The 244,161-nt window shown below is 32.8% G+C and overlaps 1 protein-coding gene and 2 non-coding genes across 3 annotated transcripts; 1 reads left to right on the plus strand and 2 right to left on the minus strand.

Annotated features, from left to right (window-relative positions):
• Window positions 1-14,387: 14,387 nt before the first annotated feature.
• Window positions 14,388-133,380, minus strand: LOC130452415 (bromodomain adjacent to zinc finger domain protein 2B-like). The gene is made up of 4 exons (XM_056791690.1): window positions 133,293-133,380; window positions 128,652-128,786; window positions 109,857-110,000; window positions 14,388-14,668 (listed from the first exon to the last, which is right to left on the minus strand). Exons 1-4 carry the CDS (start codon window positions 133,378-133,380, stop codon window positions 14,388-14,390), a joined length of 648 nt encoding a protein of 215 aa, XP_056647668.1.
• On the plus strand, window positions 23,888-23,959 carry Trnad-guc (transfer RNA aspartic acid (anticodon GUC)). Its single transcript has one exon. It is a non-coding gene; the product is annotated as a tRNA-Asp (tRNA).
• On the minus strand, window positions 24,575-24,648 carry Trnat-agu (transfer RNA threonine (anticodon AGU)). The gene has a single exon. It is a non-coding gene; the product is annotated as a tRNA-Thr (tRNA).
• Window positions 133,381-244,161: the final 110,781 nt, after the last annotated feature.

A 244,161-nucleotide genomic window follows, 5' to 3' on the forward strand; every position in this document is an offset into this window, starting at 1 on the left:
CTCCAGCAGCAATTGTGGGTACGTGCTCGTAATAGATTATAATCAAGTCATGCGAAATATGATCAGAATATGCTGCTGGAGCAAAACTTTTGTAAATTTCCAATGAAATTACGATGCTGCTACATATTTTCGAAAATATTAAATTTATCACGAAAATAATACTTACCACGTGCTTAACATTGTTCAATAGTATTAAACATGAGAAATATATACTTAAATCTTCATGGGATAAACTGAAATGTAATCGTTCAATACATTTCACGAACGAATAAGTGATAAAGAAGAAATGGAAGGATCCTGTCAATTTATTGAATTCGATCGATATTTGATGCAAGGAAACCATATTTCTTTTTATATTTCTCCATAAATGCCCATCAGAAGTACCATTCAAACTTGCAGCTTTGATATAATCGTTCAGAGAATTATACCGCTTACTAATTATATTACAATAATTCCACGACAAGAAAATAGTGAAAATTATTTCAAAATCTGCCCAATTGAAGATGAACCACATTATTACCCGGCTATGCAACGAATATGATATGAAATTATTTGCAATAAAATTTATTGTAATTAAAACTGTTATTTTTAAAAGCTGACATTTACTGTGAGTCATGTGCGTCTCTAATTTACTCAATTTTGAGATTTTTCTATAAAGCAAGTTGAAACTTTCTTTTTTGTATAGTAAAGAAAAAACGAAGTAAATGTGTATGGCTGAGAAAAACAGGTGATTCATGATTGATAGTAACATATTTATGAATCCAAATTTTAAAAGTTTTTCAAAGTTATAATTTTCTATATAATATACGAAACTATAAAATAACACAGTCAAAATCATGTAGAGTATCGCTGAATTTTTTGTTTTCGGACAAAAGCAGTGATCACTACAAAAATTTACGATTTTCAAAATGTATTTTAGAAAATACAAGTCACTTCTTGGGGAGTTATACGTATTTTTGGAATACATGTTGAATGACGTACTGTTTTCAATTAAATGGTTTTAAAAACCAATAAAAAGGTGAATTAAGCTCATTATTTCTGTTAGAAAATGATAAATGGAATATAAATCTAAAACTGGTCGACATTAGTAATGATTAATATGAAAAGTACATAATGACAAATAGGAGTCTAAAATATTACGTGAAAAATTAAGTGACATTGTCAAATTAATGTTTATATATCCAATAATACTAAAACATTACCTAAATTGATGATATATTCATGAGGTAACTAATGCAAAGCGTACAGATACCATAGATGTTGCCTCAATACGGTCATAAATCATCGAGTTTATAAGAGATGCTGAACATAGAAAAAATACCACGTTGATTGGAATTCAAAGACTTCAGGCAAAAATTGGATGCCATCTTCACATAGTATGACACGAATCTTCTATACTATAATCAATTATTAATTTGTTGATCCATTCATCTCCCTCCCTGGAATTGAAGTGGAAGAAACTCTTAAGGAGCGCCCACATTGTGCCGATCGGCATGATTCGGCACAGGCCAGATGGAAAAGCCGAATTAGTGTGGACGTGTCGTTCGGCCTGCCTGCTGTGCCGAAAGCCGAACCGAATCGTGCCAACTCCAAACCAAATTAGGTCGGTACGGATCAAAGGAAGCCGAACCGAATCAGCACGAATTTTGCAATGTGGACGTGCCGATCAGCTTCTGTTGACCAAAACTCAACGTTGCCTCATGGTATTGTTCATTCTTGAGTTTTTTAGTATCTGGTACGTGATCGCAGATCGATATTAAGTTTTGAGAATGTCATGGAGTGGACAGAGGAACAAACTTTACAGAAATGTACCATGTTCGTCCGTCATTGGGGGACAGATCTAATCCCAACCATAAAAATAAAAACCGGAGACATGATGGCCTCATTGAAATCGCCAGCCGCAATGAAGCGTAGAGTCACAGCGAGGCGTTTACTTGCTGCTATATCTTCCCTGAAGGATATTTTGTTTTTAGAAATTTTGGGTTCAATCATTCTAACGAGGATGTCAAAATCAGTTCTATTCATCCTGAAGAAGTTGCGGAATTCTACGTCATTTAGTATTCTAGATTGAGCTCATCGGCTTCATCAAGAAGTAAGTATTTCATAAATTCGCTGGTTCTGTACTTTTTTGGTGGGGCGATACAATATCGAGAGCGACGACAACGGCTCTGACGAGTAGCAACGCAGATGATAATAGCAGCAGCTGTAGCCAGAATCGCATCATTATCGTTGATCATTGTTTTGCACGAATCACGCGATTCGCGATCAATGCTCGAATAACAACTGCGCGGTTTGGCAACAATTTGGGACGTCTATACTGTAAAGTCAATGTGGACGACGTGCCGACCCGAATGGGCCGAACCGAACATGCCGCTCAGCCTGTTTCGGCATAATGTAGACGTTCGTTTAAAAAAATAAGAAGCTATCAAAGTAAATGTTCGGATTGACGAATTAACAAAGTATTGAGGATGGGGTACAGAGTCCAGCAAAATCAGGCAACGCTGTGGACAGGTATTCATGCGGGAGGTATGTGTGTCCGCACTTTTTGAAGGTCACGTAACGAGCCACACTTGCGAACATCCGACATTTCAGGTGAGATGGAGCTTGACGACCACACTACACGTTATGCATGCGGAAGTACCTTAATGTTCATTTGATGAATGAAGCAGACGAGGTTTGGTTGAGTGGCCCGCCTGACACCGTGTGATTTCTTCCTGTTGAGGTTTCTCAACAACTTTTTTTTTTCAAGAGGACCACTCATCCTTCTCGACCTCTGAACTCCTTTGAGCAACGTTATCTTAAATGCATTGATCAAGATGTGAGCACTGGTATTCCTTTTGTAAATTATTTTTATAAATTCATTTTGAAGCTGTATTTTTTCTCGTAAAGCAAACGCCGATTTCTGTATAATACTCCACCAAAGGATTTAACAAGAAACGATTGTTAAAAGTAAAAAAAATCAAACAATCTAAAAAACAGAAATATCAGAATCAAATAAAATAGAACCAGATCCGAATTAGGATTTTCATCACATTAAGAAGCTCTTTTCTCTGATACTCTACCATTTATATACGACTGATGAACTGTGTAAACGCTATTAGGAGCGCCAAGTCGGTGATGGTAACGTCAAGACTTCAGGAAGCCATGTACTGAATAGATGACTGATGTACAATGTGTGAGATCATAATCAACATCCAAGTAACAGAACAGCAGAAGAAGAAATCTCCTTCCATCAATATCTGGACGAAGAACTGAGGTACAAGGAACACGTTGACAACTTATGGAAAAAACAAGGTAAAAAAAATGACGACTGGAATTATTCATCAAACATTATCTTATATGGAGCTGAAGAATCCCACCTCATCAAGGCTATTCTTATACTCATTATGATGGATTAGATCTCTCGAGAGTTTATCTGTTGAGGATTGAAAAGATCATGGACGACATCACCAAGAGAAGATTCGTAGATCTGTGAACCTGCCCTAAAAGTAATTTGTGCAATCTAATGGATTAAATTCGGGAAAATTATGCCTAACAAGCAAGAGAAGACGTGGCTGTAGCCATACTTATCAATATATTTGGATACTATCGATCATATCCAAGAAATGTTGAGGGTGAGACTATTAAATTTAAAGACTATCCATAGACTATCATAGTGAAATTACTCCTGGAAGTTACATACATTGGAAAATATAGTGGAGTGTTAGCAAAGTTAAAGTTCGAGCAATGGGGAAACCTTTGTGAATTGATGAAAGATTGGAGAAAACTTTGTGAATTGATGATCGATCGAAAAGACTCACCTAGAATACAGCAATAGATTAATGGAGTAGGTGCGGTAGCAGCCGAAAACGAGAGCTATTTTTTAATTATAAAACCTCTTTGATGTAAGATTTTGAATAAGGTACATTTTTTCTAATTTAGTTTCATACATTGAAAAATAAGTTTCTTGATTTCAAGTTTTTGAAGTTGTGGCAAAATTCAGGCTTTCCAGAAAGTTATGAATGAAGTATATGTTAATCAATTTTCCAGTTCAACTAGACCTAGCCTAACCTAACCCAACAATACCCAACTTAACCTAACATAACCAAATCTTACTTAATTTTACTTAACTTAACCTAACCTAACAAATGTAATTTTGACGTTTAATGATTCAAATTCATAATTTTGGGTAAATAAATATTATTACTTACTAAAATCGAGAACCAATTCGGAAGGAACAAGATAAATTCATCGAGATAATCAAGTTTGTTGAATATGAGCAAACATACTTCAAAAAATATGATCATATATAGAAATGCCATTCCAATCAGTATGAATACGAACGGTTCCATTATGGTATAAAAATGTTCAACTGCTTCATGTAAGGTGAACAATAAAACTTTAATTTTCCCAGTAGTAGGATTCAAATAATTTTCAGCATCATTTTGTTTCAAGGAACGCTTGATATATATTTTTAAAAAATTATATTTTCTAGCAAAAAAATTTCCACTCTGCCACAAACTTAAAGTTACATAAATAATCTGAATATTAGTGATATTCCAAAATATGATTGTTATCATTGTATACCATTGCGATACCGTAGCTTCATTTACATAAATTATAATGGATTGTGGAACCAAATAGACTAATAATATAATTATTATCTTTAAATTTATATAATTTGCATCTGTTCGAAGATTTTCTAGCAGACGAATTTTCTTTATTAAGAATTTCCACTGTTCTTTTTTAATTAGTTTTCTTTGTACGCATAAAACTTGACAGCAGTAAGCTAGACACCCAGAGGAACTAAGTAATAGAAGATCTGCAAGTTGCAAAGAATAATAATTTCCTTGTCGCTTATATTCCAAAAAAATTGCGATCAAATAAACAATCAACATAAAAGAATTGGTTCCAAAATAACAACCATTTACCAAGGAGGTACTTTCTAAAGGCACCGGACCGAATAATTTGCCTATAAGTATGACAAATTTGTTGAAACAAAAATCTTTGTTTTTGAAATGATTTTCATGATTCATATTGATAGTTTTTACTGATAAATAATGGTGACACTGTAATTTTAATGGCGCTTCCAGAAATTCAGAGTTTATATGACTTCGTTGAGTAAATATAATTTTTGGAATTATTTATAAGATCGAAAGTGTTTTTTAATGGTTTCTATTTAAGTACATTGAAATGATTTTATTCCACAAATACGACAGATTATTGATTGTGTATACAGGGTATTGATACAAAAACTTTTCATACTCAATATTTAAAGTTTTATTTTTGAAGGGGGTACAATTAAATGAGTATTTTTAGGTTAAGGAACTTTCAAATAAAAAATGAGATTAAGTACCACATCATTCTAATCTTTTTTTCAATACTACCCTTATTTATTTAAGTCCTGTTTCCAATTGTAATTTTCGGTCATAACCACATATTTTATTTTATTCTCAATGAAACTTTGATTTTAGTATTTCTGCAATATTGTGAAAAATGTCACAATCACTTCTTATTGTTTACTTTTTGTGACAAAAAAATCTCATACAACTTCTCGTTTTTGAAATAAGGACCTTTATAGTTGCCAAATCAGGACATATATTTAAGTATATTTTCTAAATTATATATTTGAATATTATAATTCAAACAATGGATGTTTGTACTACGTACTATCGAAAATCATATTACTGACAAAAAGAAAAACTCGAAATTATTTGGATTGAATAATTATTTTTCATCCAGTAGGCTAGTATGTTATAATTAAAAATTCCAGGCGACTCAATTTTTTGATGTCAATTTGCTGTCAAAACCTGTCATCAATAATTATCAAATTGTATTTGAAGTTTCAATATGGTAGAATTTTTTCTTTAGTGAATTTAGTGAATATGCTGTTATGCATTTGATGTATGGTTTGGCTTCTGGTAACTCGTCAGAAGCCAGAAGGTTGTATATTGAACTTTTTTTAGGGTTGATCGAAGGTTCTGGGAAACAGATTTGTCTACATAAATTAAGTAAACTAGTTGCATGCCATGGAAGTAGAGGATTATTCAGTAAGACTGTCTTACGATCGTTGGTTTCTAGATAAACCACGAGTTGATAATATATGTATAGCTATACATTTTATCGAGTTATGATGGGTCCACACGATACAGACTTCCATAAAATTCTATAGAATTTTGTCTGTGCAAACTAGATAGTACAGACAAATGTCGGTTTGATCCAAAAGTCGGAGCATGCATGTAAGTCTGTGTATTTATCGTAGCTAAGCAATTTAAATTGTATTTTTGAACGAAAAGTCTGTACAGACATTCTATTCAAATATTTAGGTAAAATTTTTTACTCCGACTTCATAGTCTGTACAGATATCTGTACGAACAAAAGTCTGTATCGTGTGGACCCACTATTAATCAAAGAGTACCTTTTTGTTAAAAAATGATTGAAAAAAACCATATTTTCTATCTTTAGACAGTACAGTTTGTCCCTGTAAAAGTTGCAGAATGTTAACCATTGAGTATATACAACCTCAAATACCTATAACCTATAGCCTAATGACACAAAAATGTATTCGCATTATGAATTTGTTCTCACCGACTAAACAAAATATATTTTTCAACGACGCTGTGTGTGTCGCGATTCAGCTAGCAGCCGACGTCGAGACTAAAACACCCCATTTGAATGCATAGTTGTCCGTCAGTCAGGGTGACATAACGGCGGTACGGGTTCGACCCTCCCTTTCTTCCAATTCGCCTATAAATTGTCATAAAACCGTCAGATCGTCTGATTTGACAGCTGGGGGTAATTAAAGAGTGAATTTATGTGAGCATCGCCACCCGCATCTAGATGCCGATGCCGAAGCGTTGCGACGCTAAACACAGCTACCTAAGATAATATTCGATTCCTTCGAGGGATCGTTTTCATCTTGTCTTTCACTCGTTTTGTGTATGTCTTTCTGCCTTATTTTTCTGTACGGCTTCTACTACTAGTTTAACTGCATTGACGTACAACTAAGAAACAGGCTTATAATTGCAATTAAATTTGGTAAAATTATCAATTGATCATAAAACGTGAGAAATCTATGTATGTAAGAGAGCAACTGGTCCTTATCAGCAATAAACTAAACCAGGTGCGATTGAAGGTCATCTAATTGACGTCGATTAAAGTCGAATCACATCGATTCTTATATATTTGGGTGTATTGGCGTTTGCTTTTGTCAGATATACATCAGATACATACAGATTTACATCAATTGAAGTTAATTGAGGTCGATTGTTACTTTATATCGCTTTATATCGAAAAGAATTCTGCAAACTTCGAAATAAGTGCTAATCGAATGGTGCCAGATCAGGGCTGTATGAGGAATGTGGCAACACTTCCCAGCCAAGCTACAATACTTTCTCACGAGCTGCTAAAGATGTGTGAGGCTTTGAATTATCACTAAACCTTTCCGATTTGACAATTCTGGCCGTTTTACTTTGATTGCTTCATCCAGTTTTATTAATTGTTGACCGTAAACATCAGAATTGATCGTTTGATTCCTTGGAAGCAGCTCAAAGAACACAACACCATTGTAATCTCACCAAACTGACTAGTTGAGTTTTTTTTGTTGTTTTTCAGGTTTCGATGTTGTTCATCGTGTTTGCTCTATGATCGTTATTGAGCTAATTTACTATACAGGATCTATTTTTCATTACCAGTGATGATTCTTTTCAAAAAAGGGTCGTTTTCATTTCGATTAAAGTGCATATCGCAAATGTTAATCCTTTGTGTTAAATGATTTTCTTTAAATTCGTTAGTACCCTCTTCACAAATTCTCGAACAGTTATATGACGATCATCTTCAATTTGGTCATCATCAACTTCAGTAGGCAAACCAGAACGCTGTTCATCTTTGAAGGAAAAATTTCCATAACGGAATTTTTTATACCAATTCTGACACGTGCACTCTATTAAGCAATCAGCACCATAAACTTGACATATTTCTTTGTGAGCCGCAATAGTTTCTTTTTCTTTATGGAAATAAAAAAGTAAAATATGCCGAAAATGTTCGTTTCTGCATTCCATTTGAAATTAACCCATAACTAATATAAATAAAAATCACGCACTACTTGCTTCTAAAGTTAAGTGACCAGTATAACGTGACAAACGGCAAAGTACGGCATTAACATAAGTTATTCACAAAATAAAGTAACGGTCTCTATCAGTAAAAAGCGAAAGTACTTAGTTGCCAATAGAACTGTTAATACGTTAATGTACACATTATCTAGGGAATCTGCAAATCAAGTTTCAAATTTCACAAATTACTTATCGGTTACTTGTATTGAATTAATGAACCCCCAAAAATACCGCATTAGCAAATCAGTACGAATCAGAAAATAGAAATCCGGTGGTCACTGAACATCGGATAGGGAACGGGGTGTGTGTGCTGCTTTTCGAGCTGTTGGTATCCGGTCACGTCATTCATATCTGGATAATGTCTTGTCGGTTGGATATTGGATGTGTTAATACTGGTGTCCGACAAGCCATAAACACAAGACGGGACTTGCAGATGGCGCTTCTCTATCTCTATCTTTCCTTTTCAAACGATAGTTACAGTTTCTAAATGGTGAATGGGTAACGCAGAAGATTAAACTGTTGAAAATATTACTACTAATACGATGACGGTCTTCTCATTTGTCTTTTATTCCTCGACGGAACCATGCAGTTGTGTCAATATTTTTGTTGTGCCTCCTATTTTTTTCGCCAGTCGTCTTCTTTTGATGTATGCCACAGGGAGGGAATCTATGTTCATTTTTCTATAGCTATTTTTACGATTTTTTCTTGATGACGTATATCTAGTATGAATAACTATGATACTAATTTTTATTCACGTCATTCAAAACAGTCTTAGGTCTTTTAGGCCCATAGTATGGAAGTTATTCCCTTCCCCGTTTTCCCATTTTTTGCTTTCGTTTTCCAGTCTTTTAGGTCTCTCTGCGTACAATCTTTTCCTTGGTCTTATTTTTTTTCTTGTTCTTCTTTGTCCTCAATTTTTTTGTTGCTCTAAAATCAGATACTCTATTATTTTGAATCTTATTATTTTGATTAGTTTTTACCTCCTATTATCATTCTGAGTATTTATCTTTCCCACACATCTAATTTCTCTTCTTTTGCTTTATTAAGAATCCATATTTCGCCTTCGTAGCTCACTTTTGGTCTTTCTGAAGCTCCTAATTTTTCACTTATCTTCGTTATCTTCGCTTCACGCTTCACCACAAGATCTAAACTTTGAACTTGTTCTAATCTCTTTGGTTTTACTTCATTCAGTTCTATTGACTTCGATTTAATCTCGTTGACTCGTAGATTCACTGTCTCTGCCGTTTCTATGAAGGCTCTGTAGATTTCCTAAAGCTTGTTTTCCGATGTTGAAAGTAACACTACATAGTCTGCGTATACCAGTAGTTGCGTTGTTTTTGTTTTTAATGTCCCTGTTCGTTTCAAACCAATTTCACGTACTATCCATTCTGATACTATATTGCACAGCATAGTGGATAACGAATCTCCCTGATTTAATCCTGTGGTGGTCTGGAAACATTTTGATATTTTTTGGTTTGCCTTTATCTTCGTTTTTGTATGTTTGAATGTCATTTTCATAAGACTTGTTAGCTTTTTTGGAATCCTAAGATCGTTTGTAATGCTGTACAAGTAGTTTCTATTCACACAGTACTAACAATATAGTGAATAGAAAAAACTTAGTTGATGATCGTTACCTTTTGATAATTGGAATCGGATTAGGATTCCTCGACCGGTCACTAGTTACGGCCTGATTACGCGTCGCGTGATGTCCGATCGTAAAAGGACGGCCGAACTGTCCTTTCTGGATATTCCGGGATATTCCCGGAACGAGTTTTCGGGATGATTGAAGTTTGGGGACGTGTAATTTGACTCATAAATTTGTCTGTATTTTCCTGGATTAGGTACACGGTCGGAACTTTGTTGTAATGGAGTCGTTTACTGTTTTGGGAAGCTAAATAAAGATGGAAGGGAAATAATGATTATAACTTTGGGTAGTTGTTTCGGGGTGTTCATTTGCTTAATTTTATGTATAAATGCTTGGTAGAGTTAGTATACGTTACATTCTGCTAAATGTTTACCGTTTCATTAATTTGTGGATAATTTATTCATAACAACGTATCTAGTTTGATAAAAATATACGTTCATATTATTTTGGACAAAAAAATGGAACTTCTCGCATAATGACGCGGTGATACAAGGATACTGATGAAATTACTAACAATATTTCCAAATTATTACAAAAATAAAACTAGAATAAGGATTATTTGTTGTTCAACGAAGTCTCTTACTTGTCGAATGAAAAAACTTCTTGTATGTTATACAAATAGTTTTTGATACATAAAAAAGTGAAAATTATGCTCTAGCTGATTTATTAATTGAAAAAATTTTAATAGATATGAGTAAATATGTCTTTGAAGATTCCTTTCCTTCACTTTTTTACCTGATAAACAGAGAATCTGAGTGTAGAATAGAGGAAACGTGAGCGTGTGAAGTGATGACTCACGTTTCATCCATACTTATGAAACGCGAAAAATTCAGTTTTATTTCTATGAAACTTTGCGGTTGTAGATCAAACGGATGCATGAGGTAGCAATTCAAATTTTTATTCATTAATTTTGGCCATTATCCCATGCGCATTCCAAAAAACCGACGCCATGACCTTGTTTGCAGATGGAACAATCTTTGCCTTCTTTGGAATAAGTTTTCCCTTTCAATCCATTGTTTTGATTGTTCTTTTGTTTTGGGTATGAAGTGATAGATCCCGTTCCATCCATGGTTATGAACCGGTGCAAAAATTGGGATTTATTTCTATGAAGCATCGCAAAACACTCGATGGAAACATCTTCACGACTCTGTTTTTGTTCCATTCCATATCCGTTTCTCATATCCAAATTTTCAGTGTACTGCACTTTTTGAAATGCCTACTATGTCTGCTAACTCGCGCACTTTATTCAACATTTAAGGAGTCGTTACCTCATTTGGTTGACAACTACGATGCTGGTCTTCGCAGATCGTATGGCCTCGTTTAAACTCTGCTACCGAATATTTTACTGTTGATAACGAAGGACCTGTCTCACCCAGAGTAGTTCAGTTTTTATATAGGTTGGGCTAGAGCCTTTCAAATAAAAGTATAACAATGACTAATTTTTTCCATGTTCACTATTGCTGGCTACCAAGCAAATACTAAACAACGTAGCATCTTCAAACTGTATAAATTGTGTAATTTCTAATACAGTGATATTTTCCAAGCAATTATCGCCATCTCTTGGTCAGATCAGGTAATTCGTGGTATGGTAAAACTGATCAAGATTGTTCAGTTGTTTGAACTACTCATGACTCAAAAACTTTATATACCAAGCTTAAATGAGTAAATCCGGTTTTATCGACTAATCTATAAGCTTAAGTGTTAAAAATTAGAATTAAATTTAATTGAGCTGTTAAAAAAATTCAAACAAAATTCGCGGCAACAGACAAGGAGTTAAATTTTGTTTTGAGTGTTACTTTCTAATACAGTAATTTTCAAGCAACTACAGCCATCTCTAGGTCAGGTCAGGTACTTCTTGGACAATCATGGTATAGTAAAAATTATCAGGATTGTTGAATCAAAGTCTGTTTGAACTACTCATAATAAATCAAAAACTTTATATTCTAAGCTTAACTCAGTAAATACGGTTTTTATCGATTAATATATAAAATTAAATGTTAAAATTAAAAAATAAAGCTAAATAAGCTAACAAATCCAAAGACATTATCAATTACAAAATTCCCGGCAAGGAGTTAAATTTTGATTTGAGTGTTATAAATATCGAAACAAAAGAGAAAGTAATGTTGCTATTTTATTTTCTTGATTCGAATGCAAAAATGAATTACTATCGATTTTTGAAAAACTGAAGTGCTGATAGATGTTTTGTAATTTTCCTTTTGCTGGGAGAATAGGAGTAGCAATCCATGTAAGTTCATGGTTTAATTTTTTGTCAGACAATCAGAAACAGTCGCCAACGCCGAAAATATAATTAGTTTCCATACAGCAATTAAGCAATAAGCATTATTACGACAAAGAAAAAAATTTATTGAATAACGAAAAATTTTACCGTTTACTCTCAACTACCGCTTCAGTTTTGCTTCTCAATTAATTCGTAGGTATAAAGAAGTTATTAGGAAACAATTTGGTATCAACATCACCCCGTCACGGGTAGATTTTTGATTATAAAGGCAGTAAGGGTATCGGTGTGTACAGAAAGTCTGCATCAGCACCATTCCGCTCCATAAAAGCCATAAACTAATCAAAGTGTATGATAAATCACATAACATAAATAAAATAAATGGCGTTTGCAATTGGCGTGAGTTATTATTCCATCTCTCCCAGTAACTATATCAAAATGGATAGCTGTTCAGCGTTCACATTAACAGCGTACCACACTAGCTCGGCTTTTTAAACTCTGCGGATTTATAATGAAATTCCGGTAATATTTCATCAGTCTCTATCGGCAGACGTACGATATAATGTTGTTCATTGAATAATTACATTATTAGCTTAAATTCATGAATATAACTTATAATTACTTATTACTGAAAAGTAAGATGCAAATAGTCAACCTGAAGACTTCTTAATGGTCCAGAAAAAATTCACTTTTCCAGCTCTTAGACCTTTTTTATATGGTTTTGTTGATTGATTTTAGATCACTTTATCGAAATATGATTTGATACTGATATTAAAAGTCTGTTTAAACAAGAAAAATTATTTTTTCCTAGTTTTCACATCTCGAAAATATGTAGCAATCAAATTATAAGTTTTGATGTTTTAGTTTATGTTTTTATAAAAATTCTTTGTATTTAATTTCATGTCAAGAATTTTTGAATCTTTATAATTATATATACAGTGGAATCTCTATAACTCGAAGAATACGCAAAAAAATTCGAGTTTTCGACTTACACAGGCGCGATTTCTAAGTATATTTTTAGATTTATGGAGTCAAGTTTAAATAACAATTTAACTTAATTTTTATAATATACATATATTCTTTACATATTAAAACAAATTATAGTTCTTCTAATATCAATTGCAGATTATAAAAACCCTTGCCGACAATTTTGTTTGATCTACCATAGGAGTAGATACCTCATTTTACAAATTTATTATTTTTATGAATACTTTTAAAAATATTCGTCTTATGTATCTTATGCGAGAGAGTATTCGTTAAAAGGCAATCGAATCATTATAAATTGGATGGCATTTCGATAAATGCACTTAATTGTAGTCTTAATTGGAAAAAAATCATTATTATACCTCGTTAACTTTTTACAACTGAATATTAAATTATAAAACGTAAATAGACGAGTAAAATGTACTTGCCTGTAAGGGAGTTTGGTTTAAACAGGGTACCAGACGTGAACTCTTTTAGTGCCCCATTCGTCTATTAGAACTTCGGTAGTCTTTTAACTTTAATCTTGTCGCCCGAACTATCTTTGACGATTCGGTTATTGCCAGCCGTTAATTCAGTTTTTTGTGTTTAAAACCACATGCTGACAAAATTTGACACCATGTTTCTAAACTGGTATAATTGTATTCTGCTACCTTTTGCTGTATTACTACTAATGTCGCCTATTCTCCTTATATAAACTATAAATTGTATAAAATAAGTATAAAATCTTGAGTAGCTTTGTCAATTGATTTCAGTTTTTCTTTTCATGTTTTTCGGTTTTGTGAATTATCCACAGCCTTTTGTGACTACCCGCTAAATGGAAAATTTATTTACTCTAGTTAATTCAGCAATTCTTATTAGGATTGCATTATCAAATTGGTGAATATTTTCCTTTTTTAAACATTCAATATATTTAAAATAACTTGTTGTGTTTGTATATCTTTATTATTAAATTCCTACCTGTCTTTATTCTCACTACACTGTGCAATTTCATTGTCTTCATTCGTCCATGGTTTAAAGAATAGCATATTTGAATAAATTTATGAATTAAATGAATCCCATCAAGCCACGCCACTGCTTATCGCAGACTATCTAGTAGGAAATTGTGTACATACGGCTTCGGACAATAGAAATGCATTTATGTTTTCGTTTCGATGTTTTCATTGGTAAACAGTGTAGATGAAGAGTCCACGTGGACTGACGGTTTGTTAGATTTTCACCGAATTTTATACGGGGAGTAAACATTATTTTTCATTTCTTAATTTGGTATGAGTGCCGCGCGTATTTATGAAATATTAATTGTTCCTCGCATTACTGTCTTCTTCAATTGATAATGGAAGAACTATACTTATTAGAGAAGTAAAGTGTACATTAAAAAAATTCGTTATTTTCAGATTTTTTATCAATTTTTTCTAGCTCAAACAATGAACTGATATCAGCAAAAGCTCGTAGTGTTATTTGCTATTGGTGGTTCAAAACTTGTCGGATCAGTATAATCAACGTCATTTTTATTAATGTTATCGTCATCCATATTCTGATTAACTATGTCGATGATTTCAGCATCAGTTAGTGTTCCAGTAGTAGCTAGACGTTCATCACTTGTCACATAATCTTCAAATTGCACTTCTATGTTTTGAATTTTATTCCATTCAGCCACTACACTCATGTCCGGTGCAAGAGGTTCTTCCGATTTCTTGTGGCATCGAAAATCCACAACTTTTTAAGCAATTTGATATTGTAGTTTTAGATACACTATCTAAGCCTTGTATATCATCCTAATTGCATGTAATACATTAATAGATAAAGCTGGCTGTTGTTCCATATTTGTTATTCTAACAACTTCCTTTCTGTAAACGGATTTGAACTTTTTTATTATTCCTTTATCTAACGGCTGTAACTGGCTGAAAAAATTTAACTTTCTCTGCTTTCAATGGCGAAATTTTGTTGTGAGCTCTATAAATATATGCTGTTTTTTTTAATCGTATTGATGATCATTTAGACTATTTTCTAGATATTAAGGTGTTTGCCCCATGTAGACAGCTTGGTACTTGATATATAATATTACTTCTTTGGTTTTTGGGTGTTTTAGATTTGAGTTTAGTAAAATATTATGTTCATTATTATTTATTGAATTTTATTCAATGAGCGTTGTTGTTTATCGGGCATCACATTCTGTGTTATCACTTTATGCATTGGCAGCCATTCTTTCTATTGTTTTATGATGTTTGATGTATGATCCATATACATTAATATTAATAATCTTATTTTCATTTTCGATCACGATACACACATTGTTTTGCAATAAAACGGTGTATCTCTTAAGCAACGTTATTCCCTTTAAGCATAGTTAGTGAAGTTGTAGATCATGTGTCATCTTCAAACAATGGCTGCCATTGGTGCGCCTTCTGCTTATAATTGTGTTTATACGGGCGTGTATGTCGTAAAGTAAAACAATTACTATAGTCGCTTTAGGCCCAATAATTTACCGCTCTATCGGTAATAACAGTCCCCGCAAATAGTTTCGACGATCTTAAAGCTTTAAGAGGTACTTAGAGCAACTGTTGCGAAGCCGATTAAGGATGATTTGGAATGTTTAAGATATGGATTTGGGTTTATTTTGATTTATGGAAGTACACATACATTGGATAAATAGAATTATACGGTTTGGAATAGCCAAACAGTATAAATTCGTTGATAAATAAAGGTGTGTTCAGAAAAACGTTCGAACGATTTACAGTGGCAGTGGCCTATACTTTCATATTTTAAAAAACGCCCCTGTATAGCAGGTATTCTATTTTTTGGACTCTTCAAAAAATTCCAGACATAATTCACGTAATTGACGTAACGGGAATAACTGACCATACTATAGGGTTGAATTTGACGAGAGCTTTGTTTAATGTGTTGGTTTTAGGGAATTTTTGAATAGAACGTGTATTTATTGATGAAATCAGTGCTTTTAAAGACTTTTACTTCAATACATCATCAACTTATAAACAAAAAATGGCTGCTCAAATCACAAGCACAGGAGATTTTTATAAATTTTATCGAATATTTCGAGATGGAAAAAACTATCAGCCCAACACTTCGATTAAAACTAAAAACATGGATGGTACCCGAGGGAACCAAAATGGCAGTACGAAATACTTTATGTCATGGCTGCTACTTAAGCTTTGAGATATGGCAACACTGATGTAAATATGTAAAATCTGACAGAAAATATAAATGTCTTGTATGAATATTTGACTGACAGAAAGATTTGTTTGCATTAGATACTGCATAATTTAACAATCGCTCAAAAAAGCTCATGTTATTTGATGCAAAGAAATGGTGAAAAAATTTTTCGTGCACGAAGCACACCTATTTTTTTGGAATAACTGTACATGTTGTCGCCGTTATATTAGAGTAACGTAGAACGGTCATTCCTAAATGGTACACCAGCTTTTTTTTACCAGAAGTGTTCCGAAAAATTAGAGAAATCAATCGGATAGTACGATTAGAGCTCTCACACATCAGTTCAAAAAAAAAAAAACGTTTTTGAACAGTCAAAGCGTCTAATTGATGGGTCACCCGTCGTACATCCTTGTTTGGCACCCAATGATTTCTTATTCCCGCAGATCAAAAATAAATTCAACGTTTTTTCTTCATCTAACTCTGCAGAGGAGTAATTCCTATATCAGTGCCAACTCCCGCAAGTCTTCATCCTACTACATCTAAAGAAGCGGTTGATGTGTTCAAATCAGATGTAGTTCAATGTAGTTTGATCATAGAGGCACTGAGTTTTGACATTTCACAAATTTCCAGAGAAAAGGCAGAGATGAAATACACGTAGACATAAAAAATCGAATACAGAAAATGTTAAACGCTTCATTTTAAAATATATGCCCATATAAATTAATTATTACAAGAAAGGAAAAAACGAGACGACATACGAAATGCTTCATTAACCGAAGTGAACTTCTAAAATATCGAAAAGGACGAGCATTTAAAAAGCCAGGGATTACACCCTCAGGTGAGATTAAAGTAAATTTATTCTTTCGGCGAGTCATCAATTAGTTGGCCCCTTTTTTCCATTGAACTGGGAGACATTAAATGTGCGGCGTTTTGCTAAAAATTTTCTTGAAACATCTGATAACAATTTGTAGAAATTACGTTTTTTAAATTTTTAAAACTACGTCATTTTATTACTATTACTATTTTATACAGCGTGTCGCATGTAATAGGAATAAATCCCACAAATTTTGAATGTATATTTATTCATGAAAAATCGAGAAAAATGGGGTATCGGATGAGTCCAAATAAATATGTATATACAGAGTATCTCTTATAAGAATCGACACAAAGCAGAAGTCTATAGGGGAGCTCAAAATATGACGATTGGGGGCAATTTATCTTCATTATAAATTTCATCCCCGAGGAAATATTTGTCCTCAAAGTAAAGTTCAAAATTTAAGAAAAATAAAATTTCTTCGCGACCCTTCATCTCAAAAATACTAAATTTAGTACACTAATTATAATAGCACTAGGTAATGGTAAGTAGAAGACGATAGAACAATTTTAGGGGGTTGACTTGAAGTGAAATAACCTTGAAATTTCAGAGAAGTTTGTTGTACCTCAGTTTATTAAAAATTGCATGTTATTTGGCTTCAAAATAAGGCCCAATATCACAAAAAAAATGATTCTTTCGCAACCATTCATCCCAAAAATAACAATTTTAGTACACTGATTATTAATGGCACTAGGTAATGGTGAATAGAAGACGATAGAACCCTTTTAGGGGGGCTGATTAAAGGTGACATAACCATGAAATTTCAGAGAAGTTTTTTATTTATCAGTTTATAAAAAAATTTTTTCATATCGTGGATAATTTGATTCTTAAACTTTTTTAACTCTTGTAATTTTAGTTAATTTGAAAAGAATATGATTTGCATATAGCGTTGGGTATGAATTTCATTGATCGATAAACAATTAATAATTTTGTATAAAAAATACTTAAAATGATCACCATTTTCTTTTACAAAATGTCGACAATGGCCACTAATTGATGATCATTTTTTATTACACTGTAATTTGTCTGATTCATCAATTGTTCTCGGGAATTGACTCTCTCGTTCTACAAAGAAACTAATCACACCTATTGAGGTGCGGTGAGCGAGGAGGCCAATCTTGAAGACAATTATTACCTCATCCAATCCACATTGACACTAAATTGAAGTGCTGCTCCATTATGCATAAACCAATGTTCCAATCTCGATGGTGATAGCAAATCCGGAAGAGTATTTTGGAGAAACTCTAAATAAGTTCTGCCAGTTAGCCGGTTTAGAAAGACAACTGGTATAGTTAACTAATGATCGATTTGAAGCTGATCCAAACACCGATCTAAAACTCACGTTGGATATGTCGCAGAGTTGTTGATTTTTTATCTGTTCATGTTAGCTATGTTGATTTGTAATACCCATACGAGTAATGTGAGTCTCATCAGTGAAAATAATTTTATTTTGAAAGTGAATATCTTGATGTAAATTAAATCGACAAAAATTTACTCGCTGAACTAAGACTTGATATAAGAACTCTCGTACTTTTTGGATATGACATGGATGGTGTAAATTACGTCTATTAACTCGGTGTATAGAAAATTCTGATATGCCACTCTATATAGATAAAGTTCTAGATCATCCAGTACCTTTAAATAGGAAACCAAAAAAATTATAAACTCTTATACGAATTTATAAGTTTATTTATGGCCTAATCCTTCTTAATAAATTGATAACTAACGGGGGCTATAAAATAGGAGAGCGCTCAAGTGGATTCACATCGAGAAAATCATGTTTTGAGTATCTGTTTTCTCTGAAACAATTGCTTGATAAAATTCAGAAGAGATTTATTCGACTAATGACCAGAAACTTAGATAAACAGCTTAGATAAATGGAAAGAGTGCTGACTTGACTATGTTTTACCTACACTACCACGGTTGATGCCCTTCCAAGCTGTCAAACATATTCTCCTCCTACAACAATATTTGAAAAACCTACTCGAGCGGCAGACGTAACTTATGAACATCGAGTTCGCCTGCAGACGTCCATAAAGTCAATTTACAGGGAATCTTTTCCTTAGTTCTAGCCTGTGTAATCAGCTACCAAGGCAAGTCTTTCCTGAATACTAAAATCTACAGGAGTTCAAGATCAATATACACAGGCATCTCCACACGACAGACACTTGAATATGAGACTTGTGTGCAGAGGCTTGTCCTGCAAAAATAAAATACCTTTGGATAGCTCTCCGCGTCTTTTCCCTTTAATTTTTTCCTGTACAGTGGTCAGTAATGTCGAATAGTAATCTCCAGTTATTGTTCTACGATTATCCAAAAAATCAATCATGATTACTCCATGGCAATCCCAAAAAACTAAAGCAAGAACTTTTCTAGCAGATTTTTGGACACGAACCTTCTTAGGTCTTGGAGAACCAGAGTGTCGCCATTCCATCGATTGTTGCTTTATTTCTGGATCGTAGAAATGTACCCAAGTCTCATCCATAGTAACAATTCGTTTTAAGAAGTCTAAATCGTTTCAAATCGAGCACAGATCGAACGCGATGCTTCTACCCTTGCATGCTTTTGGTTAACATTCAAACATTTAGGAATCCATTTTGCAGCAATTTTTCTCATGTCCAAATTGACGTGAACTATATGATGAATGCGTTCATATGAAATATTCAATGGCTCAGATATCCGTTTTAGCCCAATTCGACGGTCTGATAAAATTATGTCATGAACTGCATCGATATTTTCGGGGACTGACACAGAAACTGGCCTTCCCGATCGGTCATGATCTTCAATAGAAAATTTACCCCTTTTGAAGCTTGCAGTGCAATTTTTCACGGCTGCATACGAAAGACATTAATCACCAAGGGTATTTAGCATATCTTCGTAAATCTGCTTAACTCTTAACCCTTTTAAATACAAGTACTTGATAATTTCTCGATACTCTAATTTTTCGATTTTCATAATTTCGGTGAACATCTTTTTTCTTTTAATTTATTGCGTAACTCTGGTTTACTTTTTTGTTGCTATAGTAACACAATATTTTGTTTATGCATGGAACTGATCTAGGCTAACTAGACATCAATACATCCTCGTATATATGAATGTAGTTCTTCAGGAATGGAAGCGATTGTTTGTTGAAGGTCGCTCGCCGTTTCAATTTTCATCGATTTTGATCAACTTAGTTCAATGTTTGAGCTTAAAGTGGAAATATGTACCTACGAAATAACAAACACGTCATTGACATGTAAGAAGGCATTGAGATTATTATCAAGTAAATACAAAATAATGTTACAAATATTTGCTCTTATTTTAGCTTAAAAAAACAGTTTTCTTGCAATCTTAAATCTTTTGAAATCTACAATTTTCAGAACCGAGGAATATTCAAACACCCTCAACCTCTCGCTTCAACATCCAAGAACATCAAGATTAGAAAAATGAGGTGAGCAGATGTTTGGGTCCTAATCTGTTCAAAAGTATTGAAGCCAACCAAACGAAACATGTTGCTTTAACGGCACCGCGTTTTTCACTCGTTTGAACACTCATCACTAAGTACTGCTGGTTTATATTTCAAAAAGGCGTTAGACAATCTGTCAATGCAGAACTTTGTAATCAATGGAATGCAGCGGGATGTATTATACTTATTCTGATTGCTAAAACATTTTCTTAGTGCCAAACAGATGATGATGATGTCCAAAATACCATCTCCAGATATTTTGCTTAACAACTAATTGATATTTATCGATCTGGCGTTGAAAATTTGCACACAATATGAGATGAGACGATAACGAAAGTTCGTTTGAATTTAATCGAAGAAATCTACGTTACTTTCCGATCCCCCATTGTACATACATACATCGCCAAGCTTTTTACTCTTTTTTCTGTATATATGAACGTAACTTTTTATCGCAAATGTTGCCGCGTCTGAAAGATAACGATAATGGAAGTTGAAAGGTGTCGATCAAAATAAAAAGAAAAGTCGTCACGTTCTCCGCCTATGGTTTCTCTTCTACACACAAGTTGAATGAGAGTTTACGACATGACGGCCATTATTGGAGGACGACCCGAAGCTATATGGTAAGACTTTTCTCGGATACGATACAAACTGTCAAATCAACCGGTGATGGACAACTGTCCTACGTGGTTGGAATCACATCGAAATTTGATACTGTGCCGATTGGAAAACTTTCCGCCTTTATCTTTTAAAGGGAGGTTGAATGGAATATAATTTTGATGCAGGCTTAATTACATAGGCCAACAAAATGAAAAAGGGCTGAAAATTTAACAAGTTTAAATGTTTACAATGTACTAAGGTCTATCAAAGTTTATTTTGAAATACAAATGAGTCTTTTAGGGCTAAAATAGAAATACATGAATGCAATTATAGAAAAAACTCCACATACTAAGTTATCGGAATACTGAACTACAAAATCAATAAGCAACAAGCATCAAGAAGCAGACATACATCTAACACAATAAGACATGAGCAACAGATCATTATTTAAACAGCACAAAATCTATAGAAACGATGTTTTTTGGTTGACAGGTTGGCAAAGATTGCAAAGGAAGAAAAACCGAATACACCCCGATAATCAGGATGACCACTTACAAGATGGTATGAAAGCTGGTCATCATCATCCGAGCTGCTGCTAGGTAACCATTCAAGCAAACACAGTACTAAATCTTAACGTACGATGAAGAAGATATTAAGTTGAAGAATCGTGTCTAAGTTGGAATGTCTGAAACCGTTGGTGATTTCATATTGAACACACTGTTTACACTACAACAGTCTCTGTAGATGATTAGTTGGTTATCGAAACGAGCGTCAGACGAAGTATTCGTATTTTTTCTGTTTAGTTTAGTTCTGTTTAGTAGAATATCTGTTAGTTGTCCACTCAATCAGACTACTTGTTAAATATATACTGAGGAAGAGTTTCCAGCCTAGACTGGATAGTAAATATTTGTAAATTGATCTAAAAAAACTATTGAATTAGTTATTACAATCATATATTTGATTAAGGACCAGTCAAATAAATTGGTGGAATGTGCAAAAGACAAATTCGTACCATCAACTCGAAGGTTGACTCGCTGATTTCGGGTTTCCCATCTGACCATCAGTCGAGAATTAAAGAGAAATGGAGTTAAACATCGGGAAAGGAAAAAATGTCCAAAATATACTAGAGATCAGTTGTGCAGAATTCCGATATTCATATTATCACATTTATTATACATTATTATTATATATTATACACGTATGGTATAGAAAAATGTCTCAATAACAAGTTTTGGTCTGGCGTGCCATATTCGAAGCAGGCTTTTTATGTCGGGCATGCGAGGGTTGAGGCGTTCGTTGCACATATTTATACAGGGAGAAGTCTTCCAAAACTGGTTGTATTTATCAATAGACATCATCACAATGACGAAATAATATTTGGCCGGATCTAGTCATTACGTCAGTATAACCAGAGATTGGTTAGACGCTCACGACATACCAGTTGTACCGAAAGAAGATAATCCTCCAAATGTTCCCCAGGCTTGTTTGGAGAGTTTGGAAAGTTTGGAACAACACCTTTAACAATCATGTTGTCCAGCATATGATGCAATGTGTTAAGCAAAAATTACGCGCAAAAATGGCCCTTCAAGATTAATCAAACTGTATTTCTTGTTAAGTGTATGTTAAGAAAAATGCTGAATAAATGAATTTTGAAGATTTGAGTCGGGTTTAACGTTCATTCCAGTTTACCACGCCGTATGACATATTATTGATAATATTCACCCCTTTTAATGGCCGTACACATATTTACCCCCTTATAAAATGTATATTTGTTATGAATTATGATAACATTAACAGTTTATATTGCTTTAGTACAATACACCTACCTGCGTAGATAAGTCCGTCAGTTGCTTCGAATTGGAATTCAAAATGGTAATCATTTTGAAATTATGCTCGAATTTATAGGTTAATATACAGCCGGGGTGTTAAAAATTGTTTTGTTGTCTATTAAAGGATTGAAAACGTTCACCACTAATAAATAACTTAGGTACAATTTGATCAACCTGGTATAAAAAGAATAATAAATACAATAATAATAGTTTTATTACTGCAGAAACGAAAATAGAAGGGACGAATTAGACACACAAAGTCGGAAGTTCAGGAAAAAGAAAGGCTACAAGTAGGAATTACTTCAGATTAATTAAAAGACAAAGAGTGTAGTACCAAGGTATTGTGTTTGAAATGTGAAACGATGATAAATGATCAATACAAATTAATCTTTCTATTGGCGTTTCTTCCCCGTATCCCATCGTTGTATATAATTAATGATATTATAGATCAGTCTCAACATTCTATAACAACATCAAAATATAATTTTGTATAAACCTGCAAAATAAATAAGTTCCAAGAGAAAAGCTTTTAGTAAAACATTAATGTTTTTACGTTAATAATCTTGTGTCCATTAGTGGGCAGTGGTTACTAATTTAGTTATAAATCTTCATGACAGCTTTTCAGAAATGCCCTTCATAGTACATTATATTTTAATATGTATTTATACATAAGGATTTTTAGTGGTCGTTAAAATTTTAATAACCTAAACTTTACGAGCAACTATTGACTTTTGGGCAATTATTAACAAGTTATTGGATGTTTGTGGTATTTGTTTATTATTTAATATAAAAATGTAATCGTGTAAAATTTTTTTTAATGAAATAATTGGCACCATGGCTACATTTATTTTAAACACAATTTCAATATTTACTATAATTTATCTTCTGTTTCAAAATCTAATTTTCAATCAGAAGCGACCTAAAATCATAACAATTTTTTAACAAAAAATATGAATCTTGTCAAATATTACCAGGAAATACTATTTTATAGAGCAATGTCAAATCAATTGTAAGTGTCCTCGGTAGTATAGTGGTCAGTATCCCCGCCTGTCACGCGGGAGACCGGGGTTCGATTCCCCGCCGGGGAGAGGAGTCATGCTTTTTCTTAATTTTTTAATTTTGACATTTATTTGGAGAAGAAATTATTTAATGACAAATAAACACTAATTTTTATACAAATTCACCCAAAAATCACTTGAATAAGTTTAAAAATTAATTTTCGTGCTTCATAAACTAAAAAATGATAATGACGACTTTGAGTGGAATGGGAAAATTCTAAGGTTACAATGTAAAATAGCAAATTGTGTCACCGCAAGGACCTTTTTTGGAACTGGGTCAACACTGACAGCTGACAACTTTTGAAATTTTTTTTGAAATTTTCGTGACTTCAAGTCAAAACATTGTATAATAATGCCATATAACTACTTTGGTAAAATAACACGATTTAATAGCAAAAAAATACTGAAAATTCTCATTTTTTCGTGTCTCTGATTACCCCTAACCCCTTAAGGATTGTTTTACACACGCTGCTACAATTTCATTCGTTTTTATAACTACCTAAAATTTTTATTTCCAGGATTTGATTGATATAAATATGTCGTGTCATTTTAGAAATAAAAAACCAAATTTTTAATAATATTTAATGAATAAAGTATTAAATTATATTAAGAATCATTTGTAGTAAAAAGAAAAAAATACACATAAGGCCCCGGCGAGATTCGAACTCGCGATCTCCTGTTTACTAGACAGGCGCTTTAACCAACTAAGCCACGGCGCCTTCGACAACCTTCAGATGTGTCATGATATGGTACGTTTATTTCAGTCACAACAACTTACAAACAAGTTTTAATACGTTGATTATCATTTTTAATGGCTCCTTCTTATTGAACAAATTAATTACAATTTTTTGTATACATATAAATTAATAAGTTAAATAATAAGTAGTGGTATATACTGTAACTTATTTGATGTTTTTTTCAATTTTTGGTGCTTTTTTGGAACCAATAGTGTGCCATATGCAATATTAGCACTACAAACATACAACTTGAGTTATTCTTAACTTTATTCTAGCTTATTCAACGTACACAATTTCTTTCATTATCAAATCTTCGAATTACATAATTTTAACCACGTTGTATCTCACAAAACCTCTGGGGGAGAGCAATAACTATATTTCATCGCTACTTACATACAACCAGAGATAACCTCAATCAAACAGAATAATTCCCTCCATCCTCTTTCCCGTTCTCTTATTCGCTCTCCTTCATAGTTATTGTAATCCCTCTAGCATCGCCCTTAATATGTGTGTATATGTAAGTACATGCATTTTGATTTATAGATAATGTTTAAGCCGAACTCTGTAGACTATAATCTTAGAACTCATAATCCTTTTCGTATTTATCTTTGCTGACTAAGGCCAAAATTACATAAAAGGTTTTAATCAAAACACAAAATGTCTAATCATGTTTGTCACTAAAACCCTTCATATTTTCTTTTACATTCTTGTCTTCACTTTGCTTGTTTGATCGTGTTAGTGAGTTAGTGAAAACGCAATCTCGCGATATACTTTTTAATTTGAATTTTGAGGCACTCAAACATTTTAAATACTTTTCAAACCTACAACGCGTACTCAAAATGAATGTATGTTTTGTTCTTAATATTTTAACTAAGTTCGAATTTCTGGAACCACCAGCACTCACAATCACACTGTCTGACGCGCGTTTTCATTTTGTTCACAATATTTGATAAACATAGACTTTATTTTCCATGTGAACATTGACATTAGTTTCACAAATACATTTTTTGAGGCTTGATAATAAGATTTTTATCATTTAACATAATTTTTATACGCTTAGAGTTGATTTTATTTAAATAATTATTAATATAATAATTAATCCAATTATTAAATACTGTATAAGTCATCACCAAAGTAATACGAAGTGGGTTAAAGAAGTATAAAAATAGCATAGTTAAAGAATACCAAGAAGGTTTTAGAATAGGGCGATTAACAGAAGCTTAGTGCTAACGCACAGAAAAACCTATGAAGCTATTGAGAAAGTAGTATTACGGAAAAAAATTAGAAATCTCATTGAAATTTTCCTTCACCATAAACTACAGTGAATTCCATATGTAGGCCACTTGTATCTTCTCCAACAGCTTGAAGGATGGAAAAAAAAAGTATCAAAACATTTTAACAAATGAAGCACTCCAAGAAGGTCCAATAAGTCTCCAAAATCAAAACTTCATCTGCAAAGCTGCATCTTCTTCGGCAACATGGAAGATGGAAAAAAAGTATCAACAAACATTTTAATAAGTGGAGAACACCAAAAATATCCAACAAGTCCCCAAAGTTAGAACATTTTGAGAGTATGGAGGATGTAAATCTTCATCTGCAATCAAAGAACATTGAGAGGATTTTATATCCAATGAAATAAAAGCATCGACACACATTTTAGCAAGTGAAGCACCCCGAGAAGATCCAATAAGTCTCCAAAATCAAAACTTGTCTCTTGCATCTTCTTCGGCAACATGGCGGATGGAAAAGAAGTACCAACAAACATTTTAATAAGTGGAGAACACCAACAATATCCAACAAGTCCCCAAAATTAAAACGTTTTGAGAGCATGGAGGATGTAAATCTTCAACAGTAACGAAAGTACATTGAGAGGATTTTATATCCAATGGAATAAAAGCATCGACGCACATTTTAGCAAGTGAAGCACCTCAAGAAGAACCAACACGTCTCCAAAATTAAAACTTGTCTCTTGCATCTTATTCGGCAGCATGGCGGATGGAAAAGAAGTATTAATAAACATTTTAATAAGTGGAGAACACCAACAATATCCAACAAGTCTCCAAAATTCAAACGTTTTGAGAGCATGGAGGATATAAATCTTCAACAGTAACGAAAGTACGTTGGGAGGATTTTATACTCAATGAAATAAGAGTATCGAAACACATTTTAGTAAGTGAAGCACCCCAAGAAGATCCAACACGTCTCCAAAATTAAAACTTGTTTCTTGATGTAGTATTATAAACATAGAAGATAGATAGAGATACGCACTAAAGTCACCACAAAAAAACTTCTTTTCTTTCTTCCATAATAGATCTATCGCCTGTTCCTTCTTCAATATCTTTCCTCATCCTACCTCTAGGTTGTAACTCCACCTCTTTCGTGGTCGACCCCTGCTCCGTGATTCAATTGAATATTTTTCCCTTTCCCTTGTTATCAGGCTATCATCTGTCATTCGACTGCGAATCTTCCTGATCCTAATCCTTTCTACTCATCTTCTAGTGTTGAGATCGAGTTAATTGTGTTGACTTGATTTATCCAGCAGATTCATCTCTATGTAGTAAGCCGGTTCTTGTTTACCTCCTTTTTTAAACATGAGCATAATTGTTTAGTATTTTACAATGTATATTAGCCACCTTATTTCACTAATTCGATATGGAGTCCATCTTGTCCGGGAAATTTTTTAAGGTATTTAAAGCTTGGTCAGAAAAATTAATACAAGAAGTCCAGTTAATGGGGAAGAAAGATCTTTAGATACATGAAAAGCAGAAAAGGACACAAATAGTTAGAGCAAAGGTGTTTAGGATACATTGAATGAGTAGGAGCAGAAGGGGAAAGAAGAAGAGGATATTGATAGGGAAGAAATAAACGAGCGATGAAAAGAAGTGAAAGACAAAAAGAAGAATAGGGAAAAATAATGAAGTCAAGGATCTAGAAGTACACTGTTAAGTAGATAATGTTCTGTTGACTACGAAAAAAATATTTAACTGTGAACAATTGCAGCATACAATGAAGCTTTTTCATATTTGATTGTTAAAAATACTGTTGTCCAATTATGCTCGTATCTTAATTTAAATACAGTTTATAGTAAACAACAATAAAAAAAGTTAAAGTTTCCACTTTATTAGATTGGTAGCAATTAATAAAAATTTGTGCAATAAATAATGATGAATCTCTTAACCTACGACCCACAAAATCTACCTTATTTTGGATATGGTCCTCTCATTCTATGAGAGATATCTTGGAACAATAAAAAACCTATTGGCAAAGAGACCTGCACCTACCTGTCGACCTTCTAGCAGGGGAAAACTTCACAACATGATAATTGAATGCGTCAATATGAGCGGAGCTAGAACAAGAGGGAATAGGAAGAGACATGGAAGAATTACTATTAGGGTAAATGGGTAGTTCACGGATTTCTTATTGACTAAGATAGCTATGCCATGCCTACTTGCCCAAAATCTTTCGAAACCATACTCCAATGTGCTAGTACAACCTGGACAGAGCCAACGAAGCAGAGCACACATTTTTCGAATACTAATGCTGGAAAAAACCAACTATACGCGAGGCTCTTCACCCTGTGAACTAAGTGATACAAAGTGAATGAAATCACAGGCTATGATTTCTCATTGACAAGATTTAGAATATGGATGGTGATAAAGGAGTTTTTTAGTGAATAGAAATCTCACACTACCGATCATAATGATCTCGATTTTTCTTATACACTAAAAACAATATACTGGTTATTATCATCGGTGAAAACTTTTTCAAACACACCACGTATATTATATTAGTTGTTACCAACTAATTATGGTAGTGAGGCTAACAAAAGTGTATCCTAAATTATTAGGAGCAGAAACCGTCGAAGTTTCAACCATAGACCCGCATCCGATTCGTGAAAATCGAGAATCTACTGGATGGTAATAATTGGAGAAGTCCGCGAATATATCATCTTCTACGGAGATTCCTCGGATATGCTTTAGCGTACGATTGTATTAGTAAGATATCTTCACTAACTCGGCTAAGAATCTAGGAGTGTCATATCGTAGATTTACTGTTCTTAACCCTTCTAGACTTTAACTCATGTCCCGACGACGATTATTGCTTTCGGTATCTACATTTCCGAACCAATAAGCAGCTGGGTCTCGAGTAATAATTCACATCATTGTGTCGCTTTTCTTTTATGATTATTTAAATAGGAACCGTGTAAATTCCATGACAAAGAAATTTATGTAGTATTATCATCCACATAATCCCTTTATAATATGTTGCGTGTTATAATATGTACCGGGTGGGCAACTAAGAACAGTCGTCCGCCATATCTCAGGAACGGATCATATAACAGCTTCAGGGAAAAAAAAATTATAACAAAAGTAGCCCAGGACAAAATAGAGAAATTATTTTCAGGATTTCAGGTCCACCACTAGAGGACGTATATTTGAAAATAGAAAATTAAAAAGCATTTTTTTCAAATTTACTCGTATAAGTGATACTTTAAACGGTGGGTTCTGTAGTGCTGGTTCTGTTTAGACGATTTTTATAAAATTGATGTTGTTCGAAAGAGCTCTTTTCCATCAATGAAAAATATATAAATTCTAAGCAATTTAGTTAGCAAGGTGAATGCTAGAGGGCGTTGTTTTATATATTTTAGATATTATGATTTCTCTAAACAAACCCAAATAGTTGCGTAAAAATTCATGTAGGTCTTTCAAAATAAACTAAATTAACCTTATAATAGTGAAAACCGCATGTTGATGGTTCTACTTGTTCGAGATTATGATTTTTTATGGACATAATATGCACTACTGGTCCGAAACAAATTCCCGTTGGATGTAGGAGATCCAACATCAAGGTCGTTGTTCTGTAAATGTGTGATGCGAGATACTAAGCGGACAAGGGTCATTTTTTTAATGATGCAGTTAATGGACATATTTAGACTTTTTTAGAAATTAATTGCATGATGGTTGCCTGGAACATTATATATTATATAATGTATGGTATTTTTTTGGTCAAATATTCCCTGATAAGTGATCTATTTATTTGATCACCCAAATCTCCAGACCTAAGTTGATTAGATTTTTATTTGTGGAGCCGAACAAAAGATCTTTCTTATACCAATAGACATGACAAGATATGATACGATTGAGAGAATATGACAGGCAATATGAAGTACGAGAACGAGAACGAGATGTATTGGTATCTAGTTAGTCTAGACCAGTTCCATGCATAAACAAAATATTGCGTTACCATACCAACGAGCAATAACTTATTAGAAGTGTCAGTGTTAAGTTTGACGTCAAAAAAGTAAACCAGAGTTACGCAATAAATTAATACAGAAAAGATGTCCATCGAAATTGTGAGAATCGAAAAATTGGAGTGGATTATCGAACCATCATCAAGCACCTGTATTAAAAATGGTTAAGAGGTAAATAGATTTACGAAGATATGCTTAACACCCTTGGTGATCAATGTCCTTCGTATGCGACCGTGAAAAATTGGACTGTAAGCTTCAAAAGAGGTAAATTTTCCATTGAAGATGATGACCGATCGGGAACGCCAGTTTCTGTGTGAGTTCCCGAAAATATCGATGCAGTTCATGAAAAAATTAAAGAGAAAAGACACGGAAAGCTATCCAAAGGTGTTTTGTTTTTCCAGGACAACGCTCCTGCACACAAATCTCATGTTGCCGTGCAAAAAATTCGTGATTTAGGGTTTTGAATTAATAGAACACCCACCCTAATCACCATCTCTTTATTCAACTGAAAAAAAGTTTTAAAGGTCGTAAATTTTCTTCCAACGAGGAGGTAATAATAGCTGTTGAGGTCTGTTTTGCAGAGCAAGAAGTACTATTTATGTAATTAGTTATTAATTTTTAGATTCCTAACATTGTTTATTTAATAATTTGTTATCATTGTTAGGGAGACCTTTTGGGACCCCCCTCTCTGCACGTAGCCTAACGTAGTCTTTTCCATGACCCCTCCCATCTGCTCGATGCTACGTGGTTTTGTTTTACAATATTTTATATTTTCGATTACATATTTATTAAGAAACAACTACAAATACGCAGATGATGTAGTACTTGTAACCTGTAGTCTTCATAGAAACGGCATAGACAGTGAATCTACGAGTCAACGAAGATACATCGAAATTCATGATAAGGAAAACACCACAAAGGAAAAGATTTTCATCTATCTCGTAATTTTAATTAGATAGAAGTTTCTCGATATAACTGAACGAAGAATGAAATATTTACATGCGATTCTCTCTATTTTAATAATGGATCTATTTCAACTTTTATGCTTATATTTAAATTTGACAAGTGAAATCACAATATCTAAAATATATGAAACAACGTCCTCTAGCATTCACTTTGCTTATTAAATTGCTTCGAATATATATATTTTTCATCGATAGATAAGATCTCTTTCAAATAACATCAAGTTTTTCAAAATTGGCTATGCAGACCCGGACTTACAGGTTTTTTTAATAACAAAGTTTCCACTCTCCCCCCCCCTCTTATTTGAAGCTTGTGGAATGGAAAAGGCAGCAGAAAATTCTATTATTATATATATTGTGTGAGTTGATATTTACACACAATGTAAGTTCCATTTTTTTCTAAAATATATTATGTAAATCGTTTCTGAGTGTTTCGTATGTCCGGAGTTAGTTATCTTGAAAAAACATTATCTCGAAAACAATTAACATATCTTAGAAAAAATCAGTTGGGGCGATAATTATGCTACTCAGTTAATTTGCTGCACTCAATTTTCACCGACGACGAGTGATTATTTTTTTTCTAATTAATACCAATTTATCGACTTTGATGCTGACACTTGTAATTCTGATTTTAGTGTAATTTCTAATTGTTAGCACCCGACCATACCACTTAGTCCCCATTATCATTAAATCACACATGAATATCCCCAACAGCTTAGCTTTTGTGTGCTGCTCTCATTATCATGGTAACCGGCTGTTGCTTGATATGTGACTATATTGTATTTACGGACAGAGGCGGGTTCACGATAATATAAGGGGGGGCTCACAACATATTATTCTAACTCTTCAGCGTAAAATAATATTTTACTTTATATTATTTCACTCCAAACATAGGGATCAGCTTATTTGTTTATGAACAGAATCTCTAAATGCGTGGTATTACGTATAATCTGTATGGTTTCGTGCATTTCATGAGTCACATGTCTTGAAATTCAGTTCAAAGTCAAACAAGGTATTCGAATTTCTGACGTGTACGTTTTTATCTCAAAAAATCTCCACCATTCACCATCAAAAGTATAAAAATAAACATAAGTTTCGTCGTCATATATCTTAAAATATAAAAATTCAGTGTCCGTGTGTATGCTCCGAATGAACTCAAAAACGAGGCAACTGATATTCCCGAAAGTTGGATATATATGTAATTTGGTCCAACTTAAATGATAGGATAGTTATTATTTAAATTAATGGTCTCAATAATTAATAATTAATAATAAACTGATCATCAACGTTGATTGTTGTTATTAATCGTAGTTTCCATAAGTCTGGAACAGATGGCGCCTTAGGCGAATTTCTTTACAGAGAACTGTAAAATTTTGTCCTTTGCACCTCATAGATGGCGCCACACTTTAATGTGATATATTTTCTTAGACTATACACTATACAACATTTTTAGATCACTCATCCACAGGAACGCATGGCCGGGTCTGCTAGTAAAGTTAGAAGAATATTTATAATGTTTGTTGTTGAAACTGAGATTAAATAACAATTTATAAATCTTGCATTTGATTCCCTTGAAAAATCACCTCACTGTCTATTGAAAGTATGAGTGTAAATACAGATGAAACCATTCAGTAGTGTTTTATTTTATTTTACAATGTACGTTGAGCCTGTTTGGTGCTACTATAATGTTGCAGCCGATAAATTTTGGCTAGTATACATCATTAAAAGCAATTAGAAGCTGGAAACATCTGCCAGAAATGACTTCGATATGCTCTCTCTGCCATGATATTGAATATTTACTGATGATACGTACATATAAATTAAATATTTTAAATCAGGGAACGAAATTTCGTGAACACGATGAAGTTTTTTGTTGCACACACTTTACCGAAAATTTATAAACAGACCCAGAATTTTTTTGTCGGACAATCGAGTGAGATATGGGCAATCCAGATTAGCAGAACAAACTAGAAAGTATACATTTTCCTCTTTATTTTGTTTTTCTGACCTTATCAAATCGGTGTATTGCTATAGTGAAAGAAACAGTTTTTTGTCCACCTCAAATCGGGACACTATTACGAATTCTTAATTTCCAAATAAAAGGTTTAACCCTGGGAAAACAAACTCCGTATGAATTGTTGCTTTGATTCTAGGTCATAACTATGACTTATTATCTGTTGTGATCTTTGTCAGAACATCTAGATCAGTTTCAAGCTTTATATATTAGGATATGTTTCAGTCCGATCTCGTTTCTGATTGTCAGTCGGAGCCTGGGGAACGAGAGTCGCAGCAGCCCTTCTCAATCCTAAATATTCTGTTGAAAAACAGTTGATCAATTGTCCCCTTTGTTATTGCGTACCGACAATATTTTTTATTTGAATTTTTTCTTGTTATCTTTAGAACTCTCTGTACCCTTTCAAAAGTCAGAGTATTTTATCTATGTCCTATCCTTTGCTACTTCATTTGCTGCATGGTTTTCCTTTTTTCTTCGGTGCTACTTGATATAGCCATGTTTTCTTGGGTTTCTTTTCTTTCTTCTTTTGTGTCTCTTTTCTTTGTAGTGTTCTTCTCTTTGTACCAGTTTAAACGTCCATTTTCTTAAAATATCATTTGCATGTACTAATTTTTACTGGTTCTAGGTTTCTTTTATTTTCTTCAGTTTATAATTCTTCTCTTTTATTGTTTTTATCATTCTGTCCATGACATGTATAAATAGAACAGTATTAAGACTAGCTCCTTGTTTTACCCCTAACTTGAACTCCGTCGATCTTCTTGTTTCTATTTTTTCTTATATTTCATATATTTCTTTTGTTACAACTGTTATTTTTCTATGGATTCCTATACTCCTTATACTATACTGTACCATTTTGAATTCATTTTTGAAATCGATAAATGTAATATGTAATTCTGCCCCCTGTTCTTTTTTCTTTCTATCAACCTCCTTGATATGTTTCTTATAAATTGTTTATTTTAGTTCTCTCTATGCAATTTGCTTCTCCAACATTTCCTCATCAATGCATTTTCTTATCTTTGTCTCTATGATTCTTGTATATGTTGTTAATTTGACTGAATATAACCAAATTGTTGTGTAGATCTCGTACATTAGGTCAACTTTTTTAGTTAGTGGTATCCATTGATTTCCCTCCCAGTCTTTGAATAATTAATTTGTGTTCCATGCTAAATGGAATACCTTTAATAACCATCCCTTTCCTGTTTTCTCAAAATATTTTATGATTACCGCTTCTATGTTGTCACCTCCACTCGATTTTCCTATTTTGATTTTCCTTTTCGCTTCATCAATTTCCTCTACCATGACTTTCCGTCTTGTTTCTTCTATGTCATATAATTCCTCTCTATCCTGTTATGTTTCTGTCTCTGTGGATGAAGAGAAGGTCCGAAGTATTATAGGACAAAACCCTACCGATCGTGAACAATTCAGAAAAATTTGAATTAAACCGCTGAAGTATTTCTTATTTGAAACTTTACTTTACTTCATTTTGAACCTGTATTTAGTAATTATTTATAACTGAATTTTTATTTGGCGCGGTCAGTAGGATTAATCTGGTGACGCGAATCAAATTTTGTGAATTGAAAAAATAGTTTGAGTGCAATGAAGCTCCAATTTCTTGAGGTTATTCATATTTAGTAACAAAAAGACAAACCGAAACCATGTTTTTAACTTAAAATTAGTCACGATCCCAACGAAATGACAATATAATAGTGACAGCATTTGTAAAAAATAACTAATACTGAAAACCGCGTAAAAATGCGTTGGTATGCTTTGGAGGAGAATAATAAACAGACCGACGCATATAGTCACTTTTATATTGCTTTGAGTAGAGATACAGACTGTATATCACATCTAACCGACCTGTCTTCTGCTTTATAACACGCACAGTCATAATATGCCCTCTCACTAGCAGTGCTTATTTGCAAGTGTTATTCAATTTATCTGGCCGCACCCGCGCTTCTTGTTTATTGGCCTACTGTGATTTCTACACGTGTCTACAACACGTGTTAACACTCACAATTCACACGGCTGTTTTAACTTTCAGAGTATAATATGCTGATTTGAGGATGAAAGCTCGCGTCTAGGAACTATGAAACGTATTTGATGATATTACGTTTGACGTTTTATTATTTGAATTATTGTTTAACGCTTTATAAACATTACTGAAAAAATCTATGAAATATTACGTACTTCTGATAACTTACTCAGTCTCAAAGGCGTACATTCTTAAGGACAATTAATAGACAATACACCTAGTTATTCGGTTCGGCATCAAATATTACATCCCGCAATAAGTCGTGTGACAGACTAACAGATGGAGCTGTTGTCATTGTCAAATTCATATGACGTTTATGAAGTACCTACTTTCAAAAGACTATGACATTTCGATTAGTCAGAAAAAAATAATGCTACTTTTGTTATTGTTAATTGTTGTGTTAATTAATTCATCATTTAATTAAAAAAATACTGTACAAGCTCAGCAATAGCTTCAAAAGTTTATTTGGATTCTGCTCCATCGAAAAGAATCATTTGTTTTTGGTTTGCTGAATTTACACGTCGTCGTGGACACCGATGATGATGAAAGTTCTGGTCGTTCAATTGAGGTGGTTACTCCAGAAAACATAAAAAATGTCCACAAATTAGTTATCTCTAATCGTAAATTGAAACTACGTAATTAGCCGAGGCCGTAAAGATATCAGACTGTATGAACATTTGACCTTGAGAAAGCTTTTTTTAAAGTAGGTGTCGCGTTTATCACAGTCGATCAAAAACAACAACGTGTTGATGAGTCAGAGCAGCGTTTGGACATGCTTACACTAAATAAATCATATTTTTTGCGTCAATACGTGACAATAGATGAAACGTGGATCTATCACTTCACTGCGTAATCCAAACGATAATCATCTGAGTGGGCTGTAGTCATTGAACCACGTCCGAAGCGTCCAGAGGCACAACAGTCAGCTAAGAAGGCTATGGCTTCAGTATTTTGAGAAGCGCATGGAATAATGTTCATTGACTATCTCCAAAAGGAAGAGACCATCAATAGCGAATACTACATAGAGTTGAGTCCAAAAATCAAGGAAACGGCCCACTGTTTCACTAAAACAATGCCCCGATTCACAAGTCGATGGCAACGATGGTTAAATTAAACGAATTACACTTCGAATTGCTTCATCATCCATCGTATAGTCCAGATATAGCCCCTAGTGACTATTGACTATTCGTTAATTTAAAAAAAATGCTCGCTTAAAAAAATTCAGCTCAAATAAAGAAGCGTTTGCTGAAACTGAAGCCTATTTTGATGCAAAAGACAAATAATTCTAAAAGAACGACATCGAGAAGTTAGAGAAGCGTTGGAATTATTGGATTGCTCTTGAAAGAGATTACATTGCTGAATAAAATCGATTTTTGAGTAAATCGTGAATATATTTGATTAACCTCGCCCTCAGCCTGGTATTTTTTCGAGCAGAAGAACTTGTAATTGAAAAATGAGTTCAGCTCAGTTCGAAAAGGAATAATAGTAGACAGGAGATTACTATTTTGCCCGATAGCCAAACAACCATTAGAGCTCTGAGCTCCAATGTCATAAGATCTAAGCTGATTCGGGAATGCCACGATAAGTTGGATGAACTAGACATAAAAAGTAAAGTTACCTTCCAATAGGTTCCTGAATACACTGTAATGGAGGGAAATTAAATAGCAGACAGACTTGCTTAAGAAAGTAAGACCTGAACCCTTCTGTGGAATCAGCTACAGAGGTACAAGATAATAGAGAAAATTGTAGAAAAGATGGTAGTTAGGATCTGGAATAATCTACAGGAATTTAGATAGGAAAAAATACTAGTATCAATATGTGCACTATCGAGACCATTATTGAACATCCAGGAAAAGAAACAATGGGAGTGAAGTTGAATTGCTTGCTATGTTTTTTATATTAGATGATATATTATTTCTCTTCCGTCAAATTATTTAGTATTAGTTGTGGTAGACCTATTGGGACCTTAATCTCTTCTTCATTTGAAGCTTCTTCAACAAGCCACATCGCTTTCCACGTATATGCATGATCCGCCATCTTTAAATGGGGCAACTACTGTAGCTATATTCGTAGGATGATAAGGGCTGTAACTTCTCTTAAAATGGGGATCTCGCGATATATATATATATATATATATATATATATATATATATATACATATATATATATATATACATATATATATATATATATATATATATATATATACATATATATATATATATATACATATATATATATATATATATATATATATATATATATATATATATATATATATATATATATATATATATATATTTTAGAAAAGATGAGACGACATGATCTGTTAGTTTCATTTGCCAATCATTCATTCCTTGGTATTTTGAACAACAAGATGATATTATGTTTGATCTATGATTTGATTTACTGACTTTTTTTATTAAATTCACATGAGATCAATTGGTTGGTGTTGGTGATTACTACATGTAAATTGACGTTTCGCTTTATCAAATCTATGTATAATATACTATATAATAATACCTACTGCAGAAGTCACTTAAATCGATTTAACAATTAAACAGACCCTTTAGTGTACTTTGAATTTGGCAAACACTTTAATAAATCTCCTATAATCCGATTGTGATTCCCTCATACCCGCCATCATCATAACTCCTACGGAACATCCGCAGAGTCTTTAGTCTTAACGCAGTCATCTCTATTCTGTGTGGCGTGTGAACCCTGACGTAACTTTTCATTGGTGTATGTCTGTTTAAGACCGAATGTGACCGTTTGGATTCGACTCAAGTCACCCATCCTCATTATTCCTTATGTATACCTGGCTTCGGCTCCCTTTCTGGAACGACATCGTCAGTCAAATCAACGTAGATCGACCCGTCAATGTTATTATTAATTTATTTAAATCGTTATAATGATTTTATGGGTGCATGTAACCAAAAGCTGAGCATACGAGGTACGATGACATGATTGTCACCAACCAGATTTAGCTTCATACGATTATAAAGCTAATGATCAATTTAAAAAAAATTATCCAAAAATGCTTGGAGTCTTGGTTATGATAACTGCATCGCTAGTCAAGGGGCGTGTTTAAAGAACATTAATACAATTTTTGGGTAATCTTTATATACAATGTGTCCAATTAAGTCGGAACCCTATGGGAAACTTTTTTATTTTTAGTTTTACGAAAAAAAAGTCATTCTTGCAAACATCAGATGACAACTTTTATCAGTCATATACGAGGTTCGTCACAAACATGATTTTCACCCAAGAGTAAGGTACTTTTATTTTTTACAAAATCGAAAATTGTTATTAAAAAAAGTTGATCACGATTAAAAACTATTGTCAGATATCCAATATTACCCTTATGCTATGAAAAAATATTTTTTTGGTATAAATAAAATACATGCATATGAAAATCTTGTAATCAGCTATTTTATTGAAAGACATGATAACCTTTCGGTTCATTATTAAGTTACGTAACAATGTACATTGCAATTGAATAGTTAATACATACATATCATAATTTTATTTTGCAAATGAAAAGATAAACAAGTTAACAAATAAGTAGTAAATAACATTCATAACAATATAATGAATCCTTCCAATAGTTATTTTTCAATATTTGAACGAAAGATAATAAAAAAATGGAAGTAGAATAATTTACTTTTTTTTCAATTGACTAAAGCCTCAACATATCCACCATCTCTTTCTAAACATTTAGTGGTTCGTCTATTAAATTCCCTTAATACATGCTTGATTATATCTGCAGTAATTTCCTGATATGCCTCTGTAATTTTCCTCTCCAAATGATCAATATTTTGAAAAAGCCTTTGCTAGTAAACCCTATGTTTTAAGTAGCCCCATAAGAAACAATCCAGAGGGGTTAAGTCTGGAGATCTAGCCGGCCAAAAAATGTGCGAATGTCTGGGTATTACTTTGTTATTGAAAGTCGATTCAAGGTATTCCCTCACAGCTACTATGGTATGGCATGTAGCACCGTCTTGGTGGAACCATGCATGTTGACGGTTTATTAGGGATAGTTCGCTAATAAAATCATTGTATAATTCATTTTGTAAAAAACTTAGATAACGTTCAGCATTCATTGATTATCGAAAAAAATTTGGTCCTGTGATTTTATTTTTGTAAATACCACACCATACTTTGGTCTTGAATGAATATTGGTCTCGTGTTTTGATGGTAAAGTGAAGATTACTGTCACACCACCAGCGACAATTTTGTGAACTGATGTGAATATTGACTCATCGGTAAAAATTATATTTCTTAATAAAAAGGGATACTCTTCTAGCTCTCCTTGTATCAGCGAGCAGAATTCAATGCGTCTGTCATAATCTCTATCTTTCAATGTATGCACAAACTGGGGTTTGTATGCATGATAATTGTTATTTTTTATAATATTTAACATTGTATCTCTATTTACTTCATTTCGGACCAGAGACATTCTTTTTCTCAATGACATTTTAGGGTGTTCTAATACAGATAACATCACTTGTAATTGCGTGTCCTCACTGGCAACCCGCTTCTGCAATTTTTTATTAAAATTATTGTGGACACTTCCAAATTTATTTATAATTTTTGAAATTATCGAATATTGAATATTTCTATTCTGATGTCTGTTGTTAAATATAGCTGCTGCTTCTCGATGAATCTTATAATTATCTTCCGCAATCCACACTATTTCAATTTTTTCCTCATTACCTAACCGAACCGCCATTTCTTGTATTTTGAAAAATCTAACCAGCGATTTGATGTTTGCTGTCAGTGCATTCTAGATAACAAATCGTTCTATATGAAAATTGTGAATCTCCTGAAATTGTCAGGGCAATGCTGATACAGAGAAGTTAATAAACACAAAAAAAAATAATTTTTTCATGGCAGATGGATAATATTGGATATGTGACAATAATTCTCAATAATGATCAACTTTTTTTGATAACAATTGTCAGTATTCTCGAAAATGAAGGTACTTTACTCTTGAGCCAAAAATTCATATTTTTTTACATACCTCGTATACGACTAACAAATTTTGATATCTGATGAGTGCATCCCAGGTTTTGAACGAATGCACAACTTTTTATGAAGAATAACTCTTCTTCATAAAACTAAGAATAAAAACGTTTCCCATATGGTTCCCACTTAATTGGACACATTGTATATAAATCTATGCGTGACAAAATTAAACATTTAAGAATTGTTTAGATCCACAATTCGGTTCAATAGATATTGTTTATTTAATTGATTTTTTCTTTATAAATTCTTGTTGATCTTCGAATGTTTTACATTGGTTCCGGTAGACTGCGCTACAATCGATTTACCGAATATTCAAAAATATTTTATTATAATTTCAGTGTGTGTTTTAAAATTTATTACAAAACCATGTAATTAGTGTTTGAAGAGTTTTGAAGTGTGCATGAAAAAAACACAAATTTAGTGTGCAATTGAAGTGAGTATTTTACATGATTTTCGGTTATTTTATACTTTCGCGGTCTCTTCGTTTTTTGGCTCTAGAAAACAATATGGGATTAAAAAAACTGAAAACTTATAATCGTTAGATTAGGTTAGGTTGGGTTAGGTGCTAAAAATTCAGGACAAATGTTCACAGTTAGACTGCTTTTCAAACAACCACCCCACAACCCCTCGCCCCGATACCATTTTTCAACTTAAATTAACTTTCAATATTGTACAATAAGTGATTTTAAGAATGTTTTTGTTCATATAACTTTAATAATTACTAAATAAAAAACGTATAAATGATTATATGTGAGAAAAAGTAAATTTTAAGGGAAATTTTTATTGTTTTTAATAGTAAAAAAATTATAAATCAACATTTTCATATAATTTTCTATTAAATTTGTTCGTTTTCTTGTGTATATTATGAAAAAAAAAATATAAACTTCATTTGATTATTTGGAAAAAAGTTATCAACAATTATACATAAATGAGTGCATTTTCATGAACATTTAAAGCCCTGAAACCAATATAAGTTTTCATATTTTTAATTCCCATAATTTTTTTCGTAAATCCGCCGTAAAAACGAAGATTTAAAAAAAATTATTGAAATCGGATGATTTTTCGATTTTCTAGAACCAAAAAACGAAATTATAAAATCACCTGATTTTCTATTAAATTATTTACAGATGCATTAATCAACAACTATTCCAATCTACAAATCTATTTGTAATTGATATCATAACACATTATAAAGCTTTTTTATTAAACATTTCTAATCGGAAAAATAAAAAAAGGTAAAAAATAAAATTATCTATTATTTATTTACAATTCGATACAATAAATTTTTTCAGTCCTGCTACTTAGTATTCAACTATCCTGTAGACTTTTTTATTCACTGGATTTACCATCACATAATTTGAGATTGGCTCACTAATAATTTTGTTTCGAAATTTGAACGCTCCGAAATTGTGTAATGGCACGCGATTAGTCATAAAAAAATCAATGGGTAAAATTCTTGAAACCACTATTTTAAATGGAAAATTTCACTTCTACTACGAATCCCAATAATTCCTTCAGAGTCACCTATACAATTCAAAAGTTTACAATTTGTAATTCGCTTGGCTATGACTATTAATAAGTGACAAGGTGGATTGGATGGAGATTTGTGGCTTTGATTTAGAAAATCCGTGCTTTACTCGTAGCCAATTATATGTTGCGTGTTCCAAAATTTAGAAACTATCAAATTTATTTGTTTATACCCCTCAAGGATTAACCAAAAATATTGTACATACATTACAATAAATTAAGTGTACAATTTAATAAATACACATATTATAAAATAGTAGATTTAATTTCAATTAAAACAATTTTAGTGTTCATTTTATTTATTCTACATTCAACTTCGCTCATAGTATACACATACTCAAACGCTGTCGATTGGTCGAATTGTGATAATCATATATGTAATGACATAATTATATATTGTCATAATTTTTTATTACAAACTTCCATCGAAACGGTCCAGATAGAAGCTTATACCAAAAAATTTGGAATTTTTGAATTTAAGATGTGTGAACAGGACAACGTCTGTCTGATTCGTTAGTTGTATTATAAAATTTTTACTATACATCATATATATTATATAAAGTTCGTATCAATTAGAGCAATGGTAGGCTTAGAGAGAGCACAGATGGATATTAATTTTTTATCTAGTTTCAGTTACAACCCGCCTCCGAAGCCGTGACCCCAAATTTAGCGATACTAGTGATGTGAAGATGGAGAAATCTGTGGATTTAGTTTAACAATGTATGAAAGTTGATCCTTAAAAGTTCGATAAAATGTACTGGATTTCATTGATCTAAAACAATAATTTGAAACGTATCTTCACCTTTTTCCAAATTTTTTACCCAAGGCATGAATCCTGGATTGCAACTCTTTTGATTCAAAGTTATTCTCATTGAAATTGAAGTGTTATATGTGTGTATCATAAGTTAAAATTGTCTGTCAGTTGATTGAAGCCATGTTTTCTGTTTATACTCTGTAGAGAACGGGAAGGAAACGCCTTTTGGCTGAATTTACGTCGTTCATCACAGTAAAAATCATTGGGCCGTCTGAAATAGGAAAATATATTGCCATCTCTTATACTGACGATTTCTTGGCTACGTTTAAAGCTGTACAGTACCGTACTTGAAGATTCTATGTACAATCGTGTTTATCATAAAGACTATATAACTAATATATTTGATTGATTTGTACAATGGTTGTTTTTTTTTCAGCCACCATTTGTTTCTTGCAGATCTTTCAGACAAATCGAAGAATTAGTCGAGTGTATGTGGGGTCATGGATTTAGTGAGTTAGGGAAACTCGAAGGTTTACAAGAAAAGTTTGCGCTCGCTGGGTCTCAACGTTGCTGACTCCCAATCTCAAAACTCGCCGAATACTGATGAAATCCATTATGATAAGCGATGAGACATGGCATATGACACTCCCAAAACAAAAAGACAGCAATGGAAGCACATACATTCTTCAGCGGTACCCAAAAAATTGAAACAAATTTTAGACAGCCGTAAGACTTATGAGATTATTCTGAATTGCCCGTCCTCACTGCGTTCGAGTAACCCAACGACAACCATTTCAAGGAATGGTACACAATAAGTCTAAAGAATTTTACAGATTCAATGACGTCAATAGGATAAAATGTTAGTTTTAGAAACGTTGATACAGAGGATATTGGAATCGTACCATGATTTAAAGGTTATTAGGTCACTAGATGTGGTCCTATGAAATGCTACAAGAGAAACTAGTATTGTCTGCTAAAAGACATATTTTACCACTGATGTCTAGATAGGCAATTTCGTTTATAAACAGAAGGAGCAAAATTTGGCTTAGTACTAAGCCTTGGAGCACTCCACATTTTATTAGATTGCAAGAAGATATCGTTGTATCAACCCTTAGAACCGTTCTAGTATACTTCTAAATCTACTATTTAATGAAAACATAGTTTGTAACAATAACTTTTAGATGTTCGTGCCAAATTATGGAATCCGCTAGATTTCATAAATCAAACCGTGAAGCTGGATATAGAAATTGTTAATGATGAAGATGTGAAAAATACTTTTCTATAGTTGCGGGAACTGGTATGTGCAGTCACTAGGATTTACTCTCCCAGAAACCATAAATATTAAACGAAAAACTGGCAATAGGACCATGATGCCGAAAATTTCTTGTGACTTATATTTGTCTTCAATGTTATAGTCAATACATTCTTTTCTAAAATCTACATTAGCCGTTGAACAAAATTTTTACATAATCTAAAACATAATTAAATTGAGGCATAGGAATTTTAACATACCAAAACGTGACTCATGAGACACCCTCTGTATTTTTCTTTGAAACATTTTGCATTAACATTCTACAGTCTTCATCATGCATTATTCGAAAATTCTTCTATTCCTTTATTTAAAATGATTTTTGGATATTCACTGTAATTTTTTACAGTTATACAGATATTTCCTAACCAAATTTGACTATTTGGTAGGTACCACTCGAACTAAAATCTTGCTTTTCGCATAAGAAAATTTTGAGTGACATTATATTGATATGAGGAATAATAAATAATTTATTAGAACTATTATCTTGCTTTTCGCATGAGAAAATTTTGAGTGACATTATATTGATAATTTCAATAAATTATCGGAACTATTTTCTTGCTTTTTGCATAAGAAAATTTTGAGTGACATTATATTGATAATTTCAATAATTTATCGGAACTATTTTCTTCCTTTTTGCATAAGAAAATTTTGAGTGACATTATATTGACTATTTCCTTCGAAAAATTTAAGCCAACCAAAAAGCTGTAATATTTTATGTTTACCTAGCAACGATCAAATTTCAGCGATAATACTGCACTAGTGCAAATTATCGATAATTTGCACTAGTGCCAAATTTTCGTCTAGGATTAATAAACATCATTTGTTTTTAATTTTATATTTTAAGAAAAGGAACAATTATTGTTTATTTTAAATTAAATTTTTCTCAGGAAATAGTCTGCCAAAATGCCCTCTCGTGCATGTCAAATTGTCTCATAATTTCCTCTCGTGCGCATTCGCGCACTCGAGAAAATTAAATTATCAACAATTTGACATGCACTCGGGACATTAATATTGATAATTTCAATAATTTATCGGAACTATTTTCTTGCTTTTTGCATAAGAAAATTTTGAGTGACATTATATAGATAATTTCAATAATTTGCTGTATTATATTGATATGAGAAATAATAAATAATTTAAGGGTAACAGATTGTACAAAGTATATAATTGTTAATGCTACCATTCACCTAAACTGTGTGTATATTCATCAGTTAATATATTATAAAACAACCAATGTAGGTATTAATATATGGAGATAGTTGTTCTGGGACGTCCCGTAGTTCGGTTCTGTCGACATATAAAACATATATAAAAGTATGGGAACCAGTGATAGCAGACGATAAGTCTGGCGGACATGAAGTATTGCTGACAAGCGGCCATTCTTAATGACACTGTCAAAGGTTGCTTGATTTGTGACGGCAGGTTTCGATTAAAGGCATCAGTTACAGAGGTTACCGAGAAATATGGCAAAAAGCCATCAAGGATAGAGCCAGGAGGGAAGCTAGTAAACTACCACACGTCATCTTTAGAATGATATGTGTGAGTGATATAAGTAGTTACCATTGATTTTTGTCGGATTGAAAGCAACTGTGTGAAAAATATATCAGACATATATTTTTTGTTATAAAAAACGTTTCAAAGATGAGAACCAAAAAAGTCAAGATGTAATTGGAGGGGTTTTTGGATACTAACAATAGTTCTACAACGAAGTACGAGGTCTGGCTATTAAAAACGAGACTGCGCGCCTAGAGGGCGCCCTAGACGAGTGGAGTGAAAAACGAGTAATGCTTTGGGTATTTAGATATCTTGTTTGGTTTGAAACGAACGTGATTTTTTTCGTGCCGAAAACCATGTGTCACGAAAACAAATTTCTCGTTTAATAGAAAACAAATTTCGACTCAGTACTATAAATTGTTGCAAGAGGCATATGGGGACAAATTACACATGACAAAAGTTTGTGCGAAGTTGGTGCCAAAAAATCTGACTCCTGACCAAATGGTCTTGCGTCAACGAGTTTGCTCAGATTTCCTTGAAAGGTTAAAAAAAGATCTGCTTTCAGAGGGACTCGATTTAGGAGAGGATATTGAAGGGGAGCATTCGAATGTAGAATAATTTTTATAATAAAACCCTTTTTAGTAATCAGTCTCGTTATTTAATAACCAGACCTTGTATAATGACTATGCTGACTGCTTCATTATCGCATAAAAGAAACCGAAACTTAAAAAAAAACGATTTCTATATTTCGCAGTTCTGAAGGGGTGGAATGGGGGGTGTAAATTTGTATTCCGTCTATTTGAGTTCAATTAAGTTCTTCCGAATTTGTGTTTATATTGAGAATACAGGATACAGTTGTCTATAAAAAAATTCTTCTATTTCAATTTAAAAAGCATCCAATTCATTACGAGGGTTGAGAAGTTTCTGAACTAACAATGGAATAAGATTTTTTTCCATAATCATTTAGTTCAGCGATGCCGTTACTTTCTTAACCAAGTTATTAAACAGTTGCAGTGTTTCTCCTCAAAATGGGCGTCTATGTATGCAATAACTTCATGGTATGGTGAAAACCCCTCTACTGTAACTGAAACTTTAAGGTTAAGTAAAATGAAAAAGTCGCTAGAGACCAGATCTGAGGTATAAGGTGGGTGGTCAACCAATTCGAAATGAAGTTCGTTAATTTTAGTCACGACGATCACGGAAGGTGCGCTGTTCTAATAAAAAGGAACCTTCTTTTTCTTCAAACTGCAATTTCTCATTTAACTTTACCAATCAATGATGCGCAGCACTTTTCTTCTATTGTTTCACATTTTTGATGACTATCCCAAAAAACGGTTGCTATCATTGGAATGGCATGAAATTTGCACTACTGTACCTTGATAGGTTAAAAGTCGACAGTTTACCTGTTCAAAAACTGAATTATATCTTCCAACGTTTCAAAAAGCACTCTATGTGACGATGCGACGAGGATGTGATCGTTAACGGCATTTGAACAATGTTTCGTGATGAAGATCTTGAAAAAAATATTGATGCTTAGCTAAATACGTACAGTTTGGAAAATACAGGAGTGAATGTCGAGAGGAGGTAGGAAGTTAAAATGAGAAAGTATTCGAATGCCAAAGAGAGTAATATGCGCTTGGTGAATTAGTACGGTAATTAATGAACGTAGTCGTCTTCACTATTTAACAAACAGGGACCGTACTAATTCCCACTACCATCATTTAGTAACGCGCAAAGTGTACCGAAGTAGATAGTGTGAATAAATGGTTTTTAGTATTAATTTTTTTAGCAAAAATGGACTACAAAATCGCTACTTTCAATATTGTATTTTCTTCCAAGTGTCAATTTTATTTATTATAACAATGTTTGACTATTTTCCTATAGCTTCCTTAGCAGTCCACTGATAATGTCTTCTGTCTACGAGTTTATCATTTCAAGTAATCTAAAACGAAATAAAAAATAAATTCGCTATTTTATATAAGTGCAACACATAATTTTCGTTCACATTTTTCGTCATCTTATCCTTCTCAATTATATAACTAACAGATAAAGATGTCTCACTATACCTGGATTGCTGCAGAGCATTCATGTATTAGAGAAACGGTTTAAGGACTTAAATTATCAACCATTTCAATCGTACATACACACTCAGTAGAAGAGAGGATTACTGTTTCCTAGTTTCAATGCCTTTGATGTGGAGCACGGGATGAAAACCGGACAGAATGCGGTCACCTCATTTCAGACTTACAAACAGAATTATATTGCTAGTGACTTACTTGTTATTGTCAAGTCTCATTAGGATTGCCTATCTCTCTTTACACAACGCCCCCCTCTTACTGTGCTCAAAGAGCATGGATAGTGATGGTGACTTTGATATTAACTGTTACAAATTCATGGAGAGAGCTTAGAGAGTATGTGTAGGCTACACTGACGGACTGAAATAACACGGATTGTCCAGAAAGTTCGATACTCAGTTAAAATAATACAAAAAAGCAACATGGGTTATTACATTCCTCAACGATTTCTTCAAGAAAAATTAGTGAATATTCCCCACAAAGAGAATGTTTGACTGTTTTGATTTGGGATAACTAGAAAAAAGTTAAGAAATCTTCAAGTTTTAAACAGTTTTTCGACAAAAACGGCTCCATTACAAGCTTGTGTACCCACTATGGCAAATGAACAAGTTTTATATAAATGATACTTAGTGCTAACCATGTAGTATAAAAAAACTGTGATTGTTTATCAATATATTCTCTTTTTTCATTTCAACATACCTTTCAGAATGTCTGACTCAAGCTTCAATGCCCCTATGAAAATCTTATCTCGGCTTTTACCTTTGCGAACAAACAATAGTCAGACGGGGCCAGATCAGGTCTATATGGTGGGTGTTAAATCTCTGTAAAACAACATTCGTTTTGGAAAGTGAAGCTGTGTGGAGTGGAGCATGAAGCAAACGCACATCTCGATTGGTTTTCCACTTTTTCCTATAATTTTTTGACGCAACTGCATTATTAAGTCAAAGTAATATGCCACGGTCACAAGTTAATCACAAATTACAAACCGTAGTTCCAAAATATTTTTGTGCCTCTCGTGATCTTTACATTTTGGCACTCCATGGAATTTCTTTTGGATGTCGCATCATAGTTAAAGACTATAGTCCTCGTAGCAAAGCTCTAGAAATCATAACATCCTACTCGACGATGATTTTGCACTGCGCTAAGAATTCGAGACACCCAATTTGAAGTGACATTTGTCATTTTTAAATGCTTATGTAGGATCCTTACAACACTTGCTTTAAAAATACCGGTCTGCGCTACAATTTCTTGTGTTTTTAGGCGCCGGTCTCTAGAAATAATTTCTTGTACTGATTTGTTTTGTGAGGCTAATGGATTAAGGCATTAATGAGTATGAAAACTATTCAGAGAACATGTTGAAATTTAAACAGCAAAGAAACAACCGTCGAAAAGTTAGAGCGTGATGGTAGGAGCTCATATTGGATATTTATCAGATTAATGATTTTTTTTGGTTTATTAAATCATAGAAATCTATATCTCGAATGAAAACCAGTGAACACTCATAGATTTACAAGAAATTGTTTTAAAAAATGGACTCGTTGCTCTCAAAGATGATATATCGAATCAAAAGGTCCGGCCACGCGTTGCTGTGGCTGAGTGATTTAAGAAGGATTTGAAAGACAAGATTTAATATACAATTTCATATATTAAGATTGGGTGGCATTTTACTAAAAATAAAAATAGTAATTGAATGAATGAATTTCGCTGAGTGTGTAGATTATATACTCGTATTTGGCTGTATTTATATAACTGTAAGATAGAAGTAAAAAAATATTCGAAGTAATGTACACAACGAAGACAAAATGAAGAATGATTTGCAAGAAGCGACGTTAAGTGGTATAGGCAAAAATATATCACATTAAAGTGCGGCGCCATCTAGGAGGTGCAAAGGACAAAATTCTACAGTTCTCTGTAAAGAAATTCGCTTAAGGCGCCATCTGTTCCAGACTTATGGAAACTACGATTAATAACAACAATCAACTTTGATGATCAGTTTATTATTAATTATTGAGACCATTAATTTAAATAATAACTATCCTATCATTTAAGTTGGACCAAATTACATATATATTCAACTTTCATGAATATCAGTTGACTCGTTATTGAGTTCATTCGGAACACTGAATTTTTATATATTAAGATGTGTCTCATAAAAAGGGAAGCATTACCCAGGATCTTCTGGAAACGAAAAGTTTCATTTGTTCTTTAGCAAAACAGTTAGAAGTCGATATGAAATTTTATTTCAAAAAAGAAGAAATATTATACAGTCACGAATAAATGACGGAATGACGAATGTAGACATGAGATAATGAAGTTGAAACTCTGAATTAAACATTATAAGCAAACTAAACTACATGAAGTCATACTTTGTTTACACAACCTTAAATTGAAATAATCAAGGTTTTTTTATTTATCTTTCACAAACAACATTTTTTTCCCACGAAATATAGGGTAAATATACCTTTTTCAGGTCCCAATCTATTTGACTTTTTCACATTATTTTGACTTAATATCGCAAAATCATCCAAAATCTGAATCGGAAATTCACCTGTTAAAATATTAACTATTTTTAAAAAAATTTGTGAATTTTTTTCTTTGTCGAAATATCAACTTTCTAATGGTGTGAAGAAATATTATCATCATGGTACATTTTCTTAGAAAACGTCAAAAGGAAACGAAAAAAAGTCGTATCCGAAAAATTTTTTATAATTTTTACATATTTATTGAAACTTCAGACTATAATTATTATTTCTATCAATGAATCATTGGATCTCACATTTTCATGTAATTGGAGTGAAAAATTTTGATGAATAACTGAAAATTGTACAAATGATGGAAAAAAGTTGTCGGTTACGACTTTTGCGTTTTCTGAGAAAATTTACCTCTGTGATGATAATATTTTTTAAACTATCAGAAAAAGAGATTTCAATGAACAAAAATGTCACAAATTTTAAAAAAAGCTGATATTTTGACGGGCGAATTCTTTATTGAAAATTAGGGTGTTTTCTATTATATTTAGGCGAATAAGTATTTCAAATCCAATCAATAATAGTGTATTTGGGACGCAAACTTCACAAAATTTCGTGGAAAATAAAAATAATTTTTGTGAAAGATAAAAACAAAAAATCAAAAACTTGTGTAGTCAAAATAACGCCAAAAAATAAATCCAATCAATAACAGTGTATTCGGGACATAAAAAGGTGAGTCCTTATTCAATTTCAAGAGAAATAAAAATATTTTATCTAAAAGATAAAAATAGAAAGTAAAAAACTTGGTTTTTTGAATTTTTCACATCAATTTTGAGGTAATGTGAATGTAAAAGTTGTAGATCTCTTTATTATCAAAACGTTCCCTTCTTTTTTCCATAGGACTCCATCTTTTGCCAAAAATAGGAATGAAACCTTTTTGATCTTTAAAAAGTCACACACTTTCCCTTCCCTACCTTAGATCGCCTTAAATTATTTTTCCTTCCATTTTTTATTATCTACATTGTCCTACTGATGGGTTCCATTTAACTATTATTTTTTGGTTTCATCAATTATCTGGTCAATAAAAGTTCCAAATTTCAAAAAGATCAAATAATTAATACAATTAAATATTATCTTCGTAGTTTTTTTGCTTTTAAAATCCAATTTCCAGGATTCTTTTATTTACGAAATTTATCTACGGACGATTTTAATTGCTATTGTAAAAACTAGGATGTTTAATTGTTATAAATGTCAAATCAAGGTCTGGCATTTAAGTCACCCCTGTGAAATGCTCAAATATTAACTTCTATTCAACGCCTTCTTCTATCCTCTCCATATCCCATTTATTTCATTTCCAACCCCATAAACAACGGTATTTAAAAATAGAAGCGTAATCTAACTCTATAAACTAAACATTCTTTCGGGGTTTCTGGAGTTGTCTCGAAGAGGCGTCTCCTAAGGCATAATTACTTAGTTGACTGTCCAAGAGGAGGTGGGTAGACGGCATGAACCTCCGTAACAGAAGAGAGAAGGTGAAATACAGAGTTAGTGCGGTGCCCTGGCCGACCATAAATATGTGATGCCCAGTAATATCATGTGCCAGCTGGACCAAATTGTTACGAATGGTTTGTTGTGTAGCCGTAGTACGGGACGTTTATGCAAATTAAAGATCAAACCAAAGAATGCGAATTTATATTTATATTATTAAAATTTATAACATAATTCTAAGCAATGAGAATGTGCGCGACTAGAGTACTGAGTATCATCATAGATCTCACACTCTCCAGACTAGGCTAAAGGTGCGTTTACACGTGCGAGTTTTTCACTATCGGGAGTGTTCTCGCTGGAAGTAGATAGTGAACTCTCCGAGAGCTGCGCCTCTTTCGTCACAGTGCAGGTATAAACGCTTCTGAGATTTACTCTCAGAAATTCAATTCGAGTTTGACTTTCTGAGAGTACTCTCAAGAATGTCTTTACCAAAAAATGGATGCATGAGGATGTTTGCATACTCATCGAGGCATGTGAGTCTTATCCAATTCTTTGGGACATTAAGGAACGCGATTATAAAAATAGATTTAAAAAAAAACCTAATTCTTGAAGAGCTAGCAAAAGACTTTGAGACAAATATAGTGGAAATGAATAGAAAAATATATAATTTGAGAAATCAGGTAACTTTATGTCAGATAAACAATAACAATAAGTTTTTCTTAGACAATTTTTACAGAAAATTAGGTATAAGTATCGGTTGGAATGGAAGGAAGAGCTAATACAACAATACAAGGGGTGATTGTTGCCAATAGTGGGGTGAGTGATTGTTGCTTTACATCATATTCTGTATTCCATGGAGACACCTGGTTCTCAAACCCACTAGTATCAATTTGTATTTTCTCCAAATTTGACTTGGTTTATAATTCAAATGTCCAAATAATTAAATAAATAATATGCATAATGATTCAAAAGTTCATTGATATTTATGTTCATAAATATTTTATTCTGCTAACTTAATCAATATTTGTGAATTTCATAAATACTGGGCAGAATTTGCCAATAATAGCAATTGTTTAAATTGTGATATTTAAAGTCACATCAAACGAAAAATTATGTGCGAAGAAAAGAAAAAGGAATATTTGGACGATGATGGTGTCATTAAAGCAGCACTAGAAGTGCTCGCTAGAACCCCGATGATCACGACAAATTCGGAGAGTATGTGCGAACGAAGATCGATGCGTATTTGAGTTTTCCTGCCAGCAGTTCATATGTCATTCTTTCTCCACCCCCACCTCCAACGACACCTTCTCCTTTGCCTACAAATCCCATTTAGCCCGAAAATAAGAATAACCCACCATTCCAAGTAATTGTTGAGTTGTGTGATTTTGTATATTTACAACATTTTATTTTAAATAAATACGTTTTTACTTATAAATCTTTTAAGCTTCTAAACACTTCCACACAAATCTACAAAAATTTCGAAACTTCTGGGCGTCTTCTAGTTCCAATTCACGGGTCAATGTGAGGTAAGCACCTAAATTATTCTGTCTTTGGACCCAAGATCTAACCCATTTTTTTTCTTCCACGATTCGTTTTTCTTTGACATACACAAAATCAACAAAGCTGCTGCTATTTCTCGTTTCCTTGAAGACATCTTGAATAATGTATATGTTGAATTAAAATGCTACAGTTGATAGCAGTCTGAGGGTACTCTCGAGAGTTGCCGTGGCGAGTAGTTCTCCGAGAGAGGACTAGGATTAATTTCATTTTAGGATATGTTCTCAGTGACGCGTCGATAAGCCTCGATAAACATATAGGGACTTAGAGAATTTTCGCTAGAATCTTTAAAATATCCTTTGTTTGCGACCACCTTTCTGACAAAAATATTATCTTGAAAAGGAGACATGGCAATCCACATCAAGAGCCAGGTGAAGTTGATTCGTGAAGTTCGTAGGAACAAATCTGTTGGATATCTATGGAAATATACTTGACTGATAAAGAGCGTCAAAGCAACGTAATAACCCTGTAGTATAGAAAATATAGAAGAAGAATGTAATGGGTTTTTTCAGGACTGAATTCAAGATAAATCTGAACACTGCCGCTTCAGTACGCACCTAATAAGACTAGGTTTTAAGGTTATGGGGGAAAGGGTTATCTACTTAAAGAATATCCTACCCGAATGCAAGGAACTTTTTGGAAGTTATGACGTATCTTTTTGAAGATGTCTTAGATACTTACGTTCTCTGCAGTATGTGGTACAATAGAGATCGCGGAGTGAAATTATCTTCTTTAATATATAATCTAAACTAGTCCAATCAAACTTATTTTTAAGAGCAGAAGAGGGAAGTTCACTTGAACAAACATAATTCGTGGTTAAAGCTACATGGACACCAAATAAGAAGTCTACCTGTGCGCTATGATCATGCCGAAGGGCCTCCGGTTGTTTAAGGGACATTTCCCCGAAGATCTTTCACTGGGTATAATCTTTGATGGTTAAATTTGTTACGTATAGAAAAGTAGAAACTAGTGTGCAGCTAGTTAGTTCAGTGACTCGCGGGTCATCACTGGAGACCTAACGATACAATTCGAAGGCGTCAGATCAGCATAAAAGCTTAATATTCCCCAAAAATCAAATGGTTGCAGTAACTAGCAATGCAATAAATTGGACGCAAGAGCCAGCGACACGTCACTTACAGAGAACAATGGACGGGGTACTCTAAGTGCGCAATAATAAATAATGGAGTCATCAGCTGGATGGATACCTCTGAATAAATGCATTGTGCTCGCTTCGGAAGCATCCTACTGTCTTCTGATTTGCTTGCCAGAGTGGCAGAGAAATCTAACCATGAGCTAAGAAGCTATTATTGATGTATATATTACATTTTTGAATAGTTTGATCGCACGATAAACTCTGCAAAGATGGATGGAATGTGAGATAAGCATGGGTCTTCTGCATAGCTTACCAAACAACTGCTCGACCTAAAAAGCCGTAAATTTGACTTGTGACTAGTCATTTACCTGGACACGATCATCTAAGATGTCATCTCCATATTATAGTCATTAAGGATGATCTGGAACGCCGCTGGTACATAAATGAAGAAGAAATTGCACACCACGGGGTTAGTGCCCAGTACAGACACGTGCAAAGTTCAAATTATTGGGCAAGTCTTTTAGTTAAAAGATGCAACCCAAGGAGCCTGATTAGCTTTTTACATGATTGGTCTTTGGAAGTTAGAAGCGAAGCAGTTTTTCACAACCAAATTAACTATAAACTATTTGGTTGAATTTGTAAGAACATAGTGTATCCCCTAATAGCGCTTGGAGTATGCTTCAGGGTTTTCTAAGTCATTGGAGATTTTTTATTCAGATCCACACACTCCTGAAATAGTTTTGAGCGTTATGGAATCCATCTTTAATTGCACCGAAGGCATTTTCTCATAACACTTTCCTCATCTATTTCTACTTGATCTAGAAGGAATGTTACTGAGGATTTCATTGATTTCTCCGATATTTTATTTACTAAACCAAATTAGCTATTGTATATTATTGGTATAATATAGCGACCGCTCTATTGCGCTGTACAAATTCAACGATAGTGACTACTGCAACGACTCTTAGAAATTGCTCTAAAATTATTTCACGCAACCGTTTGTTCTTGGAATGGGACACAAACGGCTGCTACCACGGACTCTCTAATTACAACATAAATATGATGTTACTCTTTTCGAAAAATAAAATAAAAAGTAACAAATACGTATACTTATAAAATAAAAAGTGGGTCTTTATAATGATGTTCAGTTTATTGGTTGAATGTCCGTCTTTTTTACTGATCCATTCCATTGTATTAGATAATCTAAATGTGCTTCAAAATCAAAATCAGTAAAATGATTTCATGAGATTTTGTTCTCATTCCATCTTCATTGAAAAGCTTTATTCAACTGAATCGAAATAGCAATTTCATCTTGCTACTACCAAATTTAATTGGAATTATCACCAAAACCTTCCATTTAATTGAAGGAAACAAAGTATGGATTGTTAGAACATTTATGCGTACGTCCAGAAATGTATTTTGTGTTAATTATAAAAAATATATATTCTGAATGTTCTTGGTTGAACTGGAAAGATATTCCACACTTCATTAATTTTAGACCTTAATGTGAGATACGAAAATGCTGTAGCAGTTGCTTCTTCACAAATCACAAAGTTCTAGTATCTCATCAAATGGGATTAATGCATAAATTTTACAAGATCTGCTTAATGGCAATGATTTTACTATTAGGCGAATTAGACAAATATTTTTAGTCATCACAAGATCGACTGCTGCCAACGAAATACTGGCCTTAAATTATCAATTCTGTGGTGCTACATGAAGAAATCTCTACTGGTGACTGAAGGCGACTTGGGAGAAACATTCCTTCGAAATCTAAGCCCTTAAAAACTACATAAGGGAACGTCAAGAAAATTGATGTGATTCACGTAACGAAACTCAAAATAAAATGAGAGGTATTTCTAATTTCTACGATTCATTTCATAGTTTAGCCATGACAATTAACAAACCATAAGGCTTTTCCTTGTATGTTTGGGATTTTTATAGAAAATTCATATTTTTCTCATGGTATTTTGTGGGGGATTTGCTCACGTATCGCCCATCATGCACGCGAAGATTGCTTACAGTTGGAATTTACTCAAGGTTGTATAGAATCAGCCAGGTTAATGTTTGAAGAGGCCTGACCATTGCAATGTAAATTTTATGTAATCACTAAGAGCTGTTTTGTTTTTTAAATCAATGTTATTCTTCAGTAGCTGGGCGTGGTTCTTGGTAGTTCACGTTTTCTTCGCCTGTCATATTGTGCTGTCTTATGGGTTAGGCCTTGTTTCATCATCGTCAAACATCAACCTGACAGACTACACAATTTTTGCTAAAGGAAGTGTGGTTTAGCGCAATAGAAGAAGAAACTATTTCGATTGTAATCTGGTCTAATCCGAGAGAAAGGGAGGCTTCTGCCAGTTTTTAATGGCTAGATTTTCACTTTCAAGGCAATAATTTTACGTAGACAAATCAGGGGACTCAAATTTTTCTTTGTACAACCGTTGAGCACGGAGTCGTTTATATTGAGATGTCTTTGGATTCTACTGAATATGGGTGTTGATGTGCTTTTGGAAGTTCATAGTTCCTATGATTTGTACGCCAACAATGCAGTATCCCATTTTTCTATTTCACACGTGACGTAGTACCACTTTGAGAAAACTAAAACGACAAATATGTAACCAGTTTTAGTTCGATCGTTAGAAATAAACAAAATATGAACTAAATACTGTCCTTATCATTTTAACAAAGGAACAAGCAACAAGCAACAAGCAACAAGGACACTGAACCCACTTTACATTTACATTTTTTAGGGGTTGACTGTGTAGGGTGGAGATATAATGTAATAAAATGCATATACAAGAATTAACATTTAATGTGTCTTCTTTAAAATCAAGGTCGACGTATTTTCATTCGTTCAGAGAATTATAACATCCGCAGTTGATTTTTCCTTGAATATATTTATTAGTATCTTGTTGGAGGTAATCCCAATAGCTATGCATATACAGTAATACAAGAAAAAAAATAAGAAACTCGTTCTAAACGAATAACAGAAAACAATAATTTGTGTAGGTGCGCTGGAAAATGACAACTTTTATTTACATCAGGGGAAATTCACAGAAAGATTTCCTCCTCCCGACGTACCGGGCCAATTGTTCGAGAATTCTTACGAAACACAGCTTAATACATACCCGAAAATATAAATAACTGACGTGTATACACCAGGAAACAGGAAGGTGCTGATTATTTATGATATACGTTTTTTCCCTCATTTGCATTTTTCTTAGCTTAAAATGTAAGAAAAGTGCTATAAAATTTTATGAATGGCCGTATTTTCCTTCTTTTAAGGATTCTTTAAAATTATCCCGACCAATTTCTTAGAATGAATAGAGTATATTGAAATATTATGACGAATATTCGTACAACGTTTTCTCAAAATCATTTTGTTCATATTTTTATCAAAATCTATATAATATCATAATTGTGATGCTGTTTACATAGGACAGACATCCGAGTATTTAGAAAATAGTTTAAAACGCCATAAATACATTAAAAAAATTAAACTGAATTCCAAACCATGAGATATCACAAAAACATACTTTCAATTATAAAAATTTGATAATTCTTGAGACGGAATTGAATACTAGGAAAAAGTTTTAGAAATGATTCATTTACATAGGATCGAGAAAGCTGTCAATAATAAAAAAGATCTAAGCCAACTTACTATTACTTATTTTTGAGAAATAACTGATAAAAAAAATATTCATTACATTACAGAGCTATCCGATCGAGTTTATACCTGTTGGTGCAACTTTAAAATTTGCCACTTGATGTGAAAGAGTCTGAGTCTATAGCCGATTGTTTTGTGTGAGAAATTTAGAGTTTAAAGGATAATATATAATGCTTCTTGTTTGATTATTCGATGGAATCGGCTACTCTACAAGTTTATTAATATTTGTAAATTTTTTTTTGCACCTAAGGTAGACAAACTAATAAGGTAAAGGTATAAAAAATATAATCATTAAAAAATATGTCATTTATTGAGAATGACTTGAAATCAAGATAATTTATTCAAGAGAATATATTCGTGTATAGTTAAAGGGTACTGTTGTGTCCCCCTAGAGAAACGGAAAGACGTCGGTATCCAGCAGTTTAATTAACATTCCTCACCTAACATCTTTTATCGAGGCGTTGCTTGCAAATTAAAGGCAATAACTGCCAGCAGTCGAGTGAATATCGGCAAAATGTTAGAGTTGAAGATTTGCCATGCACCGATCGTTTTTATTGCCTAATTGTTGAATTAATTTCTGTCGAATAGACGCGACGTCTTGAAAACTAACCGTTTTTGTCCAGTCATTCTGAAAAACGGTGGTAACAGAATGTTCCATCCTAACCTATATTTTGAATAGTTAATTGAAAATTTATTTTTTATTCACTATATATAAATATAATTGATTTCGTTAATACGACGGTTTCTATTTAAGGTTTGAGACAAATAGAAGCAAATGTCTATATAGGCTTATATGCAGACCATTTAGGTCCATAGCCTTGTAATTTCTCTCCACTTCTTTCGGTTCCTTGTTTTTTTCTCCAATTCTGGATGTTTTTCTTTCTAAGGTCTTCTTCCACTAATTCCCTCCATCGTTTTTTGGTCTACCTTATTTCCTCTTGCATGCAACTCGTTTCAAGAGTCTGTTTTCGTTACAAGTGACCTACTCATTGAAACCTTGTCTTCATAAACGAGCTGATTGGTGATTCATTGAAAAGTGTGTGAATTTCATGGTTTGATCAAATATAATCATTAAAATATCAAGATCAATACATTTTTGTATGCGTTTGAACCTGACGAAGAATTTTTTTCATTCCGATTGAGGTATCTCCAAAACACATGATTTGATCGTATCAAACTCTTCTTCAGGTGTAGAAAAACATTGACCTGGCAATTTTGACTGTTTTGACTGTTCAAATATTTTTTTTGTTTTTGTTTGAACTGATGTATGAGATCTCGCATTTTCGTGGTGGAAAATGATTCGATTGATATCTCCGATGTTTTCGAAAACTTTTAGTGAAAAAATGCTGGTGTACCATTCAGCACTGAAAATCGCAGCGAGTTGATCGGCACACTGCTATTGTTGAACTAACCTATCCTAACCTAACCTGTAAGAAGCGACTTTATATCTTTCGTAGAAGTCGTTTTATAACAACTAATATATCTATTTTAAACAGTATTTTCCCTATTAATTCAATTGTATCTTATATAAAAGACTCAATCACTATTTTCAATATTACGAATACAGTATTTGGGGATTTTTGTATATATATCCGCATTAGATAGTGAATACTGAAAGTTCGGGATATTCCTCGAGTTTTGAAGAGATTCATTTCAATAATATGAATAAATATAAGGTGAATCCCGCTGGCTCAGTCTAATGAGCGCCAGTTAACGTCCTTTTCCTGAATCACGGCGCAATTGAAACAATTTGTGACCCGAAATAACATTAAAATCTGTCGCAGGAAAAACGTAAATCAGGCTTTGCATCCAACCAGTTGTCCTACTCTTCTTCGCTTTTCTCGTTTCACTTAGTCCATCCTTCTACTCTTTATTATGTCTAGGGCATTCATGGAATACTCTTTTGGTTAGATAGATAGCTTTATTAAGAGCGCAAAGGCCTCGGTTTGTTTTTTAAAAGATCTATTACAGAATTTTTAATGTCTTTGTTCATCAGCATCCATTATTGAGTATAGTGTATATTAATTTCAATCGTTGCAAAAATACAGTTGTTTTATAAATTTGTATTGCTAGTTTTATAAAATAATTTATCGATTTTTGTATCATATTTTATAGCATTTTTATCATTGTTTCTGCCCTAGTTTTTACTACATCTGATACTACAAGTGCTAAGAAGCCTTTTGCTCTATCCCTTATTAATTTACAATAAAATATAATTTTTATTTCGTAATATTGAGGTTAACTCCATGGATGTTCTAACACTTCTCTAAACCAATTTTTTACTTTAGATTTCAGTATCTAAAGAAAATCATTTATAAGTTCGATACCCTTTTTATGATAAGAATCTCAAGCTCCTCAAAATAGTCATTAACTGACGACATCACCTCTTCATGGTTGGAAAATCTTTGATCACCGAGTGTGGGAGAAGAAAATATTCCGTGGGTGCTAAATCTGGCGGATGCATGAGGCAATGTTGCAATAAGTTCGCATAATCCTCGCTGTTGATAGTTTTTCCTTTTTCAAGATAGTCAATGAAAATTATTCCTAGCGCATCCCAAAAAAACCGACGCCATATTCTTGCTTGCAGATGGAACGATCTTTGCCTTCTTTGGAGCGGGTTTTTTCTTTCAATCCATCGTTGTGATTATTCTTTTAGTTTGGGGTGTGAAGTAATGGACTCACGTTTCATCCACGCTTATGAAACGGTTTTATTTCTGTGAAACATTGCCAAACACTCTATGGAAACATCTTCATGAAGCTTATTTTGGTTACAATTTGAGCAAACGCGGCACTCATCTTGTGCACAGCTTTCTCATATCAAAATTTTCAGTTGATATGCGATATACCGCACTTTTTGAAATGTCTACATTGTTTACTAGCTCGCACACCTCCAGGCGACGATCATCCAGAACCGCTTTGTGGATTTTCTTCAACATTTCTAGAGCTCTCACCTCATTTGGTCGACCATAGCGAAGCTGGTCTTCGCAGGTCGTAAAGCCTCGTTCAAACTCTGCTACCCAGCATTTTACTGTTGATAACGAGAGAGCAGTTTCACCCAGAGTAGAATCCAGTACAACTTTTAATTGGTCGGACTAAAGCGTTTCAAATAAAGATGATCAGTTTTTTCTGTTCACAATTCACTGAAAACGTTGACTATTGATGGCTGCCAAACAAATACTAAACAACGTGGCGTCTTCAAACTTAAAACATATGCGGTATAGATTGTGTACTTTCTAATACAGTGATATTGTTCAAGCAACTACTGCCATCTCTAGGTCAGGCCAGGTACTTCTAGGATGATCCTCGTAGAATACAAAACATTAATAAAACAAAAGCTGGCATCTGTATATAAATACAAATGTACGGTTCGTTCGGCGAGAGAAGGTTGTAATTAATAAAAAGGAAGCCGGTGTCCGGCCAGGTTTAAATTACCATCGAACGACCGTTAGGGGCATTAATGCCACCCTTCACATCGACGACTATTTATATTAAAGAGTGGAAATTAAATCTGAGATATTCAAGGCGAGCATTAACGAAAGGTTCTCTACGGCCGTTACATACGGTCACAAACGCATATAATACAGCAGTAAAAGTGATTTGTGACATTGGGCAAGCTCCGCATTGCAAATCCTGGCTCCTATTCTTCTGCGGTCGCAGGATTAGTCCTCGACCAATTATTATTCCGTACGTTTCGATATTATTACCGCAGGACGACTTGCTAAGGTGTTATGTTCATTGGCGGAGAAACGGAACACCAAACAACAAACAATTGAACAAGTAGATTGACACTCTTGATACGGAATGTATTCCAATGAATACTGCCGAGAATTCGGGGGTATACTTAAAGATAGTTTCCTTTCTTCGTGCTATAAAGGGAGGTATTGCAAATGGTAATCCTTTCGATTTATAAATTTGAAAGTGTGTAAAATCATGGGTTGTATGCCGTTATTCAATGATTTTAATAATATACTACTGTTGTCTACGGCCGACCGACTATTTTCCTTCGATCTTCCCTTCTATTATTAGAATCTCATATCGCTCGCCTCTCATTATATGTCCTAGATACTGCAACTTTCTTTCCTTGATTGTTGTGAGAAGTTACCCATTCGCTGTAGCATCTCTTTGTTTGTCTTATATTCCGTCCAAGGTATCTGCAGTATTCGCCTGGAGGCGTATATTTCGAACGCATCATTTTTATTTTCTATGGTCCAACAAGCATTCTGATCCGGAATTCCAAGCTGAGGTTGCGGTTTGCCAGAAGCGTCCTCATGCTGTTCAGAGTTTTCCGCGCTTGCTCAATTCTTGCTCTGATTCAGAGTTTTGGGTCGCATCGCTTTGTATTTTTGCGAATACCAATAGTTTCATCTTGGACTTATTAATACAAAGTCCGAATTGATTACTATATTCTACAATAACGTACACTAGAGATTGAAGTTCTGGTAGGCTACTGGCCACTACCACGGTATCATCTGCTTAACGAAGATTGTTTATAATGTTTCCATTGATCTACCTGCAGTTATGTTCTCGAAGGCTTTGCTGAATACTGCCTCAGAGTAGAGGTTAAACAGTAGAGGAGACAATACAGATCCTTGTCGCACGCTTTTTCTTATTGCTATCTCTCCTGATGTGAACCCTTCGATTTTGACTGTTGCTGTTTGGTGCCATAAGTCCAGTTATGATCTTAAGATTCTGTTGATTTTAGGATTTAAGTTGGTGTGACACACAGTCAGAAGCTTTTTTATAGTCAATACAGCATGCAAATACATCACCGCTTACTAGTTTATTCTATTTCTACAGTTTTCAGTTCTTTCCTCTTACGCACAGTCAATTCTTCAGTTTCAGTACATTCATCTCTGTATAAATTTCTCCAATGTCTTATTTCTTAGACCTCTTGATATGTTTTTGATTTTACGTCTCTTCTATTTTGAAATTAGTTTTTTTTAAGAATTTTTGAAAGGGTGTATTAACAAACTAATTCTAATTTCCAGTGAAAGATTCAAAATTTCTTATTTCTCATGAATATTAAAGCTTTTTTTATAATTACGACCAAATAACGTATTGCTTGAATCAATTTTCAATTAATTTGAGTTAATCAAACAAAAAACTTTTTATCAGTATCTGCAGTACGTGAAAAAGTTTTTTTTCTCAAATGCCACTTCTAAAAAATATGATGTTTATAAAGACAAACGAAAGAGTTGGGCAACTTCTTAATTTGCACGATAATTTTCATTATTAAGCAGATATCAGCAGAGCGCAGCTCAAGAAAGAGAATTCATTGCTCAAAGAATTGAACGTCCAGGATCGGACCAGAGCTTAGAGACAAATCTGTAAATATCAAATCAAATTATTTGATATTACAATAAAATTATCTATGTTTTTTCTAAATTCGATCATAAGAGCAACAAAACAGTCAAATAGACATACACTACCCGTCAAAAGTTTTTGCCCACTCTATAGTTTGTGTGATACACAAAAAATAAAAACAAAACCATCGATTTTGATATTTATTTCGATGTAACTGTTTCTATTATTATTTCGGCGCACTATTTTGGAATTCTCTGTAACAATTTTGACAAATAATTGTCGTTTATTTAGGTCCATTCGATTTTTAGAATATTCCAAAGATGTGATATGGAATTAGGAACACCGCTTTCTTACTTTCCTGTCTAATTTGTCCCACTACAACTTAATCGGGTGCAGTCCGGCGATTGCGACTTTCGGTATATTCTTTCTTTCAAATACACTTTGAACAGCTGCGATAAATGCTTGAGATCGTTATGTTACCGAAAGATAAAGTTTCTACCTATTATGCGCTTGCCAAAACGTACTTTTCCTCTATATTTTTCCATGATTTTTTTCTTCACAGTCCCCCCAATTTTTAACAGGTTCTTAGTTGCCCTTCCTCCCAAACATCTCCAAACCATCACAGACACACACACATGTTTATCTTCAGCGGTTGTGATATTTCGAGTACGCCCTGAACGTTTGGGGAGATTTTTAATTCGGCAGCAATAATACGTTTACTTTTGCCTAGACTATGAAAACTTGGAATTAATGTACGAGTTTCAACATGAGTTCTTTGGTTTTACCCATTTTAAAACTTACAAATCAGAATTTGTAAGATCGAAAACAATTCGTATATGAACTTCAGAAAAAAGATCCTGGTCTAAAAAGTATTTAACATTTAAAGAATAATAAATAAATCAGCCGGTACTTACAAGTTTTAACAAATATTATTTTGAAATTTAATGAATGGATTACGGGGTTGGCAAAAACTTATGTCCGCTATAAAAAGATTTTGTACAACTTTGCTGGTAATCAATTTATGTTTATTCTAGTTCTTGCTGTTTTTATTGGACCTCACCTCCGTCTAGTCCAGAGTTGGAAAGGACGCCCTTTCCTCCTTTTAGTACTCTTTTCTATTGGAAATGAACAGCGCACAAGAAAAATCTGGGCTCGACAATAATGATAACCTTCTATTCCTAGTAACATAATGTACTATTATTCTAGTTAATTTAAAGTCAACAGACAAATATATCTTTCCCGTCCCTGTACTTTTGATACAAATAAAAAAACCAAGAATTTTAGCAGTTTATGTAAATAATGCAGATGAGATTTTTCTCTTTTCTTTCGGTCATAAAGTGAGGCGTTATCCTTTGCCGCGAAGTTAGCTACATTTCCTTATTAAATACCGCCAACTAATAAGATCTGTAAGAGGGAATTGCCTCGTTTGTCACACCTTAATGGGCCATGTCGCTTCAGAAATTCTTCCCGAGGATCTTACACGTCGCTTGGTTTTTACGAAAAATATCACATTGTTAGTTGCACAACGAGAAATATCTCGTCACTTTATCAAATTGAACTATGAACTTGACGAAATTCCACATTAACAATACCTACTAATTAGATAGTTGAAGATAATTTGAAATATAGCAAAAAGTCATATTATACTCATATTGATACAAAAGGATCCATTTTATTTAAGTATAAATATATAAATATTGTTTACTTCAGCCGAAATAACCATCACTCCAATGCAACAACTTTTTGTGATTTTTCTAAATCTTTCGATTGTGTTAATCATAATATTTTAATTAACAAAATGCAGTACTACGGTTTCAGGGGAACACCTCTCGTATGGTTTAAGTTATACCTCACCAATAGAAGTCAGTTTATAAGGGTTGATACAACGATGACTTCTTGCAAGCTAATAGAATGTGGACTGCCCCAAGGCTCTGTACTAGGCCCGGTTTTGTTCCTTCTGTTTTTCAACAACTTTGCCTATCCAGACATCAGTGGTATAATATGTCTTCATAGAGCCATATCTAACACCTAATCAACCTTAAATCAAAGCGCGATTCTAATTTTTTGTGATTGAATATGTGAAATTCTTAGTGCTTGTTGTGGATGATCCTTTGAAATGGGAGTTAAATATTGCCGCTTTATCTAAAAGTTCTTCCTTTTTCCCAAGAATTGAACTTATCCACTTGTCCTTGAATTTGTCCTTAACAGTTTATTATGGCTCTATTGAGAAAACTACAAAAGTGAGATGTTAGATATTTACCCGGACTAAACAGCAGGGGTCACCGCAGGGATTTCTTTAAAAGATTAAAAATTGTTAATCTCCCTTCCTTATCCATCTTTGAATCCGTTTGCCTAATTCATATACACGCTTCTCCAATTTTAGAAGGATCGCTGCAGAATATTTTGGTTAGACAAATCGACGTATTTCCATCAGGGCAAAGGAACACTTGCTGTTTGTCACCAATTCTGATATTTCCTTATATATGTATACATATATACCTAGATCAAACAAAGCAAAAAAAATTCATAACTATATATTGATACAGAGTGTTATGTTAAAGCTGTTAGTTCAAGAAATATCATCAATAAAGTATAAGATTTGTCATTAATTTTCTGTTTATTTCAATTATTTTATTGCCAAAGAAAGCACTCGGAATATAAACTTCTTCCAAATACTTCCCATATGGTGAGAAAAACGTTGTATTTTCCATCTCTTCCATTCCTATTTTCGAATTACTCACCTGGCATGTTATCCATAAAAATAAAGAACCCCATAACAGAGTAATAACAGCCGAATCAATCTCCACCATCCACATCCACATCTGACGGTAATTTTAAAGTGTTAAGTCCAAATTTATGGTAATTTCCCTATTTCCAACGCGAAATATGAGTTTAGGCAATCTCTAATGAGTACAAAGAGTCCGTTATTTTCTCACAGATCCCGAAATTTATTTCGACGTAATTTTTATCCATCCAATTACCTTTCTGTTCTATTCAGCAATTCTGGAACAATATTTTAGTGGATTGAAGAACATAAAATGGGGGTGAGAAGGATGTTGAAGGGATCGGAGAAAGGGGAAGAGAGGTGTCGGCCCTTCAACCTCTCGCGGATGGAGATTCACGTTGTTGGACTTAAAACGGTTTGATTTGTTGGTGCCGTTAATTGAAAACCAGGAGGCAATTAGAATGCATTTGGCGGTGTTGTCATGTGTTTCTATTTAGTCGTTAGTCTATCAAAAGTTCACTATTGGAATTGGAATAATTGGAATTCATTCATCCGCTAAAATATTGGTTTATAATAAGTCTCAATGTTTGATATACAATTAAAATGTATAATCGTTGTCTCAATTTGGAAACATCATCGTTCATGTCATTTTGACGGTTCCTACATGTAGTAGAGAAGGGCACTACATTCGCAACGATTTTTCTCTAAATTACGAAAATGATTTTCTGTTTTGAATGGAATGGAGAGATTTTCATTAATTTTTTAATCGAAAATATAGGAATCGAAATTACTTTCTTCATAGCCCATTTCATTGTCATGCTATGTCATACATTTTTCCATTTATTCACGAAAAACCGGTCAAAAACTTGGTTTTTTTTTGGAAAACACCAACTTGTAATAATGAAAATTCTAGGAACTATTTCCATTATTCTGTAATAATATTCAAAATGACCTTACTAAGGGTTGAATAGCGGGACTATAGCAGGATATTCTCTAAAATATGTGACCGAGAAAGTTTTGGCAGCAATAGTCAAAGAAGTGAATTATTTGTATATGTACATGTCTTCTTTAGATGATAATGAGCTGAATGTTGAGAATACGTTTCTTCTTGTGTGCAAATTTAAAAAAAAATTCAATTCAATAGAAAATCACTTAATGGACAGAATGCTACGGATATTAAGCTAGTCTTGGTGATAAATCAGTGATTGATGGATTGATGAATGGTTGCTGTATTCAATTATATGAAAACTATATCAAAATATGATATCGAGTAAGAATTTTGAATAATTGATTCGATTAAATGCTATGAATCAACTCGAAAATATACGATTGGAAATTATCGAAAGATCTAGCCTCGCTAGCACCAAAATTGATATAAATTCATAGGGAATTTGAGGATTTGATAAAAGAGAAAAGTATCTTTTTGCGAAGTCGATAAATCATTCGTAATCGGTACAAATACAGTCATACGAACCTGTAATAAATTGCGTTTGTTCTTCAAAATGGGAATTGGCGTTCATTTTCACAAAATTATCGTAAATCAATAATGACGTGTAGCTTCAAAATGTACATTCGGAAAAAAACTTTTTAATTTATTACTGTTTGCCGAGCTATTCATTTGGTTCGGAGTTTATCATACAATTCAAATAAAATTGTGTGCAGCATGAATTTATAATTTTATTAAAGGCTATGAAATTTGTTGATTGTTATTTGGAAAATTATTAACGGTGCTATTTTTCTTTCGGTCTTTCATAATAACGTCGATTATTCAAATTGTCACTCATCACTCAACGGGTATAGGCATTTTATTTATATTTTTATTGTTTGTATATCTGTTGTTTTCATATAACATATGTCCCCATGGTATGATATTGGAGGTATTTTCCTCTTATCTATGTACGAATTTTGAAACAGAAGAGACCTGAAATCAAGAACATTTAGATGCATATATATATATATATATATATATATATATATATATATATATATATATATAGGGCGCGGAAATCATCCCTTTAAGTACTTTTTTTGGGTGTAAAGAATCAAATAATTGTATTGATTTTTCAATGATTTTAATATTTAAATTAATCGTTGAAACCTCTCCTAACCTAACCGTGGTGCAATTTGTCAACAAGTGCATTAAATGGCAGTTGGTTCAATCAAATTTGAATAGATGTACAAACTGTATGTAAAATTATCGCTTATTTTATCTATTGTCAACCACCTCATCAAGAAAAAATCATGGAAGAGTTTTCGTTAACAGCAACCCCTGCTTATGATTGGATTTCATTTTGTAGAGAAGGATGTAGGTTAGGTTAGGTTAAGTTAGGTTAGGTTAGGTTAGGTTAGGTTAGGTTTTAGATTTAAATTTTGCAATCACTGAAAAATCATTATAATTATTTGATTCTTTAAACTCGGAGGGTTGTAACCTATTCTAGATAATTACCCAGATTTCTCTCTGTAAAAATTTTTGCGATTATTTTGTCCCAGGTAATTTTTCGTCTCCCTATTTTCTTTTGTTCTCATGTTTTGCCTGCCATAATTGTTTCACTACTCTAGTATTCTTCATTCTGTGTAAGGGCCCCCACCAGGTAAGTTGCCTCTTATAAAATCCAATACGGGTTCTACTTTTAATTCAGCTCTAACTGTTTGGTTTCTACGATCGTCTGTCGTTTATGACCCATGTCTCTGTATGTGAGTATTGGTGTGGATATGGAGTGGCACACTATCATTTTGGTTGTCCTAGCTATTTCCTTTCTGTTGATAAATTTGTTATTCATTTCATAATAACATTTAATGGCTTTGTCAATTCGTGTATTTACTTCTAATTCCCGCCTGCCAGTATTTTCAATGACAACTCCTAAATATTGACAATCATTGACTTGTTTTATCTTCCATTTATATAAACATATGTTTAGTTGCTTTTTACCCGTTGATCCTCATTCCATATTTCTTCAACGAATCATTCCATATGTTAACATTCTTTTGTAAGTTTTTCTTGTATTTGTAGTTATGAAGATGTCATCAGCAAATGCTGTATTCTTTGCATATTGTGGTATCCGACATAATTTTTCGGTGCTTTGGCTACACTCTTGGATAATATCGTCCATAGATATAATAAATAGTGTTGCGCTTAACCCACCTCCTTGCTTCAGTCCGTTTGTCATAAATGTGTCTTCAGTTTACCTTCAGTCTCTGAAAATGATAACTTGGTTATCGAAACGCGCGTCAGACAGTGTAATTGTTAGTGTTGGTGTAGGGTTGTGTAAACAGTATGTTCGGTATGAATATCGCCAACGGTTCCAGAAATTTCAACTTAGTTATAAATGTATCTAATCTCATATTTTTACTAATCACATAATTGTTCCTGCTAAGTACACTGTCAAATGTTTTTTCTAGGTCTAAAAAGGCGAGATATTAATTTTGTGTGTTAGCTGTTTTGTTCTCGATTATTTTGCCCAAAATATTCAAACATTTATTTTCTTTGGCGACTTGAATATCTATTTCGCGTACTTGCCATCTTCCATCATACACGTTGCGAGATAAAAGGCCCAAAAATATTGAACTGAACGGACCTTTAACGTGATTATGACGAATAAATTCAACTAATTCATTGAGGCATAATATAAAAGGTCTCGATATCCCTCTTATGGAAATCCGTCCACTCATCAGGCGAATTTTGCTTTTTTTTCATATTTTGGAAGGGCTTTCTTCTCTTTTGTCCTTTTAATAACCATCCTTTCCTTTTATTTCGGGATTGCGAAGTGTGAAGTAAGTTTCAACATCCATAACAATTATTTTGTTTGTAAAATTTATCTGCTTTAGTCGAAGACAGCATCTTGGTATCCATGATAATTGGTTCGGCGTATATTTAGGACACTTTCATCTTTTTTCACATTTTCTATCAATTCCCACAATATGATAATCTTTGAAATGTCGTATTCATGCGCTAATTTTTTTACACAACTGGCTCGCAAGTGCAAAGATAATTTGTAAGTAGTGACTAGTTTCAACGTTATTACGTCCCATCAGAGCAGTTTAACAACCCTAGTTCGGGCTAGATAACGTCAAACAGCGTCTCTATTTAGTTCATGCTGTTAAAATTTCCTCATATATATTTTTTAATTTCTTAGATCTTTTATATATTTATGTTCATATATCGTTTTGATTTCAGGTCTCTTCTGTTATAAAAATTAATTTTTTTCATAATTTTTGAAAGATAGATGAAAATTTTGGCGTTTCGACTACTTTAAGTCTTTATCAAAATCATTTATTATGAGGATTAATATATTAGAACTGAATACTGAGTCTTGAAGGATGCCAGTATTTTGTGAATAAGGATGAGAGAGCTTACCAGTTAAGGAAACCCTGTTAGAAATTATAGATACAGAGATTGAGGTATTTGTGATAACTGTGAACAAGCTTTTCAATACCCGCTTCAAAGAAAGTTGAATGAATTCAAGTAGAGTACAAAACTGAACTTGAAACTTTTGGAAATTCCAAAGCAGTGATGTTGAATCTGCGGTTTTCTTTAACCATTCTGTTAAATCGTTGAACCAGGTTATCTGAAACGACAAATTTGCGTCCTCGGCCCTCTTCATCATTAGGGCCATCTTTTGACTTTCGAATTTTTCCCTATACTGTAGAAAACGAATCACACTTTGCAATTCACACTTGCCGGGAGAATCAATAAAGACGGACATGTTTACGTGGCTGTAACACAACGCCAACTGACGCCTGAATGTCAACAATGGCGGAGTGTGGAGTGCTAGAGCTTCGCAGTGACCTACAGAGTATGCCTGCTCTCTTCTGCTTCCGTAGCGTCTGCGCGGAGCGATCGGCCCTCGTTTGATACCACGTGGATTATATTGAGTAAGTTTATTCAATAGTGCACTTATGGATATAGAGTCAAAAGCATTTTGAATGTCGAAAATAGTTGCAATTAGATCCTGATCGTTCCTTATTGCACAAGAAATATGTGTTTACAAGAGAACAAGGTTGTTGTGTGTTGATCGATTACGCCGAAAATATGATAATTTTGTATAGACAGTCATTACGTAAATATATTTTCAAGTAATATTGTCCTAATACGAAATAATTTTGATCCAAACTTTCACCTTAATAAATTAAGCAATTTATTAAAATATAGTTTTCTGCAAATCATACTTTATAACAGTAACAATATCTTTTGAATATTTGCAATTATAGTCAGTTTTGCTGGATGCACCCGAAAGCATTCATCAAAACGACTTCACCATTTTTTCAACATTCACACTTTATAGTGTAAGTTTTCTTTCTATTTCATTCTTTTTATATAAACGTTGATTCAGACAGGTTAATTATGATCAATCTGTAATAAATGTATTCGCTTAATATGAAAAAAATATTTATGAAAATTTAAATTTATTTAACTTGACTATAAACTGGAGCTTTTACCGCACTATAAATATGTCCAAGAGGCAGATCGCGTCTAGTGGAGAAATGATATGGAGCAAAGTTACGATGTTTACCACCAGGGAGAATCGGGGAAGACTGGAACGTTCCCTAACCTGAACAGTTACCGACTGATGGCCAGATAGCCGTTTGTTTATGAGACGGCTTAAACTATGTCCAGTCTAACGGTGTTCATATACAATGCTATCTATAGATCCCACTGGAACTACCGTCGTCCATCCAGGAAAAAGAGAACTTACTACTTTCGTAATTTGAAAGGTCATTTCAAGATGGAAGACGCTCCGCTTTATATAACTATGAAAGATCTTTATCGGTATTTTTAAGAAAAATATTTTACAAATAAAAAATTTTGATAGAAAATTTTATATACAAAATTTTTCTAGAGCCTCAATATTACTAATTGAATTTTTATCTACGAGGGCGGGTGAATGAATTTTTTTGTAATATAGTTGCCATTGAATCTGACATATGCCCGGATGAGTTCAAATTGGTGTATAAGCCAGGTGAAAAAACGAGACCTAGAAATTACCGTCCGATATCTCTATAAACAGTTTTAGCAAAAACCTTTGAAAAAGTTCTTGCGAATAGATTGAACGAATTTTAGAAAAAATGAATAATTTGGATTTTACAAATGAATATCCACTTAGGATTCAATTGCCAACCTAATTTCAAAACTACTCAGTATGTATTAAATTCTGAGAGGGTTAAATGGTAACCCTACACACAATATTTTTGTTCCTGTAGAATTCGTGCCTGATTCAATATTTTATTGCTTATTTTTAATTGTACGTATTTATATTATAATTAAACCTTGTACTTATATATCTTATTGAATAAACATGAATATTATTGAGCTCTTTCATCGTTAAATTACCTTTCCACTTTTCAGGAGTTTTTCTGATTTGAAAGCAATAAATAGTCACTCGTCGATCAACCTGGAGAAAAGAATAAATTCATTTTTCAGGCTTCTAGCTAAGAAAACTCATTTAGACTATTTTTTGCGCCGATTCAATGCAAGAGACTCTCTCTTCTTAATGCTCTAATATCCGTGAGAAGGGACGTGATCAATTTTTTTCTAAAATATATCTCGCAGTTATAGAAATATTCTTTTACTCTAAAGTTATCTTAGCATAATTAAAATAACAAGTTTTATTGTTTGCAAAGAAATTAAAGCTATGGAATCGCTAGAAATGTTTTAGGAAACCTACATTATCTCAAACGTAAGGATTTGAGTAGCACAAAGCATTCAGTGTAGTTGGTAAACTCGTCAAAAACTTTCCACAGTTCTCATCCACCTCTGTAAACAATAATCATCACAAAAGTTGAGAAAAGACTGTTCAAAATCATCATATCAGCATACATAACTTGGATTGGAGATCACAAGAGCGATGCTAGTTGGTTTAAGACCCAATATTCATTAAACACGACGTCGAAATTGTTCAGAAATGAACTAAAATCGGAAAACCACAATACACTCCCCGGAAAATTAAGTTGAGCTCATTGTTTTCTTCGATTACCGTGGTATCGTTCACTATGAGTTCATTCCAGAGGACGAAATGGGCAATTACGAGTACTACATGGCTGTTTTGAGGCCTCTAAATGAAGTAATTTGTTATAAACGACCAGATTTATGTCAAATTTGATATCGAATTATGGTTATTATTGATTTTACTTCTTAATAAGTAATAACGATAGTTTTTAATTTCTCAGAAGCTTCTAGCAACTATGCTAAAAACTAATCTTCATTTTACGATTTAAAACAGAATGTATTTGTATCCATTTTGATGCGTTTTGTGTATTTTAACTTATATATGTTCAAAAACTTCATTTACTTTCATTTCAAAAAAACTCGGACTGCTACTTTTTTTTGTTTCCGAAGATAAAATCTGCTTTGAAAGGGATTTGAGTCGATAGAAGCGGTAAATCAAAAAACGGCAGAGCTCCTGAAGGTCACCACCAAAGAAGACTTCCAGCATTGCTTCGATCAATGGAAAAAACGTATGGGAGTATATCGAAGGGGAGCATTCGAATGTAGAATAATTTTTAAATAAAACTCTTTTTCGTAGCCAGTCTCGTTATTTAATAGCCAGACCTCGTAGATGAGCTGCCGTAGCATTTACAGACATTCAAAATGGCAACTGACATGCGAATTTTCACAAAATCTAATTTAGGACATATTTTCGAAGCATTCGTTGGAATTTAACATGCAGTAGTCCTGTGGAAGGAAGAAATTAATGAATGAAATTCATTTAAATTTATTTCTCAAGCAAGTCTCAGTTTTTCAACTAAATAACTGAAACACTTATTATCTATGATGATATTTAAAACAGTATCTCAATCTATTGCATTTTCTTCATCAGTCTTATGAAAAGGTTCATTTCTAAAATCGTCCAAATGAATATCTATGTGAAGATCTGTTTTTAATGAAAAGTTTTGGATATTATTCGAAAATATAGGTTAGTCTGTTAGTTCTTGCAATAAATAACGATTTAATTTCAAAACAATAATTATAAACAGGAATTTATGGCTTAATTTAGTTAGTAACTTGAGTAACAAATTTAAAGGGTGCATGTTTTGAATAATGGCTACCATATGTTCATATGCGGCATTATTCTCATTCCTGAGGGAAGACTAGATCAAGACACCCTGCCAACTATAAGCTCTCACTGTTATTTTGTCTTCACCCTGCCATTCTGGAGCTTGTCGATTGGAAGACAACGATGCCGACCACGTAGATGCTTTTATAAAAAAATGAGTCAAGTAAAATGATAAAAAACTAGACATTAGAAATTATTAAATAAAACTGAGGTAATATTGTCGCATTAATTTGGAATCACCCAGTATATATATTTGATTTTCTTGACTCACTATTTTATTTAAATAAGTTGACAGTTCCTATTTCAGAACTTACCCTATATACTTATTTCAAAACCAAAGTTTTGCTATATGACCGATTAATAACTTGGCATATATCTCGTAAGCATTTGTTCGAAAAATAATTAGAGCCTTACTGAGCTTACTTAGTTCAACAGCATTAAAGCAAATAATGGGTTAGAATTAAATACTATGAAGTCTGGGAGGAAATTAAGTTTATCCATAAATTTGATTTAGCAACGGAGCGAATAAGGAAAACTGTAGGCCGAGGCATTGATGCAATTAAACATGATTTGTACTTTCGCCCATTTGCACAATTCCAGAATGACGAATGGCCTGGAAAACGGTGAACAAAGACCAAAGTCGAAGCCAAAAGGCGACGCCACCGTATCTGAGCGATTGTTGATTTTATAAGGGGAAGTAACGACGCCAGGAAAGGTTCAGCTCTATATAAAATCATCCATTTTAGTATATTCTTAATTTGGTGGTTTCGTAAAACTATGATCAACCTACGAAGTGAACAGTAAGTTTGATAGTCTTAAGGATTGAATTTTTTAATAAAAAAATCTATTTTACTACATAGAACTTCAGTTATAGCTCTTACGTTTCCATTATACATTATTTCTAGTTTTCAACTAAACTGAACTATGAAGCAAGGATAATTGTTGAGGCATTCATTTAAAAAATTTAGCTAATGTCTACAAATTTTAAGGAAAGAATAACCTTTTAGGCTGAACCGGCACTGTATGAATGAAGTAAAGGATTACCGATACTCCCATACCACCAACTTATTATTCAACTTTCAGTTGAATCTATGGGCCATTAATTTTTAGGGTTATTGTTTTGTGATTAATACGCCAAGACGATTCCCAACTTTGGACCGCTATTGGTTCCTTTTGAAAAGTAATTAACTTCAAATATTTATTTTCCAAGTTTTTTTCTCTTTAAAAACGAAACTGCATCGTCTTGGAATGATGTTAATTTTTGAGATTCATTAAAAATAACTCTTAACGTACATTTCCTTATTATGAAAAATTTTTTAATATGAATAATTTTTCAAAATTAGATATCTAGTAAGTGCAAAATTAATTCTTCGACTTTGTTCACTTATATTGAGTCTATGAAACTGACAAACTCTTATGCGGACTGAATAATAGCCTCGGTATAGCTTGTTAGGCGTGACTATATCGAAAGGAGAAATGCTTTTTTGTCAAGAAATTATACAATTTGTAGCATACAAAAGCTGGTGAAAAAGTAAAAAACAAACATAAAAATAATTGAATAAAGATACAAATACAATAAAATCACAATATACACAGGAAAGCACAATGAGTAATAAAATTATAGGTAATAGTAATAGGTAATAATTAGTATATAAATCCATAACAAATCAGTAATCAACATGTCCCGAATTAAATATTATTATTAGAATAGAAGTCGTTTATAGAGTTGAAGGCACTTTCCAGTAAATATGTCATCAGCTTATTATGAAATGTGGGAAAAATATGTCGATTTGATTTCAATTGGCAAGTGATTGTGTATTTTTTTACATTGTGAAATATTGGCTTTTAACTAATTCTGAACGTGGAGTAGGTAAGTAAAGGTCGTGCTCTGCATTCCTTAGTAGACAACAATTAGGCAAACGGATTCAAAGATGAATAAGGAAGAAAGATTCAGAATTTTTAATCTTTTAAAGAAATCTCTAATAGCTCCCTTTTGTAGTTTGAAGATTCGCACAAATTGAGTCGTACCACACCTACTCCAGAAGAAAGGGTATATCGGATATGCAACTCAATAAGTGCACAATAAATTGTTATAGAGTGAATAAGTTGTAACGTTTTCACTGCTCCCAGCTTGCGTAACTTTTGTTGTTATAAACACTATACGATATAAACTTACCAACTTCTTTTTTATAAATAACTTTCTTCATAAGATATTTTGTCATATTATCTTTGATTAGATATTTTCCAAGTGCACTAGAAATATTTACATATTATATTTCATATCTCTTTTGTAGTTTTGTATATACTTGTTGGTGACATACTAGGTTCCGGAAATTTAAGTTATTTAGTACAGTTTAATTTGTCTTTTTGTTGTACTATTTTGATTCAAACAAATTCAATGTTTGGTTTATTTTCTTTTGAGGTTACGTCTTTTTTGCTCAAGAAGTCTAGTGCTAACTTCATATTTTCCTTTTGACTGTCAACTGATGTGAAATTTTTCATTATGGATTTGATTATAAATTTTTAAATTTGGCTCCATTTTATATTTGCGGAAGTCGGGATATTTCCGACTGAGAATTTGACAATTGGAGAAAGGGGGAATTTTTTTTGGTCATTGTTGTATCAACTCTTATAAGCTAATTTAGTTGATGAGGGATGACTTAAATATAGTCATTTACGTTTTATTATACAAGGTGATGGTGTCGATAGATAGATCTAAATGTCAACCCTACTTAGATCTACTTTACTTTCCCTAGGAAAAAAACACATTCTCAAGCCTATCAATTTGGACAAACGAGCTATTGAGTTGAATATGTAGGGAATCATTCTAGATTGGAAACGATAGTGAGCCGATTATCATGTATGGGGCAGTGACCTGAGGCACTACAACTGGTCTAAACACCACAAGAATCAATCTCTCGAAGTTACAAAGACTAACCTGTACCTTAAATCTTCCATGTATCTATAGATAATCAATAAGCGTAGTGGGAAAAAATTCAATCAGAATTTTTCAAGAAAGAATGAAAAGAATAAGTACAACCTGAACCCCACAACTACAACAAAATAGAGAAAACATTCGAAAAAGATGAGTCGTTGGACATTACAGAGTGAAAGTTTAGCTTTGAGGTTAAACAGGAGATTATAATCTTGTCCTGTAGCCAAGAAGCTATTAAAACTCTGAGTTTCAATTTATTGAGATTCAAGCTAGTTTCGGGATGCTTGAACAGGAAATAAATTTGCTAAAGTAGGGGGTAGGAGAGCCCTTTGTACAACCTGAACGCTACAACTACAAGAAAATAGAGAAAACATTCGAAAAATATATAGATGAGAAAAAATCAATTACTACAACAATCCACAGGGGTTGACATATGCAAAGATACTCCTGGGAGCCTGCAACCAAAGATCTATTTACGGAAATCCGAAGCATTAGATCTGGGAGCGCATGAAGTAGAAAACAAAAAACTTTGACACATAGAGTCATCCCACATCCTGAACTTACCGAATTAGGAGTTACACATCAACTGTAACCACTGAGTATCCCAGTGACTCAGTGAGTAAAAGGGATGAAACACGATCTGTTTTTAGTGATTTTCTAGAAACATTACAAATAAGTAAGTTAAGAACCAGTTAATTGAAACATTGAAACTATTTGTGTGGAAAGAACATGATTTTCTTAAACTAAGTTTGTCTATCCATATCAATCTTACTTGTAAATTGAAATGTTTCAAATTATGAATTCAACGTGCATTGTTAGTAGAAGCAGTTGATACAAATTTTAATTTAGCTTTCTACTTCATCAAGTGTTATTGTTATTTTTTAATACATTTTTTTCATTAATCCCATCAAATATATTTCTTTGCGTTATTCCGTTGTTTCTTCGGTATCACACATACATTTACCAGACCATACCTTGACATTGGTGCTGCCAGACAACACGCCAGCCTTAATTAGAAGGTAAGTGACAGCCATTGTGGCGTACTAGATCGTATTTTCGCAAGAAACCATCGTACATCACCGTGTCGAGAATACCAATGGCGGATGCCGTTTTAAAAGAGGCTCCTGCTTGTATCTCGGTGTTTGTATCAGTGCGTTTCTAGAATAATGACCGAAATAAATTCGATTAGTGAACCGGTGAAGTATTCAACTTGTTCTTGGTATTGCACCGGCGAGAATTATGTCTCAAGGTTGGTGACACAAACGCACGTCTGTTAGATGCATTTCATTACGAATCGATGTCATCAATTGGAAAGTTGATAAGTCTAATTACTATTTTATTCGTTAAATTGCCAATTATTAATAAACTCAATGTGATTAACGATCAATAGACTGTTTTTCATACAAATGAGCTTAATTTTATACTAGATTTTGCAAAATCTTATTACAAAAATTAAAATATAATTTAAAATTTAAATTTTAGTTTTCTCTCTTAACCCAGAAAGCATCCATAGTTTGGATAGTTGTGTGGTTTGTTAACTGTTCACACTCCTTATCTAATTATAGTTCTTTCAATATCAATTGCACAAGACAGTTATACGAGGAACAATCAATATCTCGTAAATACTCACGGCATTCGTACCAAATTAAGAAATGAAAAATAATGTTTACTTCCCTTATAAAAGTCGGTAAATATCTAACAAACCGTCAGTCTACGTGGACTTCGAAATTCCTGCCAGACAGTCTGCGATAAGCTGTAGCGTCGTTTGGTGAGATTCGTTTAATTCATAAATTTCTTTGAATTAAAAGAAATATGGGTGAATGAAGACAATGAAATTGCACAGTGTAGGAATAAAGACAGGTACAGGTACAGGAACAAGCTGTGCCAAGAACAGGGTCACACTCTTCTCAGACTATTGCATACTTAACCCTATAGAGTTAATATAGGCAAACGTAAAATCAGAATTACGAAAATCAGTCTCCAGAGCTGAGTAGAGAGGTTGTAGGACTTGTAAAGAAAGTTCTAACAGGTTTGGAAAAACTGTGTTGACATTTTATCAAAGAAGAAAAAGAGTATGTGGTATAACCCTCTTACAACCCTTCATAATTCAATCAAATGATGACTCTAATGCAGACTACCATGATTATTTATAAAGATACTTTGGAATTGAAATGTTTTATTTTTCTTTTGTTTTATCTGCAAAGAATTTATTTTCTTGGTTTGAAATTTCGTTTTCCAAAAAAAAACGAATGGGGTACAAAAAGGGCTCAGTTCACGTCTGGTACCATGTTTAAGCTAAACACCCTTACAGGTAGGTACATTTTACTCGTCTATTTACGTTTTATAATTTAGTATTTAGTTGTAGCAAGTTAACGTGGTCCAAATAGGATTACAATAAATTGTTGGCAAATGGTTTTTATAATCTGAAATTGATATTGGAAAAACTTTTTTCACATCCATCTTATTTCAAACACTTTTTTTATTTGTCTTCAAAATTTAGGCTAGATTCATTTCCTACACTAGACATATTTCTGTGCATATCTTCTAACATCTTTTTATCTACAAATCGGTTTTTGTTTCTTTTTCAATCAATGTTAATTTACTATTTCAATTTCCTAAAAGGAATTGAGTGTAAATCAGTTCTTTCAACTTTAAGAACATAAGATTTTCCTCATGTCTCTGGTAGTACTAAAAATGAACATAATCATAATTGAACTATATACTACGACATACATTGATTATTCTTTGTTCGATAAACTATCATCAATTGCGCTTATCAACAAAATTCAATTCGATGAGAAAACTACATCTTTCGCCAATTCTTCGGACGATCCATTTGCGTTATTTATTTTCCACGATACAATAAGTTAAACGCCGGTCATATGTTCAAAAATATATCCATGTTTGAGTCCATAAAGTGGACGTTTTATTCGATAAAACAACAAAGACATCGCCGTTGGACTCATGTAACTTTCAACATAAATAGGTGGATTAGAAGTTGATACGAGGGAAAAATCACTAGATAGTATGTACCACAGTGACGGCGCTGAGAAATTATCGAACGATAGTTTCATTATGAGATACCAAAAGAGATGTTCAATCAAAGGTATCAATAAATATAGTCAGATATACAAATCAACAACAAAATGGCTTCTAAATTGATCAAATACAACTGAAAAAACAAAACAGTTGTTTCCAAAAACTACAGATTATGGAGGAGATAGATGATGATATTTGACGTACAGCTGCTGTGAAGGTGGGTAGGAAAAGTGCCCAAAGGAGATGACAAGACATGGAATTGAGGTGAAGAAACAATAAAAAGACTACAATGGGATTGGGAACAACTCTAATAAGAAAAATCATCTTTATTTCTAATAAATGACGAATAAGACGTCAGCGATAAATTAATGTGTAGAGTTATAGCAAGTTGTGAACCATCTACATAACACTTAATCCACCAAGTCGATTCAGGTGACATAACTTGGGTTTATTATATTATCCTCACAATTAGAAAGTGACTATAAAGTAGTCAACAATGATAATGATATTTAACCATCATTCTATGACGGTGATGTTGTGGCAATCATATTCTGCGATTCGTGGATTGTTAAAAGTTTACATTAAGCCTTCCGAAATAAACTGAAATGTTGAGTGAAGTTGTCATTCTTCAGCATGATAATGCCAGATGATTGGGATGGGGAATCTGGACTCACCCTATACTGTAATATACGACACCCAGCCGACTATCTTCTGGTTCAGATTATGGGTGCCTTTATACAGCTCAGGGCTCTTTCTCAGGAGAGGGGTAAACAGTCGGAGAAAATTGGTTCAATGGGAACCTAACTTTTAATTTTTGACTATTTCTTCTATCGACTTCTATCATATTGAATATAGATTCGTAAAAAACAACATAAGCATGCAGAGGGGTGTACAATGTTATAATTAACGATATTCTATGGTTAAATTGGAATTTCTGGAACCTTTGGTGATATTCAGAAACGGTTTAGTCAGTCCCTGAAGAAGAAACTTTTAGGATGTGCAGGGGGGTCACTAGGAGCTGAACTTCCAGTTTGTGGAGTCGCAAACCTTGTCTCACGGTCGCGAAAACGTGGTGTAAACGTATTTTTACCTATATCTTTGAAAATACAAATCACACAAAAAATTTGTACAGTCATAAATTATAGCAAATTACTTTATCTACAACTTTGTTCTCGTGATTTTTTATTCTAAACTCAAAAATAAAAAAGGTATTAACGAAAATAAATGAAAATTTTTCAAAATTTTTTTTGCTTCATAACTAGATGTATTTATAGAGGCTTGAGAGCGCTCTAAAGTTGATGCGGCACGTAAATACTCATTAAAATCAGGTACAAATCAAACATTTGCAGACATCTTATATTATTTTTGATGTTTATACATATTTCTTAACATTACAATGATATGATGTCATTATTATCAGTTGTTTTTCAGCCAATCTTGTCGACTTCTTTTGGATCATCCAGGCTTTGGTTCAGGATCTAATTCAGGCTGAAAAGTGAAAGTTTGCGGATCGACGGGAGTTAAAATTAGAGTTAAGTTTGATAATTCGTCTTTGATTCCATTCTATTCGATTAATTTTGATATTTCCATGATGTTGCTACAAGTTTCTCTAGAGTCTTACTGCGGAGCGTTTAAGACCTGCTTTTTTGCAGCCACTCATGCTCCCACAGTTTCTTCTGCATCTGCATTATGTTATTTTCATGAGGTAAGAAGTTGCTGGAGATTTGGAAGTTTAGATTTGTATCCAGATATTTCAATGCAATATTTTCTAGCCCCAATCTTCAAGATAAAAAATCTGAAAATTACTACCATTCTATAATATACTACACCCAGCTGACTATCTTCTGATTCAGATTATGGGTGCCTTTATCAAACTGAGGTTTCTTTTTGAAGAGAGGGTTAAACAGTCGCAGAGAATTGGTTCAATGGGAACCTAACTTTTAATTTTTGTCTATTTCTTTTATAGACTTCTATATATTGATCGTATTGAATAATATATATTCCTAAAAAATACCAGAAGCGTGCACAATGTTATAATTAACGATATTCTATGGTTAAATTGGAATTTCTGAAACCTTTGGTGATATTCAGAAACAGTTCACCTTCAGTCTCTGAGGACGATAACTTGGTTATTGAAACGCGCGTCAGACAATGTAGCTGGGACTCACTCATTACTGTAGAGACATGAAAAAAGAAGAAGTGACTGCATCAGCACTGTCTGGGCTGGGGATATGAATATTAACAGAAGCCATATTATCCAAAGCAAAATACTTACTGGTTCTATTAATCGATGGATTTTCACATTTTATTCCAAGCCTATGAATTTCTGCAGCACCCTAGTCACGAACTTCTGGTGAGATTATAGCTTATGCATGCCAAGGAATGAAAAGGAATGAAGATAATTATAATTGTTGAAGCGAAAAACGAAAATGGTTGACAAAATAGGATTAAGCTTCGAAACTGCAAAAAAATTGTAATTGCAAGAATAGAGAAACGAATATATTGAAGTTTTAATATTAATAGCAACATGACATTAACAATGGTAAATGCAACTAGAAATCAGGTTGGTAGTTTATTCATCACATTTTTTTTAAGTTGGCAATAGTGTTCAAAAATTGTCAATATGTAATGTCAATGTCACGATGGTTACGTTATCACATTTCAGGATTTTACTACACATTCCACAAAAATAAAAACATAACAGAATATTTTTCAAAAAAGATTGGAAAGTACATAGTCTGGGACGATGAAAATTAATGGAAAAAGAGTTTGTTTCACTATTAGTATTTTTAAAGAAAATATCTATGATTTACAAAGTTGTTTTTAGCAAAGAATAATTTCAAAGCTATTATTCAAATTATATGTGTTGGTTTAAGAAACCAAGCGTTTTGTATTGTTTTCATACACTTCAGACATTTTGTCTTGACATTAGCTATTCAAATTTGATACATAACATTTTCGCTATTTTTTATTTGAAATCCCGCTCAATAATTTCAATTTATTTTTGTGTGAATCTGTAATTTCGACGTTTTTAGTTTAGTAAAAGAATATTTGGTATAGTTTATACCTCGTGTGATGCCACTGCTGGTGCAATATCAGTAAGTCGCTAGTTTTACAACAACACGCTCGTAATTCCATCCATTTTATGGTTGATACTCTTTGGACACGGGAGGTCTTAGGACCGGGATATATAATGCAAACAATTCCCAAGTAAAATGGTCGCCAGTGGTCAAAGCTGGAGCTGGCAGGGATGCAACCCCTCAGGTGTTGTAACTTCCTATATCTACAATAATCGAAAAAGGGAGAAAAGCCTCGGTGGACAACATTCAAGATATGTGCATCGGCAGGTGTTCAAATTACTTTCGGTTTTTTATTAAAGTGAAATATAAATGTACGGTGACAAGAGCTCAAATACTACAAATAAGTATTAGAATTATTCACGAAAGATTTGATTTCTTTGTACAGATTTCTCCAAAATTCTCTTATTTCATATAATAATAATAATAATAAGTTCAAAATATATGTCTTAACTATAACTATTGAAATGCTCAAGTCATTAACTTATGTAATAGCTTCAACGAGAAATTTTTAATTTTACTTTGTCGAGTCCAAAAAATTCGAGTAAAATATTATATACTGTATATTTTGTATTTGCAGCCTGTACTTTTGTGCAACTGTTAGAACGTACTGATTGATGTGTGGATCAACAAATCTTCATAAACTGAAACCAATGACGATAGTCTCGACGACGCAGATGTCAGGTTCAGAGAATACTTAACATGAACCTTGAGTTTGTCTGAGGACGCAACGAAACTGTGCAGGAAAATACCAATCATACAAAAAATTTGTACAGTCATAAATTGTAGCAAATTACTTTGTTCACAACTTTGTTTTTATTATTTTTTACTCTAAACTCAAAAATAAAAAAGTTTGTGAGGAAAATGTATGAAAATTTCTTAAAAAAGTTCATAATTTTTTATTTTTGCATTTATCACCCAATTACTATCGATATATTTTGTTACGGGAATTTTACGAACATTTTGCTGTAATTTTTTCAGTTATTCTTGACGACTTCTTTTTGATAGTCCAGGCTCCAGAGCAATGGAGACTTTCTGCAGAGTATTTAAGACCCGCTTTTCTACAGCTTATGCTTCCACAGTTTCTTCTGCATCTGCAGAATATTAATTTCATGAGGTTAGAAGGTGTTGGAAGTTTGGAAGTTTAGCTTTTTCTAGCCCCAATCTTCAAGATTACTTTACCCATGACTAGACCTGGTGATATAATCGGAGACTGTGAAAGCGAGCTGTATCCTTTGTTGGAGTAAATGATAAGCTAAATGAGTATTTTGTTACTGTTCTGGTGAATCTTTTATATCATCTTTATCACTGACGTATAGCGCTACAAAGAAACGAATCAACCTTCTCACTGAGGTACAACGTTACCAACAGCTAACTCAGGATTTTTCTTCATAATTTTTAGACATTTTGATTTACCCATGTTATAAACTGCTGATGTTGTGCCACAACCTGAGAAAGCATGGAGAAACAGTAAATTATCAGTTATAAAATCTGCATATCCATAACCTGATTATGACTATATAGCTGATTAGATGTCAGGCTTTTGGAAAGTTTCAAAAAGAAAACGTTGGGTTGTTTTGTGTCTAATGCTATAAGTAAGATAAGAATGTTAATGTCTTTTGATATAATGGTCACTGAATCATAACATTGTTGTCTTTATTTTTTTCATAACTAAGAAACTTTTCTTGGGATATTGTTGATACAGTGGTCTTAACAAACTGAATTTCTGTCGATTGATATGTTATTTTATCCATCAAATATTATACTTGCATATAGCCCATAATGTTGTTGTACACACCGAGCACTCTTCTCAAGAATGTTATTAATCGATGAATTGCGATCCAAAACAAATTTGTGTAACAGAAAACCATCATCGATTACAAAATAACGGTAAGTATTATTCACAGATTGTTCTAGTGGTGTGAAAGCATTAAGCAAAGATGACTTGGTACCTTTCCTCATGCCAAACCCAGTGAACAAAGCCAATGGAAAAGGTGCTAATTTGTTCGCCAGATATTGTTTCATATTTCCAGCTGTTTCTCTTGAAGTGCACATTCGTTGATTAAAAATGAGAGTATTGATGACGAAAGGAGATTTATCTACTTCAATAGTGCTTCCCACAGCTCGCAAGGGAACAATCTGCGACAGTCCTTCGTAATCAAAGCTTACGATGTTACACATTAATCCTTCTCCTATCTCATTAGCATGAGAATTCTGAAGAAACTATTTCACTATTCTGTAGAAATTATTTTAGAAAACCAAAATATTTTTGGGTCCTATGGTAAGGGTAAGAGACAACAATAAATAAATACGTCACATTGTAAAAAATATGTATAAAAACTAATATAAAATGTCTGCCAATGTTTACTTTGTACCTGATTTTACGCGTCGCATCAACTTTGCAGCGCTCTCAAGCCTAAAAAATACTGCAAAACATGGAATTGATGGATCATTCGCCGTACAGTTCTTCTTTGGCACCCAATGATTTCTTCTTATTTCCGCAGATCCAAAAACGCGACAACGCAAAGAAAAATAATTTAAACATTTACTGAAATAAGATTAATATGTTATGAGTTCCTGGTTATATTTTTTCGTTGAGGGAAAAATAAAAGATAATGGAAACGAATTGTACAGAAAACATCGGTTGTGGTGGATGTTTTTGGTCGTTTCGGCTTTACAAAGTAATCCAAACAGTGCTCAAAATCAATCGTCATCATTTCGATTTTCATATTATCTTATGGTAGCCGTAATATCAAAAATGTAACAATTTAAACGTTTCCATTTTTCTATAATTGTGTCGATCATTGTAAAAGTGGTGTAACTTCATAATTTTCTAATTCATATTTTATTGCATAATATGTACTCAATTAATCACATCTTTTAGTATAAAAGTGAAGCAACTTCACTTATTCTGCTATACCGCCATAGATGTCGTTACTAATTTCGTCAAGGAACATATTTTACCTATTATTCACTTTAACAGTGAAGTAAGTCACATGCCACTTTTATAATGAAGTAAGTCCGGAGTTAATTCACTTATATTATGACACATGTTCAACAATTTATTATTTATTACCTTTATGAACAAAATATAAATTATAGGAATATAATTCCTAAAGTAATTTCTATACTTTTTGTTCTTTCGTTTTAAGATTTTTGTATTTGTTTCAGAAACAGATACGAGCGTAAGCTCTGATGAAAATAGTATTCAGCCAAGTCTATCAGATCCCGGACCGTCTAGAAAAAGGTCACTCGATAAAGAAAATTAGGCAGTTGATGAAAGGAAGTTATTACGTAACAGTGGAAAAGATTATATCACTAAAATGGGAGATGCCAAAATTGGTAAAACCTTCGAAAATATTGACTGTAGTTGTCGTAAAAAGTGTTTTACGGTATTTACAGAATGTGGAAGACAAGGAATGATTGAATCATTCTGGAATTTAAAAGACTTTAATCTGCAAAATTCTTATCTTTACGCATTGGTACAAAAATAAGAGTTAACAGAAAACGCCCCAAAGATCAGTCACGTGCAGGAGAAAACGTATCTTTTAAGTATTTTCTTAATTCCAATTTCAAGACACATTTAGTATGTAAGAAATATTTTTTAAAGACGTTCCAAATTAGTGATGGAAGATTATATCGATACTTGTCAAAAAGCGATGTTTCTCATTCTAAGGATAAACGAGGCACCACTTAGTTCTCGAAAACTTGATGATTCTGACATCATAGTTCACATCAAAAGTTTTCCAGCATACCAAAGCCATTACACCCGAAAAAGTAATCCTAACTGAAAGTTTTTAAATCCTGGGTTAATTATCCGAAAGATGTACGATCTCTATAAAGAAAAATATGGGACTGAAATGACTGAACCTAAAAAATATAAATACTATAATAAAGTTTTCAACACCAAGTTCAATCTGCATTTTAAATCACCGCGACAGGATACATGCAAGACTTGTGAATTTTAAAATAAAAGGAACTGACGACGAAAACGCAAAGAAAGAGTTTGAAGTTCAAAAGGAACTACACCAAAGAAAAGCAGATTCGGCTATGGAGAACCTAAAAATTGATGCTAAAAAGACTAATGAGGCATACATACATATATAATTTGAGGAAACATTGTTTTAATAATAAAACAGGATACATGAACGTCTGGAATGGGGTAGAAGGTGGGCGAGGTTCTCAAGACATTGCAGTCTGTCTCTTGAAAACTTGAAAACTTACGCGGTTCTACAAAATCACATAATTATGTATTCGGATTCTTGCACTGGACAAAATGGAAACATAAAGACCACACTATCACTTTTAAAGCTGGTACAAGACCCGGAAAATAGTATCGCTACAATAGACCACAAGTTTTTAGTGTCAGGGCAAAGATGGGGAATTTGGGATCATTGAGAGTGCAAGTCGCCGTCTTGGACAAATTTACAGCCCAGAACAATAGATGGATATTATACAAAATGCTAAGCGCAAAGAACCTTACTTTGTTGTTACCGAAATAAAAAATTCCGACTTTATAAGCACTGCGGCCTTAGAAAAATCTATAACCAATAGAAGAAAAACAACTTGCGGTTACGACTTCAGCTGGCTGAAGATACGCCATTCTATAGAGTAAATCTATCTAAAAAGCACCAAGGATGACCTGCCTACTTGTTCAATATTCAACAAGACCCACTATATCAATCAAAAAGACCTATTACTAACGCTAAGAAAAAGGATATGTTCGATCTTCTACCACCACCAATTTTACAAAAATCTGCCAGTAGATATTCCAACTCGGTCAAGCACACGTAATGCTGATGAGCGTTCATCTGATGACGAAATAATATACGATTAAAATACTAAACGAAACGACGTTATGTTTAAATATGTCACTTTAACAGTGAAGTAACTCCAGAAAATAAAAATGTTTTTTCTTCTATTAAAAAAGTTTTGATTTTTTTTCAAGTTACTATCTGCTAATATAATCTTTGATTTGTCCTAAACAATTAAATATAAAAAACATTGAACAAATATTTGTGTTTATTATTATGTCAATTAGCAAAGCCTTTTGTTTCTCGAAACTCAAATTACAAGGAGATAATTCACTATTACATCTATAATATTTAAAATAGTATATTAAACAAATCAGTTTCACTACAACTTTTGATTATTCCTCCCCATATCTTGCATACAAAACACCATAATGTAAATTGTCATGTTTTCCATTACCGAAGTCTAGTCCACCTAAACCTTTTACCCGTCCCGTTTCAGACTCGCTGTCAACAGGAGAGTTAAGTGGCTTGAGGTGACAGCCCGTCACTTCTATTCTACTTTCTAGTCTAAACCAGGAACGTAGCATCCTTGTTGGCGTGTCCTCTTGAAATACCGGTCAGTACAAAGGAATAGAACGAGGAGCGAGACAAGAATCCTTTGTGTATGTATGTCCTGTCTAAGAGACGCATCGTCTTTCTCTTTCCAACACATAACACTATTAATTAATTATATATTCTCTAGCTTTATATAATTCTCGACATGTACACCGCTTGTCACTCTTGTTTTCGGGGTTGTGGACGATTTCTATTTATTTCCTTTCTCAGGGTGTAATTGAATTAATGATTATTTGGATTATTTTGTCTCAGTCTCAATCTGAAAAATAACTGCGTGATTTGTATTCCAAGTCACCAAATTTTCTTATTATTATTTGTTTTTACCACAGAAACATATGGAAAACGGACAGAACGCAGTTAAAAACTTTAAATTTGATCGACTTAATTTCAATAAATAAATTAAAGCTACTGATGCATGCTAGAATTAAATAACTCAATTCACCAACATGCTTTTTAAAAACAATTTATTTAGCAAACTGAATGACTCATTCTTCGAAGCTTTGCAAAGAGTATTTGAAAGAATTGGAAGGAAGAATGTGATGAAATTGATTATTTGGCCGTCACAGTCGCCCGATCTCAACCCGATTGAGTTGTTGTGGGACAAATTGGACAGAGAAGTTAGAAAACTTCCACATCACATCTTTGAAATATCTTCAAAAATGAATGATACCTAAATAAACAAAATAGCAGAGAATGGAAGGACAGACATTACAATTACAAGTCATTCTATACTTGCCCCCTTTGACGATCCTTAGGGTAATAAAGGCATACAAGGAACAGAACCTGCAACCATGTAATTTGCCCATTGATATGATCACGGATGCCATATCTTCAAAATTATGCTTTATCAAAAACTGAAGACATTATAACAAGTCGACCGCACTGGAAAAACGCTGAGATTACGTTTTTTCGAGCTAAATAAATTATTAAAAATACAAAAACTTGAACAAGTATAAAAATTTTGAGAGACTTATGACGTTAGATTATTTGACAACTATCATAAGGCGTAGCTTCAATCATACGTTTTAGGTCTAATTTTTTAAATTAAGTTTAAACTTTAAGCTTAAACGTCAGTTTAAGCTACAGATATCGACTTTTTTACATTTCATAGATGGCGCTTACCGACAAACTACGGTTTACGGTTACCGGCGACATAAACTTCGATACGGACCCAACTTTTTCAAGTCGTCTATCGACGATGATGATGAAGAAATTATCAACATTGCCGATGCGCCGAGAAAACAAAAAGTTATTCACCCATTATCTTCCATATCGTTTGAAATTGAACAGCCTGACGTTTCGGAAGAGCAATCGTTTTTGGATATTTTGTGTTGTCAGCAATTTCTTTTATAGTTAAACAAGTCGTTAGCATTCAGAACCGACTCCATAACGTTGAGGATTTCACATTCTCACCTTTTCAACAAAATAAACTAGAAGAATGTCATCACCTACAGTTTTAGCTTTTTTTTGATGTCACATATTCCACTTATTTTCTAAATTTGTTGTGATTCTATCGAAAACATTTCTTTCTGGTTATTTACAAGATTAACCAAAAACAACATCACTTCATTGTTAGAGAAATTGTATTTTTTTTTTGTTTATACAACTTTCTCAAACGATTCAACTTTGAAACAAAGATCGGAAAAATTTTTTTCCTAATATCAGTCACCAAAACTGTAACAAATAAGATTTACATCATCGAAGTTTTCTTTATATTTTCGAAGAATACATCATTTATTTTTACTAGTAGGGCACTTTACAGCACTAAATATTCAGTTTACAAATTTCTCTTTAACCGTTTCAAACATAAGAGGAAGGTTTTGAATAGCTCCATATATTCTATATTTTTCAATTTGTTTTCGTCTCAAATTGTTAGATGGAACTCACTTTTCATTATTCATTTATGTAATTGCTTCATTAGAGGTTACGTTCTTGTTATTTTCATCTAAAACGAATATCCTATTAAAATATTTTCAAATATAATTAAAATATTGAGTGGTTGATCTCATACAATCTCACGATACATTTATCGGTGGAGTGCTGAAGCCCATATTTTATGTTATGCTGGAACTATTGGCAGTAAATCAAACTGAAATATGGGATCGACTGGCTGGCGGGTCATCGCTTTTAAAAGTGATGACCAGTAAAGTTCACACTTTGCGGTTATGAGGTTGATGCGCTATAATTCAAACCACATGTATGCCAACTTCATTATTAATCACCGATTTACAGTAAAGAAACGACTAGACGAACTTCAAGTATTCGGAAGTTCCCAAAACTTCATTTTATAAAAACTCTCTGAAGTGGACGTAAATCTGAGTAGTAACAACAAGATTTGCTAAGAGGTTTCAATTGGACAAAAATGTCTTTTTCTTCATAAGAACTCTTTTATTTTTTAACGAGTGCTTTAATTACTTAAATTCTCAATTTCTTAAACGGAATCGCATGTTTTATTTAAAAACTATCAGTCTGCTTCGTTAATAACATCTATCGAAGCATCTAGCCAAAGTACATCGAACGAACCAGTACCAATGTTGCTTGTACAATCGCTCCGCGCATTTCTAATCTCGTCCTGAAGCATTTATATAAGCTGGGAAATATATTTTCGCATTTGTTGATCCAAATTTAGCCATTTTAGACACTTCTGTTTTATACTCGTTGTCATAAAGGATTTGTTTTTGACCAAAAATGGAAAGGAATTTAGTCTCTGTGTATGGATACTCTGCACAATCATTTATAGACATAAGCTCCATGGGAATTCAAACGTATCAGTTTGAATTACGACGAGCGGTCTGGATGGCCAAAAATTGAGACAACCAGTGATATCAAAGAAGCTCACCAAATGGGTTAGAGAGATAGAAGAGGATATCGGCCTTATGAAAAACATTTTCTATCAGTTTGCTGACTTTGGATCTAAATCACAATCGAATAAACATTTCTGTGGTCTTATTGATGCGATTTAAGCATAATGAGTCTTATTTTTGGTGACTGTAGATTCAACCCTGCATTCCTGAAATGAAAACCAGTCACAACAGTAAATTGCAAACGCTGAATCTGCCCTGGAAAATGCAAAAATAGTTTCATTGGCTGAAAACGTGATGATTTTGCATATCTTCAATTTCCAAAAAGATTAAACATCATTGCTTGATAAAATAAGAAGGGTGAAATTGCAATAAATAAATCGATTTTCCACTAGGACAACGTCTATTTTAAGGAGAAAGATTACGGGCTTATAATCATTATTCGTAGTATTAGATCTGTATTTCAAAAACAATCTTCTTCTTTCTCAATATTTCAAATTGTTAATGGAGACAAGACTTTCTACCTTTTTTCTTATTGTACAATATCTAAATATTACTTCTATATTGTAACAAACTAAAAATGAAATTAATTCAAAATATTTGTAGTGTTTTCATTTACCGAGCGTTATGGAACTGTCATTACCATCACAATATATGTAAAAGACAACTCAATACAAAACAATTCAATAAGGTGATCCACTGAAAAATCTAATTCTTTCATGCGGTATTTCCGAATACGAATGTATCCATTCAAATAAACGTTCATATCAAATTTAAGATCAAATTTATGGAACTAACCCTGTAAATCAGCTTCTGCTACGTCTTAGGTGATTCATCGTTGGTCAAGGCATGTCGTCAAAGTAGACGGAATACTTCCGTTTCCGTTGTTTTCTCGGATTCGCAAAAAATATTAAGCAGGCTTCAAGATTTATTCTGACAAGAGAATGCTTGCTCAACTAAAGCTACCATATTCCGAGTTATTAAAAACTTTACTGGTGAATAATTTTAAGAATAATTGTATATTATTCACAAGTATATAATGGAGGTTATTATTCAAGAGGTTAAGTTTACTGCCACGAGCGCTAGCGAGTGTGAATAATAATTATACGCGAGGAGAATACTATACTTTATCCATATACTTTTTCCGAAATTCATATTCCATATTAAATACTTGACTTTCCGTCAATAAATTTAAGGCATTTTTAGCAGTTTCTAGTGGTGTTAACAAAAGGTTACTTTCATTTCCTACATCAATTTTTAATTGGTTTTTTAACATAATTTGACATAAAATATTAAAACACGGAGAAATATTAACAAAATAATATTGACAGGTGTGAGTCGAAATATCGTTTCAAACGATAGTTCAATTTATAAATTGTTTCATAATCCATTGTTAAGAAAGCATTAATGCCGCTACATCTCAGTGTTAATGCTCCGTGCCTTCATAAGATCCCGGTTTCGGGTTTGGTCTAAGAACACTCACTTTTCTATTTTTTTTATACGTACAAAATTAAATCGAGAATATTTAGTAGTGTTTTATAGAATAAAATTATAAAAATTCATTTTTTTTGTAACAAAACAATATAATACAACTAAATCAAGGAAACATCTGACAGCAGTGGGTTGTATAATGGTTACATTATACAACAGTCGTGGATAAAACAATTTATTGTACATTTAACCATGATTTGTGTCTTTAATTTTTTCTATTACATTATAAAATCTTTGTTTAATACTAATTTAGAGACATCTTTGACAATAAAAACAGAAATCACATTAACCGAAGCGGGTAGTGCCTAAAAACTCGTAAAAACTACTGGTTATAAAATAACGAGACTGGTTTCGAAAAAGGGTTTTATTATAAAAATTATTCTACATTCGAATGCTGCCCTTCAATATACTCCTCTTCCCTCGGCACACACCTTTCCATACGTTTTTTCCATTGATCAAAGCAGTGCTGGAAGTCTTCTTTGGTGAGCGCCTTTAGGAGCTCTGCCGCTTTATGCTTACCGTTTTCAGTGACTCAATCGGGTCCCTTTCAAAGCAAATCTTTTCCTTTCTAATCTTTCTAGCCTTTCAAGGAAATCTGAACAGAACCGTTGACGCAAGAGTTTTTGGTCAGGAGGTAATTAGATTTTTTGGCACCAACTTCGACTTTTGTCATGTATAATTTCTCGTGTAAAATTTTTCTAACCTTTCCTTTATTGGCAATCATCCGGATGCTTATTCGACGATCTTCATGGACATTTGGTTGATTTTGGTCACTGATTCCAGAGTTTAAACAGTCACTGGGCGACCTGGGTGCTGATCATCTTCAGTGCTTTCTCGGCCCTCACTAAAGCGATTACACCACTCAAAAACACAAGCACGGGATAGAGAATTGTCCCCATAGGCTTCTTACAACAACTTATAGCACTCAGTTGGAGTTTTTTTCAATTTAACGAGAAATTTGAGATTGATACGTTGCTCGTCACGAGAAAAAAACATGTTCGTTTCAAACCGATATTGCACAAATACTGTAATAGTGACCGAAACGTGTTTTGGGACTTGCATAAACAAGATATCTAGATACCCAACGCACTACTCGTTTTTTACCCCACTCGTCTAAGGCGCCCTTTAGGCGTGCAATCTTTTTTTTTAATGGCCAGACCTCGTATACTAATATTTGATTTGCCACACTAATATTTAATACTCTGATTGGGATATGATCTAAATCTGTGTAGAAAATAATTGTGAAGAAAAATCTAATAGAACCAACATAATTCAGTTATATTTATTTGCTAATATCTAATTTGGCAAGAATAATTATTGTTTCAATGAAATAACAGAAGAACATTTCGTAAGAGGGTGAATTAATGATAGAAACACTGTTGAAACGATAAATGATGATCTTACGCAGCAACAATTGAAAATCCACAGGCATCATTTGTCAGGAATATTAAGTGGTAAAAATGGAGGGTGCTTTAAATCCCTTCAGGTTGTGAAATGTCTAATTGTTTCAGTTGGATCAAATGTTCAACCATTTAACAGTCTACTTATTTGTCACTGTCTCAATTCGACTTTATTTACCAGTGGTGTGGAAAAAATACTATTTGGTACTACAACACTTTTTCCTATTTTCTCCAATTATAATGAGGAATCATCTCTTTAATTAAGAACATTTAGAAGAAATCATTTCTATATATACGAAGCTTAAGAAGTAGAAATCTGTAGTAGATGTTTTATTACCAAGCATTTTAAGATAAATATGTATATTAAAACGCTTGTAAGAAATTTATAGACTGGAGAATGTGAACCAATGTAGAATCTTCTCCTCAAAATACTTACAGGAGTACGCCGTTGTATTTAACTTCGAAACTTAAAAGTTGATGACATTCCACCTGTAGTTTAAACGATTCGTTACTTCCGAAATTAACATCAAGAAAAGTAGATAAATAGAAGCTAGTCTGAATAAGTATTAATGAAAAATACTAATATTAATTGAGAAGTGACGCAGAATATTAGGAATAAAAACAACATTTTAAATAAGTATTTTAAGTACAAAAAGGTTTTCAAGTACCTCAAAGTTTAAATAAAAAATTGTGTTGCGAGATGGCGGATTCATTCACGAAACAATGAAGTCATGTTATGTATGTCTGTATGGAGAACCCTGTGTTTACAGCTTTAATCCTACTACTTCAAAAAAGTCTAGAATGTGGGATGGCTTGAATTGCCAGAGATCTTCGTCTTCAGGTGCTTGTTGAGGCAACAGTGCCCCTATAGATCTCCTGTTAGAATTGTTTTTATTTAAATGGATACATTCTGCAGATCTATTCTGATTATAGTTTTCCAGAAGAGTCTTCGCCTGTCTCAGCCCTTGTAGGTTTGGTTTTGTTCCCATCTACCTTCGTTTCCAATACTTTTTCCATTGCACTTTAGTGAACCTGTCAGCTATATCATTTCACTTCTCTCCGGTGTGTCCCGGAATCCATTGTAGGGTCATTTTATTTTTCTTGCCTAGCTCGTGCAATTTTTCTAGGCAATCCCAAATGGATTTTATGAGCTTAAAGCTCTAGTGGTTGCTGGACTATAGGACAGAATGATGATCTCCTGTTTGCGATAGTTCCTCTGTAGATTGAACCTAACCCATTCTTCAATTGCATAAATTTCTACTTGAAAAATGCTTGGTGCGCTACCCAGACTTTTAGAGTGTTTGGTTCTGGGCCCTTACACGCCTATTCCAGTTCCATCTACTGTTTTTGATCCATTCTCAAACCATTTAATGGCTTTTATTTTCATTTCTGGTATGGTGTTTTGGTCCCACTTGCTTTTACAGCTCATTATTGAGGTGAAGTTTTTCTTTGACGATTCCATCTTAGAACATTTTAAGTGATGTTTTCTCTTCCACGCTTTCCAACCATGTTAAGAAAAGGTTGTAATAAATAGAACAATGATATAATGCAACAATATGATAATTAGTGATATTCATCCTGAGCAAACAACACAAATATTCACAATTACACTGTCTAATGGTAAACAGTTTCGATCTCTGAAGATGATAACTTGGTTATCGAAACCCGCGTATGACTGTATGTAATAGTGAGTGTTCATGTAGTGACAGTGACAGTGTGTTGTGAGGTTAGGTTAAGTTAGGTTGTCAAAATTAATCAGTAGAGTAAATAAGTTTTATTTCTTTAAAAAGACAATAATATTTATTGAATTTTTTGTCGCTAAGCAGCCTTTAAACAGTCGAAAAGAGAGGAACAAAAATATTTCACTAATATGCATTTTAATCCGCTGAGTAGTGTCATCTATTACGAGAGCCACATAGTAGAAGGCCTCGTGTATAAGCTTGGGCACAGGAAAAGTAAGAGGTACAGGATCGGCTCTGGCACAAAAATACATGTACTTGTACTTGTTATTTAAATATTATCGTTAATTTTTCTCCTACAAAAGCACAAATTTTCATAATATCTGGACATAGTAGTCTATCAACTAACTATGTTTCATTTTAATGGATTTTGATACTTTTTTGACAAATTTTTTCTTGATTTAACGAAATGTTTATTTGAGTGTACAAAAGATGATTTTAATTCAAGTACCAAATTTTAAATCAGTCTCATATTTAGGCGACATTCGCTGATGATATTGCCGTGTTATCATCTAACAGATAAACACACAGCTGTCTCAAGGAACTTGCAGCTAAACCTAAACAAGATCTAGATATGTCTCGAACAATAACGTATTAAATCCAATAAATCCAAGTCCATCCATGTTAGGTGTACACTTCGAAAGGAAGCATGTCCTTCTGTAAAAATTAATGAAGCTGAACTCTCACAAGCTAAAAGCGTTAAAAACCTAGGACTTCACTTAAATCGAAAGCTGATTTGGTAGAAACTCATATTCACTAATCGGAAGCTGTTAGGATTGAAACTAAACCAAATGTATTGGCTCATAGGCAGGAAATTCCAACTATCAACTGGAAACAAAGTCTACTGTATAAAAGCATCCTCAAGTCAATATGGACTGAAGGAATTCATCTCTGGAGGACAGCCAGCCATTTCAACAGGGAAATTCTGCAGATATTCCAGAACAAGGTGTTACGCATCATTGTCAACGCTTCCAGATATGTGCCCAATAGTGTTATAGTGCGAGACGTTCAAATTAAATCAGTTTTTCATTCACCCTACACAATCATAAAATATATTGTAAAAGTATGTAGGATAGCACTATGGGATATTTTTGATGGTGCTCTGTCATGTACACTTTCTCGCTGATAGCGTAAATATCAGATGCACTTAATGAGTAAATGGGAATTTATAGTTTCATTTTTATTTTTGGTTTATTATTATATTCACAATAATTGTAAGTGAATTACAAATCACAACTAAGTAGTCACTGTAAGGAATCTATTACATCATTAATTCACTATTTCATGCTGTACCACTACTCGAAGATAAAGTAGATAAAGTAGAATATAGAAAATTCTTCATGACATTCAGCCTATTAGAAATTAATAATTTGTTCGATAACTGAAAGAAATCCAAAACTACAGTTGCTACTAATTCTAATTTAGTTTAATTGAAATGAAATGAGAAAAGAAAACCTCGAGAAATTCGCGCAAAGGTGTTCCGTTACATCCGGTTAATGCACTCTAATTGCAACAGCTACAATAGCTCAGGCAAGCTGGAAATTTGTTAAAAATTAGCTATATTTTATGGACTTACCCTTGTGAATAATTTTTATGAAGTCATGAAGGCAAATCAGTGATTTGTAGAAGTTAAAATAATATTTCTTTCGACACCCATTAGACATACAAGTATATTAATGGAAAAGAACGTGTTAACCTCTATGAAGACTATATTAACTAATAATGAGAATGTGTTAGGTCATACTGAACACACTATTTTGACTATAACACTCACACCGACATTCACAATTATACTGTTTGACGCCGATTAGAGACACATTTTATGTTCAGTGTCTAAAGACGATAACTTGGTTGTCGAAACGTCATCAGGGTAATTATGAGTGGTGGTGTGGTGGTAGTGTAAACAGAGTGTGCAAAATGAAGAATATCATCAACGGTTCCAGAAATTCAAAATTAGGTTAGCTCATGTTGATACGAAGAACCTCGATCTAAATTCATCGTGATTTACTCGGAAGCTCTTTGTTTTCCATGATTTGAGAACTTTTTTAGCACATAACTACCTTTCATTTCAGATAAGTATCCCAGCATTCGATCATTTTCCCGTCAAAACAGAGCACTGCTAAAACAGATCCTTTTTTACATTCCACGTTTCTGGAGTTTTGAGCCAACAGTACAATAACCATTGGTCACTTCAATGGTCCTCGTGAATCTTATAATCTTTTTTGTTTGTTCCTAATTGATCATTGGTCTTGTTTTTGAGCCATCTTCAAAAATTGTTGTGTTTCTACTTGATCCAACTTGATTCTATTTTCTCGTTTGCGTAAAGTTTCGCTTGAAGGATATTACTTCTAGATTTTAGCCAGTACGACTTCTGGATCCTCGGTTTCTTTGAAGACATATCCATTTCCATTTTTTATCACCTTAAAAGCCGTTTTATTGATGAAATGGTCAGTGTTCTTAGAGAATAAATCCTCTATTCTTTTTTCTCCCATTTTACTAATTATCTGTAGAATTATTTCGCATCCAATTATTGTTTTCACACAATCTGAAAGCGCCATTTGAGGTTAAACATATTATGAACAGGCTGCAGGCTTAGGATTGTTTCTAGTACTTTTTGGATTAGGTGCTAATTTCCAGTACTGCTCTTCTTTGCGCTTACATGAGATTGTTAATGTTTTTTTCATGATATTGCTGCATTTAACCAATATATTGTCTTTGACTATAGCTGCCATTTCCTTCAATAATTCCGACAGGTATAGATTCATCATCAATTTTTCTCATTGTGAGTGGGTCAGTAGTGAAGTAAAAGGATCAGCTTTCGTACTACTAGAATTTCTCTTTTAACATTAATTCTTTAATCTATTTCAACTGTTTAATCTACCAAAATCGATAATTTTCATCTTAACGGCATAGTAATAATGATAATTTAGATAAAAATGTTTTTCACATAGGGTATTAAATATCCCCAACACCGGTCCTATAAAGGGAAAGAGTACGGGAGTTCTAAGTGATTCATGTATTGTTTCTCGTTTGGGTAGACAATCGTAAACCACTAGAAATTATGTCTTTATACAGTGAATTCCATGCAGTTACTTCTAAATTATACACCCAGATAAAAAATGTAAATGACGCTCTGAGTTATTATCTCCGGCATTATCGTGTATCGTATCGCGTTCATCTTTCCTTGCTTAGGGGATATTGTTTTTTATATTTCTGAGTTTATAAAATGACTAAAGTAAGGGTAAAAGCTTCGGTTGATATGCGGATTGTGGATGTAGTATGAACTTTATTGGACTTTTGATTTATTTTCAAGGACAATTACATCTTTTAGTTGTAAACGATGGGTGGTAATTTATGCGCTACGTTTGGTATAAAAACAAACACAATTCCATTTTAGTTTCTCCGATCGCAATTAATTTGCAAACACATAAAATGAAACAAAGAATATATTCCATAATTAGTAGTATTATAAACGTGAACTTAATTTGTGTAAAGCAAAAGTTACAATTGAGTAAACTATTTCCCGTCGCTTTATTTATAACGTTTTTGAATTAAACCGGCGCCATCTGTCGAAAATTTGATCATCACATGATCAAATGCATAGTTTTTCTTCTTTTTTTTGTGATGTTGGGCTCAATATTTAGATCACCCATCCAGTTAAGTTAAGATTTCTGTAATTTGATTTAACTGTCCAGAATCGCGTCTAACTCATAGTCATAACTCTTTCGAGCCATCTGAAATTATCAAATTTTATAGTTTGTTTTCTTTAAAAAGGTAAATTTTAGCGAAGCGTTTTTAGCAGTTAGATTAATAAGCATAAATTCCAAGTTTAAAACAGAACTACCACTAAACAAGCAATTGAGCCTACTAATAGTAGATACCGAGGCGAGTTAACCACTCCAATTCTATAAAGATGTTCTTGACTCATTATTTGAATATTGCTATTTAGAATATTCCGGATTTCCTGTGAGGAATCAAGACAAATACTGAGTTCCACATAAATGCTCTGTAGCGAATGTGAGACTGCGTTTTTGAGTTAAATCAGAGCTCTGATATATGTCATTTGCTATAACAATGATTTGGACCGAACCAAGTAAGTGATTTTTATTTTTGTTTGACACTACAACTAAGTCAAAACACACAATAACTTGTCTTCGGCCAACATAGAGCCAAAGTCCCCAAATTCATCAGAAAGTCGAGTTGAGTATAATCTAAATCACTGGTGGTTGATCATTGAGTCCTCAAAGACTAGTTTGAAAACAGAATAAACTTCCATTAGTGTCGGTTGCTCTGATATGAGAGTGACTTTCGAAAATATGAGATTTCTTCTTGAGAACATGATTAATGTAATCATGTTTGCAAAATTTGTGGCAATTTTAAAGTCATTGCAATTTTGTTTGGACTACAGCTTGGTTAGACAAAATTTTGCTGATTCATTTGTAGGACAGATAAAATTAATAAATAGGAAAGTGTGGCCCAAGCGTGAGTCACTCACTCTAGGCCATAAAAATGTTAAAAACGATCCTCTACTGAACTCTAATTACATTCTCTTACCACCGTAAAATCTATGAAAGAGAAATTCCCCAAAGCAAGCCATTCAAAAATTAAACAGGGAATATAGTTTATTTCAGAAAGGTATAGAGTAATAAAATCTCATTAGGTATGCAAAGGGACCACAGAGTGTTCCAACGAATATTTAAGCCACTTCCATAGATTGGCATTGATTTCATTGTAAAATTCTTTTTCTTTTTATCAAGTGCAGGTAGTACCACCCGCGTTGGGGTCAATTTATGGGTTTAGACTATTGTTATCCATTCACAAACACTGAAAATAATGCGCCAAAGGCGTTTCCGGTAAGATACTCGTAAAGAGGAGAGCCGAATCTGAAATAGGGTTGGAATTAGGCAGAGGCACTAATAGAAGGTTAAACGATACCTGTTAAACGCAAAACGTAACTGTATAATCTACTACCTAAGTAATCCTTACACAATATTCCGATATTGACACTTCAGGGCTGAAAACATACTTTTCCTAATTCGCAATTACTTGAAATTTTAATATTACAAACAATATTATTTCAAGACCTATGGCCGACACTGAAATTGAGCCGAACTGGACGGAATTCCCCATTTTATTACTCTATACCTTTCTAAAATAGACTATAGCTGCTACACAAATACGACAACTGATAATGGAAAAGATCCTTAAAGAGAAACTCAATAGTGATGAAAAATCTTCTTGGAAATGTTTTATAAATGTAGTCGAAAATTTTCTAGGAAACTATAAATCAGAAAATGACAAGTATGAACCTATAATGTCATATATAAGCTTTCGGGTGTTATAAGCCCTTAAAAACACATATGCTAGTCTATTATCCAGATTCCTTTTCGACGAATTTTGCTGTTTTGAATCACGAATAAGTAAGAGAGGTTTCATCAGGATATTTCCTCAATGCAAAAGCGCTATCGAGAGCAATAAGTGCTAGTAGATTATTGTTGAAGACTTGAAGAAGACCTGAATCATTATTATTTATTCTATACTAAGCAATAATATGTATTTAAATGCAGTTGGTGTTTTTACTTTTCACAATAAACATTTATTTTAATGTCACCAGTAAACCTGATGTGCCAATTTTTGTTCATTCAAATATATATGCGACAAAAAAGATTGTTTATTTCATGGTAATAATAGAGATCATCTTTATCAAGATCAGAGTAAAGAAAAAAGTTTTTGCTTACTGTCTCCTTAATCATAATAATAATTAAAACACATTCCTATTAACCACAATATCTCCTGTTATGTATGAATTGAATTTTTACTTATTACAGTTTTCTCAGTGTAGCAAGTACCTTTGAATGTTCGAACGATAAATATTCTTAGCTATAGTTGTGCATTTGCTTAAAACTGCACAACCCAAGACTGATCTCATTCGGTAGCTGAAGATAACTCTGTTTTATGTTAATGATTATATGCATGCTTTTAAAAGCTAAGTTACAAAATGGTCGCTCCTTTTGCAGTTGGCGTGCAGTTGTTGTATGATAGTGGGATGAGAAAATTGGATTCGTCCTATTTTCTTACATCATTGAAGTTCGTAAGGATGAAAAAGGAGTTGAGAGATTTGAAAATAATAGTATAAATGCTAGAAAATTTATCAACGACCTATATTTTTCATTTAAATGCGTTACATCTCCTTTCGTAACAATCTATTCATAAAAACTTTCAATTTCGATTCTATATCTTCTGTTGACTAAAAGTATTCTTCAAAGAAGTGGTTTTAGTGTTGGGAAAATAAAAAATTCCTGAAGCTATATCAGTTTAATAGGATATTTATTTGATATGTTATTTATTTATTATTTATTTTATGTTACAAATTCTATAGCAGAAATTTTAAAAGATAGATATATCAAATTCAGATTAACTTAGTTTAAGTTTAACGATAATGAAGAATATGATTACAGACCATAAGTTAGGTGAAAATATCATCACTTCTCAACTGTTTTTAGATATATACAAAACAACTAAGTTAATTTCCACTATACTTTCTATTTAAATAGATAAAATCATCTTTTACACATTGGAATATAATTATAAAGGCATCAAAGATAAAAAATCCTCCTGCTGATGTATTTACATCTACCCTAAGATCTCAATTAACCAGCAATAGCTATCAAATTATTTAAAATTAATCATCTAGTATTCAAAAAGGAATATTTTGCGAATATTTAAATAGACGCCTCTTTTAAAAATAAAATCTACACCTTTGTGCATGTGCAACGGTAATAATTAGTAGTGGCCTCTGGTGGCACATCTTGTACTAGCTCGGATTTTCACAAACACGACGACTAAACTGCATTTTTTATTTTACTAATCAAAACTACCGACACTAAAATTAAACGAAATGAGACAAGGGAAGTATTCAACTATGTTTGTTGGACCTGACGGGTCTTAGATTCCGTTTTTGTTTAATCCAACTCATTCCTTTTTGAATCGAAATTAAACTCGAAATTATATCCGTACGGAAAACAGATATGTATCAATGAATACAATGAGGCGATCACTATAGAATCAAAATAAATGGTACTACTTGTAGACTGAACATGGTACCTCTTTTGTTACAACTATTATGATTACTTTGAGAAAAGGACCATATTATTCAATTGGATAAGCATGACATTCATAACGATCATTCTGGGCTTCTGTGAAGATAGAAGGTGAAAGTACTAAACGATCATGTATTGATATCTAGTTAGCCTAGACCAGTTCCATGTATAAACAAAATATTGCGTTACCATAGTAACGAACAATAATTTAATAGAAGTGTCAGTGTAAAGTTTGACGTCAAAAAAGTAAATCAGATTTACGCAATAAATTAAAAGAAAAAAGATGTTCACCGAAATTGTGAAATTCGAAAAATTGGAGTATCGAGCAATCATCAAGTACCTGTATTTAAAAGGATTAAGAGGTAAGCAGATTTACGAATATATGCTTAATACCCTTGTGTCCGTCGCAAGCTTCACAAGAGGTGAATTTTCCATTGAAGATAATGACCGATCGAGAAGGCCAGTTTCTGTGTTAGTCCCCGAAAATATCGATGCAGTTCATGATATGATTTTCTCAGACGTACGCGTTCACCATATAGTTCACGTCAATTTGGACATTAGAAAAATTACTGCAAAATGGATCCTCAAATGTTTGAATATTGACCAAAAGCGTACAAGGGTAGAAGCATCGCGTTCGATCTCTGCTCGATTTGAAAACGATGTACACTTCTTAAACCAAATTGTTCCTATGGATGAGATTTGGGTACATTTCTACTGTCCAGAAACAAAGCAACAATCGATGGAATGGCGACACTTTGGTTCTTGCTTCAGTTTTCTGGGATTGCCATGAAGTAATCATGATTGATTCTTTGGATAACGGTAGAACAATAACTGGAGATTACTATTCGGCATAACTACGAGAAAAAAATAAAGAGAAAAGACGCGGGAAGCTATCCAAAGGTGTTTTGTTTTTGTAGGACAACGCCCCTGCACACAAACACCTCCCTTATTTACCAGATTTGGCTCCGTCCGAATATCATCTCTTGCCTCAACTGAAAAAAATTTAAAAGGTCATAAATTTTCTTCCGAGTAGGTAATAAAAGCTGTGAAGGTCTGGTTTGCAGAGCAAGAAGAAACATTTGTTTTGAAAGGTCTAGAGATGTTCCAGTTTGGCTGCAATAAATGTATATAATGTATTAAGAGGATAATATGTTGGTTCTATGGTAGGCTAAGACTTTTTCAATATATCCTCGTATTTATAATACAAACTTAATCTTCAAAGATGGTCATAAAAAATTATTCATTTATTTAGACTAGGAATTAGTAGGTATTTATACCTATGAGTGATATGATCATTTCAACGTTAAATATACTATCGCAAGTATTTCTCTTATCGGTTCTTTTGAGGCCTTTTCAGCGCTATCAATTTCATAAAAATGGGCCAGGAAGAGTCATTAGTAGCATGGGACTAAATCTGATTAGTAAGGTTCATGTGGACAGACCAAAAACAGAATAAAAAAATCCATAGGTCAAGTCTCTTTGTTTAGTATTTGAGTTTCCAGTTGATTGGAAAGAACCCCGATCACACTATAACCTTACAATCAAAGAAAATAATGAACCTGATCTTCATGATTGAATTTGATTAACGAGCCGTTTTGGGGCTTCAAATTATAAATAGTTATAATTTGAAGAAGAAATTGATAGTCTCATTATTGTGTGACTGAACAAAAATATGTAAAATGAAACTTGATGGAAGTGAATAAGCTCATATCAACTTTAAAAATAAAAAAATATATCGTATTCCAGTCAGAATAAGTACCCGATTCTATACTCTAACAGAGCAAAATGCTTTAGAAGCTTAACTTCGATGGAAAGTGCCTGGTAAATATAGAAGAGAAGAGCTTGGAAATAGAGAAATATCCTATTTAATTAGAATAACTTCCACTTTGTTTCTACATATTAAGCTTCTGCTTTATAAGTAGATAGAGTCATGGTATCCAACTATGTGCATGCACTTAGCAACTTAGCAATCATCTTCTTCTACTTCTTCTTCAATGTATTGTAGGCATTACGCCTGTAGTTTCCAGCTTGTCATTCTTGAGATGTTGATTTCCAAGAATCCATCCATCTTTTTGGAGGTTAGGTTAGGTTAGGTTAAAAGTCTTCGTGTCCCTGGTTTACCGTCTCGTGCGATCTTTACTAATCTTTCTCTGGTCATCCTGTCCACGTATTCATTCCAAGCTCTTCAACATTTACGTCCCCATCTGACTATTTCTTCTCCTCACATTCGTGTCTTGTGTCGTGTTTCTCTTTCTGTATCTTAGTGTCTATCCGCATATGTTTCTGACTATTTCCATTTCTGTTGTTCGAACGATGTTTTTAGTTCTTTTGTTCTCCGCTCTTGTTTCTATAGCATATAGCAATCATTTAAAGATTCCAAAACAAAGCACTGAGTAGAATAGTGGATGCCCCTTGGTACCATCACAATATTGACCTTCATGGAGACCCGTTGACGTGACCTTTAAGAAATTAGACACGTGACGAAAGACTCAATTATCTCGTCAATATCAAGGCTATCCTGCCCCTTGACAGAATTGGGTGAGAAAGAAAATGCAAGAGGATCATGCCTTTTGAGTTAGTTTAGTGGAAATTTTTTTTCAGAACAAACTCTATTAGTTAAAATTAAATTGCTCTTAGTTCACTGTTAAACAGATTGTATATTAAATGCATTTATGGTTATTTGATATATGAAAGTATTCTATAGAAATGGCCTAATTCAAATTAGTATTATTTTCACGGTTGACTTATACATTAATATTGGAAACTGTTTTTGCATACAACAAGAAAATGATCATCTTCAATTATCATTATCTTATCCTCGAGAACAAGCAAAGATCTTTCTGTTGGAAACGATCATTTTATTTCACAGTCGTATCATAATAATAAAATATGTTAATAACAAATGTCAGCAAGACCAGAATAATATTCAGGACGGCGTGTAACAATCAACTCCGGCATTAATAAAAGCAAATTACTACATTAATTTTCAGTATTTGCTATAAAATGACAAAGCGCATAAACGGAACGAGCCCTAGGAAGGTATTTATGAGCGTAGTTTAGGAAAACAGAAGAGACAGGCGTTAATATCCAATTTAAAAAACAAAAAAACACAAATTATAAATAAATGGAATTGGTTTTCTAAGATATACAACATCAACTATCGTATTCAGAAGGTTTTCTCCAGGTACGTAGTGTTATGAATCTGGATTTAAAATATGAAACATTTCCTGCATCAACCAAGGCGTAGCTCAAGTTCTTTAGCAATACCTCATGTTGATTGCTTTGTATAGACCCATAACAATAAAGGTTTTGAGGATATATCAAAGTCACAAAAAATGACATACTCAAAAATTAGTTACTAAACATAAAATAGACAACAGACGTGAATCAGACGATTCAAAGAACCAAGATGTCCTTTTCGCCGTCTTTTTAAAAATTAGAAAAATCGCTAACCAGAGTTTATCTTCAATTAACTTATGACCACTGAAAAAGTCTTCTGTTTACAGAATCTAATCAAGGAAACTAGATCGAACAAAAATACTTGTGCAGCATAGTTGAGGCGGAGGTTTAGCGCTTTGGGGTGGTATTCCTAGGAATAGATACAGTTAACTCGTAGAAGTCATTGGATCGCAAATATATATGTTTCAACATCTATCTGTCATATTGGAAAGAACATATTTCTATCTCAAAATAAGGCCCGACTAGATGCCGCGTGATTATTTAAACCTGGTCTTGATCCAACTATCATACTAGCAACCTTGATATGAGCTCTATAAAAACTGTGGGATCAACTGATGAATAAAAAAAGAGAAATCTTGTGTCAAATGCAAAAAAGGGGCTTCAGATTGCAGCCTAATAAGAATTTTTCAAGCATATTTTTCATATTATTTTTCATATTATTAGATTTTTTTGTCTATGAGTGTATTTTTTAATCTCCCAGAATTATACGTAATGTTTCTACTCACTAATTTGTTTATTTATAAACACGTAAAACCAATGTTTCTTAAAGAAGTTAGACAATTATCTATTGTATCATCCCCGTACATACAATTAGGTTTATATCGACTCTTGTAGATGTCGCTATGTGTATAAATTCAACGTTTTGAGCACATGCTATTTTGCAAGTAGTGGATATTGAGAGAACGGCGCCAAAGTAGTCGTCAGCGTGGTCGGTTTTCCACGATAGCAAATAACAGGAAATCAGAAGATAACGTAGATTTATCAAGAAATATGAAACGTTCAGAATTCAAAGTGTTTTAGCAGCAATGTCAGTTTAATTGGAGATATATGGTAAAATCATCATTAAATAGAAAATAATTCCTTTCATCTATTCGAAATACAATGTGGGACAAATTAAAAAAAGGCACGAGACAATTCAAATCAAACATGATGCTTATTATTTGAATTTGATTAATGGAAAACATATACAAGGTACATATTCACATTCAATGTTACACTTAAAGGAAATAATTTCTTCATCTCAATTATTCTCCATGGAAATGTCCATTATTAGTCAAGTTACTTGAAGAAACGTTGACTCAGCCATCGCAAATGAACGCAAATGATATTGGTATGGTTACTATAATATGTTATTAAGGTTATTAAGTAGGGACTGAATAAATTAAAAGAATTGGTATTACATGCATCCATAGCTTTTTATAAGAACTGAGTGGCCAGAATTGGTTTCTTTATAAATTTCTTTTCTAATTTTTGTGTTGAGTCCTTTTCTTCCTTTTCTGTACTACTTTTTGATCTTTAGCTAAAATTTTCACCAAATATCTCTGCCTGTGTCTATGGTTTTTTTCTTTTAGGCTTTGATGTTACAATTTCAATGAATCTGGACGGTATATACTTCTTAGTCTATTGTACTCACAAATTGAAGATATTCTGCCGACCACAGCATGTATAGTCGCATTTAAAAATAGATACTACAATAAAATAATAATCCCTCGACCCCTGACTGGCTGATATCTGACCATGGACCATGAAATTAACTTAAACCTCTCCGATATAACTAATAGCAAGTTTTATGAAAAATCAACATACCTACATCCCTCTACCTTCTACACGGTTTCTTGACACCCCCACCTATTTCTAGCTTACACAAACCCAAGCGAGACGTTTTGGATAGATGTGTTAAAGAATGAATCTTTCTCGAGCAGCGAAAGAGGGGCTTGGTCAACTCCAGAGGGGCTACGCTGCTCCTAGAAATCAAGCACGCGTGTTTAGTTTAATTTTACGTTTTGTGTACTCGTATATATTTTGATGGTATAAGTAGTATATGAGAAAGTTTTAAGAAGTAATTAACTACGGCTCATAAAACTTCTTGTATCTTACGAAGGTGTCACAGGATATAAATACTGTAGAATCTAAATCCCTCAATGTATTATTTAGACTTTTCTGTATAGTTATAGCATAGGCCAGATGTGTGAAACTCAATTTTGCAGAGGGCCATATATTAAATTTTGAATTCGTAGGCGGGCCAGATTGAAAATAAAGAAAAATGAACTGATTTATTATAACATTTCATTTATTATTACATGAGCAAATAATATACGGTTGTTAAATCATATCAAAGTTATAAAATATGGTAGGTAATTATATTGGTAGGATCCAGATACCACACTCTTGTTTTTGACAAGCTCATTGATGTTTTAAGAATTGATTGGAGATGTTCATTCGTAAGTCTAGTGCGATGTTTGTTCTTATTTATTTCCATGACCCTGTTCACATAAATAGGTCCTACTAAACATTCAGAAAATGCTTGCTGCATGCTTTCTTAATTCCGGGTAATTATCCAAACTCTTGAAATATTGTGTACAAAATGTGAGAGCATTAATCTCATTAAATTTTTCTTTCAAAATAGTGTCCGAATGAACTAGTGCCTGTGAAGCTTAAAAATTGAATGGATTATTGAAAATTGGGAATTCCATTTCATTCATTTGTTTTTAAAACGTAATCAAATTTTGCAGAAGTTGAGAATATTCATCCAATTTTTTTTGGTCCACTGTGCCAAATTATTTTAAATAAGGGAAATGGTCCAAAGTTTTTTACATGGATTTCCACAGCCTCAACTTTGTTGTCTAGTCTAGACTAGAAGCGCGTGTAAGATTCTATCGTATACTTGACAAAAATAATATGATATTTCCGCTTGCTGCTAAAAGATGGCGATACTGTCTATCTCGCTTGTTAAGGTACGCACTACGCTTGAAATTACTTAGATAAAGATCTGTAGACTTAAGAGTATGAATATTTAAACCATCCGTAGAGGAATCGAATGAACTCTAAAAGCACTAAACATATTGAGATCACGGGCCTTATTGATACGAACCAAGTGACAAAAGCGGCCCGCGGGCCTATCTTTGACATAACTGGCATAACCTATACAAATGGACAACTTCTTAATGAACCTAAATAATATACATATACATATACAATAAATTTATTGTAATGATACACACGAAATAAAATAGCAACAAATCATAATCCTATTAATGAATTTTGATCTTCCTGTGTTTCAGCATGTTTTATCTTTATATAAATAATCAGCAATGCAGCGATAATTAAATATTTTTTTTTAATCACAGACAATGAGACACTCTCTCTGTTAGTCTTAAAAGAACGTACAAAAAAATTATAATCTGATTGATTTAATCAATCCAATTTATTTATGAGTATCTTAATTAATGATCTAGAATAAATGTACTACTAAATCAGAAGTACCGAAACTTTTTTTCCTCGTGAACAACTTTCAAAATACTTATTACTAGTAATAAATGGTACATTTACATCTTATTATCAACTCCAACCTATCTTAACATTTAACGTGAATGCATTTTCGTGCTTCTCCTCTACTCGTTTCAGCCGTAGGATTTTCAGTTTTCTCTTTTACTTATCAAAAATTTTGTTTTCTATATTCCATTTTATACTTTACACACTAACAGATTTTTCACCTAATTATTGGAAAGTAATAGTTTCTATATAACCAACTTTTATTACATTTTTTGAGAAATATGTTCAAAATCATGTGATTTCTTATTTTAAGAAAGTTTTCAGGGAAATGAATTTTTTATTATTGTTTGTAAGGACTTTTCTTATTTTTAAAAAAGTACAATTTTGTTAAGCAGGACATTGATACCTTTTTCGATAAATATTCACTAGAAAAAAGTTTTTTTTTATTAAGAAAGTTTGAATTGGCGCTACTGATGATTTCCTCGGGAGTTGCTTGAAAGAACGGAGGCAATAACTTCTAGTAGTAAGTTTGAGGTAATGTTAAACGGCGGGTGGGACATCAATCCTGGCAAGACAGCATTTTAATTAAAGCATGTTATCGGTAGGCGCGGCCGCTATAATTCACGCGGACAGACAGACGTGGGACGGGAAGGCGTCTAACGATCCCCGTCCCGCTCCTTTTCCTTATCCATGAAACGGACAAACCTGCTGATCCAGGAACAACTTTCATCTGGACGTGATGCATGATACCTATTATGGCTAGAATCCGTCTTCTTGGACCATCAGCTTTTTGAGGGGCGGTAACGGTTATATGAATCGAGTCGAGAGTGGATTTAGTGATTGTGGAATCTGTTTTAGTAAAAGAAGCAAATGTAACAGTGAAACTAATTCTAATTATATAAATATGTTATAAATAAACTAATGTAGGGTAACATCTGAATCATTGATGATTCACGAAAAAAACAAAGATAAAATAATTCTGCTGAAATAATTTATAATATAAGACGAAGAAGAATGTTTCATTGTCTAAAAGTTGTTCACAATTTGTAGACAAAAGCTATGAAATACATACACAAATTTTTTGGTAATCGAAAATTGAACAAACAACAGCTCAGAAAAAACTAAACAAGATTCAAATTCCTCCTCATTTCATAGTGAAAGAGGCATTTAGCGAGGGCCACAAGCTAATCCAAACAGTAGAACCAAAGTTAGGAAATCTGACAGGTCATCTAAGGATTCTAGAACTAATAAACCGTGACAAACCAATGAATCAAATGCATAGCATTTTGGATCAAGATACCCCATTCGAAGGGGTAATTAACGACCGCCAATCATGGGTCAACAAAAATATTCCGTGAGCTCCAAATGTATCCCATGGTTCAGAGACGGTACGAAGCTAGCACAAGCAGCTGGACTGGGCAGTTCTCGACCAAAATGCAAGCTTTAAGAACATCACTCACAATTTTTCAGGTAGAGTTGCTAAAAATGAACAAATGTTCTCAGGAGTGTTTGCGTCTTTGAATTAAAGCTATTGAGTGCACGTCCAAACTAGTGTGGGAGTGTAAGCAAACTCTAGGCCACATGGTATACCCAGGCCACCAGAAAATGCCTTGACAAAAAAGGAGCAACAACTCCATATCTTGGACTGAGACCCAACGAGAAGCCACAACAATAACGAACTGAACAAATGGCTGAAGAAACAGATGAAGTCTTACTGGGGAAATACTCCAGGCCTAAGACAAAAGATTCATAAGATTCAATAGGCAAACGATTGTGCATTTTTTACATTATACAGTATTGAGCATTTAACTAACTTCGAACATGGAGAAGGTAGATCAAGATCGTGCTCCGCATTCCCACAATCATAAAATCGATGATAAGAAGATAAAATCAGATATTTTCATTTAAAGAAACAACTAAAAGTGTGACCATTACGCGATCAAATACATTGACACCAAAAAAATGTCCAATGGATACTTGTCCACTTCAGCATGAGCTTTTTTCTCTGTATTATTCTTATTTTTCTTCTTGGAATACTAACTCTTTGGAAGTTTCAGTACCAGTATTATATTGAGTATCTTACTTCGGTGCTGCGAAGATGAATAAGAACAGCTGCAATTTAGCTGAGATTGCCTACAATCCGCCAGACTAAGATTTATTGAGGGTGACGCAAGACCTGACCATTAAGGCATCGGAATGTGATATACTATCAAGAACCACACCTAATTTTTGACTAGAAACATTTAACTTAAATAACAAATCAGTCACGCGTGTCGAATATTAAGAGCAGCGCAACAACGCTAAAATTAAGGCGTTCGAGATCTGCTGGTGCTGTCATTTCGAGGAAGATTGAATTCATACTTCGATCCAAAGATTTTCCTGGGTTCGTATATAAAGAGGCGGTGTCAAGTAATGAAAAGTAGACGTATGTGGGTATGCTAGTTTTTCCTAAGACGTTGTATATCGAAGAGGATTAAGTTAATTTCATGCTATTAGGACATTGAGAAGGTTATGAATACAAGGTGATTTGGAATTCCCAAAAGAAGGTAACTTGGATTTCCCTGAGTCAGGTATAATTCATTCTGCCGTGAATGAAAGTGTATTTTTAAATGTGAGTGCATCTGGTGTGGTGGCTACAGTCTATTAGGTGACATTCATCGTCCAATTTGTTCTAGCTTTGAAAAATGTTTCATGAATAATTTACTATAGAAACATGGCGTTCACACATATTATGATATCACCTGTCATTTGAATTATCTGTTGTTTTGATTATTCCGTTTGTATTTTTTAGTACAATCCTGTCACTTCCACTCAAGTTTATGAAAAACTATCGCAATCGAAATTGTGAATCAAAATCGGACAAGCACGTCAATACTAATCCTGTTTCTGTGTCGCATTTGGGAATTATATAATTCAACAATTTCAACTAAATTACTGAAATATGTTATAACACTCTATGCATATTTAATAACATATTGGATGAATATTTGACTGATGTGTCCGGCACAGCTTCGAATTATTAAATATTAAATAACAATTATAATTTTCATTCTGTCAATCAATCAAATTTTGTATAATTAACTTCGAACTAGGGAATGGGGGTTAAAGTGTCGCGGGGGTGGTTTCAACATTATTACAAATTCATTCGGGTCAATAGAAAATTATTTCTAGTTTGTCACTTCTATTTGTTGTTGGTTCAATTTGGAAAGTTGTAATTAGTCATTTATGAAATTTCTATTTCGAAGAGGAGGCATAAAATTCGGGAAACAGTATTTTTTTTCAATTATGGAATCGATTAGGAATAGTATTATTTTTTTCTATGGCATATGTTGTAAAGTATCGCTGCATTTAAGAAAAATCGTATGCATCATCTATCATCTTTCGAGTCAAATTAACACAAAAAGACTATATCCATCATTTTAGATTTTCCTGGTTCTTAATGCAAAACTTATTTTTGTGAATATTACAAAATAATCTAAAAATTTTTTAAAATATTTACACATGCAACTGAGCTTATACCAGTTTTCAGTCTTTTATTGGTTTCTATAACCATATACTGTACAGACAACTGGAAAAAGGTTTGGAATGAGTTTTTGTTCCAATACAAGTTGGAAATTTTGTTTGATTTTAATTCTATTTTAATTTTCTATATAATTTTATTTTGTTTTTAATTAAAGATTTTATGTGTTCTTCTTCAGGAAATAATTTACGACAGTACACAAAGTTCTTGTCACTGTTTAAGTATTACTCCGAACTTAGTCGAAGCACACACATGGAAATTTTTAAAAGAAAAAGTGTTGCGCTGTATAAAGCACTCCATGTCTTAATAGACAGAAGCCATTTTTTAGTATGGAGAAGAAATTACCCAAGAACTATAAAATAAATAGGAGACCGAACAAGAAATATGAAAAAAGAAATAGAAAACTAAAAAATTTTGGGAAAAGAATATATTTATTTTTCAACGAAATATCTTTTCAACTCCATATTTTCGCCCAGCGATGTTCAATAAGTTCGATAACTTTTTTATAATAAGAATCGTCAAGCTAATAAAAAAAGCCGTTAACTGCCGACATCAACTCTCCATTGTTGAGAAATCTTTAACCACTGGGTCATTTTTTCAAGTCTGGGAACAGAAAATTATCCGAAAGGAATAAAACTGGCGAATAGGGTGCATGAGATAGCAATTCAAACTTTAATTCTTCAATTTTGGCGATTGCAATAACGGATGTTTGAGCTGGTGTCTTGTCTTGATTAAACAACACTTCTTCTTAGTCAAACGCGGCTGTTTTTGCTTGATTTCTTCACTCGAATGCAATAACTTCGCATAAAACTCGCCGTTGACAAATGAAAATTATCCAACGCGCAAAGTTATCCCAAAAAACCTGTACAATTACCTTGCCTGCATTGTTTTGATTGTTCTTTTGTTTAGGGTGTGAGTGATGGACTCATGCTTTATCCATGGTTATGGAAACATTTCTATGATGCTGTTGATGTTCCATTGTGAGTAAACGCGGCAGCCATCTTGCTCATAGCTTTCTTATGTCCCAATTATCATTTAATGTATACTATGTCACGCATTTCCATATTTCTGGAGTCATCACCTCATTTGATTGATCACTGCGATTTTGTTCGGATCTTATGGCCTCGTTCAAGCTCTACTACCCCAATATTTTACTGTTGATAAGGGTTCTTACCTAGAGTAGAATCTAGTTCAGTTTTTATATCGTTTGAACTAATGCCTTTCAATAGTTGTGGTGCGAGACCAGCGAAGCGAGGCAAGTAACAGACGAGTCCAGCAAAGTAGTATTTCAACCGCGACGAACACAATATTTTTTAGACGACGCATAAGATCCAAAACTTTTTCAATTACACTGAGAAAAGAAAATAAATAATAGAGAATTATAAACATTTTATTTATAATTTTTTCTGGTGACAACACTTCATAAAGAGCTCCTACTGGTTTTCATACCTTACACGAGATTTATCCGGCAACGAATTAAGAACGGCCGCATGGCTTTCTTTTGTGAGATCAGGAGGCGTGGATTCGAGTAATTCTTCATCGCTGATGTTATCTTTTTCATCATCATTCATTGTTATTCATTAATTTTGTCTAACTTCGGATAAAACAAATAATTTCAGAAATTAAAAGTTTAAGGTTATGTAAAATCATTGATGTGTGACTGTCAACTGTCAACATTGAATTGGCTAGAGTCACATTTAAGGAAGTTAAAGTTGTCTACTCCAGAGCGTCCCGAAAGTGTTTGGCAGTACGTAACTGTCATTTTCACTACATGGAACAACCAAAACGTAATTTTCGGTATGTAAACAACTTTCAGATGGCGTCGTCTAAAATTAAAATTATTGTATCACATAACGATGACACATTCTCTATTGATGGCTGCTAAACAAATACTAAGCAATGTGGCGTCTTCAAATTTGAAACATGTATAGGTCAGGCCAGGTACTTTCGTATGTAGTTTGTATACTTGGAATGTTAGTATGTCATCTTTTAGGTGCCAAGGAATCTACTTCTGTTTTGGATTCCATGTCTCACATTCAGGATGCCATATAAAATAATCCTTATCCATATCGTTTCCATTTTTCCTATTCCCAGTGCCTCAACTTAAAAAAACTTGTTTACTACATTGCAACCGCTTTGAAATATCACTTGATTTGTATACAATTCAAAACGACTAGCAATAAAATCGTTAGAATCGTGATTAATCTGTTTATTTATTATAAAATTGACTGAATCTTCGAATATATCTAGCAAGTATTCGTTCTATTAACACAAACTGGTTACGCGTTGTAAATAACAAGTAACTTTCCTATTGGCAGTACTTCATGTCACTGTTGAATAATCCTCCCAACTGTACTAATGGATTGTTAATTAGATATTTGCAGGTCCATGGTGATCTCGTTCTCGTTAAGACCACAGCCAATTATCTTAAAGGAAAAGCGTGGGCAGTCTTGATTTATTTCATTTTATATAAAACTGCGTCAATAAATTATGTTGATGTTTGTTTGTTAAGTGTTCAAGAGTGCGCTTGATGTGTGAGAAATATCCTGGATTGATTTATGCTGCATTTATTCAAATTCGAAATGTTGCTGCAGGAATGTGAAATTTCCACAACTCGTACAATCTGGTTAACAAAGATGGGATCGAATCATAAAAACTGTTACCGTCCGTATAAACTTATCTGTAATAACTATCTGAGGTTATTTTGACTTATAGTAGTACGAACATCGATTACGACTTCATCTCACATTATATCTAGCCATACAGGATGTGTCAAAAGTAGTTAATCAAATCATGAACACGATTTTTAGAATTATGTATTATAAGTACAGCTTCGAATTTCATAAAATTAGATCAACTAGGAATCAGGATTCATGTTATAAATATTCAAATATCTTGTTATGAAATAAAAGAACCAGTACAGCGATTGATAATTCAAGTTACCGTAAACCAAAATTTAAAGTTTATTCTCCTAAATTAAATGGATCTCTGCACAAAATGAAATCTCTCAAGAATGGTAAAACTATGTGGATAAAATTTAATTTGAGGTAGACATAATTTTCTTTGTAAAATTTGAATGAGTGAACAAATATATCTAAAAATTCATTCTCTTTGATTTATTTTACTCCTGTATGACCGAAAGTAATTTTATTTGGTTACCCATATGTATGAAAACAATTTTTTTGAAAATGTCAACGTTTGCTTACTGGAGACTATATAAATACACTACCAATGAAAACTTTCGAACCACCCCATAATCCATTCATTAATTTAAAAAAAAAAATGAAAGTCGAAACAAAAATAATGATGTGCATTATTTTATACGAGAGCATCTTTATATTTTGTGGGTGTGTACGACAAGTTGAAACTTGCAAGTACCAACTGATTTGTTAATTATTCTTTAATTGTGATTCCTCGGTATTTATGATTGTAGTTCAGTCCCACTTAGCCCTGTGAAACACAGCAAAGTGATTTGTTCTTCTTAGACATCTTTTGTATACGAATGGTCGTTTTCGCATATTCAAACTTGTAAGTTTGTAAGTCTCGACGTACTATGGTCCACCAGGAGCTTTGGTGATAGAAAGCAATCAGCGCGTCCTCTAAAAACCACAACAGTTGAAGATAAACGATTGTATTGATCAGTAAACGTGATCTACCATTCACAAGCCCTAAGATAGCAGCTCAGATGAATAATCTAGCGATCTGTCTTTGATTATTTCCACAGTGTAAAAAGGGATTGAGAAGAACACGCCTTTTTGAAAGGATGGCTGTAAAAAAACCTCTATTGCGTGAGTCAAAGTTTGAGGTTTTCTGATCTAAGGGAAGAGTGTTTGTGCGCAGGTCAAATGAAGAGCAGAAGCTAGATCCATGTGTTATCCCGACTGTAAAATACGGGAAGATTTTTTATATAACGTGAACTATATCTATCAAAAGGTTGGCACTGTATTAAGTCTTTAAGGTATCCAGACTGATCTGTAATTGCAACCTCTAATTTCGTTACACATTTAAAGTTTTTGATTAGCGAAAATATTTATTAATGATGTTTGAGTGATAAGTTAGCTACCAAAAATAATCAAAATGTGGATTTATAAACGATGGAAGTTTTGTTCTGAGCATTTTGGAACACTTCCATCTCTAAACAAAAATGCCAATAAAGTTTTTTGAAATACTGTTCAACTGCAACATGAACGTTATATTTAATGAGGTTTTTAGGTATATTTTAATTAATCACTCGCTTTTAATTGCCCAGGTCTTTAATGTAATAAATTCTTAGTTTTCATAAAAGCGTTAACATAAATTTAGTTATAAATGATGAATTTGTTGTTTGCAGTTATTTCACGGTGATCCATATTTTTTTAAATTAGCAACGAAGGTCTGGAGAATAGATAAAATCCAAAATTGGGTAACCGAACACTCTGGTTACTACCACTCATCGTCTTCAGAGACATAAGATAAACAAAAAATCAATTTTGCCCCTATATATACAGAGAATTTATTTAAGGATTTCCCATAATTTTGATGCAATATTTCTTTAAAAATAAAATGCCACACCGGTGCAAATTTGGCACACCATACTGATAAAATTGTCCATCAGAAAATAAAGAAAAGGCTCTCCAGATTTTATTAGATGTCTTTTGGTCCAGGAGCACATTGTATTGTATTCTATTCCGAATTCTACCCTTCAAGACAAATATAGAGGCCTCCTTGGCGATAAACTTGGTAGGGCATCAGCATTATCAAGTGCTGAAGTTTAAGTAATAGCTGATGCTTTGTTAACTGCACTTAACTTTAAAATACGTTTTACTGAGGAAAACATTCAGGAATTTTGTTCAATAATTGAAAAGGTGAAAAGCTCAAAAAGGATGACATGTTTTCTAAAACGGAACCCAGAATTATCTAAGTGAAGCTCTAAAAATATGAGAAGATTTAGGGCAAATCTACGGCCAGAAATCATGATTGACTATTTCAATAAATTGATAGAGACTATACAAACTGTTCCTAGGGAAATCATAATAAACAACAACGAATTAAACTGAGTAATGGATTCTTCAAAATTACTGATATTTGTAGTAGCTGCTGATGGCAATCTTTTGCTTTTATACAGAGGCATAAGTCAGGTCATGCTCTCGAAAAATCTATGTGGTAGGTCTAGTGGGTTCACACTTCTTTGAAAGTCACGTGACAGGCCAAAGTTATCTGGAAATGCTCGAAGATTTACGTGTGATAAAAGATTCTGTGGAAGTAGCAAATAGTATATTCAGTATGAACATGATCAACGGTGCCATAAAATAATTACCCTTTGGATAAACCCCTGACGTTGTAATTAAGATGTAACCTATATTTTACAAAAAGTAGGTCTATGTTATAGACACATCACGTGAGTGTATATGTAGTCAAGCGCTTACGAGTCTCAAATATTTCGACGACCAGTTATACATATTTATAGAGAGTTTGTATAAAGAACGAACGCTTTGAAACAGTCAATCATAATCAGTTAGATCGAAAGTTTGATCAAAGAATATATTACATCTGTTATTATGATTTACAGACATAGTAAAATTATGGAATACTGTCTCAATTAATAACTAAAATAAACAATATAACTACAAATAATATTAAAATTATCGATTGAACGTTTGCTATTTGAATTTCCTGATATATATTGGGTATTAGGGAGAGAAGTCACAATTTTATCAATTCATCAAAGATGAAATTACGAAACAAAGAACGCCACCTCCCCTCTTATTCCGAATCACGTTGAAAAAGGAACCAGCAAAAAGCTTTGTATTCTTGCTCAGACTGAGCGAAATATAGTATGCGGGCCAACTCTGAAGATTCTTCAGATTCAATATTTTTATCAAATATACCAACTTAATAACTGCGTGCTAGAGAATCTAGAACTGCACGGTTGAGAAACTCATCAACTCCATCAATTTTAGATATATATTAGGCTTATTGACCGTTTCCTTGCTTAACTTATCAAGCATGCTATAAATGTTCACGATTGTTCTAATTGAACTGTTTTTCTTGTTTCGAAGCCTTCGATTTCTTCCAAAATAGACTAGAGCTGATAGTGGACACCAGTGATAGTTGCAACACCTAATAAGGATTCTTCGGTACATAGATTCTAATAAAGTCACCAATTGTGTCTAATTGATTTAAAAAGGTTCTTCCCTGCATTTCAAATTGTTTTCAAATAATAGTATATCGCCATCACTCCTCTCACTTTTTCTGATGATTTTGATTCGTCCATATAATAGGTTGTGACAGTCTGTATTTATAAAACACCCTTCTAGTTTAACCTGTCTGGTATAATTATTTTAAAAGGGCTGCTACCTTCCTAGTACGCATTCAGCACCCTTAGTCCCATAGCCTACACTATACTCAGACAGGAAAATTTATATTTATGAAGTATATGATCAAAAAGGCGTTGGTACTAGAAAGAAAACACGAATTATCTCGCCACTACAAGATATTCACCAGAAAAATCCTTACGAAGTCAAACTCGCCCCGAAAACCAAGAGGAAATCTACTCAAGGCCCAGTGTATGGACAATAATTATCTATTGTCCTCTTATTATAATTGAAGGAACGATAGTTAGCAAGAAACTTAATCCCCAGTGGATGCAACCGACAGAAAACCCAACTAGAGTACAACTTCTTCGTTAGCCCTCGAAGTTGAATTTTCGAGGAAGGAATTAACTCGCCACTCCACCTGTAGTTAAGATCTGTTAACCATAAATTAAGTTATACAATAAGTCTCTTATTCTATGCTCAATTAACGTATCGTCTCGGATTACCTAATTTCTGTCTAATATTACTGTGAAAAATCATAAATCTACCTACTTACTATTGTATTCGTTTTGTATTGTAAGATTTATTGTAGACTGACCGTCCTCAATGTCTTCATAAGCGATTCCGCATGTGCCTTAGACACTTGAAGTTCCATCAACTTACCAAAATACTTATTTACTCATGTATAATTTTAAGATCTAGCGAGAACAGTAGTCAGATTATTGAAACCACTTTATTTATTTATATATTATGTTAATAAATAGTTTTCCAAAGTTGTGAATTAAGTTATTTAACTCACAAAGGAAAATCAACATCGGGAAACTACCTAAAAGATCATCCATAAAAAGGATAACACTACGACCTTTCTAGATTACGACCTTCAGAAACTAAATCAGTAGTGTAGTTCTTTGTTTTTGATTTTCTTGTGAGCGTAAAATATTAACAATCTCACAACATATTTTCTCTATATTCAATATATTTCATTAATAATTTCGAGCATAGTTTTCCATTCAAGCCCTATTGGTATGATAATCATCAACCTTCTGTAAAGTAAACTTGACTTATTATAATAAAAGACGTTTCAATAACAGTTGAGTGGTTGAAATTTTCATCTGCTCTTGCTCATGGACTAATTCATCGAGAAACACATAGACGAAGGGTGTAGAGGGAAGGGAGTTGCACCTGTCAGTCAGTCAATCACTTGAACCCTCCCCGTCAGGGCAGTTGTATCGATTTGTCAGTCTGAGTTTGAGTTGAAGGCACCGTCGTCGTCGTCGTTCTTGCCGACCGACAAAAGGTCTGCCTGCAGTCACTGCAGATTTCAGACATCTCTATTTTAGTAATACTGGATCTGGAACGATTCTACGATATTTTGATGGAGGGATTGGTTAAAATTAAGGTTATTTTAAAAATTATAGTAGTTTCTTCAATTACTTTATTTCAAAAATATAGTTTATGACTTTGTATTCATTAAAATCCTCACAAGAAATTGATTGTATCAAACAGATCATGGAAACAGCTCTTGAATATAAAATGGAAATAGCAAAGTTATTGATAAACTTTCAACAAGCAATTGGCTCAATTGGAAGAGGTAAATAAATATCTTGAATTAAAAAACAGGAGATAGAAAGCTAAGAAGATTAATTGCAATGACTATGAAGAGAAAACTAACGGCGACATGAGGTAGGATGATGAGTTTGAACAACGCTGCTCAATTAAGACCTAGAGCTTGTACACAAGAAAAAAATTAAGAATAATCGAGCACTAAATATTTGCATAATACACAGATAATATAATAATATAGTAGTAATATAGATTCCTAAGCAAATTCTACTGTGAATGATAATAGAAGGTGAAGGAATGAGATTACAAATAAAAAATGATGAGAGTTCGAAAATAGGTGAAAACAGAATGATGAAAATAGGGAAATATATATCTGAGGAAATAGGGAAGTTGAAATATTTGGAGGTACTAATGAGCGCAGTAAAAAAAGCAAATTTTTGAAATAGATTGATAAAGAATGGTGATGAGAATAATTCTAGTTCCAATAAAAGTTGACAACAATGAATACAGACCACGTATGTCCTGGGGAATACTGACATTAATGATTAAGTTGAAGTGAACCTAGATATAAGAAATAAAATGTCAAGGAAGATCAAGATCTTAGTGGCTAAAAAAGTTGAGGAGTATTTGTAAATTCTATTAATCCTTGGATAGGAAATAAAAACTGAAGATGAAACTCTGTGGAGAAAATTCAACAATGAAATTTTGGAATGATGGAGCTGAATCCAACTAAAAAATAAAAAAGGTGATTTGTCACCAAGATCAAGATGATAACTGGAGGGATAGATATCGCAAATACAATTTTTTTAAAAGCCTAAAACATTGAAGTTGTTGAGTATTAGGATGATATGAATTAAAATTTGATTAATTTGAAAATCAAGTTGGTTTGTTATAATTTTTCAGGTAAATTTTGTCGATGGATTGAATTTCTATATGATAAAATATTTAGCGTATAAAGGGAGCTTCAAAAAGGTCATCCTATCCCTAAATCTATAAATAAGTGAACAGTAAAAGTTAGCCTGAAGTTTGCAACGAAAATTCTTTCATGTTATTTTACAAAAAAATACTTGGAGTGGTGGAGTAGGGATTATAGTCAAAGTTGAGTACCTATATATGAAAAGAAACAGACATCACGTCAATTTCACAGGAGGAATCGGAAACAATCCCGTTTTTACTAAAACTTCTGAAGATTCATCGAAAAAACTCGCAGACAGTAAGTGGCTGACAAGGAATGAAAGCAATTTAAATGAGTGTCCCGTAAGAATATTTTAAAAGTATATGGAAAAACGTGAAAATTTGCATGTAGATCGATTTGTTGTTAGTCCGAATTCGAACTGAAATGAGCAGTTTTCGAAAGGATAGTACGAAATTAAACTTAAATCTTGGTTAAAAGAATCCGCCTCCAAAATGGGAATAGACAACAAAAACCCCAAATGATTCTAGAGTAACGACAGTATAAATTTTTTCTAAAAATGGGAAATTATCACTTATTAATTTTGCAGTTAGATCTTCTTCTTTTATTGCTATCCATTAATGGATGTTCACTATTATTTCTGACCATTTTATATTGTCTCTGTTGGTATGAATTAATTCTTTTGTGGTTCTTATTCTGGGGTTAAGGTCAATGAAAGAGTTAGTAAACACCTTTTGAATTCCGTGAATGAGCCGCTTGTTTTCTCTAATCTGCACTTGATCTATACGTCTGATAACCAGTGTTCAAAAACCAAATTCTCAGATTGTAAGATAGTCTTACATTATGGAACTAATTTATCTAATTTGCGGGTGATTACTAGAAATTTTATATTTTTTATGTTGATTTTTTTTTTCATAAGTCAACTGTGTACTTAAATTATGTCTAGGAGCCTTTGGAAGTCATTCATGTTATCAGCTATCAGGACTTTGTCATTGGCATATCGTATATTGTGCCATTTACTTTGATATCTAATTGTTAACTCTTGAAGGCTTCATGAAAGATGTTTTCCCAATAAAGATTAAACAGGAGTAGAGAGAAGATACATCCTTGCATAATACCTCCTTTTCTGGGCCTTTGAAAGTTCGTTGTCAACTATAACTGCAGTTGATTGGTTCCAATACAATTATACAATACAACGTATATCTTTCTGATCTATGTCAAGTCGCCTCAGTATTTGAACGAGTTTACGAGTTCATGTTGTTGCATTCTGTCAAAAGCTTTTTCGTAATCTATAAAAGACATAACTACATCTTTCCTCTTATCGTAGCACTTCTGAATAAAAGTTTATAGTGAATAATTTTCAGAAATATTTTCATACTATGACTTATCAAGTTGATTAATTTGTTGCGTTGTTCTTTACAGCTAGATAACGCGACCGAAAATATTTTCGAATAATTTTGGTAGTTGTTATAGCAAAGTGTCATTATTAGGGCATCTAATTCGCTTAACCGCTTACATTATTCAGTTCGGTAACTATCCTCCTTTTCGAAATACCAGATTTGCTTTTAATGATTGATAATTTTTTTGAAACACCCCGTATTTCGAATTCCAACATACCAATAATCTAAATAAATAAAAAATGATGTTATTGATAAGTTTACTAACGATAGGGGTCTCGATATATTCCATTACCAATTCTGCTTTAATATTAATTCGTGATTTAGACAATGTCTTTTTCATGCGTTCGTAAACTTGTTCTGAATGTGAAAAGTAACCATCTTGTCATTTGAACTGGATGTAAACAAATGAATTTGTCGCGATTGCGAAAAGTAAAACCAGAAAAAGTATCACAACAACTTCTGATAATTTAGGCTTAAAAGAACGAGATCAGCATTTGCGATGGGCTGACATTTTTGAACCGTGCGCCACGTGCTAAGTGTATTATAATGTTAATGTACCAAGTTTTGCTGTTGGTTGGCTGGCGTATCCGCCGTTTTGCTTCGGTCGGAGGCTGCTTCATATGCCTGCAAACGACGTCGTTAATTCTTGTTTTCATGGGATTAACTGAAAATTAGATGGCGTAAGTTTGTCTGAAAATGAAAAGAATACATCGTTTCGTGGTGTATTATTCGAAAAGTGAGCTCGTTGTCGAGCTCACATCTAGTCAGGCAGTCTGATATTAACACTATATATGGCAGAATCACGACCGACTAATGAAGCGTAAATATTAACACAAAGAACGAATATACCGCCTTTATTATACTAACTGTACTCTAGGTACTTCCTAAATATTTTACTTTTAGTTGGTGTTTTGCTATGATGAGAAATTTTACGCTGACACTTTTCATTATCTTTTATTTTACCCACTATAGTTTCCACTAATTCCAACTATAAATTATTTTATATAAACAAATATATGAATTTTGTTCCATTATGAGTTTACTTAAAATTTTCATTTAAAAAGAAAGTAACTTATACTAACGGATATTTACGTTGTTGTCATATCTTTCGCTTTAATGTAAAATGAAGTTTTTTGTTAAAAAATTATTAAATTTTTGTTTGTTTTTAAATTCTTTAGCGTTTATGTCAATACCTAGTCGTTACAACGTTGTTCAATGGTTAGTGCACGTGAATACTTGAATTATGAATTATTTTTTCAATAAAGGACACTTACTACCTGGGGACTTTCACTTTATAACTATCTAGTTGATTACCTGAGAAAACTTAGAAAAGCGGAAAGGTAGAAAAATAGCTAAAACTTTGTACAACTGCTCAGTATTTACCAGTTTTAAACTAGACTTGATCTCGAATGATCTTTGGAATACTTTATGACGACGCTGTGCGTTTATTATTATCTATAAAATTTTTAAATATAATAAAAAATTCCTCGCCACCTTTGTATACTAAGGTATAATCCGATTGATGATGTAAAAACACATGACGAATTAATAAAATGCGATAATTGAAGGTAGAGCTATGCCTTGCATCAAATTAAGAACCATCTAAATATATTCAAATTATAATAAATTTCACAATTTGGTTTCTAATGGCGAGTATCTATGGAAAACTAAAATCAGCATCTACATCAAGTGGATTTACTTATGAGAAAATTGTTGTAGGATATTATTTTTGGTATCATTGGGTCTATAAAAAAAGGAAAAATACCCCAAAAATCTAGTTCGTAATTAGCATTTAAAGGCATTTACAAGGAAGGCTCGCACTGGAGCTCAGGATTTGGTCCTGTTTGGATATAAAATATCCCCGTCCCCTTGCAGCTTCACAAAAACTTGGAGTCTACTCTTTAAGACCTAAAAGCTATATACTCCGCATCAGCTTCTAATCTTTTACAAGATTTACCTCTTGTGCATGCTTTTTACATAAAAAAATTCAAAACCAAATACAATATGTGTTTCCAAGAATAAATTTAATGTAAAAATACTTTATATATCTTATGTAATGGATGAAAATCGAATGAAAAAAGTGCCTCTATAGCTATATATATATATATATATATATATATATATATATATATATATATATATATATATATCTTGAAATTATTAATACCATGGTACTAAACGAACATCATAGATTCTGCAAGAGTTTTTTGTTTCGATAATTACTCTTTCATTGATTATTACCTTACAAAAATGTTTAGAAAAAATATATTCACTTTTTTGGGATAGAGGTTAAAAAGCAGTTTTTTGTATGGATTTTCACATTTTGCTAACGAGTTGCTGAGCTATTAAAAGCCTCCACAGCAAATCTAGAGTCACTTAAAAAGAAGCCAGATTATAAAAACAATACAAAGACTTTATGGGGAATTGTACCCGGTGGATTCGCCATATTTTAGATTGTATCAACATAATCGAACAGGATCGATTTCACGGTCTATGCCAGTGGACGAGTTCGTAACAATGTCAAAATCATTAACAATAGAAGGTTTCATACAACGAGTTGATACAAAAATTGAGACTGTTTGTTGTAAAACAATAAAAGATACTTGATAAACTTAAAAGTACGAAATCTGTCATACTAATGGACAGTATTTCATTTACATTCACATTTGAACTTATTTTCTTATTACGCCATTGTCCACTTGCACCTACCCAAACACAGGATAATATATCATTCAATGACTAATAGTTTAAACGTCTGCATTTGATATGTTATTATAATAGATGATACGTCTGAAGGCGGCTACTGTCATCTCAACCACCAGCGACGACCTCGTCCGTCGTTCATTATTCGGAAACAATTCAGTGTTGCCGGTAACACAATCAACGTCATCCACGATGAATCCATCATCACGCGAACCTTGTCTATTGTTTCAGTTACATATATGTTGAATAGAAATTAATATTCTCTAATACCAGCTGGTTTATCATCATTCTTAACGTATATCAAAAGATAACATGTCACAACAACTTAAATACTTCGTTATTTTTTAGTAGATTACTGGTTATATTATAATTAAATGATATATATCAATTTGTGTTTTAAAAAATAGGATTTTCTTTTAGTATAATTAAAAATCAATCAAGCTTTGGTTATGTATGGAGTAAATTATGTCTTCTTCTTCCTAATTATTGTATTTAATATTTCAAATAGAAATGATTGATTTTGATATCTACATTGACATTTTCTGCATAATTCAAGATACTGCTGATGGAAAGTTTACTCGGGACAACCTGTGTATTAAATATATTTATCTCCATAACGCTGGGCTAATTAAACTTAATACAACTTTTCCCGTAAACATTAAATACGATGCAGAACAATCGTAAATATGACGAAAGTGTAATATCTGTGAGAAGATGAGTTGATATTAGCATTTATTCAAATGTCTGGAGTTAAGATATTAGTCGGGACCTACAGTTTTGAAGGATTAAAGTGGAGGTTAGAACCAGTGGAGTTACCAATTTATGATAGCGTATAATATGAAATTCACGTTCAGAGTTATTAGAAAATGTTTATTATTGACAAAACTGACAACAGCTCAATCTATCATTGTATCCTACATTCAGTAATTTTTTTACCATTCTACAATACAGTTGCAAATTATCTCATTATGTCTTAATCATCCGCGATATGCGTCATTTAATTTCAAACTTCTATCTTGTTTCATGTTTTCAATACAACATGGACAATCACAAAAAGCTGATTTAGCATTAATTGTCCTTTTTATCACATTTTTATTAGTTTCACCTGTTTGTTAATAACTTACTTTTTGGCCTCGATTTTGTCCTACTTTGAGCGATCAAATTAAACTTAAACTCAACCCACTTGACACAGTCTGACGAAAATGTAATAAATCGATTAAAATATCTCATTAACCTGATTTACTTCGCAAGGATTCATAAATCCAAATTCATAAAACCATCAGCACATGCATATATTGAACAAGGGTTTAAAATAGAAAATTCAACAAAAAAACAAATTTAAAACACAGTTTGAAAGCACTGAGAAGCACGTTTTCAGAATTAATTAACCAATGATTTTTGGCAACACTGTTTTTGACAGATCACGCGTGAATCGTGTTTTGTGACATTGTCAAACTTGTTCAGTTTGGTTTATAATTTATTCATGAATCGACTTACGATCGAACAACGCTTGCAAATTATTGAATTTTACCATCCAAATTCATGCTCGGTTAAGAGAGTACATCGCGCACTTCTTCCAATTTATGTGCAGTTTGATCGGCCTACTGAGGGAACTATTCGGAAGCTTGTGACTAAATTTCGAACCCAGTTCACACTATTGGACATTAAACCACTAACATGCAAACTTACAGTGAGAACCGAAGAAAATATTGCGGCTGTATCCGGCAGTGTTACTGATGACCGTGAAATGTCGATTCTCTGCCGTTCGCAGCAATTGGGCCTCTATTACTCCGCTACGTGGAAAATTTTGCTAAAGGATTTGGGTGTAAAACCTTATAAGATACGGCTGGTGCAAGCATTGAAGCCACACGATCTCCCACAACGTCTAACATCTGGTCGAATTATTGATACATCAACAAGAAAAATTGCCGCCAAGACCAGCCAGAAGCATTGCAAGAGCTACCAATGCATCCCGAAAAAGTCACTGTTTGGTGTGGATTATGGGCCGGTAGCATGATCTTCAAAAGCGACGATGGCCGGAAATTGAGAGCCACCTTCAGTGAAAAATTCATTCATTGGGGCCCGTCAATTAGCCGCCTAGAGGGTGTGATTTAACGCATTTGGACTATTTCTTGTGGGGACATGTTAAGGATAATGTCTACAGGGAAAAACCAGCAACGATTGACTCACTGAAAGCCAATATTGTAGCATTTATTAGTGAAGTACCGGCCGATATGGTGGAGAGAGTGTGCCTAAATTGGACCTTTCGCATGGGCTATCTAAAGCGGAGCCGCGGCCAATATTTGCATAAAATCATCTTTAAACATTAAATTATAATGATTATTCTATCGATTCCAATAAATATTTCCTCAATTTTTCCAAATTTTTTGTAGTTTTTTTCAAAATCAAATACTATACCTCTTGAAAAATTACTGATTATAATAAAAAGTGGAAAAAATACTAAAAAACACCCAAAAAGAAAATACTAATCCTTGGATATAATGTCACTATTATAAAAGCGTGAGATACTTTGTATGACATTTTTTATAATTGTTTCAAGTTTTTTAACAGTTTTATTTATTTTAACATTTAACTATGGCTTGGGAGCTTTAACGATTATACCTGTGTGTCTTCTAATTTATTTCAGGTCTCCGTTACATATTATTCATTCAATTTTGTTCCATACTTTTTCCATCCATCAGATGAGCTTCAAGATTTTTTGTTGGTCCAGCTACAGATAAATTGCAGCTCAACACAACAAAAACGAGAATTATTTTTCATCAAAAATTTGAAACTTCTTTACATTTTTTGAGTGAATAGGTTTCAGTCTAATGCGAGATAAGTGACGAGTAGGGGGGTGTTATGTACTTGTTATAGTCGTCCTTTGAGGGTTATGATTATATACAGGGCTAGAATCGGTGAGAATTAAGCAAAATTATATTTTATTTGGATTGTACTAATAATAACTTTCAATATTTATTCTGTATCTCGTATGGTACATATTCAATTTTTTATATGAAACTGAACATTGCATTCCAATAATAAATTAGCATTCCATTTTTCTCACACATTGACGAAGCAACACTTTTAAATCCATCATTCACACACCTTCGTCGTCTTCGTCGTCTTCGTTGTCTTCGTCGTCTTCGTCGTCTTCGTCGTCTTCGTCGTCTTCGTCGTCTTCGTCGTCTTCGTCGTCTTCGTCGTCTTCGTCGCCTTCGTCATCTTCCAAAGCCGGGATAACTTATTTGACGACAGAGCTGTTCAGCGATATGTTATGAAGATTTCAATTTAATCATTTTCCTACCTGTGATTTTTCAATCTACTAAGCTTTATTTATGACTGCCTTTTTAGCCGTGTCAGTATTGTCCAGTACCATATCTGATCGATATACGGTACTGATTTATGTTTTGATCCATACGGCTCTCACATTTTCATTGTAGCTGGAGGCAATTGTTGGCTGAAGTACATTGTAAGTCATCCATTTCACAATGAAAATTCCGTCATTTATTTCTGTTTTGCTTCGAAATGTTCCACGATGCATCATCTTTATTTGTTTATGTGATGGTAACTTATAGCCTTTTGGAATTCGATTTTTCCGAATGGTTCCAGTACTCGAATACCCCCTTTCTTTCAAATGCTTAAGATTTTCCAGAAATCTTCTCATTTTCAGGGTTGGGTCCCGGTGTATTTGCCCCTGATAAACTTTATTTATCAAGTACCCGAAGGAGGTATATGGACATAACTAAATTTTACCTCTTTACCACGAAATTCTTGAGAATATTTATGAGTGGACGAAGTTTGAATAATCTATAATTATTGTCAAGTTAGGTATTATCAACAGCGTGAAAGCTTTTCCTAATGATTATAAATCCCAATCCACTCTTTTCTTAGACCTAAATTTATCCAGGCCAGCTTCCACGTTATTGAGTATTCTAAGAAATGGTATGAAATAACTCTAATACGTACTACGTTAGACAAAATTGCGTCAGCTTCATTCACTAATAGTCCAGATTCTTGGCACATTAATTGAGCAAGAGAGATGGGTGCTATTTTTTCTCACCCTTCCAGAACAAAACAAAAAAAATCACCATCCTGGGCAGGAAAATCCAATAAACTGAAGAAGCAGAGCTTTCTGCAATGGGAAACATTGGAAATAATACTCAAGTAGACCCACAGTGACACTTGTAGGGACTTAGAACATGGTTGATGTGATTTATACATCACATTAATTCTTGGTGGTATTAAGACGATTTGGATGGTTGTTTTTGGTTTTTTGATTTGTGAAATGGAAAGCGATAGATTTGTCCTCTATTGTCAGCTATAAATAGCCTCGATTTTTTATGATAACTACGGAACTAAAATAGACAATTTAGCGATAAAAGTTGTTTCCTCGATCCGACATTCTCCTACGCCTTTGGTTTCAAAGACAGAGAAGCTCGGCTGAAATGGTATTAGGAGTGGTATTAGATAAGTCCCGGTTGACGCTTTCTGAGTAGGTAATTCTCACGCCCCCTTTGATCCCCCATCTCCAGGTTAAGGTGAAGGAACACGGAGAAACTATCCTTTAATTCGTTGAGGATTCAAAGTCGCGTGATGTTTGCAAACTTGAGATGTCAGGATGCAAATTTTGGTGGGATGTTATGGAATTGTAAGGACGTTGCTTCACGAATTGTTTGAGTATTGTTACATCTCACTCCCGTTTCACAAAACATTTACCGTAATAAATTGTTTGTTGCAAAAAATTTACGATACAAAAAGTACATTACTTCAAAATATTAATTTCAAGGACATATATATTGAGACTTCCCGTATCACTGGAATCTTAAAATGATCAGAATTTGTTTTAAATGTTATCAATTTTTCAAATTATATTTGCTGTTTTATGAATTTTTCTTGTACCAGACACCCTCTAGCCAAATATCCAATGAATCTCGTCAATTTTGGATTTAGTATATGACGTGATCCAAGTTGATCCGACAAAAATGGTATTTAATGACGAATTGCTCCAAGTAGACGCCTTTAAATGACTAAGTAGTATTAGTGATTCATTCATCACGGTAATCGAAGAAAACGATAAACACCTTGATATTCGGCCGGCTTTGACGTGGTTATCTCGGTTTTAACTAATTTTTGGAGTGCAATTCGCTAAACCGTTGGGCAACATATTTATAAATCCATTTCTCGTCATTATTAATGATGCTTTTGATAGATTAAGCATCTTCCAGTCTAGCACTGACATTATTTATACCCAAAACAGTATCCAAAATATATTAAGTTGATCTACAACAGATGTTGAGGGCCTGCGGTCTCTAGAATGCCGACAGGACGATTTAAATCACCATTTTCTCAAATTTTTTTGATGAAATGACATCATTCATACCCAAAACATTATCCAAAATATACTAAGTTATATCTGGAATGCCGACAGGACAACTTTTAAGCATCATTTTCTCGAATTTCAATACCTTCACGCTCTTCACTGAATGCTCTGTATCACTCCATTACTTGTGTTCGAGATAGAGTAGATTCCCCAAAACACTTTTGCAACATGTTCAATGATTCCATAGCTGTAATTTTACAGGAAACAATCAGTCAATCGTTAACCAACTATATATCAACATAGTTCAATGAAGCATAGTAAACAACAGCTGATAAACACGCACCAAATGAGATATTGCACTCAAAAAAGCTTTTACCAATTTAGGAGAAACAAAACGTTATCGATTCGATTTACGCGCGTATTTTAAATTAACTATTTTATGTCAAATTGGATCAAACCATGTATTAACAAGTTACAGCGGATACTGTTTCTTTTCCCTCAACCCTTTCTATGAAAGACATCTGTGTCATTCTGTAGCCTTTTTCTACGGATTCCTAAGTGTTCCCAAATCTAAAATCTACGGGATCTTCTTCTTTTCTTCTTTTAGGTTGTACTCACTGGATTGTATTCTTTGTGCTGTTTTTACGCATCCTCATGAGATATACGAATCATTTGAGTAATTTTATTTCATATTTTTATTTCTTATTCGTTCCAAAATAACATTGTCTACTTATGACCAAATTGTTTCAAGATCTTGGAATTGTACTTTGAATCTGTAGTTAATTTTTTTCTTGCACTCGATTTTAGAGTTTGATTCATATAGCTTGTTCAGTATATATTAAAGGTCTTATAAATTTTAAGCAAGGAACATTTGGTCATCTGCAAAGATATGGGTAAGCAGTATAGCTTCATTTGTGGAAATACCCATTCAAATCCGGAAGGTGTACCTCTGCATATACTACCTGGTGGTTATTTAACACATATGATGAGTTATTCTAATAGAGTATCTTGATTTGTTGGAAGTCATTGAATGTTAAATAAGCTTCCTGAATCACTGGGAGCAATTGCAGCAGAATAAACTTATAATCAATACGTGTTCTTAACAGTGTGTTTTAACTAGATATAAGATTCAATTTTGGTTTATAAATCTTACTAGTTATTTTAACATTCTCAGAAATATATAAAAAACAATTTAATTTCATCAGCACTCCTCATTCTAAATCAATTTATAAATACAATACAATAATACCCTCCATAATACACGTTTCTACCCGCCACCGGTACAATTTCGTCTCGCTCTTTCGCCTCTAATCGATAGCGATGCAGCTGTCCGCAGTGACGTCATCTCGTCATCATAGGAGACTTCTCAAGATGACGGTTGAGTGAACGGCGATCGTCAGTTGTCACTCGGTGCATCTCGTCAAAGTAGGCGAAACAGGGCGCGAGTAACAGGAGAACAGAAACTAGAGAGGCACCGTAGGAACTGATGGCGAAGGGTTGATCGCACAGTTGAGGTTTTGGGGGTGAAACAAAAATTTATTTTAATTGATAGATAGTGTTATAACGAAATTCGTCGTAATTTTATAAATTGTTTTTAGAATTGAAATAAAATATTCAAATTGAATGAAAGTCATAATTCTACTATGATTAGACATTAATATTGTACGTGGTTAATTAAAACGTTATTTGTTATAGTTATACGTGAAAACCCTAAATTAATATTATGATAACAATTGGGTGACGTATATTTCATAAGAAACAATTACAAAAAGTGACTTCAGACTTCATTATATTTTCAATTTCTGTCATTTTTCTGAAGTCAACTTTAAAAATTTCACATAAATCTAACATATAGTTTATTACTAATATCGATGATGGGTGAATGAGAAATCGAGAAAAAGTTATGTAAATACTATGCTGAAAATGTTCCCTCTTATGGAAGGGTTTGTAAGTGGTTCTGTGCTTTTGAAATTAAATATTTCCACTGACGGATTATGCAAAATTTTGCTTTGAAGGTAACATATGAAAAAACAAGGTGCGATTGTTTAATGTTGATAGAGAAAATTTTACATCTCAAAAATTAATTTTCTCACTCATGAATGCACAAAATTAGAAAAACTTTTTATTGCTAAAAAGAGGACTGAAATGCCTTTTCAACATACCACATAATCCTTTAATTTTCTAGCGAGTTTTAGGTATTGAACACCTAAATTATCTCAGAACGATTTTTATAAAATTTTGTGCGCAAGGGTCTTGTGATACGGACAGTATTGTAGAGGTATCTAAATTGTTGTCAGGTCTTTCCTTTTTCTGGAAAAATAATGAACTTTATTATTTCAATCTATTTAAATCTCTTACTGAATTTTCTTCTTATTCTTCTTCCTACTCCATTTTAGGCAGATTACCTTAATTGATGGTAAGATTACCACTCCATCTTTTTCGTAGCCTTCCCATACTTCTTCTCCCCAGTGGTGAGTTGTCTTGTGCTATCCTTACTTTTCTTTCTTCGCTCATTCTACTTATTTGTTCGTCCCATTCGCGCTTTCTGCTCAGTACCCATTCGTTAATATTTTCCACTCAGCATTTTTGTCTTTTGTCGTCGCTACGTTCCCTGCGTAGGAGCGTTTTTACAATAATTTTTCGTTAGGACTTTCATTTCGCTTGTTCCCAGGAGGCTTTTTGTTTTTGTTGTATCAGGCCGAGTTTCTGCTGTGTACGTCATTATGGGTCTGATTGCAATTTTGTAGGTTCTTGATTTGGCCAAAATACTTATGTATTTGTTTTTTCATATAGTATCGTTTGGACATCCGGCTGCTTTTGCTGCTTTTATTGTTTGCTGCCTCACTTCTGTCTCAATATAGTCCGGATAGTTCTATACCCAGATATTTGAATTTCATTTCTTGCTGGATTATTTTGTCGTCTACGACCAGCTTGCATCTAAGATATATTTGTGATGTTGTCAGGCTTTTTGTTTTGGAGGCAGAAACCATCATATTTAGAGATTTTGCTGTGCAATTAAAGCGATATAGCAGCCTTTGGAGGTCGTCTTCGTTCTGCAACCAGCACAACATCGTCAGCATAGCACGGGATTGTAATATTGTGGTCACCCATTTTGTATCCGTTCAATCTGCATACTTGCTCTATTTATTTCAACCATAATTATGTTGGAGAGGAGTGGACTTAGTGAGTCCCCTGTCGTATTCCTCTTTCCATAGAGATTGGTTCGGTGAGCTCTCCGTAGAGTGCAAAGAACAACTTATCATGGACTCTGATACTTCGGCAAGCAGAGAGAGATATACACACTGGATTATAAAAAAGCGTTTGATAGTGTACCTCATTCCTGGCTTGTGGAGGTCTTGCAGATTCACAGAGGTCACCCAACTATTGTAAGCTTTCTCTCAACAACGATGCAGAAATTGCGAACGAACCTACATCTTTAATTTGGTCCAGATTTCCTCTGTACTGTACTAACGAAATGCCCATTCGTAAGTGAATATACCAGGGCGACTCCCAGAGTCCGTTGAGGTTCTGTCTAGCAATGATACAACGTGCGGATTCAACATTAAAGCAAACAGAGACTCTACATATCGAGAAAGGCATTATCATGAAGTGAAGTCACTTATGAAATTCGAATTAAATGCAGGCAATTTAGTCCAAGCAACCGACACCTATGCCATACATGTTTTAACGTACTCTTTTGGAATACTGATGTGGACGAAAACAGAGCAAGAGGGTATTCAGAGGTTGACACGAACAGTGATGACAAAGAACAATTTCTTTCCAGAGACTCTACTACGATAGGTCTATTATCACCGATAGACAGGTGACGAATAACAGACCTGACATCGTGGTGGTTGATAGAAGAGTCAATTCAGTCCTTCTTATCGATGTAGCTATACCGAACACTCATAATGTTCTCAACAAACACCAGGAGAAACTGGCCAAATACGTGGATCTCGCAATTGAGAAACAGATGTGGCACGGCGAAAATGTAGAAATCGTCCCAGTTATTATGTCAGCAACTGGCGTCGTACCTAAGACCCTACACGATAGCATCGCCAAACTGGGATTACCAAAAAACACCTTCGCCGACATCCAGAAGGCTGCAATACTGAATACTTACCACTCGAATAATAAGGTGTAGCTCTGAATGGTCTGAAAATTTCAATGAAAATTCAAAATTGTTTAGAGTTTTTGTTATTTGTCATTAAGAAATTGTTATATTCTTCAAACTAGTTTTCATATTTTTATAAATTTTTTTAAATAAAAACAATTATTCTTATTGAAAAACAACTGTAATGTTAAGATTTCATTATTTATGTTGAAATCAATGAGTTTTCTACTTGTTTGATGAAAGAAATTTGGAAATTAGTGAATATTCGAAAATAACTATTTGTACGCAAGAGCTTTCAATTTTTGTTCAATTTTATTTGCTAAAATACTCATTATTCATTATGAACATTGCTCTATATGAGTAAATTCCGATATTATTCAATTGGACAAAGGACATTATATTCTTACAAAATCCACTACTTTATTCTCTGTACAAGATATATTATCACCATTTCAACAAAAGTTTTATGCTGTAGATCATCAATTTTTCAAGAAAATTTAGAAAAGCCAACAAATCGACATTTTTATGATTCATTACGATAGAAAAATTATATATGTCGCCATCTCTACAGACTATAAATTATTAACTTAACATTTTCGCCAGTTAACTCTTTTGCTTCGTCTATAGCAGATATTTTAATGTCGCTCTATTAGATCGATTTTATTGCCTCAAATATATATAAAACCAGCGGCGTACAACACGTTGTTTATTGATTTATAATTTCATCCTTTTCTTAAATTTGTTTCGTTCTTTGGTGTAAACAAATCTGCAATCTTGCGATATAATTGAACAATTGATTGAATTTACATCGCCGCCATTAAAGGCTCAAGGTACTTTAACCGACAGGTGTCAATAACGAAGCAGATTTATAATTTCTGTATAAGGTGGCCCCCCTAGACAATCAATTTTATTGCGCAATATTACGAATTGTACAATATTATTGACCGTTTAGGGTTAATTTTGAAGATTGCATAATGATTGAACAAAAGTTTGAGTGAATTTAATTTTTATTGCACCATATTCTTCCATTGCACTGTGTAGAGTCAGTATTGCGCACTATTTTTTAGTCTGTGTTTCGTCTTGTCGAGGAGTACACGCGCGCGTGCATAATGGCGGAAAGTTAAGAAAGTTAAGTTTATGGTAGAATGTATCCAATTGAATAGAGAATTGCCATCTTTGTGGAATGTCAATAGTAAGGAATATCATGACAGTGATAAAAAAGTGATGCTTACGAAACATTGTTGTCTAAATACAAAGAGATGTTTCCACGGGCAAGCAAAGATGATGTGAAGATAAAATTCACTTCTTTGAAAACTAACCATCGAAAGGAGCTTAAGAAATATCTCCAGTCGATGAAATCCGGATCTAGTATAGACGACATATTATACCAAACTATTTAGTCTACGATACGTAGTTCTGTAAGAGGGAGTGATCGGTCTAATGTGGACAATAATTATACACAGAAAATTTTAATTTATTTTATTTAAATAATTACAAAATTGTATGTTTTACGAGACCATTTCTCTTGCTAAGGAACTGCACCTTCGTTGTTACAAAATGCATTGTATTCGACCCTTGTTTGCTTCCCGATATTCAGCGAATTCTTTTTATTTATATTTTGCAATGGTCTCAACTGGAATACTCATTTTTTCTTTATCACGATCACAATTATGCTGTTTATACCATGACAAGCATTATTCTGTTATTTTCGTCCATGAGTTCTTGGCCTCATATAGTAAATAGAGTGTATTCACAAAAATCTTTATGCACGCACCAATGACAAGATTCAACTAGCTGTTACGATCCATTTTATTATAGTAGATTTCTAAAAAACGAAACAAAAGAAAATAATAAAAATGTATAAAATCCTAATAAAACCAGAGAAAAAGAAGAAATTAAAAGAACCGAAAGAAAAATAATGAGAATTATAATAGGCCCAAACATAACACAGGAAGTAGAAAGAAGAGCGAAGAAAAACGAAGAAATAGAGAGAAAACTGGTGAAGGAGAATATAGTGAAGAATCGTGAACATTTACAATGTTGCTTGAAGTCGAACTAGTTGTTCCTGTTAAAATTTTCACTGCGGAATCCAATTTGTTAACAAAAAATGTTATACAAACATATGAAAGCCTTTATTTCGGATTTCTCTTGCGAAAAGTACCAAAAAACGTAATTTAAATAGAGAAGTTACATCACTAGTATGTATAACCTAAAAATGATAAACGTTTTAAAAGTGATTAGTCTTAGTTGATTCTTATTGTATCACTTCTAGAAGCAATTATATAAATGACTTGTAATTTGTTGTGTTTGTATCTATAAATTCGAAACCTGGTATAAAAGCAAATCTCGTACCACAGAATTTATTGCGGTATTTTTGCAACCCCTGTTTAAACAATAAAAGCTCCATGTAACACCATGAGTTCGGCACGTATCATAAAGTCTAGTTTTAAATTTTACATACTCGGTAAACTATACGGTTGTTGATGGGTTCATAAACATTTCGAAAATTTGAATCTGGCTATGCGAATAATTTGATTCAGAACGGTTATTTGCGAACGGCACATTAAAATGAAATCTTTCTGAGTTACTGGTATCCACATGCGATAATTTCGAAATCTGGTAATAAAATGGGAGATATAGAGAGCACTCCAGACAGGTAAATTATGTTCCAGAGGCGTAGGTGCCGAATTTATGGTTTATATCTTAAACATATTTTCAGAAAAGTTTCAAGAAAATGTATATGGGTTTTCGACGATAATTTCAATGCTAGGTTTCCTAAATATGCACTAAAGTTGAACATTCACTGATATAATAAAAACATTTAGGCAAACCAAATGATATCAATTGATTCATATTAAGTTAAATCAAAAATTGGATGGGCCGTTAATTGACTTAATCAGAAACCACATGAACCTACAAAAAAGTTAAAGAAATGAAAGCGACAAATGTTTGGTCTTAAGGGTCTTAAGTTTTGACATAGATAAATAAAAAATATTTATAATTCGATATGGCTTTGTTTATCAAAATATTCTCCTATTTCTTTGCACCAATTGAGCTATTGTTAAATTTACGGTGACCAGCTCTAACAAATCTTTTTGGCAGCCAAAAGTTGATGCAATATTGAATTTATGCGAATGGAACTAATGCCCAAGTATGCCCTAATCTCACGGTACGTCCCATGAAGATCTTGCAATATCAGTTTATATACAGAATCGATGTTTCCTGGCACAACAGCCGATTTTGAACGACATTCACGAAATTCATCCTGTAGGGAAGTGCTACCACAAATGAATTCAGGGAAACAGCGTAACATGGTAGCTCTAGATGGTGCTTCATCGTCAAAACTCGCCAAAATGTACAGGACACTCCTTTTATTTTAATCCACATCGAAAGTCATTAATCCAGTCAAAAAAGACATTTGATTCACTCAAAATTTGCATAGAGCTGAAAATTGGCTGAGACGTTGAATACATCATTATAAATGAAATGTCAAAAATCCTCTTCGATTCTACTTCTGCAAAAGATTAGAAGTACAAAATTAAGGCCTTTTCCATTTTTCTTAAAAACGGTAACTATTATCGTGAAAATGGGTTAGACAAAAGTTGTAGATTATACAATTCTCTACAAAAGTGGTTAAGTCACTTTTTCTACGTGAGATCTCGCGGTTTTAAACATTAGAAAATTCATATTTTATACACATTTCTACACCACCTATGAGGTAATGTACTTAGCGAATTTTTTAACGGAGTATTATACTCCACGATCTATTGTAATGAAGAAAGTTTGAACAGATTGTATTCTATTGATTGGAAGAATGGTAATATTGCTAATGATCAAAGTGGAATAGGTTGTTTTCTTCTACATGTTATTATATTCGATAATTGCCTAATTTTACTTTGACAATTATTTTTTTGTCTTCATTTTGTTCTTCTTGCAGAATTTCTGTTCGCTGTTCTAAGAAAAAGAATGCATCAATTGTCCCTTCATTAATATCTTCATCTGTTGTATTTGTTCCAATATTGGAGCAGGTCTGACCATGGCAATTGATGCATACTAGCGGACAAAATAATCCCACTTTTTGACAGCCACAAATCTTACTTTTACAAAAAATAGTATTAAGCAGGTTTTCTTTTGCAGGCCATCCTTCTGGGTCCAGCTCATTACCTAGCCACACTTGAACTTGATAATACATACGATACAAGTGTTAAGAGATGCTGGAGGCAGACAACTGTACTGTTTTATTGTTCACTACAGATTTTACAAATCTCAAATATCTATATTTGTCTAGGGAATCAATTTTTGGAGCATCATACAATGCAAGAAGAAAACGAATTTAATTTGTAACGATGTCGTGTGGAGAACAGTCTTTGTAAATCAATTTGCGCAATCAATTAAATCATTACGTTTTCCGAACAATTTAAATAATGATAATTAACTTCAAAACCTATTGGAGAGAATCAACCGAGAATACGAAAATGTAGGACTCACTATAGATATTGAAAAAACTAAATTCATGGTAACATCCAAAATATTAATATTAACCCTACTCTAGCACTGAATGAAAAACAAATAGAATGGGTGCAAAGATCAGAATTGAAAGTACTCCTCAATGTTTGCAAACAGAAATCTAAACCTCCACGTCAGAATAGGATTCATGGAATTGATGTGTGGTCAGAACAGCAGTCCAGAGTGGAAGCTTGGACCTTGAAAGCTCAAATGATAAAAAAACCTTGAGGCATTTGAGATGTGGCTCTATAGACGCATACCCTGGACTGACAGAATCACCAACGACGAAAGCTCGCAAAAGAAAGCTATTGACAATTTTTAAGATAAGAAAAACATCTTACATAGGACACATCTTACGCAACGACAAATACCTACTGCTTCAGAGGACAGGGCAAAGTAGAAGGAAAGAAATCCATCGACAGGAAGAAAAAATCCTTCGTACCATAAGAGATTGGACAAATCTCAGGGATGCATTTAAAAACGTTATCGCCAAACTTCAATGAGAAGACAGCATGAGAAGAAGAATTAACTCTTTTAAAAATTGCCGATGTAGTATCGCAACCAGTTATTGCATGTTATAATAAAATATGAGCTTGAAATTTCGGATATGCAATCAGACTCTGTGATGAATATATTGTTGACTGTACTTGAGCTTTCTCAGGTTAGAAAAAGTGAATAATTTTATCATTTGGAGTCCGCGCAGTCAGTAATACCAACAAATCAACCAACGACAGTTGTATTTCAACTTTTCTTTTCTGTTTCAATTATAACACATCATTATCAGTTTGCTATATTGGAATACCAGCAGCTGTAAATTCTTTACATAACATTGAAATGAAGCGTGACTTATTGTGAGTAGTTTTAAGAAATTGTTGGTTTGTTGAAACTTTTTTAATTTCATTATTTCATTAAAACCGCGATATCTCACGAATGGTGAGTCGTAAAAGAAAAAGTTACTGAACCATTTTTGTAGAGAATTGATCTACAACTTTTGTCTAACTTATTTTCACGATAATACTCACCGTTTTCGAGGAATATGGAAAAAACATGGATTTTGTACTTTTGAATGAAGTTTTTTGCAGAAGTAGAATCGAAGGGGATTTTTGATATTTCATGTATGATGATGTATTCAACGTATCTGCCAACTTTCAGCTCTATGCAAATTTTGGCAAGTTATGACTTATATTTGTCTATTTTGACTGGATAACATATAAAATATTCGCGACGTAATTCAACTCGTATGACAACAGTACATTCATCAATAAAAATGTCAAACTTTATGATGTCAATGTCAAATTTGACATATTCCCATCAGTGTTGCCATATCTCAAAACCTGAGTAGGAACCATCGAATCCACGCCAAACGTTGACTTCACTGAAATCACATCCTTTTTATCTCTTTAGACAATTTCTCGTAATGATTTTAGACATCAGGATAGAATTATCTTATTTTACATCAATTTTACCCTGTTTTCTAACGATGCTCCCAACTCTATAGTTCGTGAAAAAGTTATTTTTTTAAATAGTGTTTTTTGTGGCATCAGAATCGACAAATTTTGCAGCTATTGTCTCTATTTTAGATGTAGTAATTCAAAAGATAAACATTGCATAATGGTTAAAAAGGAGAGGTAAAAAATTTTATAAATAATATAGATTCCTATTTCTTAATATTAACGTTTATTCAAATATTTATACTTCGACGTAAAATTAAAACTATAGACATATAATTCGAGCTTCAATGCACGCTCAATACTTTTCAATATAATAAATGTAGTATCGTTGAGCGATTAAATACGTTGGGAATATCTAAACAATTCACCATAATCAAAATCAGTCGCAATAGTCCGACGAAATTGATAAATCGAACTAGAGGCAGAGCGAACAACGCAGTAGAATTAGGCACCCAGCATAATAATGAGGTTTGTACGGATGCACCATTGTAATTCAGTCTCAATCATTTTTGGCATGGTTGTCCGCATTAGCGCATTAGCCTGGAAATTATGAGTCTAATTACACAGTGAGTTATGCCATTCATTACACACTGTTGGCTATAAATAATAAACGTATTACAGCCAACTCTAACATTCTTCATTATCAAAAACTATATATTTCTATTACTATCGTGACCGATTTCATGATAAACACGTATTCGACTGGAGTGCTTTTAATTTGAAATGATAGGTTATGGGGAGATCACGATCGACAAATACTTCGGTTTATTTGTTACAATACGAACAATTAATCAAATGTGAAAGCTGTATACTCGATACAAGGGCAAAGATAAAAATATCTACCTAATATTTAATAAACTAAAAATGAAATTAATCAGCTACTACTTGAGTGTTTTTGAATTTGAATTGTATTTATTGTTGTTTTTTTTTTTGAAACAATAATGAATAAGGGTTTTTTATATTTTATTATTATTATTATTATTAGTGGAAAAAATAGAAAAATTTAGATTCCTATATTCACTACACGATCGTTAGATTAAAATAAAACGATTAGTACTGTAAAATCGACAGTTCTAATTTGAGTCCGGAAAATGGCACTTTATGGTACTCTTAAATGCTCCCAATTCCTTTGAAATAATTAGAAATAAAAAATGAATTAACATTTATTGTAGAAATTACTGGATGTACTTTATTTTCAATAATGCTGGAAAATATGTGGTTTTGGTTTAACACTTGTACAAAAATTTCACCCCCTTGTATCATTCTAGCTATTTTCTTTTTGCTCTCGACGGATTCTACTACATATTTTTCAGCCACTGATGAACCCTTTCATCCACCATACCGTTTTAAAAAACCATACCGTTTTAAAAAATTGATATCAGCCCCAGCCCTGGCCACCCGTATAGGATTTTACGATGGGCCCAGTATTGGTCCAGACTTGGATCAAGTATGTACAACTCTGGCCCTAGCTTGGAAGCCGTTATTGGCCCAGACTCGTTCAAGTCTGGGAGCTCCTACATGAGCAACAACGTAGACGAAGTCCGGTGTGTATCCCAGCTCTTTGACTCACGCATTTTCGTTGTCTGTAGCTTACCAGAAATGTTTTTAGTGAAAGATTTTTTCACCAATTTTTATATTTTCATACATATCCAAATATTGCACCGCATTGCTCTTGATCACGGTAAAAACCTGTCAAACATGTGTTATTTTGTGATTAATACGAACCACTAACTGAGAACCAGTATCCTTTACATCGTCTACTTCTAAATTTTTTTTTCCCTTCGATAACATCTGGTAACGCCAATTAATGCGATAACTTTCACAAGTAAATAGTCTTTCTCTGAGGCGTCCCACATAAATGTTTCAACTTCTTCTTTCGTTAGTCCCTTCTACTGGTTTGGATGATGGTCTACAATTTGTTTTTTTTGAAATTCTCATTAACCATAATCATTGATTTGACCATCGGCCATAATGAAGAGCTATTTGATGTTTTTGACTGAAAATTTAAGGTTTGAACATTGATTCTAAAACACGACTGTTCTTACTACATCAAAAAATAAGTCAATATCATATTGTTATCAATTTTTACCTCGTATTTCGTACGCCAGTCGCAAAACATCGCATATTGTTTTTACCTTAATTGGACTTAATTAATTAATTGGAATAATTTGCTTTACTGTTTCTGCACTTTGCTCAGCGGCTTATTTGAATTATCAGCATTTTTATTAGAATTATCAGCAATTCTTTCGGAAAATATTTTTTGTTTTTCCATAAATTCAATATGTATGCCTTTGTTTACCTTAGAGACTTTCAGTAAAATTGTCAAAAATGATATTTAATATATATATTTTAATATAATTTTGATTTTTATTTAAAACTGTATGAAAAAAAAAGTTATAAAAGTTACGGTACTTGATCAGATATATATATATATATATATATATATATATATATATATATATATATATATATATATATATATATAACTTGAACATTAAAAATCAGACAAACGATAATTACCAGAATCCGTTACAAAGAGGTCGATTCAAGTGGAAAGTATTGTTGTTTATCTGGTGAAATAAGGAAGATTTAATCAAACCATCGAACTATCTATGCCGAAGGACCTGGTGGTTTTGAATTTCTGATACATCCAGCGTTTAGTCCGGACCTTGCCCCGTCAGATTATTATTACTTGAGATCTATGGCGGAATTATTGCGTTCGAAGAAATCTAGAGTGACAATTTTTTGCATCCAATCCCAAAGAATAAGTTCTGCTAAGGTCTAATCGTTTGCTGAACGTTGGGTGGAAACCATGGAATACGATGGGTTATTTGCTTTTCTATTATTATTTAATAAACAAAGTGAACATTGAAAACCAACATTATTTACCTTCTCTACTCTAACTCTACCTAAGTCTATAAAGTCTATAAATAGTTTTTATTATTATTTATAATGAAACTTTTGTCGGGCTCTGATATTATTTTTATTGGAACACTCTATACAACACTTACAGTGAGGAAACTGTGAAAAATAACCGAAGCTTCGAAACATGTGTACGAACTAAACTAAACTAAAATAAATTTGACGGTTTCGCAACGAAGGAATCAGCAGCAATGCTGAAGTATATATAATGAGTTAGTTTCATTGTATGTGGTAGAGCCCTTTGGCAAAAGAGGAAATTAGAGATAGCAAAAGCTATACGAGTGTTAGTCATGTCTGATACCGACAATTTCTGGAAATTATACCGGAGAAAATACTCAAGGGAATTTTACCAAACAGGTAATTAACAAGTTTGATGGTTTTACTTGTCTAACGGCATCCGCTAACTGCAACCGCGAGAATTTAAATTAAAATTGAAATGTTGACCTGAGCGTATTCGCTATCAACGAGAAATATGCATTGATATTTTCGCTCCAAGAGACAAAAGTCAACGGAACGCTTAAGAACTTCAAGTCTATTCAAAATTTGACAACGAAGCTATTAAACTTTGTCGGAAAACGAAATACCATTCAAAATATTTTATGTAAGTTGTATTCACTACCAGAAACGGATTAAGCTCAAATATAATGAAAAAATAAATAAATAGGAGGAAGCTAGTGATTGTTTATTAACCAATAAATCTATCAATAACTATTTTGAATATGGTATTTCTTTAAGCTAAATTCTTTAGCACTCAAACCCAATGGGTTGTACGAGATTAAGTTTGTAGTTGTAAATTATACTAAACAATCAATACTACCAGCTTTTAGACCATCAGTGATGGACATAACGTTTTAGAAATTTAGATACAATGGGATACATTTCAAATTTTGAAAAACAGGCAGAAATTAAATACACTAGCAGTCACAAGTTTTCGGTCACCCCATAGTTTGCGTGATACTAAAAAAAAAAAATAAAAACAATATGATCGATTTCAACTTTTATTTTTTAAAAACATATATAGATATGAATATAGTAAATTTTTGATTCCTTGATGTAACCCCCTTTTGTTTTCATTATTTCGGTGTACAATTTTGGAATTCTCTGCGACAATTTTGACAAATAATTGTCGTTTATTTGGTTGCAATCGATTTTTAGGATATTCCAAAAATGTGAAGTGTATGTACGACACTGCTTTCTGACTTCCCTGTCCAATTTGTCCCACAATAACTCAATGGGATTGAGGTCGGGCGGCCAAATAATTTCTTTTAGTACATTCTTCTGTTCCAATTTTCTTCTTTCTTCAAAATCCCTCCAATTTTTACCAGATATCAGATCGCCCTTTCCCTAACCATGACCGATCCTTCACCGTATTTACAGTAAGGATACATTCTTCCTTTGACGTGTGCACAAACAGAAAAAACTTTGACTCATGACTCTATAAAACTTTCTTTCCAGCTCACTGCAACCACTTAATTTTTATGTATCGAAAGAGGATTTTCCACTGCAACATTTCCAAAAAGGCTAGCTTTTATCAATTGCCTTTTCAGTACTGATCAATACAATACATTTAACTTTGCCCTACGTAGTATGTAGAATATAATGATCCCACGACAACATATCATTGCGTTTCTTCGTACAAAATGTTTATACTTTATAAAGTCGCTGGTGAAATTTTCCAAATTACGTAACTCGAAATATAAATTTGAATAATATTTGCGATTGATCATTTTGGATGCGAACCAAAGAAATTCCCGAAATCGTCTCATAATAATGACCGACATCATGTCGCGTTATAAATCAGTCAGTATTCCCAAATTAAAAACCTCCAGACGTTGATATATTCTATAAAGCGAGAGGCAGTCTATTTCCGTAAGCTTTATAACTCTGCAGGATATATCTACGACGTACAAATGTCCTACCATAGATCACTAGATGGGCCGACGTGTCACAGGCCAATATGTCGTCGAATGTCCACATATGAGAGCAGGTGACGTCTTTGATGATATGCTAATACTGAAATAGAATATATCGAACCACATTAGCGGAGTGTCAACCTGGATTTTTGGCTAAATAACATAATTTTGTAAATTTATACAATTAGATAAGATGAAGTTGTTATATATCATAATATCGTCTGTATATGTCTTGTCATAATTATTCGTGAAGGATAAAGAGTTCATCAAGAAAATTTCTATTAGGTATGTCAATTATTCCTGTAAATAAAGAAACCCCAAAAACCCATAATGTGGAATCCAATTTTCTCTAATGGAGCTAATGTAAAAATTAATTTCATGAAACTATTCAATTGCTTAAGCAAACATAATATATGAGGGTGGTTCAAATATGAACCGGAATTTTTGAATAAACGCGCGATACTAGACTGATCATTTACGAAGCGTAGATAACAGTCAGGACCGCTTTTTAGTGTACTTATAGCCATGAGCAAGAAGGATGTAGCAGTATCTGGTGTGCAATGCATCATTATTCGTTTTTGATAAAAGATAATGTAAAATTCGCAGAAATTTGTTGAATGTTGAATGAGTACCTCTCCAAAAATCAAGTATTTTTCTTTGCGAAAAGACCGAGAAGTTCCAAGACTTTTGAGCAGTCATTTACACGCTGAGAAGTATGCATGCGTTTGCTGCGGAGGTATGAAAGGGAAAGAGAAAACTTATTGCACCGATTATTAACTCTAGACTTGGGTAAACCACTATATTCCGGAGACTGAACGCGAGTCTATGGAATGCAGGTAAAAAGATGAAGACGCGCCAATTAAAGCGAAGGTTACATTGTCAGCGAGGGAGGTGATGTTTATCTTGTTTTGGGACATTTTTTCTCTAAACAACGAACTGTGGACGCGCAGCTGGAGCGCATCCACGTATGTGAGGTTATCGTCAACTAAATTAATGCAAAGCCGAAGATGGGTAAACGATTTCAGAATTCGGTTCAATAGTAGAAACAAATAAAATCTGGATATACAAGCTTAGCAGAAATACCATGAAGCATTGAGAGTGTTATCCAATCGGTTAGTAATCTTCCAATTCGGAAGCAAACAAATTTTCAAATGTATTAGTCACGTATTTTGTGTGAATATATAAAACTGGGCTCATAAAATCTATTTGTAAAGCCCTAGGATGCCTAATATAGGGATTAATGGCTAAATGTATAAATAAATAAGAACAACTGAAGTATGAGAAACCACTTCAAGGGTATGCAAGAGACTGTGCAAACTTATTGCATCATTTGATTGAAGAAATCGAGCAATATCGGCCGCCTTTGGCTAATAAGAATGTATTGTTGCATACAGACAATGCACCAGCTCATACAACAGTTATTTCAATGGCCAAAATTAATTAATTCAAGTGTGAATTGCTATCTCATGCACCCTATTCTCCAGTATTAGACCTCTCAGATTATTTTCTGCTCCCAAATGGCTTGGTACTTAAATATTTACTAACAATAAGCAGGTGATGTCGGCAGTTCATTGTTATTTTGAGGAGCTGCTTGACGATTCTACTTATAAAAAGAGTATCGAAGTTATGGAATATCGCCAGGAAAAGTGTATGGATCTAGAAGAAGACCATAATAGGTTTGTTCCAGCAGACATAACCTAACCTAACCTATGATAGTTTTTTCCGGCAGACTGTCTGTAACTATTTGATCATGCGCATTATGAAACTTGCGTTCCAACATTATCAAATTCAAGTAATGAACGTTCCAGCAACAAATTGAACTTGTTCAGTACTGGTTCGAGACGAAGAAAAATATTTTGAATAAATTTTGGAACATATACATCGGCACAGATCGTGTATTGTGTATTATAGTCAAGTCATGCAAATGATCGTAGCATACTGCTGGAACAAATATTCAAAAGTGATAAAAACATATTTGTTGGTTATTGATGCGCCACTGCAGCATTTCTCCGTGGGTGACAGCTACCAGTGATATATATCTCCATATTCATAAGCCACTTGACGGATTTATTCTAGTTGTTTTGGCGGGACATGCAACAGCACGAAAACATTGGAATTAGATTTGTACAAGATCGTCTTGTTGTTTACTTAAATCTATTACATTACAACAGTGTTGTTGTCTCTTTTAGTAGGTTAGTATTTTATTCTATTAAAGACAGGCGACAATTTACGTGTTTTGTATCCAATTAATTTACCATTAAAGTGGTAAAATATCACTGGAAAAATACGTTAGTTTCTAATTTATTGTGAATGTTTTATAGGGAAGAAATACCACGGCCATAATCAAGCTGGTGATGTATTGATGTGATGTTTCTTTATTTGGTAAAGGACGCTATTAAATAATTTTGGTGTTCTTAGAAATAGGAGAGGCGTATAATATCTTGTACATTGGATATACAACGTTTTCTTCTAAATGCGCAACATTGTCATCAATAATTATATGAAAAAATTAAACGTAAAACGTTTGTATAGTCTGGAGACAATACAGTTTTATATTAAAGTTTATATATTTCTATTATTCTATTAAACAATTCCACATCCTAAATTTATATACGAGGCAGTGGTGGATTCACCGGCAGGTTAAATAGGCTGCAGATTTCAAGAAATTACATTCTTTATGAATGCAAATGAATTAGAAAAAAGAAACTTGAATATTATAACGGACGTAGAAAAAAATATATGGTGATTATTTAGAATTGGGGCTTCATCCCAAACTTACTTCAAACATTTTTTCGTACATATAGGATTGTTTTTTAATGCCCCGAAAATACTTTAAGGGTGGGGGAGACATATATTTTCCATCATAACACTCATTATCTTATGCATATTGATGTCACATGAGCTTAGGTTATGTTAGGTTAAGTTAGGTTAGGTTGGGTTAGGTTAGGTAAGGTTAGGTTAGGTTAGGTTAATAAATAAAATGAAATAATAAAAAGTAAACATTTTGTATGAAAGCTAACGTTTATTCTACCAGTAAGAATGAACGAGAAAGATATATGTTAAACAAATAAATAATAATAAAATCGAAAGACTATGCATTTTTAGAAGTGAAAATCATGATATATGGGAGAGATACAATTCTCAGTAATCGTAAGATTAGTGTAAACAAAAAAGTTCAGGGTGGAAAGACGAGTAAATGTTAACCAAATTATAAACACTCTTCGCCTCTTTTTGCTACCTGAAATGTATGATCAACGATTTTAAAGAAATGATTTATTATATGTAAGTTGTACCATGTAATGTCTGACATAATGGAAATAATTTGTTTCCTCCGCCTTAAATTTACTAATTTACCCTCAGAAACAACCCCAAATACGTGGAAAATTTTTTGGAGCGATTTTTGCCTGGAGCCCCAATTCTAAATAATTATCAAATATTTTTCATAAGGAGAAGATGATTTCTGAATTTTTTATAGAAAAAAAAAGTAATTTGTTGAAGGAATATGCTAAAAATTGTGTTTTTGTATAACCATTTGTCATGAAAAAAAAAACAAAGTAGTTTTTTAATTATTGTAATTTAAATGGATTGTTCAACTGAAAAAGAACGAAATGATATTTTAATGATATTAGAATATGATGATAAGCGTAGAAGTCAACATGAAACGGGTAATATCTTTAATAATTTATATCCTAACCGAAATCCCAAACAAGATCTACTGTCAGTAGATTAGTAGTAATTTAACAAAACTGGTTCAGTAAAGGATTTATACAAATCAGAGCGCAAATAAACTACATCAACTGAAAGCAAATCATTAGATGTTACTGTCCTGTTAGAAGATGGTACACACCAATAGACAAATATCGAGGGAACTTTGTAAACATCCGTAATGAAAATTTTACGTGATAATAAATTCCATCCATACAAAGAAACGTTAATTCAAGATTTGTCAGATGACGATTTTGATAGACGTGACCTAATGATGGAGATATGTTACAATCAAAACGATCCAAATTTTTAAGTAACGTTATGTTTTGCGATGTGTCCACGTAAGGAAACGTAAATCGGCATAATTGCAGATATTGGTCACATAACGATCCTCGTTCGATGCGTGAATCCCACACCCAATATCCCGAAAAACTGAATGAATAGGCTGGAATAATAGACGACAAGATAATTGGGCCTTTTTCGTTGAGGGTAACTTAAATGGTCCGGCGTATTTAGATTTGTTGGAAAATATTTTAAAAAAACTAGAAATTTTCAGACAATAACAATATCCCAAACGACAATATTTGGCTACAACAAGATGGTGTTTCACCTCACTATACGTGTGTGGTGAGGCAATACCCATATAATATGTTTCACAGAAGATAGATTGGAAGGCGTGGTTTTATCGAATGACCTCCGCGATCACCCGACATGAATCCTTTCCTATTTCCTATAGGGGGAACTTAAAAAACATCGTTTATAAAATATCTTATCCTTAGAGGATACCTTAGAGATTTATTCTGGCGAAATAAATACATGAGCACAAAATGTAAAATTAGAATATATAAAACTTGCGTAAGGCCGGTCATGACATATGCAATAGAAACTAGAGCGGAGAACACAACCACTAAACGACTCCTAAGAACAACAGAAATGCGGACTCTGAGATCAATAACAGGACATACGTTACTCGATCGGAAGAAAAATGAAGAAATAACGGACATGTGCGATATTCAGGATGTAGTAAGATGGGCAAGGAGCCGCAGAAGAGAATGGAGAGACCATGTTGACAGAATGCCAAATGAACGGTTAGCAAAAATTGCAAAGGAAAAGAAACCAGACACAACTCGACCTCCTGGACGACCACCTATAAGGTGGTATGAAAGCTGGTCCTCAGCACCCCAACTACTCCTGGCAAACCCTTGATGAAAATATAGGAGCTAGTCCTAACGTAAGAAGAAGAAGAAGTTTATAAAACAAACCAAATATGCAGGAATTAAAAGATAGGATTACCGCTGAGATAAGAAGAATTGAACAGTCAGGGATGTTGCAAAGTTTTAAAAATCGTACGGCTTGTTGTGTAAAAGTAAATGGACAACATTTTAATCATTTGCTGTAATCACCTTTGCTCCATATTTTCTAAGATTCGTGATTTTTCTACTTCACAAACGTTTAAAGATTTGTCTTCAGTTGTTAAGTTTTTACTAACTTACTTCGTTGTTACAGGATTTGTATTAACACATGAATTATTGAAGAAGATTCAAACTGAACGAGTTTATTAAATCGTAGCCATCTAAATCTACGATATTTGCTGTAACTTTGGTGGAGATTCTGTAAATGTAGCTGTAACTCCGAAATTATTACATTTAGGTATAGTTAACTTTAGACGAAAAATAATAAGTATTTTTTTAGGACTTCCAAAAACACAAAATATATCCCGATCCTTTAGAAATAACAAAGTTCATTATTTTTCCGAAAAAAGGAAAGATCTGACGACAATGTAGATATCACTATAATACCGGCCGTATTACAAGACACTTGCGCACAAAAATTTATAAAAATCATAGTAGCCGTTTTCGAGATAATTGAGGCGTTCCATACATAAAACTCACTCTGTTTATGAAGATCTATTTTCTATGAAATTAAAAATGAATTGTGGATTGAGAAAGTGAGTACGAAACGAAATTTGTAAATAATTTTCCAGAATCTTCCATTTCTCTCAGTTAAACTTCGACCGTGTTTATTCAAATGATATATATCCTTGTTATCTAACCCTTTTTTGACGATGGAGATGGAGGTCGAGGGTAGCCGTCCTCTTACACCCGATCTCCAAACGCCGAAATTATCATAACTTTTCTGCGAAACCAATTACGATAGCAAACATAAAGTTTTAATTTATGAGTTGGTGTACGATGTTTATACATAGAGAAGATCAGAGGCTCACGACCGAAGGAAATCTCACATGAATCATTACTACTATCGTAAACAATTTTCGCTATAAGCTACTTAATACTCAAATAATTTGAAAAACAATCATTTTATTGAATGTTTTAACATACAGGTAAGTTAAGAGCTGATGACATCGATTGAATACGTGTTTATATCTACTAGATCATAGCAGGGTTTTACTATAAACTTAGCATATCTTTTAGTTTTTAACAAATTGAGATGACTAAAAATATTTAATACAAAAATTGAACGAGAATTATGTATTAGATTCTTTTCGTTACGTAACGCCAATGTTTAGTAGGCATTCTCTTCTAATTGATAAAATGACATTGATATAAATTAAAGGGACCGTGACTGGAATGAGGTTGTATCTTAAATCAGACCGTTTATCATAGTTTTAATGTGAGTTTTGAACGTTGCAGATCTGGGGCCAGAAACACGCCGGTCCTCTGTTTGTCTATAAATCCTTCGAAACGTATTCGCACCCCTTACGCTAACGACCTACCCCTTTTACTCTTATATTTTATACTGCTCTCGCATATTTCCCCATTTGGGATTCTCGTTAGGAATTGATAAAAATATTCGAGTGCCACTAACAAGTATAATGTGCGAGACGACGTTTTCTTATTTTCATTGCAATTATTTGATCATTTGGGAAATGTACATTAATAAACCAAACAAAAAAATGTATCGATACCAATATTTTTCGATTCTCGATAACGATACCTGAAAAATAGATTCTCGATACCGATACTATCGATGCATAATAGCCCCTCGTAAAAAAATTGTCTTACTAGAAACATATTCATAATTTGTTTGAACAATTTACAAACCAATTTTGAAATATCTATGCCTATACATGGATAAATGAGGCAATTTCACAAATAAAAAACAAACAATGGTTTAATAAACATTTATATTGTAATTAAATTGGATCAATCCTTAACAGAGGGAAACACATGGTATACGTTAAGCTCTTTGGTTTTTTGGTTATTACATCAAAAATCAAAATCATTATCCAAGTTATTTCAAAAGCAGGATTTTTCTACACAATATATGTACCGAGACAGTCTGTTGTTCAATATGATAATTTCATTTTGATAAAAATATAAACTGGATTAAAAAATAATTTTTCCATTCATTCACTGGTATCGGTATCGACTTTCTACGATCGATTCTCGATACCGGTACCATTGTCCAAGAATCGGTGGTATCGAGAATTGGTATCGAGAATCGACTCATCCGTAAAAAAAATCAACAATAAAATCTTTATTTGATTAATTAAATTTGGAGTATATTCTAGAAGAGATAATTCGACCAAATTAACTTCAACTTCAATGTCATCTTCTTATACATTTTGACTGGAATTACCGAAACAAATTGAATGTGGAAGATTTTTTGAATTTAAAATTGACTCAGTAACAAAACAAATTTTTCTACTTAACAAATAAATAGAACAATTTTGTTTCATAATCAGCATTTCGAAGATGATTCGTACGATTTGTATCATACTTTGCGCCTAGAGGTTTTTGACTGTGATAAATTAAAACAAAATATTTTGACAGTTAAGTCAAAAAGACTCCCAATCCTAACTTCTTATGTTCTATGAGCTGACATAAAAAATTATTTTATACAAGGTGGATGAAAACTTAATTTATTGGATTATTTGCGATATTTATATCAAAGGAATACAAAAACTGAATGCTCTGAAACATTAAATTTATAAACAAATACAGCCTATTTAACAAAAAATGTGGAGGGATATCAAAAAAGGGGCTCGCAGTACAATTAAGTTCAACGAGCTCTTCCTTTTGGTCTAAAATTTATAGAAAATATATTATTTGTTTTAAATATTCTAATAAATAAAGCAAAAACGGAAGAATTTTTTAGAAAAGGGTCTCGTAACGTCATGCTAAATAAATGATATGTAGAGTGTGATCCCCCTTGTCAAAATACGCCTTGAAAGATTTCTTAAAATTACATCATTTCATGCCATAATACTGAACTCTAGCCTTAAGGTTAGGAAACATGAAACAATCGCGGAGTACTAAATTTGGTGAATATATTAGATGGATAACCAACTCGAAGTGCGCTTCATGAATTCTAGCCATGGCATTCACCTGAAAGTGAGAAGGTGAGTTGTTTCGAAAAGTACTTCCTTTTCCTACAAATGCGAACAGTTGTTTGTATTATTATGTGTAATATTGTGATATAGTACATAAACGCAATCCCATTACTATCCTAAAAAACAGTCGCTATCTCTTTTCCGGTCGATGGAATCATTCCTTTTTCTGAGTAGAATCACTCTTTGCAATCTACTGTCTTGACTGTTTTTACATTTAAGGTTTAGTGGTGAATTTAAATTTCATCTATATTCATGAATTGATGCAATAAATGTGACTCATTTTGCTTAAACCGCATCAATAGGGCCTGGGAAAAGTTTATGGAAATTTGCTTTTAGTCCGAAGTGAGCAAACGCAGCACCAACGCGCAAATAGCTAACGCATACCAGTCTATGGAAAAGTAAACGAGATATTAGACGTTGAATAACAATTTAAGTATATTAAACTCAAGGGTAGTTTGAAGAATAAAAATGTGACGTGATAGAGTATGTCTGCTAAAACTTTTGAATTTAAAGCAGGTTGTTTGACAAATTTATAAACATTCGTTTCGGGGTATTTAAAAAAGGCAAATGCGTAAACTAGTGTTGATAAAAATGTGTTCTTATCAATTCGTGACAAAAAACTTTTGATGAAATTTTGAGAATGTACAGAACATTATTTAAAACAAAAAATAACCGGATTTTGTAGATAATGAAAGCAACTTTAAATTCATGTATTACTTGCCATCTCTTGTAAAAAAAGTGAGTTTGAAATGATGCTCAAAATTTAGCAGCCTTTGCCACGTTTTGACATTATTTTTGACATTTTAATCCATTAACCAGAAATGAATCCATTGAGTAGTGTAATTTGAAGATGGTACTTAGAAAGAAATCACTTTCAGTTAGTGAATTTCTAAAGGAATCCGATAGGTCGAACATGGATCGTTCTCAAATTCTTCCGGAAGGCATATATATGATGGCAAAAATACGGTATGTTATTCAGGTGATGAGGAAAATACTGATTCAAATAATTCAAGTAGCCGACAATTCAGAGCTGAAGGGGACCTTATGTATAGTATATTGAGTATTAGTATTTCATTGAACATAGAGGAAAAAGAAGAAGTTAACTTAGTAGAAAATTTGAATGAAGAACACTCAAAAAAATTCAATAATAGCCCACCAAGTAATAAAACTTTGCAACCTTACAAAAAAAGCCAACACCAATATAAAAGTTTAATAAGAAAAGGCTAATCCAAAAAAGACAATTTCTTCTTGGAATTGTACCATTGTCCCTATCTACACAACCTAAGTTTTTTGACCTGTTTACGAGTCACAACAATTTCGAAACGCTCGGGAAATATATAGTTAGATACGTTACTCGAAAAAATATTTGTGTATTTAAACTTTTAAGCAGAGATATTCATAAAAGTTTTTACCACGAAAAAGAATGTTTCCCAAGAAAGCTTAATTCACTGGTATTGCAGTCGATGAGGTGTAATCTTTTTAGATATATATGCATCTGACAACAGCCCACTACCTGAAGGGAATAAAATACCTAAGCCAAGACCAATAATTGATGTATTTGATAAAATAGACTAATCATTGATTACTTATCACAGGAAAGATGATTGTATGCAATTTATACGGTAAGCCCATACGATTTGGCTATAAAGCTTGGATTATGAGTACCAAGCTAGGCTATTGCTTACAGATTCAAATTTATCAAAAACGAAAGAAAACGTCTTTGGGAATCTTCTGATATTTCACACAAAGAATATCATGGTTAACGCTAAGCTGATATATCAACTTCTTCGGAAAAATTTCCGAGCAACTGAAACAGTAAAGGAAAATAGAACTATGACATATGAAATAGTTGATTCAAATATTAATAAAAGGGAAAAATTGATAATGTAGCAGATAAGGACCATGGCATAACAGTACGTAACTGTATTCCCAAATGAGTATGGCGTTAAGTCTACACAAAAATGTAGAAGAGTTGATTACCATTGATAATTTGCCAAAAGATGAGAAGAAGAAATTGCCTATGTGAGAATAAAACAACTAAAGCGTGTGAGAGTAATAGTCCAGGAGAGATAGCCCAAAAATCATCATTCTGCTTAGTTTTCCACGATATGTGTGAAACTTTGCTGCACGTTGAAAAATATTAATTAGTTCAAGAGATAAACGAAAATAACAATGACTATTATTGTTACTAGATAAACAATTATAAAGGAGTTTACTTATTGTCATTGAGTCTTGTTATTGTGCCAAAATATTATGAACTATCGAAAAATAGAATGTGCAAAAGCTGGAGATTGTGCTGATTTTTTGATGAGTAGATTTCATAATTTTATGTAAGAAGTCGGCGTTCATTTATAAAAAATGGAATTTTGCATTTTGTTTTTTGAAATCCCCTTAGTTGTAAAATTAAATCTCGTGCAGATACATTTTTTTAAAAAACTTTTTGTTACGTAGAACGAAAGTGCTTAAAAATAGTTTTCAATTAAAACAAGAAAATTTGAGTTTCGTTGAAAAACCACGGAAATACAGACCGGGAAAGTGAAAAATTAACTGTACAACAAATTTAGGGAATTTACGAAAAAAAAATATCCCATAATTTTTTATTTACTGTAGTATTATTACATGAAAAATCACGTATCTCGTGGAAATCCCTCCCTGAAAAAAAATTAACGAAAGACAGAGGAACGCTCGATTTTCCTTGCATGTATGTAAAACGTAGCTTTTGTACTATTCACTTTCCCGGTCTATATCTCCGTGGTTTTCAACGAAACTAAAATTTTTTTTTTTTAAATAAAGTTATCTTTATGCACTATTGATCTAAAGATGTATCCGCACGAGATATCATTTTGCAACTAAGGGGATTTCGAAAAAAAATTCCCCTGATTGCAAAATTCCATTTTTTTATAAATGAATGTCGACCTGCAAATAAAATAATGAAATCTACTCATCAAAAAATCAGCACAATCTCCAGCTTTTGGACAATTACAACTCAATGGCAATAACTAAACTCCTTTATAATTGATTATCTATAAATAATAGTCATTATTATTTTCGTTTATCTTTTGAACTAATATTTTTCAACGTGCAACGTCTACTTTTGTAGCTCTTTTTAAAAAGAGGAAAAGGATTCAACTTTTTTTATAAGTTATAAGCAAAAAATGAAAATTGCCTTAAAATATGACACATATAGGTGTTTTTGACAATGATAAAAAATTATTTCATACCACGGATAAAGATATGTCATTGTAGACACTTTCCACCACCGAAATACAAAGTTTCACTCATATCGTGGAAAATTAAGCGATTTTGCCTGGACTATAAATGATTTGATGAATTACATAACTGTTATTACATTTAAATAATTTTTATCCCAAATTGTGTTTTCTTCATTTCCACAAGTACCTAACCATATAAACTACAGTTCATAGGTTTAAAAACAAATTATAACACAAATTATTCACTCTAATCATCTTGAAGCGTAGACACTCCTCCCATTCAGTAACTTACGCAAATTTCAACCAAATATTTGCACGGTATAGACATGAGAAATTTGCAGGGGGTTGTCAAACAAATTAACCGTTGCGACTAAGGTCCCGTTCCCTACCTACCCCGAACATGTGTTATTCTTAAATTTATGTTGAACGTTGCTTGTTCTCTGAGCAAATAAAAAAATCATTCTTCAATCATATTTTACTTATTTTATTGTTTAGTTCAGATGTAAAGTGGGATAGTTGATTGTGTGCGGAATATAAAGTTACTTATTTATCGAGCTACAATTTATAAGATGCATTTATAGCTGGCCTCGACAGAAACATACTCAGCCCAAAAGCGGTGTATTATATCAAACTGCAAATGCAATTTTTGTAATATAGAAAGAATTTAAAAGAGAAATGCAAAATTATATGCACAAATAAGTTACAAATTATATACAAAAATAAGACTTTACAATGTGATCTAAATCTGCCGCGGCAGATAAGCCCTACATCGGGTCCGAACCCGATTCTATGTTATCAGCTATAGAGCAATGGTAAAAGCACTGGAAAAGAAGGTAGATAGGAATAAAGCCAATCATTAGGACAACTTACAAGGACTAAGATAGACAAAGACTCTTCTGAGAAACAATAACCAGAGTAGATTTGCTGAATGTATCAACCTAAGTAAGAACAACCTACAAATACTAACAGGAGTTCTATTGGGGCATTGTCGTTTCAACACTTGAAGACGCTAGACCTAGCAGATGATCCGGCGTGCAGGTTTTATTATACAGAGGATAAAACTTCTATCCACTTACTGTAGAAGTATGAAACACTATAGAACTCCAGAGCACTATACCTGGGAGCGCATATAGAAGAAGAAGAAGCCATTCCACCTTCTTGACTTTTTGAAAGGAGTGGGATTAATGGATTGGTTGTGAACCATTGAGGATACCCAGTAACGCAGCACGAAACGGGGATACATAAGATCATTTGGGTCGCAGTGTATATGATACCCCATATATACATACAATCTTATTTATAGTTACAAAACAAGCTAGAAACTTCAAAATCAATATTAATACACATATCACAACGCGTATCTTCCTTATAAAAATTTTATTTTTGATACATAACGCATATAATTGATCTGAAAAGCGATTGGGAATTGGGATTATTGTGAAGCTGGAAGCTCTGTTAAAAGCATTCCCTAAATCAAAATATTTCTACTTTTTTCAATAGGAGCCTGTCCGAATATATAGCCTCCATATATTTTTACGAATTCGTCTATTATATGAGCCGTGAAGCCGAACCTGTTCGATTATAATGGAAGTCTAAAATTTGGCGAATATTCCTTTGTTTGTTGTTTTTATCACAGATGCAATTGGTTTATATTGTTTTTTTTATATGGATACTAGTAGAGTCTTTTTATTTATTTGTTGTTTTCTTTCTGGCATTCTAGAGAATCCTTTCTGATATATATTCGAGCTTGTTTAGCAGCGAAAGTTAGTTTATAATAACAAGTCATTGTGAACAGAACGAAATAGTAAACAGTATCTGTCGAATTTCAAAAAATTATAAATAATGAATAGTTAATTATATAAGTAGTGATAAGTTAGTTAAGTCTATTGTTAAGTGTTTGAATAAATTAAGTGAGTACAAATTCACCCCACCGTATCAAAACATAACAAAACCATGTTTTTGGTAATCTTCGTAGTGGTCCCGGAGTGTTTGATTTTTGTTGGTTTCGATCATTTTGCTCATGTGTTTTCTGGCATTATTTCAACCTCATTTTGTTTTTCGTAATTGTTCGTATCGAAGTAATGTTCATTATTTTTTTATCTTATTTAATATACTAATCATGTAATTATATTGTTTTCCTCTAGTATTTCTCTCAAATACCCGTTTGTTTGCTTCTCCAAGTTAGAGAAATTTTATTATTGTTGTGGAGTTCACATCTAATCGAATCTTTGGCTACGACCATTTACTGAATCTTCTCAGTTCATATGGTCATATTATATTCATATATCGTTGTTTTCATCCTATTTAGTAGTATGTGTAAATCATCTTCATTCTTTGCCAATAGTACTTATTCATCCACATAATATAACACTTTTAATTATCGATCTCTTGTTCTTTAATCTTTTTTGACTTTGTCGAAGACGACCATGATAATATTAAGTAGTGTAAGGTTGAGGCAGTGGTTGGCTAACTTATTATCCAAAGAGCCAAAATATTAACATTGCAAGAATTTAACAAAAAATCAACCAAATCTGCTTGTCTAGTTAACTTTATTACACTGAATAAAACTGAATTTTATACTTAATCAATATAAATTAATGAGAAAAATATGCTTATAGCTCCCTGGAAATTTTGAGTAAGTCAGGTTTATATGTTATAGTTTTAATGGCATAATTCCAAGTTCTTATCAATAAAACGACTTCTCAGTACATTCTTGATAATTTTTATGCTTGTAACAGAATGTTTGCATATCTATGTACAGTCAAAAAAGAAAAAACGGCAAACGCAAGCTATTTAGCTGATCGTAAGAGCTAGGAATACTATTTCATGATCATGTCTTCCTTTTCCAGGTCATTCAAAGCAAACTACTTGTGTTATGGACTAAGATCAGATTGATTTTTTCCCAATATTTCAAATTCAACACCAAGACGTTCGTATTTAACGAGCCACATCTCATTGTTATAAAATCCATTGATTGTATCTTAAAGGTACCACTGTCAATTTCAAAAGGAGAAATTTCAATTATTTAGAAAATTTTGGTGAATACTAAGGCTGCTTTGCTAGTTTCTGAATCCTGCTCCCCTTATTTCAAAATTATTATTATAAAATGGTGTTTATCCAAAGAGGAATTATTTTCTTGGAGTTACTTCAGCATGGTCAGAAAATGAAACAATGTTTTCCTTTCAAAATCCTGACCAAAAATTAAGTATCCTCTCTCTATCTATATTTTAAGAAAAAATTACACATTATACAAGAGCATTAATTTATCAAAATACGATGTAATTTTGTTCTGAACAAGTTTTTATCAATGAAAATATTATTGCACCTTATATTTGTGCCAGAGCTTCATTTAAGGAGCCAATCCTCCTTTTTTTCCTGGTCGTAATCTGTACTACAATGGAAACTCTCATTCTGGCTTTAATCCTTGTTATCCTTTTACAATATTTTGATATTTATGACGTATATTCATATACTTTAAATTCTTCGAAACGTCTCTTAATTATAAATTTTCAAAGGTTTTATTGAGGTCAATAAATAACTCAAATATGGGTTTTAAAATACGTAATTATAGATATGAATGTAATATTTGAAATAAGTACAATTATTATAGATAGCATTAGTTTTTGTTTCTCTAAAACTATTCATCATTCAGTAATATCAACAAATTTGACAGTTCCTTCAAGGATTCAATCGAGCCAGTCCGTTTCTATGTGTGCGTGGTGGTACTAAATTTCTGCAATATCTTCTGTTCGTCCTCTTAATCGACTGATCAACTTTAACCGGCACAAATAAACCGTATATTTAAAGATTGATGCATAATTTATCAGCTATAAAATAGTTTATTTATGCATCGCTTGTCAGGTTAATATCTTCTTGATCGTATTCAAGGAAATCTTTATGTGATTTCTCATTTAATGAAGAAAAGATGATTCACGTCTAAAATGTTATTACAATGTACAAAACTTGAAATCAAAATAATGGCAATCAGCCAAGGGTTCTAAATCAACATATTATAAATATTAAGACGAATTCAGTTAGACGAATTCTTCACGAAGAATTAAAGTTTGATTCGTAGTGCACGTTTATTGCTGGAAAAAAGTCCTGTGAGTCGTTTTTTGCTTGATTTACTTCAATATTAGTAACAATCTATAGCCAATATATTCATTAATATGCGGAAAAGATTCGAAATTTCACTATATGCTGAAAGAAAATAAACTAATGCCGCGTACACGGTTCGGAAAATCCCATCTGCGGTCCTCGGTTAATCAAATACTTATCTCCTCGTCCTTCATCATTATCGGCCTGGAGTTTTTGTTCATTACAGAAACATCAACGTTGGCGTTCAGATGGTGCTTGATGAAAAATCTTTGGAAATTGACAGGTCTTTTATTTGCAGATTTTCTTCATTCACATCTCATTTTCTCTATAGTACTTAGACAATGAAGCGGAGGAGAATGCTGTGACAGGTTTGTAATTCCTCTCCTATCTCTGCTTGTATATACTTCAATATTTTCTTGAAATGCATTTAAATAGGTGCAAGGTTGCCTCTTTTATCAACAATTCATTGAAAAAATACCTTGCAGAAGTTTATTTTGTACCAGACATTAGGTAAGGTTTCAGTGAAATTTTTCTTCCTGGTATAGTGTAGTAGATTTTGAATAGTCAAAACTTTAAGCAGATAATGCGTTTATCAAAGAAAGTATACGATTAATTTTGAAAAAATTAGGAAATAAGTGGTGAGGAACTAAAATAACTAAATAAAGTTCTTTTTACCACGTTTTTATATGATTCAAATATTTGAATAGATCAGTTATTATCATACTAAAAACATATAAAACATATGAAAAGTACACTCCATAAGCGAATTTTTTAAAATTCTTGACCATTATATATTATATTGACAAACGAACCAAGTTTTTTTTAAAAAGTGAATCATAGAAGTGTAAGTCAAAAATGTTCTATGAAAAACACAAAAAAAATATTGTTTCTCACAAATTTACATATTATTTTTGCTGTTTTTGGTTGGAATGAAAAAGGAAATTTGATTTTCAACTTCTGTAACTTCTTGATGAGTTACTTCAATTGGGTTTTTAATAATCTGCAATCCAATATGTCTATAATATCTCTTCGATAAAGCACGAAGTTTGTGCCAAACAATAAATTTATTATAGAAGTCTATATAATGACGTCGGATCATTAAATTTTTGCTTAAATTCAGAACTTCCATTGCAAATTTTAAAATTAAGCAAAGATTATAGTGAACATGAATTGAAAAATGTCAACTCGTGATCGTGGTTGTCATGTAGATTAGACAACTCGTAATGATAAGTTATGCAGCTCGAAAATGATCAACGGAATGTAATTATGGTGAACAGCTGGAAAAAAAATATTTTACTTGGTCAGTTTTTGAAAGATATGTATATTCATATATTTATAAAATTGTGTATTTAGGTGAGGTCACCCAACCCAGCTTAAACTAATCTAAACTAACTTAACCTAACCTAATCTAAGAGATTTACAAATTTTATGCATAAATTTCTAGAAATTCCAACTTTACAAAGTAGATTAGGTACTAAATTCCAGGTAATCTGGAATCTAATGAATCCGTCACGAGTTGTATGATGTACTTGGACTACCTTTTCGTTTACCTGAAATATCCCCGTCGCGAGTTGGCGCATCCTTATCTCAACGGATTAAAAATCGTTACGAGTTGTAGCGCACACAAACGAATATTGCTATGGTCAAGTAGAGTCAAGACACTTCAGCCAATCTCTATATTCTCTCTTTATTCTAATTAAAATATTCAAAGACGGCCTGGTAAATTGTATCGTCGCAGTTCAATCCTCTACTCACCCGTCAGCCTTGCGGACAAAATATATTCGAACAGGGCTAGATTAGGGCTATATGATGGGTGTTCAATCTCTGAAAAGCCACATTCGTGTACAGTATCCTCGAAAAACGAAGCAGTATGACCTGGTTTATTATCATGAAGAAAGCGCACACGTCGTCTCATTTTGACGCGCCTTTTTTCGATGATTTTTTCTAGCTACGTAAGTCAGAGCAATACGCGGGGTTCATGGTTGTACTTGATTCAATCACAACATTTTGCTCAACGCTTTTTGTGTACAGCGCTGAGTATTCGACGCACCTTGCACTAATTTCTGCCATATTTAAATGCTTATGTAGGATCCATAGAACACTTGTTTCGGAAATGCTGCAATTTCTTTTATTTTTAGGCGCTAGTCAATTACAACAATTTCATTCACTGAAAATGATGAGCAGAAGTCACCTTAAATAGCCCCTCTATTCTGTTTTTGATTTCTGTTAATCCTTCTTTAAGACTTTCACTAACGCGTACATAAACATTTCCGCGATTTCACTCTATGAGTCCAATAGTATGAAAGATACACTTTCAAACTTGTCAACATAGAAAGTGAAAAAGTTAAGTGACAATAAAAGTATAGAAGGAACAGAACATGAAGACCGGCGATCCAACTGGGCATCTAAGCAATCATAGAGAATATAAAGTGTCCAATCATATGGTCAGCGATGCCATATCTTCCAAATCATGCTTCAATCAAATCTAATCAAAATAACAAGTCGTCAGTAATAGGCAAATGCAAAAATATCGATGTTGAAATTCAAAGTGGACCAAAATATATGTCTCAAGAACCCAACTCTCTCTCAATTCAAATTCAAAGATATTTGTTCAGACGGCAGAGCGACTCTCGATGCATTTGGTTCTTATAAAATTGCGTCAAAGCTGGTATGGGAATTCATGGTCATAAAACAGGAGGAAAAAAAGAAGGAATTATAAACTTGGAGTAAGACTTCAGGTCTGAAACAGCTCTAGATTCTTAATCAAACAACTGAGTCCAAAAGGTACGAGGTTGTCCTTCAACAGCTTCTTAGAACCAGGAGAAGTGGTCCATACAGTCCGAGGTTCACCATAGATCAGTAGGTCAAAGTATTAGCGATCGGAAATCTGAAAAGAAACTAGGGATTCGTACAAAATCAATTATATCTACAAAGTAAGAATGACTAATCGATCTAAACTATGTTCATTACAAGTGCGAAGAGGTATGCATGCGTTTTTTAATCGGATCTACTCTCGGAAACATAAATTTTAATAATTCCTTCAACACTTTCAAATTTTCTAAGTATCAATAAAACGGGATAAAAACGAGGCAGAGTTTACGTTGATGCGTTAGGAAAGTGATGTGTATGTTTAGAAGTGACGAGAAACATAACCACTACTGACGGAATTAACTGCGGAGATGATGAATTGATTTAGGCGATAAAAGATATATGGCCGATAACGGTTCACGTCTCTGACACTCTGCTTTAAATTTAAATTGAAAACGCAGGCACGTAATCCATGAATATGTAAACTAATGTATATTTTTACATTGACAAGGATAATTATGGAATTTATATCTACTTAGTATCAAACTTAGATCCGTTACAAAGTAGAAGATTTTTATGCACGTTCTCCATTATTGTTTAAAAAAATTTCCACAGATGGTTGTTTCATTTGAACGTTTTTGCATACCGCGATATTGCCGTTTTTGACGTTTTTCTACACCTAAAGTAGCGGTTGATGAGTTCAACTCACATATTTTGGGGAATAACCTCAATCAGAATGGGAAAAATACTTCGACAATTGGTTCAAACGTATGCAAAATTGTATTGTTTTGCCTTAATGGCGAATATTTTGAAAAACCATAGAGTCTAAAGAAATAATATTTGTTTTATTTGTCTTATTTGTGCATTTGAATCAATGTTTCCTTTCGTGACCGAGTTAGTTCCAAAATATGCACTTTTAACCCAAAAACGGCTTCTTCTTGTGTTAAAAATGGTGACTGGAAGCCAAATCATCTTGTATATAGAACTGACAGCTCCCAGCTAAATTGCCAATTTGATATATCAAAAGAAAAATCACACAATACATTGAGATATTTTTTGTAAAAGATAAAATATAAAGGGTTAAGAACTGACTGATTCTTTTTTTGGCAACCAATTATTTCACAAGATCCCTCTGTCATGAATAACGATACGTAAAACGACTATTAAACCAGTGATCTTCAAAGTGGTTCCGTGGAACCAACAAAGTTCTATAGAAGTTGACAAGAGTCTAAACAAATTTCTATCATTAGACCAAATTAACAAAGGTTTTAAGTAAATTTCTAATATCAGATCTTTACTTTTATTCATTGGGAATATGATTAAAATAAAGGTTCTTTGAAGGCAATAATATTCCGAAAATGTTCCACGAGTGACTCCTAACGTGGTTTGAATCAATTCAGAACAATAATAAAATTTATCGGTTCAAATCTCAAAATTATAAACTGATATAAATATATATCTGATAAAAACCTTATTTTTCACATTTATCGTTTTTTCTTCTTTAATATATTAAAGTAGAAGTCGGTAGAAATATTTCACTGACATATAATATTGACCTCATATCTCAGTCTTCACCGACATATCACCGGTAGTGAGGGTGTCGCATCTCGCGTGTATGTGAATGAAGAAAGACAAAAAGTCTTATAGAACGAGTATGGTCGTCCCAATTTTATTAAAAATATAAATCATGGGTCGCACAAAGAGTGCGGTAGCGTGGATGGTGATAAGTCACCGTTGAGTTGACGTCGCGTTCGAGTCATAGAAAAGTCACATTGCAACCCCCCTTGGAGTTTGTAAAGTCGAATCTACACGATTCGACAATAACCGGTAGCGAACAGCATACGAATAAATATTGCTAGAAAAGGGAAAATAAAGAATTTTCGTAACTATTTATTATTGAAGTTATTCTAGATTAAATTTTGGTTTCAACATTAATATAAGATATTCAGAGAAACTTAGTATAGAATGAAGCCGACAGAAGTTTTAGATGATACGATGGCCGACCTCCGGTTCTACCAAAAGTCGACTGTAACTTTGTTATTTTAAATAAAACACACAAATATTGATACTTTCTTTAAATTAACGTAAAAATTTTAGTATACTTTTGCCTAAAAGCTTTTTTCGAAAAATGTATACTTTTTGAGTTATTAATTTTTTTGTAAAAATGATTTTTTTTACGAGGACACCCTTAAAGATGTGAAAATGGTTTCTATTCGGTTGGTTTTAACAAGGTTAGAAGTATTTGAATCTATAATGAAAAATTTTCCATTTTATACTGGGTGTGTATAAAAACTGTTCAAAGTTTAACTTCATAAATATCAAATTTTTTCATTTATTTAAATAGAACCACCCGGTTCTTTTATTTTAACGCATTCAGGGGTAAAAAATTCGTGTATACTTTCCCATACCTAAACCTTACCGTTATCCAGATATTAAATGTTTTCTGTAAACTTTTAGAGATGAAGGTGTGGTTTAAATTTTATTTTGACCCGTTGATACAAGCACTAAGAAATAAAAAATTATTTTTCTTTATCTTGTCAAGGTCTGTAGTAAATCAAATCAAATTGTATTTACTAATCCTATTCTAACTATTAGTCGTTTCCGAGATATTTGAAGTTTTAAATTATTATTGTATTTTTAAACAATAACAATAATCAAATAATAACACTTAATTTTTACGATGGGAATTTAAATGGTTAAGAAGCACATTAAATCGATTTATTCTTAATTAATGATGTAAAAAGCACTGTTTTTGTGTTTTTTAATGTCATAAATACATTTTTAGAAAAGCAATTTGAAATCAGCAAATACCTAATGGTCCTTTTTGGTGGCCCCCTCGTTCTACCGATATGATGCCTTTAGACTAAGATTTTTATATGGGGTCACATAAAACAAGAGGTTTACTCACAAGCCTTAACAACTAAAGAAGATTGTGAGCTGAGAATTTGAAATTCCATCAATTCCCTCTCTGTGATGATGATAAGCCGTGCGACGAATGAAGGCCTACTGAGAAGGGCTGAACAATGCATTGAAGTTCAATGGAGAAATTTTGAACATTTACTTTGAAACATCTGAATTTTGTTTGCATATGTTCTTGTAACAACTTTGCCGTATTTACCATGTTTTAAAAGCAAATTTATATAATAAAATACAAAAATAATCTGCAACAGTCAAATTTTTTACAAAAAAAATTAATAACTCAAAAAGTATGCACTTTCAGAAAAAAGTTTTTAAACAAAGATATTCTAAAATTTTACGCATATTTCAAAAATGTATCAATATACAGGGTGTTCTATTTAAAATAACGAAGTTACAGTCGACCCAAACGTAGAAATTTTCATGATTTTACTAAAAGTATTTTGCAATATACATATAGTTTTAACTGGTCGTGGGACATCCAGTATAATAATCTGATGATCACATGGGGGAAATTTAATATTTCGTGCAAGACACTTTATAAAATCTCTAGTTCGGTGTGCAGTCAGCTTTAGAGTTTCAGACTTTCGGGGGCAGCACAGCAATGAAGCCCGTCATCTAGATGATGGACGTCCACCCATAAAACTGACGAGTGAGTCATGGCGCCTTCACAAATGGCTCTGCGGAGCCTCGTATATCACTTTTATTACAGCCATCTTCATTTTCATATTTCATATTTGCATTTTCTGTGCCGTTATAAATCAGGGAGTTTATGGCTAATTAGGCCTTTGTGAGAGGGGCTCGGGCGACGGAATAACGGCTTATCGGACGCTGCTGCTGCCGCTGTTGTTACCGATGGGCCTCCTGCTTTACTTCCCCGATCCAGGACCGGTACCATTGGAAATAAGTTAGTAGTATATCCAAATACATTTATCAGGTTGTTTATTAGAATCAACTTATTTATCGACCATGTAACCAAGAAAGATAACAAATTGAGAAGACGTCTTCAAAATTGTTCAATGAGTCATTGGTGGAGGTATTCAAAATAATATAATTACAACGATTAAGAAATAGCTAGTAGAAATGATGTGGGAAACGTTTTCTGAGGAAGCTAACTGCTTATTAATAGTTTTCTTTGTTAGTATTCAAATGATTTTGAAGTTTAACATTATACCTAACAAATTGGGTTGATTGACTTTAGATGGCCCTAATATAGAATTTGATTCTTCCTTCTTAGGGTTGGGATACGTCTGAATGGGGGTGTCTCACGACCCTGCGAATACAGTGTGTATAGATATATTGTTGGGGTGAAGCTTGCTAAAGCAATTGGGTGAACAGAGAGGCGGATATAATTTTTGCTTCATTTTTCCCTGTCAGCCACTATTTGGCCGAAGATCGAGTCCATCAGGTTATCCACAACATCTAATGGTGAGAGGAGGGGTTTGAAAATATTATTCGTTACGTTATTTAGATAGGGAAATATCTTGGGAAGAGTGGGTAGGTTCTGGGAAGATCATGGTAAGTCGTTGTTATTGGAATAACTGGTTAAATTCATTTCCTCCTGGACTTTTGTAGTTTGTAAACCGTTGTTACTTGTTTATACTATAGTAGAAGCAGGATATTCATTGTCTGTATTCAAAAATTGTGAGACAAGGTTCTTTTAGGAAGATAATTGAATAAAGGTTAGTACACGCTTCTCTATATACAATTAAATATCTGATGTATATTACATAAAGGGGATTTGTATGATTTTTCCTCCGAGTACCATGCTAAGACGCACTCGTTTATCTAGAGTGGCAACCAGACTAGACCTCCAACGAAGACTATGAGTAAGTTTAACTCTCAATCAATTTTTCTTTAGAGTATGATTTGAATCTTCTGCTCTGTATGCTGGGATGCTGGAAGACCATGCTAACAAGTTCGACATGTCAAAACTGGCCAAAATTCTACTGGAAATCAATTAAAATGGCGGTTTCTTCAATTCAATCGTTGGTAGGTATGATTTATCTGATATTATCAAAAATAATTTCATTCCACTTGCATCAAATTGGCTGGCGCCGGTCCTCGGTTAATTTCGACGGAAGATGGGGATAGGGAATAAGACACAGCATGAATTGAGAAGGTGAGATGAGCGGGAAACAACAGCCGCGGTTCCTGCTGTCGATGCGTGTTGTTATGAGACCTTCAGGAATTAACCTCTTTCGCCGCTCTTCTTGAGCTGGTGTTTATTCGATAAAAGAGGTTTTATATTCGCAAACTTTGGAATAGAAGTAAATTCGCTTAATTTGATTATATTTTATTTTTTAATGTGGTTTTAGTTTTGTTCCAAACTACTTTATAGAAACAAAGTCATTAAGTATGTGATGTATCAAATACGAATATAGAGAAAGTTTATTTTTTTTAACTAATAAAGGGTTTTGGAAATTACATTGGTTAAAAGTAAAATAATGAGTGACAAGATAGGTATTCATAGGACATTATTCAGTGTAACTAGTTTGTAGCCAATTCTTAAATCGAGAGATAACTTATTTATTTACAAAAATTATCTAATTCTTTCCAAATACACCTACTATGTCTGAAAAATATAAACCATAACGGCACATCAGCAGTTAGAAAGAAGAATCTCTATTATTCCAGAATTCTGAAAATATAGAGAAAAATTTTGTATTCCAAATACTGTGAGAAATGTCAATCGAACAACTTGGAAATCAAACACATATACACCATAAACCACAACAAAATGCCGGTATTCAGAAAAGCTATGCATACAAAATTACTTCTTTTTTTTTGTGGAATGAACGCCGTGTCGATTCGACATGAGTTAGGAACAAAGACAAAGTCATATGATAGTTTCGTCGGCAAGTTATATATTTTTTTCGGAGGTCATTTTGTAGGTGTTGAAAATATGTTGTTTAGTTTTTTCACATATAGGGTAGAAACAAAAAAGTAAAAATATAAGAAGAATATAAAGAGACAGAATGGTACCATAATATGAATCTCCTGAAAACCACTTCCAAAAATTGCGGTTGTATTATAAAACAATTCGAATGCAATATATCATTTAAGAATCTGAAATAGGCAGTTGTTGACATGCCCTTATGTAAAGTTTTTACTTTGATGAAGTTGAGATTATTTTTATTAATCCACAGCAAAGAGAATACGAGGATATATTGGAAAAATCTTAGTCTACTATAGAAACAAACAAAATTTCAATGTCAAAATATTTTATAACTCAATATATTCTCCTCTTAATTGGATACATTTATTACAGCGAACCTGCAACGTCTTTAGACCTTCCAAAAAAATTTTTCTTCTTGCTCTACAAACCAAACTTCCACAGCCTTTAATACCTCCTCGTTGGAAGAAAATTTACGACCTTTCAAATTTTTTTTTCAGTTAAGAAAAGAGATGATAGTCGGACGGAACCAAATCTGGTGAATAAGGGGGGTGTTCTAGTAATTAAAACCCTAAATCACCAATTTTGCATGACAACATGAGATTTGTGTGCAGGGGCGTTGTCCAAAATCAAAACACCTTTGGATAGCTTTCCGCGTCTTTTCTCTTTAATTTTTTCCCGTAGAGTGGTCAGTTATGTCGAATAGTAATCTCCAGTTATTTTTCTACCCTTATCCAAAAAATAAATCATGATTATCCCATGTCAATCCCAAAAAACTGAAGCAAGAACTTTTCCGAACTTTTTTGGACACGAAACTTCTTATGTCTTAGACAACCAGAGTGTCACTATTCCATCGATTGTTGCTCTGTTGTTAAATCGTAGAAATGTACCCAAGTCTCATCCATAGTAACAATTCGGTTTAAGAAATCTACATCGTTTTCAAATCGAGCACAGATCGAACGCGATGCTTCTACCCTTGCACGCTTTTGGTTAACATTCAAACATTTGAGGATTCATTTTGCAGCAATTTTTCTCATGTCCAAATTGACGTGAACTATATGGTGAACGCGTTCGTATGAAATATTCAGTGCTTCAGATATCCGTTTTAGCCAAATTCGACTGACACAGAAACTGGCCTTCCCAATCGGTCATCATCTTCAATGGAAAATTTACTTCTTTTGAGGCTTGCAGTCCAATTTTTCACAGTCGCATAGGAAGGTCATTGATCACCAAGGGTATTAAGCATATTTTCGTGAATCTGCTTATCTCTTAACCCTTTTAAATACAGGTACTTGATGATGGCTTGCAACTCCAATTTTTCGATTTTCACAATTTCGGTGGACATCTTTTTTCTTTTAATTTATAGCTTAACTCTTGTTTACTTTTTTGACGTCAAACTTTACACTGACACTTCTAATAAATTATTGTTCGCTGCTATGGTAACGCAATATTTTGTTCATGGATGGAACTGGTCTAAGCTAACTAGATATCAGTACATCCTCGTAACATATGTGTAACAAAGCAAAGCAGTAAATGATTATCAACAAAAGAACATCTGTATGATGTCTATCATTTTAATGCATTGAAAGCTGTTTTCTGCAATATAAGTGATTTCCTGCTTTAGTTATACAGGTGGAGCCTCATATAGTTTTAGGTTTCTCTTAATAAAGAGAGACTGATTGCAAATCATACAATTTAACTGAATGGTCTGTTCTAATTAAATTCTCAATTCTAATCATGAAAAACTGAATGTATCGCTTCTAATTCTTCAATAACGCTAAATCGATTTGAGAATTGTCCTCTATATTGTCAATGTATTCTAATTCATGCAGTTTTGAAACAAAATCATCCATATCTTCTAATCGATAAGTTTGAAATAATAAAGACTTGAATATCTTCGTTAATTTTTAAATCATCTTATGTATACAAATAAGTTGACTTCTGTTTTATTTGTAGCTCCAATTTCAATTCGACAGGTAAGATACTAGACTAGAGTCGACGCACGATTGAACACCCCCATCCCCATCATATAAGTAATATAGCACTTTCATGACTTCAATTGAACGTATGGCGTTTCCAAACCAGGCTCTTGGTGATCGATATACTATATCATATGACAGGTGATGTTTCAATACAAGAGTTCTGCAAATCCAACTTCAATTGAATAGCCCTGATCTAAATAAATCGTGATATATAAAGTGAAATGAGGAAGAATTCAAGAAAACAATAGACGATATTTCAGAAAAAGTTTCATGAAATGTGAGCTCAAAATAAGAAGAAATATTTAGAATTGAACTCATGTTGTTGACAAATCGACCTCGACAATATAAATAAAGGCACATACAAGGAATTTTTGAATAAACACGCGGAAAATTGAGTGGCCCAAAAGTGACTGCTCTGTAACAAACCGTATAGAACGGTCGGAATCGTGTGGTACCGATGAGAAAGTCAGCACTGTGGAGAAACTCATCCGGCGCAGTTGTCTACGTATTTATAAATATTTTTGACGCCCTCCACGTGAATCGGATAACTACTCATGCTACAGTTTAATTTTCTACTGTTCAAATTGAACATGAAGGGGTTTTAAACAATTTGAACATTTATTTCTAAATTTGTTTTGGTGTTTCATCTCGTAAGACTGCGTAGTATCAACTTCAAAACAACAAAGATAGGAATAATTGCAGTTGATTTTCCCACTGAACAAAGAACTGTGAAGGTACAGTATTGAAGTAACTAAAGAAGATGCTGAAGCCTGTCGACAGATAAAATCGAAGATAAAAACCGCAAACAGCTCGGCTTACGATGAAAACGTTGAAAGATTTGGGATGGAAAACACTGGTATACTCCTTTTATAGTCTCGATCCATTGCCATGCGACTATTATTTATTTGGTCAATTGTAAGAGACACTTGACGGACTGCGATTCGAAATCAATTCGCAGGTTACTTGAAAAGCGAAAAAATTTTTATGAAAAAGACATTAGAAAGCTTCCGAAGAAGTAGCAAAAATTTTTTTTAATAAATTTATATTACTGAAGAAAAGTAGTCGGTAGAAGTTACGTTCTGTGAGCTTCAAATTCACTCTACCGTCTGTATTAAATAACAACATTAGATTAGTCGCTCCTCCTCCTCCATTACATATCTGTATGAAAATGTTCCCCAAAATCTTTGTGACTATTACAAATAGTACTTTCAAGTTGTATTATGTCTTATGCCTTAACAACTTGTAAAGGATTCGAATAAATACTCAATGAAACGATTTATAATTTCACATTTCATGAAAATCTGTATTTTTGAACCGGTATGTCATTACTTTCAATTTATTTTCGTGTATCGGATTTCTTGTATAGGAACTTGTTTTGTGATTTTTCTTATACACACCATTCTAAACCATAACAAGTTATAAAATATACGAAACGTTAAGATATAGATCGTTCGAAAACAACAGAATCAATTCTCGTAAACAAGTCTCATTTCAAATCCCCTTTGAATATTTGTCGGTCGAATTTTCAATAAATTTTCTCATCCGTACGCCGCTGCCCAATTTTTAACAAAAATTTATGTAGGAAACCCCTAACGATACATCTAAAACAGAGGCGTCCGAAATATTCAATACCTCAATTGAACAAATCTAGAAATTGGAAGTTTTGAATTCAAAAATGTAATTAAACAAAAAAAAAACGATTGTAAATTTTCATAGATGTTATGTTTTGTTACTTCAAGATGTTGTAGGGAGTTTTATATTAGGACTAAGAATTACTGAGAGCAGCTAAAGAACATAACTAGAAGACTTATTTAACAAGCAGCTACTCATTGACTAACATCAATGAATTTGCTTGACTTTCCGACTGCTGAAATTGCGCAATGACGATGTTCTAGATTTGATCAAGGATTACAACACGGTTGTAATGGCATGTGATACAAAACAATGCAATTCCATACTAGTGAATAAGATCACAGACTAGATGAATTTTAGTACGAAACAAATGATGAAATTACGCTGAATGTTATAATGAAATGTGATATGCAGGAAGTGATATGATATAAAAATAATATAATTATATTGATGAAATACGTAGCTTCGTAGCCGGGAAAAGAATAATGAGGAGACAATGACAATAAAATAGAATAAAAATAAATAGATATGGTGCTAAATAAAATATAGGAAGAATAGAGAAAAATATAACAATCTGCTACTTTCGGATGCTTGTAAATGAAAAAAATATGAACTACTCCTAGTGGAAAGAGATTGGAAAGATCAAGAGGTCAAAAACTCACAATTTGCAATCGTGGAAATGAAAATGGTGTGTGGACTACCACTGCTAAGATATGAATGATTTAGAAACAGATTCAAACAAAAGACATTCTGTCAGAAATAAAAAGATCGAGCATCACTAGAACTAACAGAAGAAATGGAATCGAATATACATAAAAAAGGAGAACCTAGTTATGAACAAACAGAATGCGAAATTATTTAATACATATAAAAAAAGCAATAACCGAACTAGTATAATGTTTTGACGCAACTTTTAGAGTGAAATATCTTATTTGTTAGTTAGTAGAGATCATGATGATTTGTAAATGCTGAAAAATAGTTTCATCATATTAACCATCGCTACTCATTGTGTCAAAAGCTTTAGAAATAAGTAGACCAAGAGCATAGACTTAACGTTTCACTAATAAAAGCTAGTTCAGCCAAATTTTTAGTTGTGACTTATTTTTTCGATGGAGTTTATTAAGAGCTTAAACATATCACCTGAATAATAAACTTTGCTCTCCTATTAATGAGAATACGTTTCGTATAAGATATGATGATAATTACTAAAATCTAAATCTAATGAAAGTTGCTGTACCGCAAAACAATTCTTTGTGCCTATATCTTGATTTCTTTTTATTTTTTATTTATCAGTTCAAGAAAAATTTAGAGTAATATTTTTCAACGATTCTCGCGTACTGAAATTTGGTTAAAATGCTAAAGAACGTCAAAAAAATCCATGTAGTGGAGAAACGTGAAATAGAAGACACGCAAGAAAAGAAAACTGAAATAAAATCAATGTATTGATTACTTTAGATTGTAGATAATAATAGGAATCTTTCTCTTGATAAGATGTAATTGATTTCAATAGATTAACAGTTCAAACTTATTATTAAAGAATCAGCAAATACAAATTTGAAAGCAGCTCACATTTCAACCGTAGTTTTGTTGATTAATTTGAGTTGGTTAGAATATTCCAGTAGGTTTGAGTTGGTTAGAATATCAGAAATAGAATTTATATATTTTGTTAATGACCAAATGACAATAATTTGTTGAAAAAGCTTACAAACTTTCCAAAATTCGTCTCTTAAAACCACAATTCACACCACACTGTATGTTGGATTGCAGTAATCTTATAAATGACAAATACTTTTGATTTACCTTCTCTAGTTTAACAATATTGATTAGAAAGCTTTCATATATCATTTAAGAATCTGAAATAGGCAGTTGATTGTTGAAATGCACTTATGTAAAGTTTTTACTTTGATGAAGTTGAGATTATCATTATTAATCAACAGCAAAGAGAATACGAGGATATATTGAAAAAATCTTAGTCTACTATAGAAACAAACAAAATTTCAATGTCAAAATATTTTATAACTCAACATATTCTTCTCTTAATTGGATACATTTATTACAGCGAACCTGCAACGTTTCTAGACCTTCCAAAAAAAATGTTTCTTCTTGCTCTGCAAACCAGACCTCCACAGCTTTTATTACCTCCTCGTTGGAAGAAAATTTACGACCTTTTAAACTTTTTTCAGTTGAGGAAAGAGATGATAGTCGAATGGACCAAATCTGGTGAACAAGGGGGGTGCTTTATTAATTCAAACCATAAATCACTAATCATTAATAATAAGTTTGTTCGATATATATATAACTGGGATCTTTTGCCAATCATCCAGTATAATTTATGTGATTGTAGATCAAGTTGTTTTCTCTTTCTCCAATTCAATCTACGATCTAGATTTATGCAAATATATTTACCTGTACTTGCGTGTTTTGATTTTCCATATTTTTTATTAAATAACATAGTTGATCTAAAATATGATTTTCTTTCGCTTTCCATTCACCCCATAATCGCCGCCTTTGCGGATCGAAATTTATCCAGGATAACTTTCTCGTCAATCAGAGGCAAACGCAGATTGGCAAATGCTCGTCGGCTCACTGACACTGATGTCGATGTCGATTTGCGATCCGCGGTTTTTGCGGTATAAACATCTAGTTTACGAGTGTAGTCGGACAGGACATGAGCAGTGGGATTGCTCTCGGTGTATATGAACGTTTCGAGGCTTTAAAATACCATCGGGCCCGGTGTAAATCCACCCCGTGACGGCCTAGTGGTTATCCCTGCTGCCGGATCATGCCGACCTGACTCGTCAAATACATATAAACTCATTTACTAGGTATAAGTCGGACTTCCAGCCTCTATGTTTATTGTTATTGGTAAAGAGATATACCAAAGGTACCAAGCGGTTGCACTAATTTGTAGCTTGAACTTTACATTGTGTATTTTTTTTGTTTCGACTCAAAAAAGCCAGTTTTTGATCTTTCAGAATAATTCTTAAAAATTTCAATTTAGATAAGCTGAATATAGACCAAAATGTATTTAGAAAGGCTATTTTTTAATGAAAACGGGTTTTTATAATATGTACAAAAAAGATAATTAATTATTTCCAGCAAAGCTATTGTTTGACATAATTCAAAGTTATCATCTTCAAAGACCGAAGGTAAACTTAGGATCTCTGAAGGCAATCGCTTGGATTTCGAAACGTGTGTTAGAGAGTGTAATTGTAAGTGTTGGTGAAGTGGTAGTGTTAACAGTGTGTTATTACAACACACAAGGTTCTAGAAATTCAAATTTAATTACAAATAAAATTCAGAGAAACTATAATTTTGACCAGAAGAAATATTCAATTGTATCTATGGACACCATTTTGAAGAAATTTTCACTAGAAGAAGTAATTTTTCAAAAAATTTAACTAAAACGAAGCCAGAAAAAGACCAAACCATACTTGAAAAAGATATTTGTTGAGTAAAGTATGATCAGAAAAGTGAGTTTTTCATCCGATGATGATGCCGAGGAAAGTCATTTTTCCAAGAAATTTGACAAAATAAAATTTGTAAATGTCATTTTTTTGATATAATCAAGTGAATTGAGTTACCAAAAGTCATTGGTTGAACACTCAATGTCGGAATGTTATTTTATAATCAATATAAGGCAATTTATGAGCAAATTACTACAAAGAACTTTATTTTTCAGTCAAATCATACATAGACAATTTTTCCATTTCATCAAACTCAGAAAAGCAAATTATATTGGAATAAGGTGAAGTTTTTGTTCACGGCATAGCTTAATTTTGACAAAATTATTCTTATAAATAGCATTTTTCCACATAATACAATTTTCCAAACCTAATTTATACAAGGAGGACCATTTTTGATCAATAAGAAAACCAAATTTAAGCCATTTTTTGACAAAATCAATCCAGATTCCAGAATACTTGATTCAGCCTAGTCAAAATCATTTTTTTAGTATAGTTCTTTCAATTTCAATTCCAGAAGACAGTTAAATAAATAGAAATATGGGCGTTCTTTAGACCAATGAAATTGCACAGTGTATTGAGAAAAAAGACAGGTATGAATTTAATAAGAGATATTTAGATATACAAATTTAGCCAGTTATTCTAAATATATTCGAATGTTAAAAAATGGAAAATATTCAGTAATCTAATAATGCAATCATAAATTTTCCATTTAATGCAATCAAATGTTTTTGATTTTAGGTCTCTTCTGTTTCAAAATTAGTTTTTTTTATAATTTTTGGAAGCAAGATAAAACTTAACGTTTCGACTTTTCTTTAAGTCTTTATCAAAATATTTTGATTACCTTTTAACGAGTACTTTCTCGCATAAGATATTATGATTATATTATAAGATATTTTTGAAAGTATCTATAAAAATGATAAATCTATAAAATGAGGTATCTACGCCTATGGTAGATAGATCAAACACAGTTGTCGGCAAGGGTTTTTATATAAGTGTTCATAATCTGCAATTGATATTGCATATTATTTCTTAAGATATGATTAAGATTCTGAAAGTTTTAGGTTCTCACTCATTTTTTTTTGATAAATAACATAGAAGCTGTATCCTACAACAGATTCAGATTTGACTTTAGATTTTCACTTACAGCCTTCGTCAAAATAAATTGCTGATGGTCATGGTACCTATACATCTTTATATTGTTTGTATTATCGATAATAAATGCCTTTTACCTGTCATTAAAATGAATAACATATTTATTAATCGTTTTCTTTTTATACGAAATGCTTTTAGGAAAAATAAATGATGAATTACAATTAATATATAAGCAACGAAATAGTTAATTTTGAGAATATTATTTAGAAAACGTTTGGTAGTTACATCAATATGTTAAGGTTAATTTTCAAAATTGGCGGGTATATGGGTGTTTTTCCTAGCTTCAACCAATTTATGTGTACCTTGTGTTTCATTATAAATACTATATTGAGTATAACACTTTTAATTCTAATTTTTATTCCCAAATTAAACGATTCATCAATTTTCACATTTTCGGATGTTGGTGTTCGTTTTCTATATTGTCTATCGATGGTTTTTTTCAATTACTTATGTTTTTTTGGACAACTGTACGATGAAATTATATGGCAGAAATTTTTCAATAACTTAAATATTATTGAAGAAAACTTTTATAACAATAATTCGAATACGGCTTATAAATATGTGAAGATGATTTTAATTATTTTATTGACATTTCCATCGTTGGGAGTATTTATTGTGAACAACAATGTTACTTTGAACTTATTTGTTTTATTCAAATTTTTAACACATCTGAAAATATCTATTATTGTTAACGCAATTTCCGAATTTTCCAATACATTATCGATGAATTACGAAAATTTGTGCGATTCTCTACTGGTTGGTGCTTCAATGAGGAGCGAAAGTTTACAGAAATATTCAAGAAATATACAGGATATGAGTCAATTTTTATTACTTTGTTATCAAACTTTCAAATTCCATAATAAGATAATGGGAAAACTCATTATAGGGGTTTTTGGTGTATGTTTCATGTGCCAATTAAATTTATTTTTATATGTAATAAGTTTTTCAAATTTATCGATGGCCTCTTGGGTCTTAATAATATGGACTACGATGACTCTACACGTAAGTACAAGTTTTTTGAAATTATTAATCGTAAATAGATAAACTAATAAATAATATATAATTATTTCTACTATGGGGGATGTTTGAAAAGTCTCCCACTGAAATATCTCAAAATTTCAGACATTTTGTGAAATTATTTTGACGTAGTATTATCTTGACTGATGACTAACCAAAAAATTCGACAACAAGCGATATAATCAAAAAAGTTCACCAAATGTTACTGGACGACTGTTGGATTGAGGCTAGAGATAGAAAAGATATAAGATACTATCAAAATCAAAAAAATTAATTTTCCAGGCCATACGGCCATTCACGTGCGATTAAAACGAGAACGCTTAATAGCTAATACGCGTGAAGATTTTGCCCATTCTGCACAAACGTTTTTTTTTTTTTTTCGTTAACTAGTAAGTGAATGACTAACTGTTATAGACTATCGATAAAACGTTTAAGATTTGCTATGAATTGAGTGTGTTTTTCTGCACCAACTAATATTTTTGAGCAGTATTTTTGGTGAATACACCCAGGTAGTGCGAATTGCTTGACCTTTTTGTTTTATCAAAAAAAAACAATGAAAAATTTACATAAGAAATTGTTTTGAATACATTGTTTTGAAAATAACAAAAGTAGCTTTTTTCTAACTAATCGAAATGTCATGAAATTTTACACATAGTTTTTTGAAAGTTGGTATTTCATAAACGTCCTATGGATTTGACAATGGCAGCTCCATCTGTGTGTCAGTCACTCGACTTATTGAGTGATTTAATACAACGGCAATCATATTTCATTAGTATGTAATTTCTATTTAAATATAATTTTTAAAAAGTATAAAATACCGAACGAAACTTGGTCATCCAGGTAATAATGATATTATAGTCAAAAAAATATTTATATTTGGTCCATATTTGACAGCGCGCCAAAGGTTAAATTTTTCCAGATTTGGAAAAAAATTTGACGGTGTTCTTGATTTATCGCAAATTTTTCATTTTTATTTAAAATTTTGAACACCCTATCTCAGTAACTAGGTCCCGTTTCGTATAGGTTTCGTATTCCTATATCAAAATGAATCAATTATTTAGATCCCTCTGTGGTAGAGCGTTGTCGGTGGAATATAAAAACACCCTGTATATATATTGCGTTCTGTTTAATAGTAAATGTTTGAGCTCATTTTCGTCAATACGAAACATAAATTATGATTACCTTTTAGAGAAGTCCATTAGTATAAAATTGGTTAGCGTAATGTAGAGAAAATGGATACATTTATGTGAGGAAATTCAGTAGATTCCAGTACGGCAAAGTGTAAAGATAATTAATTCCAAATGCAGAGTGATATAGATATTTTTAAAAAGTTTTATGCGATTGGAAAATGTTGTGTTATATTTCCTTCACAAATATCAACAGTACGATATGTTACGATGACAATCTTAATTTTATTGAGTATCATTTCCGGCTATTGTCAGTGGCTGGAGTTTGACCTCAAAGGAAGAAACTTAGAATTATCTACCAACATAAAAGTTATGTATTCATCAGTATTTGCAGTTTATAACATATTTCATATTTTCTGTATAATACTACAAGTTAAAAATTCCTGGCACTCGTTATTCGAAAAAGTTATTGATTTGGAATTGAATTTCCAAAAAGAAAACGTTCATATATATTGGTATGTTTTCAAAATATCACCGCTAATTCTACTAGTTGTTTTCAATAGAAATGATTCTTTAAATATTTTGAAACATGGATCTTTTATAATAATCACAATCATTTGTTCAACCTATCTGAGCTTAGAACTATTTTTCATAACCACAACAGTTTGGCAAATATCATCGATATTATCAAGAAGATATAGATATCTGAAGAAGATAATACCATCAATGTTTTCTCCGAAAACACACAGAAATTTTACTACGAGAGATCATAAAGCTATCGAAAATTCAAAATGGTTTATGACTTATTTAAACGAAATTGCTACACAACTGAATTATATAGTTGGAAAATTATTGTTTATGATATTCGTAGTAACGTTTGTTCACATTTTATGGTTTTTGTATCTGTCTTTTTCCATATCGGATTATAGAAAGTTTGATCTATTTTTCGACGTTTATTATTATAGTACATCTTCAGTGTTGATGCTAACAGTAAGTATTAAGGTTATCTTTTAGTATTAAATTTTCATGAAATTTTCGATAAACTCATCAGTCTTTAGTTAAAGCTCACTAACCATCTCCATATACGAGGATGTTACAGAAGTTCCTGGCCCAACACAGAAAACACAAAAATTTTGGAAAAAAATATATTTATTATTCAACGTAAACTCCTTTCAGCACCATTTTTATAAAAAAAATCGTTGAGTTCTTAAAAAAGCCATAACTACCGACATCACCTCTTCGTTGTCATAAAATCTTTGAGCACGGAGCCATTTTTTCAAGTCTGGGAGCAGAAAATAATCCAAAGGGGCTAAATCTAGCAATTGGGGTACATGAGGTAGGAATTCAAACTTCAATTCATTGATTTTGGCCCTTGCATTAACGGATGTGTGAGCTGGTGCATTGTTTTGGCTGAAAACAGCTGTTTTTACTTGATTTCTTCGCTCAAATGTTGCAATAAGTTCGCATAATACCCTCCGTTGATAGTTTTTCCTTTTATCAAAATTACTCAATGAAAATTATTCCATACGCATCTCAAAAAACCAAGGCCATGTCTTTGCCTGCAGATGGAAGGTTCTTAACCTTCTTTGAAGCCTGTTATCAGTTTTGATTGTTCTTTTGTTTCGGATATGAAGTAATGAGCACACGTTTTAATCATAGTTATGAAACAGAGCAAAGATTCAATTTTATTTTTTTGAAACATTGCCAAACCTTCACGACGCTGTTTTTGTTCCATTGTGAGCAAACGCGGCACCCATCTTGCCCTGCGATGCTGGTCTTCGCAGCTTGTAAGGTCTCGCTTAAACTCTACTCCCCAATCTTTTACTGTTGATAACAAAGGAGCAGTCTCACCCAGAGTAAAATCTAGTTCAGCTTTTATATTAAATTAGTTTAGAAGTTTTTCCATGTTTACAAAGTCACTGTCAACGTTCAGAAACAAGTAGTAACAACGTGGCGTTTCAAAACTTGAAACATATGCTCTATAGATTGTGTAATTTCTAATACATTGTTATTTTTAATCAATTACCGCCATATCTAGGTCAGTCCAAGTACTTCTGGGATCATCCTCGTAGTGCCTTCTGATGTTTGTATCTTTGTCTCAGCATTGACGCTCTTTCAGTCTCTTCCTTCAGATTCAATTGAAGACCAAACTAGAAAAATGAAGAACTTCCATTTTTGTAACTATTAGAAACTGCAATAATGATAGCAGTCACAGAGAGTCGTAAAAAAATGATGAAATTGGAAAGCAGTAGACAATAATTCATTTTGTTTTGAATTAACAGTTCTCACTCGATGCTTTTGTTCATATTTTGTGAAACATGGAGGGAACAACCAAAAATCATGAAAGTTTCCTAAAAATAACTGACGTTGCAAAGAAACCAAGAGTTCAAAACTATTGAATTGGCACAGATTGTGAACATAAACGATTCAAGTAATTTCTCAAAAATCAGTTCATCGAAAAGAATGAGAATACTCTCAACCAATTGGAGACATTGGATGAATAGATTCCTCCTTGCTGATCCTATAACTGTTATACTTGTAAAAAGGCGAAGGCCTAGATGTGCTCAGATTGAAGTATCATAATATAACGGCTCTTCATATGTCTAAACAGTGGAATGAAAATTAAAAGATGGGGACAAGAATTTTATTTATCTTTGCATGGAACAACTCCTGGTAAAATACAAACTATACAAACAAGTTTGAATGGTCTAAGAAGATAACAATCGGACATCTGCTCTATTTGTGACGAAACTGCTGTTGCCTTGGAAACCTTGGAGTCTGAAAATGCTAAATAACAAAAATATGGTAAAACAAATCTCATAAGTGAAATTGAGTAGTACTTTTTAATATGGAAGTTATACTTCAAAAAGTTTTACGAAGAATAAGTAAATTCTGTATCTAAACATTTAGTTGAAATTTAACTATTTGCCAAAAGATAATTTACAAAGTTAAACACCTCGTTCCTGAACTTTTTTGTTTTTGGACGCGCATTATTATTTCCGTGTGGTCCAGATAACTGTTTCGAAATTCAAAACAGGATTTCATATCAATCGAATCGACTGCTACGAATCAAGTTTTTCTGGTTTTTATATTATAATTATTTGATGAGTAACATACGGGATGTCTCAAAATTGACGCGCTTCTTATAATAATAAAGTTGTGCTGTTTGTTTTTGGTTCAAAAGTTGTTAATCAAAAACAAAAATATGAGTCTTTCAATTCCCTGAAAATTATTGGATTCCACAAGTTTCATATCATCCTTTTCTTTTGAAAATTTCTAGAAGAAAAATATGTGAAGGATTTAAATCTAGTGATCTAGAAAAGCAATATTTTGGAGAGAAACAAAGATTTCTATAGAAAAATAAATAGAATTCTCTTTCAATATTAATGTATCCAAAGCAGAAAAGAATGAAAAAATCTCGAAAAAACTCGAAGAATTATTATTAACCAACAGCTTATTATAATTGATAATAGAATAAGATTGAGAAATAGTAATCTGTAAGTATGGTCCTTACTGATTTTGTTCATAAATGTCTTTCATTGTTTCTCCATGCAAGCATCTAAGAAGTCGGAATTTTGTTCTAGATGTTATCATATTAAATGTGTCATTGAACGCTTTTAAAATCTTCTATATGTCGCCTTCTTTTTGGCAATTACAGCCGCATCATATATACCATAACAGTACAACTAACCAAGGCTGGAACCTTATTTTGAAATACCTTGTGTATAAAAAAATATTGGGAGTTGGGAAACAAATAAAATGTCGACTGTCTTTATTCCATAAGAAAATTTCTCTCATTATCAACTTATTTTTTCTAGATATTTTGCATCATAGTGATCTTGTCATGCGATAGGGTTCAAAAAAGGGCGAAGGAATTGACACAAATCTGTATGTACACGTATGCATCAACAAATGATTCAAATGCTTTGATTTTGGCGAATTTGGCTAAGGATCTAGTACCTAAATTTACAGCTGCGGGATTCTTCGAGATAAATCAAAGATTACTACCAACGTCTATATCAACTTTATCTACTTATTTAATCATAATTTTACAATTCAAAAGTGCTTAACTGTTTTTTTAACTGTAAAACTGTGAAAAAAAAACTACGTTCAATACTTTTACTCATATCAGTGTTTCTATATTATACAAACACATTGGTATGCTTTTCGATATTGAAAAAATTGGAATTCAACCAAATAGATTAAAGGAACTGAGAGAATTAACAGAGGATGAATGGATCAACGGTTTTCTATGAAATTAACTTCAGGAATCCTTAAATAACATAATGTGATGATGACGCTCCAACAAAACCTTACAATTCAATCTGCCTAAAATAAAATTAAAGACACCAAGCAAAAATTGTGATTAAAAAAGTCAGTCTAACTGGTCACACATCAATCGGATTACCTCTCACAAAAGTGACAGAAACTTATACCCTGGCAGATGTTCGCTGACCGAATTCTATGAATAATGAATTTGTTAAAGTTAATTAATAATAACTGAAAAAAACGCTTGTTTTTGGAAACAATATATTGGTCAAATTTACCATTGTATTAATATAAAAAGATAATAATAATTAACTTTTGTGTAATTTATGAATATCTTTGAATTTCGAAAAACAAATCCTATCAAAATTCAACGACACAACTTTTCCAAATTTAACGACTTAAACTAACATTTCCTGCAATTGGACGGATTTCAAATAAAAAAAAAACATTTTAATAGCGACCAAAATCAAGAAACTCCATGTGATTTTTCAATTCCTATTGGATAGTTTTGGGACTTCCTGTCTACAAAATTTTAGAAAAATCTTTTCGTAGACACCACATTCATGATTTCTGGATCCATATCTGGGAAATGAGTGACACATTGGGATCAAATTTTTAGGGTGGGTTCGCTGGGGAGCTAAGTATTAAAAATCAAATATTTGAACCACCGCGATTAAAGGAATGGGTTGCGTGGTTGTTTGCAATTTTGCGGTTCGTATTGAGTATATATAGCGTATTTCTTTTTATACAGTACAGCCTGTTATTATCTAGATTCAGATATTTTATAAGAAATACTATTCAATCTCTTTATATCAATTACTCATCGTTTACTTCAATTTTTTGTTAATTAATAAAAATATTTGATGGAATACTACATGATGTATTATTATTCTATTTACCATTTATCTGAACTAAATTTTGTAGCTACATACATTTTGTCCGGAATATGTTTTATTTGAAAATATTTTTGACATCCATTATATATTCATTTTATCACAATTTGAACTATTAGTTGAATTGTCTAAGCATTTTTCGAAATGTTCCAAAATAGGAACAATTGATGTACGAGGATGGTACTTGGCCCTACAAAGAAAACTCAAAACGTTTGAAAAAAAATATATTTATTTTACAACGTAATCTCCTTTTAGCTACATACATTTTTCCTTCAATAAGTTACCTTTCTATAATAAGAATCGCCAAGCTCCTCAAAATAGCCATTAACTGCCAATATCACTTCTTAAAACAGAAAATAATCCGAGGGGGATAAATTTGGCGAATAGGGTACATGAGGTAGCAATTCAAACTTAAATTAAATAATTTTAGCCATTGCAATAACGGATGTGTGAGCTTGTGCATTGTCTTGATGAAACAACACTTTTTTTTTAGCCAACAGCGGCCATTTTTGCTTGATTTCTTTGCTCTTTGTCCTCTTTGAAGTCAGTTCTCCCTTTCCATTGTTTTGATTGTTTTTTTGTTTCCGATGTGAAGCTAATGACCCAAATTTAGAATTAATAAGCGATGTACCGCATTTTTGACATGCCTATTATGTATGGCTGCTAGTTCACGTACTTTCAGTCTACTATCATCCAGTACAACTTTGTGGATTTTCTTCAGCATTTTTGGCGTCGTTACCTCATTTGGTCAACCACTGCCATGCTGGTTTCGCTGGTCGTACTACATAACGATAACCAATTTTTTCCATGTTAACTGATTCACTGAAAACGTTCTCTATTGATGGCTACCAAACAAATACTAAACAACGTTGTGTGTTCGAACTTGAAACATATGCTGTATAGATTGTGTATGTACTTTCTACTGCAGTGGTATTTTTCAAAAAACTCCCTCCATATCCATGAAAGTCCAGGTACTCCTGAGACTATCTTCGTAAAATGAAAATACAAACAAAACATATAAGTAAGTAACTGAGAATAAATGATCTTATTATAGTGTAGGAAGGTTTACACTCTATTATTTCTGAATAATTACATATTACATACTAATGGCAGTTGAAAGAATGCCACTATAATATTTAATGTAGATGTAATACATCATATAGTAATAGCAACTAATGGGCATAAATTGATAAAAAATGTGTGGCAGTCGATAATCACTACTGGAAACGACATAAACATGAAAGCAAATAGATGTTTTCTTAAAATTTTGAGACACATCGTAGTTTTTCCTATGATAGGAGGTCCACTGGTATATTGTAAATTAATATTTCTAACAACAGTCTTTTTACTAACGGAACTGTTCATCCAAAGCACTTTCATATTGAATGCGTCATTTAATTCTTCTTTGAAAACTTACACGTGGTGTTTAAGTTTAATTATGTCAGATTGTATACATATTTTCACTACAATTGATGCGTCCATATCAAGAAAATCTTGGCACGAATTCTTTGACGCACTTTTGAATTTAGAAGTCCAAGAAAAAGACGATATATTATGGTATGGTTTTATAATACTATTTTTGATAGTTTCCGAGACAGCTATTGGTCATTTCTATACACTCAGTTATATAAATAATTATATATTACGCATTGTTCACGTAATATACAGGATGATGAGTTTTTTTCAATTATATGTGATGTTTTTAACTATTTGGACAACAACTTCTAAAATCAGTTCTCGATATACTGCAATATGTCTAATTGTGAAGGATACTGTTCATAAACCATTTTTACCGAATATTGAATTTACTAATATAAGCATAATCTTGAAGAATCTTTGTGAAATTACAAATTTATTCAATAGTCTCATTGGAAATTTCATGCTTTTCAATTTAATCTCTACATTTATGGATTGCCTCAATTTGTTATCAATATTGGGTAGTTATCAAACGTTTTTCTTTAAAACATTGGGACTAATGGCAATACGTATAGTAAGTATAGTGTACGTAATATTATTATTTAAACAGTATTTAATCGTTGGGGTGAATTTATATACACGATGTATCTAACTTATATAAATATTATCTTATCATTTAAGAAACACACTCAGTTGGTGAGAATTTTCTCTTCACCAAATTCCATAATGTATCTTCAGCAAATCATTAGATTGATTTTTTAGAACAGGGGTCCCTTAACTTCTTCCCAAGGGCCACATCCGGCCCGCGGAGAGCTAGCATACTTGAAAACTCCTTTTAGAGAACATATTTTACATTGATATGGTCATGGGCTAACTACTCATAACATTGTTGTAGGCTTATTGTTTTTGTGATAAGTTGGATAAAGAAACACAGAATTGTAATGAGTGAAGACATGTATGATATGCAGAAAATTTAACTTCAGTATATAATAACTAACAAATTATTGAAATGAATCCAACTAACATTTTATACATTTTAAATAAAAACATAATTTATAACAACAATTTATACTAATTTATACTAATGAGATTTATGTAATTGAGATTTTCTACTGACAATAGTTTGTAGTTGTGGACTAATTTTACTTGTACCAATTATTAAAAGAGATTAAAGATGCTCATCAGTTAATTTAGATCTGTAAACATTTTTTGTGTACTTCATTTTGGAGAAGGTCTTCTCACACAAATAAGTAGTACCAAAAACAGAAAACAGCCCACGAGCAAATTATCAAATTGTGTCAGTGGAAGACTCTTATAAAATTCCAACAAAGATGAATTTTGATATTTGTTCTTAATTATATCACTGCACTGTAGATCAATCATTTCCATTTGTTCCGGGTCTAGGGTTTCAATGTCAGTATCAAAACGATTTTGAAAAATCTTAATTTGATTCGCAATGGCATCAAATTCCGAGAAACGAGTATCAAAGTTTATTTTCAAAGCACTCAAAGTTTCGATTGCAAAATCGATAGGAAACTCAGTCTTGGTGGGGTGGCTGAATATTTCACATGTTTTAAAATGTGAAAAACATTTACTTCGTAATTGTGATTGAAACAGTATCGATTTCTTCCGGAATGATGTGATATCAGATATCAGGAAGATGCTGATTTTCTCCTTGCAATCTCAAATTCAGTTTGTTCACATGTTTTGTCAAATCAACATAGAATGCTAACTTCGACAGCCATGCGTTGTTTTATAATTCAGTAAGAGGGCGATGCTTTTCATTCAAAAAAATTTCGATTACTGCTGGAACTTCAAAAAAGCGCTGAAGGACTTTCCTACAACTAAGCTAACGTACGGCAGTATGATAAGGTAAGTCATTTTCTCCAATGTCTTCAATAAATTGTCGGAATTATCGGTGATTCAGCCCAAAAGATCTGATAAAATTAACAGTTGATATGACTAGTTTCAGAACTTCAGACATAACCAAATATTATCCGCACAAAGACTAATGATTTTGAACCACCGTCATTTACTACAGCCTTTGACACAAGAGCGACCACTCTTTTATCTTTCCCACTCATGTTTTTGCCTCCATCAGTTGTAATACATTTCAAGTTTTTCCATCGAAGGTTCTTTTGATTAATGGCCATTTCAACTTCTTTGAAAATATCTGTACCAGTAGCTGTGCCATGAATACTATAAATATCCAGAAGTTCTTCATGCACTTCATAGCTTTTATCTACACCTCGAATAAAAATCAACACCTGAGCAGTATCTGACACATCCGTTGACTCATCCAAGGCCAAAGAAAACCACTAAACATGTCCATTTTTGTCGAATATTTGAGAGGATATATTTTCAGCGATGTTTTCTACCGTTCGAGCCACAGTGTTTGCTGACATACTGGCAGTTTTTAATAAATTTACCTTTTCAGATCATATTTCTTCGGCTACTGCAATTATGCATTCTTTGATCATTTCTCCATCGGTGAATGGTTTTTCACGTTCTGCAATTTCAAGAGCCACACGAAAGCTGGCACGAGTTGCAGCCTCTTGTTCAGTTTTGAGTTTTGTAAATGAAGATTGCTGCAATTTCAATTCGCGCTTCATAGCTTCGAATTTTTCTGTCCACAAACTTCCTGTATATTTTGAGTAATTTTGACAATATTTTGTTTAATGTTATATTCTTTGAGAATAGCTATGCTTCCATTGCAAATCAAACATAGCGCCTTGTTACTGAACTCAATTACGAAACATTGATGTTCCACTGATCTTTGAATTTTCTGCATTCACTATCAATTTTTCCCTTCTTTTCCATACTACTAAATCACACACAAAAGCAACAATTCAATTCAAAATACTGTTACAAAGATGTCTTAAACTTAAACACGCACAAACACGTTTTAAGGAGGTACGCACTATTTTATTTCACAACAGTGTCATAGGAACTGACTTGTGGTTGCGCCACTAGCCTTCTTATATATTCCAATCACTGCCATCTAGAATTGAGTGGAAGACACCAGAACTTTCTCGAACCAACGAGATTATTCTGTATGTACTATTAGCGCCATCTGTTAGCGATAGAAGGTACTACCTATTTCCGCTTGTTTCCACCAGATGTCGTGTCACCTTGCTCCTCATGACTCGTTCTCTACGACTAATCTAGAAATTACAGATAATGACAGAAAAATTAATAATATGCAGTGTTGCCGTTTGTCGGACTTTAGTCCTATTTGCAGACTTTTTCAAATGTTTCGAACTTTTTCGGACTGTTTTTTTCATCAGACTATTTCACTTTTTACCACCGGTAAGAATGATAATATGGTTTTGACCCTCGGAACTTATTGGAGTAATCAGTACGGCCCTAAGGCTGGAAAATTTGGAGACCACTGTTTTAGTGGTTTTATTAACTCTAAATTTTTGGAATTTCTCGCTAAAACTGTCTGGTGCTTCAATACAGCATTTCCTCTTCATCCTTGTAAAACTAATCCTCACAAATCATTCTACGCAAGGAGCACGTACTTTATTCAAGAATATAAGATCACTTTTGTATATTAATAGGTTTACATACAATCCTCACATACTTAGTTATATCAATAACTATTACAACAAACGCAACTCTAGAGCTAAAGATTCCTCGAAAAAATCTTTTTGTGTTATCAATTTGTGAAGCATAATGCGTTCATCAAACATTATTGACATCGAAGTCTTTATTTTCTCGTTCCTCTTAAAATAATCACTGAAATTCTCTTCGTTAGTCCTGTAAATAGATTTGAGCTACAGCACACCTTACTCAGCATTCAAAACATAACTTGGGCCGGGCGTAAGCTGAGACGCAGTCAACACGTGCAGGACAGCACAGTTTTTTAACTCTTGTTGTCTGTCAGCCAGTGTGGTGGTGCACAAGTACACAATCGGCTGTAATTCTTCCAACTGAGGAAGAGCAAAGTTTTAAAGTATATCCAGGTACATGTAGCCAGTAACTGTGGTTTCTATGAAGAAGAAAGGACCAATGATTTTGTTGTGCATAAGCCCACACCACACATTAATCTTTGGGCTGTCTCGTTGAAGCTCGACTACTGTATGCTGGGTTTCAGAAACCCAAATTCGTTTATTGTGCCAGACAAATGGAACGTGGCCTCATCACTGAAGCACACTTTTTTCAAGAAATCTTCATCATGCTCAATACGTTGTAACATGTCTACGGTAGATCCCACACGTTATGGTCGATCTGTTGGTAACAGTGTCTGTAGCAACTGTACCTTATAGGCGTACAGACGCAACTGTTTATGAAAAATCCTGTGGATTGGGGTTGTAGGCTTTTGGAGTTGCCTTGAAGCTTGACGAATTGAAGTTTTCGGATTGTATTGGAATCTTTGCCGTATTCGCTCCACATTTTCTGGACTTGTGCTGGGTCGTCCGGCTCCACTTTTATGCAATACTGATCCGTGTCATGCACGGATGGAGGGTCTGGATGGTGGGTCTATTTGAAATTTTGTTCTGAAGCTCCGTTGAACCTGTGTATCTGATTTCGTCTCTATGAACCATGACACGCATTGAGCTTTCTTTTGTTGTGTCCACATTTTCACTTATAACTGTTCAGCCTGTTGAAAAAAAAACTTTACTAGTTTCAATAATATATGCAAAAGACACAATATAAATATCTTGTTTATGTTGGAATTTTTGAAGTTGTGAAGATAATTTTGGAGCACCCTGTATATCATAAACTAATGGCGATGAAAAATTAACATAACACTATGATATTATATAATGGTGTTAAGGCGTTAGTCATTCATGTTATATATCAAAGAATAACAGCCACTAATGGACATAAATTGATACAAAAATTGCTGCAGTTGAAAGTAACTACTCTTAACCGAATAATCATGGGAAACAAGAGAAATTTTTTGAAAATTTTGAGAATAATTGTAGTTTTTCCTATAATAGGAACTCCGCTAGTATATTTTACATTAATATTTATAACTACAGTCATAATACTAACGGAACTGTACATTCAAAGCACTTTTCTATTGAGTACGACATTTAAGTTTTCCTTGGAAAATTACACGTGGACCTTGAGTTTAATAATGACAGATTGTATTTATATTGTCGGTACAGTAGATGCCTCCTTATCAAAAAAATCTTGGAATAAATTCTTTCAAAAACTTTATTTAGAAGACGAGGGCAAAGATGAGACATTATGGTATTATTTGGAAGTGTTGTTTTTGATAGTTTGCGAAGCTGTTGTTTGTTATTTATACTCACTCAGTTATATCACAAATTATATATTACTCACTCTTCACGTGATATACAGGATGATGAGTTTTTTTCAATTATATGTTATGTTTTTGACTATTTGGACAACAACTTCTATAATCAGTTCTCGATATAGCTCGTTATTCCTTATAGTAAAGGATACTTTTTTTAGACCCAATATAGAATCTACTAATATAAGACTACTTTTAAGAAATCTACATAAAATTTCCGAGAGATTTAATATTCTTATAGGAAATTTCATGCTTTTCTTTTTCATTTCTACATTTATGGATTTCCTCAATATGTTATCAATATTGGGCAACAATATAAAGTTCTTCTATACGATATTGGGACTGTTGATAATACGTATAGTAAGTATAAATTGAGTATCAATTTATAGTGGGAGGATGGATTTTTTTACATAGATCTTATAACACAAGTATCCATTTAAACAAAACCACACATTAAAGAAAAACCAAAATCAAAAGAAATATTTAAATATCACAAAAAAACAAAAAATAAAAACAAAAATAAAAAAAATGTACAGATGTAAAGAAAGCAAAGGACTATTCAAATTAGATTTTTTCTTGCCAAAGAAAACGGGAAAGGGTTTACCCGAGGCAGCGAAAACACACACATACACTACGATGTTTAGACAACCAGGAAGCGAATGTGTATAGGCAACAGGCTAACTCTTAACAAAAAGAAAAAGATCTCCCCAGTCTCCCATAGAACTAAGGAGAGAGAAAGGAGTCTACGCGCGAAATCGCAACGCAAACCATGTGAAGGCTAGTCGAAATGACAAGGGGTAGTGGCATCCATCCGTGCATTTATCCAAGGGTGGATGCTTAACGAGACGAGATTTTTCACGCGCGCTTGTGAGAATTCAATAATCGAAACTCAATAGTCTTACTGTTTTAATTTAGTATTGAAAAAATTAAATCCACTAGTACATTTTTGCGTAACTCACTACCAGCTAATATTGACGTAATGTAATTGAACTCACTGTGTTTCCGGATAGGTGGTTTTCAGTCCTGCTGGGCTGAAGACTAATTCCTAGCATAATTTCAATTTTGGAAAATTATTTTTCGTACAATTGTCACAAAAACTTGACATTCCTGTATTTCTATTGACGCGTCAATGTTAACTTTTTTCACCGTGAAAAAATAGTAGTTTACGTAACAAGTCCCGAAAGTGGTCTTTTACTGGAAGAGTGGGCAAATTGCAGGACTCGCCTGCGGCTCGCACTGCAATTTGCCCACTCCAGTCCAGTAAAAGACCACTTTCGTGACGTATTACGTACAATAATTTGTTTAAGGACATTATCATATCATAAACTTCATATTATTCAGTTTACATTTTTATAACAAAAACTACTACACTTTTTTTAAACAATCGTTAATTTTTGGTTTACGAATATAAACATTATTTTTGATAGTTATATTGAAAGTACAATTATTAGCATTACTTATCTGTTAGCACGGTATTTCAAAATTATTCGTTGACGTGAGATTTTTTGAATCGCTTACATTATAATGAGTTTCTGAGACAATTTCTGTGTTTGAGTTACCTGATTTTTGAATTTTGTTAGCTATATCAATTTTATTCTGAACTGGATCCTCAATGTAACTTGAGATAAACTCCAACTACCATGTCGTTTTAAGTTTATGATGTCAGCACCTTCGTTAGCTACCAAAGCCAATGTGTATTTCATTGGATTTGGCAATCTCAAAAATGTAGCTATTTTGGAGGGTGTTTGTCTACAGGTTGTTTTTAATATTTTCCTTTATTGTAATTAATAAAGAGACGTCGATGAGGACCGTTGGTTGGGCGTAGTGCTATATACTTCCTATACAAATTTAGTTCTTTCCCCATTAATAATAAATGATCTTGATATGTTTGTTTTGGTGTTTGAAATTTTAACCAGAAACATAGTTGTCTTCTATGTCGTCAATTAATATATTAGTGATTTCTTCCCATCGACATGCACCAGTATAACCCATAATCAACAACACTTTGGTCATTAGATATTCTTCGTCTGAAGCTTCTACTTATCGATATCCTCTTTATTAAGTACTCTAGACTTCTTTGCTTTATACCCTACCAATTTTTTCTTCATAAACATTGTTAATTTATAATATTTGCTTATGTCGATACTTATTCTGGTACGTAACATGGCCTTCAGCATCAAAGACTCCACAACGGAGAAGATTTCAGCGTTTCTGATTTTTCTGGAAAATACGCCAATAATACATCCTCACAAATGCTTTTTACCTTCTTTTCCAGGCACCACTTTTCAAAAACTCGGTTACTATAGAAACCAATTGACCACTATCTTAGACTAACTATTTTATTACTTTTTTCATTAAAGATAGGCCGGATAGTAAATAAAAATGAGTCCGGTGAAAGCTTTTACCGGACTATCACAATAATTTTCTGGCTCGGTCCGACAAAATGAGATTTTCTGACCTTAAAATAAACCGGGAAGTACTAAATTCTAGTCCGTATTAAAAAGATATTTTTTCGCCTAAAATTGACAAATTATGGAAAATGGAAGACAAGGTCAAAGAGAGCAAAGAGCAAGAAATAAAGTCAGAGATAAAGAAGAACGTGGAGTAAAGGTTAATCTCAAAGTGGAGTGACAACCAACACAAATTCACAACGTTCTGCGAAGAATGGTTTGTTTGTTGGATCTATCCTTTTTTCTTCTCCTATTCTTCCTATCTTTCACTTTTTTCAGTCGTTTTTTGTTATTATCACTCAACTATCTTGAATCCACCTGAACTCCAACTCTGCGGAGGAAAATTTTTTCTTATACTAGGATCAAATTTATCCAAATTCCGAAATAACCCGGCGAATCTCGGTCTAATTTTACTAATTGTGTCAAAATGTGCAATATATACGTAAAGTGTCTTTTTGTTGGTAACAGTTCTTATTTAGGTGAAGAATAAACTCCACAACATAAAGCGACGTATCTATTTCTTTGAGATTTTTAGCTTCCGATGTAAACAAGCCGCATAGAGCAACTTTTAAATTATGTCACAACATAAAGAAATTAATAGGTGATAAAAATTTATGTATTTTGTCTTGGTGGCTGCTCACCCTATGAACAGTTGTATTTATTTTATTTTCATTTCTCTAAATTGAGCTACAGGTCACATGAGTTCATAATCTCATTTAATTTGATCCTGAAATCAGTAAAATTTGAAATATTTATGAATAAATAATAATAATTAACAAAAACTTTGTATTAAAATATTTTTATTGTTAGTGTCCGCTTATAATTAGATAATTATAAATACATCTAATTTTTTTTAGGTTTTCTCCATAATAATTATCATGTCTTGCGATAGAGTTACGAAGAAAGCCAAAACGTTCATTCAAACGTGCGTATATATTCATGCATTAACGAAAGACAGCAACGCTTTGAATTTAGCAAATATAGCGAAATGCTTAGTACCGAAGTTTACAGCTGCAGGATTTTTCGAAATAAATCAAAGATTACTACCAACTTTTCTGTCAACTTTATCAACATATCTAATTATACTTTTACAATTCAGATCGGCAGAAAATTCTTAAGATTTTATCCAAACATATGCTTAAAAAAATTTTGATTACACAAGTGTTGGTTGATAATTTGTCATGGTATATATTTGTGAGATAATTTAGTGTTAATCTCTTTAGCCAATAAAAGCATCTCGGCAACATTTTTCAATTTATAACCCTCATCAATCTTCATCCTATCTTTTGTTAGCTCTCTCTCTCCTATATTTCCTTATGCTTCCCTTTCTCGAGCTTCTTCGTGGATTTCATCTTCTCCTTTTTTCTTGTAAAGGAATGTTGATGACTCATGGGTGGGTTGGTATGAATTTGTGCAATGATTACAACTTTAATGCTTTTTTTTCGTCGCGATTGGAAAGAATACTTATTCAGTTATTCTGGGTTGAATCAAGAGGATGGCGCACAACTCATTTCTATCCACCTATGTACCAGGAGTCGACAGGTTGACCGGTTTTGGAAGCAGCCCAGAAATCTATAATCAAACAAATTTCTTGCACTCAAATTTCATGTCTGTTAATGTAAGTACACTTGAAAATAAAATCCTCAACTACGATCCTGATCTAGACCTCAATGTTTATGTCAAAGATGTGCTGTATCAATCAAAATATCTACAGAATAAGTTTATTGCATTGATTTAGTACAAAATTACATTTTTGGCATACCTCCCGGCATTTTTCGTCGAAGATAAATTTGTATGTCTTATTTGTAATACAGAGATAACATTGCTTAAGAAAGCAAACGTTGACAGTTATTTTGATAAAAACTATCCAATTTTCCAAGTGGTACTGGGTTAGGATAAGTCAATGTGCACCACCGGAAAGGAACAATTAACTGCACAAGAAAATAGTTCTCTCAGATACATCACGAAATAAAATTCTGCTCCGATTGCCTCATTGAAAATTTCTGATACATATATTAAACATAATAAACCGTGTTAAATGTTCTGTTTTGTGTTATTTTCATTCCTAAGTACTTTTACTCTTCGCAGTGTTTTATGTTTAATTCGAGACTCCATTTCCTTTACTGTTCTATGAGTTTTCGAGTCTTGTAGCTTGAATTCATTTGGTACTATCTTATCAGCATGAAAAATATTAATTACTTGTTTCCCCATCGAACGTTTAGAATTTAATGTTTAGAATCATGAACTCAACCATACTGAAGTACTTCGTGTGTATTTCTGTTTAAATCTTGGTATATCTCAGTACTTTGTAAATATTATTTACTATGTTCAACTATATTCACTATTTTGTTGTCAAGTTTTGTGTCTAAAATCACACTATAATGAAGAAAATAAAAGTATCTCTAAACATTTGAGGTCATAATTATGGTATGTGGGCAGTTTGCTCTAAATCATATCCATAAGTGACATTAAATTGGTTACAAAAAATTCATACACTATAAGTTTAATAACATAATAATTTCCATCCATTCTTTTATACTTCTTGTCATTGGTTTCCTGTTTCGAACTCCTCTTTGTTTCTCTCTTTCTCTTGTGTTCCTACCATATTTATCAGTCTTTTTCTTTTCCGCTGTTGATTCTTTCTAAATATCCCAGTCACGGCTGCTAACCGTCCCGATTTCTATTCGATTATCCCGTGCCCCGTCTTGTCTGCCCCTGTGACACGGGTTATTTAACAGTAAAATTGGTGCTTTGCTACTAAATTGAAATCACAATCTGCCTTTGGAAGTGAAAATTTGAAAAAGTCTTGAAGGAAGCCAAAATACAATGGCAAGAGCCTGTCAAACATAAACCAACTAGGTGGTTATCATTAGGCCTAGCTCCAGAGAAGATTGCTCAAATGCGGTTGAGGCAACTGCTGGGCTTAGGAGATTTGGACCAAGATTAACCAGAAACATTTGATCCCTCGAAACCGCTATATATCTCCATTTCCTATTAATATATGCGCCACCATAAAAAAAAATAATTCCCATCTGAGGATGGCCAAGAATAAATATTTTTCAAAGTGCAGTTCCCGATTTCCAGATTTTTCAAGACAACATTCGCCACTATTTAGATAAGAGTTTTGATTTCAGCGACGAAGAAAATATTTTGTTCATAGATGATGATGCACTGGGAATTGAGAAAAAAATTTCTGTGGATCATCTATTCGATAATCCTTCTATTGTTAAGCCAGTTTTTTCTGAAGTTAGCAAGCCTTCAACTCTGACAGTTAAGGAGAGACGGGGTCAGATTTTCGCTTGTGCCAAAGATGCTAATTTGGAAGTGCTAAAAACCGTCGTGCCCTGCGTACTGAATACCCTAACGTCTATGCCGAGAGGTTATTTTCTCACATGAGTTCAAAGGAACGAAGCCCAGAAACCATTGCAGCGTGGACTTGATAAGAGCCGAATTACACATAACTTTAAATTTATAGATGAGTTACACTCGTTTTTTGTCTAATTCTAAACAAGATGGAGTCGTGAGAAATACTGCATGTAGCTAAAAAAATATATCAGTGGTAAAAGTAGTGACTGACGAAAAATGATGAAAATAGTGCACTTTATCAATTTTTTTTGTTGATTTGTGAGTTTTTTGTGTTTATACATCTTATTTATTGGTTCGGTGTCCATTCTATCGAGTTGGCAACCATGGTCCTAGCCATCCTAGTCTTGTGGATCTCATAATTTTGTTAATTTTTTGTTCATCATACAGGTTTTCTATTTACGAGTTTGTCCTTCTTCTCCATATGTAGTTTTCCTTTTCCCCTCTTTATTTCCTCCCCAGGAAGGTTCCTCTCCCATATATCTCATTTGTGTGCCCCAATTTTTTCTAGCTTCTACATATCCCATGCCTTTACCATCATCTCATTTTCCATATACTTTAAATCAGTAGGTGGAGAGCTATAAATGGTTGAATATAGAATTGGAGTGAATTGTTCGATCAGCTTCAATGCGAATTATAAGCACTAGATTAAAACTAGCCCCTAGCATATCAGTCCTCAAAGTGAAAATAATTTGTTGCTTGTTGCCTTCATATAACAATCTTTAAATTTGGTTACCTGAGTTCAATAAATTGATCAGTTATATTGTATGGGGTTCCGTTTCCTTTCTACAGTAGATATTGCGGAAAAGAAATCTGTAAATTATGTGATTTATTTTCAAAAACTTTATTATTACAAAAAACACAATTTACAATTTTTTATCGAATGAACTTAATTAATTTAACGATAGAATTAACAAGGTTCATTGAATGAACTAGATTCATTATTTTGATGTTTACAATATTCATATTTATACTAATAAAATGCTGACAGTTGTTTAGGCAATTTGATCTTTCACATAACTCGCGATAAGTTTTTATTTTATTTGTATCCCATATACAAACGTATTCGTAAATTTCGTACTTTGATCTTACGACCTCACGTCTGATTCGCGACACCGGACGCGATGGGGAAATTTCTTTGACTTTTCGAAACGTTGAAACGCGGCAAATAAAAAATCATTGCCTAAATTCGCATAGAAAAGTAATTTTTCACACGTCGCACACGAAATATGATTTTGATCTCTGGTTTGTCTCTTGAGAATCATCGCACTTCAATAAAAACATCTACTTTATGACTGCCACCCGAGACTCGAAGAACAAGAATAGATGTTATCAGGGGCGTTCATTTAAGAAAATATTCTCGTCGTTTAGCATACAGAATGTAAATGATTTTGCATTTTTTGAACGATTTGATATGATGAAGCTAGTACAGGTTGATACTACAAACATTTTTGTACTATTAAAAAACTTGATATTTCTGCATGTCTAATGAAGTTATTAATGTTTACTGTCTAAATAATTCACAAAATAAACATGAATTATGATTATTATTGATAAATTAATCATTCATTCATTTTTGGAATATAATTGGAAGTGGAGTTTGAACAATTACTTCCAGCATAAACTCCCGAAAATTCAATATTTTGTTAGAAAAATTTATTTTTTTTTCCAGATTTCCAGGCACCGTGACGTTGTAATGTTATTGTAATTCCTGCATTGGCCATACGAGTTACAGAGCTTCTGCTAATACAGTGACCCGTGCAACTTTCATACATGTGTTTTCCAAGCTATTTTGCAATCAAGTTAGGAATTATTCCTATTTCAATCATCCCCGTATGTTGGTTACTTCATTTTCCTCTCCAATATTTCAAAAATAATACGAGGTACCTGTGGGGCTCTTTATTTTTTAGTATATTTCAATATAATCAGAATTTGGAACAGTAAACATTCACAGTTATACAAAAAATGTTTTTGTACTTGTATAAAATTCATCATGGTCTCGACCTGCCGTCTCGAGGAAAAATGAACTTATTTTACGCAATACAAAAAAAACTATTTTTCGATGGTATTTCATTGTTCAGCTACGATAATATAACTTTGGAAATGTATTACTTTTACTTTTTTTAACGACTCATATCTAAAAAATAGAATTTGAACAGTGTAGATTCAAATTAGAATATGAGACACAAGATTTATTAGAATAATGTATAATATCATGAGTTCTAGGCAATATTAAAACCAAATATAGCATAGAAAAAAACGAGGAGGTGAAATCGTTAGCCAAAGAGGAAGTTGGAATTGCAGTGAAAGGAATAAAAATGTAAAAAGCACTCTCAGAGAGTGAAAAAGGAACGACTGCTTGAGATATTAGCAAAAGCAAGTTGAATTCAAAATATCATGAAATAGTTACAAAGAATAAACACTACCAATTATCAATACGGAAGACAAAGGATAAAAGATTTCAGATCAATGTGGTTCTCTCAAACTACATTTAAATTGTAGACCATAGGTCTACTAACCAAAGAGAATATTAAAAAGAACGGTAAGAAAAAAAGTAAGCAGCTTTGTGTCCGGAAGAAAAAAAGTTTGACTTATTTTGACGATTTTGTTTATTTTCGATTTTGTTTTGTCGTTGACACGATAAACCAAAAGAAACAATTCAATAATTTAAATGAAAAAGTATTGTGCGCATTCTAGTTTCTTCTTCCCCAATTTGTCCTATCTTCAATGACAAATTGTTGGGCAGTCATAGTATCTCAAGGTTGCATTATTATTGTGTCCTCCAAATTCAATATATTTCTTCTTTTCATTGTATTGTCTTAGTGTTTATTATATTTCATATTTTAGATCATTTGATTTTACACTTATAACATTGACTGTTATTATAGAATTGAACATGTATTTATTTAGAATCTATTAAAGTTACGCCATTGTTCAAAAATGGGAAAACACGCGAGAGATCGACTCATGAAATCCAATAACAGATGTACATCTTCACGTCGAGTGATTTCTTGCCTGTTTTGCATAGCAATCTGAAAAATATTGACTGATCGGTCACAACTGTATACACAGACAAATATTTTGATCTTTGAATTTTATTTGGAATTTTACAAGGTCAGAACAAATCCGAAACCAATCTACCATCGTAGTCTTGTAATTATTATTACTATTATATCATTCATATAGATAAATTTTATTTAATCGTGAATTTATCTTTTACAGAGCTAGGTTATAGAAATTTCTTTAAACAAGAAGTCACCCGTTGAATGTTTTCAGTGTTTGGAGAATTTCCACAAAAATATGACACAAATCAAACAAAAATTTTGTCGTATAGTCATGTATATATATATATATATATATATATATATATATATATATATATATATATATATATATATATATATATATATATATATATGCAAGTCAATTAATTTATTCATAAAACCTACATCACACAGAACCGGGAAATTTGGATATTTTTTTGTATAAAGAACTATATGAATAAGAAAGCTGCAAGAACAGGATGATTGGTGTTATAAAGTAAAAAATAAAGTATTTACAACCATGTAAGACTAATATTTGGTGCACAGATACAACTTTTAATCGCACAACTATTTAGTCCGGACAAATTAGACCAAAAAATAGAGTGAAGCTACATAAATTCCCATCAAGCTGAAAATCAGTAAAATTGTTTAATATACACTTAAAAATAAAATTTGAATGTTCCCTCATCATTTCCGTGTATGGAAAAAATTTTATTCACGATCAAAGGTCAAAAAATGAGTTTTTGGCGATTATCAGCAAAACGGCAAGTTTTATCATGAAAATACTTCAGACAAAAATTATAGATCACAAAATTATCTACAAAAAATGTACAAATACTTTTTTTCTAAGAGCCACCGTTTCTGAGATATAACGATTCAAAAAGTTATAATGTTTCTGATTTACCGTAGTATTGAATGGCGCTAGAAATACCAAAGCTGCAGAACAACATCATCGATCAACATCCAGTTTTTTCAACTTTCACAATTGTAACTTTTTAACCTTTAAAAAATGAGGCATCAGCAAAAATTTCTTACGCGAGTTAAAGATTTCACTTTTGAAAATTTATTTTTAAAAACTTTATTATTACCAAAAACACAATTTATAATTTTTTTTAAAAACTTTAATGTTTACAATATTCATATTTCCACTAATAAAATGATGTTAGTTGTTTATGCGATTTGATCTATGCGGTTTACTTTTTAGAATATTCTGGATTTTTCTTCACATAACTCGCGATAAGTTTTTATTTTATTTGCATCCCATATACAGACGTATTCGTAATTTTCGTACTTTGATCTTACGACATCACGTCTGAGTCTTTTTAGGCGACGCCATCCGAAAGTTGTTCCTTCTGTATTCATTTACATACCGAAATTTGCGCTTGGAGTTGTTCTATGTGGTGAAAGTGACAGTTTCGTACTGCAAAACACTTTCGGGACGCTCTGGAATAGACCACTTCAATGTTGACAGTTGACAGTTTCACTTCAATGATTTTGCATAACCTTCAAGCTTATATAGATGACTTAATAAGAAACAAAATTGAAATTGCTAGCATAACTAAATGATTTTGCATAACCTTCAAGCTTATATAGATGACTTAATAACAAACAAAATTGAAATTGCTAACAGAATACTTTCTTCCACCAGAAATACGAATCAATCAACAAATTCTATTGAAGACACAAACACATCTACAAATTGTATCGAAATCACAAACACATCTACAGAGATTCCATCAATATCTAGTAGAGATATACATATTCCATCCGCAGCCAATCCAATAAATATTAGAATAATCGTCCAGGAGGTACAATAAACATTATTTTTTACAAATAATGGATAAATTAATAATGACATTGTTGTAAATATCACTAAGCTGTTTATTGTTCAATAAATAAAATGTTTATAATTCTGTATTATTTATTTTCTTTCCTCAGTGTAAGTGAAAAAGTTTTGGATCTTATGCGTCGTCTAAAAAATGTTGTATACGCCGCGGCTGAAATACTAAAAGTAACAAGTAGTCCTTGGCATACAATTAACTATTAAAGTATCTCGTCAAAAGCATTCTATCATCGCCAAAATTGTTGAACGAAATGGAGACTCAGTATTCCGACCTCGTTATTCATAATAAAGTGAGACGACTTTCCAAAAGTAAGGCGTTGAAACGCATTGATCATAAAAAGCGACAAATGTTTGCAAAAATTTTATCTTTATGGTGGATATCACAGTAAAATTAAATCTAAAATTGCAAGGAAAGGAGAAAACAATATATGGTTTGGTTAAAGAATTGGTTTGGTTTGAAGAAAAATTAATTATTTCTGCAGAAGAACTTTTTCGATGCTTTATTTATTTTACTATTATTTCATTATTTAATCTTCCATTTTCTTCGATGAAATATAAAATTTGTAATCTCCATTTTCAATATAGTCGATTCACTCCTCGTATAAAGACGAGGGTACGTAATAATATCTAGACAACGGAGGCAAGCAAAAGCAATAATATTCAAACATGATTAGTCCTTTCGCAAGCTATACTAACGGCGGAACGCAAATCTTCTAATGCCTTATTATTTATGGAGCAATTCAAAGTCATAATTTAAATACTAAGTGTTATTGTTAATATCAGAGGCGAGCGCCGATTATGTCAGAGAAACCGGGCTGGATGGGGAAAGAGGGCGAGTGTATGTATGTGTGTATGGGGGGTAAAAGGGAGTTGCTGCTGCGACCGACCACGATCCAGGCGGCCATGGTCATTAGCACGCTCGAACCTACAAGAATGGCCGCTAGATGTGTGCTTATCCCACCTATAAATCATTACAATATGCAATATAATTCTGGAAGGTCTATCTGCTTTTTCGCAGGCAGATGCTCTTTATATGCCCTGTTGTTCGACCCGTTCTACAAAGGAATCCTAACGCGGAGGGAATGGGTATTTTCGTCATTTATTTATTCGACGTGTTGTTTATCTCAATCTATAAATTATCAGAAAACGTCCAATGAGCCAAGCTAATATATAATAATACAAAAAATAATGATAAAATTGATTATCGAAAATGGGCATCAAAGAAACAATTTCTTTTACTAGTCAAGCAAAAGCAAAAACGTTATTTACATTTATCACCATGAACATTTGTTTGTTCGTTGTAACACCATCTACATTTCTCGTAAACGGGCAAAGTATCAAATATGATACGTTCACAAAATGCATTTTCTAAAACAGAAAATCAATTATCACGATTTTTCCTTTCCATAATTGTATTCAATACAGTATTATGAAGCATGTATCGCATTCCAACAAACACTACATTGTTTTAACAATAAGAAATAACAACTTTTTATTATGAGACGCCATTTCACTAATAAGATGTGAGTTATTGAAGGTTTTTGTTGATAAACGTTATCATAACGTTCGTCAGACGTAAATCATTATCACCAATACATTCACAATGAAATTCCTTTGCCCTAAGAAAAAAAACAAGGATTAAAGGTTTACAGAAGATTTTTAAAAAAATTATTGAATGGGCGTGGTATCATATATGATACCATAAGGATTTTTAAGAGATTTATAGCTTTGGTGGCATTTTTTTTATTTTAAATTTCGTTTGGATATTATGTAATAATACTAATTATTTTATAGAATTTAATTAATGCCGAATACCACTTTCTGAGGAAAAGGATAAAAATTATACGCCCTTTGGATTTTTCTTGCTATTTTACTATATCAGTTCAACTCAACTCTCTCCTACGTCTCCAATGTCTTGTCAACATTCATCTACTTGTGCAATATTTGTTGCAGGACCAATGCGCGGCTCCAGCTTAACAGGACAGGAGCGAGGATCGTTCTTTTCATTGTTCATTGGGTCTCTCATCGAGCAATGTAGCTTCGAGTAGTAGTGGCCCATTGTTCGTTGTCGTTTGATTTACGAACCATCAAACTGAATACAATGCAGTAGTGCACAAGTAGTCAGCGATGAGACACTTTATATGCGGTATTCTCGCGTATACTACTCGGTAGCTTACCTTTTTTACGCGCCTTACTATAAATATGCGATAAGTCACAATGCCTTGAATAGTGACAATTTGGAAGGGGAAACGAGGGTAACAAAATAATTTCGAGGTATTCAAAATTGTTATAATTATTCAAAATTGATATAGTTTTTGTTCCTAATATTCTATTTTGGTAAATAAATGGTCACTTTTACTAGAATGATTGATTCAAATAAGCACTATAATTTTGAAATTCTTATTTTTTGTACAAATATATAATTTTGAGAATTGATTTAAGCCTTTCACATTTGAAACTTGACATATCAAATCAAATTTTTCTATAATATTTTCGAAAACACAGATTGTAGAAATAACCTATTCTTCTACTAGTAAAATAATGAACACTCATTATTGTACTAGTAACAAAATAATGAGAAACGATAGCAACGTCTTATTATGGACGTTGTAACCAAGTAGACAGGAACTGTCATTTAATTTATATTTAATTCGAGTTTGTCGGTTTTGAAAAGTGTATGTAAAAAATATAAATTTCAATATTTTTTTTACACTTGAAGAAAAAATAGTATATGTCACACGGAGCAGAAGACCTATTATATGTTTCGCCCAGTTTACACAGCCTCGGCTGACGCATCGGCAGTGAATCTGGGCTCAAAAGTAATGATACTCCTAGTATCAATGTACTATTTAATCAAACAACAAACAATGAAGACGTTCTAATTTAGAAAAGTTTAGTTTCTGGTAAACAACAATCAATAACTATTTGAATACCAAGAGAGGAAAATGATACGTCAATCTTCTAGAGAGGGAACTCACTTTTCTCTTGAGGTATGTAAGCCCCCGCAAATTTATCATGGCTAGATACAAAACTTCTCATCCGGTATCCTCTTCCAGCTTACTTTACCTCGTTTATAATCTCATTTATTATGATGCTGAACAAGATCGGGCTGAGGCTGTTTCCTTCTCTGATACCGGCCGCCACAAGTATTCTACAGCTCAGTTTATTTTCTATTCTGATATATGTCTTCGATTACTTTCATTATGTTGAGGTGAATCTTTCCTCTCTTTAGTAGAGTTGTTACATCTCTCAATCGTACCAAAAATAACATCTATAGCAGACCTATTCCATCTCAATCCCTGCTATTAGTCAGAGATACCAGATCACATCACTTCTTCCGTTAAAAATTTAGTGAAAAGTTTTTGTACTGCACTTATCAAGCTAATACCTCGATAATTTTGTAGATCGTTATTTTCACTTTTATTGAAAATTGGGATCAAAATACTTTCTTTCCATTTTGATGGTAAACTCTTGGTGTCAAGTATTTTATTGAAAATAGTCCGTAGTTCTTTGTGTAACTTCGTGTAAATCGGCGAAGGGAATGAAGAGACCACGTGGACAGAATGTCAAATTATGACCACAAGGGCTACCACCTACAAGATGGTATGAAAGCTGGTCTCCATTATCCCAACTGCAGCTAGGCTACCATTGATGCAAGCTCAGGACTAAGTCCTAGCGTACGATGAAGCAGAAGAAAAAGATAATATAAAAGTTTAGATACTTGCCGATAAATTTTCATAGGTTGTTGATATTACAAAACCAGGGATATTTTCATTTATTGCCCTTATATTATCTTATCATATTATCGAAAAAATAGGCAGCGTAGAACATACAATGTTCGTAGACACCTAAATCCACATGCCTCACAGTATTATCAACAGAGAAATTAATATCTTACCGAATAGCCCTCGTATTGTATTTATTTGAATGATTCTCTAACAATAAAATATCAAATGGAAAATGTTGTAGATCCACGTCAACAAAACGAAATGATCTTTCTCATTGTTTTGTAAGCCTGAGTGTAAGTATAGAAATATGACTAGAAAAAATATTTCCTACTGATAGGACATCCTGTTAACTCACTATCGTTTCTAAAGAGAGTTTTTACGATAAAACACGCGAAGACATCGAAACTTAAATTTAAATTTCCCAAACGATTTACAAACTAATTTCCCTCGAAATGACAACCATATACCCCCGCCTCTAAAAACTCACAATTCCGAAGCAAACGCACATTATCTCCGAAAACGATCATACTAAATCCCAAGTTACCTCATGATCCTAATAACATTTCTGCATCGTCACGTTCGGTAGATTTCTCGACTACATCGAATTCGTCGGCAGTAGCTGCTGGAGTTATCGTACATTCTTCACGGTAAATTGGTGAAATAACGATAGCGGACGAAAATATAATGAATTACAAAATCCTGTCACCTATTTATCTTTTCTTCCAAACAGTACGTCTAAATTACAGTATTAGTACATTCGTCGATATCAACCCTTAAATAGTAATGCAAATATTTCTTGCGCAAGCAGTAAGACTTAAAAGTTAAGTAATTTTATTATATATCAGGTATATAGGTAGTAATATTTTGGATGAAAACTTAAATTTAAACATCATTTTCTCAAAAAAACATACAAATAAGTAGTTTTGAAAAAATATTATATATCTACATTTACTAAATTAGAATTTGCTTACACTACATTTTCATGAGGTTTACGAATAATGCAAGTGATGGTGAATCGAAGGTTACTAGGCTATGTTTGTGATCTAAATACGGACGTAATTTTTTAACAAAAGTAAATTTTCATTTCAATTTTTCATTTCCAGTATTGTCCGCCTTTTCGCTTATTGAAAATCCAGCGCAGCGTGAGTAAATGTCTGTTTCAAATTTATTTAGGTTTCTATGACAATTTGGATATTTTTCTTGTAAAAACTCCAGCGCAGATTCAAAAATGGCTGAAAATCTTGCCAAGCAAAAGTCTCATAACAGCCTACGAGCTACAGTGTGCAGAATTACTTACATACTAAGATTAGGAAAGCTTAGTCGGTCCTATTTACGAGGGTGGTTCAAATATATACCAGAATTTTTGAATTAGCGCGCGAATATTTTAGTGTAGTAAAAGTGACTGCACTGGATGTTAACTGGTCTGTTATGAAACGTATAGAACAGCCGGAACCCCGTAAATTTGCTTTTTAGTGTACTAATAGCCATGAGCCAGAAGGATGTAGCGCAGCGCATCAACGAAAATTACTCAATTCGGCGATGAGTGCCTCTCCAAGACTTAAGTAGGTATATGAATAGTGTTCTTTTCCTTTGCTTATGACGTCAACGCTGTAGAAAAACTCGTTTTGAGAGACCGACGCAGTACTGTACGCGATATGGCTGAAGATTTGGGCATCAGTGTAGGTTGTATTGAGCAAAAAACTCATGAATGACTCAATTACCGCAAATTTTCAGTTAGATGAGTGCCAAGACTTCCGAATTTTGAGCAAAAAATCACACGCTGGGAAGTTTGCACGCGTCTTCTGCAGCGGTATTTACCGTAGATGAGACTTGAGTACACCAGAAGCGTGTCATTTAAAGCGGGAAAGGTGTTGTGTACCATGTTTCGAGACATGATATGAGTAATTGCAATTGATTGTCTCACTAAAGAACGAGCTTTGAACGCGAATTATTACAGTAATATCCTAAAAAACACGGTGTAACCTGTATACAGATCAAAATGACACGATATTCTGCATAGTGCGATATTTCTGACAACGTCAGACCGCATACGGCTTAAGTTGACAACGTTGAACGAATAGGGTTGGAAAACACTCTACTTATAGTCCCGATTATTTATTTGGTCCATTGAAATAGAAATAGAATCATTCGGGCTCGAATGGTTACGTGATAAGCCGAGTGATTTTTACTAAAAAGACATCCGAAAATTGGTTGCCCAAGGTGACAAAGTTTGTAGAGTACGATCTAGAAAAACTGTGAAAAATATCAACTGTGTAGCTTATAATAGAATTTTTCATAGCCAAATTCCAGTTTATATTTGAACCACTTTCCTCCCATTGCTGTCCCCTAAATCATCCTCGGCCTAGATAATGGACGTTTTCCAGAATTGGGTGTTACTAGCATTTCATTAAGGCTCCACCACTTGGTCATATATATATTTTTCCCAATGTGTAAAGAACTTGAGAATTGCAATGATATGTCTTATAGTTTTTTCTTCTACTCCCTACAACCTTCTTCTGTGTAAGTATTAGTACCAGATTTCTATGTAAAGAAGTAATCAATGAAAGATCTACTCCCGGGATTTGCTTCAAATTTCGGGATTATTTTGCTATCTAAACGTTAATGCTGTCTACGTACCATGTTTTGAACCACCATTACTTCAAGCAGTTATCTTTTTAAATTAATTGCTACTCATTATTGTAATAATGTTGCTCAATAAACTAACAAAAGTTCCATGGACTGGAAAATCGATTCTCCTTTGATATAACATTGACTCGACTGGGGAGAAAATCTGTTGGTTTGTTCGAAATTGTATATAATTTTTTCCATGCTGCAACCAGCTCATCTATTTGTCATTGAATGGTGTTATTGCCCAAAGGGATTCTCTTTATAATATCTTAAGCGAGCTTATGCAATACGTTGTTGAGTGTTTTAAAATTAGAAAAAAACTGTGAGAATGTGTATTTTAAACAAATGTCTTATACAATCATTCCAACTGTATTAGAATTTGATAGCCGATCTTTTCCGTAAGAAACCATCTTTGCACTCAGAAAAGAAAATCTTGGTACAAGTAATACTTATACAGTATCTTGAGTCTTTCAAATAAGAGTTCGTGTTAACTAAGAGGTCTTCTCTTCGACAACTTCCAGAAATCAGTTTTCATTAATGTCGACTCTTGGGGGAAACCAATTTTGATTCCAAGTGGTCGATAAAGACCACTTAAGAGATCGGTGATCTAAATTGTGCATCAATATGTATACAAAGTGAATGAAATGAAGCTGGAATATCTGATACAAAACATTAAATGCAAATGCTTTCTCTGTAGAAAGTAGGCTGCTAAACTATCAGCAAACACCTCTAACTTATATCTTCGACATTTGAAGAGATCGTAATGAATCTGTCTATAACCAAATCCTCAAAACCTAAGAATTAAGAAAATGAGCATTCTACTTTTTACGCGCTGATCGTCGCTGAACGTCAAAAACATAACCTCACTTTTCTAGTTTAATTTGTAGTTGCAGATACTTTGTAAAATGACTTCTCTGGATGAAAGGCTGATAGAATTTGTATTTATATAAATTGGTAAGAATATACGGAATCATTTTTCTATTTAAAAATTCCGGGATAGAACGGGCGATGAAATTCTTGATCTAATCGACAATCAGGTTTTCTTATTGAATGTTTCGTTAAATCTCCGCTCAATAAGTTCAAAAGTTGATCATATAAATCCCGGTTCTTTCATCTATGTTTAAAACATTCGTCTGGATTTATTTCGTTCATTTTAAAATATGTTCTAGTAATGTAACTGTAGACTATTGAAATTGAGGTCTTTCCCACAACTCCGTGTCAATTTAGATTTTTATATATATCTCTACACCTTTCATATAGTAATAATACATCACAAATTATTCATAATCGTTGATCACCGTCTTTATATACATGCACTTTTAAGGTTATGTATACAGCGAACCAGCGTCATGTTCGCGTTCATTCTGTGCACCGCTTTAAACAATCGAAATACACATTAATATTTGTCAGAATAGTTCTACCTCAAAATCAAAAATTTTCTAAAACGATAATGATATTTACTGGTATTTGTAGTCATCAAAGACACTATATGTTTCCTACCAAGTATTAACCACTCTTCTAATTGTTAATATTTTCGAAACCTATAAGAAAAAATTCTGTGACGTAGTGCTTAACATTCCTTCACATAAAAATTGGATATCTCTGCACTGATCATTCGAATATCATATGTAGGAGCATCTCCAAAATGATTCTCCTCGTAATGAACAAAAAAATAGGGAATTATGTATAGGTACGACAATGGTCGTATCGGAACTAAAACAAAGAACTTTAATATATTTCCACGCAAATCCACATAATTTAGGGTCCGTCATTTGCAATAATGGATAGAGATCTCGGAAAAACCGTCACATTTCACTCAAGCTTTTATAAACCGGAGAGTTGTGCTATAAATAAAAACTTTTCTCTTTTACTTTGTCATCCGAATGAAGTCGGCTAATAAAACAAGACGAAACGACTATGGATTTGCATAAGAGCCGAACGCTATATCTACAAATTTCTGATAGAGTCCCGGCCATAAAATCAGATTTATAATTATAACAGTGACGTAAGTGTAGGCAAATGGCAGTAATTTATGACGAAATTTGTTTTGCGATATCAAAAGGGGGAAAGATTCTGAATGATTTTAATCAATATCTGGTACTAGATATATCGTGTTATATTCCGAACGCGAACTTCTTCAAATTATATGCTAACGATTGTTCAAAAAAAATTATTTATTATATACTATGGAAAACAGTACTCGCAGAAAGTGCTAGAACCACTCGATTTTTGTTCGAAAAGGGACATATTCTAAGGTATATATTCCATCTCCTGCGTCTTCTCCATTTATTTCTTGGAATCAAACATACCATCAACCTTTTAAACTAGACGTATAGGAATGAATTTATGAGAATCATAATGTTGGTCTATATCCTTGTCACAAAATTTGAATAGAGGAATTATTAAGGAACAGTATCGTTCCTACTTTATAAACGAAAATGATGATACTGAGAACATACCGCACCTCCTCATCACACTAAGACAATATCTTAATGAATGATTTCTAGAAAATAGATTAAATGGTCTCCTGATTTATCTTGCTGTGGCATGAGAAACGTCGAGTTAGTAAGAAGTTTCTCATGGTTCTCAGAGGAATTATAACAACTGACACTATTTCAACTTTGACATTCCACATTCCGCTGATTTCTACGTAGAGATCTCTATATTTACAGTCACGAGGTCAACCATTGGTATAGAAATATATATATATATATATATATATATATATATATATATATATATATATATATATATATATATTTATTAGAATACATTTTCGGTTTATACTACAATGTCTGTTGGGACTATTTCAGCTTTGACAATCCACATTCTGCAGATTTCTACGTTGAGGTTTGTGTATGTACAGTCGACGTGGTCAACCATTGGTATAGAAACATCTATTAGAATACATTTTCGGTTTATACTACAATGTCTGTTGGGACTATTTCAGCTTTAACAATCCACATTCTGCAGATTTCTACGTTGAGGTTTGTGTATGTACAGTCGACGTGGTCAACCACAGTCGACGTGGTCAACCATTGGTATAGAAACATCTATTAGAATACATTTTCGGTTTATACTACAATGTCTGTTGAGACTATTTCAGCTTTGACAATTCACATACTGCAGATTTCTACTTTGAGGTTTGTGTATGTACAGTCGACGTGGTCAACCATTGGTATAGAAACATCTATTAGAATACATTTTAGGTTTATACTACAATGTCTATTGGGACTATTTCAGCTTTGACAATCCACATTCTGCAGATTTCTACGTTGAGGTTTGTGTATGTACAGTCGACGTGGTCAACCATTGGTATAGAAACATCTATTAGAATACATTTTCGGTTTATACTACAATGTCTGTTGAGACTATTTCAGCTTTGACAATTCACATACTGCAGATTTCTACTTTGAGTTTTGTGTATGTACAGTGGACGTGGTCAACCATTGGTATAGAAACATCTATTAGAATACATTTTCGGTTTATAATACAATGTCTGTTGGGACTATTTCAGTTTTGACAATCCACATTCTGCTGATTTCTACATTGTGTATGCTTTCGTCTTGTATCTAACAAATTCTGTGTACTAGCATTATCCATCTTTAGAATTTTTCCTTTCATAATATTTAGATCACAAGGAATGTGCTGCGGTTTTAGGTCCTTTTGAACCTCCTTTGATCTATACAATACATGTCTTCTTAGTCCCATTTTTCTCCAATATGATTTTGATTTTGTTTGTTTCAGTAGTTGTTTCGTCTGTATGTATTTTTTGCATTTTTGCTCAGTTTTCAGTCGTTTACCTTAAGCTGTAGGATGTGGTTATTTCTGTTGGTTTTCACGTTAATTTTTCCCCCATTTTTATTTGTCTAGTTCCTTTACCACCATCACTTCTCTTTACATATAGCCTATCTACATCTGCTTTTGAGTGAAGTAGCTTGTTAATGGTTCTGTTGTCTTAGGATCCTTTTTTCCATTTCTTCAAGGGTTCAATCAATCTTTCTATAGATAGATTTTGATATGGAAAGTAGATCTTCCCAACTAACTTTTTCAGGGTCTATGAACGCATTCTTATTTCATTTTCTTTATCATTTATATTCGTAGCTTTCTCCTGTTCTACAGTGTTTTCTTTTCTTTTCTTTTCCTTTCTACCGTATATATGATTGAGCTGAGTTATTATTATTATTCAAGCTTCTCCTTTAAATATTATAGATACTCAGAAATTTCTAGATATTTTGGTAAATGCAGGGCAAAATAAATTCGAATGTATTTGAACAAATTTGAATATCCTTTTCATTTCTGCACAGGATAATAAAGCTGCGATATCGGAAGCCGGCTAGGAAAAAAATTGAGATAGGGTCCCGCCATGATAAATATTGAAGTTGGTTAGCATTTGAATTTCTCTTGAGCCACAATAATGTGATGTTAACGCGGCATTTCATTTCACGAACACTTTCCTAAACATATTTCCCTTGTGTTCTGTCGTTTCTTTTGAACTAATGTCGAAGGAATTGACATCTAACTTACCCGGTCGCTTTCATCGTCGACACTACGCCTCAAACGAGAACGGTAAATGCGAACCCCTCAACGCCCTTCATTTTCCTTCGAATTTCCAATTTCTACCTTCAAGGATATCCATTGTATAATAATTTCTAACCGAATCTGCCATAATTTTCAATTATCGTTTATTGTATTGAAAAAAAAAAAGTTTCAACAGAAAAAAAATTGTCCAAAATTCGAAATCTCGTGGTATAAAACATCATCAAAGGTGTAATATAAAAATCCCTCAAATAGAAGAAGTGAAAGCCGCCACACATCCTCATCATCAACCCTTCTTAAATCCCGACCTAAACCCACCCCTAAAACTTCAAACATATCAACAAGAACAAATCACAGGGTAAGTACGAGTTGATGAAGACTTATTGTAGCTATATGAAGTTGTGAAGTTGCGAGTTACGAAATTAAGAGAAGAAGATGAACGAGAATAATGGAAATTTACAGGTGTGAAAATTTGTTTGAAACAATAAGTTGTTAAATCATGAGAAAATATTAAACTTTCTTTCTCGAAAATATGATTTTTTGGAGCCTTAACAACTCTTAATATTCGCTGTTTCACTCCTGTTAAAAGTAAAATATGACTCGTCATTCAAACCTATAGCGAGACTTCCAAGTTTTGATTTTCGTCCCATTTGTTGCTTTTCAGACTATTTGGGTGCCAATTTTCTTGATTTTTTAACTATATTCTGTTTCTTTAGATATTTTTCATCGATTTCGCAAAGTTACTTCCAGATATAAATTATTTGACTGACGATTCCCATTCTTACAAAATGATTTACCATAAACTATTTCTACAGATTTTGATTTTGTTCATTAAAACTTGGCAAACAAAGTACGAGAAACAATTAATATCCAGTCAACGCCTACTATTCGTCAAGCTATCTAAAAATGTACGAATTTTTTGTCCCTACACCCTAATTTTCATTCAAAAATAAAAAAACTATTATCAAGGTCTTCTTTATTTACATGAAAAGAATATAGTGTGAAATTTTTAATTTGTACAAGAAATTAGATATTGAGAGACAGGTGAAGACATTGGGAAACGCGGGAATACTTTTAAGGTAAGATATTTTCATCAGTAGCTAAAACAGTTGGTCATATTTATAGATTGAAAGAAATTGCTGAAAACTTATACTCATTTTAAATATTATTACAAAATATTTCCTAAAATTTTCATAAATGAATGTATCTGAACTAATACTAAATAAGTTTTTCGTTTTTATTGATATAACCATCGTTTTATAACCATAAGCTGCAGAGAACAATATAAAAAGGTTTGAATAAGTCAGAAACCTGACCTGAAGATTATATAACAGTTTTATATAATTTATTTTCAATAAGAACCTATGAGCCAAAAAGGCTAGAAATTTGGTTTCATTATAATTCTAAGAATCTTTTCCAAACAAATTTTACCAAAAATATGATCGTAATTTTATCCATTTAGTAAAGAGCTCCAAGTTATGTATTCTTAACAGTTTAGTTTAGTTTAGGGTCCAGCCGTCCTGTTTTCCCAGACCATGTCCTAGTTTTTGAATCGTTCTGGGTTTTTAAATTTTAAAATTTGCACGCCTCTTCTTGAATTTTTACACTACGAGCGACCTCACGGGTCGCAAGTAATTGCGTTGCCACCTGATGATTTGCATTAGCATTAGACATATAGAGCTACACCATCGTAAGTTATTCACCTTCACAGTACATTATGCAGTTTTTTACCAACCTGTACCTCGTTCATTCTGTAATGACGATAATTCAGACAAATATTGGAAAGAGGAAAGAAAGAAAAAAAATTTCGACAACACTGTTTTCTAGAGTAAATAATTAGAAATAATTTTTGTTCTCTAAGAGTAAGAACAATTTTATGTTCCATGACGAAGGAAATAATATGAAAGAATTTTTGACAAAAATTAAAGAATTTTATAATGAAATCAATGACTATTTGAAAATGTGAATTGAACCATTTGAGGATCTATAGGTTTCCGACTGGATCGATCTAACAGGGTCTGATCTGGTAGATTGGAAGAACATTGAAAAATCTTTGGTCTTTTTAAAAGAACATATGGAAATCGGCAACGAAAAATTACTTGACTAGTGGGTTAATTTGAAAAATTTTAGCACAAATTGGAATCTTACTCAAAAAGTCGACAACTTGAACGCCTTGTGGCTAACATATTTCAAGGAATGTGTTTCTGAGGAACAGTATGCAGAGCTATAGAAAGTAGTTGAATATGTATTTATAGTCGCGTCAATGAATACATAAAACAGGTAATCTTCGGAAGTCCTCAAAAACAGCTCGGATTTTGATGTTTTTTTTTTAATTTTGGTTTTTTTATATTCTTTAAAATCAGAAACCTCTTGGAGTGGGGACGGAACTATTTATCTTGTTTAAACAATATCTGTGATATTTATACACAAAAAAATGTCTACTATACAATACCCATTAAAAACTTGTAAATATATTAATGAATGTTATAAACAATTATCTATAAGTTTGTTCTGTGTAGTAATGACATGGAATTAATTTGTGGACCAAAATATAAATTTTTTATTGACCATAGAAAATTCTTTATTTTATATACAAAAAAAGTATATTTAATTTTCATTCTCATTTCTTCAAGTGGTGGGTGGTTACGCAGTCATTTCCACTGCAAACTATGCAGGCTGGTGAGCAATGAAGACCACTTTTTCTGCAGCCACATGCTGAACTGCATCCTTTTTAGCAAGAGCAAAATATCAAATTTAAAACGTTGTCAGGTGCAGCTGCTTCTGTCATTTTGATTGGTTTTAAATAATTCTCTTTTCGCCAACCCCATTCTTCAGGTGGTATTGATGCATCTTCTGTCGGAGGTAAGGAATTAAGTTGTACGCTTTTATGTTTTGAAGCTAATGCTATGAAACGTTTATATCGCAGTTCATTCAAGCATTTGGCAGTTTTAGCACCATACATTGTCAGAATACAATCAATACCATAATTAAAAATCACTTCTTCATTTTACTCTTCAACCATAAAATTTTCAGCTGCTGCATGTAATTTTTGATTATCATCAAAAACTTTAATAAAACTATTTTTTCCTTTGTTATAAAAAGCGGATGTAGTATCACATCCAGTGAATGCATGAATAAAAAAACAGATAGTTTTTATCAATATTTGGATATTTCTCCTATATTGTTTTTGTTGAATAAACTCGTTGCAAGATATTATTTTTTAGTGGTTTAAAAAAAAACATTTCTTTATCATCAAGTGCTAAAGCCATCAATAGCAGCATCACTTTCGGCTTGACTCCACTCAATATTATTTTCGCCTAGTTTTTTGCAGAGAAGATTAATAAACCTATTTTTATTTTTACTATTACCTAAAAGTTTCTCTTTCGTTGTGCTTAAAGGCATATCTTCTTCAGATAAATAATTAATGGAAGTATTGCCGATATATCTACGATTTCTCTCAGACACTTTAGTTCTATCATTACTTATCCATCGAATACAACTTTAACATTAGTGCCATAATTTGCAATATGTTGTTACGAATGCGCTGGTTCTTTAGCTAAATAATTCTATTTAGAAAATTGGTAAAGAAAATCGCCTTGACATGATTTGACATATATATTGGTGAAAAAAAAGGAACATCGAAAATAATATCAAGAAAAATATACTAAAGAGATCCTCGTCCACATGTGTAAGCAAAAAGAAGTAAGTATTTGTAGCGTATGCAGGTAACACATAAATGTTTTTTTTTATTTTAATATTTAATTATTGTTAAAAACTTTTTTGTAACAACTATGTGTTACAATAAGATTAATATATGGAGATTTTTTTACAAAAAAGTAGAGACCAAACTCAATTTTTTATATAAATGTCGTTGATATTGTTTAAACAATATAAATAGTTCCGTCTTCTCTCTAAGAGGTTTCTGATTTTAAATAATATGAAAAAACAAAATTAAAAAAAAAATCATCAAAATCGGAGCTGTTCTTGAGGAATTCCCAAGCAAAGGCTTCATTGACGCGGCTATTAGTATACCGTATCATATTCACAGTGGTCAAAAGAAAGAAATCGTTTACTGCCAACAACAGTAGTTGCAATAATCAAAACTATATGTATATAACATAGATATAAAGTGTGACCAATTTTATAATTATCTCTTCACTCAACCATAGATACTCAAGGAAATTAATGGGGTTGAAAAGTAAAAATTAGTAGTATAGTAAAATAAGTTCATAATATTGGAATGTATAAGATACTGTAGTTATAAGTTATAGTATCTAATATCCAATAATTATAGTCTATAACTAACCTAAGTTTCAAAAATTTGTTAAAAATTAAAGTGTTTGTTTTAAATTTTAAGAACTAGTTTTCAACTGGTATAATTTTATTCAAATATTTTTATTAAAAAATGTGATTGTTTTAATCACCTGTTTTATCTAGATATTTATTTCACTATTGCAACTCTATTAATACGTCGTGTTTTTAAACTGAATCCTTTTTTTTTCTAATTACATATCCTAGTTTCTTAAATTTGAGGCTTAGTTGCAAGGTGCAGTGTATTGCGAATTCTAGTGTGATTAGGGAAAATTTGAAAGGGCCACGCAAACACGGAAAAGTTGCTCCTTCAATAGTTAATGTAAAAACATCAATAGTTAATCATTTAAAGACCCACATTGGAATAATATTGATGACACAATGGAAATAGTAGTACGCTTGGTGTTAGGAAATCTTCGATTTACACAGTTATAAAAGAATAGAAATGAGGCGAAGTTCAAACGGCACGTAAAGCCGCAGGAAAAGTAATATTTCAACTAAAAAATTATTTAAAATTAGAAAATAATTTCCAATGCGTTCCAATATTGAATATATTGTTGAATTTTCAACAAATTAATCATCTTCATATCATTTATAAATAACATAGTCATCGATTCTATTATTATTTGTCTCAATAACAATTCTATCAACGTTAGAAAGGTATATAACCATTGGACGTGACGAAAGTTCTGTTTCTAGATAAGTACATTGGTCACAAGGGAATTTTGATACGCCAACTCTGGCTTACAGAAGACTTGATTGATATCCCTGGCAACCGAACTTGATAGTTGGTATATAATCTAATAAACCGTAATACTCCTGTACACTGTATTAATCAACCTATTTGGCTATTTGTTAAATTACAAACAATGGGGTGATGAATTTATTATACTCATGAATTTTGAAATGAAACTAAGAAAATAAATAATGTTATATATGTCATAATTTCATCAAATTCCCCTTTATTTATATTAATTTATTTTTGAATGTATCTGTAATGTATTATTTCGTTTCGAGTTTCCTATATCACTGTCGATTTTCCACAGCTCAACTTAATTAGCAGACCAAAGAAAGAAAAGCGGAAATTGTGACAGGCGACGGCTTAAAATTGACAATATTGTAGGAATCTACGGATGGCAGGCACGTATTAAGAAGATATCTGTGTAATTTATGTGGGACAGGACTCTTGATTCCCGTTTCTCCGGTAATATATTCCAACATTAGTCCCACTAATGTCTGGCAGGATGTTTGAGTGCGGCGGATCTTCTGTCGACTTTTGACACTAACAATTTCGTAGCTAGTTTATGTCTAATGCGAAGGTGACGCAATTCTATACAAAAAAGTTTTAATCTTAGGTTCTGCTCCATATTTGAAAATTTAATTATACTGAAATATTATATATAATCTATACATTATTTTATTCTACTATCACATACTAGAAATAATGATAATGATAAGATAACTTAAAATTAGTTTAAAACAGACAATATCTGACAGAAGTAGACGCCAATACATCCAAATATATAAGAATTGATGTGATTTGACCTCAATTGACGTTCGACCTCAATCGCCTTCAATGGATGTATGTCGAAAGAACGGCCGATTTGACTGAAAATTGTATAACAAAAAGCAACTGACAACTAATCGTGATGTTATCTATGGTTAACTAGAATGAAGTAGAAGTATTGAAATTGACAAGTTTGTTTCTTTCGAGTTTCCCAGCAAAGCCGTAATACAACTAGGATTCAGTACATTGCGAATGGAAGGAAAGAAGTAGAATAAGAAATTGCACGTGAAGATGGCTGCCTTGTATGGCTGCACTTCGTGCTCCCCAATCACAAGAGCAAATCAAATGGCAATGCGAAATCTGCGAGCAAAAAGATCAAAAACACTGCGTTCACGTTGGGCCAATAAACGAGGTTTACGAGATTTGGGAAAGTGAAATTGCCATTATTAACTTCGTTGAATAAACACCAAACACTCTAAAATTCTATAGTTGTTTCTAGACATTGATCCGACAATCAAGGTACTTATTTATTTGGATTGTGCATAGCTCACCAATGCACAGTTTAAGATTGGAGGTTAGCTCTGTAGTAATCTTGCTTCAAAAGGTGCAATGGAGCGTGTTTGGCGATACTGAAAGGAAAATTCGAAGGTGAGGATGTTCTTATTTCCTTGATCTCGATGATCCCAATTGATTTGCCATTTGAGTTTGAACGACTTCAATTTCCAATCCGTCTTGCATTCGACATGACCTTAAACAAATCATCAGACCAATGTTTGGAAGTTTGTGGACGAATCTAGAAAATCCAAGTCGTAATTTGTTTCTGTGCTTATTTTAAAACAAACAATTTTGTCTAATACGAAGTGCTTCAAGGAAAAGTGCAACCTATGTACCAAAAGATCTGCTTAAATAAGAGTCATTAAAAAACTTGTTTTCTTTGTTTTTCTTTCAATTTATATTTATTATCCTGATAAAAAATTGAATCATTAAAATTTAAAATCTGCTCATTTATTGCTCATAAGGTGATGTTTATAATAATTAAAAACTGGCATCTTCCACCAGTCATTTCGATTTAGCAGAAGGCAACAAAATGCATTGACTTTAGAACTAATATAAGCCTTATGAGCCATGTATTAAAAACATTTTCAAAAATAGTCTACTATGGAGTATTCAAAATAGAATAAAGAATTAAAAACAGTCTATTTGATTTCCGAATCGAATTGGGTAGGCGCATTGGGTAGAAGCATCGTTTACAACCAACTCAAGTGCTGGTTAAAAGATTTAGGTATATAAACCACGATGCTATAGATTTTGAAAAAGTATTCAATAGATATTCAATAGCAATGTCTTCGTATCTCATTATTTGTTAATCTGCAACTTCTACATTAATCCATTGCCACCGCTGTGGTTTTTCCAATGTATTAGGATGTATACCAGGAAAATTTTGAACAAAATAGGTGGTGTGATGCATAGTTTGTAGTTATTACAAAACTGTTGTTGGTATTGTGTCCAGTATTTATAGTGATTGAGTTTCCGTTATATAAATTTAACGTTGATTATATTATATTCTGAAATATTCCATTTCTCTCTAAGCTCTATAAATATCTCTTCTTGGTACAGGGCTACTTTAGTTCTATAGATGATAGATTTTTATATCCTGATCTGATGTATCTAGCGCGCGCTACCTTTTTGTTTTACGACGTAATAAAGAAACTATTGCTAAGCTAACTTCAAACAGAAACGACTCCAAAGCCTGCTTAGATACACGAGCTTGACGTCGCAGAGGTGACATCTAGCGCTATTCTAATCCTTTTAATGGCCACGTGATAACCCTGATTACTTTAATTGGCTCCTGTCTACATGTGAAGTATAAATTTGGGTGGATTCAGTGATGTATGAAGTTTGAAACACCGATTCGTTCTGTAACATTTCTGTTTTGGTAATAGGGTAGACCGATAGATATTATTGTAAAAAATACGTTGTAACATATTAGATTTTCTATTTATTATGTATTTACAAATGTTTTATATAAAAAAAATCCATTTTCTTCTGATGAGTATTTAAACTTTAACCGATTTCATGAAAGATTTGGGAAATTTGTGTAAAAAAGGGAGAAGCAAAGAAAAATTGAAGGAGTTGTGAGTTGTCGGAAGTGCATGTGCCAGGAAAAACTCCCGAACTCTCAACTAGAAAGCGTTACTAAGTGAGCTGTCATGAAAGTGGAACCGACGAGACTCTCTCTCTGGCTGGATCAACAGTTTATTCACTTTGAACGCTTTTCACATACACTGAAAATTGTTTTTCTTTAACAGTACTTTCAATGTAATCAATTTAATGGAATATATTTTTAGTTTAAGGCTATAAGAATTCTCTAGTCTGAATTCCTAAGTAGAAAAAATGATTGAAAAGGTAGGGCTGTTTCGGTTTTTACCTCTCAAAATAAATATAAAAGAATATTGTAGATGATGTATAGAAAACACATTCACGAGAAAGATTTTGAGAGAGAGAGACGGAGAGATGTTTTTGAAAATTCCAATATGAATAAGACTATAAAGGATAGTATCTACGGAATGAAATAATGATAATGTTTCTAATAAGTCTTAGACTATTTGTGCCTTTGAAATGGTTAATAATTTATGGCACTTCTTGGGATTTTGATACTGTTTTGATGACAACAGAAATGGTGTAGTATTGCATTTTCCTATATATAGCAACGTAAGAGGGAAGCTGAATTTCTTTTTTTTTTCATTTATAATCCACAATTTGAATTTCAATAGTTATTTGTATACCAAGGACTGAAAGTATTACTCTGTTGAGCGAGTCTGAAAATTGCGAGACGAGCGAAGCGAGGCGAGCAACAGACGAGTCCAACAAAGTAGTATTTCCGCCGCAGCGTACAAAACATTTTTTAGACGACGCATAAGATCCCAAACATTTACAATTACACTGAGGAAAGAAAATAAATAATAAAGAATTATAAACATTTTATCTATTGAACAATATAATGTACTTAATGATATTTGCAATGTCAATATTAATTTATTAATTATTTGCAAAAAAGTAATGTTGATTGTACATCCAGGACAATTATTTCAATATTTATTAGATTGGATACAGATGGAATATGTATATGTCTACTAGATGTTGATGGAATCTCTGTAGATGTGTTTGTGTCTTCGATAGAATTTGTTGATTGATTCGTATTTGTGGTGGAAGAAAGTTATGCAAAATCATCGATGTGAAACTGTCAACTGTGAACATTGAAGAGTCACATTTAAAGAAGTTGAAATTGTCTACTCCAGAGCGTCCCGAAAGTATTTTGCAGTACGGAACTGTCATTTTCACTACATGGAACACTCAAAACGCAACTATCGGTATGTAAATGAATACAGAACCAACAATTTTCAAATATTTTTTTTGATATTTGACAATGTTTTCAATAAATGAATGGTAATGATCAGTATCGTTTATTGATTCTTTACTTACAAAACTAAGATAAGCTATATGGTAGGGTAGTAGTCCAAAAAGTAAATATTGAATAAAAAAATTTAATTACTTGTCAAACAGAAAGAAGTGTGTATTTATTAAGAACACTTGATTGAAAAATAAGATTATTGAGTTCGGAAAACCTTCATTTCAATGCCGTTCTATGATGTGCAGACTTTCGAAAATAATGCTCTTAGTTTATATTCCCTAAATTTTCTGGAAATCTCTCTAGGTGTCCATGGAGGAAGTGGAGTTTATACTCATATTGCACCCATATCTCTTGATTGTAGTAGAAGCTATTCGATAAGATGGATAACTTTCAGATTTTCCATTTTTAATAAAATTCTGTAATATAGAAATTAAAGCTCTTTTTAGTCCTAATTTAGTCATAGAATTTCTTACTTGATAATTCATATGTTGTCTAATTTGGAGGGTTACGAAAAATATTATATTTAATCTATTCTATGGTAGGCTGAGGAAATTTTTCTCGATCTCGTCTCTATTTAGTCATTCAAAAAACTGTTTTATGATGCTCATTTTAATATGTTAATATGTGGAAGAATAATTTTGTTAAGAGCTCTTAATGAAATAGGGACTATTTTTTTCTAGGCTCTAAATTCTCTCTCCAGGGCAAGTTTCTTCTTACAAAAGGGTCTTGTTTAGATCTACTGTCCCGTAGATATAAACAGGAAAAGTTAGTGTAACCACTTTTGGTGGCCGAGAAGAATGTTCGAATGTACGAATCGACATAAATTTGCCACTTATGGTTATTGTATATTATTTTGACTATTGAAATGTTACAAGATTCTTTCTCTAGCTTTGTTTTTAACCAGTATTTTTGTTCGTATTGTTTCGAATCAATTTTGTTATCTTGATATCTGAACTGAAGGTGATACCGTTTTACTCGGAGAAGTAATTCTTTTTCACGATAAGAACTCATTTCAGTCACGATGCTAACAATTGAATGAAGCTGATTTCTCATTTTGGGAAGAGTATTTTGACTCGTTCAATATACCTTCAAAATCAGCATTTATTTGTGTCGAAAATGGTCATATTCTAAGGGTTCAGATGTCCTGGACATCCCCGAATCCAAGTTGGAAGACTCGTAGCGACCTTACTTTGGCACGCGAGCTCTACTGAAATGGACCAACTCTTCCTTAGCTACTCATGGAGGAAGAAAAAAAGACAAAAAAAGAAATATCCTACATTCTGGACTTTCTACAAGGAATGGGATTAACAGGTCTGCTGTAAACCCTGAATCGCATTGTATATGATTTCTCAATATCTACATGCATACATACAAGGGTATTTTTATGCACTGAAGAGTCATGTGAGCGCTGTTCTGGATGTTAAACACAGTTAGTACTTGGATACTGTCAATTATCTCGATGTTTAGTTTTTAAAACGTTCATACTAAAAAAATAACAGTCTTCGAGACGATTTCATGGTTCTCGTCAAATAATCGGTGTTCCAAATTCAAAGGTACTTCTTTGACCACTGTCCCATAATCTTAAATACTCTACACAATATTTACAAACACAATTAGGAGCCCAAGACTTTTAATTTTTATCCAAGATCATACAAAAATACTCAAAATAGGTATTTTTCGTTGTCATCATCTGATATTACACATATTTTCCGCATATATAGCAAATCTGGATTGTTTGAACAACGTCTCTTTGAGAGATAAGATGCTAATATTAAAACAGTGAAATTAGCATCTTATCGTTTTGTTATTTAATGATAGGAATCAAAAATAAAGTAACTCGAGTTGATAAAAAAATTTTAGGGGAGATTTGACAAAAACCAAACAATATCAACCACAAAGAGATAAGAAGTAAAATTTTGTAAATCATGCAACTTATTTTATATATTCAAAATCACAAAGATTCACTAATATGACAATTGATTACAGAGGGGGTACAGAATTACAGAAACTATCACCAATAGTGGACTGAATACAATGAGAATGAAAAAAGATGGTGAGATCTAGAAGATCAATGAGCAAATCCACATTAACCTGATCTGTTTCAAACCCAAACGCTTCTTTTACATTTTTTTTGAAGCTGTTTTGGATCTCTGTTGGTTCTGTGGATGAGCTTTGCAAAGATAATTGAGCTTTTTGTGTGTAATTTCATTTTATAATCTATACAATATTCTCTCGCAAAATGACTGTCTAATGATTTATATCGTAATGAGTAATGAGGCGTTGAGTGAATTTTTAAGGTTATTAAATTTTTAGAAGTTCAATTAGAATTGTGTTAAATCAAGTGTTTCCACTGATATCCTCTCTTTTGAGCCATCTCAAATTTTCCTACGTTTTCTGTTTTTTAATTATTACCAACTCTAAACTATATCACTAATAATGGATACTACTGACTATATCAAATCGGAATTTTCTGTTCAATAATATAGTCAAATAAACATAATAATAACAATAATTTTTATTTTGATTAATTTATTTAATTAATAATTTAATTAGTTTCGATGTCTACGCTCATGAAAAACAAAGTGTTTTTCAGCATTTTTCGTGTTTAACAGGCCGCTCCATCATTCCGATCACCTGTTGCTTCATTCTGTGTACGCACCAAAAATAACGAGTTTGCTTTCTCGACAAGAAAAATTCAATGAATTTTAAACGGTGGTGGTTTTACCAACATTCTCTTTTAACAGTCCATCTTTTTTGCACTTCCTTTCTTTCCATCTAGGGTGCGAAATGCATCAAATTATCTTAAACAGGAACGTCAAACAACCGAAACTCATATTTAATGAAATGAATGAGTAAAATTGTTAAGATTGAAATATATATTTTTTAATATCATATAATTGCAATTTCACAAAAATCTATAACACGTTTCTATTGTAGTTGAATGAATTCTCATCATCAAAAGCTACTTCTCTATATATGAAAACGCAGTGATAAAAAAAAATTAAGGCTAGTGGAAGACAATTGTGTCATCAGAGCTTATAGTTGCACTTTCACTAATGCTAATATTTGTGTTGCTTCAACGTATCCAGTGATCATAGCAACAAAATTACCTGTACCACTAATCTCACATGTGACTTGCTCACACCAAAAAGAAAAACAAGTGGTTAAGTTAAATTAGCTTTCAAATTCATTTACTTTTCCAATGTTCTGTGATTGTACGCATCTTTCCTTCTGAATATCAGATTCTTAGTTTTAAAAGTGTGAGATCTTGCTTTCCTCTCGCAACAAAACTATGATGTTTCTCCGCTTTTTAGTCCTTGTCTTTGGAAAACGTGAAATTTTGGTAAATAATTCGTCTTCCACGTTCACTTCCAATAAATGACACCGATGATGATTCTCTCCGCTTGAAGTTAGAAATAGAAATGGTTGAAATCAAATTGACTGTTTATTTTAGGTTTGAGTTATAGATTAGAAAACGCCGGCGAAGATTTCACATATCATTAGTAGCGACCCTTCTTGGAATGCAGGTAAAAGTATGATCTTAGCAACAAATTAACATTCTTGCACCCGCTCAAAGATACACTGTACAGTAAGTTTACTTTTAGTCTCTGAAAACGGAAACTTGGTTATCGATGCGTGCCAGATATTGTAATTATGAGTCTTGGTGTAGCGTATACAATGTTGATTATAATTAACACCAACGGTTTCAGAAATTTCAAGTTAGTGGAAAATGTGTAACTCCAACTTAAACTCTCATTTTGGTGATTTGCACTGACCGATTTGTGGTGACAATTGGTAGGATGACAATTTTGCTTTGAAATAATCCATTTATTCATCAAATAAATCCATTCTAACTAAAAATCATAATCTTTAATATCGTCCTCACTTTTTGTATGATATTTGTTCTTTTTTCTATCAGTTTTTCCACAATTGATAATTTAAATAGTATATAGAGCACACTATACTTTTTTTACAACTGCACAAATTGAAAGAATAAAAGTAATGGAACTTAATATTTATTTTTATGATTAGTAAAACCAAAAATAATACCAAAGTCTCCTCTTAACTGTTAAATAATATTATTTAAAATTGTAATTGATTGTGAAATTTTTACAATTTTGTTTAGTTAAACCCGGAACGTTATTTCTTTGATGGTTGAGGGTTGATCGTTCATATACAGTGTATTTTCTGTTTTCATTTTTGTAAAGGGTTCGAGTTGTTTTTCAATGGAATTGATGATTTTATTAGCAACGTTAATCTTATTTTTAATCGACTCTTTGAGGTATCCTTCGGTACAGGATTGCAATTCTCGGTTTAAGGTTAGTAGTGTCTCCTCCTGCATTTACTAAAATTGTTGCTGAAGAACGTCTGAAGCAGTGACCTGTGTTTAGACGAGGGTTTTAATTTTAAAAAAATTGCAATTGTCTTAACCCTACTACGGAATTTGTTAATGCCAACTACCTGAATAATAACGTTTTCAATTGATTTCATCGCTTAAATATTTACATAATACTCGTCATATATAGTTGAAAATGATCCCAAAAGATCTCGAACATTGGTTCATGAAACGGTACCTTACGATATAAAACTTTACTAAACACTCAATTTAAAAATCTTCACGACACTGTTTTGAAGTCCAGTATTGCCTCATGGATTTTCTTCACCATATCTGAAGTCGTCTACCATTGCGATGCTTGTTTTAGTAGTCTATAGGGCCTCGTATAAACTTGTTACCCATTATTTCATTGTTCTAAATGAAGGAATATAAACTATTACAACAATATCCAGTTTTCTGAATTATTACAAATTTACTTATATAGTAATCATTTTGGATCTTTCAATATTGATAAACTTAGATTTTTTAAAACAGATTCAGAACTAATGGAATCTCCCAGGTAGACTATTGATTGTTAGTGAATTATTATGCATATTTAATTGACGATAACAACAAACGGTTCATTTATTTGAAAATATATATGTATAGAAACTATTTATAAAACTGCGTTTATGAAATCGAACGAGTCCTGAAAGGATAATAATTTGATGAATTTTCAAAATAAAATACCAACTAAATTGATACTATTTTAAATGAAAAAAAATTTTTAAATGTTTTGTTTTTGGTCTAATGTCTTGCAAAAAGAATCTCATTTATGGACAATGTGCAATTATTATCTGTAACAAAGGCTTATATCTAGTCACAACTGTACAAGAAAATAAACAATGGATTTATCTATGAAAACTTGAAATTGTGGTTAATTTAATTAAGAGATAAATGGCGATAAAACGTACAGAAGAAATACATATTTTATTACATATTTGTGATAGAAATATGTATATTTCTTAATTCTAAGGAAAAAATTCTAAAAATAGTAGCTTCTAAATAAATTTACTTAGTAGATATTCCTTATCTGGAGCTCCGTTTAAAAATCTCTGCAATTGGTCTGCTGTCAATATGTGTGGTTATTTGGGGACGTAATTAACGGACTTTTTTTTCAAAAATATTCTGATATGTGGATATATCAATGTTATTTTTTATACTGATAGTACTTCGCAACATTGAATATTGTGACCAAAGTGTAGACGCCTTTAAAGTTTTCGACAACTATTCAAACTATACCAAAAGTACAGTTTCCGAAAAAGATTTTATTTTTGTATTTCTTCTCCGTTCCATGAATTTCTCGTATGATAATTCATATGTTTTTTTGAAATTTCTAAAGTTACTTTTACTGCTATTTTCGATATCTCTGGCGGAATATCATCAAAATCGTCACTACTGTCAGTATCCATATTATTCATTATAAATATATAGTTATGTCCTACTAAAATAATATTTAATATAAATTGAGCAATATGTGGTTTTGAAATTGGGTTAGCTATGAGAAATACGTCACTTTTCATAGCAGTTTGTAGAAAAAATAACTTTTCCAAGATAATACCAGAAAAACTTTATGTACTACCATGTATACTATGTAGACATGAAAAATATACTACAATTTATGTTTTAATATAGAAAACAATAAAATACCAATTGTTTTCACATACTTGGCAACAGTGCTAACAAGAATATTTGCTTTAGAAACAATAATAATAAAATTATGAATAGATTCACAAAATTTAATGAAAAAAAGTATAAGCATTTTCAGAGTGCGTCTGATCTAAAAATTAATTCAAAAATTTTTTCGCTACAGACCAAACCCATCACTCTTCCTGAACAGCCGTCGGAGTTCTACTTCACTGGACAATGGACTAATAGAGAAGTAATGAATGTCGGTTATTTGTTTTGCGAAGTAGCCAAACATAAAGAGCGATAATTCGGTAACGATGTACTTCATCCATCCATCTCTTCAGATTCACACCACATGCTATTTAACGAAAGTCATAAATTTTCGTGCTATGTTGCCGCTTTTTAGAAACGTCGACTACATGGTTTCGAAACAGTAAAAAAATCAATTTATATTACCGGATTTGGATATTACAGAAGCTGTTTTTATCAGAAGCAATAGAGAACTCATTAACTAATGTTTACTACCATATACATTTAAATTGCTTATATGCAATTCCTTCTACCATAGATGTAGAAGATATACTTTATTCCATGTGGTTTTATCCTTCGCGTTTAACCTCTCTCAAGATCAGTATTCTTTTCCAGGCTGTTTGATGTATTCCATTTTTTTCTACATCTCCCTTTTTATTTTATTTTGGGTCTCTTAGATCAATCTCATCTCAATTGCTCTGTTTTTTGCTTTTGTTCGTTTTGTTCGACACTTTGCATCATACTCACTACGTTTATTTCACGTCTTATTTCTAATTTTATCTAATCTCCTTTCCCCCATCATATTTCTCATTGTCTTCATATCACATGTAATTTTCTGCTACAGTGATCGGTATTGGTTGTAATATTTCTGATTCTAGATCTTCTACTCTGTACGTTTTGTTGAAATATATTTTGTACAGTGGAGATTGTCTTCTGTATCATACTGGATACCTTTTCGTTAATTTTATCAACTTTTCTAACAATTATCCCGAGATACTTCAGCTTTTAGCTTCCTCCTCTTTCCTTTTCTTGCATTTTCATAGTTATTTATTCTAGTATATTTGTTATTTTTTAGGTCCACCACAGGTTCTCCATTACGATGAGTTGGTTTTGACTTATGGGTGAAAGTGACAGTTAACAGGCAATTTATTTCATAACATACATTGAACATGGCCTTTTAGTTTTGTTTTATGCTTTGATTCACTTCTTCTTCTTTCAATGCCTCATCCGTTGCGAACTTCGGCTATTAACAAGGATGTTCTTATCTTGTTTACTGTGTTTCTAAGCAGATCAACATATGACACTACAAATCAATGGCGTAGGTTGTGCCGTTATGAATACCATCTTCTCCCTGGTCCCCTCTTACTATTCACTTTGCCTTGAACAATTACTACAAAAGACGGCATGTGTCATGTTGTAGTATGTGAAAAAAGTACTCCAGTTTTCTTTTTTTTTTACTATAAAGACGACTTCCTTCTCTGTCCCTAGTCTCTTCCGAGCTGGTGATGTTATATTTTCAAATAGGAAATTCATGTTGTTAAACGCAGCTCGAACTCTTTCTTTCCGTGATCGTATTTCTGATACCTAGTCCCATTTCGCGTATACTGTCATTCCGAAATATGTTTATCATTATCGTTAGACACACCGAAGGATATTTAGCTGCTCACGAGGATGGTCCTAGAAGTACCTAGCTTGACCTAGAGATCGTGGTAGTTGCTTGAATAATACCACTGTATTAGAAAGTACACAATTTATACAGCAGTTTTTTGTTTAATACCTGTTTGGCATTCATCAATATTGAACGTATTCAGGCCTTAGATCAACCAATATAAAAGCTGAACTAGATTCTGGGTGAGACTGATCTTCATTATCAACAGTAAAATATTGGGTAGCAGAGTTTAAACGAGGCCGTACAAACTGCGAAGACCAGCATCGCAGAGCTCAACCAAATGAGGTAACGACTCCAGAAAATCCACAAAGCATACAAGATGATTGTCGACTGAAAGTACGGGGCTAACAGACATAGTAGGCATTGCAACAAATGTGGTACATCGCATATTGACTACAAATTTGAACATGAGAAATCTGTCGGCAAAGTCGTGGCGTCAGTTTTTTGTGATGCGCGTGTAATAATTTTCATTGACTATCTTGAAAAGTCATAATCTTCGTCCATGGTGCACGATCGATGCTGCTTTTAAACTCCTTTGAAATGTAAATAAAAGAACTATACAACTTTGTAGTTCATTGAATACGATTTTGATCTTGTTTATGGATAGAATTTTTCAATCAAAAAGACAAAAAAATTCGATTATAGTGATAATTTTTCAACTCTTATTCAAAAGTGATTTTTATAAATAAAATCAAGTATAGTGAAACACAACTGGACAATTTAAATTATTTCAAGTTTTCGAAAACATTCTCAAAGTATCTCTTTGTATATTCGGTATGATACAACGTTGTATACTATTTTATGACTATCTAGATTTAGAGCGATGATCACATTCGCGTACTCTGTTCGTTTAGCTTAACCGAAGCTGGAGTGCACACCAAATAGGCTGTGAACATGTGTAACCGATGAACCTGTTGAAAAATGGGAAAAAAACTGGCAGATTGTCGCTTTTGTCGACAAAACGCTAGACCGTATTGAAACAACGATTTTAATCGGTAGATTTCGTTAATCAATCATGAGGTTTTTTTTCAATTCACTACAGTTTGAAGGGGGTTAATTCGTATTAATTGAAACTGAATTTTCTTGCTGTGATGAAATATTTCTCGATAATTAGGGAAAAAGAAAAACGTTTGAGATACCAAATATTTACCAATTTTTTCTAGCCTTATTAATTTATGAAGTACAAGGTAATAAACGGTAAAAGCCACCACGTGTGCCCTTGCATTTGAAAATACATAATAGAGGTACTTATTTCCTCGATAAAACAATAATTCTTCGACACTTCTGCCAAGTCACTTCTCTTTTAAAACCTTCTTAATGCCCTAATAGCATGCAATTAACTTAATCCTCTCCTATACACCAGTTACACGTTTTAGGAGAAACTTATACTTACACACTTATACCAGCCCAGATGAGACGTTTTAAATCGAAGAGAAACTTACTCTCTTTGGGCACAGCGAAGTGAGCAGCTCTCGAATGTCTAGATTTCTGCGGAGCTACGTAGTTTTTAGGCAGTTGGCACGCGCGACTTTTTAGTTTTTCGTTTAACATAAATTTTTTGGGTTATTGTTTTGTTCGTATTTATGTATATAGAGTAAGTTTAAGAAGTTATCAGACTAAGACTAGCGCCAATAATGGAATTTCTTAGGTATTAAGCTATAGTCTCTTTATCTAAAAAACCGATGATAATATAGATTGATTTTCATTGTACCACGTGATCATTTAAATTATATACATTATAGAAATATTTAATTTCATTTGGGGGATAGAATATAATGAGAAACTACTCGTGAAATAACTTTTTGAAAATAAATATTTGGAGACATTTTTAAAGAGTCTCAAACAAAAAACCTGTACAAAAATAAATACAACACAGCGACGTAAAACCTAGCTTAAATTAGAGAAGGGTTGTAGATGAGGATATTAAAAAGAAGATATGTGGTAAGACTTCGAAATATTTTGGAACTATAAAAATTCTCACACATTTCCGTGATGTATTCATATATAAAAAATATTTATTATCATGTACATCCTAAGCTATTATATACAGTAACTCCCAAAATTTGAATACCGGCCCTAGCTTGGAAGCCGTTATTGGCCCAGACTTGGTGGGAATCTTAGATAATAACAATGTCCCCAGCTTGGTTTGTAAACCTGGATCAGAACTGGTTGCCTAGATAAACCGAAGACTGGTATGCAACAGTAGGCCAGGTTGGTTGCTTGTAATGGGATGGGATGGCCGAGGTGATGTTACATAGAGTTCAACCAAGCTTGGCTGATTATAGAATGACCGGGACCCACACTTCAACCAGCCTTGAGCCATAATTCGTTTGCCAAGGCCGCGTTTACCAGCGTTAGTCGAAGCTAAACCCCGTTCAAATCTGGGGGCTCCTACATGGGTATTTGTCAACAGCAGAAGATCAAATTCAAGATATTCTTATCTTAGTATCAAAGAAGATGGTGTGAAGGTACGTCCGATGAATAGAAACTTTGAAAGATATGACCCAAACGCATGACACAGAATATAATTATTGCCGAAATAAACATGAACAAATTATTATCCAAAATGTGAACAAATACACACAAGTAAACTCGATAAGGCATTTGCAGTCTTTTAACACAGTATAGATAGTAAAAAAGAATATTCTTGTGAGATTATTAACAATGGATAATGGATATTGATACATGAAGAAGATATTTCGCTGGAAAATACATTATTAAAAACATTGGTTAATGTAATGATTTATTATCAGATCATCTACTGATTTTCATTAAAAACAATGTATACAAACCTTCAAAGGAATAAAGATGAACTGGATCCGAATGAGGCGTAAAAAGATTATTTCTATTAAATAACTTAACGTTTCTGTCAATAACAATGAAAGTTCATGTTCTGTAAGTTACAAAAAAGTTAGTTAACACAAAAATCGGTCTGCAATCATCCCACATCAACTTTATTGTCCACTAATTTTGTACCTACTGGTGATAATGCTTATAACACGATCAACATAATATTATCAAACATTGAAACTGACTTAACGTGACGATTCCTAGGAGATTTCTTTTCCCTTTGAGGTAGAAGTAGGTATCAAAGCAGACGATGAGGTCCATCTAGCACCGGCACACATCCCGATGGCTCCTTCGGGACATCGGCCGCTTCTTAGCACTGCGGAAATAACGCAGATTAATTACGGCCGTCATCCCCCGTTACTTCAACTGCGATAAACGATATTTAACAATTAATAGTGACATATTGCCTGCGACTCTAATAACCACCCTTATTTCTAGTCCTTCGAGTTGGATTATGGTTGGTGGTCAACAGGGACGGTTGCGCCGAGAAGATTAGTATGTGGAAATATGGCTTTTATATACAAGACTGATTGGTATTGTGAGCTTAATAAGAACTGATGATATTCATAAGAACTACTCTACATTATAAGGGTTTGAAACTGGAAAACTCTCTACATATATTTCGCCATCTATACAAATCGATTACCACCGTTTAGTTAAGTGAAATTGTGATTATATTTCATGTATAAAGTACTGGAATCTATGAAAATTATAGTGAGACGAGGATTTTAAAATAACCGGAACAGAATTGCTATTGGACGACATTCTGTAATATGTATTTCTATCGCTAGATATTAGATGGCGCAATTCATTACCAGTTTAGTGCCATCTGTGTTTTGTTCATCTGTAGTAATTTTTTTTGCTGGCAGTTTCTTATTTTTGATTGTTTTCGTTGTTCATGAATCCAAGTTTAGAAAGATGTGGAGTGACTAAGATGTGCTGATTTCATGTTCGATTCTAGAAATCAACTCAAATGTTATTGAACTATATTAAGAAAGCACAGACATAGACAAATGAGATAAAGAAGAGCCGTTTACCATATCGCAGGAACGAATTATATTACAGCTCCAGGAAAAAATATTATGATAAATAAGACCCAAAGAAATGCGTGGAAATTATTTTTAGAAACTTCAGATCCACTATTAGAGGGCGTATTTGAAAAAGCAAAACCGGTCATAATTTACCCAATCAACTCAAGTGGCACTTTATATACGAAAATCGAATCTTCAAAAACATTCTGCGATTTTTTTAGTTACAAATTGGAAATTTATTCTGGATTAAAAGTTCTTACATTGGCTTAGTATTGTGATTAGATGGCGTTATCTGAATGTAAACCTAATATTACTAAAAATGAGAATACATCATTAAAAAATACATTCAATAATTAATAATTTCGATAAATAATTAGGTATAGGGCATCAATTTCCATTTCAACCATTGAATTACTTCGTATTGCCTGTTGTGGTTCTTTCTATCATGTGATCGCTGGTCGTGGTTCTATTGGTGTATAGTTATGAATAATCGTTACATTTAACTATTGTTTACGATATCTAATTTGATTCATTTATGTTTGTATTTGTTTTTTTATTCATACAAAAATTTTTGCTACAGCTTTCTATCTTTAGCTTTTTCCATAGGCTCTTTTCATAAAACCTACTTGTTTTGTACTAAAATTGCGGCAATTGCATTTTCCCAAGATTTCCTAGGGCATCCTCTTGTTCAGTTTTTATTCCTACAGCTTGCCAAATCCTTTTTACAGCTCTATTGCTTTCTACCTAAGTTTTACATTCAAGTCCTCTCTTTTCGTTTCGTTTCATATTCATTCTTTCCTGGTGATACATGTGACTCTGCGTAAGTACGAGGATGATCCCAGAAGTATCTCTCCCAAATACAGGAAAAAATATATTTATTTTTCAGCATAATCTCCTTTGAGCTCCATACACTTTTCCCAGCGATGTTTAATAAGTTCGATACCCTTTTTATAATAAGAATCGAGGAAGCTCCTCAAAATAGCCTGCATTACCTCTTCATAGATGGAAAATCTTTGACCACCTAACCATTTTTTCAAGTCTGCGTACAGAAAATAATCCGAGGAGACTAGATCTGGCGAATAGGGTGAATGAGGTAGCAATTCAAACTTTAATTAAATAATTTTAATCATTGCAATTGCTGATGTGTGAGCTGGTGCATTGTCTTGATGGAACAACACTTTCTTTTTAGCCGAAGGCGGCTGTTTTGCTATATTTTTTCGCTCAAACGTTGTACCGCTTGGCGGATTTTCTTCAACATTTCTGGATTCGTCACCTCATTTTGTCGACCTCCTTTTAAACTCTGTTACCCAATATTTTACAGTTGATTTCCAATGAAAACGTTCACTATTGACGGCTGCCCAACAAATACTAAACAACGTGGCGTCTTCAAACTTAAAACATGCTGTATAGATTGTGAACTTTCTAATACAGTGGTATTTTTCAAGCGACTACCGCCATCTCTAAGTCAGGCCTGATACTTCTGAGACCATCCTCGTACATCATTCCATCTGCTTGAATTTTGCTTTTAGAGAATTTGTTGATACCCATCCTTCGCTAATAAGTATAAGAACAGATTGAAATATTGATTTATACTTCTAAATGTTCTTGATTTCAGGTCTTTTCTGATTTATAATAAGTTTCTTTAATAATTTCTTCTAGAATTCTATAATTTTTCTAAAACTTATATAAGAAAGTAATTTTGAATCAGAAAAGACCTAAAATGAAGTACTTTCAGAAGCATAAACATATCAAAAGGTCTAAGAAATTAGAAATTAAAGAAATATTGATTCATACACGTTCATTTTCCTATTTTTTGTTTATACCTTTTTTCTCAATTTATTTCTGTTCAAGGAATAAGTTAAATTGCCGCACTGATTCTTTTACGCATCTCCGCTTTTTTATGTCTTACTAGTTCGTTTTTTATAGTAAATATAAATTTTTATTTTCAACTTGACATTATTATTGTCTACATTTTTGTTGCTAGGGACATAAGTATTAAAAATGTGTATTGGAGTCAAAAATCAAAAAAATGGTACAAGATTTTGCTGTTTTTGACGAAAAGAAAGCTGAGGAGGAAACGCAAAATTTCTTATTGTCAAATGATGTTGTAGATAACAATATAATCTACGTCCGCGCGACATTACTAAAAAAATATTTCTATAAATTTATTTCTAAAATTATTTTTAAAATATCGTATCCAAATACATTCAATTATAATCAATTTTTTTTCTTAGTATATATTTGCTTTTATAATTAAATGGGGTCGATTCACATAGTTAAAAAGATAGGAAGAAATGGTTGTCTCCCTTGTAAATAATAATTAACTAACTAGAGGGTGTCAACGGAAGACTGTTTGATTTCGGTAGAGAGCTGACACGAGATAAAATAATCCTAAAATACCTAACAAGATCAACTCAACCGTTTGTGATCATTTATTACATTTTCCTTTAGAATTAACCGGGATTAGCTTGTTGAAAATTTGTTATAAATAGTTTAGTGGAATTTGGAATGATGAAATTAATATTTCATCGCAATAAAAAAAATAAACAAATAAAGCAGAAATTTCTCTTCATGAAAATGGTAATCGTTAAAAGAGATAAAGGTAATAATGATGTATATATATATATATATATATATATATATATATATATATATATATATATATATATATATATATATATATATATAATATTAATATAAATAAGCGTGCCCAGGGATGCCAGAAACCAGAAAATCAGCTGAGAAATTGCTACGACAACGTTGAAAAGGCTCCTTTTAACAAAAAGCTTCAACAACTTTATTTTATTAGATCATTTTTTCATATTATTTACTTACCATCACTTTATTACGTATTTTTGATTGGATTTTTCACGATTTTCTTACCACCTATCTCACGATTTTAGATCCTAACCATCTGGCATCCCTGAGCGTGCTTAGCCAACAGTAGTTTTCACCCCATATAAAAAAAACGATGCAATATGCACGTTCTATGGTGCTACCCCGTTTTCCACAACCCAACAATTTTATTTTACACCATTCAGTATAAATTTATTCTGGCCTAATTTCCAGTCACCCTCACGAACCATCACATACAAAGACAACTTGATGGATTGATTCACAAACAATGCAACCGTCTGACAAAGGTCGTCGTCACGATGCTTCCCGCTGAACGCGGACGCCATAGGGTTATCCGGTGCCGGGACCTGTTGAACAACATCAACGGGACGATGTTAATAGAAAACGAGCTGATAGGTGCCTGTCGTCACTGATCTTTTCAAAATAGAGATTAAGTGGGCTTTATATAAAACTAATTATAAGAGATAATTCATTTTATAAAAGAAGTATTTTGTGATATGTTAAATTTGATACATAGACGTCGCTGTAAATGTAGAAAATACAAGCGAAAAATAAAATAATTACGATCGGGCTTTTAATCTTAAAAGTTTTGATGGTTTTTGGCGAAATTTATATATTTGTTTTTTAACGAAAAAATAAGCTAATCAAAGCAAAATATGTCTTGGTCGACAATTATAAACAGGTTTTTGAGTATAAGAATTCATAACCCCTAGACATTGACATTAGATATCGTAAACTGTAGTAAATAAGGACGAATATTCATAATATCTATTAATAACAGGTATAAGATACATAAGTTCGATTTAGTTATATAAAAATACAGATACAGAAAAAATTTTCATTGTTCAACTACTTTTCAAAAAATGAAGTGTACTCTCCATCCGTTGTTTTTTGTGTTGTTCACTAAGAATTTCGGATATGGTATATTTGCAGTTTTGCATAAGCTTCTATTCCAGTTCATTAGTAAGCAAAGATAGGCGTTCACCTCGTTTTTTGATTCGTCTTCTAATCATTGAATCAATCACAGCATTTTCTGCGTAAGCCTTGCAGATTTTCTGATGAATTTCGATTGATTTACCATTCTTTTATTCAGAAAACGAATCAAAGATTTGATTTCACAAGGCTGGCATCAATAAGAAGCACTACAAAAAGTTCGTCGATTTCAGCAATGTGAAAAAGTGGTAGATTTCTTCTGATCGAAACTGCGATCGCAGAATTGCCGCTGATAGAAATAGAAACTTCATTGTGGATACATCTTGTAGACTAAGTTCAATCAATATTTATTCTGGATAAAAGTGTCAAAATCATAGAGCTGAATTCTACTACACTGCCGATCAAATATCATTTTATTACCAAAATATCGTAACTTAAAAATTGTTCACTAAACTGAACAGATAGTTTAATTATAAATTTTGTGAATGTTATTACTAATGCAGAGGTATTTGGTGAGTTCTAAGTTATTTTGGAGTTTAAGATTGAGGAATTTATTTCAAAAACAGCTTTTAGAAAACTTCTCGATTTTTTGGAGAAGTTCACTGCGGGGGACTATCCATTTATGGCTTGCAACATTTGGCTCCTGACTAAAAAGTCAAACATAGTTTGAGTTGATCTCTAGGAATTAGATTGCGCGTTTAATTCAATGAGAAGTCCGCAATCATTTTGAATTTCTCCCTAATTGGTTCTGACTTTCTGAAAATAAATCAAAACATTTTTTATTGTATATATTTATATCTGATCAGTCAAATTTTTACAGACTGCTATACAAAACAGGCTAGAAATTACTTGATTCGATGAAATACATCTGTTATTAGATTCCATAAATCGATCTGTCCTTTGTTTTCCCAGTTTCAAACAATCAATATATTCTGAATGAATACATATTCAATTATCGATTGTTTTATACCCCTAGATCTCCCGCTTATCACCCAATTGTTACTGTTTTAGATCTGCCACATTGAGAAAAGATCCCGGAAGTAACAGCACCTATATTAAGGAACTCTTGTTGCCAATTAGCCTCACAATGATTTACTATGAGTTCTATCGGATGATCTGACACTCAATTCAAAAGGGCCTCTTTTCATATCTCTCCATATATGTTTTGATGGAAGGAATGTCCTCATTGGAGACAAGTTAAGTTCTTATTTGTGTTTGGTTCTAGTTTAAATGTGCGTAAAAAATAAAATATCATTTTATTTAACTTTTGCTATTGAACTTAGCTATTACACGTTATTGTTTTTAGATCTCGTTAGATCAACTTAATAGTACTGAACACTCTGGCACTACCACTTCCCCAACACTCACAATTACACTGTGTGACGCGCGTTTCGATAACCAGTTTATTTTCAGTCTCTGAAGATGATAACTTGATTATCGAATCGCGCGACAAACTGGGAAATTGTGAGTGTTGGTGTGGTGCTAGTGTAAACAGAATGTTCAGTATGAATGTCACCAACGGTTACAGATGTACCACAACTTAATTGTGGTGTTCACTCAACAGTGCATAAGCTCAAAAAATAACAATATGCGTGTCATAAACTGAACTGTTGAGTCAGACTCTGTATAGAATTGAAAAAGAGGATGATCTTAAAAAAGGTTTTCGTTTATTAAGGTTGTTTTAAGACACGGAAATTCCACAAAAGCTTGAACAACTAGATAAATAGACTTCTGGTTCAACAAGGATTTGGGATTGTCATGGTGAAATTGAAAAATATGTATATATGAAAAGCAATGATATTTGGTCACAAGCAATATACTTGTTTGTATGGAAAAATTTTTAAAAAACCTACATTGTTTTTATTCGCCTCAGTTTACTGTATTTAATATTAAATTTTATGTAGATTCTTTTCGCTTCCTTACTATAATACTAAAAGAATTTTGTTACCCTAGTTGTGTAAGTGCCTAATTAGAAAATTAGAAAAAACTTATGAAATAATATACAAAATATCGGGAGAGTAGGAAGTTTGTTGTATCACAAAATAACTCTCAAAAACTTTCCTCCTTGAAGTTTCCACGTCGCCACCTGCCCTAAGTACGTTGATTAGCGACCCATAGATAACTGCCGTTAATAATTGAAACCGTTAGGTAGGTAAATGATGTTGGTGAAAGAAGAGTGGTTGAGCGGTTGACGTGTGATAAAGGCCGTAAAGGCCGTAGATGGAGCTAATGGCATGCAAACACCTGAGATCACCTATCAGGTCGTTAAGTACGATGAGTTTGGTGTGTTGAAAGCTCGCCTCTATAAAGTAAAGCACATCAACTTGAATAAACGTCATAAGACAATAAAAGCTTCCCTGCTTTTGGTCTTACTGGGGCGGAAAATACTCCACCAATGGTCTCAGATTTCACAAATTACAAGAACAAAACAATAAGATTTACCTGAAATATATTTTGTGCATAAAATTTTAGACAATGAATTGATTTTATTATCAATATTCACGATGATATATAATAATTTTATTAGTTTAGTATAAGTTTATTTAGAAGATTTCTATTCAATTAATTTGTTGTATTTTGATGTAACTATATTTTTAAAAATGTTGGACTACATTAATATAATCTAAAAGTGGCTGTATTCATAGCTCTTGGAAAATATTTCAGTTACAGTTTCCTCATAGGTTTAGGTGAAAACCGTGACGGTTGTTGGTGGGCCCAATAAAATAAATTTCTTACCCTCGACTAAAACCTTTAAAGTACCATCTACTCTCAAAAGAGCCTGTGATGGGGTCTAGAGTAACGAGAATTAGAATTTTGCTCTCACCAAAGTATTAATGAATTATTTCAAATTTAGTTTTGTAAGACAAACTGACAAACGAATTTTAGGGTAAAAATAATGCTAATATTTTTTCCTAAAATCTCGTCTATTTAATAGGTAACTCTCGTGAGGCGCCTCCTAGAGACTCTCGATATGAGTCTCGGTGAGCAGAGGTGGTAAGGGTAGCAGACATGCATACTTTCGATTTATTCAGTTGGTAGCTACGAAATGGACATGATCAAAACAAGATTAATGATTTCAAATCCTGTATACTATGCAATACAAAAATTGTACCTATATTTGTAGTTGAACCTTCTTCGCTTTATTTATAACCTCAAGTTCTTTGTCTTGCGCGCTAGCGTAGAAAAGGCAAGGCGAGAGAAGACGAGAGGGCACGAGCGTATCGTCTACACTCTCGCACTCGCGTTCACTCGTATAACCTCGTGAAGAGTGTGGATTAGGCTGTAGAAGCTTAACTAACAGCTTCTTTGTAAGATTTTTTTAAAATCAAAAAAAATCTCTCTAGTTCTTAGACTAAAGGCGACCGATGTCAAATTTTAACTATTTTCAGCTAAGAAAGAACGAAAAAAGTACATATCGAACAGTTAGGATATCGTATTCTTTTCACTGTATGTGTTTCCATAGTTCTCAGTGATGCTATGGAGTTGTATTGTTCAAACTATCGCAGATTTATTAATAGCAGATTTTTTCATTTTTACAAAGTTCAAAAACACTGTGCTTTTGTGGGAAATATTTGAAATTTCAAGATAAAGTCAAATTTTTTGGTGTTAAACCAAAACAAAATAATGTTTGCGAAAAACCTTTCTTCAATACTAATCACTGCAAAGTCCAAAATATACAATTTTTTTAGCTAAATTGTTTTCAACGACATTCTTCCAATTCTATGTCGGATTAAAGGCCCTCCGTGAATAAATTCAGTCCGAACTTCATTTTTGCTATGAATTATAATGTTGACTGAGGCAAATATAAAAAATTTTGAAAACCAAATTCAGTTTTCAGTTGTTTTTGTCATTACTGGCAGCTCTGGTAACGTTAGATACACGTTAAGATAAATTTTTCAATAGATTATTGTTTGTGAAATTCGATCTTAGTTATATCTGAAGCCCTTTTGCTGATAAATGTTAATTTAATCGGTTAGAGAAGGTATCAAGACACTTAATAATACAATTTGATTGGCACAGCCTCGTCTGTCTAAGGTATTTTCGGAAGCTAGCCCATTTGGTATTTTACGTAGTCCTTTTTATTACAACTGTATTCTCATATGATTACCAATATAACAAATGAAGTACTCAGTAGATATAAGTGGGAATTTTGACGAATTGAACAATAGAATAGAGAAGGCGGTGGGTCATAAATCAAAACGGAAATCTCCTTAAAAACAAGGAAACATCTTGAAAAAGTAGAGAAAGTCATGGGTCGAAGCGAAAAATTTGGCGCAAGATAGAAACTATTTAGAGGGAATTACTTAAATAGTAAAATTAAGTCTCCTACATCCTATAGGGTAAAAAGAAACAGATGATATATGAGTCAAAAATATTAAACTGTTTTCATCGACACATTAGTAGCATGTTTACTTCTGGTATCAACGGTAAATATTCTCTCTTATTTTCAGCAACTGGCGCAAACGTTTTCCATCTACATCGAAGATCCCTTGGAACCCACCACGAACACAATTCTCCATGTTAATTATTGACGGCGACGGCGACGGGAACGCCGACGTCGGCGCCTAAACTAGAAAATGAGAGTTGACGGCTAACATTTGGTTACTTCTTGTGAGAGCACATGCTTGGCGTTAATTGTTGACATAACCTCATTAACATCACGCCAACAATAGAGATATACAAAGGTCTTAATAAGGCGCGATGTAATAGAAGGGAGCCTACAAAGCTTCAAAGTGCTGCCCATCACTTTATTTTTTAGTTCCGAAAGTAGAAAAAGTGTATACAGGATGTGGGTTATAAAATAATGTCTTTTGGCTATTCTCAAGTAAGTAACGTTTGGTAGCATCAACGGTGAACGCAGTAGTAGAAATATTGTATTTTTTATTTCAATTGATCGTACTTTTATATATGACTCATAATCATTTTTCTATTTGTAAATGCAGTATGTTGTAAACATCAGAAAAAAAAGCTCACAAGTTTCTTGTGCTTGAGACTTTGACCCGAAGCTCAATTACCGTGACCGATTTCTCGCCTTATTCTCCCGATTTAGCCTCTTGTGACCTCTTCTTATTACCGAAATGCGAAATAGTGCTTCAGGGGCGGCACTTGAGAGATGTGGAAGCCATCAAGGTAGATGGTGTGTAACTTTTTCACTGCTAACAGCTTGCGTTACTTTTGTTGTTATAAGCATTATACGATATAAACTTACCAACTTTTTTTAAATAATTTTCTGTATAAGATATTTTGTCATATTATCTTTGAGTAGATATTTTCCAAGTGCACTAGAAATATTTACATATTATATTTCATATCTCTTTTGTAGTTTTCTATATACTTGTTGGTGACATACTCAGTTCCCGAAATTTAAGTTATTTAGTAATTTGTTGTACTATTTCATAAGCAAATTGAATGTTTTGTTTATTTACTTTTGAGGTTAAGTGTTGGTCTACAGGACGCAAGCATTATTCGAAATTTGCCAAACGTGGTATAATTGGTTGCAGAATGAATTCTGTTGCTTGTAAGAGCAAAGTAGTTAACTGTTCACGAATTAAGTTATTCGTGCAGATTTTTGGTTGTTTAGTCTGTTGAAAGATTGTTTTGATGAATGAATTTGTTAGCTGTTGTTTTTGAAATTGAGCTATTGTTGCACCTGGCTAGATTGTCGTCATGACGTGTGACCCGATTTTGCCCAAGAAGTCTACTGCTAATTTCATTCATATTTTCCTTTTGACTGTCAACTGATGTGAAATTTTTTATTATGGATTTGGTTATAAAATTTTAAAATAGGCTCCAATTTTATATTTGCGAAAGTCGTGATATTTTCCGTCTGAGAATTTGACTATTGGAGAAAGAGTTATTTTTTTTTGACCAGCGACCATGATGAATTTCTTCAGAGATTTTTTTAAAAGCAGAATTTTGCCGACTTAAAAAAGAATTCCGCCGATTTAAAAAATTTTGTAATATAAAATTTTTAATTG

This window comes from Diorhabda sublineata, chromosome 1 (assembly GCF_026230105.1).
Source record: "Diorhabda sublineata isolate icDioSubl1.1 chromosome 1, icDioSubl1.1, whole genome shotgun sequence".
Taxonomy (NCBI): domain Eukaryota; kingdom Metazoa; phylum Arthropoda; class Insecta; order Coleoptera; family Chrysomelidae; genus Diorhabda; species Diorhabda sublineata.

Bases quoted from the DNA above. Each gene is read 5' to 3' on its own strand.
- LOC130452415 (XM_056791690.1), bottom strand. From the start codon at position 133,380: ATGAGCGAAGAAAGAAAAGTAAGGATAGCACAAGACAACTCACCACTG. The intron at 128,787-133,292 runs GTAATCTTACCA...TCGTCAAATAAG, and splicing joins GCTACGAAAAAGATGGAGTG to TTATCCCGGCTTTGGAAGAT. The intron at 110,001-128,651 runs GTGTGTGAATGA...TTACTAAAACAG, and splicing joins AGACGACGAAGACGACGAAG to ATTCCACAATCACTAAATCC.